Consider the following 265417-nt stretch of genomic DNA (forward strand, 5'->3'; position numbering starts at 1 on the left):
CTCAATAAAAACAATTAAAAAACACCCCATCTCTGCTTCTGCCATTGGCATGAGTCAACAGCTCTGTGTATTCTCCTTTAGTGGATGTCAACACTGTTCACCAAGGCTTTCTGGCTCTCTGTCTTCGGGGAATATATTAAGACAGCAACTTCTGTCTTACTGTGTTTGTGTGGCGCCTGTGGCAGACTAGAGGACTTAACTGTCACTGAGTCCCTACTGTAGGGATGTTTCACTCTTGGCTTTTTGAGGGACTCACCACCCAGCTCCCAAATAAATCATGCACACAGAGGATTATTATTACTTCTGAATGCCTGGCCTTAGCTTGGCTTGTTTCTTGCTAGCTTTTCTTTTTTTTTTTTTTTTTTTTTTGGTTTTTTTTTTTTTTTTTTCGAGACAGGGTTTCTCTGTGGCTTTGGAGCCTGTCCTGGAACTAGCTCTTGTAGACCAGGCTGGTCTCGAACTCACAGAGATCCGCCTGCCTCTGCCTCCCGAGTGCTGGGATTAAAGGCGTGCGCCACCACCGCCCGGCCTTTCTTTACTTCTTTCTCCATGGTTTGCTATGTAGTTGGGTGGTTGGTCCCTAGTGTCCTCCTCTCCTTGTTCTCTCGTTGCTCGTTCTCTTCCTCGTTTCTCCTTCAACTTATACTCTCTGCCTGCCAGCCTTGCCTCTCCTTGCTCCTGCCTCCCTATTGACTGTTCTTCTCTTTATTAGGACCATCAGGTGTTTTTAGACAGGCACAGTAACACAGCTTCACAGAGTTAAACAAATGCAGCGTAAACAAAAGCCACACACCTGAAAATAATATTCCCCGACACAGTAACTGGTGACAGTGGCTGATCTGTTGCCCTGGGTGTTTGAATGAGGAGAGATGGGTCAGAGCCCACGGCTGAGGGATAGTTACCCCATCATAGAATATCTGCAGACAAACAGGCATTTGAGTAGATCCTGGACATCATCTATCCCTAGGGAACTGTGAGTTAAAACAAGGAAGACAAGGGGAATGTCTCAGCAGGTAGAAGTTCTCACTGCACAGACCTCAGGACCTGAGCCGAATTCCTGAATCCTTTGGTGGGAGGGGTGGTTGTCCTCTGACCTCTGCATGCAGTGCCTCTCCCACACTAAATAAAACCATGACAGTGAGATATCAGTAGTCCTATCAGAATAGTAAAAGTCTAAACGCTGACACCACCAACTGCTGGCGAGAACAGGAATCCTCCTCACTCTAGTAAGAATGCAACACAGTATAGCCACGTGCTCGAGCACCCGGCAATTTCTTCCTAACTGAGCACACTCTTCCGTTATGAGCCAACTGGCCTCACTCCCAGGTGGGTAAGTCAATGGACTGAGCTTAAACTCAGCATAAGTGTCTCTTCTTTGAGGACAGGACTTGAACACAGACTTACTAACTCACACGGAGGCTTGCCTTTGCAGAAAACATACTGAATGGTACTGCACGTCTTTTGTCTTGGATGAGACACTATGGATTCTTTTATCTTTATTCCGGAGAAACTGCCTTTTAAATTCTATGTATATATGTATGTGTGTTTGCAGCTGTGTGTGTCTGCATGCATTCACACAGGAGCCAGAGGTGGGCATTGGATAGCCATTGATCATCCTCCGCCTTGTTCCCTTGAGTCTGGTCAAACTTAGAACTCACACTTTTTCAATTGATTGGGAGCCAGCAAGCTCCAGTGGTCTTTCTGTCCCTACCCCTTAACAGCATTGTGGTTACAGGCTGTTGTAAGCCAGCACCCCACATCTTACATGGATGTTGGGATCCGTATTTCCCCTGCACAACCTTATACGCTAACATTGGATGCCGTGGCTTTATCTCACCCCCTTCCTTTCCACACACACGCTTTCTTTTTCTCCTGTACCACCTGAGAGTAAGTTGCAGACAGGCAGCTCTTTACTCTTTCTCCCAATATTTCAACATGTATTTTCTAAAAACAAGGCGGTGCTCTTATGTAACCAAAGAGCATGTTCTCCAGAGGTCAGGACGTTACCGCTGATGCCACACTGCACCGTCTTCAGACAGTGTTGAGGCTTTCCCAGTGGCCCTGCTGTGCTGACTGTAACAATAGAAGATCTTACTGCAAGTCCTGAACCTCGCTATCATAGCTATTTATCCTACTTTGATTGGAATAGTTCTTTAGTCTGTCTTTCAGGATATTGAAATCCTATGGTTTTGTAAGGAATACATACATAGCAGGTATTCTGTAGGATGTTTGAGTTTATCTTGTGTTTATTTATTTATTTATTTATTTATTTTTATGTACATTAGTGTTTTGCCACGGGTGTTGGGTCCCCTGAAACAACTTCAGTTAGTTGTTTTAATAACTTCAATTAGACAGTTGTGAGCTGCCACATGTGGGTGCTGGGAATTGAACCCAAGTCCTCTGGAGAACAGTCGCTTCAGCCCCTCTTGTATTTTTTTCTTTTCATTTTATTTATTTCTTCATTTATTTATTTATCTATCTATCTATCTATCTATCTATCTATCTATCTATCTATCTATCTATCTATCTATCTATCTTTGGTTTTTTGAGACAGGGTTTCTCTGTAACTTTGAAGCCTGTCCTGGAAGGACCTGCTCATAGAGCAGGCTAGTCTCAAACTCACAAAGATCCTCCTGCCTCTACCTCCCGAGTGCTAGGATTAAAGGCATTCGCCACCACCGCCCAGCTTCTTTTCTTCTTCTTTTTTTTTTTTTTCAAGACAGGGCTGTGTAACAGCCCTGGCTGTTCTGGAACTCACTTTGTAAACCAGGTTGGCATTGAACTCACAGAGATCTGCCAGCCTCTGCCTCCCGAGTGCTGGGATTTAAGGCATGCATCACTACCACCCGGCTTGTGTTTCTTTATAGTTAGACTCAAGTGATGTATTTTTGGTAGAAATACCACAGAAATGTTGCTGTGTTCTCAGTGCCTTGAACAGAATGCAGAGCTAATCTTCCTAAATGTGGTATGTTGACTCCTGTTAGTTTTCTCCATTGAGGATCTGGTCAAGTGTATTTCCTCTGCAAGAAATCCTCTATTGTCAGGCAGTGGTAGCACACGCCTTTAATCCCAGCACTCAGGGTGGCAGAGGCATGTGGATTTCTGGAAGTTCCAGGCCAGCTTGATCTACAGAGTAGGTTCCAGGGCAACAGAACTACACAGAGAAACCCTGTCTTGAAAAACAAAAACAAACCAGAAACAAACAAAGAACAAAGAAAAGAAAGGAAGGAAGAAAGGAAGGAAGAAAGGAAGGAAGGAAGGACGAAAGAAATATCCTCTCTTACAAAGTAGGCAGAATGTACTATAAAGCAGGCTACAGAAATGACTCAGTGATCAACAGCACCTGCCACTTTTGCAGAGGACCCAGATTCCGTTTCCAGCACCCACATCAGGTTGCTTACAGCCACCTGTAACTCTAGCTCCAGAGGAACTGATGCCCTCTTTTCTCCTTTGGCTTCTATGGGCACTGCACACACATGGTGCACACACACACACACACTCAGAGACACGCATGCACGTGTGCATGCACACACACAAAATAAATAAAACACATCTAAGTAGGCGGAATGGGCACTGTTCATCGGTGAAGCTCAATCTCTCAAAATCCAGCAGAAGTGACGTTTGTAGGGGACCCCTCCCCGGGCGCATCTTTTTAGGCAGGTGTCTTTGCTGTGCGCCCTGTTTCTTCAGTGTTTTCGTGTCTTACAACATGATGCATGGTACGTAGTGGGTGTTTATCAATGTTGCATTAATGAAACTGACAGTCTAGAGCGGGGTGGATGCAAGAAGAATGAGCAGAAGAAAGTCCATCAGCTGAGCGCTCTCTCTCTCTCTCTCTCTCTCTCTCTCTCTCTCTCTCTCTCTCTCTCTCTCTCTCTCTCTCTCTCTCTCTCTCTCTCTTTCTCTTTTCTTCCTTGACAGGGTATCATCTAGCCTGGCTGGCCCCAAACCAGCTAGGTAGCTAAAGATGACCTTGAACTCCTGATACTCCTGCCTCTACTTCCTGAGTGCTAGGATTATAGATTTATGCATTGCTGCAGGTTGAATTCAGGGTAATCGGTAGGTAAGCATTCTGCCAGCCGAGTTACATCTCCCACCCTTGAGGATGGATTTCAGGGTCCCTTCAAGAAATAGAACTCCTGTGTTCTGGAGAGGAAGAGGAGTAGCAACCTCTAGTCATCCAGAGTGGTCCCTCCTCATCCCTTCAGAAGCAGAGAGATGTGGTTGGGACTAAACGGTGGCTGTGTCATTCCAGGTGATCTGGGTCTTGTGTTGACTGAGATCCTCGTGGTCCCTACATTTACCGTAGTCTTTTCTCAGGAGACAGTGCCTGTGTGGACTCAGGTGTGTGCTGGGGGGGGGGGGGGGGGGGGCGGCGGCTACCAGTTGTCTCACTAGTCAGGAGTGACCAACCAAAGTCACAAGCAATCCATTTGTGCAAGCCAAAAGGAAAGATTGAGTAGCCGCCAAACGCATAACTTTCAGCACGGCAGGAAGTTCTTAACAGAGAAAAAGCCATCTTAGGCTAAGGTTCCCGTGTGGAGAAGTTTGTTCTGCGGAACAGCGGGCCAGCGGAATGAATGGCGGCATTCCAAAGCAGAACAGTAAAGATTTGCAAAGGAGACCCGATAAAGCAAAATATCAGCGCCATGTTTTAAATGAGAAGGGTAAAATCTGCCCAGCTCCTCCCTCGCAGAAAAGGAAAGCTGTAGCTGACGGGCATTCTGGGAAGGCAACGCGTCCCTCTCGGACTCGCTGGAATATTGGAGAGCTGGAGAGCCGTTGTTCTCAGGAAGCTTCCATTTCCTGCCTGCTTTGTTTGCTTGGAAAACTCCAAGGAGTCAGCCATCTGGAGTAATTAATTGTAGGGTAAAAAAAAAAAAGAAAGAAAGAAAGAAAGAAAGAAAGAAAGAAACGCTGCCAGAACCTGGGTAAACAAAGATTAGCACCAGGATAACAAAAATACAAGAAACAAAAAAAGAAAGGAAGAAAGCAAAAGAAAAAGAAGCTAACTTTAACGGGATGGAATCTGGAACAAAAATCTGAAGATTTCAGGCAAACCTTGTTCTGCGGCTTTGAGTGAGAAGCCCGAGAAGGCTCAAGCTTTATAGATATATTAAAAGATCTTTATTTTTATTTTCTGTGTATGGGTGTTTTGCCTGCATGTATGCTTGTGCTCCACATGTGTGCCTGGTGCCTTCAGAGACCAGAAGAGAATCAGAGTCCCTGGAGCTGGAGTCACAGATGCTGCGAGCCACCATGTGGGTGCTGAGAATTGACCTCACGCCCACTGTCTGGAAGGGCAGCGAGTGTGCTCAGCCACTGAGCCAACTCCCCAGCTCCTGAACATGTTTTTCCTTTTGTGGCGCTGATGCAACTCAGGACCTCTGGAATGCTAGGCAGGTGATCTACCACTGAGCAACACCATGCTTTTGTAGTTAAAATGATCTCAGGTTTAAAATCAATTTTTACACAATTTTACAAACCATTGGAAAGATCTATAAACCATACATTAAAAAAATAAGCTGAGCCGGGCGGTGGTGGCGCACGCCTTTAATCCCAGCACTCAGGGAGGCAGAGGCAGGCGGATCTCTGTGAGTTCGAGACCAGCCTGGTCTACAAGAGCTAGTTCCAGGACAGGCTCCAAAGCCACAGAGAAACCCTGTCTCGAAAAACAAAACAAAACAAAACAAAACAAAACAAAACAAAAAATAAGCTGAGTGGTGGTGACACACGCTTTTAATTTCAGCACTTGGAAGGCAGAGGCAGGCGATTCCTGTGAGTTCGAGGCCAGCCTGGTCTACATATAGTTAGCTCCAGGACAGACTCCAAAAGCTGCAGAGAAAACCTGTCTCGAAAAACAAACATACAAACAAAAACCCTAAAAACAAAAACAAAAACAAAAACAAAAAGGAGTACTGGCTGCTTTATGGAACACAGAGGACCTAGATTTGGTTCCCTGCACCCACATAGCAGCTCACAACCAGTTTCAAAGGCTCTGATGCCCTCTTCTGGCCTCTGCATGCACACATGATATGTAGACATATATACATGCAGGTAAAACACCCATACACATAAAATCATGTTTAATTTTTTTGTTTTGTTTTTTGAGACAGGGTTTTTCTATGTAGCCCTGACTGTCCTGGAACTCTCTGCTATTGTAGGGCATGGAGGAAGCATGTATGCCACAAAAATGTGGGGGAGTCAGAGGACAATTTTGTGGAGTCTGTTCCCCCTCACACTTTTAAGTGGGTCTTTGGTATTGAACTCAGATTGCCAGGCTTGCAGCAAGTATCTTTACCTGCTGAGCCATCTTGCCTGCTCTCCTCATAGTACACAAAGCATTTAACACAAGGACTGGGATACACTGCAGGAAAAATAGTATACACCCGCGGCCCAGGGCACAGCAGAAGTTCACGGAAAGGCAAGCCTGGTTCTTTCCACAGCATTTCTTAACTCTGGGGGCAGGAGAGCCCTGTGCAGTTCTCTTAGGAGCTAGAAGGCAGTGTACTCAACCCTGAAGGGTCAGTCTATGAGCTGGTAAGTGGCTGGGCATATGAACAGGCAGATCTTTGGTAAAAGGGCACTGAGAGCCACTCCAGTAGCATGATCCCAGACAGTCCTGCTCCTGCTGTCCTGCTTCCATTGCTGCTTCTCCTGCTGAGACGTAAGAAGTTACCATGGTTTTGCTGGTCATGAGGAGGAAGAGACATCTCCCAGGCTCTTTCCAAACTGATCACCCTCCCACCAGAGCCCTGAGACTTGGAGCAATTATCATGCCTTTTACAGAAGAAGACAGGACTTGCTCAAGGTTATCTATCTGCTTTAATTGAGCTAGAGCTTAAGCTTAGGAAAAAATATCACAGGCTCCTCACTCTACCATGAAAAAACAAAAATCTTCCTTCCTTAGCCCTTTGCATTTTTCCATAGGCAAATTGAATTCTATAAAGATTAAACATGCACATTTTCATAATGAACAGAGGGTCCCAGAAAGGTATGACAACCCTCCTCTTGTACACACATGGAGAGACAGCACCTTCCACAGTGAAACTAGCCCAGAGTGTCTGGGTGCCCAGATATTTAGGAGCTGCACCTCCCAAGAGACGCCACTGTTTCCTGTGTACAGAATGGACTCCCACGAATGTGTGACTTGGTGTGGCTCTGTCCTGTCTTCTGCTAGGACAGGAGGTCTGCCTTCTAAAGTGTCACTTGGGTTGAGGGATTGTTCTGACTCTCCCACACTTTCAAAAGACTATTGCCTTCTAATTGCTCTAGAGCCCCACCCCCACCCAGGCGTGCTCAGTGGCTAGGAGTTGAACTACTCCTCCAAACGATGTTGAAATTCTAACCTTCTAGAATACATGAATCCAAGCTTTATTTTCATCTGTCTGTCTGTCTATCATCTATCTGTCTATCTATTATCTATTTATTTATCTTATCATCTATCATCTATCTAATGAATCTGGGTGTTTTAATGTGTATCTGTGCAGCATGTGCATGCAGTGTCTGCAGTCCAGGTCCTAGAATGTGGGTGCTGGGTATTGAACCCAAGTCCTTTGAAAGAGCAACCAGTACTCTTAACCACTGAGCCATCTCTCCAGCAACCCCCTTTTTTTTTCTTTTCAAGACAAGGTTTCTCTGTGTAGCTTTGGAGCCTGCCCTAGAACTTGCTCTGTAGACCAGGCTGGCCTTGAACTCACAGAGAACCCACCTGCCTCTGCCTCCCTAGTGCTGGGATTAAGGGTATGCACCACTACTGCCTGAATTCAAGCTTTTGAAGTTTTAACACCCCCCCCGCCACCATTCCAGTTAGCTTCTTCTCTGCTTTGTGCCTGTACGTAAGATGTAAGCTCTTAGCTACTGCTCCCGACCATGTGGCCTGTTGCCATGCTCCACACTATGATGGTCATGGACCCAAATGAAAACCTTTATTTTTATAGGTTGCCTTGGTCATGGTGTCTCCTCACAGCAGTAGAAAACTAACTCCTACAATTGTCTTCTGACCTCCACACACACGTCACAGCAGGTGTGAGCGCCCTCCCTCACAAATAAATGTAGAAAAATCACGAGAGAAGACCTCCATGATGATTGCAAGATGAAGTCATTTAGGATGGGTCCTAATCCCATTGATATACTTATAAAAAAGGGACAATTATAGGGATGAATGGGAGCTGGAGAGGTGATTCAGCAGTTAAGAGCATTAGAAGCTCTTGCAGAGGACCGGGGTTCAAGTTCAAGCACCCACATGGCAGCTCACAACCATCTGTAAACTCCAGTTCTAGGGTATCCAATGCCCTCTTCTGGCCTCCTTGGGTACAGGGCTCTCATGGTACACATATGTACATATAGATGAAACACTCATATCCCTAAAATAAAGTCTTAAAAGATTCAAATGCTTCATGAATTTGTGACCTTTTGCACAGGGATCACACCAATCTTTTCTGGATCATTCCGACTTTAGCGTGTGTGCTGCTGAAGCAAGCATTCTCACAATCTTTTTGAAACTTTCAGGTAACTGGAATCCATTTGCTCCTCATGCCTCCTCCTACAAGCCAGGCATTCGTCCCCAGCCCAACAGTAAAATTTCTAAAAAACAAACAAAATCATGAGGACAAAATATATTTCTAGCTGCAAACAGCCTACGGTGCACCAGTGGGTGATCTCAATTCCTGAGACTGAGATATGAAAATATGGCAAAGGTTGTTTGGGTCGGGGATCTGCTTCCCACTCTGCGCTGCCAGCACGAAGCTGAGAGAGACCTCTGCATCTGCAAACCTCCTGGGAAGAATGAGTGGTGGCTTGTGTCACCAGGGCTGTGTCACCAGGGCTGCACAGCATCCAGGAGGTAGAAGGTCAGCCCACCAGAGGGGATGTAACAATCTTAGTAAAATGGGCTTCCTACTGGCTAGACTATTACAAAGGACAACGTCTTGGAAGGAGAATGGAATGTGAGCTGCTAGCCAGGAACAGAACAAGACTTTGGACCCTACAGCAAGCTGGGAAATGATGTCCTTTCCTATCCAAAAATAATGCGGCTTCCTTGATACGCAATAGCATTGGCTCATCAAAGAAGTAATGGCAGGGACCGGAGAGATTGCTGAGCAGTTAAGAGCACATGGTGCCGCACAACCGTCTGTAACATCTTAACTCCAGTTCTAGAGGATCTGGAAACCGCTTGGCCTCCACAGGCACCAGGCATGTATATATACATCCAGACAGAACATCTCTACACATACATCTTTTAAAAAGTATAGTACAGACCCGCTGGTGGTGGCCCATGCCTTTAATCGCAGCACTTGGGAGACTGAGGCAGGCCTATCTCTGAGTTCAAGGCCACCCTGGTCTACAGAGTGAGTTCCAGAACAGTCTAGGCTATATAGAGAAACAGTCTTGAAACTCCCCCCACTCCCCATGAAGAATGATTAGAATAGGTTTTAGGGTCTTTTTTTTTTTTTTTTTTTGAGATAGGGTTTTTCTGTTTAATAGTCTTGGCTATCCTGGAACTTGCTTTGTAGACCGACCGGGTTGGCCTTGAACTCAGAGATCTTCCTGCCTCTGCCTCCCGAGTTCTTAAAGACACATGCCAGTACACTTGGCTTGCAGAATCATTGATTCATCCAGCTTTTCAAAACCTTCCATGAGCTACTTTCTTTTAGGCCTTGAGAACATAGCAAGCAGTACACAGATACTCTGCCTGGATCCCATGTTCTCTGGTGGAGCAGTGACCTCAAGCCAACTTTTATGTTTTGCTCCAGAGACCTGTTGTTTCCGTGGTGACCAACCACTTCCTGGAATGCACTGACCTGTGCCAAGAATACAACATGATTTCATATTCTTGAGGTGTACATGAGGCAGGCTCAGGCCAAGACCCAGCCAATTCTGACCTACATTTAAGGTGTTTCAAGCAGTAGAGCTCAATAAATATCAATAAAAAAAAGTATAAAAAGAAGTGTTTCAAGCAGACTACACAATTCTCCCTGCATGTCACTATAAAAGCACACATAGTTGTTAAGGAGGTTGGGAGGTTGCTGAATGCAGGGACTGGGAAGCGAGCTCAGGTCCTCTGCATGAGCGGTACATACACACTCTTAACTGCTGAGCCCTCTCTCCAGCCTCCAATGAGGCTTTCTGTTTTCTAAGTTTTTGTACATATATATTTTGCCTGCCTGCTTGTAAGTGCACTATGTGCCCACAGAGGCCAGAGGATGATATCAAGGTCCCTTAGAAACTGGACTTCAGACAGTTGTGAGCTGTCATGTGCTGCTGGGAACTGAAGCTGGGTCCTCTGCAAAGGGCAACAAATGTTCTTAAGTGCTAAGCCATTTCTCTCTTTACAAGGGTGCTGGGGATTTGAACTCAGGACCAAAAGCTTACATTGCAAGCACTTTACTTGTAACTGAGCCCCAGCCTCAGGGTTTTCAGTATGTTTTCTCTTTTGGGGTTTTTTTTTTTTTCTTCTTATTTTGAGACAGGATTTCTTGACTGTCCTGGGACTATGTAGACCAAGCTGGCCTCAAACTCAGAGATCTGCTTGTCTCTGCCTCCCAAGTGCCAGGATTAAAGGTGTGCGCCACCACTGGCCGGCCCTCAGTATGTTTTCATAGGCAACACTCTAGTGAATTCAGGCCCTAGTAAGTCAGCTTTCCTGAGTGACCTGTGGAGGTGGGGCAGGCGCAGAGCACGGGTGAAGAGCTGGTTAAGTGTGTTCACACTCTCCTCACTCAGCACCATTTGGGGCTTAGGCTCTTCCTGACTTGAAGTGTCACTCCATAGCTTCCAAATCAGCCACCTTCCTCACACACTAAGAACTCCTTTGGGGGGGGGGGGGAACCACGAAAAAAAAAACCCAAACAAAAAACTGCTCACCACACCTTTCCTTCACTGAACAGCATACACCTCAGGTTTACATGCTCTCATCAGGCTGAGGATTCTCTTCACCTGCGCCCCCATAGCTATTGGCACTGAGTACAAAAGGTGTTCAAGCCCCGGTCAAAGACATAGTTTACAAGAGCTTGGTAACATGGCAGTGCACCCACGTCCACACTTGACAATTCTCTTCCTGACTCGTTCACCGCCTATTGTGTGACTAGGGAGAAGCTACTGGGGCTTGTTTTCTCATAGAAATGGAAAGCAGCCAGGCATTGTAGATCTTTGAGACCAGGCTGGTCTGCATAGTGAGACCCTGTCTCAAACTGGGGAAATGTTAGCATTCCTCACAACCACGTCTTGATCAAAGCATTTAACATCCATCTTATTCCTGAGTTCTAGACATGGCCTCACCTCCATTCTGGAGCCTGTTTATTCCAGAGTAGGTCCGGGCTGTGTTCTTGTGCTAAACCCAACACCAGCCTTATTTACTTTTGACTTTTCCAAGACAGGGTTTTCTGTGTAACAGCTCCATGTGTTGTAGACCAGGCTGGCCATGAACTGAGATCTGCCTGCCTCCCCAGTGCTGGGATTAAAGGAGTGGGCAACGATGCCTGAGGAAGCTTGCCAGCTTTCAAATGCAGGTAATTTGCTCCTGAGCAGCAACCACCTCACTAATGGATCCCTACCAATCTCTGCTGCAAGTCAGACTATCGGAGTGCGCTGTTCCAGTTATGACTACTCAAGGCACCCCAAACCCTCCAAAACACCTCCTGTAACAGCGACACAGCTGCCAACGCAGGACACTTCCACCTACTTCAAGAACTGTTTTTTGTGGGGGGGGGGGTGGGGAGAAGGGGACACACGATACATGACCCAGACTAGCCTCAAAATCCTTTTGCCCCCAGCTCAGCTGCAATTTCTGATGCACCTACTGCTGCTTGCTATTTAAACATTCTTTCATATTGCAAGTCAAAGGTTTGCTAGGTCTTCACCTCACAGCACTGATCTAACACTACAGGAAAAAAGATAAAAATTTTCACTACAGTTAAGTAACAGTCACGTTCTATTCCATGAGTCAATCACAATTGTTTTTCCAAGTCTGGGGAGATAGTGTTCCTCCAGAAGAAACTAAATTCAGTTCTAGGAACCTACAATTTGGTTATAGGGTATCTGATGCCCTCTTCTGGCCACTGGAGGCATGTGGTGCAGATACATACAGAGATAAAACAGCCACAGGCGTAAATCTTGTTTTCTTAAGTATAACTCATTTTTATTTTATGTGCATTGGTGTTTTGCCTGCATGCATGCATGTCTGTGTGAGGACATCATAGAACTGGAGTTACAGACAGTTGTGAGCTGCCATGCGGGTGCTGGGAATTGAACCTCGGTCCTGTAGAAGAGCAGCCAGGGCTCTTAACCACTGAACCATCTCACCAGCCCCCTCTTGCTTTTTTCCCAGTGAATTTTAAGTAGTCTGTAGTTAGGACCTATGAGAGGGTATCCACCTCCAATCTCCTGGGACTCCCATGATGAGAGAACTCTTAGATCCAGCCTGAGATACTGAGGCCTGCTATAAAAGCAAAACAAACACCCCCAATGTTTAAATCCAGGAAGGACCAACTCTAGTTCAGTTTGTCAGTGGGGTCAGGCTATGCAAAGGGGGGGGGGGCCTGTCCTTTCCAGACCCAAAGACTGACAGCGCAGCAGAATGAACCATGGAAAACAAGGTCCCTTTCAAAGCACCACACAAGACAGGACTACTCAAGCAGTCTTTAATGAAAACTGTATGAGACGCCCCTACTCCTGCATCTTCTCAATTGTTTCTTCCTTGTATTTGCCCTTCTCCTTTCCTACTTGTCGAGACTTGGCTTTCCTTTCCAGAATCTTCTTTCGGTCTTTGTCCAGCTTTAGCCTGGTAATCACCACCTGCAGAAAAACAAACAGCCTCAGACTTTAAGCAACCACCTGGGCCCAACTAGAGGTTCCACTGCATTTCCGTTCCCTGAACCCAGGGTGGTGCAAAGTCCTACAAATCATCATTCCAGAGCTGAGGCAAATGGCTGGAACTACCAGCCTACACATCCAGTCCAAGACTAGAGAGAAGCCAAGGCCAACTCCACCACAGGGTGGACACTAGGGACAAAAGACCAAGAACTGGACACTGTATTTGTAACTTTGAAAACTGAGCTGGTGGGAGGTAAAAAAATGGAGTATGTTACAAATAAGAATGTTCTTGCTAGCCGGGCGGCGGTGTTGCACGCCTTTAATCCCAGCACTCGGGAGGCAGAGGTAGGCGGATCTGAGTTCGAGGCCAGCCTGGTCTACAAGAGCTAGTTCCAGGACAGGCTCTAGAAACTACAGGGAAACCCTGTCTTGAAAAACAAGACAATGTCTTGCTGTTAAGAGACACCTCACCAAGACAATGTGTCTTTGATCTCCATGGACATACACAGGAGCAAAACACACAAGAAATTAAAAAGAAAAGGTGGTGTGTCACAACACTGTAATGTACTGTACATGGTGGGGGAGAATGTGGTGTCACTCATTTGAAAATTGCATCATTAGCACTAACACATAAGCCCCCAAACTCAGCATTAAGTGGTCATTGTGCATATTACCTATTAACAATCCAATTACAAATTTGGGATAACTGACATGAAAGTCTAGGACAAGTAAGTATCTATTACGGGACACTCTATTCTGGCTTAGAAATTACTAGTCTGTGGGATTACCACCTCAGCTTTAGGTTGCTTTCCAACAGCAGTGGCTTAAACCCACTTCCTAAGGGACTACCACTCAGTTCTACTGACCATGCTGAAGCTTTACCCGTGTCATAATCACCCCATCGCTCACACTGTAAGAACACTAACTTCAGATGGTCTCAGTGATCCAAATTAAAAAGGCAGGGCCCACTCCTAGGAAGCCTCATAAATCCTAAGTGCCACAGTTTCCTTTCCCCCCAGTACCCACCTTGCTGGGGTGGATGCCCACGTGGACAGTTGTGCCATTAGCCTTTTCTCTCTGCACCCGTTCAATGTAGATGACGTATTTCTTCCTGTACACCTGGACCACTTTGCCAATCTGCTGGCCTTTGTAGTGTCCCCGGACAACCTGAATGCAAATTAGAAAACGCGGTAAATGGCACGGGTTTAACAGTGTAAACCAGTACATATGAACCGTTTCCTCATCCTTTTCCACCTTTGCTTTTGTTGCCTGTCCTGGAACTCCCTCTGTAGACCAAGCTGGCCTTTAATCCACAAAGACCCACCTTTCTCTGCCTCCCAAATGCTGGGATTAAAGGCGTGCGCCGCTGCTGCCTGGCCCCCTTTGCTTTTGTTGAGATAGTTTCTCTGTGTAATAGACCTAACTGTCTTGGAACTCATTCTGTAGAGCAGGCTGGCCTCAAACTCACAAAGATCTGCCTGACTCTGCCTCCTAGATGCTGTGCCCCTCCACGCCTAGCTGCACTGCTCACCTTTTTTTTGAGACAAGGTTTCTCTGTAGCTTTGGAGCTTGTCCTGGAACTTGCTCTGTAGACCAGGCTGACTCAGAGATCTACCTGCCTCTGCCTACCAAGTGTTGGGATTAAAGGCGTGCACCATCACTGCCCAACCTGCACTGCTTCCTTTTAGCAGACCCTTATTTTTTTCTTTTCTTTGGGGGGGGGGCGGCACATGTGGTGTTACTAGGGCTCAAATCCAGGAATTGCACGTACTAGGTAAACACTATTAACTAAACCTACCGTAAAACTTTTAGTTTTGGAAGAATGAAAACAAGCCAGGTCACCTGGCTATAGCAAAGGTAGGCTTGTTAACGCTTAGAGCCCACTCTGGCTTTCTGCACAAGCAGTCAAGATTGTTTCTAAGACCTACTGGCAAGTCTGGAAATCAGCATCATTTTATCTGAATCATAAAACAGTACCTTCAAAAAGTGTAAGTTGTGGGCTGGAGAGATGGCTCAGTGGTTAAGAGTATTGCCTGCTCTTCCAAAGGTCCTGAGTTCAATTCCCAGCAACCACATGGTGGCTCACAACCACTGGTAATGAGGTCTGGGGCCCTCTTCTGGCCTTCAGGCATACACGAAGAATATTGTATACATAACAAATAAATATTTAAAAAAAGTGTAAATTGTGTTCGGTGGTGGTGACACATGCCTTTAATCTCAGCACTGGGAGGCAGAGACAGGTGGATCTCTGTGAGTTTGAGGCAGCCAGATTCCAGGAAGGTTCCAAAGTTACAGAGAAAACCTTTCTCAAAAAAAAAAAAACCAAACCAAAAGGTGTGTTTTAGGGACTGGCAGATTTACCAATCACTGGTTGCAAATGATACTACAGAAAATTTCACCCAACCTGAACTTTCCATTTACCAGAGAACCAATAGACCCCTCCCCACATAGAAATTAGGACATTAGAGGCCAGAACAGTACCAATGAGAGTTGAGGTGGGGACCAAAAAAACCAATGCCTTTTAGTTCTTTCATTGAAGCAAAGCAATTCTTCCAAACATCGAACACAGGCATGATGAAGTGAAAGACAGGGGATCTAGGAGAGAATTATTCTTGCGCCCTTCTATTAGGGCACTGAAGAGACAGTGGAGGGATAGTAAAGAGAATCATGGGATTCCCCCATCAGTAACTCTAAAGTCCCATTAAAATTCACCAGGGAAGGATACATACCTGAACTTCGTCATCCTTTCGAATGGGCATCGAGCGAACATTGTACTTCTGTCTCAGCTCTTTGGAAAGGGGGGAAGACATGATCTTCCTCCGAATGTGAGAAGGCGCATTGAAATGCCGTTTGCGGTTCTTGCTCCGGTCAGAAGTCACAAAGGGATTGAACTTCATTTTGGCTTTAAAAAAATAAATAAAAATGACCCCCTAATGCCTCAATAATTGGATCAATAAAAATGATCCACTAATGCCTCAAGTCTCAACCGGTTTCTCAAACAGCAACAATTCCATCTCGAAAGCGCAGAACACCCACTGAAGACGCCAAGCTCGGTCACTCCATCAGACCTCGCCATCTCCAACTGTTGGTTTTACAGGATTTTTTTTTTAACTGCCATGTGGGGGTGGAACTTTAACAATCTCTTCATTAGAACAAAGCATGCTGACAACTTTTCAAGTATAGCGTAAGGTTTCGGCGGAGTCGGCCTTTTACCCTCACATTTACGGACTCGAGAGTGACTGCATTTTGCCCCTCCAAAGCCAACACCGGGGCTCCCCACCTGAGCCTGCAAACTAGGGCGGCCCTCGCACTGCCGAACCCCTCGGTCTGGCGGGAGGGCTAACGAGCGATGATTCCGGACTATTTAACCAACGGCACCGCCACTTTCCCCCGTCCCTCTGCAGCCCCGAGCCCGGGCTAGGAAAGACACCGACTGAGCCCGCCCCGCCATGGCCCTGGCTAGTGTCGGGCCAGCAGGACAGCCTCGGGGCTCCGGGACAGAAAGCCTCGCGGCCTAGGCACGGATGGCTGCGGATTGCCCGCCACAACACGCCTAACACTCACCGGCTGCGATCCAGCGATGGCCGCAAGAGGAAAGAGGTCTATACGCGACTTCCGGTTCTGTAAGTTGCCGAGAGATCTCGCGAGAGTCTCGGTACGAGAAGGGAGAGGAGACGAGAACGAGAAGAGCGGGAAGAGGAAGTTAGGAATGGCAGGTCAGTGCCACCCAGCGGCTGGGAGGGGAACTGCGAGGGATCCGGTGTCCTCCATTGTGGAGGGGTGGGTGCGAGGCTCGAGGCTCCGCGGAAGGCAGTGGCTCCGAACTACCCCAGTCTTTCACTCTTGGGCGCCGGGCGTCCTCCTAACCGGGAAAGCGCAAGTCCTATTTAGCCGCTAAATGGCTCTGGGACTTTGGCCAGCCGGTTACCTAGGTGACTGGAGGTCGTCCTTATAATTAGCTCCAGCCGACCGTCCTCGTAGCTGGGTAGGTTCTGACTGCTCTGGGTCTTTCTCCGAGATTGCGATCGGCCCCCATCTGGATGGTTCGCTAGTAATGCCAAGGTTCAGCTCACGCTTAAGGAAACAGACACAGGGAGGACTGTCAGTGCAGACTAGTGTACTTGACAACTACCAACAATTCTGCCTGCTCCCAGTTCCAGAGCTGATGGAGGCCGGGCAAGGGTTCCGCTTCCCTGCAAATGGATTCATCGGTTTCTGTTGAATGAATAATATAGGTGTCATCCTGACAGGAGACACACATTTCGTCAGACACGGGGAGCTTACTGAATTCTAGGCACACTGTTCCACGCCCTTTACATTACTAACGACTTTATGCTGATGGGGTTGTATTATCCTCTGTATACAGATGAGGTAACTGAGCCATAGAGCAATGGGAGGACACACAGGACCTAGGACTTTAAGCAGAACCCATGAGGCTGTCTCTCTAGGCCCCCTGGAAACTATATGGCTCCGTTTGTAGGAACCTTCCGTCAAGTCAAGTTGAAGAGAGAGAAACCACACCTTTGAGGGTTCAAAGTTGAGTCATGTATTTTCATGATTTTAAAATAGTTTTGCTTTTAAATATTCTATAAAGGAAGGAGCCCTAATTTTATATGTAATTGAAAAATTGGAAGCTGGGTGTGATGGCACACACCTTTAATCCTAGCACTCAGTGGACAGAGGCAGGCAGATCTCTTGAGTTTGAGGCCACCCTGGTCTACAAAGTGAATTTCAGGACAGTAAGAGCTACACGGGAAACCCTGTTTCAGAAAGAAAAAAAAAAAAAGGAGAGAAAGGAAGAAAAGAAAAGAAAAAAAATAAACTGAACAAAATCCCTGGTGGTTAATCCCAGAGGCAGGCAGTTCTCAATAAGTTCGAATCCAGCCTGACCTACAGAGCGAGTTCCAGGACAGCCAGGGCTATACTGAGAAACCCTGTTCTCAAAAACAAACAAACAAACAAACAAACAAAAAATAATAAAAATTTAAAAATTGAACAAAACCAGCAATTCTATTCAACAAAAGCTTACGGAGCCCCCTTCATGGGCCAGCCTTGAACAATGGAGTGACAAGATAATTCCAGGTTTGTTCTTGCAAGAAATCCTGATCCAAGAGACATGGGAAGCAGCAAGTTCAGGATCACAGGAAACTTGAGCCAGCGGCCCTTAGCTCTGGGGTCAGGGAGACTTCCGAGGTGAGGTCAGCCTTGACTGAGTTTTGAAGAATGTTAAAATTAGCTCCGCGAGGCAGCGGGATACCTTGAGGGAAAAGATGAGGCGAGGAGGTGAGAGGCAGTTGACATTTGCAGGAACTAGGTTCTGTGGCTAAAGAGAGAGGCATTTATTTAGAGGGAAGTCCAGGGGTTCTAGGGCCTGAGGGAGCCACCGCAGCTCCCGCCTTTCCCGGAGTCCCTTCCTCCTTTTCAGACTCACTAACTTGCTTTCAGAAAGAGCTTTTTAGTTTCCTTAATAATCAACCCCTCCTCCCCGAAGCTCCCTTATCATCTTCCTCTCCTCTTCCCCAGCTCCCATCACTCTCTGCGGATGCCCCGCCCTCTCGACGGCCTCCTTACTTCCTCAGTCAGCCGGTTCTGATTCATCAGAACGGTCCCTAGAGCTCAGGCTTTGAACGGCGTGGCCACTGTCTTCAGCGGGAAACTTGTACAAATTGCCAGGAGCCGAGTTATAGTCTGCTTATCGCAGTGCCTGCTGGGTGTCCTGGCTCCACCTTCTTTCTGTCTTCTCTACTTTCTTACCTGACTCGAAAAAGATCCTTTAAATTGATGCTCTGGGATCATTTTGAAGCAGGCCTTTGTAAAGTTGAGACTCATTGAAGCAGGGATTTTTATCCAGATTTCACACCTAAATTGAACTATACACGTTTTTCTAGACACCAAGGCAGCAGCATATTCATTCATGTATGCATGCATGCAGTTATGCATTACACAAATTTTATTCTATTTATTATTATTGTTATTGTTATTTGTTTTTAGAGACAGCGTTTCTCCATGTAGCCTTGGCTGTCCTGGAATTCTGTAGACCAGGCTGACCTTGAACTCAAACATTCACCTGCCTCCGCCACTGGAGTGCTGGTATTAAAGGTGTGTGCCACTACCACCTGGTCACTTTTTAAATTTTTAATTTTTTTTATTTAGTTACTTAAGTGATACAGTTTTAGGACAATAAGGGAAAGGAAGAGAAAGGGGAGTCAAAGCAAACACATTGAAGCTGGGCGGTGGTGGCACATGCCTTCAATCCCAGCTCTTGGGAGGCAGAGGCAGGAGGATCTCTGTGAGTTTGAGGCCAGCCTGGTCTCCAGAGCTAGTTCCATGATAGCCAGGCTACGCAAAGAAAGCCTGTCTCAAAATACCAAAGCAAACTAACATATATATATATATATATATATATATATATATATATATTGATGGGACCCAAAGAAATTCACAAGAATTTAGGAGCAGCAACGTGATGAAACGGTTTTTGCACTTCTTAGTGCCTGTTATGCATAAGATGTCGTGTGTCTAAACCTGACGAAGCAGCTCTACAGAGTCAGTACCCAACACTTTTTTGGTTTGTTTGTTTGTTTTGCGGAACAATGTTTTTCTGTAGCTTTGGAGCCTTTCCTGGGACTCGCTCTGTAGACCAGGCTGGCCTGGAGCTCACTGAGATCCACCTGCCTCTGCTTCCCGAGTGCCTGGATTAAAGGTGTGCACCATCACTGTCTGGCTCACCTGACACTCTTAAGCCATAGAACCAGCACTTTGGCAGTTCTCAAATGTTTTTTTTAAGGTTATTTGTAATTCTACATATTACTTATTTTCCATGTATGGGTGTTTTACCTGTACACATGTTTATTTGACACGTGCGTGCCTGGCACCCGTGGAGACCAGAAGAGGGCTTCAGGTGCCCTGGGACTGCAGTTCTAGATGTCTGTGAGCCGCCTTGTGGGTGCTGGGAGTTGAGTCTGGATCTTCTCGAAGAGGAGCCAGTGCTCTTAATTACTGTGCCATCTCTGCAGCTCCATTTTAAAATGTTATTACTATATGTGTCTGAGTGTTTTGCCTGCATGTATGTGCAGACACCACATTGTATGTGTAGTACCCATGGAAGCCAGAAGAGGGCATCAGGTCCCTTGGAGCCACCCTATAGATGCTGGGATCAATCCCATGTATTCTGGAAGAACAGTAAGAGCCTTTTCTCTAGGCCTCAGATATTCTTGAGATGGTTTCCCATCCCGGCAAGAGTAGTGTACACTAAAGACTATCTTTAATGTTGATTCTTTTTCAATTTTATTTTATTTATTTTTCTTTCTTTGTGGTGCTGGGAATTGAACTCAGGGTCTATCTCCTGCTAAGCACTTTCTCTACCACGGAGCTGTCATCCTAGCCCTGTCTTCAGGTTTTGGTTGTGAACCTAGCCTTTAACGGCTGAGCCATCTCTCCAGCTCTTTCCTCAGGTTTTGAATAAACATTTACTTGACTTAAACGTCTAAAACCATAAAAGACAAAGTGAGGTCTTCCATCCCATCAGTTTCCCATTCCTTTCCACAGTTAATCATAGTTATGAGTTGTTTCTCATTTTTTCCTTTCCCCAGGTAGTGCACATATGAACAAGTAGGAATATATTTATTCTCCTTTCTACATAAATCATAATGCACAGGACAGAGTGTCCTGTGCCTGGCTCACCTCTTCAGGACTGGCCCTGGACCTCGAGGTTAGTAGCAGGTGTCTGTTGAGTATCACTCAGGTTTTCTAACCTTTGTTACTGCAAATACAACCACCGTCACATACCTTTGTGTGAATGCCACCATGCAGCTAGGCGGCAGGACCAAGAAGACACATTTCTAGACACAAATTGCTGGGCCAACGTGGAAACTTTGAGTGATATGTGTTGGATTCCACTTGATAAGGCTTTATAACTATGTATCCCCACCAACAGTTCACCTGCCGGCGCCACCCGCAGCCTCACCGGCAGAGCAGGACTGGGTAGGATTATTAAGATAAGTGGTAAACCGAGGCCAGTGGGCTTGATTTCCATTTTTTCTCCCCAGTGGGTCTCAGGGGGCCTTGAGATCTGTATATCAGTCTAGAGACTCACCTCAGGAGGCTACACGCATTGCCAGGTCTCGGACTCTGAGAAAATATATACTTTTATTTGAAAAATAGCTTTAGACATTGTTTTGAAAATGAAAGAAGCAGCCTCTACAAGTTGCAGCTGAACAATATGAAACATCACGGGAAGTCTGAAAGACTCGGCGACCACGACAGACTCAAGCGGCCTGCCCGAGGGGGACACTGACTCAGAGTCTGCAAAGCTCGTGTGTCTTTTGTTTCTGTAATAAATATTGCCCACCTCCCACAGCCTACCTGCTCCCTCCACATACACGCAGCCTGTGTTCTCTACTCTTAGGCGTATAAAGCAGCTGGCGAGTACTTTAAAACAGCCCCGCTGTGTTGCGAATGTCCCCTGTAGGGCGAGCCTCTTCCTTGAGGGTCCCCAGATGTCAACCATGCAGACAGCTGAGAACTAGCTAAGAGGCTCAGCGTTCTTTCTTCCCATGCAGACAGTAAACCTCTCTGGAGAAGGGGATGAGTGGCAGACGGGCTTGGGTACTGGTACACCCTGGATGCCAGACCCCTCCTCCTTGTTGCTCCTTGTTGCTGGAGGTCCCTGTTGTTCTCAGTCACAAGGGACTGGCGTCCTCGAGGACTTCCAGAGGCTTCACAGTGAGGCGTCCAGCCACTCCGTTGCGCAGGCCTGGCTCTCAGCATTTGTTGAGACAGCAGTGTCGCTGACAAGCACAGCTGTTTTCTTCCCCACCCTTCCTCACCCAGCTCAGCCCTCGAGAATCCACCTGGGAAACTGGCCCAGCTGGTGCAGCCTCTAATGAGTGGTTGGGTCACGAGGAGGTGGACTTGGCAGGGAGGAAGGTGGAAGCCCCCAGGGGTTAATTTGCTCACATAGCTCTCAGCTGACTCAAAGTCTCACCTGTAGGGCGTCCCCTCCACCCCTTGTCTTTTGATTTTACCCATGAGAACCCCAAGACTCAAAATTGGGCCTGCTTCCTGGGCTGGAGGTTTGCAGAAACGGCCTCTGTGGCCATTCTGCCAACCGTGGCCTCTTTCACGCTGTTCCTTCTTGATACCTTGACTGTCCAGAAGACCCCTTTTCCTGTCGCTCCTCCTCTCCCTTCCCATCCTGGGCTACAGCCTTTGAGATCCTCTTCTCCCTCAAAGGAGACTTTTCAGGATGGTGGTGGGAGACAAGAAGACTTAGCAGAGGAATGCTTGAGGGGCCTAACTGGGGCTAAGATGCCAGGAAACTGAGGTGGGGACCCTGTCTGAACTTCTGTTTGTTCCTGAGGGCCAAGCAGAGAATCCTCTGTGGAAGGGAATTCCGGCCTGGAAGAGGCCTTCATCGGACGTCATCTGGCAGCCCACAGAGCTTCCTTGTGCCTAGAAGGCCTACCTGGCTTCAGGCTGGTTACTTGGCAGGTAAAGTCTGTGACCCTGTAGGAGGGCAGTGGCCACTCATCTTCTGGCTTAGTTCCAGCCTAGAGAAGGGGTGTTTGTTGGGGATCCTCATGAGGCCACACCTGGGGAGTCAGCTACTCGGTTCAGTGCTAACCTAAGAGGTTCTCTGCCCCAGCCTCTCCTGACGCCAAAGGACAAGGGATGGAAAGGGTGGAGACAAAGCCCTTAAACTTTCAATTTAGCCCTACCCAGTCTGAGCCTAGGACCTCCCTGTGGAGCTAGCTGGTACCAGATGGCACGCGGACCCTCCACCCTCTCCTTAGCCAGGACCCCAGCTTCAATACTGGGCCTTGCTCCCCCGGCCTCTGCATGCTGCCCCTCATGCCTGCTTTCTCACCAGCAGTACCCAGGGCAGGATGGCAGCTACCACAGCCACCACGGCAATGAGGGTGATGAGCAGAAGGGCCCGCGAGCGGCAGCAGAAGGAGCGGGTGGTGCTGGGAGCTGGGGATGCCTCAGAGATCTCGGCCAGGCTGCGTCGGGGCAGCACACTGTCTTGTTCACCCAGTGGCATCCCATGGCGACTGATGATGAAGACCTGTGACTCCCGGGGTAGGGTGGGCAGCAGGTCCAAGGGGAGCTGAGTCCCCTGGCTTGATGATTGTCTCCAGACCTGCTGGGAGACAGCCAGGGGGTTTGTGTGGCCCCCACGGTCTGGTGAAGGCACGGAGGGCAGGCCCACGGGCACCGTCAGGGTCTGGGAGCTCTTATCCAGCATGGAGGGCCAGCGGGAGCTCTTCTTGCTGAGGAAGGTGACGTAGCGGCAGATGGGGCAGACAATAGTCCTCTGCACCTGTCCATCCACCCGGGTAGAGAGCAGGTACTTGACCAAGCAGTCATGACAGAACACATGGCCGCAGCTCAGGGTCCGGCTGGCGCCCTCCAGATCCCGGAACTTCTCATAGCACACGGGGCACTCGCTGCCCGAGCTGTCCTTGCTCTCCCCTTCTGACATGGCCCTCAGAGGAAGCAGGCCTTAGCTGGGGACGGGCAGACGAAGAATTGTGAACATCCGGGAGTTGTTCCTCCTCCCCTACACCCGTCCTGACTCCACCTGTTCTTTCTATTGCTTTCTATTCTTTCTCCTACTCTTTTCTTTCCTGGTTCTCCTCGGAGGCCTACCTGGATCACACTAAGACGTGGAGCCTAGGATCCATAGAGGGGTTGTGCAGGTCCTCCTGGGGCTGGCAGCAGGAAATAGGTAAGAGATCCCAACAGCACTAGGCTTGGGTAGGAAGTGTGTGGAGAGGGGTGAATACCTGAAGTACCCGATGCCTCGCCACAGCTATGACAAGCACTGCTGATGTCCTCACCTCTTCCTGATTCACAGCCTGACCTGGCTCCCAGGGCAAACGGGCTAAGAAGATACAGACGCACAGGCAGCCCTAGGCAGTGTGTAGTTTGGGCCTACCCTGCATATCATATGTGCTGTCCTTCAGACGCCCCCTCATCAGGGCTTGGCTGATCTGTGGCTGACCTAGGATCCCACACCTTTATCACCACTTCCATGACTCTGTTCTCGGTGGCCATCATAACTATAAAGCAATAAAAAAATAAATAAATCTCAGATCTTACACATGCAAACGCCTTCTGGGCCCCGAGTGGTCACACACCAGCTGTGTTCAATCATGCTTCAGCTTCTCCTCCTGTGGTGGCCAGAGGCGGCAGGATTCCGATTTCATTCCTGGAGGGTGTGTCTGATATTTTGGAAACAGCAAAATCACTGAGATCTGAGTCTGGTGGAAAATGAGTGATCAAATATTGCTTGAAATCGAAGCTATGGAGTCACTCTGAAGTTCACAGTGGGTTTCAAACCAATCTGGGAGGGAACGGGAGACCCAGCAATTCTCTCAGCAGGACCGAGGGTGACTTTGAAGGGGAACACCTACTTGGATGTGGGCTGAATCAGAATTGTTACATATACGTGTCTCTGGTATCACAACTGTGTAGCCTAAACTTATCCAGAACAGCCTTTTGGGAAAGAACCAGATAACTCTCACTGACATATGGTGCCACTGGTGACGAAGACTGACATCCCGAGAGCCATCAAGGACTGTATGGCTGTCCTGAGATCAGACAAATGACATGACAGGAACAGAATTAGCTACTGGTAGGAAGGATCTGTGAAGATCACAAATCTTTTGGAACCACTCACACTCCCTTCTCTTTGTTTAGTTAAAAATTCCCTTTGCTGAGTTGAAAATGTACTAATATTAAAAAAATTAAAGGGTGTGTATGATGGGACCTGGAGCCATAGAAAGAGTACCCAATCTTTGTGGGGGCTTCTTTGGTTTCTGGGGGGGGGCTAATGTGGCTGCTAGGCTAGGAGATGGAGGTCAAGCACTCAGATGGCTGAACTGGATTGAATGTCTTATCTGTTGTATTATTATCGATTACAGCCATTGCTACCTGTTAACCTTGGTCAGGCTGTTTAGCTCCTCTGAGCCCCAGCTTCTCTGTAAAAAGAGATTGAGAGCTGGGGCATGGTGGTCCATGCCTTTTACATAGGGAGTTCCAGGATAGTCAGGGCTGCATAGTGAGACCCAGTCTCAACAAAACAAACAAAAAAGATGAGGTTGACAATAATACCACCTTCCTCCCAGAACTGGGGTGGCATTAGTGAATAAAGAGTATGACACCCAGTGACAAGGGAGAAGAGCAGTGCTAAGACAGCTCAGATCTGCGGGGTGATGGCGGCAGGCACCCATGGAGGCAGAAGCAAGCGGAGCTCTGTGAGTTCAAGGCCAGCCTGGTCTATAGAGTGAGTTCCAGGACAGCTAGAGATACAAGAGAAACCAAACCAAACCAGCTCAAATCCTCTCTTTTCTCCTGGAGGGGCCTAGAGATCCCTGTCGGGCATCTTGTCTGCAGTCACACCCTCAAAGTAGAATAACCAGACAAGGTGACGATAGACTAGGCAAGTGATGGGCAGTAGCTGAATTAGGATAGTGATAGCAAGTTCTCAGATTTCTTTCCTTACAGACAGGCAAAGTCTTAACGGAATGGGCTGCTATCAGGATGATTAAACACACACACACACACACACACACACGCACGCACGCACGCACGCACACAACCATCAACCATACTGTTCCTCTGCACGGTATAACTCCCCAAGAGATACAGTGGCAATTCTTTCCGTCTGCTCATTCATCCATCTGTCCACCCATCAGACTTCAACGCTATTTGCCACGCTCCCGCTATTCGCCAAACTCTGAGATGCACAGTGCCGATAGAGTGGTCACGAGGTCCTTCATGAAGCCTAATGGACATTCATGAATTTTCCTTTTCTTTCTTTTCTTGTTTCATGGAGACAGGGTCTCTGTAGCCAGGTTGGCATGGAACTAGACTCTGTCGCTAAGGCTGACATGAACTCTTAGTCCTCCTACCCCTGCCTTCTGCCCACCGCATGCTGTGAAGACAGGCATGTACCTCCATGCTTGGGTATGAGGGTTTTTTTTTAATTTTTAAATAGATTTTTTTTAAAAAAGGAGGACTGACGATCAGTAACATCAGTTGTTTGGATAACTGAGAAATGGAGCTCAAGACAGGTGGGAGAGCAAGCCCTACAGAAAGAGCGTGACGAGGAAGACGGCTTCAGTGTCGTTTGGACGAAACTAGCTTTATACATTAGGGTATTCAGATTTCGAGACGGGGGAGGGGTGAGCGTGTGACTCAAGGTCACCTGGCAGCGATGGAAGAGAGAAGAAGAAAGACTCCACGGATGAGGCAGAGAACGTTATTAGGCCCTGTTGATAGACTGGGGGAGTAGACGTTAGCCAAGGCAGGAAGTCATGCTGGGGCTGACAGGGGAGGAGGAGTTCTAGGAAAAGTCAAAAGGCAATCCAGTGAATGTCCAAGACATCCCGGGTCCCTCTCCAGCCCTCTCAGCTCCATGTGCCTTGGGAAGCCACCCCATTCACGCTTGGGCAACGCCTGTCCCCCCATCTTCTCAACTTCATTGCTCAGTGTTTTCCTGACCCATCCTCAGTTTCCCCTTTCTCTCTGTCCGTCCCACGCTGTCCATGCTGAGTGCTCTAGCGGAGGCCTGACTCTGTCTTGAGAGCCGGGGTGTGGGAGAGCACAACATACAAAATACTAGGAGCGTGCTGTCACCAGGCACAGAGAAGTAAGTACCACTGTAAAGCACTTTATGCCAAAGACACCCACCTCGGTGCCTTTAGGAAGGCACCTGGGGGAAGAGGAGGATGAAGATGTCTTCCTGGCTACAGGGAGACCAGTGTTGAGCTAGTAATAAATAATTACAACAGCGGCCATTTATTGACCACTAATTACGTGTTTGGCTTTTCGAATCCCTTCCTCACCAAATCCCCACAACAAGTTTGGGAGGTAGGTATTATCTCCATTTTACAGACGAGGAACCTGAGGCTTCGGGCTCCAGTAACTTGGTCAAAGTCATAATAATGCCAGTATAGGGAAGACCCAAGGCTTGAACTCAGGATGGCTTAGCTTGACAGCCCAGAGGATGTATCCCCGTCTCAACTGGGGTTCAGATGGGCCTCCACGGAAGACCTTTCAGACGCCAGTAGATGATGCAGCCCCAGAAGAAAAGTGACTACCCTGGTTCTCGAGTGACCCTAAACAAGGCTGTCCCTCCGGCTATTTATGAAGAGAGGAGAAGAGAGTGTTTAGCTGAAGGGAGCCGACCTCATGGAGCTCCTGTATCCATGATTCTTTACAGGAACATCATATTTCCATTTTCAGAGATGAGGAACAGGTGTCACCCATCCAAGCCCCCCCCCCCCACGAGACAGAGTGCTGCTTCTAGACACCTGTGGTTCCCTCCCAGAGCCCTAATGCAAGCCAAGCAGTTTCAGGCAAGACTGTCTCCCCACCCATAAGCAACACACACAGTTGCTTCCTCTCCTTTCTCTCACACACCACTCCAGCTCAGTTCACAGCATAGCCGCTCTTCTTCCTCCCACCCCGGCCAGCATCCCCCCCCACCCCCGTACCTGAGAGAGTGGCGTCCGGCTGCCCAAGGCCTCCACGGAGCAGATGGAGCCACCCAGAGGCACTGGGCTGACAGCTGCTGTCACTCTGCCGGCTGTGGAGGCATTTCCTAATGACTGAGCAAGTCGGGAGGACAGCGCAGGGAAGTGAATGCTGCCCAACCCGTTTGAGGCCAGGAGGCTCTCGGTGCTGCCCAGGGGTTGGGCAGTTGCTGCTGTCAGGTGACTTCAACGAGGATGCTAACTGAGGAGCCCTGGCCTGAGTCAGAGGGTCTCACTGTGGAACCAGTAACCCAGGATCCCTTTGACTGGGACTTCCCTGGCCAAGGGTCCCCCATCCAGCTGTGGGAAAAACCACACATAGGGATCCACACCTCTGACCCTACGCAGAGTAAAGGGGACAATAGGTCAGATCCTATGTAGGCTGTGACACCCAAAGTCCTACCCCAAGTTTGCTGTGATGTGCCAATAGACCCACCATTGCCAGCATAACCAGGCATAAGCTGGTTTGGGGGAACCACTGTGAATGTCCTAAAGTAAATTTGGACAATAATGGTTGACAACATTGATTATGTATTTCAAACTAGCTAGTAGGGGGCTTTGAAGGTTCTCAACATGAAGAAATGGTTTATCATTCATATCTGAGTTTATGGCTATGTCAGTCACGCTGATCTGATCATCAAAGATGCTATACACACAGTGAAATGCCACGCCCTGCACTCAACCCCTTACATGTGTACAATTATGTAGTAATTGAAGATTAAAAATTATTAAAACAATATGAAGATCAGAAGGTCAAGGGTTTGCTCAGTGTGCACAAAGCCCTGGGTTTGACGCCCACCTCTGTATAAGCCAGATGTGGTAACACCTGTATGCAGTTCCAGCACTCAGAAGGTAGACCTTTTATCCCAGCACTCGGAGGCAGAGGCAGGAGGATCTCTGTGAATTTGAGGCCAGCCTGGTCTACAGAGTGAGTCCCAGGACAGGTCCAAAGCTACACAGAGAAACCCTGTCTCGAAAAAAACGACAACCAAAACAAACAAAAAAATCCCATGAAAAACAACAAAAAAACCCAGAAGGTAGAGACAGAAGGATCACGTGTTCAAGATCATCTTTAGCTACTAGTGAATTTGAGGCCAGCCTGGGATACATGAAACTCTGTCCCTCAAATTTTTTTTTTAAAAAGTTGAGGTACGGACTTGTGATTAAGATCCTCTTGCAGAGGCTCCAAGTTTGATTCTCAGCACCCACATGGTAGCTCTCAATTATCCATAACTCCAGTTCCAGGACACTTGATGCTCTGTTCTGACCTTGGCTGACATCAAGCATGCACATAGTGCACATATGTACATGTAGGTCAAACACACATATGTAAAATAAAATGAATAAAATAAAAAAAAAGTTAAACCGAGCATGATGGCTCATGCCTTTAATCCCCAGCACCTGGGAGGCAGAGGCAGGTGGATTTCCTGTCTTAAAAAAACAAAAAACAAAAAAGTTGAGGTAGAAAAAAAATCAAAAATCAGCACTGTCCACACACACAGAAGTTATTGGTGTGGGACAGACAGCCGGGTGTCGGATCTGTCTGTCGGAATGATTACTGCACAGCAAAGCTCATCAGGAGGAGTCTGGTGGGAGTGGCGTCAAACTACCCATGGAATCCATCTTTTTAGGGGACTCTTTTACCCTGAGTCTTTGTTTCTTTCTTTTACTTTTGGAGGGGGAGTTGTAAGTGCCTCTGAGCACTGTGGAGGTCAGAGGACAGGGTGACGTGGGTTCTTCCTCCACGTGGGGCCAGAGCACACACTGAGGTCATCAGGCCTGGTGGGTGGCGAGTGATGTTATCTGCTGAGCTGCCTCCCTGGTCCTCTCTCTAAGAATTATTGTTTCTGTTGTGTGGTTGTGTGTGTTGTGTATGGGGAGCAGAGTTGGGGGCACATGTACCATGGCTGGCATGTGGCAGTCAGGGGAGAATTTTATGGAGTTACTCTCATTTTTACCTGGGCATGGGATGCGCTCAGGTGTGGGCTTGTGTGGTGCACATCTTTATCCACCAACCCATCTTGCTAGCCAGTATGGTTTTTTTTTTTTTTTTTTTTGATCATAAACAATCAAGAATAAGGAGGAATCAAAGACGAGGAAACTGAAAAATATTTTGGGGACATTCCATCTCAGTTCTCTCAGGAGGGCCCCCGAAGCCATTTATTTTTTTCTGGAAGGGAAAAAAAATGTTACTAGATACAAAGCACAGCCAAGCATGTGTATGGCCCATGGGGTGACCATTCTGCCCACCCACCACAGTCCTGCCTCCGGGGGTATCTTGCTCCCAGAGGAGGACATTCCAAAGCATCTAGTCACTTCAACCAGGGACACACGTCTGGGCAGGAAAGCTGTCATGGCGGTCTCTCATGCTCTTTTTCCGAGAGCTCCAGGGAGTCCCAGGCTTAGTAAATAAAGTCACAATATGCCCGGATAAATCTGGCTTTCAGATAGACACCAAATGCTTTTTGTCATCTATCTGTCTGCCTGAGCCACACCTATATTAGAAAATACATAAGTATCTTAAACCCAAATGTAGTTGGGTCTGGTGGCACAACTTACCTGAGATGCTAAAACAGGCAGATCCTAAGTTCCAGGCCAGCCTAAGCAATCTAATGAGAACTTGCTTCAAGGAAGAAGGTCCAAACATCCAGGGATGGAGTTCAGCAACAGAGGGTTTATTTAGCATTCCTGAGGTCCTCGGTTCAAAGCCTTGTGCCAACACCAAAAAATAGTAAGATAAAATTGCCGGGGTTTCAGATTCCTAAGCAGTGTGGCTTTAACTCTGTCCAGGGATTCCTAAAAAGTACAGGTGCCCACTGTGTCTCCCCGGAGAGGGGGGAACTCAGACCGGGTGTTGCCTGGACTTGGATTTACCTGATTTTTAGAGTGATGGGAAATTCCTGAGTCTATTCTGTATCTTCTCCCCTGGGCGCCATGAAGCTTGGCTTTGAAGAGGACCCTTAATGGATAAGCACACTTGTTATCACACCCTGTCATGGTGCACTACACGTGTCCAGACCCAGTGCTGGCTAAAGGAGAAATGCCATGTCCTTTTGGGAAACATACTTAATCTGTCTGTGCCTTGGTGGCTTCACTCATAAAAAATGGGGATAATGGCGCCTGCTCTTCAGAATTGTTGTGGCAATAAAAGGAATGATGCATATAATGTGTCTGAAGCAGCGCTGGTTTGCTGCAGGGGTCCTGGCAGCATTGTTGACGTCATCATCACCATCATCATCATCATCCTCACATGAGAAAAAGGGAAGCGAGGAGGGCATGAATACCTCCTAATCCCAGAGGCCCGGATGGTCTGGTCCAGGAGTAGTGGATAAGATGCTTGTTCAAGCTAACACTATCCTTAGGTATCCTGGTTTTCTCTGCTGCCTGAATTGTGGGAGAAGAATTTCCAGCTCTGGAGGGAAGGAACCGGCATTTCTTCTCTGGGCAGCCCGTGCTAGGAAGCAGTGCCCTTTTTTGGAGCCACATTGGATGCGCTGTTCCACGGTTTCTTTATTTTTTTTTTAAATTTTTTTTTCCATGATATTTATTGAGCTCTACATTTTTCTCTGCTCCCCTCCCTGACTCTCCCCTCCCCCTTCAAGCCCTCCCCCAAGGTGCCCATGCTCCCAATTTGCTCAGGAGATATTGTCTTCTTCTACTTTCTACTTCCCATGTAGATTAGATCTATGTATGTCTCTCTTAGTGTCCGCATTATTGTCTAAGTTCTCTGGGATTGTGGTTTGTAGGTTGGCTTTCTTTGCTTTATGTTTAAAAACTACCTATGAGTGTGTACATGTGATAATTGTCTTTCTGTGTCTGGGTTACCTCACTCAAAATAATGTTTTCTAGTTGCAACCATTTTCCTGCAAAATTCAAGCTGTCGTTATTTTTTTCTGCTGTGTAGTACTCCATTGTGTAAATGTACCACATTTTCTTTATCCATTCTTAGGTCAAGGGGTATTTAGGTTGTTTCCAGGTTCTGGCTATGACAAACAAAGTTGCTATGAACATAGTTGAGCACATGTCCTTGTGGCACAATTGAGCATCCTTTGGATATATACCTAAAAGTGGTATTACTGGGTCTTGAGGAAGGTTGTTTCCTAATTTTCTGAGAAATTGCCACACTGACATCCAAAGGGGTTGTACTAGCTTGCATTCCCACCAGCAATGCAGGAGTGTTCCTTTTCCCCTACAGCCTCTCCAGCATAAGTTGTCATCAGTGTTTAGGGTTTCTGAGGCACTGGCGTGTCCTGGAGAAGTGGGTGGATCTGGAGACGTTATTGGCTCCTACGAGATAAGGCCTTCCTCAGAAGCAGGGTGTGGAGGTGTCTGTGGCCCTAGAGCTCAGGAGGCTGCAGGAGGATGACAAGTTTGGGTGCAGACTGGGATTCCTGAGAACCCGACACAAACAACGTCACCCTTCTCTGAGAGACACTGTTGTCAAGGTAGCAGGTGTCCAGACTGAGGACGAACTCCACGTAAACTGACTGGCCACACTGGCTGACTACAGGCACAATGGCTACATGGGATGACCATCTGGACAGAAGTTCCTAAATGCCAAAATCCCCTGGAAAATGGATTAAGAAACAATGTGTCAGGCCCTAATTTAGCAGAAGTTAGGAGAGGCCCAGGGAACTAGAGTTTATATATTTTTAAATATTAGAAGAATTGTTGGACACTTTTATGATAATGCAAACTGGTGTGTGCTCATGGTTGAGCCCCGGCCATGGTTGCTTGGATTCTCGTTGTTTGAATCTTTCAATTTTGCTACACCAAGGTTTTCAAAATAAATGCCGACAAAAAAAGCACATTCAAAGGGCTCAGCTAGGGTTCCCTCCCAGTCCTCCATGTGGCTATTGCCATCTGCGCCCCGCCCCCCACATTCGTAGATTTGTATCTAAACCTCAGAAAATGATTGTTAGTGAGTTGGGGGTCGTTGTGCCCTCCGGGAGGGAATGTAAAATGATGGATTTGTGGAACGCAAGATGATCGGTGATTCCTCCAAACTTCATAGAATTACAATATGATCAAGTCCTTTTGGCCAAAAGTTCTATGGTGCTGGAGATGTTGCTTAGCTGGCTAGGAGTGCTTGCTTTACCTGCAAGCAGCCCTGGGTTCAGTCGTCAGGAGTTCACGAAACCAGGCATGTTGGCTTACATCTGTAACTCCAACACTCTGTGGAGGAAGCAGAAGGTTCAAGGTCAGCCTCAGTTCCTCCGAGCACAATGGCACAGTTGGCAGAATAAGGGATGGCTTTCAGCCGCGACTCATCTCTCTTGGGTCCTGAGCCCACTTAGCCCGACCTGACAACAAAATGCAGCAGCTAAGACAAATCCATCCTCCTGGAAGCGGCTCTGCCAGGCATTCTGTCATGAAGGGGCAAAGCTAGCAGTGTCTGAAGGGTTACAGTTCTTGAGTTTCGAAAACTGAGCCTGCCATCTAACCCCAAGTTACCACAGCCGTAGGCTCTGCTCGTTTGTCCCCCACCCGCTGTTTTTCTCCCTGACTTCCAGGCCTACAGCCGGCCACTGCCACTGTTCTTAAATCACAAAATTGAGCTTTACTGGGTACAGGAGCGGCACACCTTTAATCCCAGCACTTGAGACAGAGGCAAGCCCATCTCAGTGAGTTCAAGGCCAGTTTGATCTACCGCGTGGATTCCAGGAGAGACAAGTCTACACAAGAGAAACCCTTTGTTGAAAAAAAAAAAAAAGAAAGAAAAGAAAAGAAAATTGAGCTCTATTTTATACCTAAATACCTACTGCAGCCTTATTCTTAGCATCCATCCTTAAGAATATACATACTTTTCAATATCCCCAAACACAAACAGCCAGTCATGCCTTCTATTGGAGGACTCAAAGTTCGTGGATGCTATTACAACCCAAGCTTGAGTTCAGGTCTGCAATTCTAATTTTGTCTTTAATACATGGTAAAATTAATCCCTGAGAGTAAGATACAATTTGGTAGCCGGTCATGGTGGGTCATACCCATAACCCCAGCATTTTGGAGGCAGAGGCAGGAAGAACCAGGAGGTCAGTCTGGGCTACAAGGTCAGACCCTGTCTTGAGCAACGAACACAAACACGAAAAAGAAAGACTTCTGGATTCCTTGTGGCTGAGCCCACGGTCAGGTTTACATACTTGACCTGAGAGCCCTTGGGACAGGAAGCCCTAGAAGACAAAAATAGCTTGGATGCCAGGAGAAACTAACGAGGAAGGAGGCTGACCCAAGGGGCGGGGCACAGGGGAGCAGGGTAACGGCTGACTGACGTACACTCAGCCCACCTGCATGGGGCCACCTCCCGCCTTCCTGTCGCTCAACTGGGCTGCCTGTGCTCCCTGCCCTCCGAGTGTCTCTCACTTGGCAGCAACATGCCCCAGTGCAGGTGCAGCGATGGGTGAGTGACAGGTGCAGCCACGGGTGAGTGACGGGTGCAGAGCGAGCACCGTGAGGTTTGTCCTCAGGAATGCTGGAGGGACAGCAGTGCGGAGGACACAGAGGGTAAGCTGCCTCTGGCGCAGGACTCAGATGTCCAACACGCTTCACCCTCTGAAAACAACTTCTTTTTTTTTTAAATGATAAAAATAGTATGACATTGAAAAGAAATGTGGGGAATTCATAAAAACACAGACACAATATAAACACACAGGCCGTGTGCCTCTTCTGCACGCATAACTCGTCTGACTGTTCCGGTGTTTATCCTCCCAAGAGAAAATACAGCCACACGCAACATGTTGTTATGCTGAAATAACTATTTATTACATGCTCACAGATAATGTATAATTATTTTTAAGAGAAGTGGGATCATATTATACACATTCTTTTAAGACCTAATTTTTTTCAATAGCTGTCATGTGATCCCAATAAACATTCCTTTGTACCCTCATTTTAGGTTTTATTGTTTATTTATTTTTATGGTACTGGAGAGCTGAGTACCTCCTGGATGTTTGGCAAGAGGTCTGCCATTGTGCTAACCAAGCCCTTTCCCCAATTTTATTTTTTTTTTAAGTTTTATATCTTTGTTTTCCCCAAGGTTTATTTTTGTGTGCGTTGGTGTTTTGCCTACATGTATGTCTGTGTGAGAGTGTCAGATCCCCTGAAACTGGAGTTACAGACAGGTGTGAGCTGCCATGTGGGTGCTGGGGATTGAACTTGGGTCTTCTGGGAGAGTGGCTAGTGCTCTTAACTGCTAAGCCATCTCTCCAGCTCCTTTTCATCAATTTTCTGAATAAAAAGTTATTTTGTGTGTACAGGTGTTTTGCCTGCAGGTATGTCTGTGCACCATGTCTGTGCAGTGCGCATGGAGACCAGAAGAGGGCGTCTGAGCTGCAGGACTGGAGTAGCAGATGGTTGTACCACCGTGTGGACGCTGGGATTCAAATTTGGGACTCTGAAAGAACAACCAGTCCCTCTTAACCACTGAGCCTTCTCTCTTGTTCCATTCTTTTTTCTTTTTTCTTTTTTTTTTGGGGGGGGGGGTTTCGAGACAGGGTTTCTCTGCAGCTTTTTTAGAGCCTGTCCTGGAGCTAGCTCTTGTAGACCAGGCTGGTCTCAAACTCACAGAGATCCGCCTGCCTCTGCCTCCCAAGTGCTGGGATTAAAGGCGTGCGCCACCACCGCCTGGCCCATTCTTTTTTCTTGAAAAAACAAAAACAAAAACAAAACCACTTTTTACTTTTGTGTATGTGTGTGTGTGATACATATGCCACAGTATACAAGTGGAGAACTTGAAGTTGATTTTCTCCTATCATGTGGATCCTAGGGATCAAACTGAGATCCTCAGGCTCGTCAGCAGGTGCTTTGCTTGCTGGACCTTCTCTTTGCCCTTTTTTTTTATTTAAAAACTTTTATGATAGCCAGGAATGGTGGCGCACACCTTTAATCCCAAGTACTCTGGAGGGGAGGCAGGGGGATTTCTGTGAGTTTGAGGCCAGCCTGTTCTATGACATATATATATATATATATAAAATCTGGGATAGAATTTGGAATCTGCTTAAAGTCATACAAGGGCTCTATTTCTGGGATACACTCTTAACCATGATTTTTATTTTACTTATTGTCTTACGATTTGTTTTTCTTATTTAAGTGTGCCCTATTTCTGTGTGACTGTGTGTGTGTGTGTGTGTGTGTGTGTGTGTGTATGCACCCACTGAGGCCAGAAGAGGGAATTGGATTCTTCGGAGCTGGAGTTACAAGTATATGTGAGTCATGTGAGGTGGGTGCTGAGGTCTGAGCCCTGGTCCCCATCAGAGAGCAGCAAGCTTAACTGTTGAGCCATCTCTCCAGTCCCCCAGCCATGATTTTTAATAGACTGTAGTAATTAACTAATCTGATGTTGATTGATGTTCAGGTTGTTTTTGATTAGTCCATATTGTAAAATTTTTGGGCAATAAATGTCTCTATTAAAAATCTTGGTCTTGGGGCTGGAGAGATGGTGCAGAGGTTAAGAGAGGACTGGCTACTCTTCCAGAGGACATGGGTTCAGTTCCCTGAACTCACGTGGCAGCTCACAACTGTTTATAAATCCAGTTCCAGGGACCTGGTACCTCACACAGACATATGTGTAGGCGAAACACCAATACACATAAAATTTAAAAAAGTGAATTTAGAAATCTTGGTCTTATTGTGCATGGAGAAAGAGTGGAATCTTGGTTCTGACTGTAGGCTGTATGCATATGACGGCATCGCTGAAGAGGCTCCGCTTGTGAACTGTGGAGCAGTCAACGGCTCCTGCTCCGGTTTTCAAGAAGCCTCCAAAGCCCCAAAGCATCAAGCCCCCGCTTGTGTGGCACCGACTCAACAATCGTGGGTAGTAGGCATGCATTCGCCTCGAGTAGCTGAACAAAGTGAATAGCCCACCTTAATTCACCAACTTGAAAAGACTGGGGAGGGCGGGATATGTAATGTTCAAGCCCTCTTTACATCCCAAGGTGGAAGGCTTGCGTTTCTGTTTACCAGAGCTATTCAGAAAGTACACTTTTCTAGTCTGTCGAAATGGAAGAAAAAGAAGTCATACAGAAAGTAAACATACTATTCTGGGAGAAAAAAAAAAGCTTTATTCTTAAAATCAATGACAGCTTATCAATGGATTCGATATCCCAAGGGTTAATATCACTTTAAAGATGTGAAACGTGCCATCAACTTCCTTCTCAGAGTGGTGTGGTGCCTCCAGCAGCACGCAGCTCCGCCTCTTGTCACGTATGCCGTCGTGACGTCAGTTTCACCAGAAGACAGACGCCCGATACCTTCCACTTTTATTTGGTGTCAGCGTTAATACTCTTGCTCGAGGTGCCACAGGCTGCTTGTGTGGAAGTCTGAATATAGCCGCTGAACTTCCCTTCCTGACGCCATCCCCCATGCTCAGTCTTCCGTAGAATAGTAGAATTACATTTTTAAAAAGTGTATGCTCTGCCAGGCGGTGGTGGCGCACGCCTTTAATCCCAGCACTCGGGAGGCAAAGGCAGGCGGATCTCTGTGAGTTCGAGGCCAGCCTGGTCTACAAGAACTAGTTCCAGGACAGGCTCCAAAGCTACAGAGAAACCCTGTCTCAAAAAATATAACATAACAAAGAAGTGAAGTATGCGTTTATGACTTTTGCTTCTGTCATGACAGGATGGATTGTATCATCATATGTAGATGCTTTTTGAGAAAAATATAAAAGATCTTAACAATATACTCTTGTTACACGCACACACACACACGGAGCTGCTTTAATTCATCAGAAAACAGTCAACTTGGATAGCACTGAAGTAAACAATTGTGGAGAGAAAGAAAACACTTTGGAGTGAGGGAGATCAATCACTTCTGTTGCTTTTATCTTCAAGCACTTTGTCCATTTGCTTGGCAGATATGAGGCAAAGCAGAAAATGGCCTAAATCCTTGGCAATGTTGCAGGGCTGGAAAACGGGACTCCATTGGCTGGCAAGGTAGCCCAGGAGTCGCCACCTTGACTGCCCTGAGTTCCGCGCATGGAGTGGACAGCTGACCCCTGCAAGTTGTCCTCTGACCTCCACCTGCAGGCCATCCAGATAAAATTTTAAAATGTAATTTAAAAATTGGAACTAAGCTGGTTGTACTGGTGCACACCAGAAGGAAGATCTGTGGGAATTCGAGGCTAGTCTGGTCTACACTGTGGTGGGTATTTGTGCACCGTGTGAAGATACAGTACTGCGATTGCCTTAATAAAGAGCTGAACGTCCAGCAGCTCTGCAGGAGGGGTAGGTGGGACCTCGGGGCAGAGAGAAAGGAAGCAGATGAATTTAGGCACATGGCAGATGCCAACGAGACCCGGAGGGAGTAGGACAGAATGAAAGAAAGGCAAAAGGTCCCGCGTGCTGGGGTTAAAGGCGTTTGTCACTACAGCCCGTAAGAGCATCCTTGAGACAGGGCCAATATCTCAGCACAGCTCTGGTGGTCCTGGAACTTATATAGATCAGGCTGGCCTCGTACTCATGGAAATCTGCCTATCTCTGTTGTCTGAATGCTGGGATTAAACGAGTGCACTGCCGTGCCTGACTTAAAATCATTTATAAAGATTATTTCCTGCGCCCGAATGTTCTGCCTGCATGCATGTATGTAGACCACGCCTGGTGCCCTGGGAGGTCGGAAGATGGTGTCGAATCTGCCGGAATGGGAGTCAGGATGGTTGTGAGCTACATGACGAGTGCTGAGAATCGAACCCGGCTCCTTCGCGGGCGCAACACGCGCTCTAAACCGTCACCTCTCCAGACCTAAATGAAACATTTAAGTCTTTTCCTTTTGCATTCTCTCTGCTATGAGTCTTTTATCCAGTTTTCTTTTGAGATGCCTTTCTTACTGATTTTAACTTTTATTTATTTATTTGAGACAGGTTCTCACCATGTAACCCTGGCTTGAAACCCTCTATATAGTAACCAGGCTGGCCTGGAACTCACTGAGAACCTCCTGTCCCTGCCTCCCAAATGCTGGGATTAAAAGTGTGCGCCGCGTTGCCGGGCTCTTAGATGGCTATAGACGTAGGTACTTAGGGACAAACGTGAGTGCTAAAGATGCTTGATTGCTGGGGCCAATCAGATCTTTATGCTTTTATTATTACTTGGAGCACGAAGGGTGAGGTGCGCTTATTCCTTTGACCCTAGTCGGAAAGGTGACTTCGGGAAGTCTTAGTGCTTTCCCCTCTAGGCGCTAGTACCAAGGCCTGATGAACTGGACCAAATGGAGGAGGCCGAGGAAGCAAATGTGGAGTGGCACACTGTTGCTATTTAGAGAGTAAGGAATTATCTGACCCAGTCACTGGGAAAAGGAATGGTGAACATTGAAGGAGCATAAATAAGCCAGGGGATAAAGAACCTAAGGATTCTATACACAGAAGGCTCGGGTCCGAGCTGCTGGGAGGGGACACCGCAGCAGAAATGAGTGACTGGAACCAGCAGGTGGCGCTCTAAGACACCCCAATGCTGCCCAGATTTCCACCCCTGTCCAACGTCTTGCTGGCACCCAGAACCTTGAAATTGAACTGGGTGTGGAGAGCTTCCAAGTCTTAGCTTTTGACTCTGTGCTCTATCCAGGGGTGACATTCTCAAAATCAAGAGCCCTGTGAGGTTTGGGGTTGTGTTTCCCTAAACTAGCTTTGCTTCTGGATACCTGCTCAGTAACAACTGTCAATACCGTGCACACCTACGTGGCCTCCCCTTGAAGAGCAGGCCGAGTACCTGGTTTTCCTGTGACAATGCAAATTCTGATTCGGCAGCTTCCGGGTGGGGCCTGATTCTGCTTTTCTAACAAATTCCCTTTATGGTGATGACTCATTCTTAGAAGTTCTGAGTTTAGTGTGTGCTTATTGTGCAATGTGCCATCTCTGCGACACGGGAGACAAGAGGAAAGCACACTCAGGCTCCACTCTCGGAGACAGTACAGCGTTCCAGAGAAAACCTAATTCCTTTTATTGTTATATATATTGACTGTGTGTGTGTATGTGCATACACGCACACACACACACACACACACACACACACACACACACACACACTCGCTCACACCTTCAGAGGCCACAAAGAGTTGAGATAATGATACAGAGGTTGAGAAGATACTGAGGTTCTGGTCCTCTGGAAGAACAGCAAGTCCTCTTAACTGCTGAGCCATCTCTCCAGCTCCCACATGATTTTATAGATATACCCCAATGGTTACTTTGTATCCACTAACTGTGTGAGCTTGGACAACTTTTGTGAACATGTTGGGCCTTAGTTTCTAGATCTGTAAATAGGAACAACTTCTGCATTATAGAGTTTCTTGATGTTGGGTTAAAAAAAAAACAAAACAACAATCAATAAATCCTTAGTATGCTGGGCGTTGATGGGAGGCAGAGGCAGGTGGATCTTAGTTCAAGGCCAGCCTGGTCTACAAAGCAAGTTCCAGGACATCCAGGACTGTTACATAGAGTAACCCTGTCTCAAAAAAACAAAACAAAACAAAACAAAACAAACCACACACACACAAAAACAAAACAAAACAAAACAAAAAACCCCCCAAAACAAAAAACACCAAAACAAACAACAACAGCAACAACAAAGTAAATGAACCCAACCCAACTTGACAAAAACCCCTTAGTACATAGTAAACGTCAACAAAGCTTGGCGAATTGGATCCACGTGGGCAGCTCTGGAGGCACGGTCCATTGCAGAAAGCAAGGGATGGGTCATCATCAAGCAGAATCCATCTCAGCTGTCAGGACAGCAATCCTCTGAGAAGAAGGGGGCCAGGGAGACGAGGGCAGAGAGCCAGGGGCCAGGTCTCTTGGTCAGCAGGTAGCAAACCTGGTTTGAGGGGGTGTTGGGTTTAGCAGGCTTAGCAGGTTTCATCTGGAGGTGGATGAATGAGTGGCAGGAGGCCTTCAGGCAGTTTGGTGGCTTTTGAACACACCCTTTTCTTCTTCTTCTTCTTCTTCTTCTTCTTCTTCTTCTTCTTCTTCTTCTTCTTCTTCTTCTTCTTCTCCTCCTCCTCCTCCTCCTCCTCCTCCTTCTCTTCTTCCTCCTCTCCTCCTCCTTCTCCTCTTATTCCTTCTCTCCTCCTCCTTCTCCTCCTTCTTCTTTTTCCTTGAGACATGTTTACTCTGTGTAGCCCTGGCTATCCTGAAACTTGCTCTATAGACCAGGCTAGCCTCAAAATCAGATCCACCTGCCTCTGTCTCCCAAGGTCTAGAATTAAAGGTGTACACCACTGTCACCACCCGGCTAGAACACACACACCTTTGCACATCTTTCAGAGCTTTGGAGGAACGTGAACGCAGCTTTTAAGGCATGCCCGAGTGGTCTTGGCCTTGGTTTTATGCAAAACTTTGCCCTAACCTACAAAACCCTAGCCCTACTGCTATGGATGCCTCAGCTCAGGCACCTAAACTTGTCAGTGTATTTTAGTATAGATTCAGTTTGACGTGACCACAGCTATCTTGAGTCATAGCCACCATGATTGCCCCTGAGTAACCCCAGCTGGTTTTTCCTGTATAGAATCCCAGCACACCACAAATAGATAAAACCAGCAGAGTGAAATATGGGCTTTGTACAATCAGACCCTGGCCCCAGGAATGCGTCCAGCTCTTTGATGTTAAGATGAACTGGGCACATTCCAGCCACGATGAAGTCATTTTTGTCCCAACCCATAAGCACGCTCCTCTTTCTGACCCAGGCTGTGGCTATCATTTGTTTTACTGGCACCCAAGTCTATACTTCCCTTAGCAAGTCCTGCAATAAATTCTGTGGAATCCTAGATGTCTGTCTACTTGTCTGTGGTATCATGTCACCTTGGGGCCAGTTCTCATACAGTAAGCCTGGGTTGACCAAGAACAGCTTTAAATAGGGGCCATGTTTCCATTAGATCGACAAAAATCCACGAATATGTATAGACTAACTTCTGGTCCTTGCTGGCTCCTCCTAGGCACAGAGAGGCAAATATGCACAGGTCTGGCTTTCCCTGGGTAACCTTGGGAAGAAAGACACCCACCCGGGAAAGGGATTTTCAGTGACACGCACTGTTTTGTGTTGCTAACTGCAGATAGTGCATTGCTGTTGTTCACTAGCTGGACATTGTTAGGCTAATCCTAACCAACTAGTAACTTTAACCCGCTATCCATGCCCACTCTTTTTTTTTGTTGTTTTGTTTTTTGAAACAGGGTTTCTCTGTAGCTTTGGAGCCTGTCCTGGAACTAGCTCTTGTAGCCCAGGCTGGCCTCGAACTCACAGAAATCCATCTGCCTCTGCCTCCCGAGTGCTGGGATTAAAGGCGTGCGCCACCACTGCCCTGCCTGTGCCCACTCTTATCCATGGTTCCTGCTCTATTCTTTAAGACTAATGGGTATAAAAGAATGAACCCACTGTGGAGGCAAGTGATGGGGATGGCTCATGTGATCTGATAGGCCAGCCTTGGAAAGGCAGAAAAGGGACAATATTGACAGCTCAAGGGACTCACTGGGTCTGGGGACTTCTGTCACATTCAAGCCATGCACAATGCCAGGAGTCAGTACTGGTGTTAGCTCCAATTCGTAAGTGGGAACGTGAGGCTCAGCGATGCAAAGTCTAAGTTACCTGACTTTAAAGATTGTCTCCTCTCCTCTCTCTGTGGTTTGCTTTAACTTCCAGTACTAGGCACAGAACCCAGGGCCATACACAGGCTAGGCAATGGTCTACCATTGAGCCACACCCGGCCCTAATTTGAGCTCTCACATGTTATGCTGTGTGTTGCACCTGGGTTCAGCATTGCACGCCTGGGTTCAGCATTGCACGCCTGGGTTCAGCATTGCACGCCTGGGTTCAGCATTGCACTGGCATAGCAATAAAAGCATTGACAGCCATTCATCTGTCTCCTTCAGTAATTTAGATGGCTCTTTCACTTGGCTCTACCCTCCCAAATTCAGGGACAGAGGCAAGAAGGTGGCTCAGACGCATGCAGTAGACGTGGGGAGCCTTGAAGCTCAGGCTGCCACGCTATGACTGGCATTTCTTATACCCTTTCCCAAGCTCCGAGGTCTTGCTCAACTTCAGCTGAGTAACAAGGCTGGCAGGGTTACCTCACTTCTTGACAGCAGGCCCCAGCCTTCCTGGCTCAAACCACTTCCTGTCCCAGAGACTCTTTTGTCAGACTTGATTGATTCTCATTCTTCCTGTTGACTTCTGCTTTGGTCCAGCTGGCCCGGGTGGCCCCCACGTGCTGCTGTGAACCAGATCAGCTGAGGACCTGGGACCAGGTGCCTTGTGACTTCAGGGAGTTGGGGTGAGGGGAAGGGAGTGGGTGGTAGTCTGGGCCTAGCCTGAGAGGGAGCAGAGTGGAGGTTTCTGGTGGGGAGGATGCTTTCTGTCGTTATGGTGGTCAGGGGTTGAAGTTAGTTTGTAAAAGGTCATTATGTCCCTAATGGCAGGTGACCCTAGGAGTTTGCTATGGTGGATTTTTCTGAAGCCACATTTTCTTCCCTCATCTGGATTCTGATCACCGTGATTTGGTTTCTATGTCCTGGGCTGCCTGCTAGCATTTCTGCAGGCACTGGGGAGCTCTTTGGGTTCAGACAAGTTTCCCCGGCACTGATGAAGGAAGACACAGTCAGGGTGAGGCTCTGGTGTCATGCTGGACTGAGCGAGTGAGGGACTTGTGTTGAGATCTTGTCTACTTCTAAATTGCTAACTGCGTGTGGGCCAGTGGCTTTCTTCGCTCTGTTTTCTTGTCTACTGACAGCTGAGGGTCTTTATTTTATTTGAATTTGTGTAGAGTTTATAGAAAGATGGCTGTGAAAACGTGTCCTAGACTGTACGGTTGCTTTTTCAAGGCTTGGGGCTTTCTTAATTTCATTTTCCAGCGGAACTAGACATACTTTTTCATGATACTAAATTTGATAAAAATCTAAACAATGCAGCACAGTGACACTGAAAACCTTTGTATGTGAGCACTTTGACATATAAACTTAAAAATTTATCTGTTTTTATGTGTATGTCTGTGGGTGGGTATGTGCACACAACTGTGGATGCCCTTAGAGGCCAGACACTCAGATGCCCTGGAACTGGAGTTAAAAGATGCTTGTAAGCCTCCATGTGGATGCTGGGAACCAAACCCAGTCCTCTGCAAGAGCAGCAAGTGGTTTGTTTGTTTTTTCGTTTTTGTTTCTGGAGATAGGGTTTCTCTGTAGCTTTGGAGCCTGTCCTGGAATTCACTCTGTAGACCTGGCTGGCCGGGAACTCGCAGAGATCCGACTGTCTCCCGGATGCTGGGATTAAAGGCATGCTCCACCACCACCTGGTGCAGCATATGCTCTTAAGAATTCAATCACCAATCCAGCTGAACACTTCTGATACAGGGTCTCAAGTGTGTAAAGTCTTGGCTGTTTTAGAACTTGCTGTGCAGGCCACATTGGCCTCCAGTCTCTGCCTCCTGAGTGCTGGGATTCTAAGTATGCATCACTTCCAGCAACCTCACCTGGCTTCACCACATACATTCTGTTTTGAGACAAGGTATCATGTAGTTCAGGCCAACCGGAATTCACTATGTAGCTGAGGATGACCTTGAACTCCCGTTCTTCCTGTCTGCACCCACCCAGAGCTGGACAAACGGGCATGAGCCACCACCCCCAACTGACATACAGACTTGCAGGAAAATTCTTAATGTTGAATTCTTTTCAATGTCCCGTATCTTCTCTGCATTTGATGACTTCTCAGCCATCTTATATTGGTCAATATCTACCCTGTCCTTCTGAAAAGCTGCATAGTGTCCCCTATGTGGATGTACCGTGGTTTGTTAAAGAGACTCCGACCCGTGGGTAGTGAGAGGCTTTCAGTTTGTGTCTATGGAAGTGAAGAGTACTACAGAAAACACCATTAAACATTGTCTTCCAATGTCAGTTCCAGCATTTCCTTAGCACGAGTCCTTAGGAGACAGATTGTTGCATAAAAGAATATATATGTATATACATATGTATATATATACATATAAAAGAATATATATGTATATATACATATGTATATACATATAAAAGAATATATGTGTAGATATACATATATATTCTTTAAATATAGTATTATATATAAATATCTACCTACAGTCTTATTGATTTGTTCAGATTTCCTTAAGAAAGGTCATTTGGGGCTGGAGAGATGGCCAATGGCTAAGAACCCTTGCTGCTCTTGCAGAGGACTAGGTTTGGTTCCCAGCATCGACATGGAAGTTCATAACCATCTGTTTGTAGCTCCATTTCTGGGGAATATGATGCTCTCTTCTGGCTTCCATGAGCACCAGGCATGCAAGTGATGAACAGACACAATATGGGGCAAAACATCTATACACATAGAAAATTAAAACTTAAGAAAATAAAAAGTTATACTATTTAATTTAACACCTGCTTTTATTAAAGCAGCACAAAGCTTACAGAGAGAGATAAGACCTCCCTGTTCTTTCCCTCCCTCCATTTCCAACTTTTCTTTTCTCTCTCTCTCTCTCTCTCTCTCTCTCTCTCTCTCTCTCTCTCTCTCTATCTCTCTTTTAAGATTTTCTTTATTATGTAAACAGTGTTCTACCTGCATGCACCAGATCTCATTACAGATGGTTGTGAGCCACTGTGTTGTTCTGGGAATTGAACTCAGGACCTCTGGAAGAGCAGACAGTGCTCTTAATCTCTAAGCCATCTCTCCAGTGCCCCATTTCCAACATTTCTTTACTAGAAACAAATAGTTGGAATTTTCTTTGTATTTCCAAATAAAGTGCCCATGTGACCTGTATGGTTCGATTGCTCTTTCTGCCCTTCCTTCTCCCACATCCTCCAGTTCCTCCTTCCTTCCTTTCTCCCCCCTCCCCTTTTTTCCTTCCTTCCTTTCTTTTTTTTTTTTTTCCTGTTTGAGAACATTTGCCCTTTAATTTTCATTCAAAATCAGCCTCTTTAAATATTTTAGTTACAAGTTCTGGATAGTGAAGATGTAGTTGCAGACGCCGCAGGCACTCTATACTGGCCTCTCCCCCTCCCCAGCTTGTCCTGGATGACAGAAAGAAGGGCATTTAACACTATGGCCCTGTGTAACTGTCAGCAGCCTTGGGCCTCGGTGCAGAGGACACAGGCCTAGGAGCTTCCTTCCATAACTAGTCACTTGCAGTTTCCCATGCTTCAAGAAATTCCAGTGACTGTGCCGCACCCACAGGGCAGTACTTAGAGATGACGTCAGCCCTTCCACCACTCTGGACTGACTCCTGAGGCTGGATCCCACCACAGTGCATCCTTCCCTGTATCTGTGTCCTGCTAGGAGTGCCAAGACCTTGCACCCCGCAAGCCATACCCAGAAAGGGAGAGAACAGCCCCTTCCCATCACATGCTGATACCACCTTGAATTTGAGAGCTCTAGCCAACCTGATCTGGTCAGAGCCAGTCCCTCACCAGGCTCTTCACTCACTCACTCACTCACTCACTGCCATGATGTACTAAAAATCTGCTCTAAATGCAAACAATGTCTAGAATGATCCCCAGAATCCTGGGAAGGGTTGGTATGACCAGAATTGTATATGATTACGCCAAAATGAATCTTCCCAGTGTGAGCTTACAATGAAGCCTGTGAGGCAAGTCAGCTTTCTACCCCCATCTGGGATTATAAAAGGTAACCTCAGGGGACTCCGCACCACGTTGTCTATCCCCAAGGCCCCCGGGCCTGGGCTTCCTGGAGAGGTAGAGAGGCACCATGAAGCCACTGACAGCTGAGAATGGTGGTGCATTCAAGAAGTAAAGTAGCGCCTCTTTGCCTGTGTCCGGTATCTCCACACAGGTGGCATCAGCTGAGAATATGCACAGCTGGGACAGAGGCTTAGAGCCTGGGAGGCAGAGCACCCCGTAGGCATCTCTGGAGAACACTTTCCAAAGACAAACTTGGTCTCATGGTCCCTGGCGGCGTCCCTGTAGTACTGTCCCTGGGGAGAAACAAAGCTGTCTCTGCAGAGGGCTGGGAGAAAGGCGGGATATCAATGGGCGTCCACTAGGGCTCTCACTCTCTCTCTCAAGAGAAGGACGCAGAGAGGGAGAGGAAGAGTCTAGAAGGAACACGAAGGAAAGACCTGTGAAAGCTGGTTATACAGTGCCCTGGCTTCCTTGCTTGAGGCCAACAGTATGGTGCCTGCCTGTTGCCAGGCGAACTCTGGGACTGATGAGGGACAGGGAGAAGACTGTTTTCAGTTCCTGCATGATCGATAGGTAGGGGGCGTGGCTTCCTCTTAAAGGTCTAGGAGGAGGACTCTTGGATCTTCTACTGCTGCCTTGATTTTTCGGAGGAAGGTCACAGCCTCTCTGCCATCAATCAACCGGTGGTCATAGGTCAGGGCTACATACATCATAGGTCGCACTTCCACCTTGCCTCCCACAGCCACAGGCCTGTCAAAGATGCCATGCATGCCCAGAATGGCAGACTGAGGAGGGTTGATAATGGGTGTTCCAAACAGTGACCCAAAAACTCCTCCATTGCTAATGGTAAAAGTACCACCATCCATATCTTCAATGGCAAGCTCGTTCTTTCGGGCCTTCTCTCCTAGTTCACTGATGGTCCGTTCAATATCTGCATAGTTCATAGTTTCCACATTCCTAATGACAGGAACCACGAGACCCCTTGGAGTAGCAACAGCAACACTGATGTCAATATAATCTCTATACACCACTTCTTTGGTTGCATCATCAATCACTGCATTTACAACCGGCTGCTCCTGCAAGGCAAAGGCAGAGGCCTTTACAAATGCCGACATGAAGCCGAGTTTGAGGTTATGTTTCTTCAGGAAAGCATCTTTGTGCCGAGCTCTCATCTCTTGGATGTTACTCATGTCAACCTCATTAAAGGTGGTCAGCATTGCACACGTATTCTGGGCTTCCTTCAGACGCTGAGCAATGCGCTGCCGCATCCGGTTCATTTTCTCCCGATGTTCCGAGCGCACACCTTTAGCAGCTCCTGGCTCAGCCAGGGGAGGGGCAGCAGTGGGTTTTATTGCAGAAACCGGTTTGCTAGAAGGAAGTTGTGAGGGTGGGGGCACTGGTGGCATCTGGGTGGGCATAGCTGCTACAGAGGGAGGAGAGACTGCCGGTGCTTGCGGCTCTGCTTTTGGGGCTGCAGCAGGAGCTTCCGCTGGTTTGGCCTTAGCAGGAGCAGCACCAGTTTTCCTGAGTGTGAAAAGAGGAGTTCCTCCTTCAACTTTGCCCCCATCAGGTACCAAAAGAGCTTCAATAATGCCATTTGCTGGTGATGGAACCTGCACAGAAGTCTTGTCAGTTTCAATCTCACAAACCACTTCATCTTCTGCAACTGTATCTCCAACAGCTTTCTCCCACCTGACATCTCCCTCTGTAACTGATTCTGCAAACGCTGGGGTTTGAACTGTAATCACATCATTCTTGCACACAGTCGTGGTTTGGAAGAAGCGAACACTGAAGACACTACTGTTGTTAATGACCATCTTCCTGCTGTCAGGGTAACCTGGTCCCTGACATAAGGAGACCCCAGGCAGGGAACGTCTCCCTAGAGGGCAGTTCCCCTTCTGGAAGGCAGAAAGCGAGCGGCTGAACGCCCGGGACACGCAGCGAGACCGGGACAGCATCGCGGAGGGAGCGGGATGGAGGGCGGGCGGACACCGGATCCCTTCCTTTCTTTCTTAGACACAACTTCACCGTGTAATCCTGGCTGGTCTGGAACTTGCGGTGTAGACCAGGCTGACCTCAAACTCACAGAGATCCCTGTTTCTGTGCTGGGATCAAAGGCATGTGCCACCACGTCTGGCCTATGTGGCTATTTTTTAGTTTTCTGTTAATAAAAGGCAAGGACACAGTACTCATCTATTAGCTACCTGCATTATTGTTCCCATCCTCCCAATATGATTTAGTGTTGATGCTGAGTACCTTGTCCCGTAACTGTTGCTGGTGTTCTCTGAACTATGTGGATGCTGATAATGACGATAATGGTGATAACGTTCCCTTTCTTTGTTTTATTGTCTGCTCCTGGAATTGATAATTGCCTCAGGTTTTTCTTTTATTAATTATTTTTATTTGTGTGTGTGGGGGGGCATTCTAGCTAATGGGCCTGTGTGTAGGATGCTTAAATCTGGATGAGGCTATGAGGTCGGCAGACCCGTTGAATAATTCCCTGAGGTTTAGCCGAAGAGGAGAACCCATCTAGAATGTGGGTAGCATCATTCCATAGGCTGGAATCCCAGACTAAATAAAGGAAACAAGGAAAAAGCAAGCTGAGCACCAGCCTTCACCCCCTCTGCTTTCTGACTGTGGACACAGCTTCCTGAGCATGAACCAGCCGCCTCAAACGCCTGCTGCCATCCCTTCCTTACCAGCATGGAACCCCAACTCAGGAGCCTTTCTGGAGTTCAGAGGCACGCCACTGCTGCTCTGGTTGGGATCTAGTTTTTGGTCACCACGCCTTCACATGCTTTCAGGCTTGCAAAATCATGTGTGGACATCTCTTTCTGTTTATATTTGGGTGTTTGCTTTGTTTTGGAGACAGGCTCTCTCTGGGTAGCTCTGGCTGTCCTGCAACGTTCTATGTAGATCAGGCTGGCCTTGAACTCCTAGAGGTTTTTCTTCTGTCTCTTGAGTGCTGGGATTAAAGGTCTTCACTACCATGCCCAACAAAACCTAGAGTCTTGCTCATGCTAGGCAAGTAGTACACCAATGAGCATGCGCCCCAGCCAATTTATCTATCTGTTTATAAGACAGGGTCTTTCTATTGAAGCTTGGTTGGAGCTCACTGTGTTGTGCAGGCTGGCCTTGAGCTTACAGTAGTCCTCTTGCCTCAGTCTCCCGAGTGCTGAGGTTACAGACAGGAGCTCCCAGCCAGGCAGTATGTATGTATGTATGTATGTATGTATGTATGTATGTATTTATTTATTTATTTTGGTTTTCAAGACAGGGTTTCTCTGTAGCTTTGGAACCTGTCCTGGAACTAGGTCTTGTAGATCAGGCTGGCCTCGAACTCACAGAGATCCACCTGCCTCTGCCTCCCGAGTGCTGAGGACTGAGCTTAGGGCTTCATGCATGCATGCACTTACCACTGAACCAGAGTCCTAGCCTCTCTTTATTCACTTTTTGTAATTTAAGCCATAAACACAATGATGTAAATAGCAATTATACTTGTTACTACAAGTATAGTGCATTGGAGGACCTTGCTAGGTGTTTATTGACCGTTTATATTTCTTTTATAATCACCTATTTATTTATAACCATTAAGTTAGGTTAATTGGTAAATTGCATAGCCAGCTCTCTGGGGTCTATCTGTTTTCTGTCTTTTCTTTTTTTCCTTTCTTATTTCTTCTCTCTTTCTTTCCTTCCCTTACCCCTCTTTTTTCTCCCCTTGGGACTGTACCTAGAACTTCCCAGTGCTAGGCGAGGTCACCAGCACTGAGCTATATTCCTCCCCCCCCTTTGGCTTTGTAAATAAAAATTTCTTTTTTGTATGTTTAGTGTTTGATTGTTTTTTATCCTTTGGATTCATTGTAGAGAACAGAAAATATAAACGAGAAAAGAAAGCATAGCTTACCCAGAGACTCTCTCTGCTTGCATCCTCCTAGTCTTTTCTCCCTGTAGGCCTAAATCTATAAAAACAGAAGTGGGGCTACTCCAAAGCTACGAGAAACCCTGCCTTGAAAAACCAAAACAAGTTTTTATTAAGTATGTATATATGTGGCTGTGAGCATGAGTGTGCCCGTGTCCCTGGAGGCCAGAAGGTGTTGGATCCCCTGGAGCTGGAGTTACAGGTAGTTGTGAGCCACCCAGCATAGGTGCTGAGAGGGTTCTCTGCAAGGGCAGTATGTACTCCTAACTGAGCCCTCTCTTCAACTCTTTTTATTTCATTTATTTATTATTATTAGTTGGTTTTGTCCTGTAGACCAGGCTGGCCTCAACTTCAGAGAGCTCCACCTGCCTCTGCCTCCCCCAAGTGCACATGTATATGTGTATTTATGCAAGTCTGAGTGCAGGTTCCTTTGGAGTCCAGAAGAGGGCGTCAGGCCACCTGGAGCTGGACTTGCAGGCAGTTGTGAGTTGCTTGAATTGGGTGCTGGGAACTGAGCTCAAGTCGTCTGCAAGAGCAGTGTGCTCTCCTAACTGGCTCTTCCACCCCAGACTTGCAGTCGAGGCTGATTTTCATTAACAAGTGTCTTTTCTCATGACCTCACCTAATCATGTTTCCATGAAGTAGCAGCTTATTTGGTTTTTTGAAGGTAAAGTTCAATCCTTTTTTTTTTTTTTGGTTAAATTACTACTAATTCCAAGGGCTAGAAAGATGCTTAGTCATTCAGAGCACTTGCTGCTCTGGTAGAGGACCCAAGTTTGAGTCCCAACACCTACATGGTGGTCCACAGGCACCCGTAATTCTAGTTTCAGGGGATCTGATGCCTTTTTCTGACTTCCTTGGGCAACAAGCGCATATGTGGCAGTGCACAAGCTTACATGCAGGCAAAATACACATAAAATAAGGTGATACATCTAAATATTTTAAAACAATTAATACTAATTCCAAATTAACCATTGTAGATTTGTGGAGACTTTCTAGCATTTTCCATGTTCTTTCCTAAGACGGAGGGAAGCTTCCTTTTAGCATGGAGATGACAAAGGGCAAAAGCATAAGGGAATGAGTGATGCAGAGAGAGAAAAGAGACACCGACCAAGCAGGAAGCTAAAAAAACCCATAGCTTCAAGCTGGGCAGTGGTGGCATATGCCTTTAATCTCAGTGTTTAAGAGGTAGAAGCAGGGGGATCTCTATGAATTCAAGGCCAGCCTGGTCTATAGAGTGAGTTCCAGGTCAGCCAATGCTACATAAACCTCCGAAAAACAAAACAACAACAACAACAAAAACTAAACCAAACCAATGAACGAACAAAAACAAAAAGAAGCCATAGTGTCCAAGAGAGGCAGTCTGCAGGAAGGGACTGGTCTGAGTTTTTTGTTTGTTTTTTGTCTTTCGAGACAGGGTTTCTCTGCAGCTTTGGAAATAGCTCTTGTAAACCAGGTTGGTCTTGAATGCACAGAGATCCATCTGCCTCTGTCTCATGGGTGCTGGGATTAAAGGCGTGCGCCACTACAGCCTGGCGAGGTGGATGATCTGAATCGGCCCGAGTCAACTAACTTTATGACCTTGGGCAGGTTGTTCAATGTCACAGTGTTTTGCTTGTCCTCGACTGTAATCCTGGGAGAAGTTGCCTGAAGCTCCCAGACACCGAGTCTTCTCATCTGTAAAACTGGGAAACTCATCAGTACTTCACAGGGTTGGTGGGAACTGATGTCTACAAAGCACTTACCACAGGGTCTGATCCATAGTGAGTATTGGATATACCATAGTTATTTTTATTACGTGCTGAGTGTTATGTAAGATGAGGATAATTATGTCATCCAACACCGTTTATAGAAGGAACTCTGTCTTCTCAAAAGCAGATTCAGAGGTCAATCTGCAGCTGGGAAAGATGCCAACAGGCATAGTACAAAGTCACCGCTGGCCACTGTCCAGATGTGGGTCAAGTAAACAGGCTACTGTTGAACACAGATAAGTCAGATCCCCAGATAGGGGTCGGCAGGGGAAACAATAGCTCCACTCCTGGAGCAGAAAACAAAGCTCTGTGTGCCCGTGCGTGTAACAAAAGGGAAAAAAGCCAGGGCGCATCTGAAAAGCTGCTGCTTCAGGTTGTGATTAATAAGCAAGGAGACAGGAGGGGGAAGCCGTGGGAGTGGCTGAGGTTTTGATGGTGTGCCTTCTTGGACATCCTGATTTTTGTCTGTAAAGCCAGGAAGCTGGATTCTATCTATATCCCCTGAAGGGTGGTGTCTGCACTACTGTGTGGCGTGTGAAGTGATTTATGGTACAGGGATGAATATCTGAAATCTCGACAGTTATGTATTTCTTTTCTCAAACCAAGGGGATTTGATTGTTGTAGTTCCTTGGCTTCATTGATGTGGCAGTTTAGGATGAGGCAAAGGTGGGTTTAAGTTCATTTTTTTTTTTAGACAGGTGTGTCAAAGATGATAATGCAGAAATGGCAAAGGTTGTACATGGGAATGTCAGATGTGGGAGGCAAAATAACTCCTTAAAGATGTCAACGCCCGAGTTCGTAGACCTGCATGTTACTGTGTGCATCAAAAGAGACTTAGCATATATTATTAAGGATTTTGAGATGGGAAGATTATACTAGATTAGATGTGTGACCCCAGTATAGTCCAAAAGTCCACAGAGGAGAGATGTAGGGGTCCAGATGGGCAATGATGGACGCAGCATATGGGGTGATGTGCCCCTATGACCTATCCTGTGGCCTCTACAAACCAGGGGAGTGAAGGAATTGATTGTCCCTTTGGAACCAGAAGGAGCCAATACCTTGATTTTATAGCTCTGTGCCTTATTTGGAATCGTTGACTTCCAGAAATACAAGAGAATAAGTGCGTGTTGTTTGAAGCTACCCATTTGAGGTCATCTGTTACCATAGCCACAGGAATGAATACGCTGGGTATTAGAGGAACTTAAAGTGCTACGTTCTGGAGGTTCAGCATTTCCCTGGGGCAGAGGAAGGAACACTGGCCATCTAAGCCATCCATCTAGGAGGAGACTGGCGCAGTCATCATGTCTGGCAGTCTGGACAAGTGTAGGGAGAGCCCTCATTCCTGTAAGGAGACTGCATGGATAGGTGACATAATAGGTCCTGACTCATGGACACTATCAACAACTCCCATTTAGCTCAATGTGCTCAACTCATAGATGAAGAAACTGAGACCCAGAAACAGGAAGTAACCTGAGCAAAGTCACTAGCAATGGAGCTGGTTAGGCCTAGATGAAGAAAATGGCTCAGTTCCTAAGGCAGGGGTAAGGAGTGGTGCCCTGCAGAGACATGCCTGGGTTCCCAAACTAGGGTGCGGAGCCCTGGTGAGGGGTGGGGCCTGCACCTTTGGCTGGGGGTGGATCTTTCCACTCTTTGGTCATCTCTGTGTGTGGGCTTCTGGTTCTCATGTCCCTCCCTCTTCAATCTTTTAATCCGGGTTTTAACAGCCGTTCTGTTAACATGTGCTCTTTAGAAGATTGTTGAAACAGTGACATACTGGGGACAGGGGCTCCTCCACCCTCTTCTCATCCCACCCCAAGTCTAAAGTGCTGCAGTGGGTTTCCCCTCTGCTTGGACTGTCCCTTCTGCAGGGACATTCATTTTCTTTTTATAGAAGGGACATTCTTCTGCAGTGAACATGAAACTTGGGATGTTTCATTTTTACAGCTCAGCACGGGGAATCAAAATTAGCTGCTGTGGTATGAACACTCCTTAATAAGCCAGACACCTAGTTTTGAGCAGAAAATGTTCTCCATATAATTCTTTTAATCCCAGTACTTGGGAGGTAGAGGCAGACAGATCTCTTTGAGTTCCACGCTAGGCTGGTCTACAAAACAAAACAAAACAAAACAAACAAAAATCCTGAGAGATTGTAGGATGGAAATTTTACATATTTGACTGAGCATATGTAATTATATACATATAAGATAATGAACTGCACACAATCAGGTTGGACTAAATTAGGGAGCCATGGCAGAAGGGCATGAATTTTTATGAACCAAGAAAAGAACTGGGAAACTTCCCAGTGAAACCTCAGGAACACAAGGCTCAGGCCACCATTATACCCCCTGCAGTCACCAGCTCAAAGGCTTGTTTGGTTTGTTTTGCTTTATTTTGAGACAGAAACTTATCTTGCACCCTTGGCTGGCCTCAGACTTACAACCTTCATGCCTTAGTCCACTGACTGCTTCGATTACAAGTGTGTGCCAGCATACCTGGGTCAGAGCCTGCATTACAATAAAGTCTTAAATTCATCAGTTTAAGAAACTGCAAAGAATATAGAGGAAATGAGCATACTTTAAGTTTAGATGTAGTATTGTTGTATGAAAATGAAAAAATTACCCACTTAATATATTTTTGATCAGAATGCAGGAGAGGGAAAGACACACACACACACACACACACACACAGAGAGAGAGAGAGAGAGAGAGAGAGAGAGAGAGAGAGAGAGAGAGAGAAGGAGCAAGGGAGTGAGCTGTATTTATGTTCTGAGGATGCCCACTGTTGATGCTTGGTGGATGTCATTCAATGTCTATATTTCTAGATATTTTTCTAATGTACGACTTGTGATTTTCTATGTTAAAATGGAATCCTACATTGCTTTATTCGTTTAGCAGAACACGGGGGACATTTTCGTTACTGATACTCTTCTGTGACGACATCATTCAGCTTGGCTATCACGATTCTACTTCTCCAATCTCTTTCACTAAACAGTTTTTGTGCATGAGTGTGTTGCCTGCATGTATGTCTGAACCATGGACCATGTGCATGCCGTACTCATGCAGGTCAGAAGGGAGTGTTGGGTGCCCTGGAACTGGAGTTACAGATGCTTGTGAGCCAGCATGTAGTGTCAGGGAACTGAACCTGGGTCCTCTGAGGAGCGGCTGGGGTCTTAACTGCTGAGTCATTTCTTCAGCCCGTCAACTCTTTCTTTTCTCTCTTTTTTTTCATTTTGTTTTTTTGAGAAGGGGTTTCTCTGTAGCTTTGGAGCCTGTCCTGGAACTAGCTCTTGTAGACCAGGCTGGCGTTGAACTCACAAAGATCCGCCTGCCTCTGCCTCCCGAGTGCTGGAATTAAAGGTGTGTGCCACCACTACCTGACGTCAACTGTTTTTTGTTGCTCACTTTATATTGTTCCATTAGAGTTCCAAATTATAAGACTAGTTTTGTAAAAGAGAGAAAAAGAAAAAAGGTTGAAGACAGAGTAGCAGAAGAGAGCTGTGGAAATGAGTTGGGCTGTGAAAATATCTGAAGATTTTCCATTCCTTCAACAAACATTCAGTGCCCATTAATGCCAGGCACTGGGATTAGAGGCAAAAGCCACGGCTGCTTCCCTAAATTCTGACTTCCTTAAATGCAAAGCATAGAGAAGCTAATTATTCTCACCAGTAAATATCGCGGCCTGACATACTAGTGTGACTTTGACACTTTCTGTTTCCCTCCTATTTTCCTTCTTTTCTTTCACTGTTAGAAGACCTGCAGCGGTGGTGGCACACGCCTTTAATCTCAGCACTCAGGAGGCAGAGGCAGGTGGATCTCTGTGGGTTCGAGGTCAGCCTGTTCCAGGACAGCTAGGGCTGTTTCACAGAGAAACCCTGTCTCAAAAAAGAAGACCTGCAGTGGATGGGCTGGAGAGATGGCTCAGAGGTTAAGAGCACTGGCAGCTAATTATTGTCTGTGACCCTAGCTCTAGGGGTTCCACCACTCTCACAGACACACAGACATGCTAACCTACAATGCACACACACACACCCCTGCAGGAAGCTGGGTGTGATACATGCTTGGAATCTCAACACTTAGAAAACCGAGGCAGGAGGAGTAGAGTACAAGGTCAACCTGGGTTACTAGTGATGATTTGTTTCAAAAATCCAAACCAAACAAATAAAAATAAAACCCAGAAAACCTCCAGGAAGGATGGGACTTGCTTCTTTTGTTAGTTGCTTTCCCCTGGGGCTAAGAGCAGTGCTAGGCACTCGATAAATATTTGCTGAATGACTGGATACATAATCTTTGGATGCCTGTAATTGACTCACCGGCTTACCCAGTAGTGGGAATTAGGCCGAGACTGTGATACAATCGGCAGGCTGGTTAGGAACATTCCACTTCTTTTCATCCCTGTCATTGCACGGTCTGGGTTGCGAGCAGGCAAAGCAGGTGCCTGCCTTGTTTGTGTAAGGTATGCGAGCAGGCACCTTGTTTGTGTAAAGTATGCGAGCAGGCACCTTGTTTGTGTAAGGTATGCGAGCAGGCACCTTGTTTGTGTAAGGTATGAGAGCAGGCATCACTTTTTTTTCCCTCCAGGGACCGTCACGGTGTTTTTGTAAATGTGATGTCAGTAACTCTTGGCGTTGCCAGGTGTTAACCAAATTAGCAATGAACAGTGTTGGTGATTCTTTCTTGGGCAGGCAGTTGCCACTCCAGGGTGTAGGCTATGGTTGGAACCAGGGCTGAAGACTGAAGCTTGGGAGATTGGAGGCTCTGCAGCCAGGAAAATCCAGATTCCAGTTTGGTAGAAGTTCAAAGCCAGGTAGGCGGCTAGGGAAGAAATCAGGACAGACTCCGGGAGAATGATGAGTCCACGGTAGTGTATCGGGTTCCACGGTAGAGGATAAATGGCTGGGCAGAAATTCTCCTGAGGCCCAAATTTATCTTCTCGGATAAGGAAGAGGGCTCTTCTCTTCCAGGGATCAGCCATCAGGGCATGCCTGTGAGAGACAGGTCTGTTGCAGTCCCAATCTAAATGCTCTTCATTTTTTTTTTCTCCTTCAAGAGTCCCCCCTTCAGCAAGGGACACTTGCAGACTTGCAGAGTGTGATGATAATTCTTGGCAAAGAGTCCGAGGGCCAAGACGCAGATGGCATTCTCCATCAGACACAGTGGAAAGGGAAAACAGGAAGGAGCTTTAGAACCCAGAACCATGTATGCTGGGTGCAGTGACGTATGCCTGTAGCTTCAGTCACTTGGGAAGCTGAGGCAGGAGGATCACTTGAGCTAAGGTTGTTTTAATTTTTTTCTTATTACATTTATTCATCTTATAGATATGGATGTTTTGCCTGGATGTATATTTGTGCACCGTGTGTGCCTGGTGTCCTCAGAAGTCAGAAGAGGGCACCAGACCTCCTGTAACGGGAGTTACAGGCGATTGTGAACTACCTACCATATGGGTGCTGAGAATGGAAACCAGGTCCTCTGCAAAAGAAACAAGTGTTGACTTTTTTTTTTTTTTTTTTTTTTTTTTGAGATAGGCTCTTTATGTGGTCTTGGCTGTCCTGGAACTTGCTATGTTGACCAGGCTGGCTTCTGCCCCGAGTGCTGGGATTAAAGTCATGAGTTACTCCAGGCCAATATTACTGATGTCTTAAATGACAAGAGTATAGGTGCTAAAACTAGCAGGTTTAAAATTCGAATGAAAGAAAAGGCCTTGCCGGGTGGTGGCGGCATGTGTCTTTAATTCCAACACTCAGAAGGCAGATGCAGGTGGATCTCTGTGAGTTCAAGGCCAGCCTGGTCTACAGAGAGAGTTCCAGAACAGGCTCCATAGCTACTGAGAACCCCTGTCTCTGAAAAAAAAAAAAAAGGCCTAAATTGTTACCTGAATCCTAGTTCCTCTAATCTGGCATTAGTTCACAAAGCCTTTTATACCACTGAAAATCTCTATTTGGGTTAGTCTTCAGGATTTGGAACATTTTCCAGAAAGTTCTGCTAGTCTTGCATCGGTTCATTCTTCTATTTTTACTGAAGCATACTAAATGAGCATTTGCCAAGTGCCCGGTGCTATGGGGCCATCACAACAACTGACATGCCCTTACCCTGGTAGAACTCACGGTTTTTGGGGGCAGTGTCAGGGGTGGATACTTTTGAGTAAAAGCCATTATTTAAAAAATTTTAATAGTTATTATTTTCTATTTATTTTTGAGGCAGGGTCTCACTATTGTAGCCATTACTGGCCTGGAACTCACTAGATAGACCAGGCTAGCTTCTGCCTCCTAAACATTGGGATTGAAGGTATGCAACACCATGTCCGGCGATATTTATTTAAAATAATTTTGTGTGTGTCTGTGTGTGCCTGCACATGTATGTATGTCGTGTGTGTGTGCTTGTGGAGGTCTGACGAGGGTGTCGGATTCCATAGAGCTGGCGTTACAGGCAGTTGTGAGCGACCTGATATGTATTCTGAGAACAGAACTCAGGTCCTCTGGAAGGGCAGTGTGTTTCACTGGAGAGTCACCCCTTAGCCCAAATCTGGTTTATTTGTGTGTGTTGCCTTGGCACACATGTTGGGGTCGGAGGACAACTTGAGCAGCTACTTCTTTCCTTCTGCCGTGTGGGACCCAGGGATCAAAGTCAGGTGGTCATACACTGTGGATTAGCAACTTTACCAGCTCAGTCATCTTGTTGGTCTCCAAATGTAGTGCTTCTAAGTTTTCTTTTTAACTATGTGGCGCTCTATTTGTGCTTGGATATCAGAGAGGGCTTCCTGGGGGAGGAAGCTCGTGCATCAGCCTAAAGAAGGCAGAGAGAAAGGCGGCAGCCTAGCTTCTGAAGTCGTCGTCCCAGTGCACAGGGTAGTGGGAGCTGATTCGATGGTCCCTGAGAGGAGGGGAACTGTTCTAGTGCTGTGGAGACACCATGACCAAGGAAACCTATAGAGGGAAACATTTAATTGGGGACTTGCTTAGAATTTCGGAGGATTAGTCCGTGATTACTGTGGCAGGAAGTATGACGGAAGGCAGGCACAGCCTTGGACGAGTAAGCAGAGCTTACATCCTGGTCTGCAGGCAGGAGGCAGAGAGAAAGAGTAAGACTTGGCTGTCATCTAATCTACGTGGGAAGTAGAAAAAGACAAGATCTCCTGAGTAAATTGGGAGCATGGAGATCATGGGAGAGGGTAGAAGGGGAGGGGAGGGAGAGGAGTGGAAAAAATAGTTCAATAAAAACAATAAAAGAGAAAAAAGACTGGGGCTGTCCTGGGCCTTTGAAACCTCAAAGCCCTCCCTGGGTAACACACCTCCTCCAACAGGCCCCCAGCTTCTAACCTTCCTCAACAGTCCACCAACTGGGAAGCAAAATTCAAATATATGAGCCTAAGGGCCATTCTCATTCAAACCAGCACAGAGGGACACAGCGGCCAGTCTTGCTTAGACTCAGATGAACCTCAGGATGTGGACGGCTTGGCTGGGGTGGAGCTGCTCTGTGGGCAAAGGTAACAAGGAGACAGGCTCTGAAGCAGGGATGCTCTGCATACAGTGAGTAGACAGTGGAATTTCAGTGATATTATTCAGATAGCTATATAGAAACTGCTAGGGTGGAATAAGATGCCATTCAAGGGAGGGGAGCACAGGTCGAGAGCAGGCTTTGGACTGGGGCAAATGCAGGGAGAGAGAAGTGGGAAATGAAAGGGCCTGAGTTTACAAAGGGAAAGTTGCTGTTGCAAGGTGATCACATAGGTGAACTGTACGGCAGAGAGGGCGATCATTAGGGCAGAGCTGAAGGCTTTATGCTTCAGTGACTAGAACATGGCACAGCTGACAAACATGGAAGCCATTCTAGGAATTTCAGTCGAAACAGAAGATCTATTGGGGTCTAGGCATGAGAGGCATCAGTTGGACATAGGGGGTAGATCATTAGTAACCAGCCGTCCTGTCTACTGAGCTCTCCTCTCACGACCTCATCTGTACCCTTAGATTAGTAAAAAGCATACTGATTAAGGGGATATAGAAAAGTTAGACTGAATGAAGTAGTTTCTGTGTGTGTGCTTTGTTTTTAATTCAGGGTGTTCTTATGTAGTGGTGTAGGCTGGCCTGCAACTTTCCAGGATTATAGGCATGCACCAGCAAGCCCAGTGAGCCTTTGATTTTGAGGTGTCTTATTTACCTGACTTATTAGTTAAATATGTTTAATCTTCTCAAAGTTTTCATAGCAGGTTTGTATGCACTGTATTACTGTGTTGGCTAGTCTTTTTTTTTTTTTTTTTTTGGTTTTTCGAGACAGTGTTTCTCTGCAGCTTTTTTTAGAGCCTGTCCTGGAACTAGCTCTTGTAGACCAGGCTGGCCTCGAACTCACAGAGATCCGCCTGCCTCTGCCTCCCGAGTGCTGGGATTAAAGGCGTGCGCCACCACCGCCCGGCTGTGTTGGCTAGTCTTATGGCAACTTGATGTTTCATGTCCTGGCAACATGAAACATGGTGTTTCATGGCCACAATAGAAACCTTAAGACAATTATTTATTTTGGATATGTGATTGGCCAGCATTCTCACTAGCTGGACTTTGGGCTTGGTCCCAGATCTCCCCTCTGGTAGCTGACCAGTTTGAGAGGTGGAACTGGATCTTGCTTTCTTGGATTTCGGAGTTTGCAGCCGGAAGACGTTGTGGTATTTGTGTATGTTCTCAGATTGTGACATTGAGCTTTCTGGCTCAGTACAAGAAAGAGTGGAATCTATGTAAATTGCTTTGGAAAACTTTATCAAGGTAGAAGGGTAGAACAATCCTCACTTTTCCTACCCTTACAAAGCTGGTTGTATAATGTGTGCTTCCTTTTGAGACTGATTGGCATAATGAAAGAAGGTGAGGCAGTGTGCTGACTCAGACCCTATTCCAGCCCCTGGGCTAATGAGGAAGATCAGAGCAGGGCCTTTGACTTCTGAGGGCTCTGTCAAGCTAAGCCCATTCATTAAGATGGGGATGACACAAAGATATTGACAAACACCAGTCCTCAGGCCAGAGCAAACGGGAGGGACAGCAGCCTGGGAGATGATGTCAATGTTTTCCGAAGGGACTGACTTGCCATTAGGTGACTCAGTGTGTTTCTTAGCACCTCAGCCAGGAGGCAGGACAGAAGTTGAAGTCTTTATCTTTTCCTCTTCGGGATGGAATGTTCACATCTTGGCATTGGGAAAGCCTTCGTTAATCACTTCCCTGCCTGAGATGGAGCATAGCTCCAAACAGGACAGCAGAGCCTCAGTTTGCGTTTCAAAGCTGTTCCAGGACAGCCTGGAGAGCAGACCTGTGAGTCTTAGGTTACAATATAGAAAATAGAGCTAATGATTCCAACCTTGTAAGTTGTTTTCTTTTTTTTTTTTTTTTTTTTGGTTTTTCGAGACAGGGTTTCTCTGCAGCTTTTTTAGAGCCTGGCCTGGAACTAGCTCTTGTAGACCGATGAGGATTAAAGGGCTGTGTATGCAAAGCACTCAGCAGCGTCGTCTGGCCCAGTAAATGGTGTTGTGTTTCCCCCCTTGTCAGCATAGTAGTGGATAATAGTATGGTTTCTGCGTTTCAATTCTCACTGTAGTTGAGTGACCTTGGGGCAACTTCATCGTGCTCTTTCTTTCTTGTCTGAGTAACATGGAGTTACGGGTAAAACTGCCAGCAGAACAAACTGCATCTACTTCACAGTCTAGTTCAAGGTGCTTTAGACCCCACTGCTCCTCTGCTCCTTAGTGATTTGGGTTCTCCTTAAAATTCCATTTTGCACTTTTTTTTGGTTTATATTCACCTTTCTCAAAAGTATAACTGGGCTTCTTAGGTTCACCTTGCAGCACGTCTTACGCTATGCTCTTGTGTCTCCAACCTCAAAACCAATCCCCAAAGCACTGAAATTAGAATCACACTGAGCATGAGACAGCAAAAGTCCCTAAATTTGTTCCCCAAATACCTTTTACCACTTAAGTTTCACCTCTTTGGACAGTTGCACACCTTTCCGGTCTCCTTTTTGGGCCAGTACTCCTTTATTCCCGCTTCCCTTTTTACCCTAGGGAACCACTCTCGACAACAGCACAGCTTCCGCAAATCGCAGAGGGCTAAAACCTACTTCTTGTCGGGGTCGGGGAGCGCTTGCGCAGGACTGTGTCGCCGGCCTGACGTCAGCACGCAGGGCCTGGGTCGGCACCGTATGACGCCTGCCTCCCCCGGCTCCTCCCCCGCACCCTCGAGTTTCTGCGCATGCTCCAGACTCCGCCCCCCCGTGCGTCACAGAATGGCCTCCGACACCCAGGGAGCCCCTGACGTGTCGGGGAGGAGCCCGGTGCGGGGGTGCGCGGAGTGGAGCTCAGGGCTGCGGAAGAGAGCAGAGCTGAACGGCTGGGCGGGCCTGGCCAGGCCAGCGGAGCGGAGACGTCGGCCGAGCGGCGGCGAACATGCGCTTTTGACACGTTGGCGGTGAGCTCCGTGCGAGCGAGGCAGCCCCTGGGGTCGAGCCGGGCGGGCGGCGCCGAGGCCTGCCCCTGGGGGAGCCTGCCCGGCCGTGGACCGTGGGCTCAGGCCCCGCCGGTCCGGACCGGTCCGGGGACAACTGTTCCAACCGCTCTAACTGTCCCTTCGTCACTGTCGGAGGTGTGACCCACCACGGGCACCTGCGAGAGAGCGAGTCCCGGGCTTCCCGAGGAGCGACGGAGGCCGGGACGTGGCACTGGGGGCCGGGACGCTGACGGCTCGAGGAGTGGCCCTGTCGGGGTGGCAGCGGCGCGCCCAGCTTCTCGCTCCACCCACCCTGGATTCCCTTGAGCCGCCAGGGTGGTTAGGAGCCCGGCTGGATTTTGGTTTCCCAGCGCCTCCTCTTATGTCGGAGGCGAGAGCGGGAGCAGCCCGCGTTGGCAGCTACTGGCAGTCTCGTGACTGCCCGCCCCGAACTGCTAATCACCCGCTTTGGAGTTGGGGAAAGTATCTCCAACCGGGTCCGGTTGCTTGGGCTCGCCCCTTATTTTTCTCTGGGAAACGATGAGCTAACTAACCCCTTAAGTTTAAGGCGAGTGAGGGTTCTTTTCATCATTATGGTCCATTCCTGTAGCATTTGTGAACATTTATTGGTTGCACTTGAGACGGATTCTGTAAGTCACTTTTTGCTGGATGGGGAAATTGAGTCCAGATATAGGAGCAACGAAGTGATTTTTAACTTGGCTTCCATCGACTGGTGAGAAGCTTACCTTGGATCAGCGTTAGCCTTTCGAGGTTCAGGGTTCCGGTTTCTGTTTTCATTTGCGTTCTTCAGCCAGAAAGAGGCCAGAACACTGGGCTTGTCAAAGATAATACCAGAACTTAGTAGATGACTTATTTATTTTCGAGTAAGTTGATCAAAAACCCCATTCAGTTATTAGAAAAATCTTACCTGAATCTTGCTCATGAGTGCTTGGTTATTAGTCTGATAAATCATGTTGCTTTCACTGCACTTAAGAGAGAGGGCATTGTCTGCCGAATCAGAAAGTTGATAGGTAAAACTCAGCATTAAGTCGAGAGGCCAAAAGAGGCAGAGTTGGGGGTGTCTTCGGAATCGTTGCTAAAAATCTTTATTTCGACTAGGAATGCATAAAGAACAAAGGAAACTTTTAGGCCTAATCTCAGTAGAAGTTGCTAAATCTGCAGGGGCTGTGTTTTGAATTAGATAAATTCAAGTTGGCTACAGAGCACTTGAAATAAAAATAAACCTGAATATGCTTTCATGAGACCAACCAAGCTTATTTTCATTTGTCTTTTAAACCATATTAAAATAAATTTGAGGACTGAGAACTAAGGTTAAAATTACTTCCTATTCGAGTTTCTAGGCACTTGAGAAGGTAGAAAAGTTGATGGAACCACCTTTATTCTGCATATATGTTAGTAATCTATCATGTAAAATAGTTTTTCTTAACACTGTACAGAGTGTCTTTGCCAGTAAGGTATGTTGACTAGGCTGTTTAAAATCCAAGTGAGTTAATTGTCAGTTGTGAGCCATCTGAAGGTCATAGAGTGTGATAATGTCTGATGTAAAAGTTGTAATTTTTCTTCCGTGTGAGACATAGTATTAAGGAAAGGTTGAGAGGAGCAGAGAACACTTGTCTGCCTGAGATGCAGCTTCAGAAGACTATAGATGTGCCGTTTGAGCAGTTTTTTAAAGCAGTGAAAATTTGACATTGGCTAACTTTTTGCAGCCTTAACTTTCTCCACTTACATAATCTTAAAGGATAGTGAACACATTCGCCCAGTGTTAACTGGAGGCAAACTCCACAGTCTTTGCAGTCTCAGAAACAGTTTTGGGATTATCTGCAGTGGTAGCACATTTTGTTATTATTTACTTTTCTGGTTTTTGGAGACAGGGTTTCTCTGTGTAGCTTTAGAGTCTGTCATGGAACTTGCTCTATAAACCAGGCTGGCCTCTAACTCACAGAAATTCACCTGCCTCTGCCTCTGGAGTGCTGAGATTAAAGGCGCGCGCCTCCACAGCCCAGCCTATATTTTATATTTATAAAGAACCTGATTTTTAGAAGGATAACATGAATAGGGGTAGTGGGATAAAGCTGGGTACTGCCAGGAGGAAGCAACAAACACAAAGTATGACTGAAGGGTAAGGACTCGTGCTTGTTTTGTTTTTTTTTTTTGTGTTTTTTTTGGTGTTTTTTTTTTTTTTTTTTTTGAGACAGGGTTTCTCTGTAGCTTTGGAGCCTTATCCTGGAACTAGCTCTTGTAGATCAGGCTGGCCTCGAACTCACAAAGATCCGCCTGCCTCTGCCTCCCGAGTGCTGGGGTTAAAGGCGTGTGCCACCACCGCCTGACTTGTGCTTGGTTTTAATTTTAGCTCATAAAGCATATTTCAGGACAGTTTTTTTTTTTTAAAGATTTATTTATTTTCTGTATGGGAGTGTTCTATTTGCATGCACACCTTTATCCCAGGAGAGGGCATCAAATCCCACTAGAGATGGTTGTGAGCCACCATGTGGTTGCTGGGAATTGAACTTAGGACCTCTGGAAGAGCAGCCAATGCTCTTAAATGCTTAGACATCTTTCCAGCCCAGGACAGGCATTTTAGAGATCTTTTGTAATGAAATGCTTTTGAGGAATCATATGTGTTTTTAAATTTGGAAGCCTCTTTACTCTGTGTCTTAACTTTTAGTCCACTCCTGACCTACTAGTTTCTTATAACTTAATTAACATTTATGCGGTGTTCACTGTGAACCAGGCCCTGTTCCAAATGCTGTACAAATAGTAACTCAATTTTAAAAACTTAACTCATTTTTCTGTTCTATAGATGAGGAAATGGGGAACTGAGTAATTGGGTAACCTCATGGTCACCCAGATAGTGTGTAGTTTGGCTCCGGGCTTTTCAGCACTTTGTATGGGGCTTATTTTTCTTTTTAAAATGTGTGTGTGTGTGTGTGTGTGTGTGTGTGAATGAATGTGGGTGGCTGTGGAGGCCAGCAGAAGAGCTAGAGGTACAGGGGATTATGAGCTGCTTAATGTTTTTGCTGGGAACCAAATTCTAGTCTTTTGCAAGAGCAGCTAGTGTTCTTAGCCAGAACCATCTCTTCAGCCCCCTCTGACTTGTTCTTTTAAATTAAATAGCTATATTTAATTTTATTATATCTAATTCTGTTTAGGTATGTGTCTGCATGTGGGTATGTTCATGTGAATGCAGTGCCCACAGAGGCAGGAGGCTCTGATTCCCTGGAGCTGGAGCTATAGATGGTTGTGAGTCTCCTGATGTGGTGCTGGGACAAGAACAGCAAGTGCTCTTAACCACAGAGCCATCTCTATTGTAATTTTTTTAAAAAGATTTTATTATGAATACAGTGTTCTGTCTGCATGTATACTTGCTGGTCAGAAGAGGGCACCAGATCTCATAGATGGTTGTGAGCCACCATGTGGTTGCTGGGACTTGAACTCAGGACCTCTGGAAGAGCAGTCACTGCTCTTAACCTCTGAGCCATCTCTTCAGCCCCATATTGTAATTTTTTTAACTTTTTAAGTTTCATGTGGCCTAGACTGAGTCTCCAGCTTGCCATGTGGCCATGAATAACCTTAAGCCTCTGATCCTGTTCCCTCCACCTACTGTAGGCTGGGGCTACAAATGTGCTGCACCACACTGCTCTATGCAGTGCGGGCTTGAACCCAGGGCTTCATGCATGCTATTCTAGGCAAGTACATCTCTAGCTCTCCCCTGACTTGTTTTTGATTAGGTGGTGTTTGTTTGGTTTGTTTTGTTCTGTGTAGCTCTGGCTGACATAACACTTGCTATGTATATGAGATTGGCCTGACGTTCGTGTTGATCCTCCTGTCTCTGGATCCTCTTACCTCTGTCTCTTCAGTGCTGAAGTTACAGGTTTCCACTGCCACACCAGATCTAATGATGATCACTTAAATAAAAGAATTCTTGTATAGCTTGAAGGGCCAAAAATAAGCTATGAGATTAGCTTGATGATTAGAAAAGTCATGGTGAACATTCAGTTCACCTAAGATTTAGCAAGAAAATTGAGACACACATGTGAAGTAAAAACACTAAAAATTTTGCTAGAATTATTTGATACTGAAGTATTGAGACAGAGGTGATATAACAGCTAAAACTATATTTTCAAGAGGTTGCATGCAAAGACTACTTAAAACTTTTGTCTCTGGGATTGATGGTGCATTTCTTAAATCCCAGCACTCAGGAGGCAGAGGAAGGAAGGAGTTCGAGGACAGCCTGGTTTACTCAGGCTATATAGTGAGACCTTGTCTCAAAAAACAAAACACTCTGAAGACAAAGCCACAAAACAAACCTGTATCTTCATCCTTTTGGACTGTGGAGGTGCTTAGTTGGTAAAATGTTTGCGGACCTGAGTTCGCATGAGAACTGACCTGAGAACCCATGTAAAGAATCCAGGCATGGTCATGGGGGCTTGTAATCTCAGCCCTCTGTGTTATATGTATGTGCGTGCATGTGTGTGCTTGTGTATGTATGCACTTGCACTTACATGCACATGCACAGAAACAGGTGGATCACTGGTGTTTGCTGGTTAGCCATTATAGCCTGATGGGTAAATTATAATCCAGTGAGAGACCTTTTCTCAAAGAAAGACCACTACCACCAAAACCAATAAACCACCAAAGAAAACCCAACACGATAAAGGACATTCCTGAGGAATGACACCTGAGCTTGTCCACTGGCCTCCCCATACATGTCCACAAAAATCTGCTTACAGACGTCCACCCCCACATCCACTCCCACATGAACACACAGAAGAAAGCAAGAATAATGTAGAAGAACATACAGCTTTAGATAATTCTGGATTGTGCATTTTAAAGAGCTAGAAGGACTTTGAAAGTTTTCACCAGAGAGAGCTGATAATTGTTGGAGGAGGTGAATATGGTTAACCCTATTTAAGTAGCATGTAGTGTATTCATATATCAAACATTACATGGTATTCCATTGATACATACAGCTTTTTATGTTTTCTGTGTAACCTAAGGAAATATGAAAATAATATGTCCCTACTTAAGAACCAAAAACTGGAGACAAATACATAGTTTATGGCATATGCAGAAGTGTAAACAGTGTTCTTCCCCAGGGACCATTGCTGAGCTAAATGCTCTTCAAAGCAGTAGCCACTAGTAGGTCCCTTTGTATTGTATATCGGAGTTCAAACAACAAAACGACCTCCACATGGAAAAGTGAGTAAAATTTATAGATAAAACTGATTCTGACCTTATTTGTAGAAGGATTGGTTTCACATTCAAACATCATACACTAAAATGAATGTTAGATGCCCAGAAGGCATTAGCAGCCAATAGAAATGCCCTCAAGGACACTGGTCCTTGGTACACAGTCAACAATAATATCAAATGTTGCATAGTAACAAAAGGATAGAAAACTTAAAATGTCCCTGCTGGTGAATAAAATGTCAGTACTCAGATGTAGCTCTGCTTCAAAGATACAGAGCAGTCTAAAGTATGGCAGAAAAAATAGGGGCCTGAAATGACTGTTAGATAGGCTAAAATATTCATTTGGGGAAGAACAAGGCTAAGATGTTATCAGGATATACCAAGATTAGACAAGGTGTAAAATGGAGAACACAGACTTGTTTATTAAATCCTGGAAGCAACATACAAAACTTAGAACACATTCAAGGGTGAAAATAGAGAGGTTAATTAATGGACTTGTTCCAGTTGTTTAAAAATAATATATAATCTATTGAGTTAAATTTTTTAGATATGTGGACTGGAGAGATGCTCGGTGGTTAAGAGCACTGACTGCTCTTTCCGAGGACCTGGGTTCAGTTCTCAGCACCTACATGACAGCTCACAGCCATCTATAACTCCAGTTCTAGGGGATCCAGTGTTCTCTTCTGGTCTCTGTGGGCACCAGACACACCCATGGTACACAGACCAAAAATCCATACACAGGAAATAAAAATAAATAAAGGTCTAAAAAAGATGAAAGAAATTAGATTTGAAGCATGAATTAAAATTTTTGTATACAAATAACAACAGTCTTAAATTGTCTACTCCCTCTCCTCCTGGGTAGGTGTGTGTGTGTGTGTGAGAGAGAGAGAGAGAAAGAGGGAGAGGGAGAGCGAGAGCGCTCGCCCAAAGCATTCAGTTATGGCTTTGCTAATTGACAAAAGAATAAGCACTTTTACATTGCACATTTAAACAGCCTTGTAGTCATAGTTCCTATTCTGTGTATTTTTTTCTACTTATTTTGAGAGCCATCTTTCTATATGAGCTACTCTGGACTGTTGGCCTAGGCTTTATCATGGGACTTCATTGCAGTCTTGGGATGGAGCTGCTATGGCCTTCATCCTGTGCCTTCCAGGTCATTCATTTTGAGTGATATGGAAGAATTTATAAATAAGACAGAAGAAATAAGATTTCTGTCTTATTATAAATAAGGAACTAACTAGAGAGATGTAATCTTTAGTCTCTCGTCATTGGTTTCCTGTGGAAGACAGTATCTATCAGCAGCCGTGGACCTTTGCTTCTCGTGCGTCTCTGGTCTTCACAACATTCTAAAAATCAATAATTCATTGGCTTTTATATTAGAAACTAGACATTTGAGCTTCCTATTAACACATGGTTGCCAGTATTGAAATAATTAATCTAAATTTGAGGGCAGGGTTGGATTTATTTGTTTGCTTATTATAATAGGAATGAAACCCAGGGCCTAACACAATACCTATACTGACCTATACTCCCACCTCTAGAGGACATTTGTTCTTATTTGTATTTTTTAATTTCATGTATATGGGTATACATGCCTGCATGCACAACTAGCTTGCTTGGTGTCCACAGAGACTAGAAGGAGGGCATCAGACCTCGTGGAACTGGAATCACAGATGGTTGTGAGCTGCCATGTGAGTGCTAGGACTCAAACCCTGGTCCTCTGGAAGAACAGCAAGTGCTCCTAACTGCTGAGTGCTCTCTCTGGCTCTTGTTATATAGATTAAAATTTATTGCAGTTTTCAGGACTCTTTGGAAATGATCTTACATAGTGCATTAGAGGAGACAGGGATTGTTGTGTCAACTCTAGGTGTTGCCACATATTTCCTGTAATTAGTCTTCATCTGGATTGTTAAATTACTTATGGAGACGTTGGTATTAATTCTGACGAGTTTCCAATACCACAGGGTGATGCCTGTACTCTGGATCTTTTGAGATAACAAGTGCCCATGGCTGCTGAAGAGCCTTCCTTATCCATGGGCTGACTGCCAGACGTCAGGACGTGGCTGTTAGGGCAAATGAAATGGGAATTTCTGAGACTTTGGCAAAGGGATAGAATTATAGAACCAGTCAGTATTTATTAGTCAGTACACATACTTGAAATAGTTAGCCACCCAGTATAGTCCACACCTTTGTTAGATGAAGCCCCAAGAGAGTAAGCGGTTTGTATGAGTAATTTAATGGCAGAATTGGGACCTTAGAGCCCAGCCTCAACAGGACTCCCAGCCCTGTGTGGTTCACATATTAAAGTACTCTCGTGCTATATAGACATCTCTAAGAATAACATGATATGGACAAATCTGTGCTAGTGTAGGTGTAATCAGAGTAGAAAACAGTGTAACTGGTCAATAAATAAATAAATAGTGCTTAATAATACCTTACTAGTATTCAGCAAATGATTGGCGCATTAAGTGCCTTCTCTGAGCAGTCATGTACTCACTGCCATGAAGGAATACAAGGTGTTAGAATCTATTTCTTTGAAAGAACTTTTAGGGTGATTAGAAGATAACTGAAAGATTTACTAATTAGATGTCAAGATAATAATAGATGATCAGCAAAGACATGGTTAAGGAAAATTGGTACTGTGCCTCAGAAGAATTAAATTGAGCATATCAAGTTACTTTAGTTTCACTCCCACTGAACGTCATCCTCATGCCTGTCTTGTGTACACACCTGAATCTGAGTTCTGTATATGCTGTGGTCTGTGACTGCGCTGTTGTTAAACACAGAAGTGAATTGTTTAGATGGGCTCTGAGTTCTCTGCATTTCCAAGGCTTTATAGTTTGTTTTAGATTGGTCTTCAGTCCTTACTGGCCGCACACATTGTGGTTTAATTCAGTAGACGTTATTGGGGATCTGCTATGTGGATGTGATGCTGGGACAGAAGTAAAGGGGATAGTAGGAAAGATATGGCGGGAATCTGGAGTGGGCCAGTCATCTTGATGTTTTTAAACTGTCATGATCATTTGGGAGTTTTTCCTAGTTGAAATGGATAGAGTAACTAGACCCTCCCTCTGTGAATACCTGGGGGAAGAACTGAGACAAAGATTATTGCAGTTGGAGATGAATGGACTATTGGGGTAAAGTTGAGTTGAAGGATGACTGAGGATGTTTTCAGAAGTATGATTTAAGAATGTGGGTCTTGCCTAAGTAGTAGTCTCACTTGGTATGAGGGTTCTAAGCAGCTTTCTTCTTTCCTCCTTTACCTTCCTATCCCTTTCTCCCTTCCCTCCTTTATGTCTCCCTCCCCACTTCCTTTTGAGTCAGGGTCTCATGTAACCCGGACTGGCCTTGAACTTTCTGTGTAGCTGAGGATGAGCTCCTGCCTCTAATTTTCAGTGTGAGATTTCATGTGTTGCCAGAGATCAAACCTTCGGCAAGCACTTAAACACCTGAGCCATATCCCCAGACCCATTGCAGGTGTTTTAAAGCAGTTATATATACATCAGGGAAGCGTGTGGAGTGGCAAATTCTTTGACTTTTTTTTCTGTCAGTGGATTCCCTGAAGACCAGTTGGCCATAAAACTAACTGCTTGAACTGTGTGTAGGGCGATTCTGTGGCCAGATTATCTAGAACCCAGTGCTGTAGCTGACAAAGCCTCGTTCCCTCTGACCCTGTTGATGTCATCTGCTGTCATGATCGTCCATAATGTTGGTTGTCCCTGAGTGAGGTAGGATGTGTGCTTAAGTTTAGGAAAGTTCCAGCCACTCCGAGAACTTTGGAAACTACCAAATGCAGTGCCATGCTTTCACTCACGGACTGGATTCTTTGTCTTTAATGTCACAGGCTTTCTTGATCATGGATGGTGAAGATATACCAGATTTTTCAAGTTTAAAGGAAGAAACTGCTTATTGGAAGGAACTTTCCTTGAAGTATAAGCAAAGGTAGAGTTTGAAAACTATTAAAATAGGGGTGGGATTTGGAATATGCCATGTATAGCTTGCACATTTTTCTTTAACTTTAGAGCTTCAGGTTTAGGATTGTGGTTCCATAGTCATAACACTGTTTGAATTTAAAGAGTATAGGACTACCACCAATCTTTAAGTTCTTCAAATTGAAGTAGCAGGAAACGATAGTGCCACCTATGATTTCCTCTCATTGCTTGCTTCCTGTGACTTGTCACTAGTCTGGGGGCTGTCTTTGGCCTTCCATGTGTGTACCGGTACTCCCTCATCATTTGCTCATTTGAGATACTTAAGACAGACTTTAGTCTCTTCAGGAATGCATTATTAGTGTTGGGAGGCAGCTGAATTTCCAAGCTATGGAGCATTTTATAAAATTGCTTTTATAAAATAATATCTTACTTAGTTGGAAAGAAAATAGCTCTTTGGCCTCAAAACTTAAATTCATATCACTTACTGAAATTTTCTTATATATATTTTTTGAGATTTATTTGTTTTTGTTTTATGTGTATGGGTGTTTTGCCTACATTTATGCCTGTGTACCATGTGCATGCCTGGTGACCATACAGACCAGAAGAGGGCATTATATCCTCTGGGACTGGAGTTAAAGATGCTGTGAGCTGCCATGTAGATGTTGGGAATTGAACTCTGGTCCTCTGGAAGAGCATCCAGTGCTCTTAACCACTAAGCCTTCTCTCCAGCTTTGAAATTTTACTAAAACATATATTTTCCTCCTTTGGTTGACAAGGTTAACTAAGCCTTATCAGATCCCATTGGTCTTTCCTTGTGGTTTTATCAGGCCAAGGGCCGAAGATGCTCTCTGTCCAGCAGAGGTTCTTCATGTGTCCTAATGTTACAGATTCCTCCAGAGGCAGGGAAGTCTGTGAACCCCTTCTTAGAATCCATTTATTTATTTGTTTGTTTGTTTTTTGAGACAGGGTTTGTCTGTAGCTTTGAAGCCTGTCCTGGAACTAGCTCTTGTAGACCAGGCTGGTCTTGAACTCACAGAGATCTGCCTGCCTCTGCCTCCCGAGTGCTGGGATTAAAGGCATGCGCCACTGCCTCCCGTCTTTAGAATACATTTAAATGAAGAAAATTAAGTAATGGAATTATAGAGGAAACCAGGTATTGAAAAAGTTATCTAAGTATTAAACTAGTTTGTAGTGTTAAAATAATGTATTAGTGCATTAGATAAAAAGACGGAGAAGCAGGACTGGAGAGATGGCTCAGTGGTTAAGAGCACTGATTGCTCTTCCAGAGGTCCTGAGTTCAATTCCCAGCTACCACATGGTGGCTCACAGCCATCTATAATGAGACCTGGCGCCCCCTTCTGGCATCTGGGCACACATGAAAGGTATGCTGTACACATAATAAATAAATCTTTAAAAACAAAACAAAACAAAAATGGAGAAGCATAGTAAACTCCCTTGTTCTGAATTAGTGCTAAGGGTGAGTGATGCTTAGGTCTTCGCCAGCCATTGTGATTTGAGAGTGAGTGTTGACTTCTATTGATTAGAATGGAAGCTAATGCCCAATTGAAGTTACTTCAGTACATATCATATATACACCCCTCCTCTTTCGATTTTATAGAGGGAGAAGCTGGTGGTTTTGAGTCATGTAGAACTACTTTAGTAAATACTGTAATTACTGATTTATATAGGTTTTTTTTTGGGGGGGGAGGGCATATAATTACTTTTTATTGAATCCTGAATACATATGGAGCAAGAAGTACAAGACATTTTTTTTACTGTTTAATATTTTATGAGAACATTAATTTTCAGTCAGAAACTACTGAATTATATGAGAAGACTCGACTATTAACTCATCTTTCCCACTTCTGCTTAGCTTCCAGGAAGCTCGGGATGAGCTAGTTGAATTCCAGGAAGGAAGCAGAGAATTAGAAGCAGAGTTGGAGGCACAGTTAGTACAGGCTGAACAAAGAAATAGAGACCTGCAAGCTGATAACCAAAGACTGAAGTATGAAGTGGAGGCGTTAAAGGTAACTGTGGCAGAGGCTACTTCCCTGGGTGCAGTACTGTCTAGTGCACTGGTGTTTACTAGATGAGAAATGTAGGCCCAAATGGCTTGGTTGGTAAAGGTCAATAAGCCTGACCACCGAGTTTGATTCCTGAGCTTCACATGATGGAAGAGGAGAACCTTTTTCTTCAAATTGTTTTCTAATCTTCACACAGGTGCTCAAGAGCATATACATACACTACATGAAATTTATTAATATTTAAAAAATGAGAAATGTGTTCAGTAATACTAAAAGAAGCAAGCAACCAAGAATGTATGTATTTTTAAAAAGCTTAAGGTAGATTTTTGAATTTTTTTTTTTTAATGTAGAACCAATAGGTGGTTCAGAGTTTAGGAGTTTTCATAGAATTTTATGGCTGTCAGTTTTCTGCCTGTCATGTTCCTCACTAAATTTTAGTTTCTATATTTTCTAAAGCTTCCTGATTATTTGTTTAGACAAATTGCTTGCCTAATTGTGTATTACCCAGAAATTATATATAAATATATATATATATTTATTTAACTGTCCAGCTAGTAGTACGGTTTTAATATCAAGTTCTGGTGGGCAACCAAGAGTAATATTAGTGGCCTGTGTGATTTGGGAACCTCTAGGTTCCTTGAGAGTATTTCTGTCAGGTTACACTCATCTTGCAAACTTAGAAGTTATCCAGTCAGGTTTATGTTTCCTTTTTTTTTTTCTTTTCTTACCCCCTCCCCGCCAAGATAGAGCTTCTCTGTGTAACATCCCTAACTGTCCTAGAACTCACTTTGTAGACCAGGCTGACCTTGAACTTACAGAGAGAGCTGCCTGCTTCTGCCTCCCAAGTACTAGGATTAAAAAAATATGTGCCACCATACCTGGCTTATGTTCTCTTTTTCAAGATTTATTATAAATTATGAGTCTCTGTGGCTGTGCCATGTTAGTATGGTACCCATGGAGGCTAGAAAGAGCATTGGATCTCTTAGAGCTGGAATTGCAGGTGGTTACGAGCCGCTTGACATGAGTGCTGGGAATCAAACTCTGGTCCTTTACAAGAGCATCACTTCTGGGGTCATCTCCAGCCCCCAGGTTTAGATGCCGAGGCAAGGATTCTATTACTTTACTTTTCAGAAAGATCATTTTCTTTTTGAGAGAGAATGGTTATTATATAAGTTTCATATGAGTTAAAGACATTTATAATGGATTTGTCCATGTAATTTTAAAGTTATTACAAAGAGTAGTGGGTTTGCTATCAACTCAAATTGTGGTGAAGTCCTTTGATCTTTTTTCCCCCCTTTAATTTGTGAAATTCTTTTATTAATAGACGATGATATATTAACCATGATTTTTCTCTGTATCTCTACTTTCAGGAGAAACTAGAGCATCAGTATGCACAGAGCTACAAGCAGGTCTCAGTGTTAGAAGATGACTTAAGTCAGACCCGGGCCATTAAGGAGCAGCTTCATAAGTATGTGAGAGAGCTGGAGCAGGCCAATGATGACCTGGAGCGAGCGAAAAGGTAAAGGATGATGTGCATTTTCACCTGGATCTTAGGAACCCATTTCTCCCTTTACTATCTTGTGTCATATATAACGTATTCCATTGAAAGGAGCCAAAAAACCAAAAAACTGAAACAAAATGACAAGCCAGGCAGTGGTGCACACCTGTGACCCAGCACACGGGGGACTGAGGCAGGTGGGCTCACACCTGTGACCCAGCACACGGAGACTGAGGCAGGTGGGCTCTGAGTTTGAGACCAGTCTAGTCTACATAGCAAGCTCAGACCAGCTTAAAAACACATATCCCTAAAACCTTATCTTCTTCAATAAAGTCCTTCCAAGCACTTTCACAGTCAATCCCCTTGTCTCTGCTCTTCATAATGCTGGTTACAGACACACATAAAATCATACCCAGTTTGGGGGTGTTGGGACTGAACTCAGGTGATCCTCATTGTTGTGCAGCAAGATCTCTCTCTCTCTCTCTCTCTCTCTCTCTCTCTCTCTCTCTCTCTCTCTCTCTCTCTCTCTCTCTTTCTCTCTTTTGTTTTTGGTTTTTGAGACAGAGTGTCTCTGTGTAATAGTCCAGGCTGTCCTGGAACTCACTTTATAGTCCGGCTGACCTCGAACTCACTGAGATCCCTCCTGCCTCTGCCTCCCAAGTGCTGGGATTAAAGGCGTGCCTGGAATTTTTTTTTTAAGATTGATTTATCTATTATGTATGCAGTATTCTGTCTGCATGTATGCCTGCATGCCAGAAGAGGACACCAGATCTTATTACAGACAGTTGTGAGCTACTATGTAGCTGTTGGGAATTGAACGCAGAACTTCTGGAAGAGCAGCCAGTGCTCTTAACCACTGAGCCCTTTCCAGCCCACAGCCTAGTACTTTTTCTTTGCTATTTATCAGTTGACTCTTGATTGACATAAGGCTAGTTACTGTTCTTGGAGCTGATCTCTAAGAACACCTACTATGATAAGTGCTCCAGTAAGAGAATGTACGAGCTGCTCCAGAGCATCTCTAGTGCCTGTGGGAACTGGAGAGCCTTTTTACAAATTGGAGCTAAGTCTGCTGGGTATGATTGTATGTGTGTCTGCAACTAGCTAGGAAGAAAAGATAACTAGGTGGAGAGACAGTGAAGAGCTGAGAGACAAGAAGAGGTTGTTTTAATTGGCGGGTCAGTGACAGCTGAAGAATAGGAGAATGGAAGGTACTTGGGGCCAGGTCGTGAATAACCCTGTGTGCTTTGTTTGAGAGTCCCCCCCCCCCCCCCCCAACAAAGAGTAGTATCTGATCTTGATTTGAGAAGTCAGTACTGAGAAGTTTAAGGAGGAGATGTAAAACCATTAAGCAGTAATCCAAATGACAAAAAAAGAATTAAGGCAGGAGAGGGAACACTGTTGGGGCCAAAGACTCAAGGAGAAACGCTTTGGAGAGACATTTTGGCATCTGACTGTAACTGATAATATTGGAATTGGCCTTCTGAGTTCTAAGTTTAGGTTGAGAATTTTATTTCTGTAGCAGACAGCAGGGGATGGGAGGCCACAGAGTAGGTACATGCTAATGTTTGTGAGATCATTCTCCAAACTGGGTCAGGCTGACTGGGTCAGGAACGGCAGGAGATAAACTTACTGATTCCCTTTGTACTAGCTGTTTGTACATGTTATTTAGTTCATGGGCTTTTAAATTTGTTTTTTTAAAGGGCAACAATAGTTTCATTGGAAGACTTTGAACAAAGGCTAAATCAGGCCATTGAACGAAATGCGTTTTTAGAAAGTGAACTTGATGAAAAGGAGTCTTTGTTGGTCTCAGTACAAAGGTTAAAGGATGAAGCAAGAGGTAAGTGTTATAACTTAGCAGGTATTTATCCATTGTCTTGTCCCTGAGCCCGAGGAAACCAAGGGTCAACTCTTTCGATGATGCTGGGAATCAAACCCAGAGCCTTGAACATGCAGGGTAAGCACTCTGCTTCTGAGCCAAGGCCATCCTTCAGTTTCTATGAAGCTCTAGTTTTACATGCATTTGCTTACCTTTTAATCACTGTGCCAATTGCTTTTAACCGGTAACTTATTTCACACCCATATTATCATCATTGTAAGAAGTAATTATGATCTCTGTATTAGAGATGAGAAAAGTGGGGCACAGAGAGCTTGAGTTTTCCCAGCATGGTACTGCTTTCAGTTGGGATCTTTTATTGATTGTTTAAATACCTTCATGGTATCTACTTAGAACCATGTGTGTGTTGCTGTTTATTATACATGTAGCTAGTACATACTTTCTTTAAAACTTCTGTCTCTCTTCAGAAGCACAGTAAAATTCAGAATATTATAAAAAAAGGTTCACTAACAGTGTGACATATTTGGTTCAGCTTTTTATGACTCTACATAAATATGTCCTTATGTTTTTCTTTATATAATTCCTGACTTATTTACTATGGCAGATCAGTGGACACACAATTTCCCTTTCGTATGCTTAATATAGGGATTATATGTGCCATCCCCAAGTTTTTAAAACAGCTTGTGGATCTGGAGGGATGGCTTAGCAGCAGCTAGGAACATTTACTGTTACAGCTCTTGTTTCCTTTATAATAATCTGAATTTTATTGTGCTTCTGAGGAGGAGAGAAGGAAGGATTTCTTTTTTTGTGTGTGTGTTTGTTTGGTTTTTTTTTTTTTTTTTTTTTTTTTGAGTCAGGGTTTCTCTGTGTAGCCCTGGCTGTTCTGGAACTCACGCTATAGACCATGTTGGCCTCAAACTCACAGAGATCCACCTGCCTCTGCCTCCCGAGTGATGGGATTAAAGGCGTGCACCATCACTGCCTGGCTCCTCTTACTTATTTTTAATTTTGGTTAAAAACACAGAAAATTGCATTTAATATCTTTCCTGGTTTTTTTTTTTTTTTTTTTTTTGAGACAGGATCTCATTGGATAACTCTGACTGGCTTGAATATCACTATGTAGACCACAGTGGCCTCCAACTCACAGAGGTCTGCTTGCCTCTGACCTCTTGGGTTTGGAGATTATAAAAGTATATGGTAGCTGATTTTTTTTTAAATTTTATTTATCTATTCATTCACTTTTGGTCTTTTGAGACTTGTGTGTGTGTATGTGTGTGTAGCCTTGGCTGTCTTGGATCTTGCTCTGAAGACCAGGCTGGCCCTCAACTCACAAGAGATCTGCCTGCCTCTGCCTCCTGAGTGCTGGGATTAAAGATGTGTGTCACCGTGGCCTGGTGTTGACTTTTTAAAAATTTTTAGTTATTTATTATGTGACTGGTTGTTTCATTTTCTGTATTGTCCTCAAGGTTTGTTTAAGTTGTAGTGACAGGATTTCTTTCTTTTTTCTTTCTTTGGTTTTTCGAGACAGGGTTTCTCTGTAGTTTTGGAGCTTGTCCTGGAACTAGCTCTTGTAGACCAGGTTGGCCTCGAACTCACAGAGATCCGCCTGCCTCTGCCTCCCGAGTGCTGGGATTAAAGGCGTGCCCTACCACCGGCCGGCAGTATTTCTTTTTTTCTAATTATTAAAAATTTTTTACTTTTTTTTGTGCATGCATGCTTGCATGTACCTGCGTGTGTTTGTGTGTGTATGTGCTACACCTGTATCTGTCTGCATGAGTGCAAAGGCATGAGTGTGGAGTGTAGAGGACAAGTTTTGGAAAATTGTTCATTCTTTTCTTTAAAAAAAAAGTGGATTAAAAATTCCATTGCACACATTCATTTTCTTTTCCTCCATGAGTGGTCTGTGGGGTTGCTTGCATCTCTTGTTCTTGTGAACAATGCAACTGTGAATACAGGTTGCATATATCAGTTTGATTCTGGAGCTAGGATTGTAGGCGGCTGTGAGCAGTCTGACACGGATTGGGAACTGAATTTGTCCTGTGGATAAGCCATCTCTCCAGCCCTCCTTGATTAATTTCTTTTTGCCTTTAGGTATAATACTGTTTTCTGAGGGCTAGCATTTTAAAATTCTCTTTAAAAATCATATTTACTTATCTAAAGTGTGTGTGCTTGTGCCACTTCATGAATGTGGAAGTCGGAGGACAGCTTGTAGGAGTTGGTGCTCTCAGCCTACCGCATAAGTCTCAGGGATGGAACTCAGACTGTCGGGTTTGGTAGCAGCTGCCTTAATCTACTGAGACATCTCACTGGCCCATGTTTTAAAATTCTAACATATTATTTAAATTATAGAGCTCACAGTTTTGTTTCAAGATGAACATTTTTAGATAGAAAGTTTGTTTTGAGAATTACTAACTAATTAGGAGGAATGTTTTTATAATGTTTTCGTTGGAACTTTGCAGAATAATTTTCTCCCTCTAGTCAGGATTTCTGCTTTTGTCTTTAACATTTTGCAGATTTAAGACAAGAGCTAGCAGTTCGGGAACGACAACAAGAAGTTACCCGGAAGTCTGCCCCCAGCTCCCCCACCCTGGACTGTGAGAAGACGGACTCTGCTGTCCAAGCGTCACTCTCCCTGCCTGCAACGCCTGTCGGCAAAGGAACAGAAAACAGTTTTCCTTCACCAAAGGGTTTGTGTTTTCTCTTTGAAGCTGTGCTAGGTGGTCTAGGTGGTCATTGTGGTGCATGTGCTGATGGGACAGGAGATGTTACAGTTAGTTACTCTAATCGCTGTGAGGTGAAGGCCATTGATGCGTGGCAGATGACATCACGCCTACAGTTAAGGGAGGAGCAACTTTAGTGAAACTTTTGAAAAGTTAAAAGCTTTACTTATTTATGTTCTGAGACAGGTTTCTCTGAGTAGCTCTGGCTGTCCTGGAACTCTGTAGACCAGGCTGGACTTTTTTTTTTTTTTTTAGATGTGGTTTCGTTCTATAACCCTGCCTGCCCTGGTACTTGCTGTGTATACAGAGCAGCCTGGCTTCAGCCTCACAGAGCTAGATCCACATGCCTATGCTGCTCCCAGTTTGACATAGTATTCTTTTAGTTTTTTTTAATTGCAGGTTTGCTTGTTTGTTTGTTTATTTGTTTTTTTCGAGAAAAGGTTTCTCTGTAGCTTTGGTGCCTGTCCTGGAACTAGCTCTGTAGACCAGGCTGGCCTTGAACTCACAGAGATCCACCTGCCTCTGCCTGCTGAGTGCTGGGATTAAAGGTGTGCGCCACTACCACTCGGCTTGCAGGTATTTTTTTATACAATGTATTATGATCATAGCTTTTCCTTGCTTATCTTTTCCCAGATCCTCCTAGCCCCCCCAACTCTACCTTCTTTCTCTTTTTAAAAAAACAAGTTCATTAACAACAACAAACACAAACAAGAATAAAACAAAACTAACAAGAAAATGAGAAATATGTAGACACACACATACACACCATCTCATAAAACATAAAATCAGAAACCATAATGTACATGCAAAACACCAGTAAGGTTTAAAAAAAAGAAGCCCAAACAAAGCAATAACACACACACACACACACACACACACACACACACACACACACGCACACGACTGCTGGGCATGGGTCTGTCCTTAAGTGTGGTTTATCTACCTGTGTGAGACTCCCTTGGAGAAATGAGCTTTTCCTTTGTGGGCAGTTTTCAGTTGGAGATAGCTTCTTGGTTAGGGGTAGGGGCTCACGTCTACTCCCCCTTTTCAGCACTGGGCCCCTTTCTGGCTTGCACCTGCGCAGGCCGTGTGTGCTGCCAGTCTCTTGAGTTCATATGTGGCAGGTGTTCTAATGGAGTACCTTAGTAGTATCTGTTAAGGACAAAATGGGCAGCCCTCTGCCCTCACAGTTCTATTTTTAGGATCTCTAGAAATACCTGTTGAGATGTTTAAGGATCTTTGTCCTTGTAGCAATTTGGAGTAGTGACATATTGATTTAGTCTAAATTATGCACCAGTTGCCAAATGGTTAAGCCTCTTTATGATCCCTCACTTTTATAAGTTGTCTGTGTCTTGAAATAGTATGATTTTATTTCAAATGTGTTCTACTTTGTAATATCAGTACAAATAGAAAAGGAGCTGCTGATGTTGTCACTCTGTTTTCTTTTTCTGTAGCTATACCAAATGGTTTTGGAACCAGTCCACTAACTCCTTCTGCTAGGATATCAGCACTAAACATCGTGGGAGATCTCTTGCGGAAAGTAGGGGTAAGCATTTAATTATTTGTCACTAGGTTTCCCACTGCTGAGGTGGGTTCTTGTGGTGGGAACTGTGATGGAGCAGAGAAGCACCAGCATCCACCGACTCATGAGCAGAGGCTAGAGAAACACCCCAGCCCGGGGTTAAGGAAGGCATTTTAGGAAGGGCCTGGGCTGTGAGGTTACCTATGGGCACTCTTCCTGCTTCCCATTGCTGTCCTGTCTACAGTGCAGTTCCTCAAATTCTGTTCTTTACCCCTGGTTCTTATCCTTCTGGTTTCTCCTCCTTGTATTTGTGGTAGTATCTGGCTTGGGCATTCTTTGAGTCTTACTGCTCTTGGCTGCTTCAGCTTCAGTGCCTCATTCATGGTTTTGTTCAGTAGCGTGGCTTTTGAAATATGAAGCTTGTTTTTTCTTTATTTTAAGATTTATTTATTTTATTATTTTATGTATGAGTTGCATATATGTCTGTGCACCATGTACCTGGTGCCTACTGAGGTCAGAGGTGGTGTCACATCCCTGGGACTGGAGTTCCAGATGGTTGTGAGCTGCTGTGTGTGTGCTGGGAATCAAACCTGAGTCCTCTGCAAAAGCAGCAAGTGATGTTAACTTCTGAGCCAGCTCTCCAGCTCTGGTTTTTTGTTTTTGTTTTTGTTTTTTTACAAAAAGTTTTTAAAAATATGTGTGTGTGTACACATGTGCCTGTGAAAGGCGGAACAACTTTCAGGTCTAGTTTCCACTTCTACAAATGGATCCCAGGGATCAAACTCAGGTTACCATGCTTGGCCACAAGTATAAACCTGCTGAGCCATCTCACCAACCTGAAACTGATTATTCTGCTGATGGCTTTTTGTTTTTTGAGATAGCATCTTTTTAGTCTCAAATTCATGAGCTCGGGTGATCTTCCTTTTCAGTCTACCGAGTGGTTGAAGCTGCTAGAGGATGTACCCTTCTTACTCCGTTTTTCTTCTTTCCAGTACTGGATCTTACCAAGAATACTGCTGTTTGTTGGTCTTTACCAGCCATCTCTTGCTTTCATTTGTTTCCTGCTCCTCAGGACTCTCAGAGTTTGTGTCGCTGTGATTTCATTGTAGTCGTCTTGGTCATAAAGGAGACAGCCACCTGGAATAATTAAAGAAGTGGATTGCTAGAAGTTATGGGACTTGAGATCTGATTTTTTTTTTTTTTTTTTTTTTGAGACAGGGTTTCTCTGTGTAGCCCTGGCTGGCCTTGAACTCACAGAGATCTGTCTGCCTCTGCCTTCTGAGTGCTGGGATTAAAGGTGTGCACCACACTGTCCAGCTCTGACCCTCACTCTTAAAGTGGACTATTTTCTAGCCGTCACATTAGCTCCCAATTCTCATTTTAAAGTTGCTGTAAAATTAATTGGCTTGAATTATTCATGCAGTATATATAGCTGACTTTCCTCATTCCTGCGTTAGCAGTGCTTTTAACGCTTTTTGTTGTAAAGGTTGTAGTGTTTATTCTCGTCATTTAAAATGATGTGTTTATTTTCTTTAAGCAAAAAGGGAATTTACCCTGTCTCCTCTTAATCCAATTGAAATAAATCTATTTATGATATTAGAAATGGGACGCTGGGCCGGGCGATGGTGGCGCACGCCTTTAATCCCAGCACTCGGGAGGCAGAGGCAGGCAGATCTCTGTGAGTTCGAGACCAGCCTGGTCTACAAGAACTAGTTCCAGGACAGGCTCTAAAGCCACAGAGAAACCCTGTCTCGAAAAACAAAACAAAACAAAACAAAAAAAAAGAAATGGGACGCTGGCCTCACAAATAGTAAGTGTACATTCTGCCCCTGAACTTTGTTCCCAGCCCTCATTAATTTGGTTAAATTTTCTGAATTTGTTAGATTACATTCCCTTCTCTCCTTCCTCCCATCTATTCCTTCCTGAGCTATCTGTTATTTGGCTCTGTAAGCATTTATGATATGATGCTCATGTATATGTCATTTCTCATATAATCGTAAAGGAGAATAACATTGTCTGTCTGTCTATCTGTCTATATATTTATTTATTTATTTTTGATCTTATCATGTAGCCCAGCCCTGGCTGGCCTTAACTAGATATCCTTTTCCTTCCCTTCTCTGCCCTGGAGATCATGTACCATCATGCCCAGCTTCACTGTGTATTTTATGTATATTTTCTCTCTTTTGCTGTTTTTCTCTTTCTCTCTGTGTGTGAGCGTAGGCTGGGAATTAAATCCAGAGCTTCTTTTAAAAATATTTAGGGGACTGGAAAATGGTTTAGTGGTTAAGAGTACTGCTACTCTTTCAGAGGACTAGGTTTGGCTACCCTACTGGCACCATGGTTTTCTTAGTTGTAAGGTGTGGATTTTATCTGTGTCCCTCAGTGATACTGAGAGGAATAAGTTAAATTTCTGAGCTCATTAGAAAGGGGGTCAATGTAAATATTCCTTATTCTACTAGAAAGACAAATGATTATGGCTTAACTGATAACCATTTCCTGGAGGCTAAGGACTGAAGCCTGAAATAGAAATGGTTTGAGATGTACATGTTTTCTGTACGGCCAATGTTTTGACAGCCATTCCTTCTTTCTTTGTAGGCTTTAGAATCCAAATTAGCAGCTTGCAGGAACTTCGCAAAAGACCAAGCATCACGCAAACCCTATATCCCAGGGAGCGTTAACTGTGGGGTGATGAATAGCAATGGCCCAGAATGCCCGAGGTCAGGGCGTGCAACCTTCTTCCATAAAGGGTAAGTCTTGGACGAAACCTAGGGCTTCATGAGTGACAGACAGTTATTCTACCACTGAACTACAGCTCCAATCCTTGGGCACACTGATAATTTTAGTAAGATTGCAATTTTTTTTTTTTTTTTTTTTTTTTTTTTTTTTTTTTTTTTTTTTTTGAGATAGGGAACTACCTCTGTAGACCAGGCTGGCTTTGAACTCACGACTGCTGGGATTAAAGGTGTCCACTACCACCATCCAGCAAGAAGTTTACAAATTCATTCATATTCTCTCTCTCTCTCTCTCTCTCTCTCTCTCTCTCTCTCTCTCTCTCTCTCTCTCTCTCTCTCTCTCTCTCTCTCTCTATTTTCTGAGACAGGGTTTCTCTGTAGCTTTGGAACCTGTCCTAGAACTCCCTCTGTAGACCAGGCTGGCATTGAACTCACAGATCTGCCTGTCTTTGCCTCCTGAGTGCTGGGATTAAAGGTGTGCACCACCACTGCTGGGCTCTCTGGGATCATCTTATTATTCAAATCCCAGAGGATACAGATTTGTTGTTGTCTTCTGGTCCCCAAGGAGTTTGCTGCCCCTGGAATCTGCAGTGTCTGTCCTGGGGTTAGACTCTAAATGCACCTGTGCTGAGCTTAGGCAAATATGCAGGGCTCTGGTAGACCTGCTTTATGGGTGCTTACAGCTTGGGAAACTCAGCAAATTTTCTTTTAAGGAAAAGGGAGAACACTGCAATTATTTGTATTCAGACTGTACAGCAAACCTTTTATTTGAATAGTTTGGAAAAATACAAAGTCCTGAAGTCTTTAGACACTGGGTCACATATGGATCAGAATTCAAGGTCAGCGTGGTGTACCTAGTGAATTTCCAGCCAGCTAGAGTTACATAGCGAGACTGTCTCAAAAAGGAAAGAAAAAAGAAAACCAAAACAAAAGGGAAGAGGTAGGGGTGTGTGTGTGTGTGTGTGTGTGTGTATGCATGTGTTTAAATTTTAAAAAGCTTTTAGGCTTGAAGCAGTGGCGTAGAAGTATGTGCAGTGAAAAGTAAGTTCTCTGCTGTTGCACGATTTGTCATTCTTTAGAGCTGATTTGTAGACATGTCAGCAGATTTTTTATGCGTCTGCTAGAAGCTTCTTGCATCATATCTACAAGAGTTCACTTTGAATATTACTTGGTAACTGGCCTATTTTGATTTACATTGCCAGTATCTTTCTATGTCAGTACCTTTCATTCTACTTTATCTTGTTTTATCTCTAAAATGCCTGGTTATCTTCTTGTTATGGATGTGACTTAATATAGTACCACGTTACCTTGGGTAGTTGTTCCTGGAACAGCAGCTGATGTGCTCATCGTCCCTTGCCATTGTGTCTTGTGAGTGGAATAGGAAGCTGTTAAAACCACCAACAATGCAGGAACTGCTCTAGTTAGAGCTTGTTTATGGAAGACCTGATTGTCTATATAGTCTACTGTGTTATTTTTATTTCTGAGTCAGGATTTTTCTGTCTAGCCCTGGCTGTCCTAGAACTCACTAAGTAGACCAGGATGGCCTCAGACTCACAGAGATCCTCCTGCTCCTGCCTCCGAGTTCTGGGGTTAAAGGCCTATACTACCATGCTTGGCTACAGTCTACTTTTAAGAGTTTTATTGTTTGCCCCTGTAAATGGAGTGTTCCAGTCTATTGCTGTTACTTTTGGCATTTCTATCCTGACGGTTACAACAAGGACCTCCTACTAAAAGCACCTTATACAATATCAGTGTGTAAGTCAGAACTCTGTTCTCTCTTAGGGTTCCCTAGGTGGGCTAAGTATAAAATTAACTTTCATCAGGCTTGGGAGTACCCATTTTTGAGCTATCTGGAGCAACATGACATGGACAGGCATTTTCTCATTAGACTAGCCATTCCCTGAATGATACAGAGAAAGTTTAGAGGAAGTCTTCAAGAGTGTTGAAAAATTGTGATTACTCTAGTAGAGTAGTTATTAGACTCTCTCTGTCTCTGGAATTGTATTTTTCGTGGTCTGCAGGCAGCATCTTACAGTGAGAGAGAATAATGGAGAATGTGCTTCCTGACAGAACCAGATAGTTGCTATTTGTGTTTTGTCTTAAATTACAAAAATTTTATGTTGTCCTGTTTCTACCAACCATGAAATATGCTTTTATGGATTGTCTCTTGTCTTTATTTAACAAGTTGCTTGTTGGGTACACGGTGCAGTGTTAACCTGCTAGTGCTTCAGGAGTTCTCTCTTCACTGCTCTGCAGGGCTGGCTGTGCTACTGCTTCCTGCTGCTTTGCTTTCGTTCTGGCTGTCTTGTGGTCACCCTGGCTTTTTAACCTGTTGACTAGGTAAAATCCAAGATGGTTGTGTACCAACTGTAGGAGGAAAGGGCAAATAGCATGACTTGTAGATACACTATTAATATTCTGATTTGTCAAAGAAAAGCCGGTCTTTGTAGAAAAAGGGACGTGTGACTTGGGACTTGAGCATGTGAACCTGGGCTGTGGTGCTTGCCTTGCTGCCCCTGTTCCTGAGCAGTCTCTGCTGTAGCTCACTAGTGTGACTGCAGACAGTCGGGGATTTTCTTGGGAGGGTTGAACGTGTTTACTTCATTTTGTTCAAATCCTTCAGAGGCAGTGTAGCCTTGCCACATGAAGCTGCACACACCCAAACTGGGTCCATGGCCTTAACTGAGTCAGAAGTGTTTGCAGATTCTGGTTATTTGAGGACTTCTTGGAACCAGGAGTGCCCTCTGAGGTTTCTGCCAGTCCCTCAGATGCAGGCTGCTGTGCCTGATCACCCTAGTTTCTCCACCTCTGATATTCTTTATATTCCAGACTAAGTTTTGTGCAATTTGTGTGTTACTTGAATTTGCTCTAAAATGTTTTTTCTTCCATAACTTTAATCTGGTTTCATATGTATTGCTTGCACATGGTGCAGATGGTGGGTCAACCAGTCCGGCTTTTCTGGGTCATATGTAGGTAGGTGTGGGCTCATTTCAGGGCCTGATGTGAAAATAGTGTTTGTATTGCCTTTTAATGATTTTTCCTTTTTTTTTATTAGGCAAGAAAAAGTCATATTTCCCACGTTGTTCATGGGTAACTCAATTTGTTTGCTGTGCTCTCTTCTTTGTCTTACTGATGCTGTGTGGTGGAAGACATATTAACACACTGGTTTACTAACTGCATGGGGCTGACTCAGCTTTAACCAACTTTTAGCCCATGAGTGAGCTTTCAAGGTCCTGTCTGACTTGATGACACCATTGCTGTTAGTTCTGTGTGCAGGGACAACAGCCCACCAGGAGTGTGTGCCTGTGGGCTCAGCTAGGTGGCTGAGGCCGAAGGTGGCTTGAGCTCAGGTGGTGAAGCCAGCTTGGCAAGGGTGAGATAGCCCTTCAGCAAAGTTAAACCTCAGTGTCGTGGTCCCGAATGGCATTCCCTGCTCTAGGGCAGGTAGTGTCTGAGTTGAGGGTTGAGGTGATACTAGACTCCAGGATTACATCTCACTGTCTTCATGGGACAGGGTCCCTTCTGTGTCCGTTCCCCTTTCAGAAGCTGGTGATAATGAACTCCCTTGCTCTGCACTTGCTTTTGTGTTTCCATATTAGATGGGAGGTGTGTAGACTCTACCTTCCCTTTCTGAACTGTTTGGCATAGCCTGGGTAGAGACCTGGGACTGCTTCGTGTCCTGTTTACTCACCGGGAGATTTGGCTCTGGATGTCCATTCTGTCCTGTTCTGTGAGTCAGCTCAAGTTGCCCCCCTTCCTCCTTACTGCCCGCCCTCTCAGGAGCTTTCGTCTTGCTTGCTTGACGGACTGAGCCTTGCTTTTCTGTACTGTTAGGTGATAGCCCTCCTGACTGACCACAGAGGTGCAGTTTCCGTTGCTAAAGCGCCTTTCTGGAGTTGGAGTCAGTTTTTTTACCTTAGCTAGATTTGGGGTGTGAGTTCACTGATTGTGTGCTTGGAGCCTCTTTCTGCATATTTGATTCCCAGGGCTATCTCTATTCCTGCATATGCCCTTCATTTAACTCTGTGTGACTCACTGGGCATTTATTTTTCTACATCTGTACCTGGTATATTTGAAGGCTTTTCTCCTTGGGAACCTTCTTCATTGAATAAATTTTACTGTTTCCTGAAGGGGCCTCTCCAGAGGTGATTGGCTTTCTTTTCTTCTGCTTTTAACTTCCTTCATCTGATTCAGAAAAGAAGTGCTGAGACCCTCTGCCCAACACACCTCCGAGTTCTCCCACCACACAGAGACGTTAACTAGACCCACTAGACCCACATGTGTCCTGGAGCATGGAAATGGCTGCTCACTGAGGGCTCCTGAGCAGCCTGTGAATAGAGGAGGCTGGGAAGGGGTGGGATACCCAGAGAGGTAGTTGGGGCTAAACAAGTCACTAATAATAACTCTGTTGGTGAGCCTGGGCTAATGGCTGGATCTTCTCTTGGTTTGATTTCCTCTGTAACAATGGAAATGAACTTGATGCTACTTTAAAGTACATTTAATTTTGTCCTGCACCTGTTCCTTTGTGTGGACCTGTCTTGGTGACTGCTGCTTTTGCACATCCCAGTTGACCTTATGACAAACTCTTGGCAACCTACAGTGTGCCCTTTGTGATGAGTTGGAGGCTTTCTGTTGTGTAGCCTGCCTGCCCCTGCTAAGGACAGGGATGGAGGTTCATGTGTTGGACACTAGGTTTCTTGTAGTTCTTCCTGTGGTTGTTGGAGAGTATTGGGAGCTCTGGGTCTACATAGGCAAACTCCAGATGGGGCTGTGAGGCAAGTGCTGTCCTGGCAAACAGACTGTGGTCCTAGGCCTCAGGAGAAGCATAGGCATGCAGCTTTTGGGGAAGATCTAAAGAGAAAAGTGCTGTTTAGCACAGAAGTAGGACAAAGCATGGCCTGGGGCTGGGGAGTTGGACCACTGCTCTTTGGTTTCTGTGTATAGCTTGATTGCCAGGTATGAGCTGTCTTCAGTCTCTTGCTACATGAGCTCTTGTTTCCTGAATTTAGTTGGGGTTCTTTATCAAGACCCTCTGCATGTCTGTTTCTTTGTGCCATTGGTGACTGTTTATGAACCAGGGGTCTTTGCAGGGAGTATGTGACTCACTTTTTAGAGAATGTCTCTTTGTGAGTTTGTGTTCGACTCCTTGGATCCTTCCACAAGCAGGTGAATGACAGTGGTGGGCAGGAATGGTGCGGTGTGGTCCCTCAGTGTTGCTAATAGATGGATTCGTCTGGGACGTGCCTTAAACTAGAAAGGCTGAAATTGTCTCCTGAGAGCTTGTACTTCTCCCTCTCCTTTTCCCTTCCCCTCACTTCCTGTGGCTGCATGCTGGTGGGTGGATTTGGGGGTGTTCTTCACCTTGCTGGGTGTGCCTGATTGTTGGTGCTTGTGTGGAGCTGGGTTGCCATGTATAGGTACAAAAAACCCCAACTCCTATCTGGCTTTGCTTGCTAAACATTAATTTTTTTCTTCTTGAGATACTGGTATTGCAATAGATTTGTAAAATAATAAAGTATAAACTAGTAAAATTTATCTACAACCCAGAGAATACATTTTGTTAAAATTTCCTTCTATGATATAGATGATTCCATTACATATATGTGTATACGTAATATAATCCACACGTTGTATATTTATGTGTGTATGTCTAAAGAGTTTTTCAATCTAGACTTAACTATATTAATCCATAGTGCCTGTGTAAAAGGCTGGAATAGAATAGAATCTAGGCTATGCACTGCTTGCATTTTCTTTTTTCTTTTTTAACGTCACACTAAACATAGGCAGTTTGGGTAGCTTGCTTCTTTTTCCTTATATCATTAAATACATACTGAATATTTTTCCTTGCTATTAAAAATATTGTAAGTTACATTCTTAATAGTTGTATTTATATTTCATTGTTTTGTTGTATATTTAACTAGCTCTCTATTGACATTTAGACCTTTTGATGGTTTGAAAAAAATCAGGAATGTGATTATGGCCCATATAACAGAGTTGCCTAGAAAGTGGTGCGTGGCCTCAGTACCCCAGGACTGTGAACTGTCTGTCCATTCTCTTATCACTAGTGCCTTCTGGGCAACCACTTGGGATTCAGGATTTAACTGTGGGCAGGGGAGAGAACTAGATACAGAAAGCAGCTAATTTCCTGTGTGTAGAGAGATTTTACATGAGCCTCTTTTTCTTCTCTTCTTCCCTTGCTGTTCTGATTACCCCACAGGGCGGTAAACGGCTTCGATCCAGCTCCTCCCCCTCCTGGGCTGGGCTCCTCGCGGCCATCCTCAGCACCCGGTATGCTGCCTCTCAGTGTGTGAGTGCCCAGCCTCCAGGTGGGGCCCCTACCCTCTTCCAGCAGCCCAGGACACCTACGCCTCGTCCCTTGGTACCTGGGTCCAGCCCTGTGCCCCTGTCTGCCTCTCCACCGCTGGCAGAGGGCAGGCTGCATGCAGTGGCGGCTGCTGGGCCCTGCCCAGCCCCAGGACTCTGCGCGATATCAATACTGGCTATTTTCTCTCTTGCCGTAGTGCCGTTGGTTTCACATGATTGCACTTTTGTGGGTCACAAGTGATACATACATGTATTACTCGATCACTGGATGTGGAAGTACCCGTTCATCACATCTGCCTCATAGCCCCATTTTGCTGTGCTGATAGGATTTAGTTGTGTTTAGGACATTGCAGATCTTCTAGAAGTTCTCCTCAATCAGGTTGACAAGACCCTTCTAAGCTCCCAGCCAAGCATCTTTAGTGCTCACAATCATGTGTCCCCCAATCTCACCCTACAGTTCAGACCATTCTGTACCTTCTGACTTTCTGTAAGCAGCCCATTTCAAATAGGCTTTCTCTCAAAGCAGCAAGATGCAGGAGGCAGGGGCATCTGGGACCTGGGCACTCCAGGGCTGAGCCTCTGTGTGCCTCAGACTCAGGAAGCAGGTGGCAACCTTCTCGCCAGCTTTCCGATCCCTCAGTTCAGTGACATCTCTTAGAGCATTTTGTTTTCTCTTCTGAAGGGTCCGTCCAGTTGCATTGGGAAGGGTTGAGGGGCCTGATTCTGGGGCTGGTTGGTGCCAGCAATTGGGGGCAGACTGGCCAGAAGTGTTTGTCCCTTGCACCCTTTGGTTATTCTCATGCTGCACTTACTGTTTACATTTGTTTTATTGTACATAGGTTTGTAAACATTACTGCCTAAGATATTTGTATATAACTTGGGCTTTGTAGCTTTTATTTATTCAGACTCATATGGCATGTTAATTAATGACTTACGATGGTGTCCTACTGTGGGCAGCTGTATAGTATCATCATGTGGTTAAAAGAAGATACTTCCCTCCAAAAAAATTCTTTTAATGTGTAAACAATAAATTTCACAGAAAAAAAGGCCAAGATTTCTTTATTTGGTTCTTGCTGTCCTGTGAGAAAAGAGCATACAAAGGCAGTTCAGTGTCTCTTCTTCCTCATGGGATGAGAAGATTGCGGCCACAGGAGATGCCTTGCTCGTGCGCATTTCTAGTAGTGTCCATTTCCAGGGGTAGCTTGGGAGTGGCCCGGACCCCACAGGATAGCAGAGAGGACAGAACAGGGCATGGAGTACCTACCTGGGCCCAGGAGCTCGTCCCGTTGTACTGCGTACAACAGTGTGTGCCACAAGTGCTGGGAGTAGAGAAACTTCACGGACGTGGGCTTCTCGCACACTTCCTTCCGTGGGAGAAAAGTTCCAGGTGCCGTGTTGAGGAAACTGCAAAATGGGGCAGTGTGCATTGTTTCCTGAGCCTGCCTGCTTACAACAGCGTAAACATAGGAACTTCATAGCTTAACACCACAAGTGTGCTGATGGAGGCAGGTGAATCTGAGTTCGGTTGGAGGCCAGCCTGGTGTACATAGCCCCAGGATAGCCAGAACTACATAGAGACCCTGTCTCCACCCCCACCTCAAAAAACAAAACCAAACAATAGCAAAAAACCCTAGGCGAATAGAAGTTAAGGGCGTCAGATCCCTAAGTGAACAGGAACCATTTTAAGTAAGATGAGCCTTCAAACTTACTCTGTTAATAAATGACAAGAAGTCTGTTGTTGGAGATTTTGCCATAAGCTGACATCAAGAGGCACCTGCGGTTGTGTGTGAATGGTGGAAACGGTCTGTACTGTCTCCAGTTGCTCTGAGTGGTGGAAGATGTCTCTCCCATCTCACTGATTGCCCTGAGTGGCGGAAAACGGTCTGTACAGCCTTCAGCTTCTTGCTACACTGCTTTTGGAAGGATTGGATTAGGTCAGAGGTTGAACAGTTAGACCTTTGTGGACGCAAGGGTGAAGCTAAGTCCTCATCTCTGGCTCCCAGGGATTTCTCAGATGTTCTGAGGCTTTGTACCCTTGGGCTTATCTAGACTGCTCTATTGCTGTTCTCACGGGGATGGCATACTACGCTGCTTCTGCTCCAGTATGTTATATGTCCTGGCTCCTGATGGGGAGCCCTCTTCCCATGACCCCATGAGGACACTGGCTGATCGTCCTTAGTGCCCTCCAAAATGAATGCTTCGGATACTTTGTCCTTGCTGGCCTAAGTTTGACTCTCCAGAAGCAGTGGTTCTCAACCTTCCTAACGCTGTGACCCTTTAATAGTTTCTCATATTGTGGTTACCCCAACTCTAAAATTATTTTCATTGCTACTTCATAACTATAATTTTGTTACTTGTTATGAATCGTAACATAAATATCCGATATTTGACCTCAAGGGATTGCAACCCACAGGTTGAGGACCACTGCTCTACAGGTTGCCCAGAGTCCCTGCTTTCCTTGTGGCCCAGCCATTGTTGAGTAATCAGGGTTGGGAAATCCCTGAGCTGGGTCTGTGGCAGCTTTCCCTTTTGAAGTGCTGATCTTGCCTCCCCAAATGTCCACTTCTTGGCTCAGAGCCTGAAACCTAATGTGTGAGGCCAGGGGACTGCGTAAATGAGCACAGGGTAGCCACTCCCAGACCCCCGTTTGTAGAAGGGACAGCCCAGAGCAAGGCCAGGATCGGAAATGGGGCCATTTTCTTTGTCTACTGTGCTCTCTTCCCAAACTGGAGGCCTCGCAACTCACTGTGTAGTATGGACCTGGGCGTTCCTCTTGCCTCAGCCTCCTGAGCTCTGAAATTTATGTATGTGCCTGGCTTAAAAAGGCAAACGTAAAAACAAAGAACAGATTTGTTAGTGCTGTGTTGGGGACCAGATGGGATTTGTGCTGTTTTATGATTCTTTGTCCTGCTGTCCATCTGCACCCACAGGAATTCTGCTAGCGTTTCCCTGAGGCAGATGTGACCCACCGGAACGAAGCTTAGAGTTTCACTGACCAGGAGCTTTGTAAGCAGGTGTCATACTGAGTGTCATCTCCACTAACATGCAGTACGTAGAATCCTGCCTGGATTGTGGTCATGGGTGGATGTCTGGAAGGAGGGCGGGGCTCACTTACGTTAGGCTGGCAGTGTGGGTCTGAGGGATACACTTCAGTAAGGCTCAGTGGCTGAGGGCTGCTGCTCAGTGCACTACAGGACGGAGCTAGGAAACACTGTTTATCAAGTTTCTGATAGGAAAAAAAATGTCCAAATATGGATTTCACTGTTGAGGGGAAGACATGTACTTTGAAGTCACTAATTCATTGTGTTATTCTCCATGCCGTAATCTGGGTGGGCAGTGTGATAGCTATAAAAGCTTGCTTTTGGGATAGAACCCCAAGAAATGGATAAACTTCAATAAAGTAAAATAAATGTCAGTGTCTGGTGGCAGGGGATGATTAGGGTGGCTTAGCATTATAGAGCAGTGTGGCCTTGCAGTGCTGAGATACCAGGAGAGCACGAACACCGAGCGCAACTAAAGTTTAAAAAGGAAAATCAGGTGATGGAAAGCGTGCTGGTGGCTTACTCTCCAGATTTTAAAATTGCCTCTAAAGTTGCCCAAATTAAAGAAAAATCAAAATAATAACACCAGTTTTCTTTTCCTGTGCATGTTGGCCTGAGACCTGTGCTGAGAGGAAGACAACGTGGCTGCTCTGATCTGCCTAGTAGCCACCCCCAGACACAGCTTCCCAGGTGTCCCCAGCCCTGGACTCAGGAGGAGGGCCATGTGTTGTGCAGAACCCGAGCCACTAGTAGTTAGAAGATGCCCCCTTGTCTTCTGAACCATCAAGAACAATGTGGCAGCCTGTGTGTGTGTAGGCCTAGTGCCCTCAGAGGCCAGTTGTCACATCCCGTAGAGTTGCAGATAGCTGTGAGCCACCATGTGGGTGCTGGGAATTGAACCTGGGTCTTCTGGAAGCGTGGCCAGCGTTCTTAACAAGTGAGCTGTCTGTCCAGCCCCCACTTAGATTTTTCCTATCACTGAAAGCTTTGATTGTCTTCCAACAGATGTGTATTTGAGATGAGTTCTCTGGGTCCATAGCCCTAGTAGCCCTAGTGCCGGGGCTAAAGGCATGTCCCAGCACACTGGCTCAGATACCATGAGGACGCCTAGAACTTGACTGAGCCTGCCTCTGAACCATCCATTTGTCCCAGAGCTGCCCTTTCCATGCTTTCCCAAGCAGTCCCATCATCCTTTGTGCTGTGGTATTGATGTGGCATTCCTGAAAAGCACATTCCTGTCACTTCCAGAATTTTCTCCTAAGTGGCTGACAGCCATTCTGCAAATTTTGATGCTCAGCCTTATTACCATGAGGCAGGCAACAACAGCCACATCCCAAGTGCCACCTACTGACAGCGACTGTGAGCTGCATGAGATCTGGACATTTTAGGATGGGTATCATGACATCAAGTCAGTTGGCATGGAGCCCACTGATTTGCCTACTTTGAAAACAAATGAAGACCACACTGCTGTAATGAGTCAAACTGAATTTCCAGCCTCACGGGGGTTGAAGGATCTCTGCTCTTCTTGGCATAACACATAGGCGATATAATACAATTCAGATGCCCATGGTGGCCACAGGCTTTCTTCTCAAGACCTCTTGGAACTCGGGGAAGAAAAGCCACCAGTTCTCCCTTCCAGAGTCTAATATCTAGCCATTTGTTTTTATGTGTGGGGTGGGGTGGGGTGGGGCAAGCCTGGAGGAGGAAGACTTGCTTTCTAGTGTTCTTCCTTCTGTATTTAACATCTGTCCCTTGGCAGCATTGGCTTTGGGGTTAACAGGCTGTCAGTCAAACCAGAGCAATAGAAGGACATTTTAGCTGAGGTTCCAGTCATGGGGAGTATGGAAGTGTGCCTTCAAACCAGCAGGCTAGGAATCCACTCAATGTACATACCCACGCCAATAGAGATTTTTCTGACTACATTTAACTCTAAAGTGAGGGATTGTTAGTGATCTGTGGTTCCTTCTACTTAGCGGCTTTGTGGTCCACAGAACCTGTTTCACCTTTCTTCTCCCATGGTTGGGACGAACCTCTACATCCTTACGTTGTTTAAGAGGCCTAAGTGCACCTTATTGAGTGGATGTGCATGCCTACTAGGCTTACACTGAAGTCCACTTGGTACTGGGACTAAGACATTGGTGTGCTCACCTTGTGCTCCCCTGGGGCTTCTCAACCAACCCCAGTTGGTCCACACCAGAAAGACTGCCTGTGGGGAGCCAGTGACTCCTCCCCTATCTGTTTCCAGCATGCATCCTGTTTAAACACACAGTCCCTGGCTTCTAGAACCCCTTAAAAGCATTCTGGCTTAGTCTTCACTGGTGGGGCCAGGCACTCCTCCATTGTTCCTGCTTGCAGGCATCCAAATGCTGCAAGCATTTGCTGGTTTCTGAGAGACATGGTGGGCTTGGTTCATGGATCAGGTGTGTGTAACCCCCCTCTGGTCAGGTCACAGATGGTAAAGCAAGAACAGAAGGTGAGGAAACAGATTCCGTGTTCACATGATTATTCTTGTTTATTGAGGTCTGTTTGTTCTCCACGGGTGCTTTTTTCCTCCAAGTAAACAGAGCAGGCGCAAATATCTATAATGAATAAATTTATTGTCTTACAAAAATCATTGTCTAGAAATATGGGAGTACAAGAAAAGATGTTTGCAGTCAGGTGTCTGGTGGTCAACAGCCAGTACAATCCATACAGGGGAGATCAGATTCCAAACCCATGTGACAAATTCTTCCTAACAGATGTTAAAGCTTTTAACCCAAAAGGTCTGTGTTTTCAAGCACATTGCCAAGGATCGGGATTTGTCATTAACACTGATTTGCTCACTGAATGTCTGTCTACACTACTTTCCTAGAGGTACATGATACGAAGCACAGTCAAACTTAACACATGAAGTTGTTCTAGAGGCAAATCCTAGAGTTAACCTTGTCTTAGTACTGTAGTGTCTAAGGCACTTTCTGTAATGTCAGTTTGCTCAACTATCTACCAAAAACAGAATGCTAAGTGTTCATTGTAACACTGTCCAAAGGAAGGGAAAAAGAAAAATGAAGGATCACACACCCACTGGGATGTCAACATTCAGGCAGATGGCATCTGTTCTTGAGGTCCTTTAGCCTCATTAACAAACTTGGAACACACCTCCAACACAAAACCAATGTTCCCGTTTTGGGCTCAAAGCAGTGGCTGGATTTGTAAGGTCAGCAGGAGGGTCTGGCTGGTTGGAGAGAACGTCTGTGAGCATCCCAAGAGTCACAGTGGCTCACTTATCCCAGCAAGCCAGACACTTCAGGAGACCACCTGGAAGTCATGTGATGGCTGCCACCTGGGGTGCCTTCGCTGTGTTGTGGCCACCATCCTCTCTATGTGCAGACAGCCCTGGGCCAAAGACTCTATTCACATGAGATGGTGGGGACACCCCTTGGGACATGGGCAGGATAACCCCAAATTGATGCTGCTTCCCCAGTCCAACCCACCCCTCCTAAGCCTCCAAAGCCCCTTTCACAGTTTGCTCACAGAGACAGTGATCATTACTCAAAGGAAATGAGACAAAGCGAAGGTTAGGTCCACAACGTTCTAAGAGACTGGATGTGGTTGAGGGGTCAGGGCCACATGGACGCAGAACTAAGGTACCTGTCAGTAACAGCATGCAGAGCAACTGAGCAACACCTGGGGCGGCCCCAGGCCCAGCGACGGGCAACAAAGGGTCTAGAATTTGTTTCAAAAAGGGTTATCTCCTCTTATGTGTCATAAAGTGGTCTCTTGATGAGTATATGGAAAATAGATGCAACGATGGACAGTCTGTTTAATACGCATGTCTGGTGGAGGTGTATATATAAAAAGGGGGCCATTGTACCTAGTCTGAAGCAGGATACAGTCTGCACAGGCCGCAAAGCCTTAAGACACAGTGGATCTTCCTGTGAGGAGTCCCGGAGCTTGCCACTGAGTGCAGGGCTCAAGCAGACTAGCATTGGGTTGAGGAGTTCCAGCCTGTCCTCTGTGTCACCTCCAGTCTCCTTTGTCTACTCTGATTGGGGCGGCTGCGTCTCGTTGACGTCACTGGTCTTACTTTCCGTGTCGTCGTCTGATAGCTCCAGCGAGGCCCCCTCAATGTGCAGCTGGCGCCGGCCAGATCGGCTTGAGGAAAAACTGATTGGGCCGCCCCGCCTGGAGAGAAATACACGAGAGCACGTGGCTCTTGGGTTGTTCAACCCGAATAAGGCTCTCAGTTTCCACCCTCTCTCCACCCTAGCCTGGGGCATCACAGCCTTGGAGGTCTCAGAAAGGCTTCCCTTAGACAGGTAAGGAAGACTAAGATGAAGCTCCATCTCCCCACAGCTATCCTTGAAAGGCCAGAAAACAAAACAAGCTTTGTTTTTATATTTTATAGTCCTTTAAAAAACCAAGTCTTGGTTTACTGACCACACGGGCAGCCTTTGTCCACCGCACAGAGGCCTACGCTGGCTCACTGGCTTTTCTGGGCTCCCTCACTGTCCTGCAGAGCATGCTGCTGTGTCAGGTCTGCTGGGAGCTCTGGAGTGGAGGCTGTGGATGTCGCCAGCCAGACTAGAGACTGATGTGTTCCACTGGTCCGGTTCACAGTGAGTGGGCCTGCCCTCTCCTTTCTCCCACTCCCTACTACAAAGGTCTTAACTCTTGACTGCAGGGATTCCCGAGGAATCCACAGGCGCCTCCCCAGATCAAGCCTGCAGCCCACCACATTACTAAACACTTACCTGAGCCGGTTCTTCAGAGTGCTGACCTCACGGCTTAGACCCTCATTGGCTTCGGTGGCGTCATCCAGTTCCCTTTGGAGCTTACGCCGAGACGCGTTGGCACGTGTAGCCTCCTCTTCAGCTTCCTCCAGCTGGCGTTTAAGCTGCTTCATTCTGGCATTGGCCTTCTCCATCTTGGGGAGGTACATGAACGAAAGGCAGACTATGAATCTACCTGGAGGTCAGCATGGCTGTGTGACATCTTGTGATGTCACTCACCTTCACTTAGCAAAGCCAGTATTTACAGAGCAAGCTAGACTCATTCAGGAACTTTGTATACAAGAAACAACCTGGTTTTCCACGCCCACACATGTGACTGATGGGCTGTGTACAAGGCGAGCACTCTGGACAAACACATTATCCAGATGCCTTCACCTCCATGAAGCATGGCCGTTCCCAAGCACAGCCACCTGGGAGAGTGCAGTAAGCACCTGCTTCTTAAGAATCCACCAATGGCTCCTTTGCTTCTAGACTTCAGGGACTGGTTAGTGCCTCATGGGTACAGCTGGCAAGAAGGGAAGAAAGGCCCTGAGGGTCTGGGCCAAAGGAAATGGTCCCTCCGTGGTGTTCCTTCACCCAGTATGCATGGAGAGACGGGGTTGCGGGTGTGTGTATGTGTGTGTGGGGGGGGGATGACAGGCTGCAGGCAAGGGGGCAAGGGGTGGTCTTGACCTGATCTTGATCTCTATTGCAGGCTTGTATGGGTGACCACTTCAGTGCTGTGTATCTGTATCAGGGTGTGCACATGCGGGCATACATTCTTCACACATTCCCAGTTTCTGCTGTTTACCTTTTCCCAAATTTCCCCCCATTCAGTTTCCTGACTGCTGACTGTACCCAAGAACTATTCTAGGGACAGAAGTGAAACTGGGAGAAACTTGGTTGCCTGTGAAGCAGTTTAGTGGAGGAAGCTGAATGTTCCTTCAAAATCCAGTCCAGGGCTCACACCTCAGAGCCTTGCTGGCCTCGTTCCTCATTGTAACTGGGGGGAGCACGGGATGTCACAAGGAAGTTCAGACACCATAATCGAATTTTCAAAAACATTTTCTTAGTTCTGACTTGTTTGGTAAGGCATTCCCGGGGTGGTGACCTCACCCCACCCGGCTCTCCTACCTGCTCTTTGTACTGATCCGCATGTCGCCGCTCGTCCTCAACCTGCATGAAGATTTCCTTCAGTTTCTTCTCTGTCCGTCGGACTAGTTTGTTGGCAGCTGCTCGTTCCCTGTCAGAATCACCACAGTGGCTTTAAGATTTGAAATTCATTTTAAATGTGGAAAGTTTTGACATTCTTTCTCTTTGGAAATGATTCATATTGGAATGCCTTTCACTTAACACGGTGTCTGTTCCTGTGCACACAGCACGTGTCACATAACACCTCCTAATCACAGTGAACAGACTTGTGGTCATCACTTCAAAGGAAAAAAAAAAGCAACCTCATTTATGAAGTGATTATCTCGGATTTAGAATTGATTCACTATTGACTGTAATACTGGAGCTGTTAGAGCTAATGACACCATGCAGGAGTGAACTAAATCCCCACCCTGTTCCCTGGGACTGCTGCCCACGCTCCACACAACTAACACAGACAGGAAAGTTCCCGCCTACCTGGATCTGGGTCTGGTGGGGTTAAAGCTTGCCAGTGAAAGCCTTACCTGGCTCACTGCACGCCTGCAGACGCTCCTGCCCAGTGCAGTAGGAATGCAGGGTTGGGAGGGTGCTGGACTTGAACGCAAGTCCTGCATTTCTGGGTCCCATGCTTCCCCCAAAGGGGGCTGGGGTCTGTGGGCTGCTGCAGCTCTGGCAGGCTAAGTGCTGTAGCTGCCCGCCCATTCTGTCCTGTGCAACACTCAGTTTTCACCGTGTGGTGGGAACTGTCAGATGGGAGGGACCTGGTTTGTGCTAATCTGTTGGAAAGTGAGCACCCATGATGTGGTGCTGGGAAGTCACGGGGCAATGGGATGGCTTCCCGCAGGGCCAACAGAGCCCTGGCCTCTGAGCACTTGTCTCACAGCTCACAGGACTTCTATGCAGGCCACATGGGCTTGTGTTACTACAGCCCCTGCACTGGGTACTCCTATGGTAAGGGGCATGTCTGTGTCACCATGTGGCCTGGTCAGTCCACAGCAGACAGTGTAGGCAGTCGGAGGCCTACAAGAGCATCTTACTGGGCTGGAGAGATGACTCAGAGGTTAAGAGCACTGACTGCTCTTCCGGAGGTCCTGAGTTCAATTCCCAGCAACCACATGGTGGCTCACAACCATCTGTAATGAGATCTGGTGCCCTCTTCTGGCCTGCAGGCATGGAGGCTGAACAATGTGTACATAATAAATTTAAAAAAAAGCACATCTTACTTGGCCTCCTGCTCAAGCTGCTCCTCCAGCTGCCCAATCTTGGCTTCCAGGGCCGAGATAGTAGCCTTGAACTTGGACTTGACAGCCCCCTCTAGCTCCTGCAGCTTGGCCTTCAGCTCCTTGTTCTGTCGTTCCAGCTGTTGACGGGCATTGTCGCTCTTCTGGGCAGCGCTGCGTTCTGCTGCCAGCTCTGTGTTCAGTGTGTCCACCTAGAAGAGGAGAAATGTTCAGACACCCTGTGCGGAGGCAGCACAGCTGCTCCCAGGGGACAGGCCGCCTGGCACCTGCAGCGTGGTCTTGCGGAAGCGGTCGTTGAGCAGCTCCATGTTGCTCTGCTCCTCCTCCAGCTCCTCCTCCAGCTGTGCGATCCGAGCCTCCAGGCGCCGCTTCTCATCCAGCAGGGCAGACCTGGGCACAGGGAAGGGGCCTCAGCAGAGCAGCGCAGCACCGTGTGACCCGAGTGCCACTTTCCCTGCATCTGTCCCTGATCCATGGACGAGCTCCACTCTCACCCGGTTCTCTTCCTGGTCCTGACACTGTCCCCTGACTTCCCAGTGACTTCCCTGCTGCCACCTCTGCCTCCAGAATGCAGCCAGGACCTTAGATGAGACAGTAATCCCTGGCACAAACTGTCATCATGCCCTAGCACTCCCAAGGAGAAAGCCACTTATCTGGGCGAAAGAAATGATCATAAAAAAAAAAAATTCAGAGAAGGTTCTAAGGAGGCTACTTGCTAAGCCAATGGATCTGGAAGTGAGGCCTTGAAGTGCAGTTGTGGATGGATGCCTGTTGTGTGAGGCCATCGGCTGTCATGGATGTGTACATACACGTGTGTTGTGTGCCATGGGCAGCGCCTGAGTCCACCCAGACCTGTGGTCATGTTTTTAGACCGGAACCGGAACAGATGAACAAGCCCACTTAAAGCTTACATGTCAGGCGACTGTCCCCGCCTTTGTGAGGGCACAGAGCCATGGCTGGAGAGGGTAGGGTGAGTGCCACCACCCCCTAGATACCATCCCTTCTGCCTGCTGCCCAGAGACTCACTTGCCAGAGGCGCTGTTGGCGATCTCATCAGCCAGTTCGTCTCGCTCCTGCTCTGCGTGTCTGCGGGCTCGCTCAGACGACGCCAGCTCCTAAACAAGTTTACGTCGTCATCAGTTCTCCTCGCTCTCCCGTCACGCTTCCCACACACTGTGGTCCACAGGTGCTGACGGGAGGTGTGCTACCAGACCCTTCACACCAGGGAGCGTCTCACTGCCACTGTGTGCTGTGGCTACAGCCCAGCATTCCTGCCCATTCTTTCCTATTGTGGAGCACATGCTTTAACCTGAGCCCTAGGAGACACTGGCCACCCAGTCACAGCATGTATTGGAGCTACACACCACGGTATGCTGAGCTAGAAAGCAACTAAAAAACAAACAAATGTAAGCCACACTTTTAAAGTAGTGGATTAAAGACACCATTAAATTAAAAAAAAATACAGAATTGCTGGGCGGTGGTGATGCACGCACGACTTTAATCCCAGCACTCGGGAGGCAGAGGCAGGTGGATCTCTGTGAGTTCGAGACCAGCCTGGTCTACAAGAGCTAGTTCCAGGACAGGCTCCAAAAACCCTGTCTCGAAAAACAAAACAAAAAAAAAAAACCAACCCAGAATTAAGTGACAGTGAAACCACTGTGTATCAGAATTAGTGGGACAGAGTAAGTGCAGGACTTGAGAGAGACGTTTGTGTCCTTTGTGAATGTATTAGACAGTCTCCATGCTCAGGAGGCATCCACTTAGTGGGAGAGCATGTGTGCTTAGCATCCTTGATACCCCGCCATCACTCCCTGGCAAGCACATCACACCTCACAGAAAGAAAAAATTACCCAACGGAAAGAAACACAAAGACAAGAGAAACCATGAAAGGAGCGAAAGCTGGCGTGCAGGGTAAACCTTGCTCTCTGCTCCATGTCTGGTCCAGTTTTCAGTTCCCTGCCCCCTAGGGAGCTCCTTTTCTCTCCAGCTCCTCCCTGACAGTCTCTCACCCAGCTGCTGCACACCTGCTGTTTTCTCATGAATGGTTTTCACGCCAATATTTTGGGTCACTGTCTTTTGAGGAAAATTTGAAAATATGTACAGAGATGAATACACTCTAGGATGGCTTATCACATAGGTAGGGTTCTTTACTACATGCTACCCGTGGGATGCTCCACTCGGGAACTGAATGAAGTGCATGTCTCTTACTGGAACGGAACAGCACTTCTCTGGGTCGGGCTGATCAAAGCTTACGTTAAATAACAAGCTCTCCTTTCTCACAGGGGTGGGGGAGGGTGATTCTAGAAGGCTGTGGACCAGTTACTAATCAGCCATCCCGCCTTTAGCCAGCAGAGGAATATACACAAGCAAGCAACAGAGCACTAGCATTTGTGCTGAATGGAGACCTCACTCTGAAGGTGACAAAACGCACTTAATCTCAGTGATTCTAAGGACAAGCATCTCCTGAGCACTTGGACGACACACCTCCTGCAGCTGAAGGATTTCTGCCTCCAGGCTCTTCAGTCTCTTTTCACTCTCTTTGGATTGAGCGAAAATCTCATCTCTGGATGCGCGAGCTTCTTCTAGTTCACGCTGGTAATCCTTCATCTGTGCCTGGGGGTAAACACAAAGTCGATCTGGAGTATTTCATTCTCAGTATTGTTCCATCATAACAAGTATGCAGACGGAACGAAGCTACCACAGCCGGTTAGCCTGCGAGAATATAGGAGCAAACATGCTGGTAACACACAGACATGGAATCTACACCACAACCAGGGGTCACCTGCTGTGTGACAAGCACAAATGCATCAATATAAAAAAAATTATGTGTGTTTTTTGCCTGTGTGTACAACATGTATGCAATACCCATGGAGGCCAGAAGAGGGCAACAGGTTCCCGGTGAACTATGGTATAGTTCACAGGAGCCGCCATGTGGCTGCATGCTGAGAACCAGACAGGTGGGTCCTGGGCAAGGGCAGTGGGTGCCGTATAACTTCAGCCATGTCCCCAGCGTTACCAAAGTACAGGAAAGCAAAGCCACTGCCCACAGACCTGCTGTCCAGAGGCTTTGTCTGTGTCTGTCTGTGGTTGTAAGCACACTGCATCTGGCCGTCAGGTGCTTGTCCTGCTGCTGTCTACACGCAGCCTGCCAGGCAATGGCTAGTGGCTCACTGATATTTACAAAGGCTTCGGCTGAGACAGTTGTTGAGTGCATGTTCAAGTTAAAGGAGATTTTCCTGACGTTGTGGTCACGGTTCACGCCCTTCCCCGGCAGTGCCTGTCCCCAGCCATGAAGAGGGGGCACCCTGCACTGACTTGGTATCACAAATAACCTTTCTCATTGTGGCCACGAAACTGTGTCATCTGGATACCAGAGAGGTGACTGGCGCGGCCTGAAAGGATGACATCACAGCACTGAAGGAGGAAAGCCACACCGACTCCTTTTGGGGATGTGGCTGGGTTGAGGAGTATTACTTGAAGGTGTTTAGGGACACAGGACCAAATTCGAGCAAAGATGTTCCTCCTGACAAGTACCCCCAGTTCTGTCTCAAAAGCAAATCCAATAACCAAGGGGCCAGCAGCTCAGTGTGACGGCTGGGTGCTTGCACTGTCTCTCTCCCAGCTTCACGGCTTCATCTTGTGTAAAAAGCACATGCTTGGTTCTCCTAAGGCCATGTGACACTGGTCCTCGAGCTGAGCCTGCCACTCTTACCTGAAGTTTGCGAAGCTGCTTGATGACTTCATCGCGGGCTTTGTTTGCAGCCTCGATCTGAGCCTCCAGGTCCTTGAGGTCCATCTCCATCTTCTTCTTCGCTGCCACAGCCAGCGCCCGCTGTTTCCGCTCGTCCTCCAGCTCCGCCTCGAGTTCTCGAACCTGAAGGACAGGGCTGCTTACATCACACTGCGCTCTGGCTACTTTGGCCGGGGGGCTTGTCATTCTGCAGAGGTCCCTGTCACCGAGCAGTCCCTTTGTATTACTAATGGAAAAATCCAAGGGCTGAATGTAGTTCAGAAGGTCTTGGAAACCACTACATGGTAGAGGCCATGCCTACTGGGGGACACCCAGAGACCCAAGAAGGAAGACCTCAGGCCCACATTTGGGTGACTCAATTAAACAAATGGGATAGGCGCACAGAGGGAGGGCACAGGGCAGCGGGCCAGTGGCCAGACGACAGACCAGCGCGCTTGGAGCTGGGTCTAGGGGAGCTAGGCCTGCTCAGTGCTGACGCGTGCACTTGGCAGACCCGGGATTAAGGCTCCAAAGGTGGGCTCGCTCAGGTCTGGGCCTCAGACCCAGGCTGAAACCCCATCTGAACACCAGCAAAGAGGGAGGCTGGCAGCTGTGCAGCAGGCGAGGGGGAAAGAGGAGCTGTGGGGCACAGATGACGAGAGGACGGATACAAGATGAACATGAGTGGGGGGCAACTTCCCTGCGCTTACTCATTCTGGGGCTTTCTCAGATCAGCGGCACCACAGGAGCAGGCCAGAACTAGTTACCCGTGCTCTGTGTGAGGCGGAGGAAAAATGATCTTTATCATTTCAATCCAGCTCTAATGGCTACATCGCCACAAGGAACTGAAAATACCCCATTGAAGGCCAGGCGGTGGTGGCGCATGCCTTTAATCCCAGCACTCGGGAGGCAGAGGCAGGCGGATCTCTGAGTTCGAGGCCATCCTGGTCTACAAGAGCTAATTCCAGGACAGGCTCTAGAAACTACAGGGAAACCCTGTCTCAAAAAAAGAAAAAAAAAGAAAAGAAAAGAAAATACCCCATTGAGACGGGAGCTGGGTCAGCTTGTAAGTTCCTGGGGCTGTGCCATGAGCTTCCGGTTCATTCGGGAGTACCCGGGACAGCGGCAGGGTCCTAGGTGATCCTGCTTTCCCGTTCATTCGGGAGAACCCGGGACAGCCAATGACTGGGGTGATCTTGCAGTGGGGATTCTGAGCAATCACTTGTCATGAACTGGGAAGTGACCAGCAAGGCACTGCAATGGAAGCACTGTGGGAAGGGAGTGCCCTCTGGGTGACACCAAGAAACGGGGTGAAGGAACAGTGTCTTCTCTAAGGGGAGATCAAGGCTTCTGCTGCATCTGCTTCTGCAGAAGATAAGGTTGGGGAAGGGGCAGGACAGCTTCCACCAGGATGAGAAGTTCTCCCCACCCGTGTGACCACAGCTGCAGATCTGGGCCTGCTGAGTCCAGGGTAACAAGAGACTCCTTAGGTATAGTAACTGCCCCGAACTTTCTCAAGTGTGGTTTCAAATATGTCTACAGATTCTTGCATGAGTGTCTTCAGAGTTAGAGCCTGAAGTCCCGTGTGTGGGCTGGACTGGGGACTTACTTCTGGAGAACAGGATGGAGGGGTGAGGCTGTGATGCTGAGGGAGAATGTAAAGATTTGTCAATCATACTGGTTTAAATCATACTGATGGGCCAGTAGCCAGGCAGGAAGTATAGGTGGCGTGACCAGACTAGGAGAATTCTGGGAAGAGGAAAAGCAGAGCCGCAGTCCTCATCCAGACACAGAAGGAGCAAGATGAGAACGCCTCGCTGAGGAAAGGTAACAAGCCACATGGCTAAACATAGGTAAGAATTATGGGTTAATTTAAGTTATAAGAGGTAGTTGGTCAATAATAAGCCTGAGCTAATAGGTCAAACCATTTATAATTAGTATAAGTCTCTGTGTGTTTATCTGGGATTGAATGGCTGAGGGACCGGGTGGGACAGCAACTTCTGTCTACACTGTAAGGTGCAGCGCTTGCTGCTTTCTGGGGCTTTTCACTCTTGGGACGCTTGTCTCCACAGGACACTCAAACAGCCTTCAGCCAGGCTGGTGACAGGTGGTGAGGCCCCGCCCACGCTGGGCAGGTGAGGGCGTGTGAGCAGGTGCTCAGCACAGCCCAGGCCACCAGATGATTCCCCCGGGCCACCAGCTCTCACTGCCCACAGAACAGGGCACTAGAAATGTGGTCTTAACTCACCAGGTTTGTGTAACTTACCAACAATAAAGAACCAATCAAGTTAATGAAACAAAATCAGTAAAATATTAAATATAAATTAAGACTTACTACTTGTTCCCATGAATTCCAAATGACACTTAAAATATCCAAAATTTGTTTTCAAAGTAAACTTTTCAAATATATATACATATATACATACTCATATATATGTACACTCACTTAAATACATATATGTACATACACATATAATTCTTTATAAAATTTAAAAATCCTAAGATTCTTTATAAGTTTAAAAAATTAAGTATCGCCCCTTTCCCTCGTAAAGAACCCTTTAAGGGCTGGGGTGTTGCTCAGTGGTAGGCAGGGTGCTTGCCTAGTGTCTACAAAGTCATGGGCTTGATTTCAGCCTGCTGGGGTTGGGTTGGGGTGGGGTGTGACTTAAGGAGGCCATGGGACCTCTCTGCTGGGCAGCTCCCTCTCTCCCTCTCCCTACACCTGAGTGCCCTGCAGCTTTCCTATGACAGCCCAGCCAAGCAGCAGTGCCACTGGAGAGAAAAGATCTAAACCAGCACAGTCAAGTCCTTCAACAGCCAATGCTTTCTCCAGCTAATGCTTCCCAGCGTGAACTACAGGGCGGACCGCACAAGGTGGGCTCTGAAGGCCACGCCCCCGCAACCCACCTGTTTGAGCAGCAGCCGCTTCTTTTCCTCATTCTGCTCATCTCTGGTCTGCAGGTCCCTCTCAAACTGGGCCTTCATGGCCTGCATGTTGACCTCCAGGCGCAGCTTGGCATCCTCAGTAGCCTGGAGCTCATCCTCCAGTTCCTCCAGCTGGGTCCTCATTTCCTCCCCCTGTTGCTCCAGGGCTCGCTTGGACTTTTCAAGCTCGTGGACCTAAGGCACAGAAGCATTGGTGTGCACTGGTGTGCAGAGGCTGCTCTTCTGTTCAGATACGGGATTTAAAGTGCACTCTGTTGTTCACACTGGAACGTCCCGTGAGAGTGACAGGGCTCTGAGGCTAAGGTGCGGGTCGGCGTACTGGGGGGCCGGGGCACCTGCCTGCTGTGTGAGGCTAAGGTGCGGGTCGGCGTACTGGGGGCCCGGGACACCTGCCTGCTGTGTGAGGCTAAGGTGCAGGTCGGCGTACTGGGGGGCCGGGGCACCTGCCTGCTGTGTGAGGCTAAGGTGCGGGTCGGCCTACTGGGGGGCCGGGGCACCTGCCTGCTGTGTGAGGCTAAGGTGCGGGTCGGCGTACTGGGGCGCCGGGGCGCCTGCCTGCTGTGTGAGGCTAAGGTGCGGGTCGGCATACTGGGGGGCCAGGGCGCCTGCCTGCTGTGTGAGGCTAAGGTGCGGGTCGGCATACTGGGGCGCCGGGGCACCTGCCTGCTGTGTGAGGCTAAGGTGCAGGTCGGCATACTGGGGGGCCAGGGCGCCTGCCTGCTGTGTGAGGCTACAAGAGCCTCAGAAGAGATCACTCACGCTGAAGGCTCATGAGCAGCCCTGTGATGGAGGGGGGCTTGTCCGAAAAGCAAGGCCGGATTCTTCTCTCAACAGTGCCCTCCACAGATGTGAGTCTTGAGCCTGGCACTGACTGTACTGAGTGCTCCACCTCCTGACCCAGCTGCTCTGCCCAACCTCCTGAAGCAGCACTAAATGCTCTCACACATTCCCTTTGGGGGCCATGGTCATGTTAGCTTTCACAGAGGCGAGCAGAGGAAGAATTAGGGAGTAGCACTCGGTAACTCAGCAGTTGCAAAACCCACAAGAGCGTGTGAGAATTGGTTACAGCAAAGACAATGACTACGAAACCACTACCGCGTTTTCCCTCCACTTTTATAGGGTGTGCCTGCCCTGGCTAGCCTCTTCCTGACCCAGCCTCTTCTGCTCTATGCAGAAGGCCCAGCGGGACGAGGGCAGTTTTCCATCACCCACGGTGTGGTCAGATGGCCCACGCCCTGCGCAGATGACATCTGCTCTCTACAGTGGGCCTCGCACATTTCAAAGCCAACAAAACAGGTAAGACTACAAAGCGCATGTCACAATGGCTATGGAGCACGGGGCTCCCTTTCCAGATTAAGAGTGGAAGCTGGGAGAAGAGCCAGGCTGGAACCTCACTCTGTGACTCTGCCTCTCAGATACTGAGGGAGGATGCAGGCAAGAACAAGCATGGGGTCTCCTGGGGAAGGCACACATGGGAGAACACATAGAACTTTCTGGACTGTAAACCTGACAGCTGTTGACACCCTCCAGGAGCACTCAGGCCTCACGGGGAAGGCCAGGTGAGAGCGGAGACGAGCTACAGCTCCCACAAACCTCCGACCCGGGGGACCAGCAGGTGTTTGGGTGTAATCAGCACTGGTGATGCAGGTGTGAGAGCCCCTCCTGGAGAGCAGCCTCTGCCAGGATGGACTGGGGCAGGGCGGGGCAGGGAAGGATAAACATCTAAGGGCTGCGGCAAGAATTCCACGTCTGGGGACTGGAGAGATGGTCTCAGCTGTAAGGAACACTGCTCTTCCAGAGGACCTGGGCTCAATTCGCAGCCCACATGGCAGCTCACAACCACTTGGAATTCTAGTCCCACGGGATCCAATGCCCTCTTCTGCCCTCAAGGGCATCAGAGGCATATGTGTAGACAATATACTCATATGTAAAATAAATAGATTAAATAAAAAAAAGAAGAAGAATTCCATGTGCCTTGACCCAGATGATGGAAACAGATTGGCCCCTATCTGCCTACAGGACAAGGCTCAAGTCGGTTTTGCTGTGGACCTGTGTCCCCAGGTCCTTCCTGCTGTGCAGCCATGGGAAACTTACATTCTTCCCCACATCGTCTTTGGAGCTCATCAGGTCTTCCATGTCTGCTCGGAGCTGCTTATTTTGCCTCTCGACTTCCTCCTTGGCCTCCAAGGCTTCTTCAAGGGCCCGTGCCAGGGAGAGTGCTTTGGTTTCTTTCTCTCTGGCCTCAGCTTCAGCCCGGTCCCGCTCTTCTGCATAGCGAGCAGAGACGCTTTTCTCCTCTGCCAACAGCTGCGCGAGAACAGACGGGCACAGTGAGAACGCCCCTCACTCGTGGTGCAGGCTTGCTCATCCTAAGACCCCCACAGGCTGACCATCCCCACATGGACTTGAAAAGTTTTCTGAGCGCCAACAATGCCCTCATGTAATAGGCCACAGTCAAAGCACAGAGTGTATAGGCCAGAAGTATGGGTTTATGTGAAACATGAATGAATTTCAGGTTGACACCTGGGTGCTGCCCACACCGTATCATATAGACACATGTTCCCAGGGGAGACGCTCCCAAGCCTGACACAGTGCTCATGCCAAGAACTCTGAATGGTGGCTATTCTCTCTCCATGCACGGTGCAGGATTCAAGGGCCTCATACTTCCCTTTTTATGCTTTCTCAATTCTATATCAGTATGTATTGCTTTTAAATAGGAAGAGGCTGTCTTAAACCAAAACCAGAGCTAAAGCTTCCTCAGGACGTGGGGTCTCAGGAGCCTGGGACACGGGTGCAGCCTTCACCTGATCGAACTTCTTCTGTTTCTTCTCCAAGTTGGAGACGATCTGACGCTGGTGGTCCAGGTCCACCGTCAGGTCGTCGAGTTCCTGCTGCAGCCGGTTCTTAGTCTTCTCCAGCTTGTCGTATGCTAGCACCTTCTCCTCAAGCCGCTGGCTCAGTGCCTCCACGTCCTTCAGCAGCTTCTTTTTGGCTTCTTCCAGACTCTCGATTGTCCCCAGGTCATCGTCCACTTTCTTCCTGGTGTCAGCCAACTAGGTTTTAGGCAAGGAAAAAAGGGTCAGCATAAGAATTCATCCGAATTTGCATTTCAAGAATAAAACCCCTCGTTTTCAGTATTATAACCCAGCACTGAGAAGTGGATGCTGGAGGAGGAGCCCTTGGCTCAGCCATAAATTGGTGGCTGAACCGAATCCTCACAGAAACCATGATTCTGTCTTTAAATGTTACAATGCTAGGAAGAGGACATCAGCGTTTGGCTGGGTCAAAGAAAAAAGACATGCAACGAGCTTAATTTAGTGCCTCATTAACTGCCCCAGATGCAGCGACAGTCCCCGCGGCCTGCCAGTCGCTGCTCCCAGCACACATCTAGGCCACCACTGCTCCTGGGACACGCACCTGGGACTGCAGGGCCAGCAGCTGCTTTTCCAGGTTCTTCCTTGCCTCCTCTTCCTCCTCTTGCTGCTCCTGAAGGCTGCTCTTCTCCTCCTCCAGCTGCCGGATCCGACTGCTTAGGTTCAGTTTCTGGCGAGTCTCCTCCTGAAGGAGCTCCTGTGTGTGTGAGAGTGAGTGCAGGTTAGCCCATCATCAAACCTGGAGCTCCAGTGTGTGTAAGAGTGAGTGCAGGTTAGCCCATCATCAACCCTGGCTCAAGCCCCACCAGAAAAACAACGAAACTAAAATAAACCTCTTGACAATTATGTCATAAAAAAAAAGTTCCTTTGTGGACAAGAAATGCCTAGTGACATCAATGAACAGGCAAGACCATTTTGTAACCACCTATAACACAAACCCCGCTCGGAGCCAGCTCTCGCCCAGGCCCAGGTGACACCATGCCTTCCACACGTTCCTGTTGTGGTCCCCTTTTTTGTACTCCCCGACCCCAGTCCCAGAATTTGGCAGGCATTTCTCTTTCTGATTAGTTCCGGCCACCCCGCTATCATTTTTCCTTTCTATTTTGAGCTTGACTGCTTCCCCCAAATGCGAGCACACCTTTGCTGCTTTTAGACTTGAGCATTCTTAATGGCATTATAGGGCTTTTGCCTCCTCTGGTCTCCCCGATGAGGCTGTGCCTTGCCACAGGGTCTGCACTGGGTGCTGAACTTGTCCCTAACAGCTTAATTCTTCTGCTCTCTACCTGAGACTTTTACCCCCATCCTGAGCCCCTCACCTGAAACCATGTTTGTCCCATCAGCGGCTCCACCCCAGAAAAGCAACCCCCACACATTCTGACAGAACTTCAGAGCTTTATTTTATGCTCATCCTATCAATTGGCCAAGAGTTCTATGTTTCAAAATCTAGCACATATACCCCACTCCGTCCCTTGCTCCCCCAGCATACCTGTGTGTCCTGTAGCTGAGACTCGAGACCAGCTGCATCCTTAGCAAACTTAATACCTTTCTTCTCAGCTTCTTCCAGAAGGGTTGAGACATTATCCAGCTCATTCTGCAAGGAGGTAAGGATGAAATTTGGTTCCACAGTGAGAAAAAAAAATGTCCTAGAGAACACAGTGCATGCGTACGCATATGAGCACATGTGTGTTCACTAGCACACTCAAGGAATGCTTACCACCTGGAATCATGCTAAAACCTGCTCCACAGCCACCTCACTGCGGCCTCCCTCTGAACGGGCAGAGGCGCTTTCAGTGCCATGCTCCTGTCTGTGTTTACTTTCACCACAAACAGACGAATAACGAAGCTACATTTGCCGGAAGCGCCTCTGTGGGCCAGCAGGCGTGTTCTTCTGTGTTAATCTACATTAGACACATCGAATTTACATTCTTACAGAACCTGAAATTTTATTTAAGGGACTCAAAGGGAAACAAGCATACTAGTCATCAGCCAAAAATTCCTTCAGCTTTTAAAGCTGAGGCATATATTCAGGATGAAAATATAGTTGCTGATGGTCAGACTTCAGGAATAATGTGGTATTTCCCCCTTTCCTCATCAATGAACCATGTCTCCAAAAGGGGCAGGAGAGATGCCCCCCAGAAGATCTGGGTTCAGTTCCCAGTACCCACATGGTGGCTCCAGTCCTGGGGAGCCAGTGCCCTCTTCTGGCCTTGGTGGGCATAGTACAGACATATACGTGTAGACAAAACACTCATTAAAAACAAAAGATAGCTTAAAAATATTTTCTAAGAAGAGAAAAAAAAGTTCCTATGGGCTAAGATGTTTTTTTATTTTATTGTTTTGTGAGTGCCATGGATACAGGTGGAATTGGAAGGGCTCAGAAGAGTGTCCTCATTTGTCTTCTGGCTGTACTGTCACAGAGGAGCACGGGAGGACAGACACACTGCACAGCCAACACGACAGTCTCCTTCAGAGACCCCTCCTTTCACTGCTTTTGGGGACCCGGTGCTGAGGAAGAGCTCTGGGGCTAAGAAAGAACTCCTGCCTTCCACCCGTGCTCTGAAAAGGGCCAGAGAGCAGGCCCTTAGCGTCTATGACCTTCAGCTTTCTTGCCTAGCATGTGGGGCTGGGGTGAAGAGGAAACGGGGTGGCACCTATGCCCACAGGAGCCTAGGGCTGCCAGGAAACACTGACACCTCATCTTGCCCCTGGGCCATGCGGAGTTCAGATGATGTTCCTAACATCCCCCTTCAGAGAGCTGTGTGAATCCACACACAGGCACACACAGTTATTTTGCACACAGGGGCTGTTCTCTTTAAAAGGCCTGCTTGGGACATCCCTGGCCAGGATGCAGAAACTTGGATTTCAGGTGGGGTCCTACAGTTCCCTAAAAGCTAAGCATGGGCCACTATGCTTAGACTATCTGAGCAACAATGTGTCCCATGTGGAGCACCTGCTGTCCCTGCAGGTGGAGTGCCTACTCGACCCACTTCACCAATGACCTGCCTGCCACTGTTGAGCGTCTGATGGAACTCCTGTCACCACCCTGCTGGAGGAACTGAGTGTTGCAGTGGGACTGGGCTGGAGGTTCCCAGGCCCACAGCCGGCACCACAGGCTCTGTTAGCTCCAGCTTCCTTCCTCGTCCCGTGTTCCCTCATTGGAGCAAACAACTGGACCACTGGGAGACCCTGAGCCTCTACGACGTCATATTTTGTTCAGAGCAGCAGCAGCAGAAGCAGCAGCAGCAGCAGCATAAGCATCTCTTCCAACCAAAGACTCAGCTGTACGTTGCTTTACTGGCTGCGCTGATGCCCATTATTAGACCCTACACACCTCTACAGCAAACAGCTTTAAAGCTGAACCTGGGTGGAGCTTTATTTCTCTAGGATAAATGAGAAAGACACCGATTTGGGGGGTCCCACGAGTATTTTGTTTTATGGCTTACAATACACAACTATCAAACTGGGAAAAAGAAGCTGTACCAATTTATACTTTAAACATGTGTGTGTAAAGCAAGTCTCCTCAGTGCTTTTGTTGCTAGACTAGCAGAGAAGACAGACTTGTGCTGAAAGCACTCCCCTGTAGTCACAGCGGACAGTAGCACGAGGCAGGTCTCAAAGACACACATGTCTTTCTTAAAGCAAGGATTATTTATCTCCATTAAACACACACTCACTACCATAGTTGCCATAGTTACCTGTGATGGCGCCTTCCAGGTACCTAACAGAACATGCTAGACTCCAGCTTACCTGTAGCTTGTTTGCTTTCTCGGCCAGCTCCGCCCTGAGCCTGTCACCTTCTGACACCTTGGCGTGCAGCTCTTGGACCTGGGCGTCCAGCTTCTTCCTCTTGTGCTCAGACTCGGCCTTGACCTGCTGCAGCACCTTCACCTCACACGCCAGCTCCTTGTTGTCTGTCTCCAGGCCCTGCTTGTTCTTCTCCAAATTGGCTTTGAACTGGGGGGGAGGGGGCAGGAGAGTTCTTTAGCATCTGTCTTACAACGCCCTGTAACAATCACTGCTTCCGTGTCTGCAGACTCCTGCGAGGTACACAGTGAGCCGCAGTCACATGTGCAGGAAGACTGCACGCCAACACCCACTGTCCTGAGCAGCCAGGATTCTGGATGGGGAAACCTTGCGCATTGTTGGGGCACTAACTATGGAATGCAAGGAACTCACTGTACCGTCTTCTTGTCCATTTCGGGCAGAAGGAATAAACTATGTGCACTGAGTAACAAGTTGTTAGTTAAGACATTTTTCTAAATGTTCTAACGAGCCTGAGTTTGGAGCAGGGTTGGGTCTCTCTAAGCACGGCTTAGGTTAGAGATGACATTACTCAGGGCTCTGTGGCCACAGGACGTGGCTTTAATTTGCCTTCTCACTCACTAGCTGGGTACCCTAGTTTATGCTGCCGAGCCTCAATTTCCTTATTTTTTAAACGACAATGACAGGTCACCCTACAGTGCTGAAGCCAAGACTCTCAGCAGAGATTGGCCCTCACTTCACTGTGAACACCATTCCCTGCACAGTGAAGGGTGGCCCATAACTAAGCAGGAAAGAGAGAGAATGGAGGCAAAGTGGCAGGAAGGCAAGGAAGCCTGTGGGGGAGGACAAGAATGGCTGCCCATCCTGGACGAGGCTGAGAGACGAAGGGAGCACATGGGCGGGGTGAGAACAGCGCAGGCTGGAGAGAGCAGGAGCTGGCACTGAAGCAGGGCTACTGGCTTCAGCTGAGCAGCCAGGGTGGGGAGCTAGCCGGGATGGCCAGATGGAATGGCTGAATGGGTCTGTTGGGCGGGGTGTGTGTCTGTGTGTGTGTGAGAGAGAGGTCCACTGGGACTCAGAACAAGACAGGGTCTCACCCTCTTAGCCTGTTCCAGTTGCTCAGAAAGCTCCTCCAGTGCTGTGGCATGCCTCTGTCTCATGTCCTGGATTTGAGCTTCGTGGTTCTTAGTTTCGTCCTCGAGTGCCTTTTTCAGCTCTGCTACTTCCTGCTCACGTTTCGTGCTAGGGGTACATTACATGAAGATCAGAAATGGCTAACCGGTTAAATTAAAACTACTTGCTGTTTATGCTAGTGTAAATGCACACACGTCCTTCGACAGATACCAGACAGGCTGTTTCCAGTAAGAGAGCATGCTCATTACTGTGGCACCAGAAATCCTTGTAGACACAGTGCAACCTGCCCTCTTGCTGCTGACTTAGAACCATTATCCACTGGGATGGCCATAAGGGCTGTTGAGTCCTTTTGTGCGGTCTGGCTTCCTGTGTACGTCACACCTCTGCAGCGGCTAAGGGCTGAAGGTGAACTGGAACTCTCTACCACATCAAAAGGCAAGTCTCCTTCTCATCAACTTCGTGAAGCGGCTGCAGGGAACTAATGTCTGCCCTTCAGCTGCAGCTGGTGAGGGGCAGGGCCAGCTCTCGCCTGCCGGGGTAGGGTAAGGGGGCATCTCTCCCTTGTCCACGCTGCTGCAGGACGAGAGTAGTGGGCCAGCGCTCCCACGCTCATGCCCCAAGGGCTAGCTTACCTGCTTAATGTTTAAATCCGTCAACCTGAGTATTATGTTTAAGTACATGGCTTTGGCTTAGAACCTGGAGTCGTGAGACAGCTCTGTGTCACACGGGAGGTCCCTGGACCTCTCTGTGGACCCCACTCTTGCTAAGACCTACGCTAGCTGTCTTGATTGCCGTGAGCCCCACAGCTGCCCTCAAGGACACCTCTAAAGACTTGCTGTTTGCTTTTGGATGCATAGCTCATGTTGACTGCCTCCCATTGACGTGTTCCCTCCATGTTTTCACCAGACAGGGCAGAGGTCACTGCCGTGAAAGGGCCGATGCAGCTGCCAGCTCTGTGATTAAATGTCGTCTAAACACAAGAGTCACCAGAGCCCAGTTCAGTCATCAGTCCCGTTGGCTCAGACTTGGCCTGCTCTCTGCCAGTGCAGAGATCACTTCAACATACCCGGTGGCCAGGTCCTGCAATCAGACTTCCAGCAGACCCTGCTACCAGTTCATCACCTCTCAGTTTGATCCTGGTCTATGTGAGGATCCAAGAGCCTCAGATCTCTTTAGCTCTCATCTCTTCCCCAGACTCAACAAGCCCACTCCCTGTATGCCACCACTGAGCACATGCTGGTTTTGGTAAATGTGCAAACATCATTTCAAGGTTTTGACATAGAATTTCTCTCTAGCCCAGGGTAGCTTCAGACTTGTGGCACCCCTCCTGTCTCAGTCACCCAGGTACTTGGAATTGAAGGTGTGAACCATATGCAGTATAGTTTTATCTTTTTTTTTATTTTAAAGATTTATTTAGTTATTATGTATAGTGTTCTGCCTGCATGTACATGTGCACGCCAGAAGAGGGCATCAGATCTCATAGGTGAGCTGCCATGTGGTTTGCTGGGAATTGAACTCAGGACCTCTGGAAGAGCAGGCAGTGCTCTTAACCTCTGAGTCATCTCCAGCCCCTAATTTTATCTTTTTGAGAGATGAATGGGAGAACTGATTATCTAAGGGGCCGGAAGCCTGACTCGGTGGTTAGGAGTGTACACTGCTCTTGCAGATGTCCCGAGTCTGGTTCCCAGCACCTCCACCACATGGCTCTCAACTGCCTGTAAGTTCAGTTCCAGGGGATCTGAGTTTTTGGCTCTTCAGGCATTTGCACATCTGCACACATGGGCATATACCTCAACCACCATTAAAAGATAAAAATAAAAATGGCCTTTGGAGAGTGGATGCTTCTACAAACTTAGTTAGACTTTTATAAAGCAGAACCTTGGAAAAACAGGCCAGAACTTAAAATGCTAATGCACATTCATGGCCCGAATCTTGGGCGATGAGTTGGGCTGGCCACTGGTGTCTCCCCAGTGCTCCTGAAACCCTGCTCTGACCTCGTCTCACAGCTCTCCTCAGCCCAGCTGCATCTAGACACCGATCTGTCACTCTCCCCAGGGCCTGGCTCCTGGTCAACGAGTAGATCTAGATGTCACACTCTGACACTCCTGGGAAGGGGAGAACACAGCTTTCAGCAAACTAATCCTTCCTTCTGGGTGCTTCTCCTGATTCCTCTATTCAAAAACCCTTCCTCCTAGCCGGGCAGTGGTGGTGCAGGCCTTTAATCCCAGCATTCTGGAGTTAAGACAGGAGGATCTCTGTATTCAAGGCTAGCCTGTTCTGCAGAGCAAGTTCCAGGACAGAGAAACCATCTCTCAAAAAACAAAAACACACACAATACTCCACCCCCCCAAAAAAAACCCCTACCCAAACGACCCCTCCATCTTCACTTTATCCAACACTGCAGCCTCCCACCAGGGCAATGGCAGCTCTTCCATCACCACATCCCAGGGCCACAGGCAGGTGTGGATGTGTGTACACATGCATAACAAGCTGAACCACTAGCCTAGGAGGAGTGAGTTCCCTTCTGCCTGGATTCTAGGTACCTGGAAGGAGCAAGCAAGAGCCAAGACAGCAACATGGAATGTGTCCCAGTGGCTTCACAGAAGACATCTATGTGCCAGTGGCCCTGCCTAATCTGAGCTGTGACTTTCTATGGGCTGACAGCTGTAGGTTCCTACCTGTGAACCCCTGAACCTTCTCATGCTGTGTCTACCTATGCATCGGGTACAGCCCCAGCCTGGCTGCTGCGGGAGGAGACACTGCCTAGTCCACACCCACGCTTGAGGGCTGCACTCGCTCAGCAAGCACCCTCCTCTGAGCTGCCTATCTGTATCTGCTCCTCCTCACCTGCTGACTTCCACTGTCGACTGTGGTGCCTGCAGGGGCCATGCTACTTCACCGCTTCTTTCCCTCTGGCTCCGTCCCTTGTCCTCTATAAATCTCCTTGCGACCCTTCTGAGTATGGGTGCCCCGCCCTTCTGACCTCAGCTTCTGACCACATCTCTCAACCTGCGGTGTGGTTGGTCACAACCACAGCTACATCATCACCAGGCTCCCCATCATCCTTCCAAGGGGAAGCAGGCTATTGGAACGACATCCTGAAGGAAAACCCAGCACGGCAGCCCCTTACACTCACCGTAGCTCCTGCTGAGCTGCAGTGGTGTCCAGAGTGTCCTCTAGCTCTGTCTTCAGGGCTTCCAGCTCCTCACTCAAGTCCCGTTTTTGCTTCTCAGCCTTGTTACGTGATGCCTTCTCAGACTCAAAGTCTTCCTGGAGCTCAGCGATCTGGGCCTGCAGCTCCCGTACAACTTTAAGTGCATTGTTCTTATGCAGAGTCTCATCGTCTCCTCTGTCAACAGATCCAGGCACAAAGCACTTAGGTGGTGCTGGCTGGGCTGCGTCTTCTCTCTGCCCCCCCCCCCCCCCCCCCCGCCCGGGGCCTGCTGGGTACAATGGTTTCCAGGTATTTCCAAACTAACAACGGGCATCAAAGTGAGAGGTCTGTTCCTCTACTTTAAGCGTCCTCTGAGGTGAAATACTGCAGTCAGAACATGGCTTGTCCCAGCCGGAGCAAACCTATGGTCAAGGCCTGCAACCCTCATGCCTTCAGTTTCCCCTTTCTTTGGTACATCTTCGTACTCACGCATGGTTTCAGTGTTGGCAGGGGTTTCTGGTGGGGAACAGTACTTAATTCTAGAGTCACCCAAATGAAAAGGCCAGCTTCCAAGACAGAAACTATCTGGCTGGACTCACAGTGAGAAGGCCAGCAACATTTTTAATAAGATGTTCCTCTCTCTCTCTCTCTCTCTCTCTCTCTCTCTCTCTCTCTTTTTCAAATTTGAGACACGGTCTCATTGAACCCAGGATGACTGTGACCTTTTGATCGTCCTGTCTCTACCTCCAGGCATGCACTTTTAGAATTAGTCCTCTGCAGTGCTGGGGTCAGGCTGGGGCTCTGGGTACGGTAGGCAAGTACTTTACCAGCCGAGTTACATCTCCAGCCCCATTACAAGTTATTCTGAGTTAAAACATGTTGTAAATTAAATTAAGCTCCAAGACCATGTAGCCAAGTAGTTAACTCTTTAAAAATGAGATATTGGATATAAATAAACATTTGAAATGTTTTCAATATTCCAAATGGTTTTCGGACTAAGTATCAGATCATGGAGTAAGAGAGGAAATATTTCTGAAATGTTATTTCCTCCAATGTTCCAAACCACATGGAAACTAATTTGTAACTTACAGAAAAAACCATCTGGTGTGGTAAAGGAGCTGGCTGTCTGTGTGACCCTCCCAGGATTCTGAGATGTGACAATCATCTGGAAGTCTAAATATTGACAGTGGTTTAAGAGACCTTACTGCCATGATATAAACTGTATACTGCTGGATTTTTCATGAACATGTGTCATAACTGACTTTAAAGAAACCGCATCCTGTTCCCTGGGGCTCTCTGATGCTCCCAGACATGGCCCAAGATGCAGGAATGTGGGCCTGCCCATCCAGCTGTCCCCCAGAGTGTGCTGGCACTGCAGACCTGGCCAGTGCGCCCTGAAGCTCCTCTTCCTTCTTGGTCAGCTGGATTTTGAGTTCATCGACTTGCGCCTGGAGCTCAGCGATCTGGTCCTGCAGGTCAGTTGTTTCTCCATCCAGTTTCCGCTTGGCCTTTTCCAGTTCCTGTCGAGTTTTCTCCTCCTTCTTCAAGCGTTCTGCAAGGCAAGACAGAGCAGCCCTTCACCATACTGCACAACACACACAGGGAGTGGATGTGGTCACTGCCTTGATAACCCAAGTCAAGTGCTTGGTCATCTGAGGCCTACCACGATTGGCTGGGGATAGATCAATGAGTGTGTGGATAGAATTTTAAAGAGAAATTGGGTCGTGTCTAACCATGTCTCCCTTTGGGGAAGGAAGTTCACACTGTTAAGAGCCGAGGAGATCTGGAGAGTGAGCTGACGGGGAGGCCATACCAGTCAGTGCCTAGCCCTAGTCCTCTAGCCCTAAGAAAAACTGGTGAGACAGGAGTGGCCATGCATCTCCCTAGCCTCTCTGCTACAGTCCCTTAGTAAAGGCTGGGGACCAATTCTGCTTCCGTGGTTTGCTCCTGCAGTGTGACTGTGAGTCCTGCAGGGGCTCTCTGCCACGAGCATGCCCCAGGACGACTGATGGGCACATCTGCCTCATGGCACCTCAAGGGGAGCAAAGAATACAAAATAAGTTTATCCTGACATTCTATCTTCTATCTATACCAACCAACCCGAACCACCGCCACCACCCAAACCAAAACAGAACAAAACCCAAACAACTGCTGTGTGACAATGGGCTGTACCCTGTCACTTGTATTTAATAAAACACTGATTGGTCAGTAGCCAGGCAGGAAGTATAGGTAGGGAAACTAGGCAGGAAGTGGAGGCGGGATGATGATGAGAACAGGAGAATTCTGGGAAGAGGAAAGCTCAGTTTGCAGTTGACACAGAGCAAGCAAGACTGAACGCCTCACTGATATAAGGTACCAAGCCACGTGGCTAACATAGACAAGAATAATGGGCTAATTTAAGATGAAAGAATTAGTTAAGAAAAACCTGAGATACTAGGTTAATTAGTTTATAATTAATGTAAGTCTCTGTGTGTTTCTTTGTGACTGAACAGCTGTGGGATTGGGTGTGACAGAAACCTCGGTCAACAAACAACACAAAAACAAAACCAAAAACCTTCCCCAACCCCGAAGTATTCTTTTTAAAAAAATACAACCCTATTTTTTCCCTTGTTGTAAAAGTATGCATTAAGAAAGCGAGCGGGAGGCTGGGCGGTGGTGGACACCTTTAATCATAGCACTAGGGAAACAGAGGCAGGCGGATCTCTGAGTTCAAGGCTAGCCTGGTCTACAGACTGAGTTCCAGGACACCTCGGCTGTTACACAGAGAAACCCTGTCTCGATAAAGAAAAGCAAGCAAGCTAGAGGGTACACCACTGAAGGCCTGAGCAGAAGCACGCACTGCTGCTGGACCAAGGGCAGGACTTATTTGCCCTCCTCTGCGTCTGCAGCCATCTTGATCCTGACATCACTTCCTCCAGAGCTGCTGACACTGTTACTCTCTGAGCCTGGTCAAGCCCTCTGTGAGGTGTCACCCGGGCATTTCCAAGCAGTGCTTATTAGACAAATGCCCAGAACATCAGTGGCCTACAGAATGAATTTCCATCCCGAACAAGTCATCAAAGTCAAGTTTAAATAAAGGAAACCCATCCTGATTCTCTTCCATCTGACTCTATGTGACATGACCAGTAAGCTCTGCGTTAACAATGAAGTCCTGATACAAGCAGTCACCATGCCTGCTTCCCACGACTGTCCTGACCCAAGCAGAACCCCAGCACTCCCGAGTCCCTGTCCTGACCCAAGCAGAACCCCAGCACTCCCGAGTCCTTGTCCTGACCCAAGCAGAACCCCAGCACTCCGAGTCCCTGTCCTGAGCGTCTCTGCCTGCACCAACCTTCTAAGTCTGAGATCATCACTTCTTGCTTGTTTCTGACTTTTGCCAAGTTTTTTGCCTTTTCTTCCTCTTCAGCCAGCTGAGAGGAACACTCAGCAATGCGATCTTCCATGAGTTTCTTTTCCTAAGTAGAAAAAACAATCTTTTTCAAAAAAGACATGCAAAATTACACCGAGTTTGGGATTACTGATGTGAGAAAAAGTGGGTAACTGGGCCTTGCTGCTCCAGAGGGCTGTATCTGCACAGGGCAACCGGGCGCGCTCCTGGTGGCTGCCCGGTGCCTGCCCTGTGCTCAGAGCCTGAATACCGGGTGAACTACAAGTGGCATAGACAGGACAGACTGGAAAAGGTTGTAAGGACTTTTGGCTAAATGGTGTCTGTCTTCAGCGCTCCAGACAGGAAGCCTTACAGAGAAAGTGAGTGCAGCTACAGTTCTCCAGGACTTTCTCGCCCTCTCCTTATCTGCCTGAAGCCACACTGGGGGAGGTGCCAGGCTCTCCCCTGGGTTCCAGCAGCAACACTTATGGAAAGGCTCTTACTTTGATGAATTTGGAATTCTGGTCTTCAAGAAGCAGAACCTCCTCTTCCATCTTCTTGATTTTAGCCTCTGCTGTCACCTTCTCCAGCTGTAGCTTTTGCCGGGCCCCCTCCTCCTCATCCAGTTGTTCTTCTAGGTCCTGGTGAAGAAAAGCCTACATCAATCTCCCCAGTTCCGTCAGGTTTAGCCACACGGCTGGAGCTCACAGGAGAAACAACACGCTCGTGTTCTATGTTCAGTGGGGTTTGGAAGTAGGAGGCAGATATTAGCGCCCTTGCAAGAAAAAGTACAAACTGGGTCAATCCTTAAGAAGCCCACATGCAGGCTCTGCAAAGATGCTTTCAAATATAACTGTAGGAAACTGTCATGGTGATTTGGATTTAAATAAAAAACACCCTATGAGCTGTGGGGAGCAGCAATGGCTGTAACTCCAGCACTCAGGAGACTGAGGCAAGGGATTTGCAGGTCATCAACACCAAGCCAAACACGTACAGTGTTGTTTCTAATACCAGGAAAATTATGGAAAAAGGCTTTAGCAATTAAGCTTTGGTATCTGTGAGATGGCATAACATACAATAATTAAAATTCACACTGTACAATTATAGTAACGTGGGATCTATAAATGGCTAACAGCACGGCAGACACCGCCGGACTGAGTGAATCCAAGTGCGTACCCATCTTTTCTCCAACATTCTTATCTTTAGTCACATCCTGTATTACTGGATATGATAATAAACATGTGTTAGTGGACATGGTTGTACATGCCAACCCAAGAATAACTTTGCTTAAAGGTTTAAACTTATGGTTAATTTCAGAATAAATATTGTGAGGTGTAGCAATGACTTCTCTTGGAAAAGGTCCAAGCGCATCTCCAGGGGCAGAGCGCAGCACAATGGGCCTCCGTGCCACCGAAGTGTACCAGCAGTCAACTCAGGACCCAGCTTCATGGGGACCCCACCTTCCTCCTTTGGTTTATTCTAAAGCAAATCCCAAGCATGCTACTGCATCTGCAAAGCCTTCAGGCTGCAGATATGAAGAAAATAATGAAGGCCCTTTAACAAATCCAGTTGCTCGTATCAAAATCTATTATGCATCTCACAGACTGTGACTGACAGGCCTGGTAACCCTCCCCTGATCTCTAGGTTGCTCTACCTTCTCCCCGCTCCCGGCCATCAGCCCCTAGTGCCCCTGATGTCTAGGTTGTTCATTTATCTTTCTCTCTCCCAGCCATCAACCCCCGGCTCCCTACTGCCTGGGTTTTATTAACTGTACCGCTGGACCACACACTCACAAGGTGGCAAAACCAGGCATCATAGCAGTATGTTCAGTATAATTTCAAAGAATAAACAAATCTGTATACTGTCTCAAGTGATCCAAGAAGAGCGATGGGAGTGAGAGTGATGGGTGGGGCCTCGAAGTGCTTTTGTGTGCTCTAGGATTTCTACATTATTGTGTTAATGCTAAAACCAAGAAACGCATCTTCAAAACCAAATATAAAGACAGTTCTAGTGAAAAAGGTGATCAGAAATCACCTAAAGTCTCAGAGGGAGAGCGCCAGTAAGACAGTTGGTTCAGTGGGTAAAGGTGCCTGCTGCCAAGCCCGAGGACTCTTGGACCCACACGGTAGAGGGGAAGCTCAGCTCCCTTGAGTTGTCGTCTGACCTCTGTAGCATGGGCACATACAGACAAATGCAAAAAACTGTGCTAAAAATATAAGCCACAAGGCCGGTGAGATGGTTCCTCAGGTAAAGGCACTGGCGGCACAAGCCTGACCTGAGCTGGGTCCCTAGAACCCATGGGAAGGTGGGAGGAAAGAGCTGACCCCACAAAGTCACCTCTGATCGCCACACAAGTAGCGGGGCACCTGCGCCCCAACCCCAAACTAAGATAAAAAGTGCTAAGGACTATGTAGTTTGGATTGGATACACTTCCTGTAACTCTCTGTTAATGGGTCATGAATGCCAGCAGAAATAAACACACTTTATCTCACACCTGTGCAGGATGCTAAGGTCTGACAATACCCTAATCATGAATAACTCATTTGCCTCTGACATAAAATCTTATATTAACATTGCTAAAGAGCCTGCACTTTGTACAGCTTTTGTGGAACTCCACAAACTTATATAACATTTGAAAACTGCCCTGAAGAATGGGTGCATCTGGCTGATTCAGTACAGTGTTTATCCTCGTTTTCACAAACATTGTGCATGGCAAAGATGAACCATGCAGTAGGAATGTAAGAGAAAAATGTTCCCGCAAGAGTCTGGTGCTGGCTTGTGAAGCAGTGGTGGCAGCAGGAAAAAGGGAGATGTGTGTGCTGGGCCCACTGTCTGCCGTCTGTCTGGGTATTCGCATGTGTGAAGCTGTGCTCTGGGACTAGAGCTTCTACTTCAAGGCACCAGGGCAGGGCTAACTGTTCTCCACCAGTGCCGCACACCTCTTAGGAGACGCCCGGCAAGCATTGGAGTGAGTGTAAGCTCTGGACTGACAACAGGAAGAACCACCGTGCTCTAAGGAGTGCTCCAGACCCTGGCAGCTTTCTGACTTTTGAGCCTCCATATTGTAAGACACCACATTAGAATACATAGAATTTCTACTTAAAATAAACCCATGTTTGCAAAAAAACAAACAAACAAAAACTTGTTAACTGGGGTTCAGACAAACGATGGGAACACATGACCCAGTCTCAGTAGACACGGAGTCCACACGCTCAACAGACCCCACAGACAGTGCTCGGAGCTGTACAGGCACCTGAATGTGCGCTTGCATCTTCTTCTTTTCATTCTGGAGGATCTGGTTTCTCTCTTCCTCCTCCTCCACCCGGGACTCCAGGTCATGGAGAATCTCCTCCAGCTCCTGCTTTTTGGCAGCGAGTCTTGCTCTCATCTCTTCTGCTTCAGCGAAGAGCTCGGTCTCAGCCTGAAGCTGTTCTGCAAGGATGTTCTTCTCTTCCAGCAGCTGAAAACACAACACAGGGTCCATGCCATGGCTCGCCCAGGGTGGACAAACCACACAGACTTAACAGAGTCCAGCGCTATGGCTCACCCAGTAGTTGGTGCTTGCTGCCTCAGACACAACAGGTTAAAAATAGGGGACACAGAGGCAGGATCTGTGAATTCCAGGATAGCCTGGTCTACACAGAAAGTTCTAGGCCAGCCAAGGCTACACAGAGAGACCATGCCTCAAAAACAAAACAAAACAAAACAAAAAACCAAAACAAACAACATATGGCAGAACTTTCAAGTATGCCTTGTGTGTATATGTATAAAATAAACTACATGGGGGCTGGAGAGATGGCTCAGAGGTTAAGAGCATTGCCTGCTCTTCCAAAGGTCCTGAGTTCAACTCCAAGCAACCACATGGTGGCTCACAACCATCTGTAATGGGGTCTGGTGCCCTCTTCTGGCCTGCAGGCATACACACAGACAGAATATTGTATACATAATAAATAAATTAATTAATTAAAAAAAATAAACTACATGAAAAGATTTTTGGTTGTTTCTGTTGCCCTAAGTTATCTTGAATAATCAATACTAAGCTCTTACCACTTTAAGAGCTATAGTTTGTCCCTTCAGTTAGGAAGGGACAGATAAACAGGAGAGGGGACTATTAAAGTGTTATAAAGGTTCCAGGTGGGGTGGCTCATGCCTGTATTCCCAAAACTTGGAGGGCTGAAGCAAGAGGTTGCCATGATTATGAGGCAACAAATCAAATCAAAACAAAACACTAAAAACAATAAAATTCTCGGGAACTGCCAATGCCTGCCACACATCAAGTGAACATTCTCGGCTTTCCACACTGATACTACTGTCAGTCATAAGCGCTCCTCAGCTTTTGCACATGCCCACAGAGGGGCACTGCCTCAGGTCCCCGGCACTGGAGCAGTGGGAGTGGGATCCTGGCTCAGCCGTGCTGCCCTCCGCTTTCTCCTTCCCTCCCAGGCAGACTCGAGGAAGCAGCACGGGGAGCCCCATCTCACACAGGGTTAGACACAAGCTTCGCAGCCAGCACGATCCACTGTGTGTTCAAAGAATGAGAAAGGCAAGGTGCAGTGAATTTTAATCTATATAAATCTGAACCACAAGAGCCAGTGGAACGGTTAACTCTATAGTGAAAACACGTACACTTTGAAAATGAGTGAAACCCCCTAGTGCAATGACGCGGTGGGTGTGGCTACTTATAATTAACGTGTGCGCTGCTGAGTCAGGGCTGACTGCAGAGGAGGTGCACACACCTGCTGGTGCTTCCTCTCCATCTCCTCCAGCTCCCCTTCCACCTTCGTCTGCTTCTCTTTCACCTTCAACAGCTCCTCATCTTTGGCCTGGAGTTCTTCCTCCTGGCGGGTCACTTGGAGGAGAGGCTTCACCTGTGACAAGTTGAACAGTTCATCACTATAGCCCTGCTGCACTCCTGCTGGTCTAGGTCTGCCACGAGGAAGACCTCAGCCCAGCCTACCTTGGTGAAGACGCGCCACCACTGCCAGTGCCGCAGCTTCAGGTACGCCGCACAGTTCCGCTGCAAGACCTTTAAGGCACTCAGCTGTTGCTGCTTCTTGGCAAAGGCCCTGAAGAACAGTGAGGAAAACAGCTGCATAGGTGTTCATGGGAAGGCCGTCTGAAGGCGGACGGCCCTCAGGGATGGCTTTCCCAGGACCTTGGCTGAAGCAGATCCCAACCCTTTTGTTTCTCTTGTTGGCCCTGTGTGTTGTTTAGAGTGTACATCTGTTTGCCCAGATGCCGCTCCTGTGGGAATGCACCTTCCACAGGGTAGAGCCTGTCAGTCTCATGCCCTCTTGCATTATGGGAACAAACGCAATACCCAGCCCAAGAATGTGCTTCAGAGGTGCTGGATTCATGAGTCTACTTACTTTCTGGCTAGGTAGCCTCTGCACACAGCTTGGAAAAAGATAATGATATCGGTGATTTTTAAATCCCTTTCTTCTTCTAAGTGTGCCAAAACTCCAGCTCGGAAAAATATCTTGCTTTGTCCAATTCTATACAGGTTTGGATCCAGTTCTAAAGCCCGGATCTAAGAGAGAAGGATCCTGCTTATTTTTGCTTTCATCATCATCATCATCATCATCATCATCATCATCATCATCATCATCATCATCATCATCATCATCATCATCATTATCACAATAAAGAATCCAGGTGCAGTGGTACATGCCTTTAATCCTGCCACTTGGAAGGCAGAGGCAGGCTGATCTCTCTTTCAGTTCCAGGACAGACAGGGCTATATGATAGAGACCCTGTCTCAAAGACCCAAAAACAAAAGCCGGGCGGTGGTGGCGCACGCCTTTAATCCCAGCACTCGGGAGGCAGAGGCAGGTGGATCTCTGAGTTCGAGGCCAGCCTGATCTACAAGAGCTAGTTCCAGGACAAGCTCCAAAGCCACAGAGAAACCCTGTCTCGAAAAAAAAAAAAAAAGACCCAAAAACAATAACAAAAAGAAATCTTACCATCCGCTCACAGGCCTGTTTGCCATCCATGAATCCTTTAGGAATAGCGTTGGGAGTTAGGATCTCATATCTGGAGAAAGAAGAGGCAGAACAATGACAGGCAGCACACAGACTTAGAGCAGGGCTAGAGATGGGCAGGTGACAACCCCAGGCTTGGCAGGTCCTGTTCCTACTCAGAAGTGGAGTAAAAATAGGTTAATTCTCTCAGACTGAAGCGTAGCCTTAGGGGTCTGGCAGAGAAGAATCAAAGCTGGTATTGAAAACCTTGTGTTTTTCTTCGTTTCCCACAAAACATTCAAATCTTTAAGATGAAAAAATCTGGGTCTTTGTACTTTCAGCCAGTCAGCTTGTAAAGCATTTATCAGATTATAAAAAAAGGCCACACGAGCAATGCCCACGAGCTTCTGTGCAGAACCCCGGAAGATAACAGGGTGACATCCAGCAGGGCACTGGTATGAGTGTACTCATGGTCACTGAGTTCTGTGCTTAAAATGCGGTAACTCATTGTGAATAGCCATGCCTCAGCTAGAAAACCCCGCAGCAGAAAGTCGGCCACTGTAACTGGGTATCCCAGACACCACTTAGGTCTTCTTTTCTTGGCAGTAAGACCTGACTACCAGATAGTGGCTGCTGACAGAGTCTCTTGATGAGGCCTGCGACTGCAGCAGCTTCTAGGAAGGGGCGAGGGGGCACGGATGGATGACTAAGGTCACAGGGACCCTTCTTTGACCTTGAAGCCCCTAATTATTTTATGGATCAATGATAGGCATATTTTGAAATCTGATTTCCAGAAAAAAAAAAATGAAAAAAAAAAAGCAACTGAGTTAACGACTTTAGGAAATCACTTCCCAAAGCATTTTCCACCATGTCTGTCAGCTGCTACTGCACAGCAGTCGGTCTCTTCCCTTAGCCTTTATCTTAACCACGCTTTCATCTGTTCACGCTTCCATTCTAGAGGTCTGTTGTTGTGTGCACAGACATGTACAATGGGAACATTTATCATCCTAGAGGTCTGTTATTGTGTGCACAGACACGTACAATGGAAACATTTATCATTCTAGAGGTCTGTTATTGTGTGCACAGACACGTACAATGGAAACATTTATCATTCTAGAGGTCTGTTATTGTGTGCACAGACATGTACAATGGGAACATTTATCATTCTAGAGGTCTGTTATTGTGTGCACAAACACGTACAATGGGAACATTTATCATCCTAGAGGTCTGCTATTGTGTGCACAGACACGCACAATGGAAACATTTATATGCTCAGATTCATTTACTGAACAAAGATGGAACCACCCCAAAATATTTTCAGAAATCTTTTCTGGAGTATCTTAAACTTCTATTTATTTTATTGTATTTTAACATACACTACTCATCTATCTTTAAAATACCTTTCATATTAAAATACATATTAAAATTTCAAGTAGATGTGTCTGAACGGAGGTTAAATTTCCAGCTGTTGTTCCCCCGTCCCCCCCGAGCTAACTTCCAGGCTCTGAAGCTGAAGAACGTCTCAGCGCTCAGAAGCAGTCAGTCAGGGTCTTCCCTTTGCAGGACCATCCATGGGAAAGCCTCCCTCCTCTTACCAGCATTTTCATTCATGCTCAGGTAAGCTTGGACACAGACACAACAGGGAAAAGTTAGCGATACCTCTGTCTGAATTCCTGGAAAACTATCCGGTTGGGGAAGCCCTGGCGGCAGATCCTGATCCCTTCCAGGACACCATTGCAGCGAAGTTGATCTAGCACGAGATGTGGATCCAGTTTTCCAGCCTACGCGAGGAAGCAACAGTTTCCAGTTTAATCCCAGTAGCCTGGTCCTGGCCAGCTCAGAACATGAGCATGCGCTCTGCCTCACATACCCGCTTCTCATGATTCGGAATGATGCAGCGAACGAAGTTGGGGTTGGTGTTTCGGAGAGTTGCCATCAGTTTGGTGAGAGACTCCTTGTAGAGCTGCCCAACAGTACGGAACATGCCTTTCTTGGTTTTATATGCAGAGCCAAAAGCTGTCTCAGTCATACCAGTGACTTGATCCAGACCTACAATGCGGTCCACTGGGGAGAGGACAGGAGACAGCTGTGACCCAGGTGAGACAGGGGATGGAGAGACAGTGATAGTTCAGCAGCACAAGCTTTGTGAACAGATGGTGAGAGGTGCCGTCTAGGAAAGGCAGGCAGCACATTCAGACACTGCACAAGCCGAGGAGCTAACAGCCACACACGGATACGGCAGGACTTGCAGTACTTCCACAAGTTGCGCCTAGCACCCTGGGGGCAGGTGCCTTTCACTGCGCTAGGCTAAGGTGCTGCCTGTGAGATCTGCCATTACCTGGCAAATGGAAGGATCTCTGGCTGGCATTATTGATACACAGACTGATGCTGGGAGAAGTCTCCCAAGAAGAAATGGCTCATCAAATACTCATAAAGGTAAGTTGACTGGACAGATCCACTCAGTGGCTATGCTCAGGGTTTAGGGTCCGGAGTTTTCCTGAGCCAGCACATGTCCAGTAAGAAAGCCATCTGAACCTGAGAAGCAAATGCAGGAAGAACAGCTCACTTCGATTCTGAGCAATGTGTGAACCTTAGCTGTCTCCTCAAAGTGCAAGTAAACACAAGACCACACACTGGGAAGGACTCTTCTGAGAACCACTGGCTGAGCCTCCTCAGACTCGCCCAGATCGTTAAAGCAGATGGGGTTTTCACAGGTCAACACAACAGGTCCTTCTAACGCTGAGAACAAAAGAGTACCAGCCCCTAGCATATCCACTGCATAAGGTGCCATGTGCTTTCTTGGAACATTTTATGAGAAACCAGAATAGGAATTGACCTGCCAATGTTCATGCTTTTCTCAGCTCTGAGAGCTACCTCACCTTTGTGGGGACCGGGCCATGGGTAGGGGGGCTCTATGCACAAGATTGCAGTTGGTTCTTGACTTCCGGTGAGGTTTCTACAGAAGAGGAGCTCCTGGTCAAGGGGTAAAGTACCTGAGGCAGGTCTGGGATGGAAGCTGGGTGATGGCTGAGGGAGAGCTATGTGGATTCCAGGCCCATGTGTGGAAGCTGCCCCTCTAAAGCCACAGACTTCAAAGTCAGTATCAAAGTGACTCCTTGTGCCTGTGCCCTGGAGTTCACCCATCATCTGGGACCCACTCTTCTCTGTCCCTCTCCCCCTTTCACTAGAGCCTACTACCAACCACCGCTTCCTGTCCTGTAAGCTGTAAGCCTCCATCAAGTGTGTGTTAATTCTGGATCACCAGAGGCCAGCTTCTTTCCAGAGTTCACGCTTGGCACTCATCACCTTCCTCCACCACCTTCCCAGTATTTGGCCCACTGGGAAGTAGGCTTCTAGCCCAGTCTTCCCACCCTACCCAGTTCAGTCCAGGCAGGGACCTACCTGTTGCTAAAGCAATGGATGCTGTCCTGTGCCTCTTTTCCTTGACCCCGGATGTTTACCTGCTGACCACCACAGCAGACTCCAAAACTCTCTTCACTTCAGGCTCTCGTGGCCCTGCCTACTCCCACTCCCAGCTTCTCCAGTGCCCCTCCCCTCTCTGCCTCCAGTTTTCAGTCCTGTGGTCTAAGGTAGGGACCTAAACTCACGGGAAAGCCTTCTAGGACACAGCAAGAAAAGAGCATAGACATCAGCCCTCGTCCCGTCTCCAGCCACGTTCTCAGTCATTGATAAAACTACAGATGCCCAGCTAACTAGCGCCCAGCCACCAGATGTGTTTCATCACATCTGCACATCTCAGAGGCACCTCTGTCTTTTCCAAACTCTTGTGAAGTGCCTATGATGTCTGCTTTTACAGTACTGCATCTGGTCTCATGCGGTACTGTAACATCTGTTATTAACATTCTTACTTCATATGTTAGTGAAAGAACAATGCATATTTTTAAATATGTTTAAATCACAAAGTGGGAAGTACAGTGAAAGAAAACAGCAAGATGCTGAGGGAGAAACGCAGTTAAGAGATCTCTCTCTGGGCACTGCAATTAACACGTGAAGACTAAGGATGAGACAGTGGCCAACGAGGGCCGGGCGGGCAGGGCGGGCCGGGGGACCCTGTGAGCAGCGCCGTGGCTGGTGGCAGTCTGCATGAGCGACACCACAGAGTTGATGGCCCGGCAGGGTCAGGGCACATTCTCATGGCAGGATACTCTGCTTGCATGATTAATTCAGCATGGAAAGGAGATGTGTAAGGACAGCTCCTAGAATCCTGGCTTGAGCAGCAGAGAACCTGGAGGGTAAGACGGGAGAGAAGTGGCTTGTGGTTGGGTAGAAAGGACCTAAGCTCTGGACGTGATGTGTCCGCATCCCCCCAAGTGGAGGGGAGTGCTGAGGACAGGTTAGATGCCGTAGCATGTTGCTAAGAGGAGAGGCTGGAACAACAAAGCAAACTGGGTTTGTCAACATGGCTGTTCAAGTTATGGGGCTGATAAGCTGCCCCAGGGGAAAACAGACACAGATGAGGGCCTGGGATGACTCTCTAAGCTGGACAAGGGAGGAAGAGGACGATGGCTAGGAGGAAGGGGACAGATAGGAATAACACTGATCCATTCTCTACCACCATCTGTCCAGCGTGGGCATTGCTCAATCCAGGTAGAAACTGGGAGTCGCCGAGTCTTCTTGCACCCAGCTGCTCTCCAGCCCGGCCATTGCCCTTCCTGCTGACTGCGGTCCGGCAACTCTCCTATGTGGCTCTTTTCTCTGGCCTGCCGTCCCATGTATCTTCCGCTCCTGGCTGTCACAGCCTTCCGTCCATTCACCTTCTCTCCCAGTGTGATGTCTAATGGAACTGTGATTTCTCCCAGTCTGTCACTCAGGATACAAGGAGCGGCATAACTTGAGCCAGAGTCAGGCACCTGCCACCCACGAGCTGTGTGATCTTAGTCCCCTCCTCCAAAACAGAGCCAAGGAGATGTGCTTTGTGGAGAGGTGGCATCTGAACCATGCTGGTCCTCCTGCTGCCACTCTCCAGTCACTTGCCCCCGCAAGCCTGCATTTCAGCTGCCAGTCGCAACCTCAGACAGACCGGGACTTGTCCATCCTTTCTTTCTGCCTCCCCTGCTGGTCACATGGCCAACTCCCCAACACTTGTACTCAGTTCCTTAACTTGCTCAGATTACTCTTCTTTGGCTCTTGCCCCCACAGTGCTCACAAGGCAAAATTCCCTTCTGTGACCTTTAACTCTTAGAGAAAAGTTCCCAAGAAAACACCACACGCTATGCTAGGCATCTTTTCTGTTTGACTCAGCTTTCCAGGGAGGCTATTTCCCCAGCATCTCACATCCCAGGGGCTTGGGAGCTGTCTCCACGGTCACTCTGACCTATGACCACTAAGCCAGGACAACTGCTACTGCCTCCCTGACCGCCCGGTGCAGGCCAGAGCATGGTGCAGAAACCTAGCAGCTATTTACTGAACAGTGGCTGGTGGAAACAGACATTACCAGAAGAACAAATTATTACCGCCACAAGAGAGACGGCGCTGCACTAACTCTCCAAGGATTCATGGCAGGCCAGTGGTGGGGGCAGTTTGTAACTCTGCATGCCACAGGTCTAGCCCACAATGCCAATAATTAAAAGCACTACCATCATCGGCCTGATTTCAAATTTAATAGCTTTGGATTACTCTTTAAAATTATTCAAGTTTATCAAAAATTAATATTTTAGATTTTCAGGTTGTTTTAAAATTTACCATTTAAAACTCAGGGTTGGCTTCCACCACTGAGAGAAACTGTCTTGTTGGTAATAGAGAAACACTTGAGGAATGTCATTAAATGACCTGGAGCACATCAGTAAATGTATAATTCAGTAAAAAAAAAACACGACTCAGATAAATTTCTATTCTAGAAGGGTCTTTTCTTATGCAAATGATGAGAACAAAGAAGAGAAAGGCAGAAAACAAAAATTCAGACACGAGAGCATCAGCAGGCTGCAGCAAGCAGAGCCCTCTGTCACCAAGCCCGGCTAGGGCTGGTGGTGGGCATGTGGGTCCACCCTGGGCTCCCTGGATGGTGCAAACAACTGCCAAGTGTTTCCACTACCCTTACTGCCCTGTAAATCTTAGACAGTCAGAAACTAGGCGGATTTTATACTCAGAATTTCAGAAAAGGGGATTTGTCATTTATCTCACCATAAAACTGCCATCACCAGGTTTTATAGAAGGTGATGTTGTTTTGGGCCAAGGACCTTAACTGCTCCTGCCTGTGGAGGACAACCTAGGAGGTGAGGAGGCACAAGATGTTTCCAAAGATCTGGCAAAAACATTAGTGTCTACTAAGCCTTTTGAAGTGTTTGAAATTTATTGTCGCTAATATGAGTCAGAAGAGTGGGGAAACCTATCCCCTGCCCATTTTAATAGCCAGGCAGGGACAGCTAAGCATAGACTATACTCTCTTGGCAAGAGTGTCCAGTGGGGCAAGCCTCAGGTTCCCCGCAGTGTTTGCAGTAATTGAATACTTCACTGCTGAGTTCCCAGAACAACGTCAAACAACATATCTGTGTGGCGTCTACTCAGCAACCGCAGATCTACAACCTGTACATAGCTGGTGCTCAGGGCCAGCCTGGTGGAATAATCTTAGCAGATGTAGAAATTTTTCAGAGATTCCAGGAGGCAGAGAGGTCGATAAGATCATGGGAATGAAGGAGAAAGCAGGCTTTCTTACCCAAGCACTAGAAAACCAGAGAACTGGCATGCCTCTACCTTCCCTCCCCACCCTCTTTGGAAGCCTTTCTTCTCCCACAGGGCGATGGTTCATCTGCCTCTTCCTGTCAGGTTGATACTAGGATTTATATGGATATTGGTGGTCCAGCCTGACTGTCTACCAGCTAAACCTGGTGACACTACAAGTTAATGTGGATTTGATTAAAAACAAAACAAGAAAATAGACAGTTATTTCTCATAATTAAAGCAGCTGCAGATACAGCCACAGCAACATGCACATTCCTGAACATCAAGAACTAGGGCAAGCTGGGTATGGTGGCACATGCCTTTAACTCCAGCACTTGGGAGGCAGAGGCAGGTGGATCTCTGAGGTCAATCTGGTCAACAGAAGCATTCCAGGACAGCCACAGACAGAGAAATCATGTCTTGAAAAAAACAAACCAATGAATAAAAAAGCTAGGCCACTTCCCATGCTTCTGGTGACCCTGCAAGCCCAGTGTCCCTGTCAGGTATCAGTCACCCCAATGCCGAAATGGTATTTCTCCTTGAATGTTCAATTGGTAAAACCCCAGTGTTGAGGAACATTCTTTTCAGGTGTGTGGCTTTTGTTTACGCTGCTTTTATTTATCTCTGTGAAGCTGTGTGACTGCTCCTGTCTGAAACACCTGATGGTCCTAATGCAAGGAAAGGCAGGGCCAGCAAGCAGAGAGTATAAATAGAAGGAGACTGGAGAATGAAGAAAAAAAGAAGAGCCAAAGAACAGGGAGAGGAGGACATCAGGGGCGAGCCACTTAGCTACACAGCAAGCCATGATGGAGAAAGAAGTAAAGAAAGGCATACAGAAAAAAGATAAAAGCCGAGGTAAAATGTAGTCGGGATAATTTAAGAAAAGCTGGCACTAAACAAGCCAGGCTAAGGCTGGGCATTCATAAGTAATAATAAGCTTCCGTGTGTGTGATTTACTTGGGAGCTGGGTGGTAGGCCCCTCAAAAATACCAAAAAACAATCATACAACAGTCAAGATAAAAAGGTATCATGGACTATGTACAACAACAACAACAACAACATCCACCCAGCTGAAAGTGACAAATATTTCACTAAGCACAGATTTGGGACAGAGCCAAGCCCCATCCCTAAGGTGGTATTAGGACAGGCACGGTGGCCATTGGACGACTCTGCCATTCAGTGGTGAGCACTGTTCCTGCCATTCCTCTTGCTTTTCCTAAATGGAACTTCCACTGATGGTTTCCTAAAAAGTGTGTTGAGAGGTTTCACTGTGTAGCTCAGGCTGGCCTTGTGGGTCTGCTGCCGCAGCCTCCCCAGTGCAGGGCTACAGGACACACCATGCTATCGGGAGAGGGACAGGGACAAGACTGCTTGTAGAGTCAGAAATCCTCATGGCAGGTTTTGAACACAGCTAAAGTAAAGCACTTTCCCCTAAATTAAGGCAAGTGACTCTCAGTCCAGTTAAGCGCTGCTACTGTATCTCAAGACAGCTTCTCGGCAAGACGGTTGGTTGTAGGGAGCCTCGGCCAGCAGCTCAACTCGCTTCATGGACCCCCATATTTGGTGCTCTTTTTTCTCTCCTGGTACCTTTCAGGTCTGTTGGCTGCAATCTAGGCCATGTGGGCCTCAAAACCTGAATGGTATCATATATGAAGGGCATGTTGGCACAGTTCAGTGCCGGGCAGATGGTTAGAAACCGTGGAAGTCTCTAGAAGCACCGAGTAGCCCCAGCATCACTGACTCGAGGTACTGCTCTGTGTGCTCAGTGTCCTTGCATCTTCCGTACCTGCTCTGTCTTCAGAAATCTGGACTTCCATCCCTTGAGGCTACAGTAGAAGCCTGGAGACCCACATGGTTAAGTGGGAGTCCTTCACTCCAGTCCTTCCTTCTTCTTACATGGTCTTTGGTGCTTTTCAACATCTCCACCCCGGGCTCATTTTTTATCCTTTTTGTTTTGTTTTAGGGGCAGGGCCTATGTAGCCCTGGTGACAACTACACTTGGAAGCACGGCATCCATATTGGCGTGCAGCACTGCCAGTGTCTCCTTAGAGGCCAGCATGTCAAGCCCTCCACAATCAGTCCCAGAAACTGCCCTGTCTTCCAGGAAAGCACTGAAAACACAGCCTCTCGGATATTCATCTCTAAACTTCACGCCTTCCCCTGGGGTTTCTCAGACCCATAAACAGGTTTTGAGAGAGAAGAACTTTGCCGCATAATATTCACAAAGTCAAGGTCTGCATAGATGGGGGTGGGGGTGGGGAATCTGAGAGAAGAGTCTGAGACCTTTGCCACTTCGGTTGAGGAGCTCAACCAAAAGCAACTGTGAGACAGAGAGACAGTCTTTAGTGCTCGGTGGAAATGTGACAAGCTAGCTGCTTGTTTACTGAAATGAGGGCTTCTCTACTGGATCTTGCCAGTACAATCAAATGCTTGGTCTGTGCACCCGACATATCAAGTCTCCCAGAGCAGGGTTAGGTCAAGTTACCCATGGAAACCGGTGTGTGGGGTTGCAGCTCACTCCAGCGACTTCCTCTATCTCTTCAGGGTATGTTTCCCAATGCCAAGTGCTGGGGAAATGCGAGGGCCCAACAACAGGCCCTGACTGTTCCTTCAGAGACCTCCGGAGAGGGCACTTTGCTTCTGAGCCATCCTAAACAGTTATTGCTAACTTTTCTGTTGTTTTGAGACTAAGTCTCACTCCACAGCCCATGCTCACCTCAAACCTGTGATCTTCTGCCTCAGCCTTTCTCAAAATGCCAACCTTTGATAGAGCACAAATCATAAGACCGTAAAAGTCTGAAAAATCGCTTTAGCTCGCCTTCCTCTCGCTTCCTCTGCACCCTTGGGGCTCCCCAAGGCCAAAGACAACTGGGCTAAAGGTTTCTGTGTGAGAATTCTGGGGAGTTCTCACTGTGGGCTGTGCTGCCTGTCATCTCCTAGTCTTTACTCCCACTCCAAGCCTGCAGTTGGCTTCCTTCACAACGTGCCAGCTAGAGCTGAGGGCAAGTATCTTTACGTGGATAAAACAGCACGGACTTATACCATTTAAAGAAGTAACTTCTGAGATGGGTTTAGACTTTAGCATTCTCATGTTCCAAATTCATATACTTTATAAGATGAAACTGACTTTATCTTCAAATATTGTTACTTTATAATTTCATTAAAAAATTGGAAGACTAAGTGAGTTCCATACTATCCGGGGCTTTTGGGAACCCTCTGGCCCTAGGGTATATCTGAAAATAGTACAAAATCTAAACATTTGGAGTTCGATTATGAGAGCCAAGCATAAATTCTAAGAACATTCCACTGGGCCTCGGTCTCAAAATGAATACATCAAGCCTTATAGGCAGGTTCAGTGCCTCCAGTTCAGAAGGAAAGGCCAACAGCCAGTTAACGTCCCAAATCCAAACCAAAGGAACAAGGATGAGACCAACAATCCTGAGGTAAGCACAAATTTGTTCACAAAATGTAGTAGTTTCAAGAGAAACTTCGTAGAAGTCCTTTAAGAGCTGATACTGTAAAGGGTGACTCGGGGACAGAAGAGACATCATTTAGCCGAGCAGTTCCGACAATCCACGGGAAGTGTGTATCAAAATGGCACAGGTGGAAAAGGCAGTGACACTTTTTGATATGCGACACTGTCAGTGCTATGCGTGAAATAAGAAGCGATGTGTAGGCAGCAGCGACTGAACTGTTTACGCAAACACTTGTCTTGAAGTATAATAAAACGGAGCATGAAATGGGACGTTCATGCAGGCCTATGAGCAAAACGAACAGAAACCCCAAACCAACCCCACCTCCCAGGCCTCCCAGCCAGCCCCCACCCCCACCGTTTCTCCTGTGGCCTTAAAAGCCTTCTGTTTTGGAGGCCCTGCAGGCTGTATACATTCACCTGGCGGCTCATGAAGACCAGAAACACTGTCATAGAAAGAAGCTCTCTGAATATTCTGAATCTCTAAAGCAGAGAAACAGTGAAAACAGGACAGAAGAGCAGATACACAAACACTTCAGTTAGTGTGAGAGACATTTGACATCACAAGTAAACTCTGAAATGGGGCCACCAAAGTAGCCAGTCCAGGGCAGATCCTATGCAAAAATTACTGTTTCGAGAATCTGTGCATTTGGATAAAGTTCTTTATGTAATAAATTTAAGCTGAATCAAAAGAGCATATTCCCAACTCCAGGTGTGAGCATCATGTATGTCATATTGACAACATGTAGGAGTAACGAGGCACTAATTAATCTTTCTTGCAATTAGTACATCAGCGCAAGACCAAGGTTAAATTAGAGTGCCAAGATAAATTACTGCCAAAATTTCCAGTACAGATTTTGGAAACATAATTTACTTCAAATACAAATTTCTAAAGGATTGGTTAGCTACTCAAGCTCTGCTGTAGCAAACTTTACAATAACTTTAAAGGTTTGATCATGCCATCACTCACGAAAGTGCCCTAGGGGGCATCGCACACAACAATGCAAGCTTTATAGTTGCTGTTTACCTATGTAAGGGACAAGGAAGGGCATGAGGTCCTATGTAGCTGGCTGAAAGATTCCCAACAATGGCTTTCACTAACAGCAGGGCACTAGGGATCTCTAGGGCAGGGCTGCCATCACTTATTCCTTTTGGTCTGGCCTTGAGAAAACTGTGCAAAGCTCTCACATCGACTGGATTTTAACACAGTGTCTTCAGCTCAGAGGACTGTGCTGCCTTAGGTAAGCTGTGTGCAACCATCGGATATCCTCCATTGTGTTCAACTCATCCTTCTCTGCTCTTGTATTCCAGGGACACGAAAAGGAAACAATTATATTTCGCCAGGGCCATTTTTTCCTAAGGAAAAAGTTTCTCTTAGCCCAAGAAACCTCTAAATCTTGAGGGACAGTGACAATTCCCCACTTTGGCTCCCTCATCTAACTTCTGAGCCTGCCACTGACCTTGTGTATAAAATCCAGTCCTCAGGCCCAGGAAAGCCCAGGGCTGTCTCTCTACTTTATTCTGCTCTACAACAGCATGTGCGCCGAGATCTCTTGTCTCAGATTTAACCAACTGTTCACTACGCTGGTGGGCCACAGGACTTCCAGCTACAGTGATAATCTCAAGAGAGCCAACACTGCCTTATTCTAGAGTAGAAGCTAGCAGAGTCACACCAAACTTGGTGCAGATGAGACTTCTCACCCTCTGACAAGAGCGGCCACTGCCCTCGAGCCGCGCATCTGTAGCTAAAGACCAGCTGGGCATACAGTGTAACCTGCATGGTCAGAATAACACGGACAATGAGGGTTGAAAGGGTGTGTCCGCGCTCACATCAACATGGAGGTCAGGATTCTCCACGCATGGCCCCAGCTCTCAGACCCATCGTCTGTGACCCCGCGCACTCAGTCACTCAGGCCACAATCTCCATCCTTACATCAAACCTTCAGTTCTAAATCCCGCCCCTCTCCAGTGTCTGCAAGTAAAGAAAGGTGGAAGAGGAAGCCCAGGAAGCTGGGAGCAAAGCCAAAGACAACCCAGTTTGCCCAAGTCCTCACTGCATGGCAAGCTTGTGTGGGGCAGGGCACGGATATTTATGCTTCCGGACATCTCTCAGGAGTTCGGTGGAGTGCCCGTGTGGCTACATACACAGGCTATGTGCTCAGCCAGGGTCTCACACAACAGTTCGGGTAAGGAAAACAGACAGGAGGTCAAAGGAGGTTCATGCTACCAGTGTGTGTGCAAGTCCAGAACTTAATTTCTCTTACTCAGTCTCTGGGGCCCTCGTAGGCCTTCTCTGCCCTCTCCCTCTGCATACCCTCCGGATCTACTCTTTTCTCTCACCTCCTGCACACCTCACTTCCAGGGAGCTTCACAGTCTGCCCAGGAAACAACCCACCTTATTTACACTTAGACTGAGCAAACCTAGGGAGGTGCCGTGATTCGATGACGTCTACACATTTCTCCATCTGGGTCAGGCCACTAGGGTTGAGCCTGGTCTCAAACCCTGCTTCCTGACCCTTCTGCCCAGCCTTACTATCCAGCCACAGTGGACTCCTGAGTGCCGGCTTTCCACTTCCACACCCGCTCACCCTACTCGCTTTCCTGATCCAAGTCATTTGTTCTTTGACCTAGAAGGTGGGGCTGAGCATGATCTACCCCCTGGGGCTGGCAAATATTTATGACAGGCAGCACCACACGCCACTCCTCTGAGAGACTTTCCCATATCCACACTGCCAACTCTTCACCAGGGCCTGGAGCGACCCGAGCCTGGGCCTTTCTCCTGCTTCATGTTCAGTTTCTCAGATCCATGGTGATAAGACTCAGAACAGGCCAACTCTGAAACCGCAGCCCGAGCAAGGCCCACGATCCTTTGCTGTGTACTTAGACAGCACTTTAGACTAACTAGGTCATTGCAAGGGACACTGTGCACTTGTAGGGAGCCAGCCTTCTCCTAAAGCCCCCCCTTGTATAGTCTCGGCACACCCCTTCACAGGGCACAGGCGTGCACGTGAGTGGCATGCCCCACCCCTACTAGCTCCTCCTACACAAGGACCTGGAACACACGGTCATTCCTGAGAGGACTGCCCTTCACATGGTCACTGTTCCCCTGGAGATTTTCTCTTCATCCCTCCCTTTCTCTTTCCTTTGCCTATTTGCCCAAAGCCCTCTCTGTCTCTTGTGTTTCTTTCTATCTCTGAGAAGATGGCTGGACTAACACTCCTTGGGATGTTATCAAGAAAGCGAAGTGAGTTGGTTACTGAGTCCGTGGTGGTCACCTGAGGTCCTGTGAGGAATAAGGACATAACTAGGATGAAGGGTGGCAGACTGCTAAGCTCTAGGCGTGTGTTCCTATTAGGTCTAAAGAAATATAAGCATTCTGTATCCTAGTAAAATCTAGCCTGTGGTAAGTGTCACCAGAAATCAGCAAACACTTGTGGTCTCTACAGACAGAAGAACTATGGGGAGCAATGGATACAGGCAGCTGGCCTGCACGCAGGATACCGAAGCATTCACTCACTAGCTACTGCGTGTGCCTGCATGCATGCGTGTGCACATGTGCGTGATGGAAGATGCAGCTTGCTAGACCTGTGTCAGCACCAGGAAAAGGATCTTCTTTGATTGTGCCTGTGCCTTTAAGTCATAACCTCAGCTGTCACTGGGGAGCCTGAGGGATTCTGTAGCTTTTTGTGGCTTTGAATGTGTAATGCTTCCATATTCTTCACAGCATCTGACTAAGGGGGCAAGTGTCTTGTTATTTCTTTCTTTTTTTTTTAATATTAATTTATTTATTTATTATGTATACAATATTCTGTCTGTGTGTCTGCCTGCAGGCCAGAAGAGGGCATCAGATCTCATTTCAGATGGTTGTGAGCCATCATGTGGTTGCTGGGAATTGAACTCAGGACCTTTGGAAGAATAGGCAATGCTCTTAACCGCTGTTATTTATTTCTTAATCCAGGTATTCATAAAATGGGCAACTGCTGATATAACGGCAGCCCTGCTCTAGGGAAAGATTTTAAGGTAATAAAAACATATGGATATATACAAACACACACGTAAGTGAGAGAACCATAAATAAACCTTAACTACAGAGGGTTCAGGCCGAGCTTAAATACAAACATGAGCTCATTCTCACCATCCTTCCAAAGCTCAGCCACGAATCTGTCTGACGACTGGTGCAGGAGAGTTGCCACGTTGTCATTCAGAGGGTCCATGTTCTTCATTAGCCACTCATCTGCCTTATAGTCCACCTGCCCCACACCAAAGCCAAGTGGGATCAACCAGAGAACACAAACCAAACACAAAAACAATTACCATCTTAATCAAAGACTGTCACTAAACAATCCTCAGGCTGGACTCTCTGCACGGTCAGTTAGCTGAAATAGTATATTTAATATGCAGACATGTGCATCATCACCTTATGCTACACAAAATGTACTGGCAGTAGAGGTGTGCACCACCATGCCCAGAAGCTCTCTCGCTCTCTCCTTTTCTGTGTATGTGTGTGTGTGTGTGTGTGTGTGTGTGGTGTAAGCATGCACACGTGAAGCCCAGATCCACTTAGGTATCTTTATGTATTGCTCTCCACGTTACATTTTGAGCAGAGTCTCTCACTGATCTATAGCTTGCCATTTCAGCTACCGGCTGGCCATGAACCCTGTGACCTATTTCCCCACCATGCCTCCCAGCATGGGGTTAGGTGTACGCCACCATGCGTGACTTTGATGTGGGTGTTGAAGACCCAACCTCAGGCCCCCATGCTTGTGCAGCGAGTACTTTAGCCGCTGAGCCAGCTCCTCAGCCCCACCAACCACGCAGCTCTTCATCGAGCTGTCCCCCTAAGGGCTCTCACCTTCCCTGCATAGTGGATAATGCAGAAGTCGGCTCTGTCTTTCAGCTGCCGTGGCTTTTGAAACTTGGAGTGGGAGCCTTGCTCCTGAACCAGTTTTTCAACAAAAGTTTTATCCGTGGCTTTAGGGAACCAGCATTCTTCATCCAGGAGGGCCAGCACACCAGGAGGATTGGCCTGATAGCGAAAGGCAGAGGGGACTGACCAAGCTGACACTGGCACCACAGGGGTGACAGATCACTGCTAAGATGATTAGCTTTATGAAGATCTATGGGAAAAAACCAATCTCTAGAATGGTTGTATGTCCAAGTCATAACAAACTAATAATTCAAACACGATCATAAACTACTAATATCCTTGTAGAAATGGATAAGTTACCGAATAAACCCTGAAATATGTATATTGCAAGAAAACTAATTCCACAAAAGCATCAAATACAGATGCCAAAAAGGAACTGAGGGAGGGGATGGGAAGGAGTGGAGGGGTGAAGTGGATATTTTGTGTTCAGTGGCTGGCTGGATATACTATAAAACTAAAACTAACCAGTTGTCTCAGACACTTCACATGCTAAGCAACTTAAGACTTTAAGTAATGATTAAATAAACTGTATCATTTCTTGTTGGTAAACCACCTAAAGCCATTACTAAGTGCGGCACAGTGTGGCTGTCTGAATGAAAATGTCCCCAGACTCTGGCATTTGAATAATCAGTCCCCAGTTGATGAAGATGCTTGGGGAGGCTTGGCCTTGCTGGAGGAAGCACTGGCGGTTTTAAAGTCACACACCCTTCCAGGTTCACTCTCAAGCTGTTCCTGCCACCACGCCTGCCACAATTCCCCAACACAATGGACTCTCATCCCTCTGAAACCATAAGCCAAATAAACTCTTCCCTCTGTTAGCGGCCTTGTTCTATCACGGCAGCAGGATAGTGACTGATAAACTATGAGAAGTGATAACATAAGTCAGCAGTCACTTTAAAATACCTTGGCAGCCGGGCGGTGGTGGCGCACGCCTTTAATCCCAGCACTCGGGAGGCAGAGGCAGGCGGATCTCTGAGTTCGAGGCCAGCCTGGTCTACAAGAGCTAGTTCCAGGACAGCCTCTAGGAACTACAGGGAAACCCTGTCTCGAAAAACAAAAAAAAAAAAAAAAAAAAAAAAAAAAATACCTTGGCAAATCCAAAGACAGCAAGTACATCGGCAGTAACACGCTGGGAATGTGTGTGTAGTGGGGGAGGGACTGTTAATGGGTATGAGGATTTTAGTGGGGTGAGGTTATGAAAATGTAGAATTAGTAGTAATGGTCACACAATGTTATGATATAGCACAAAACCCAAACCACTGACTTGTAGCCTTAATAGGCAGACTGATGTATATGAATTATATCTTAATAAAGCAGATAGCAGTGTTCTACTCAGGAGTGCTTCTGGGCTACCACTTACTGCTGCAGAGCCAGCATAGCTGGCATGTGACAGACACAGCACCGAATCACATTCTGTATCATTCTTGTGAAATTGGTTTTTTGTTTGTTTGATTTTTGGGGGGGGGGGTTCAAAACTTTAGAATCCATTTTTCAAGTATTTATTGGGTGAAGAGCTAGCTGTATACACAAATACTATTTTAAAGGCAAGTAGAGGTTATGGTTAAGTACAAATAAAGCAATGTGAAGATATAACAGGCACAGCACTGGCACCGGCTGACTGGACTGCAAGGTACACAGGACACAGGAATCCTTCTTGAGACCCTCACCCCACGGCTCCTTCTCAAAGAACTTTCAGGGTTTCTGATCAGTTAAAGAGGTTTGAAAATCCATATTATATACAATTGCTACTCCTGGAGGAGCCACGGTCACAGCTGGGGCCACTGAGCCAGGGTCACGGGGCAGGCAGCTGGGGCCACTGAGCCAGGGTCACGGGGCAGGCAGCTGGGGCTACTGTCAGGGTTTTGAGAGATGAACCAACCACTACACCAATGTTAAGGTCACAGAAACATTTGTCTTTTACTATAATTTTCAATCTCCAATCCCTTTGAATGAAAACACCCCTAAATTCTTTTTTGTTTTAGATTTGTTATTTTTGTGAGTCTGAGCACATGCATGCAGGTGCCCATGGAGGCCAGAGGAGGGCAGGGAGGAGAGGGAAGTGGGAAGGAGCTCACCTCCTGCCTGAGTGCCCAGGTATCTACTCTAACTGCTGTACCTGCCCAGCCCAATACTTCCTATTTCAATGTGATGCTCAGTCACCAAGGCCTGCCAACAATCCTCCCTAGAACATTCTCTCATATGCTTCTCTGAAGACTTGTGTCGCTGCTGGCCTGCTGCGGCTCTGACTTTTCTTCACGCACTGTGCACCACATAGAGCCCATGCATGCAAAGCCATGAGCTCCCACTGTGATCTGTTTTTTGGCCTCAAGACAGGGACCTGGAGGAGCAGTGGCTAGTGCCCTAGGCTCTCCTGTAAGCCCCTAGCTCCCTCATCCTGCACTTCTAGGACATACTCAAGGGTCTTAAAACTTCCTGTCCTAATCCAATAACAGTCACAGGAACATATCTGTAAAATTAACTGAAAACATAACCAGCAAATCCTTTCTGCCGACTAATTGTTCGCCAGGGCTCAGCCGTGAGAGCGCAATGTCTGAAGAGGAAAGCTACTCTAACTGGTGCTGCAGGGCACCTGGAAGCAGCTCTTCTCGCAATCAAGGCAAGCGGAGACTTTCTGCTCTAAACACAACAGCTGTGGTACCTGGAAAGTGAAGTTTATAGCTGGTTGCTCTTTAAAAGCTAACTGTCGGGCAGTAGAGACCCAAGTCAACAAGAAAATAAATAAATTCTGATGCTAAGATTGTCCTTAAACATGTAGCTGCCAAAAGAATGCCCCAACATAATTTAAAAAAAAAAAAAAAACAAAATAAAAAACTATCAGAATAAAAAGTATTTCCCAAAGGGCAAGGTTGAATTCAGTTATTTAAAAACTGAATTCATGTGACATATCTTGTTCTCAGCTACACGTCCCTGGATTACCTAGGAAGGATGTGTGCCAAGTAGAGCTCCACACGCCCTTTGACAAGTACACACCAGAGCCACCACCAGACTGGTCTCTGCAGTCTGTGAGGCCCACAGCACATTATCCAAACATGCACAAACTCAAGGACAGGGAGGTCAAAGCTGCACGAAAGGAGACCGAACAAAGGCTTTGCCTGCAGTAACACCTGTTTATACACGGACTGTGTCATCAGAATAGCACTTTCCTGAACTGTCTGTCTCAGATTATGCCAGAAAGAAAATGAAAGTCTCTGCTCAAACAGCACAGGCAGCACTCACAGGTCTCTCTATGAGGTCTATGCAAGGCTGCAGGTCGAGACCGAAGTCGATGAAGTTCCACTCGATGCCCTCGCGCTGGTACTCCTCCTGCTCCAGCACGAACATGGTGTGGTTGAACAGCTGCTGCAGCTTCTCGTTGGTGTAGTTGATGCACAGCTGCTCGAAGGAGTTCAGCTGTAGGTTGAGTCATCGTCCAACCATGGGAGAGAAGACAGGAATACTCAGCCATCTAGTTACCCCAAGAGTTCATTCAAAACCATCCATTGGGCAACAATGACACTAAGACTGTTGGTGCTAACGACTACACTCAGGAAGGCCTCTCTCTCAAACTGTCCCTTTCTCACCCCATCTACCCCAGCGTTCAGAGAAGAGAGGGCCGGCGATATGGTTCAGAGAGGGAAGACCAGGCCTGACAAATGGAGTTAAATCCCTGGGAACCAGGTGGTGGAAAGAGAACCGACTTCTGTGCATGTGTGAGTGTAAATACACACATACACACACACGCACACAGGCAGCAAAGGAAAAAAGAAAAGGTAAGAGAGAACAATAGATAGCCACACCACAATACCAAACATCTCAGTTCTTATTAATGATTGGATTAGAAATGAAAGAAAGAAAGAACGAGAGAGAGAGAGAGAGAGAGAGAGAGAGAGAGAGAGAGAGAGAGAGAGCGCCAGGAGGTAGTGCTGCACGCCTTTAATCCCGGCATTCGGGAGGCAGAGGAAGGTTGATTTCTGTGAGTTCGAGGCCAGCCTGGTCTACAGAGTGAGTTTGTTCCAAAACAGACTCCAAAGCTACGAGAAACCCTGTCTCAAAAAAACCAAAGGAAAAAGAAAGCGAGGAGGGAAAAAAGAGCAACAACACAGGGCCTTGAGAGGGCAAGAGGCACAGACATCCCGCGTGAGCCTGTGGGCCTGTGAGTGGAAGGGAGCTACAGATCGCACTGGCTGTCCCATTCTCCTCCTCACTGAGGCAGCAGACTCCACAGTGATGTAAAAGACAAATTCAGAATCAGCTTATGAATTGTTGCTGGGAGCACAGACCGAGCCTAACACCACGCAATGCTCGTAGTGAGTGTGAGGCTCCTCCTGCTTTTCTATGGAAGTCCTCCTAGTGTCAGGTGTCTGACCGTAGCCAATATCCATCTCAGCACTGCCACTGCCCCATGCTGCCTCCCTTTCCTATTGTTCTGCTGAGTGGATGGATTAATTAAGACATGTAATTTTCTTAATTTACTTAGCCTTTAAGAACAACCCATATTCTAATTCCATGCTGTTTGCACGAGTAGAATGTGCCCATAAATAACCTCTTTCATTATAAAAAGTGGCTTTAAATTGGAGGTTCAATTGATCTCCATGGAATAGACGTGAGGCCTGGAAAGGCCACGCAGTATCCCACAGCCCATGGAACTGGTCTGCCGTGTAGAAGGAGGTCATACTGGGAGGCACATTGCTTGCTGCACGTTACTAAGTCCCACAAAGACAAGCTACACTACTTCTTGTCTCAGTGTTAGGTTTGTGTCTGTCTACAAAAATGGGTTTTGATTTGCATCTGGGTTTATGACATGCTATCATATTCAATTATATACAATAGACTTTAAAAACAATGATCATCTGTATTTAAACTACCAACTATATTTTAAAGATTTTATTTTATTAATGTGTGTGTGTGTCACAAGTGTGCAGGTGCTCAGAGGCCAAAAGAGGGCCTCAGACCACCGGGAGTGGCATTATAGGCAGCTGAGAACTGAACCCGGGTCCTCCGAAACAGCAGCGAACACTGTTAACCACTGAGCCATTTCTCTAGCACCAGAATTGTAGTTTAAAGTAATTTTGGTTGCAGTGCTGGTGTCTGAACCCTGGGTATAAGCATGCATGCACTCTACCTCTCAGGAAGATCCACAAGGTGAGATCAGGTTTTTTTTTTTTTTTTAAAAGACTCTCTACGTAGCCCAGGCTGACCTTGAATTCAAGAGATCCACCTGCCTATGCCTCCCGAGTGCTGGAATTAAGGTGTGCACCACTATGCTCAACCCATTTATTATTTTTTAAAAATTATTATCATATTTTGTTAGTTTTTTTGAGACAGGGTTTCTCTGTGTAGTCCTGGCTGTCCTGAAACACACTGTGTAGACTAGGCTAGTCTTAAACTCATAGAGATATCTGCCTGCCTCTGCCTCCCATGTGCTGGGATTAAAGGTGTGTGCCACCACTGCCCTGCAAGACCTGGTTTTAAAATTAATCATGCATGGGCTGGAGAGATGGCTCAGAGGTTAAGAGCATTGCCTGCTCTTCCAAAGGTCCTGAGTTCAATTCCCAGCAACCACATGGTGGCTCACAACCATCTATAATGGGGCCTGGTGCCCTCTTCTGGCCTGCAGGCATACACACAGAAAGAATATTGTATACATAATAAATAAATAAATATTTTTTAAAAAATTAATCATACATGGCATTAATTTTAGATGTACAAAGGGCAACACTGAATTGTACGCTTCATTTCAGTCCAACTTATTCCTTCTATAGTCAGCCAGATCATTCATTTCTTGTGACCCTTCTAGAAATAGTCTGTGCACTCATAAATGTACGTAATCTAATTCTTTTTAATTTTGATGCTATTTCTCGAAATCTCTTCTCAGTACATAAATCATCTCATTGTCTATTTATTTGTATTTATTATATTCACTGTGAATATAATATTTTAACTTTCAAAAATATAAGTAAACATAAAAAATTATTAGCAAGCAACATAAAATAGTAGACATAATCTATTTGGTAAACCTGGTATTACCTCAGTCCTGTCTGAGATGCTTTAGCCCACCTTCCCTAGAAGGTCCTCTTCAGGCAGTAGCAACAATATCCTGAAGACGTAACTGTTACAGCTTACCAGACCTCAGGCCTGAGCCTAGGGCGGAGAGGGTCTCCACATCTTTAGACAGTTTACATATATTAAATCCTACTAATTGCGACTGCAAGAGCCAATCTCTGACATCTATTATATAACCTAGTGCCACTAGGAATAGCTTTCAAAGTAAGAAACTGAGGGATAACACACAGGTGAGAGAACCTGTCTGTACGCTTTCCTTTGGGAATGTGGCCTTGATTAAATGCTACCCGACCAACCCTAGAATGTAAATTCTTATTCACGTAATTATACTTTTTACAGTCAACAGTGTGGTCAGGAGGAGGGACTCGCACACTACGGTGCCACCAATGCCAATTCCCCTTCACCCTCCCAACCAAGACGCTCATGGGCAAAGCACTGGGAGCTCTGGCTGGCTGAACCCACTAAATTGACCATTCTATGACCTAGTTCCAGGTCCAGGCCAACATCTCTTAATATATATGTGCTAAACAAAAACACAATAAAAGCAAATTAATCCTTTCTCTCAAACACATAAGCCACAGGATGCTGATGCATGCTAACCACAGTTCCTGGGTCTTCCTGGTCCTTCCAGCACATAAAGCACCTCCTTCTTTCTTACTGCACACAGGGCCTGGCACTTCTGCACCAGGGCATAGTGGCTCCTCTTACTGTTACACAGTCCGGACAGTGCCCAGATGGCCTGGCTGAGACGACCTGTACTTCTCAGAGCTGACTCAGTGCTGGTCTCCTGATCCCCCAGGTGGTCTGAATAACAATGGCTTGCAGAGGCTCCTATATATGGATTCTTAGTCACCAGGGAGTGGAAATCTTCATAGGATTAGAAAGATTAGGAGGTGTGGCCTTGTGGGAGGAGGTGTGTCCTGGGGGTGGGCCCTGCCAGGCCCAGCCTGTCTGTTTCTGCCTGCCCCACTTGGCTACCTCTCAGCACCACACCTGCTGCCACGCCCCCACCAGGATGATAATGACCAAGTCTCTGAAACTGTAAACAAGCCTCTAATTAAATGCTTTCTTTTATATATATTTAAAAAAGAACCCCAGTATAAAAATTAAACATATATGAGCCAACAACCTGTGAGCTGTATTTCTTTTACAACTTTTAGGTTATTTATAATCTCTATGGAATATAAAAGCATCATTTCTTCTTAAAAATCCCTTCATTTTTCACTAATTGAGTTTATAACCCCCATCTCAGTATAGATCAAATTAAATTATCAAGTTAACTCCTCACCAATATTTAAAAAGGTTAAAAGGCATCACTTTTTTTAAAGTATTTTTATTTTATGTGTCTGCATGTATGTCTATGGACAACATACATGCAGTAACTGAGGTTTGCCAGAAGAGGGTACTAGCAAGTTTTAACTCTGATAAATACTTTCCCTTATATCGGACCCTCTATCCGGAACCCTATCCGGATTCTCTATCTTCAGCTTCTTGTCTTTCAGGAACGTCTAACTGCAGAATGCTCACGTGGAGATCTCAAGGCCTCAGACAGCACTCTCAGCACTCCGACCGCACATAAATAAGCATGCCTGTCACCACTCAAGACACTCCCGAGCGAGTGTGCAGCCTCAAGGGGCCTCCCCAGCTCTGTGCATCACGGCACTCTCTCACTCTGGGAGCTGAGTGGTTATTTGCTGTCTCCTGTTGGGCTCTAATCAAAGAGCACAGAATGTACCTGCTTATTTCTGACTGCCAGGCCCTGAACTGCATACATAAGCGAACCATAACATTTGTTAGGAGAATGAGCAAAAAAAGAAAAACGGCAAAAGGGAGGGAGATGAAGAATACCTCAAAAATTTCAAAACCAGCAATATCCAGGATCCCAATGAAAGACGCTCCCTGGCGTTTGGTCCTATCCAGCGCTTTATTGATGCGGTGAACGAGCCAACGAAACAGCCGCTCGTAGGTAGCTTTTGCCAGTGCTTCCACTGCAAAATCTGCCTGTAATTAGATAATATCAACCTTTTATCAGGAAGTGGTCTTAACACTTGCAGCTATAATATGGCGTTCAATGCTATACAGAACTCACACTGCAAACAGCATTTACTGCTTAATTACATCTCAATGTTACATTTCAATAGGGGCATTAGTGCACTTAATGAGAATTGTGGCTAATCACTTTAGCAATTGGGCAAAGCCCTCCCCTGGCCTTAGAGCCCTGGGCAACAACATCTCTCGTCTGGTTTCTTGGCAGTTTGCCTTTGGGAGACGAGGGATGGGATGTGGGTCATATTCCGACCTTCTTAATCAAAGCTATTAATGTCCTTAAAGCCATCACAACTAAAGAGTAAATATGACCCCTATGTTCTTGCTGCTGTGCCACCCAGTAAGAAGACAGCACAGTGGGGAGCCTTGGCCTTGTTTGGCTACTATGAAACACACGATCTGTCTACCAGATTATTTGTCAGCTAGGGGACAACTGGAGATGACATTTCAAATTTACTTACAAATACATATATATAAATCACTACAGGAAAATCAAAACTCTTTTAATGCCACGGTAATTCCATGTGCTCTTACTAAAGTAACTCAGTTTGGTGCCTGCCAAGCAGAAGCTAAATGCCCACAGTTTACCATGCCATGCATTTGAAAGGACAGTCTTCCGTGGACTTACTTGTTCTTTGGTCTGGGCTTTCTGAACGTAGTCTCGGCCAACTTTGATCCGGGGGGTGAGAATAGCCCGAGTAAACTCCATCACGTTCATCCCAAGCAGGTGGCAGAGCTTCTGTGCAACTGCAGGGACAAAGTTCCCTAAATGCTCCTTGTCTGCTCATGAGCCAGTCACGGCATTTAAGCCAAGGAAAACTCTAGAAACTCAAGTCCTGAAGTGCAACAAAGCTTTAAGTTTGGTGAAAAATGCTTTCTTTTCTTCTGGATCAACAGGCCACCAGTGAGAGATAGCAAGCCTTTGCCTTCCTGGCCTTCTAGAAGAGTGACCTTGTCTATCTATGGCTCATGTTAAGATCTTAAAGCCAAACAACTGTCCTGTAACATGTCTTCAATCAGTCCACTAAGCTGGATGTGACTGGGTGAGAGGCACATGGTGGATGGAGCCCTGCTGCTAATCTAACTTTATACTGAATGACACACTAAAAGGTCAAAAGTTGTAGGAACTGGTCAAGAAATGGTGACCATGGCCCAGGTATGGTGGTGCACACGTTTAATCCCAACACTCAGAAGCAGAGGCAAATGGATGTTAGGGAGTTCGAGGCTAGCCTGGCTTACATAGTGAGTTCCAGGACAGCCAAGGCTACACAGAGAAACCCTGTCTCAAAAACAAAACAAGAGAGAGTGACTGACTAAACACTAACAAACCTCAAGTGGGTTATCAAAAAGGGCCTTTTTGGGGAAGGCCTGGACTCCTGTGTATGTGTACACGTGTGCACACGCATGTGGAAGGTACAGGGCACTGCTGGCTGTTGGTACTCAGGTGGCATCCACCTTACTTTTAAGATAGGTCTCTCACTGGCTCAGAGCTTGCTGATTGGGCTGGGCTGGTGGGCAGGGAGCCTCGGGGATTTGTCTATGTCCATCTTGCTTGATTCTAAGTGTGTGACCCATTCCTGACTTTTTATGGTGGGTTCTCAAATGAAACTCAGGTCCATTACATAGCTTATATAGCAAGCATTTTAGCCAATGAGCCATCTTCCTATCCCAAAAAGACTATTTCGAGGGTGGGCGGTGTGACTTCACATCAGCATTCACTGACCATGTGCACTGTGGTTGCCCCCGTGACACCTCCTAGCCAAGAGAGGCTCATGTCCCTTCAGAAACAACTTGGCAGCTCCCAATACCTGCAGCCACATCCTCTTGGTATACAAACTGTCATTCCTGACCAGTGTTTATTTAAATCTATTTTCAACATTTAGAAACAGAAAAATTTCACATTAGAACATCTAGACTCCCAATGAGTATGGCACACACTGCATCCCTGTAATCAGAGGCTAAGGCAGAAGGATGACAGAGTCCGAGGCCAACCTGCAGTCCATAGTGAGACTCTACCTCAGCACCCAGTCCAAAGGAAACAAGCAAAAGTAGTGTTCGTCAGTTTACCTGTGTTTTCCGGCATGGAAGCTTGATCAGTGTTTCTCTCCTTTTTGAAAGAAATGTTCCCAAACTGCAGCACTGAAGATACGACCTTAAGCATTGCTTTATATTGATGAAAAGAAAAAAAAAAGCCATCAAAATGTAGCAGAGACATATTCTAACTTCTCTGGTCCTAAAAATTCCATATAACTTTTTGGTAACGCTTCAGAGTTTCATAAAATACAGACAGTTCTTATTAGCTTCCCAGTTACTTTCTAATTCGGGTGATTTATGGCAAATGCAGAGTTCTGACAGTGAGGAGTGGGGTCTTAGGGCACGTACAGAGAATCTCTTCGTGGGAGAAGCCCATTATGTGCATTGCTTCCATGGTCTCCTGGAAGTTATCCTTGTCCTGCTGCCCAGGGATCGGGATATAGCCATTGGAGAGGAACCTGTAGTTGCTGAACCCTTCCAGGAGTAAGTCAGCTAAAAGGAAACACACGGGATAAAGTTTAGTTCATGATCATCATCAGACTGAAATACTCTACCCCTGGACACCAGGAACTCAGGAGAATGGCACACTTTTCTTTGCTAATTCACACCATGTGTGAACACACACACAGATGTGAACGTGTAAACGCCTCTGCAGTTTGTTTTCTGTTTTGCTTTTTTGGCATGAGTGATTTGTACAATTTTCTATTTGAAACTGTGTAGTTGGGAAGCAATTAAAATTTCCAGATTTAAATATTTTCACCATCATTTGAATGAAAGCTTTGAAATACTTACTCTGTGTTTTTATCTTGACAGGTAACTGGCTCTCTTGCTCTTCTGTAGAAGTCCCCTGGGCCACTCCTTTCCCCAATTCTTAACTATATCACATTGGACTTTTTTTTAAATTAATTTTTTTCATTTACTTTACATACCAACCACACTTTCCCTTTCCTCCTCTGTTCCCTCCCACCCCTACCTCCTGTCTACTCCCCGTCCCCCTCATCCAGTCCTCCTCTGTTCAGAAAGGGACAGACCTCCCAGGGGATCAACAAAGCATGTCAAATTACTTTGAGGCAGGACCAAGTTTCTCCCCCTGCGTCAAGGCTGGGTGAGACATCCCACCACATGGAATAGGACCCCAAAAGGCAGCTCATGTGCCAGGGTCAGGTCCTGGTCCCACTGCTAGGGACCCCACAAACAGACCAAGCTACAAAACTATCCAACTATCATCCCACATTGAACCTCTATAGGAATTGTTTGCTACCCCAACACCTTCTGTCAACACCCTGAAAATGTTTTGATTAATTCCAGTTGTCTGCAAATGAAAGTCTCCGAGTTTTATTATTTTCAAATGTATCATCTTGAGTGTTTGGTCTCTCTTTTTTTGATATTCTGTGTGTTGCAGAGTTTTACCTCGCGCCGGCTTCCCTCCTTAGTTTCTAGTTCCATGTATTCACAGTATTCTAGGTGAGAAAGGTCTAATTGCAGCGGGTATCTACTGTAAAGCTGCATGGTATATACACAGAAACTGTGCAGAAACACTGACTCTAGGACTCAGCAAACAAAACAGTTCATCTCTCTCTTCGTAGTATTTCTGAGTCAGCAAAATTCTTTCCTCAGCTAGACAGGGTCTCACTATGTAGCCTTGGCTGGCCTGGAACTCACTATGTAAATGAGACTGGCCTCAGATGCTGAGAGGTCCACTTGCCTCTGCCTCCTGAGTGCCGAGGTTAGACCACACTTGGCTTAAGTTCTTTTCAAATTAAATGTTTATTTTTTTTTTTTTTTAAGAATTTTACGTTCTACTCTGCCCAGCCCTAAGCTTCCCGTCCTTGTGATAAACACCAATAAACAAACGCCCACACTACTCACTCTGGTATTAGTGTGAATACAGTCTATGTTTAGTTGTAAGTCAGGGAATGAAAGCTTTATTCTACATTTTATTAAGTAAACACGCCCCCATTTTCCATCGTAAATGTTGGAACAGAAACATATACAAAGATGGCTTTTAATTTAGTTTAAGACAGGGTTGCTTGATCCCTGGGGGTCCTGAACTCTCTATGTAGACCAGACTGACCTCGAACTCATAGAGATCTGCTGGCCTCTGCCCCTCAACTACTAAAATTAAGGGTGTGTGCCAGCACGCCCAATTCTAGTTTTATTTACAGAAAATTTCAAAGGCCAATACAGCAAAACGCACACACCTGCCACGTAAGTGCGACAGGAAGGAGACAACCGAACGCAGAGGAGCAGGGACCCCACTACTCACACTTGAGGTGCTCCCCCGCTCCAGACAGCAGCTGGTAGAAGATATGAAACGTGCGTTCATCTTTAGCTTGACGAACAGCACGAGACTTTTCCAGAAGGTCTGAGCAGAGAAGGTTAAGGATTTAATTACTAAGAGGGGGACTTCTGCAGTGTCTATGCACGACTCTCTCAGCTCTATATGAACTTTGTTACAAAGAACTGTATTTTGTATGAGAACGCAGCTTGCCGGGCGGTGGTGGCGCACGCCTTTAATCCTAGCACTCGGGAGGCAGAGGCAGGCAGATCTCTGTGAGTTCGAGACCAGCCTGGTCTACAAGAGCTAGTTCCAGGACAGGCTCCAAAACCACAGAGAAACCCTGTCTTGAAAAATCAAAAAAAAAAAAAAAAAAACAAAAAAAAAACAAAAAAAAAAACCAACGCAGCTTATGATTCTTCTTAGTTTTCTAGATGCACTGATTTGGGAGGGAACTGAAAAGATTACAGGTGTCTCCTTCGACCCCACTGCTACCCACCCACCACGTGGTGCTGTGGACTGTGTTAAAAGCACACAGAACTACACAGGACGTGAAGGAAGCTACTAAACATGAATGACATAGAGCTGTTTAAGGTAGATAGTGTCTAACACCAGGATATCACAGGGTTTCAAGTAAGGAGCAGGCACAGAGAAAGCAGCCAGAGGAGATAGTTAATGAATGAAAAGCTAAAAATAGAGCTGGTATGTGTTCCTCTTCTCATTGCTGTGGCACAGTTCCAGACAGAAGCAACTCAAGGAAAGATCCAGGACCTCTGCCCATAGATGGTACCGGCCACTTTAGCTCAGCAGAGACAGTCCCTCACAGGCCTGTTTCTATGACAGTTGTTTCTATGGTAATTCTAAATCCCATTAAGCTGACAACCAAGATTAACCATCACAGTGTGACCCAGAACACATGTGCCTGACCGTTCTGTTCCTGTGACGCTCCCCTTGTTAAAAACCCTTGCATGTGCTAGGTGCTGGCTCTCCATCTTTGCACATGGGGTTCGTCTTCCAAGGGCCTTGGCATCGTTGCTACACTGACCACTTGGTCTTTTGTTCCCTGCACTGAAGCAGAACTCCGTGGAAGCAGCACCTGAATTTGAGACAAAGAACACCCGTCCGCGAATGCAGAGCTCAGTGTAAGACGTGCTGGGCCCTCTGTACAGTGCTTAGATGCTGCTGTGGTGTCGGAGGGTCTGCAGGCACACTGGTGCTCATGGAATCTGGTTCACTGTTTTCCAAACCGATAACCTCTCTGGGGCTGCATCTTTCCTGGGGCTACCAAATGAGTTAATTCTGTAAGTGCAAGGTGCCTGAAGTTTTAGCTGGACTGCCTCCACCACAGTCTCATCATTTGGTGAGACTCAGTGCTATGAATGGCGTTATTAACAGGTGACCACGAATGAGCTAGATGGTGCATTCACTGCATCATCATCCCCATCCCAGCTCTGAATGGACAAAATTCTATTCTTAATTCACAGGAACTTTACCAACTAGCCTTGATTTATAGCAAATGAATTTCCATCACTGGAGATTATTATCTCACTAATTGTTACGTATTTATTATCTCACTAACCAAAGAGTAATTTGGTGTGTGACAAGGCCAAATCTAGGGCCTGCAAATACCCTACCAACGGAGCTATATTGCCAGAACCCCTTAAATTAGTTTCATATGTACCCATCGTTCCTTCAGGCTATTACTCTATGTATGTTATATTCTGACTTTGCTATAACTTTATTAAATTACTTTAACTCTTTAATTCCATAGATTTGTCTCACTGAACAGAGGCACAGCCAGAATCATCATAATATGGTAAACAACCACAGCTGTCCAGTCATGCACCACGGAGTGTGGGACTCTCACTGGTTTTAAAGATCTGCCGTTTATATTTATGAATACTCGTGGGGGCCTGTGTGAGTTTATGTGCACCATGTGTATGCAGATGTCCACGGAGGACAGAAGAGGGCGGCGGATCCCCTGGAAATGGAGTTGCATGCAGTTGTGAGCTGCCTGACACGGTTGCTGGGAACCAAATTAGCATCTCATGCAAAAGCAGCACGAGCTACTAACTTCTGAGCCATCTTTCCAGGCTCTGTGGCCTGCTTTTGACAACAACAACAACAACAAAAATATCCACATCATTTTGTAGCTGATACTGATACCTGCATGTGTCACAATGTCACCTACATCCTCCCACCAGGTGTGATACCATAGATGGCTGCTTAAGGCTGCAGGAAAACGAAGCCATTATTTTGGACGGTGCAATTGCGAAAAAGGATACATGTTTCAATGTTGGCCCCAACAATATAGCCAGTTACATCAAAGTTGATCCGAATAAACTTGCCCTGAAAAGAGAGAAAACTGGAGATAAATAAGGATACAGAGGACCCAAGTATTATTGCAGAACAAGACAATACATCCTCCTCAAAGGCAAAGAAATACCCCACCAATGTAAAAGAGCAGCTGTAGGATAGACCACTGTCCTAGACTGTGATATAACAAATCTAGAAACTGGTAAGAAAGGATAAGATGAGCTGGAGAATACTGCTCGGAGGCCCTGAGCTTGGTTCCAAGAAGGCACATCAGACTCACAACCACCCGTCATTCCAGTTTCAGGGGCCAGGCACCCTGTTCTAGCTTCCACCGGCACCCATGCACATGGCACATACATATACAGGAAAAAGATTAAATCTTAAAAGGCAGGAAAGTAGTAAAGGAATCAACCCCTTCCTACCAGTTAGGACTTGAAAGTTCTCCTAAGTAGTCTGAGGTAGGAGGCATCTCAGAGAACAGCAAAGCTAGACTCCAACCATTCGGGCTGAAGTTGTAAATGGAAGGAGAACAGAGATCCACGAAATCGTGGAGAGTAAGGAAACTTGAGCAGGCCCAGTTATAAAAAGTAGCAAGGCAGGACATTTCTTCCAAAATGCTAGGCAGTTTTATAAACACGAAGCAGCTTGACCCCTTATATACCCTTAGGAGACAAAGGACTGGGGACCAGGGTCAGTCACAGAATGTTGGCCCAAGCAAGCACAGTTTGCACTCCAGCATTCCCACCACAAACAGACAGACAAAAACATTTGTAGGGGAGAAAAAGAAAAAAAAAACATTTGGAGCAAGAGAAAACAGGGATTGTTTCATAATTCTTTGATAGTTATTATTACACCGAGTACCCAAACTTTAGTAAAGACAGAAAGAAAAGAAGAGGCGAGACTAAGATAAACCTGAGTGCAGCTTACTATATTTATAAGATATAAAAGGCCAAATTAAATACTCGATAAAAACCGGAACATAAGCAATGACTGAGGAGGGCTTATTCTAGAACTGTTAGGAAGTACTGACACTGGTGAAAATACCACTAATTTCCATCAGTGGGGTCTCAGAGGCCCTCCTCTGAGGGAGCTGCTTCTAAACCCTGAGGGGAAATGGAAAAGGCTTTGATTAGTTGCCATATGAATCACATATATACAGTTGCCTTTGGCTTTGGTTCATGGTGAGCCTTATCACATACATTTATATACAAGAACATACAAGACAAACTTCGGGGTTTTCAATAGTGTTCTAGAAAGTTAAAGTGGCTTATAAAAGGCATGTCTAGTCTTCTTTCACACCTTCTTACATACTGAGAAACAGGCTGTGCTGATGTGGATGAGAATGGCCCTCACGGGCCATCTGAACTCTTGGTCCCTAGGTGATGCACTGTTTAGGAAGGACTAGGAGGTGCGTGTCCCTGGGGTAGGCTTTGAGGTTTCAAAAGTCTTGCTTTTTCTACCTGTTTCTAACCTGCAGATCTGAACAAATGTGAGTTCCTAGCTACTGCTCCAGTGCCTGCCCGCCTGCCCGCATGCCTGCCACCTCACTCACCATGATAGGATTCACCCTCTGACACTGTAAGCAAGCCCTCAACTAAATGCTTTCTATTAGCTGCCTCGGTCATGGTGTCTGCTCACAGCAACGGAACAGTAACTAAGACATACACCAGAGGATGCACTTGTTACCACATTAGTCTCCCAGGCAATCCCATTATTCTTTTTATTATTTATTTGTATATGTGTGTGTCTACTACATGGGTTTATGTGTACCACATGTATGCAAGAGTCCAGAGAAGCCAGTAGAAGCTATCAGATTAGAAACTGGAGTTGCAGGTTGTTATGAGCCACCAGACGTGGGTGCTAGGAACCAAACTCGGGTCCTCTAGAAGAACAGCAAGTGCTCTTAACCACTGAACTATCTTTCCAAGCTCCAATCCCAGTATTCTTATAATTTTAAACTTCTGGCATGGGGTGCTGGGGCTTGAACATGCTAAGCAAGCATGCCATCACCTGGCTCCATCTCCAACTGCGATTTTAATCTCTTTAACATAGTTGATAACACTTAATAACAATGATCCAATTCCTTGGATGATGAAACAACAGAATGTTTCAACACAGAATAAGAATAAGATCCCTAACATTCCATCTGTTTCTAAGATTTAGAAAATGGTTCAGCGGATCCATATGCTAATTACAAGACAGTGCATTTGATTCCATTTTTAAAGATAAGTATATTTTGTCTTTGTTCCTGGGAAGATCCCCCCGCCCGCACTGCAAGAAAGAATAAAGTTAAACCATTACTCCATATGGATAGTTAATGGTTCAAAAACTTCAGAAACTAAAATTGGGTCCTGATGTTATAAAAGTGGGTTCAAATTCTCCATAAATTTTCAACAGCTGTTCCAGCCACACAATAGCTCACTGAATTAATTAAGACTTGCTATTTTAAGAGACAGTAGTCAAAAGACAATGCTTTTATTCCAAGGCCACAACACATTGCCAGAACTGCCCAAGCAAATAGTTCTCAAGCCTCTTGTTTAAACACACAGGAAGGTTCATCAAGATAATCAGTATCACCTATTTCCTACTTAAGAAAACAGTCCAGTCATAAATACATTATATCCAGTAATACTAGCTTACAGCTTACACCAATAGGTCCAACTTCTTTTTATTTAAAAATTTTATTTTAAATCTTTTTGCAACAGATAAGAAATATGAGCTATCAGACGATTAAGACAAAAGACAACTATTAGAAAGAAACCTAGCCAAGCTCATAACCAGCGACAAAGCAAGTTATGAAACTAAATGCCTACTTACAATGTTCTATCAATTTGCACGCAGAAAATAAGTGTGATCGTCAGAGAATCAGATAGGAGCAGCCAGGATGTTGTCAGGTCCTGGCTACACGGAAATGCTAATCAGCAAATCATGTAAGCTCCACTCATCATTTTCTATCTGCCCTCCAAAAGGAGGAACAGGTAAGGATTGACCTCCTGACGATAGGTCCAGCTTCTTTACGGAGTGCGTAACAGCAAGCCGCTTAACCGAGAGCAGAACGACCACAGGAGTTGCTACACCAGGCCTGGGTACACACCCAGAGAAAACGAAGCTGGCCCACGAGGAACACCTTCATACCCATGCTTATCATGGTGGCATTCACAAGGTCGGGACATGGAGTCAGCCTAGGTGCCTGCCAAGAGATGTATGTGTAGATATGTACATACCATGGAGTTATGTATATATGTACATGCAGTGAAATCATGTGTAGAAATATACATACAGTGATGTGTATATGTACATATGGTAGCGTGCATATATACATACAGTGAAGTTATGTGTACATACAGTGGAGTTGTGTGCAGATATGTACATACAGTGGAGTTTGATTTGAGCAGAAAGAAGGATGAAATCATGCATTTTAGGATAATGGTGGATGGAACTGGAGGGTAACAGTGACAATAGCTCAACACAGAAGACAAATTTTTAGGGACGAGGAAATGGGTGACTAGAGAAAGGATATCAGACTCCAAAGAGAAATGGAAGAAAATTCAGGTTTTGGCTTTCATAACCGTTAATCTACAAGAGACTGTTTTAAAATAATTTAGCTATTCAGGTACCTACTCAGGTCAACAATGGCGTTCCCATCATGCAGTGCTCCAGTCCCTCATCAGTTCCCTACCTCAGCTTCCTTTTCCTAAATGGGTCCACAGTCTCTCTGCCATTGCAATGGGGGCCAAGAATGGCCCTTGGGGTGAAGGTAAAGAACCAAGCAGAGCCAAAGGCGGGACTCCAGAGAGGCAGGGATGCAGGGGTGAAGAAGGAGGGAGCGTGAATGTCTCCTCCCTTATGCCTTCTCTACTTCCCCTCAAAAGGAACTAGCCTTTCTAAAACCAGCACAAGGTAACCGTCAAAGTCCTAGAATCGACTCTATCTCAAAAACATAAAACAGTCTTAAGCCAAATGGTCATGCATAGACTCTTAACAACGTGATAAAGTGAAATTTCAAAACGCAACATTTTACTGAATATCCTCAAATAACCCAAAACTTAAATTCCTCTTTAACGTTGAATATCTTGGCAAATTAGGAGAAAAGCAGGCCAGCAGATGTGCCATTGTTCCAGGTGAGGCTGCCAAGAACTCAGGTGAGGAATGTTTCTAGGGAAACATAAATCCAGACTAAACCGAGAAACAGGAGTCTTAGTTTTATGTGGGTCCTCTATCTCCTAACTATTAAGTGAAGAAATCCATGCTAAATATACCTTCCCCTCCATAAAGTTCAGACTATGGTACTTCTAATGGTCAACCAGAATCTCACCAATTAAAAAAAAGAAAAAGCCAAAGAAAAAGGCCATGAATATGACCGTCCTCTGCAATAGCAGTCAGAGCTATGCTCGGCTGCACGTGGCCTGTGGGAAATGCCTTTTCAGAGATTTCTAAACAGAAACCTGGAACTCTGTCTCCATGAGAGGCACTTCCCCTTAGCTTAAGGCCTAAACAAGAGGCCTTCCAAGTGCTGGGCAGTAACGCTGAACTACACCCCAGCCTTAAAACACACGTTGTTAGGAATTTCATCTTTACAAGCCAGCCTGCCCTCCTTAACTCCATAAAGAAAATGTCATGCACTTGGAGTTATTAAGCATAACGAATTATTAGTTAGCAGCCACTTCAGGAAAAGGCAGTTTGTTTTATACTCTGTAATTATTTTCCCTTTGCTAGTTTGGCACTTGACTCGATCATATATGAGCCATGTTTTACTTTAAACACCTGAGCGTGGATCGTGATGTACACGTACTCCATTTTAAATTCCATCCTCTGGAGCAGCCATTTTCCTTAAACAAAAGAAAGGTCATCCGAAGAGTAGTGGCTAGGGTTCAATCCGAAGGCCAGATGGCCACCTCAAATGTTTCAATTATCCTAATCTCCAAGCCACACCAGAAGCTTTGCTGTTACTAAAATGAGTCTGCATGTGAACTAAGTGGCCTGTTACTTAATGTAATTATTATCAGAAACCACCAGCATAGCACGAGCTGTGTTAGGAGTTAAGGACCAACCTAACTAAAAACGCCCACTCTACCTAGGTGTGAAGAAGATGTCAAGACTCCAGGCAGCCCAGAAGGTCTGGCACTTGGAGCTCCGCAGAAGGCTCGGCTCGAAAAGGCTGAGAGTGCACGCAGCGGCTGATCTGGGACGCCTCGGGCACAGCCTGTACTTCATCTCTGATACTGTCCCATGAGCTACAGTGACCTTCCAGGGACAGCTTTGGTCAGACCATTAGGGGCTTTTTAATGTTTGTATTGCATGCGAGGGTGTAAACCTGCGACTTCATTTCACTGCAATCCAAGAATCAAATCAGGGAGAGACTCCCATGCCCTTACCCTGCTCTGACTACTGGAGGCTAATTATCTACCAGAGGGGACAGCAGAGCTATGAACTGTCAAACTGGCTCAGGTTGATTTAGCAGCAGAACACAATTAATAAAGAAATAATAGCTTTCTGAGAGATCTGTCTGCGGCTTCAAACAGCCATGTCAAGCCAAAGTCCTGTTTCAAAGTTTCATTATGAGAAAGCCGTTGTCTATAAATTGCCCCCATCTGGAATGCATCTCACTTCTCATAAACAGGACTGGCCTAACTGTGGATGATTATTTTCATATGGGTAATGCTCTCCTGAAGAATCCCTTAACGCAAACCACATGCTAGCATCTTTAGAAGAAAAGATAGTCTTCAGGAAATTAGCCGGCTATATCAGATCAAAGAAATGGAACCAAATGGCCCCTAAAGCTCAGGGAGTTTACAGTCAAATATTCTCACTGCAAGCACATGGCTCATCAACAGTGAGCGCATGAGATCTCACTGTGCACACAGCTCATCTGCGTGAGATCTCACTGTGCGCACACAGCTCATCTGCGTGAGATCTCACTGTGCGCACACAGCTCATCTGCGTGAGACCTCACTGTGCACACAGCTCATCTGCGTGAGACCTCACTGTGCACACAGCTCATCTGCGTGAGACCTCACTGTGCACACAGCTCATCTGCGTGAGACCTCACTGTGCACACAGCTCATCTGCGTGAGACCTCACTGTGCACACAGCTCATCTGCGTGAGATCTCACTGTGCACACACAGCTCATCTACGTGAGATCTCACTGTGCACACAGCTCATCTGCGTGAGATCTCACTGTGCACACAGCTCATCTGTGTGAGATCTCACTGTGCACAACAGCTCATCTGCGTGAAATCTCACTGTGCACACAGCTCATCTTTTAACATTAAATCATATTCAGGATGACCCCAGTCCTAACCCAAGACTTGGCCTGTCCATGGGGACAAATGCAACCCAGTCCAAAAACAGAAACATACACATTGTTAGGTTATAACACAGAGTAAACACTACATGATATGGCATATCACCAAGAATACTAATGTTTAAAGGAAAATGAAGGTAAGTCCTACGGGGCAGGACTCTGGTTTGCCCAATGAGACATTCCCCAGGCCTAGAATGTCACTGGCATTTAGTGGCATTTTGATTAAATGGATCCTATAATATATCTGCTTATATTGTGAGGTACAGTGCTGGAACCAAGGGCACAGTGGGGAACAAGACAGACAAGGTTCCTCCAGGCTGAGCTCTCGCATTCTCACGGGAGGGATGGCAATCAAAGTAATTGGCTACTGACTGTGGTGAGAAGAAGGCGTGTAATTACTGGCTGCAGTGAGCTGGGAGGGAAATATTCAGGTTGCAAGCAGGAATGACAGAGAACTTCTCAGATGGCATTCAGACAGCCGGGGAGTTGGGAGCAACGTGGGCAGATCTCAAACACATTCTGGAGGTTTAATCAACTGGATTTATTAGCCGGGATATGGGCCAAACAAAAAGATCTGAATTCCTAGGTATTTAAACTTCCCAGGTTTTTGCTGTTTTCATTTTGCTTTAAGCTTAAGCAACTGTTTGATTCAACGTAAGACACAATGGAACAAATTCTGAAAGAAGATAAAATTTCATTTAGAGCTCTGCTAAGCTTTAGAGCTCTGGAAGACGTTCACAGAGATACCAATTCAACAGCAGAATTGCTTGGCAAAGAATAGATGCTTAATATTTAATTGAACTTTACAATAAACCAATACTCAAATTTAAAACTAAGTCATGATCACTAGTTACTTTCAAGTCCTCCACGAACCAAAGAAAACACCCACAGAGGAATATGGAAAGGGTATCTTAACTGAAATGTACTCAATCAGTGAAATTAATTACATAATAATTTTTTGAAATGACTAAAATCAGATACCTGTTTTAGTGCTGTGTAGCTAACACCTTATGATACTAGCAGAAAATACTAAACCATGCCTAAGAAACTGAAAACAAATGAAAAAGGAAATCCCCAAAACTGTACAAAAAACTTGGACAACTCGGAAATACCTTTGCCTTTTGGCTGAATACTGCCTTAATCACTCAGGCAGAAACCTGCAGGCGGGAACTGAAGCAGACCATGGAAGGCTGTTGTTTATTGGCTTAGTCAGCTTGCTTTCTTAAGCCTACCACTCCAAGTGGGCTGGGCCCTCCCACATCAACCCATCACTAATCAAGGAAATGCCTGTAGACACACCCACAGACCAATCTAAGAAGAGCAATTCCTCTTCCCTCTACTCAGGTGACACTAGCTTGTGTCAAATTGACAAAACAAACCATGTATGCTTTACAAATAAATTCCATGAGTGTTAGTTTGGTTTGACCTATAATCTGCACGTACATTCAAGAGTAGAAAATTTCAACTTTGGCATAATTGACATTTGGGGCCAGGTAGTTTTGTTGTAGGAACTGTGCTATGTATTATGGGATGCTTATCAACATCTCTGACCTCTACCCAACAGATACCAACAGCACACCCACACCCTCTCCAATGGCTGGAGATGGCCCAGCGGTTAAGAGCTCTGGCTTGCTCCTTCCTCACGGCTTGCTCAACCTTTCTTATAGAACCCAGATCCACCACCCTAGGAATGGCAATACCCACAATGGGCTGGTTCCACACCCCCCCAATCAATCACTAATTAAGAAAATACCCTACAGGCTTGCCTACATACTTTCATATGTGGCTACTATAAGTAATTCAACATTTATCAATTTAGCCTTTCTTGAAATCTAAAAAGAAAAATCAATTCATTTGCTCAAATCATAGTAGACATTTCACAAGAAACCCGAGGAAGTCCAAGTTTTTGGGGGCTCTTCAACTTACAAAGCGAGATGAGTTATCATTTTTCACAGTCTTCGCATTTCCAAATGACTCCAGAATTGGATTTGCTTGTAAAAGCTGCCGTTCAAGTTCCCCCTAAAAGACATCACACATACACATAGACACACACACACACACACACACATAAATAAAAACAGATGTATGTTAATCTTGTGTCTTTACTTCAGTCCTTGGGGAGAAAAAACCCATTACAAAACCACCCTCCTCCTGTCCCTCTCCTGCTGTCATCAGGGGCTCTGCTGGCTCCTTGCTCCTGGATCTGATGATAATGGGTTCTGCTGAAAGAAAAAAAAAAAAAAACCCAGCACCTAGAAGAGGGTCACCGGAGAAGAAAATGTCATGTTGGACCGATAACAGTTTAAACTAGGCAGAAAATAAAACTTAGCAATTGGTTTCTATGAAATGAAACGGAGTGGAACAGCCTGTTTAAGAACACATTACCACTGCTGTGGATTTTTATCCTGCTCGGTGTGAAGGCCTTGAGGGGCTGACTGAATACTCTCCGCCGTATTGGTGGGCATTTCCATCCACTGCCACAGTGCAGATAGGACAACAGTCCACCTCTACGTCAGACGCTGGCTAAGATGGCAAGGCACTCACCTCACTAATATGTAGACCACACTTCAATCTTTATATGCAAACTAGGCTACAAAACAGATTTCTCAAATGAGAGGTGTAAGTTTATGAAACCCAAAAGAAAGTTGCAGGAGAAAGCGCATGATGTCAGGCCCGGCCAAGAAAAACACTAAAGTGATGTTATGTTTCTGGAATGTAATTATGGAATTATCTTTTATGATCTAAATAAATCTGGTTTTCCCCGCAAACACAAATCTTAGCCCTGTACTTTAAATTGCCCACAATATTCTAGACCTAAAGAAAATAAATAAATAGAAGCTCCGAGAAAATGTGATTCTCTAAGCAAAAATGGTGAAATATAAAGAACCTCAAGTAGGATTTGAAGTTAGTGGTCATCAAGCGATGCAGGATGTGTGCCACTATCCAATCTCAAAACAGGAACCAATGCATGCTGCGGTGTCACGCGCTACTCATGGAGCTGGGGCAGCAGCAAGGCCACCCGAAGACTCACGGTTTCCGCATCCCCTGGTGCGGACTCTGTGACGTGATGCAGTTTGAAGGGCAGAACAGTGTTCCCAAGGCACCCACAAACATTCGAACATGCTCCTGATGATGCCGCAACCGCAGTCTACCACTGTGTCCAGCTGAATGTAGTTAAGAACTAGTCCTACCGTTTATCCATTGCCTAGTAACTTCTCACTCTCCGGGCATTAGGTAACCAACCTCTGTGCAGTGAATCTTACAGTTTATTGGATTATAAATACTTAGACTGTTTTATGTAAATCTCTGTGTATTATATGTTAACAATCTCTCTCTCTCTCTCTCTCTCTCTCTCTCTCTCTCTCTCTCTCTCTCTCTCTCTTCTTTTGAGGTCTCATTATGTAGTCCTGGCTGTCCTTGACTTACTATGCAGAACAGGCTGGCCTCCAACTCACAGGGGCCACCTGCCTCAGCCTCCTGATTGCTAGGATGTGCTACCACTCCCAGTCACTAAATTTTCTTAAAGATGGCTGGAATCCTAAACAAATTTTGATTACCGAGAGCTATTAGTACTAATGTCTGGTATGGGCTGGGGATGCAGCTCAGAGGGAGACTGCTTGCTATCCCGTTCAATTTGCGGGATTAGAAAGCAGAATTGTCAGGGAAACAGATGCTCCGGTGAGTAAAGCACCTACTGTGAGCTGGAGATCTGAAATACAGATCCTTTAAAGTCATGCGCCTTCCTGCCAAGTCATAGCTAAAACACCGATAATCTATCTTATGATGCCATACCAACTTGGAAGAGAATCAAGTACAGCATTCCTGGTTCCCTATGCCTGGCAACAGGGGTTCTTGGAGTCACATTTCTCTCACCAATGCCTTTCCCTTATGTCAGTATCAGCAAATGTTTGAGTGGACATAGATAAGCCCTAAAGTAGTCTAGTAGTACCTGGGAAGGGGTAGTGAGCGAGCCAAAGACAACCCTATGATCTGAGCTGAGGGCCCCAAAGTCAGCATGCAGACCAGAAGAATTCTGTGTCACTTCTGCTGGCTTTCCTAATGGTGCCATGCAGGGGGTTGTTTTCTCCTAACATATCTGAGACATCGGCGAGATCAAGTAAAGATCTTACATGAAGCTAATATAAAACTACTACCACAGTCTTATAGTTATGAAATTAATTAGGTTAAATGGTACTCCTATTTCTAAAAACTACAGGGAATAAGACTATTTATATTCCCACTAGAACTAGGCAAGCACTCACCTTTGCTTCTATTCTATATGATATCAAGAAACATTCCTACGAATGTAGGGGAAAACATTATTTAAGTCATTTACAAAATTCTAAGTATTTAGTTATATATTGTTTGAAGTTTATCAATCATGATGAAAACTATATCCTTGTGTTTATTCTATCATATATAACATCCTCTTGGTAAAGATGAGTTTGAAATGCTTAAATATATTCTTTGGAACTCCAGGTCAGCCAGCAGCTGCCATGGGGCAAGGACATTTGCACTCTGCAGGGCCAAGCACAAGCGCTCCAGACCACCAGGAGGGCGAGGGCAGGAGGTCTCAGCCACAGTGGAAAACCAGATTCCAATGCAACGCTGCCCGACAGCACGCTCTGGCTTCCCTCTCTGTTGTGTCGCCTTAGTCTTGCTTCAAGGCAGTTTAGGTCCCCGAGGAAGGACAGTCATCTGAGATGCCGAGAGGCAGGTGCATGGGCTTGAAGAAATCATTCTTAGTGAATGGTAAAGTTTTAAAACTTCCCAGGTCTACTCTGAAATGTGCCATCCTGAGTCTTGGAGTGGTAATGGACACAGAAAGCCTCCGAGCGACCTGCCAGGAGGAGAAAAACCGCAGTGGTACTGTGCTTGCAGCTGCCTGGTGGGTGGCACTGAGGGCGGAAAGCCAAATATAACTTTCAATTACGTTATAAAACATATCTGAAAGTTCACAGATAAATCTTTGCCTGAAGTTTACTTTTGTAACTTGAATTTTGAAAACCAGTGTTTCTTATATTTACTCGTATTTTCAAGGAGAACATAAGCGACAAGCCGTACCACCTGGTGGTTATACTAGAGGGCAGACGTCGCTTTGCCAAGTGTGGACGAGGATACTCGTGTTTGCTCTCCTGGTTCCACATGACCCAGCAATGCCACTCCAGGTGACTGCTCGAGAGCAACGAAACTTGGTTCCTACGAACCTGGTACCCAAGGGTTCAAAATGGCCCAAACGAAGCAACCCAAACATCTGCCAACTGCTCAGTGGACAAGGAAGATGGGGCATATTTAATACAAAAGAACGTTATCAGGCCATAGAAAAGGATGCTCTGCTTCTAATGATCCAGTGTAGGTTAAACCTTGAAAACATTATCCCAAGTGAAAGAAGTCAGAAAACAATTCCCATTCATGTGCAATGTCCAGAATAGGCACATGCATAGGAAACAGAGAGTCGACTGATGGTTGCCAGCACTGGAGGAAAAGGGGGGTAACTACTGCTAGTGGACAAGTAGACAGCCGGGTTTCTTGTGGGGAGACAAAATGAAAATGTCCTACACACTGGTGAGGACGCTATACTGTGTAACTGTGAATATACAAAAGCACAGAGCTGTGCATGCAAGTGGGCAAACTGGACAGAATGAACTGTATTGCAATATTTGGCCAATAAAGTTCCACATAAACTCAGAAACCAGTGGAGTAAAGGAGGAGACTGGAGAAGAAAATGAAGCTAAAACAGAAAGCAACTTTGCAAGGTAAAGTCAGCCCTCTGCAGGTTCTGCCCCCACAAATCTAACCAAAAATGCAACTAAAATATTCAGAGTTGGGGGTAGCACCTGTACAGAACATACAGCCCCCCCCCCCCCGCATCTCCACAACAGCTGCTTATGTAGTATGTATATTCTAACTGGGATTTTAAGTACTCTAGTGTGCCTTAAGTTACACAAAGGACTGCGCAGGCTGGACTTTATACATGCTACCTGAGCACGTAAGAATGTTGGCATAGGAGGAGGGTAGAGAGCGGGGCCTGGAGCCAATCCCGCTCAGGTACAGAGCATAAGCTCATGTTTTCCGGGGGTTGCAGAACAACTGAGAAGCAACACTCACATGTCTCTAAACATCACATAGTTACTGCAGACTCGAAAGGCAGCAATGAATGTAGAAAGGCAGCCCTGCGGCTTGTGCACACAGCCAACATGCAGAGACATGCAACTCAGCAGGGACAGCGCAGCCCAAAGCAGCAGCCTCCTCCTTGAGGAGAATTTGCTTCCAGGGTGGACTGGAACCCCTGAGGCATCCAAGTATGGCATGCTACTTACATATACCTGGGATGCACTACAGTTTACAATGACATCGAAACAGTCTAAACGGCAATGGTGCCCATGCTTCCGAGAACCTGGAAAATCTATAGTTACCACTCTCATTAGTGCTCTCGGTGCAGACTTAAAGGCCCTAGAGCGTGCACTCTGAATGCACAGGTTTCTTGTTCGTGCTGTCTCATGATAACTCCTGCGTTATCCCTTCCCAGCTACACTGCTAATCTGGGCTGCAGCAAGTCACGAACGTCCACCACAGGCCTTCATAGATAAACAGAGTGCCAGTGACGGACAATTTCTCACCCTATATGTTAAGAAAGGTACCCGAGAGTCTCAGCATCTGCGACAGTTTCTCTGGGTATGGAGGTATGTACGATCATTTCTATATGTATATATGTATATGTATAGAGCAATTATATGCCTCAACATCACTGCCTCTTGCCTGTGGAAGACATAAACCTAACTGTTCCTGTGCCAGGGTGAGAATCCGGTCCAGAGCCACGTCCTGCTCTTCAAGGACTCCGGCTCAGTTCTATCCTCCCTCTGCTGGGAAGCAGGAAGTCTGGCTCTCGTCTGTGGTTTGTCCAATGTTGGGCATGCTGGGGCTAAAAGGCAGGCAGCTGATAACTGCTCCACTACTTGCCCAGCACAAAGAAAATTCTCATTTATTGAGGATATTAAATACGACAAGGCAAGCTTTTGGGCTAAAACACACATAGGCATAAATTATAAAATGCCATACAAACCTATTAGAAATTTAGTTGTCACAAAGGAACAACTTTCAAGGTGCCCCCAATTTAAAATGTAATGTATAGCATAAAACAAAGCTTTCATGTGCTTGCTAATAGTAAGACAGTTCCACCTAATATGACTGATGAAACATTTTAATTTTAAATACTTCATAAACATGCATTTCAATGTCATGATAAAGGGAAAATATTCAGGTTAGAACACAAATCTAAAAAGCACAAATGCATGCTGCTTCGTGTGAAAGAGTAAGACTCTAGCAACACATTTTCGGCATTAAATCGTGATTTAGAAGATTCCACTTAGAACCAAGAGTGCTACATGTTTCTAGGAGAGGCTCGCTCTAAAGACAGCAGTCAGGGCAGGCACTCAAGACTGAGAAGCAGAAGGAAAATCACTTGCCTGGGGTTTCACTGGCTTAGGCGAGTCCTGCTGCTCATTACAAACAGATAGGCAGACGTTAGCACAAAGCACCAAGCCAGCGTGCAGAGGGAGCTGGTTTGGCTGGGACACAAAAGCTTACCAACTACCACAGTGGCTCAAAACATCAGAGCTCACTGGCACCCACAGTCTGTGTTTTTACCTTTTACCACCCATGGTTTCTTCCCACAGATCCCCCAACCCCTAGAGCTGCTATAGGCACCAGCCACAGGCTGTTATTCTGTAGTCCGGAAAGAACCACTAAAATCATTTACAGACACTCACTTGGTGGAAATAAGAAATCTTCATAGGCACTGCTCATTAATTTATAACCATTCATACCAATCTCTGCCAGAAATTGGGCCTCAAGCCACAGCCATAATTCCCTTGTGAGAAAGCCTAGTTAATTTCCTTGTACTGTGCCTAGCTCCTCCCGACTGGAAGGAGAAGCAAGGCTGCTGGGTGTGTGGCCAGGAGGCTGCTAGCCAGAGCAGTGGATGCAGCAGCTGCGCTTTCCTGGTTTGCATCTGATATTATAAAAGAGCAGAATGCAGACAAAAAGCAACAGAGCAAAGACTTACAGGAATATTATGGTCCTTTCTTCCTTTGTGTGAAGAAGCAACATGGGCAAGGTACTGAATGACTTTCTTTGTATTCTCTGTCTTCCCGGCACCCGATTCACCCCTAAAAGAAATATCAACATCAGCTACTTTAAAAAGAGAGCTAAGCACATGTGTTCCAAAATTACAATAGATAAAATGAAACGGAACAGAATGAGAATTAGGGAAAGAAAAAAAAGAGTGAGAGAAAGCAGGAGAAAACTCACAGGCAACAGCAATAATAGAAAAGAAAGCATTACTACTGTATTTCTGTGTTTTCAAATGATCAACTCCTTATTCTTAGAGCTAACGTCACTGTCAACACCACCATCACTGAACCATCTTGAAAAATTGTAATCTTTCTTGTAAAATAAATACTGGACAATGAGCTCTATGTCGCAAAAAATATTTACTTTTGCACCTATCTTTCATCTTTCCTACTATTTCAATAGGCACACACAAAACCTGTTTTTGCGTGTGTTTGCTTTCGTGGTTTTTGGAACAGAGTCTCCTACTGCAGCCAAGTCTAGCTGGCCTGGAACATGCAATGTAAACTACTCTTTTGAAATTACAGTGATCCTTCTGCCTCAGCCTCCCAAGTGGTGGGATTAAAAGATTAATCACCAAGCCTGACTAAAACTTTTAAAAATGATGATTATTATTTTTCTAGAAAGGGTATTAAGCCATTAATAAAAGGGTATTATGCCATTAATCAATTCCAATACTAGGAAGGCAGAGGCAGGTGGGTCTCTGAGTTTGAGGCCAGTCCAGTTTACAAAGTGAGTTCCAGGACAGCCAGGACTACACAGAGAATCCCTGTCTCAAAAAGCAAAACAAGGTTTTAAATTAACCCAAATAAATATTCACTGGGCGTGCTCATGAGAAAACAAAGGAAAATTCCAAAACACATTTTTCCTGCTCCTGGGGGTAAGAGCTTCCATAAGCAAAGAGAAATTTATTAGAATGATCATGATTGTGGAAGACAAAAAAACAAAGCAAAAGCCACTGCATTAGAAACATCCCCTAGCACTGACAGAGAAACCACCAAATACGCCTTCGCAGAGAGCAACCTGAAGGAACTAGAGGCTCTGGGATGCTTGCTTGTCTCTGGTGCTCAACCCCAAAGCACTGAGAGTCTCCCATGTCAGAACCAATGCTGCACCTGCACACACCTTGAGAAAGCCTTCCCAAGGGTAATGGCTGCACACACAGGGCTCCTGACTGCATGATCTCATGAGCTGGTTTGTGTCTGAACCCACACAACCTCACACAGAACACTGCGTATTCTGGACTGAGCTTGAAGTATAGACAGCCCTCTGGGGTGCTTAGGAACACCCAGTTCTCACCTGCTGCTCAGAATAGCTCAGGTCTCCAGAAAATTGAGCAATTATATATACATAATTATATATATAATATTATATATGTGTGTAATATTATATAAAAGCACTATATGAAATATACCTTTATATATTATATATACAAGGTTATATATATATATAACTTATTTGAATTATAACAAGACATTTAATCTCTAACTAAAATTTTAAACTCAGTTCGCCTGCACTCAAGTATAGTCTCTAAGTGCTTTACCCTGCCACCAACTCTCCCAGCAAGTCCTGACTCCTCTGCTTGGAACCTGTATTTGAACTACATTATTGGAACAGCCCACGCCTCAAGTTTCCAGCAGGCTTACCAGCTGCACTGTCTCTCCAGCTCTCTGCAGCTGGTTAACCTCAGCCTCAAGCCCAGGAGGGCTGAGCAAAGGGATCTTATTGGCCAGCTGTAGGACAGGAGCGGGAAAAAAAAATCACTGAGCTTCCATATTCTAACTCTGAAAAACGGAGGCAATGGATCTGCTCCCTCCTAGTTCCAGAAACAAACCACTTTCTGACTTACAGTCACACTACGTACTTGCTGCCTGTGATGCTGATCTCGGTTGTCAACTTGACTCCATGCATCTGGAATCAACTAAAATCCAAGCAGCTTGAGCACACTTGTGGGGGATTTTCTCGATCGTATCATTTGAAGTGGGAGACCAACCCTAAATCTGGATCATCTGCAGTAAGCGGACACACCCAAAGTCTGGCTACACATTCTAATGGCAGCCCACAAAAAGGACATGGAAAGAAAACTTTTGTATTTTGTCCCCCTGCCCTCACTCTCGCCGGCAAGTTCATCCGCCCTGCTGCTGAAGCCTCCCTTCACTGGTGTTAGAACCTACTTCTTCAGGTCAACAGCACACACGGAAGACCCGCTGAGACATCCAGTCTGCTGAAGTGAACAACTACTGGATCCTTGGCCTTTCCATTGGAAGACAGTCATTGTTGGACTGGCCAGACCACAGCCTGTAAGCCATTCTAATAAATCCTACACACACACACACACACACACACACACACACACACACACACACACAGAGAGAGAGAGAGAGAGAGAGAGAGAGAGAGAGAGAGAGAGAGAGAGAGAGAGAGAGAGAGAGAGAGAGAGAGAGAGAGAGAATCCTAACTAATACAATGACCACCTCTATGTCTTCTCTTATGAGGTTCTGAGTCTTAGGTACTCAAACTACCAGACTTTCAATAAGGTTTCTGCCCACTATAGAGAATATTACATCCTTTAAATTCTCATTTTATGTAATTTGTATTATTAAATCTATCTATATTTTCCTTCAGCCTTTAGAAAGTTTCAGATTTTATAGCTGAATCTTTGTTCAACCTAAAAAAAATATAGTTTGAGATAATATAATCCCCCCTCACAGATGACTTGGCTCACATCCCTGTATCTGGAGTCTCCAGCGAACTGAGATGTAATCTTCCCCCGCCTACTTGTTTCTCATATATATTGTCTATTCGTGGCCCACACCACAAAGCAGAGATTTCTGAAATACAACTGGCAACTGTTAGTACCATTCTTTGGAAAAACAAAAAGATAAAAGAAAAATATTCTCTGAAGTTCATTTCACAGATACACTTCAAATAATTCTGTTTCGCTATACTTGCTGCACCTTCCCGAAACCCAGCTGCCCACCCCACCCAAAGCAGCCAGACTTCTGAGAGAAATAGCATCAGCATAACATGACTTTTAAGCAAAATAGTCATTTTTATCTCTCAGGTAACTCTTTCATTCAAAACCAGCAAAGAGGAGGTTTATTTGCCTTCCGCAGCCCAGCACCTAGCCGCAGATCCAGCCTCAGGATGCCGTGCAGTAAACGAGTGAAGGAAGGCCTGCTCGTTTTGTTCCAGTGTTCCCGTCATTGATATCCTTCAACCACCACATTAACCATCTGGCTACTACTGGTCTATAACGACTTTTTATACTTTTATTTAGCCATTCACAAAACTTATGAATCAACTTCTGAGGGCCAGTCATTCTTCCCAGTGCTAGAGATGACGGCAGTGATCGAGGTCGTGTCCCTGTGGAGCTCCAGTTCAGGGGCGGGAACACACTAGGAAAGGAATCACTACAAACCATGCTGGATTTTCTGAAGGAAAGAAGACAGATGCTGAAAGGAGAAGTCTGAGGAGAAGGGTCAGCCTTCTCCAGACGCCATTCTCCAAGACAGGAAAGCATTCAGACAGATGGACAGACACGTGCAAAGACGGCCAGCAGAGAAGAACTTGGTGTGTTCTGGGACCTGCTAGCTAAAGATGAAGGCAGAAAAGGGCAGCCTGTGCTGATCAAGTAGACTCAGGAAATGCCAGGAACTCTGGGAGTTCATGGTAAATTATTTGGATTATACTCAAGTACAATTTCTTCTTTCTTTTAAAGATTACTTTTACTTTACGTCTAAATTTTGCTTGCACGTATATCTATCTGTATATCATGTGAATTCAGTGCCTACAAGGCCAGAAAAGGGTGCTGGATCCCCTGGAACTGGAGTTACAGATGGCGGCTAGCCACCATGTGAGTGCTAAGAATCGAACCCAGGTTCTCTAGAAAAGTGGTTCTCAACTTGTGGGGCATGACTCCTTGGGAGGACTGAGAGGCCCTTTCTCAGGGCCGCACATCAGACATCCTGCATTGTGATTCCTAACAGTAGCAGAATTACAGTGACGCAGTAGCAGTGGAAATAATGTTATGGTTGGGGTCAGCACAGCATGAGGCACCGTGTTGAAGGGTCTCAGCGTTAGGAGGGTTGAGAACCACTGCTCTAGAAGAGCTATCTCCCCACCCTGAAGTATAATTGCTTAGTAGCCATAAAATGATTTGCTCTTTTTGTTGTTAACTTTATTCAAAAATAGTGTTTCAATGCTAATCTTTATATTGATTGGCTCTTGGTTGCAAGCAGGTAATAGTATGTTATGCTCAAGAAAAAAGCTTCTCATTTAGCCTGATGATGACTTGTCTTGAAATTATGATTGTTACTGTTCAGCTTCGTAGTTGCCCAGCCCTCTCTGCTTACTGTGTCCCCGAAGCTTTTGTTCCCTGTCACAGCTATGCAGTTGCATTTCAACAACGGCTTATGAATTCTGTGAAAACTCACATATTATCAGATCTAAAGGAGCTCTGCTATAGGAAATGCTGCCTCTTGGGCCGAAAACATGGCTCAGTGGGTAAAAAGCTTTGTCATGCAAGTGTAAGGACCTGAACTTGAAACCTCAGGACCTATGTCTATAATCCCAACACCCCTGTAGTCAGATGGGAGGTGAAGACAGGAAAACTTCAGTTGTCGGGCCAGTTAATCTAGTGCACGCATAGAAACATAAGCAAAGAGTCTGGGACTGACACCTGAGATTGTCCTGTGAACTCCACACATATGTGCATGTGCGAGTACACACACACACACACACACACACACACACACACACACACGCACACAGAGCAAAAAGCAAAGAAAAAGAAAACAGTGCTTCAAAGATAGAGGTACCCCAAACCTCTCTGGTGAGTTCCTAGGGGTAGAGATTATGCCTCTTCAATTCTCCGTCATTATATGGGAACAACAGCTCACATGTAAAGTATTGATGAAGCAGTTAAGACTGTGAACTATGGGCCGGGCGGCGGTGGCGCACGCCTTTAATCCCAGCACTCGGGAGGCAGAGGCAGGCGGATCTCTGTGAGTTCGAGACCAGCCTGGTCTACAAGAGCTAATTCCAGGACAGGCTCCAAAGCTACAGAGAAACCCTGTCTCGAAAAAACCAAAAAAAAAAAAAAAAGACTGTGAACTATGGAATATGACCTGCCTAGATCTCAGTCCTCCCTTCACCACTAGAGTCTGGTACCGAGTGTCCCTTGAAGACCCACGTGCTGAAGGCTTTATTTCCGATCATGGCACTACTGGCCATTCGGGATGAGACTCGGTGAAAGGAAACTAAGTCACTGAGGTCACATCATTGAAAGGGACGTTGGGAGCCAGCACCCGAGTGTCTGGTGCACAGCCCTGGTGCAGCGCATGCTCCCTTTCGTAACGCTCTGCACTGCCAACAGGCCTCCAGGCAATAGAGCCAACCAAGTAGGGCTGAAACCATGCGCCCAGATAAACCTTTCCCCTGTATAGATGGATTTATCTCTGATCGTAAATCTTAGATCTATTCCTACCTCCTGTGCGCTGGATAAGATACTTGCTCCTCTGAGACTTAGTGTAGAGTTAAACTGAGAAAATGTTATTTCATGCAACTGAAATAACATGGAAGCATTTAGAACTGTGCCCGGCGGTGCTGTGAACAGTGATGATGATTAATTGTGATGACAATGAAGATATCAACAGGAAGCAACAACAAATGATTTATGTTACCATGAGATTAAAGAACACAATTTTGGGAAAAACAAAAAATGAAACACAATGGGAAAAGGCAGAAGCTGAAGAAAGAAAACATCCCAATTCAAAGTAGAAGGAAGGTAGCGGCATTTCACTTGTATTTTAATAAATAAAACTGGCCTGAGGACCAGAAAAGTAAAACAGCTACACTGGCCAGCCTCATAGGCTAGGTAGCAATAATACACACCTTTAATCCCAGTAGCCACACTAGCTTGCCACAGAAACGAGTCGGTAGTGGTGAACTCCTTTAATCCCAGAACAAGGGAGGATTATAAAATGGGAGGAGACAGCTCTCAGACACAGTCTCATTCTGGGATTCCTGGAGGCAGGATCGCTATTTTGGACTGAAGTTGAGGTAAGAGCCAGTGGATGGCTGCTTTGCTTTTTGGATCTTCAGGCTGAACCCAAATTTCTCTCTCTGAGTTGTTATTAATCATGCTTCAAAGGAGGGCTAGAGAGATGACTCCTGGGAAAGACCATTGGCTGCTCTTCCAGGACAGGGGTTCAATTCCCAGCACCTACATGGTGGCTCACAACTGTCTAAAACTCCAGTTCCAGGGTATCTGGTACCATCTTCAGATCTCCATGGGCACTAGGCACACAAGTGCTGCGTGGGCACAAATACACGCATACCCATACACATTTAAAAAAAAGAAAATTAAAACTTAAAGCTACTGGGAACTTTTTTGAACCTACCTCTACACTACTCAGATTACAGGTGTGCCACACCTGGTTTATGTGGTGCTGAGTATCCAAACCAGAGCACTGTGCATTCTGGGTAAGCACTCTACCAAGTGAGCTACATCCTCAGCTCATGCTTAATTCTATCCATTTGTTTATCTCGAAACTTTAAGGCATGCCACTCTTAACAACAACCAACTGCACTCAATATAGCACTCAACTCTGGCTATTTGTATAAGGTAGATAACTGCTTTACAAAAACCAACCCAAACCATAAATGTCACATCTTGACTGGAGCCAATCATTACACTATACTAAAATATATTTGCAAGGAAAAGAAATTTGGGGCAATCAGCTTATCTAAAATCAGAGTCATAAAGGTCAGTGTTCTCTAAAGACAGGACCAGGAGTAACTGCTTTATCAGTCTTAATACTAACACCACGGAGAGTCAACAGGAGGGCTACACTTTCCCTTTCAGTTCAGCGGTGGAATCTGAAAATCAAAGATGTGCCTGGTGTGTCCTCACAATGACCAGCAGTGGGTCTGCAGGCTCACACTACCAGGTCAGTCTTCAGAGCTCCCCCGGGGAATGTGGGCGGAAGAGGCTCAGGGTATATGCTGGGAAGTTCAGCCTCTGTAGGAAATGCAAATTAGAAACTAAATGACTGCAAAAGTAACGACTAAAGATAAACTATCAAACTATGTACATACTTTTTCTATGTATTTGCTTTCATTACATATGTATGGGTGTTTTGCCTGCATGCATGCCTGTGTACCACCTGTGTACCACATGCATGCTTGTCCGGGAACGCAGAAGAGGGCTGCAAAACAGCCATGTGAATGCTGGGAAGCCAACCCAAGTCTCTAGAAGAGGGGCCAGAGTTCTTAATGCTGAGCTATCTCTAGAGCCCTATGTAAGCTATTATTTACAGAAACAAAACCTATATTGCTCCTATTTTCGATTTGTGATACTATGCAAACAGGTACTTAGTATAAAATAATTACTAAATAATGAACAAAAATAACATTCTCATAAAATTGACTAGTTATTTGCATATAGAAAACTTTAGCTTGGCTATGAACCAATGTAAGGAAGATGTGAACACACTTTTGGAATACTTTACTTGGATTTTCTTTCTTTTTTTTTTTAGTTTTTTCTTTACTTGAATTTTCAAAAGCACCAAGAAAACAGACTATTAAACCTGTTTTTTGGTTCACAACGTTATTTATAATATAAATATGAAAGCTATTATATATCACAATTGTGGTGTCTAAAAACAAACAAAAGGCCGTGGTAAACATATACTAAGATGGGGAAGGACCTTTCTGGGGAGACAGCACTGTCTTCTGTGTCCTTGTCCTGATAGGCGCACTGAATGACTCAGCAAAAACTATACTTAGGATGTGCGGACCCCATTACATGGACTTTGCTTCAAAAGAAAGAATGAAAACATTGGACCTTAAATAATACTATCTATGTACCAAAACAGGGAGAAATAATCACTACATGAAGGGAAAGACAGCTTACTAAATAAGAGAAAACTACTTTAAACTATATAGTTAAACAACCGGCAGCCATCAAAATAAACGCTGCCTTCGGCAGGGAGGGCCTCTGTCAGTTGCCCTTGAGCTGCAGTAATCCTCAGGCTTCCAACTGGAACCCTGACCTCCTCCACACGCTTACAGTTAAGGTTAGAATATGATCTTTCAGGGGGCTGCAGAGATGACTCAGTGGTTCAGAGCACTGGTTGCTTTTCCAGAGAACCTGAGTTCAATTTCCTGCACCCACATGGCAGCTCACAGCTGTCTCCAGGAGATCCAACACCCTCAAAGAGATATACATGCCAGCACGATACCAAGATACCAATGCATATATGTGTGTATATATAAAACAAGTTGTTTTTTTTAAAGGCTATGCTCTTTCAGACAGCTCCTGCAGGTTTTCTATTGCTGTGCTAAAACACTGACCAAATTCAACTTGGGGAGAAGAGGGCTTATTGCATGTTACACTCTTAAGTAACACTCCATCACAGAGGGACGTCTGGGCATAAACTTGGGACCTGAAGGCAGAAGCTGAAGCAGGGTGCACAAAGGAACAGTGCTTACTCACTTACTCCTCAGGGCTCGCTCAGCCTGTGTTTTCATTTAGCCCAGGAGACACCACCCACAGTGAGCTGGCCCCTCCCATATCAATCACTAATTAATACAAACCCACCACAGACTTGCCTACTGGCATTTTCTCAGTTAAGACTCCCTCTTCCTGGGCTGCAGAGACGGCTCAACTGGCACTAGATGCCAAGGCTGAGGACCAGAGTTTCAGTGCCTGGACCCACAGGTAGACAGAACAGTTCCCTCCAGTCGTCCTCTGCTCGCCACACATAGTCTACTGCACGTACACACTAAACACACCCCCCAAATAAGGAAACAAATAAACGATAGTGATAAAAAGACAGGCTAGGCTCTCTTCCAAGATATGTCTAGGTGTCAAACTGACAAAAAATAATTTATCATCACTGACCATTATTTTATATGTAAACAAGGTTTCTCTTTTTTTTTTCTATTTATCTGACCCTTTCAGTAAATATGCAAGCCTCAGACCACTCTCCTTCCAACATAAAGATGGATTGATGGTATATAGAGGGAAGAACAAACAGACAAATATGATAAACCAACTATAGTAAAATAGATGGTAGCGTCTGGGTGGAGTGTATGTGGGGGTTCACTATAGTTCTTTCAACTTTGCTCTGGGTCTGAGAATGTTAGTGCTAAAACATTGCGAGAAAATAACAATTTGAAATAGAATGGGTTCTGCTCTTACCACCTGAATCATGAAAGAGAATATAAAGTTAGTTGTTTCTCTAGTTTTAACCCTGTCCCAGATTTTTCATTTTTGGGTAAGTGCATACAAATATATTTAATAGAGAAACTGTGAAATGCAGTGTGACCCTCCACAGCTTCAGAGCGGCTGTTCTAACTGCAGAAGCTCACTGAGACGGGCTGATCAGAACAGCTGTTCTAACTGTACAGAAGTTCACTGAGGAGATGGACAGACTTTGGGTTTGGTTAATTTTACTGTGTGAATTTTTTTTAAAGTTCTTTATAATGAATTTTTAATGAACTTTAAAATGAAAAAGGAATGAGAAAGAAAGCAAACATTGTTCTTAATGGCTGCTACCTGAGCCAAGCAGAGACAACTCAGCTGCCAGGAGACTAGGTTATGAGCAAAAGTCTCTGATTGATGATAAGCCCACTCTAAATAATGCCGCCATCTAATTACAAGTGCTAATAGCTGTGATGGCCATTTAGGCAAGCAAAGATCAGAGGCCACCAGCCTTCATTCGGCTGACAGCAGCCATTCCCTCCTAAGAGGTCTGTTGTTCTCAGATACTTTCAAAGATTTTCATCAAAAAGGTCATAGAGTTGAGCCTAGTGGCACAGCCTATAATCTCAACTTCTTGGGAGGCTGAGGCAGGAGGACTGCAGCTTCAAGGCCAGCCTGGGAAACTTAGTGAGAACTTGTCTCAAAATAAAAAGAGAGCTGGGTTATATCTCAGAGGTAGAGTGCCCATCATGACAAGGCCCTTTGGTTCAACTCTCAGTAACAGGAAAGAAAGTAAGTCATCTGAATTCCAAATAATTCAATGTAAGAGGAAACCGAGTTTGCCACCTCTTCTTGGCTAGATGTTTTTACGCCAGCACCCTAGAAGTGTGGACCACAGCGATGGTTCGTTGCTTCAGACTTCACTCTGTAGTGGTTCCCAGGTGGACTCAGGCCATGGTTGTGTTTGGCTTGGGAGAGACACAGCAGAAATCTGAGCATGTACCTCTGGCTGCTTTTGGAATACAGCTGTCCCATTAAAGCCAACATGAGAGGACACTAGAGAGAAGCCATGGCACCCGGTCCAGCAGTTGGCCAGCTACCCACAGCTGGCTACGGAGGCAGGAGTGAACCCCGAGTGAGACCTCCAACAGTTGCTGGGGAGCCTGCAGGACCATGAAACAGCACTGAGCTGTTACTATTATTATTATCATTATTATTATTATTATTATTATTATTATTATTATTTATGATTTGTGTGGGTTAACTGTATGGGTGTGTGTGCCAAGGGGCATGTGTGGAGGACAAGGACAGTTCATGTCGTTGGTTCTCTTCCTCCATCTTTCTACCTTTATGTGAGTTCCAGGAATCAAACTCAGGTGGTCAGGTTTGCACTATGAGGGGGCAAGCAACTGCCAATCATCTCACAGGACTGACCATGCTGCTGAGTCACGAGGCTTCAAGGGAGAGTTCTTTATGAAACTCCTTGAGGCTAAATGATGCTAGAAGAGAATTTGTACAAAGCAGACTCTCTCTTTCCTTCTCACACAGCTTTCTCTTCACCACATACTAAATATCAAACTTTCTATTCCTTCCTCCCCATCCCACCACCCCCTAAAAAGGCAGAGGCAGGCAGATCTCTGAGTTGAGGCCAGCCTGGTCTACAAAGGCAGCCGGGGCTGTCTCAAAAAACAAAAACAAAAAAGGAGGCAGGGAGAGCAACATAGGATAGTGTTCTTAATTCCCAGTTCCCTCCCCATGGGCCTTCATTGGGACTGTGGACACTGCCATAGGAGAGCTGTGACTTCTGGTCCTACCAACGTCTCCTTCCTTCTGCTACTCTTGATAAAACTCTCCTTCAACTGCATCTCATCTTGGCCACATTAGAAGCACAAATGAGATAAAAACCCTCTGCTGATCTCTCACTATTAGCTATTGTTCCGTTCACATTTTTGATCTGAGAAACAGTGCATCTTGGCTTTCTGCTTGTTTCTTTTTCTCTCAGCTCCAGTCTGACTTCCAGGCCCTTCCCTCCCCATCACTCAGGCCACTTTAAATCCTCCATCTTCCATGGTTTTCTGGTCAGCTCCCTCAGGCTCAGAGAGCAGCAGAGCGCTAAGCACATCCCCTTTCTGGAAAGGCCCCTGTCCCTTGGCACTGCCACCATCCCTTGGGTCATTCTGGACTTAGCAGCTCTTCTTCCTCTGGTTTATCTCCTGAGCGCTGGCTGTCCTGAAGCATCCATATACAGCACGCAGCTTCCGCCATCCTTGCTGCAGTCTCCCAGTTCTGTCTTTTCAGCACAGGTCTCTCTCCCGAGTGCACTCCCACACTAATGGATGAGCATAGACACCCGCCAGCAATGTGGCCTAAACCAAGCTTGGTGTCTCCCACTCGAGTGTGCTCCCTTCCCAGTCTCATGGAGGAAGACAGCCTAATTCTGTCAACAAATCTACTTATTTTCTTGAGCACATAAACCAAGTCCCAGTAAACCTGGATCCTAAACTGCACAGCACTTGAACTTACCTGCTTCTCTGTAGTTAATGGACATCTCCTTGCCTGTGTTACCACAGATGCCCCACTGACTTCCTCCAGCCCAAGGTCCACACTACAGCCAGAACCATCTTTCCAGTGTACACAGTGAATCATCACCTGCCCTGAATACTGTTCTATCCAGAAGCACAAGATGATTAACAAATACTTAGTGAGGAAAAAGAACATCCTGCTGAACTCTCCAGAAAGCCTATACTTAGACATACAAACTAAAGAGGTAAATTGCACAGATTTAACTTATGGAATGCGAGAAGTCTTGTCTGGCAGCCAAGCAGTAACAGCAGAGGTGAGTAGCCTGCATACTCTTAGCCTGAGAAGAACTGCAACCTTTAAATCACACCCTTGCTCATCTCCCTCCCCCAAAACAAAAAGGCAATTCTCAACTTAAAAAAAGAATCAGAATCAATTCTGAATATTCAACATTTACTTACGTGCAAAGAATTGACTGGTCCTCACGATCTATAAAACAGAAGAAAACAAACAAACAGTGACCATTTGCCTGATTTTATAATGTTTCCTATAATAAAGTTTCAATAATAGATTATAAAATACTAGTAATTGTCCTCTCAAGTAAAAGCCACTGCCACAGCCTCATCACACATAGTCCTAAGCCTATTTAAGTTAACCCATCTCCCACTGTGGTCACATTCTCTGGAGTAACAAGGACTCAGACAGGAAAACACCTTTCTGGGTGTCAAGAATACCCACTGCTAGTGAGAACAGTTTATATGAGGCTTTAACCATAGTCTCAAGTCAAATTATACCTGGTTTTTGTTGTTCTGAGACATGGTCTCATATAACCCTGGCTGGCCTTGAACTTGTTATGTGAACTTGCTATGTAATGGAGGATACCCCTAGACTTCTGACCTTCTAAGTGCTGGGATTATAAGCATGTACCATCATATACAACTGTACCTGTTACAGCCTGAATCTGGGAAGGTCCCTGAAGGCTCATGTGTTGGGTTTCATTGCCACCTGATTGGCCTTGGGGAAGTGACTAGGTCCTCTGGGTTCTAATCTTGTCAATGGATTAATCCTTTGATAGACTCATAATATGACAGCATTATTGGGAAGTAGGGCCTAGTTGGGAAAAGTGTGTGCCTGGATGTGCTCCCTGGAGAGAAACGCCTGGTCTCTAGCTGCTTCTCTCTCTGCTTTGCCCCCATGCTCCCTGCCATGATGTGGCTTCACCTCTGGCCTACAACACCAGAATCGGCCAGTCACAGACAGAGGCCACTGAAATGTGAGCTAAAATAAATCATTTCTTCTTTACACCATTTTTCTTGGGTACTGATAATGGTGAAGAGAGGCTGGCTAACAGATCCCAAATATAACAAAGGAACACACAACAACATCCTAATCCTATCATGACATCACCCAGAAAGAGGTGTTTTCCTGTCTGAGTCCTTGTCACCCCAGAGAATGTGAACTAGTATGGTTTAACGATTATCCAGTTTTAATATTTCAAAGTGATTTAATGATTTAAGCATTCAGACAAGCACTCAACAACTGAACTGCATCCAGCTATTGTGTCGAGCTGAACAACTCGCACTGCTTTAGGGGCACTGTGGGCCACAGGTCCTACGATAGGAAGCTACTTCATTGCTCACTGTTCCTGATAGATGTCACCAGGTACCCAATACACAAAACAAATCTGTCCATATATTCTATATTTTAACTAAGTTACAGAAAGAATATGTTACTGTCCTGACCCCCCTCAAGTCTTTTTCTTTCCCCCAAGACAGAGCCTTTTGAAGTAGTTTTAGTTCTCGAAATTCTCTATGTCAACCAGGCTGGCCTTGAATTGACAGAGATCTACCTGCCTCTGTCTCCCAGGTTCTGGGATTAAAGGTGTGTGCCATTCACCCGCTTGGCTCAGGACTATTTTTTAAAATAGGTTTTATATATATACACAAAAATTGTACATATATATGAAATACAATGTGACAGTTCAATGTATGTATGTAACATATGATTGGGGTGACTGGTATATCCATCAACTCAGACAGCTACCATTGCTTTATATTGGAAACATTCAAAATCTTGTCTATTAGCTATTCTATAATCTACCATTAATAGTCAATCATGGTCACCCTAGTGCACTAGAGAACTTTAAAAATGATTTCTTCTATCCTACATTCCCATAATTCTCTATACCTCACTCCCATTACTTTGTGTTTGTTGCTTGTGTGCTAACTGTAGAGGCAGTTACTAAGCTGGCCCTGAACTTGTGATTCTCTTGTAGTCACCTCTTGGGTACCAGAACTACATGTGTGTGAACCATCATGCCTGGCCCAATAAATTAATTCTTACTATTATCTAACGGCAATGTTAGCCTTCACCCTGGCTGCTACACACAACATTCACAGTAGATATTCAGTGTCTGTTCCCATGTGGACTCTCCTTCCATGTGTTCTCCTTAGATCCACAATGACGCAGGCATTTCTCTGTGAAGCTCTGCTTATTCAATGCATTTCTATCCCCTATAGGAAACCTTTTCAACACCCTTCCTCGGGTTCCTCACTACTCCCTTCCTAGAGGCATAGACTGGACCAGATACATAGTACTGCCATTGGCTCCCCACTAGAAACCACTGCTTGAGATCTAAGACGTGCGGCTCTCATTCTGGGCATTACCAGCTTTGACAGGCCATTGGGCTTTTAATAAAAAAAAAAAAAAAAAAAAAAAACACTAGAAGAAATCTAGTGTTGTGCACCATGCTGGTGCTGGAGAGATGGTAGACCTCCAATCTTTGTTCTAGGCCTAGCTTGTACCACCTGTTTGGTGACCACTGCTCCTTGCTGTCTCTTCGCCTATAAAGTCATGCTTTTCTGAGTGTTTCCTTTCTACTTAGATCTCTAATGTTTTAAAAGTCTAGAAGAAGGAAGACGGGGTCATGGAAAACATGAGGAAGTCTATGACAAAGGAATTAAAGATGACCTGTAAGACAAACAAGCCTGCTAATCTGCTGTTTTGTTTTGTTTTTGAGACAGTGTCTCTCTACATTGCCTTGGCTGTCCTGGAACGCTCTATGTAGATCAAGGTAGCCTCAAACTCACAGAGATCTGCCTGCTTCTGCTTTCCTGCTAGGATTAAAGGTGTGCATCAACAGGCTAGGCTCACTCAATGTATGAACCTTCAGAACCCTTGAAGTCTCCTGGTCTGAGCAATTTCTACATAACACCATGATACCAAGTTTTAAAAAGTTTTTCTTGAGAATAGGTATTTTCTCCCCCACATTAAAGAAACTAAAACACCGGGTAAGGGGTGTAGCTCAGTGGAACTGTGTTTGTCTAGCATGCTTGAGAGCCCTAAACTCAAGAATTCAACAATCAGTACAAAAAAGAAGAGAAGGGTATAAGGAATTAAAAAAACCCCACCAAAATGCACACAAAAAAGTAACCAAATTAAATAGCTTCCTAGTGTATTTGCAAAAGCTATCCCCCAGATGTACACACAACCCTACCATTGTCTAGAACTGAACCCCCCCACAATAGTGCCTATCATGACAGACACTCACCCACAATAGTGCCTACCATGACGGACACTCACCCACAATAGTGCCTACCATGACGGACACTCACCCACAATAGTGCCTACCATGATGGACACTCATCCCTCCAACAGCAACAATGAACTCTCTTCCACCCAGACTCATCTGTTCCACTGTCTCTGACCTTGAATTAATTTTCACCCCCGGTTTCTCTCTTAAGTACAAAGGGGGAATGGGCCTGAGAACCTTCCAAGAGCCTTCCAACTCTAAGACACTGTCCCCTCACCTGGGTTCGGTGTCACTGACCCGTTCACCCCTTGAAGTGCCAGGAGAAGCACTATGACAGTGCACAAAGCCTGGAAACCTATAAATGTTTTCAGACAGTGACATTTATGATGAAGGACATTTAGTTCAAAAATCAAACTAGTCTTCTAATAGGAGATGTGTGCCAGCTCAGATGCAGCAAGCGTAGCGTTTTCCACAGTGCCTTCCAAAAACCACAGGAGAAGGCACTTAGTATCACTGACAAACCGCACGCTCAGCAGTGGGAATGCTAAAATCAACAATCTCAACCCCCACTGTAGGAAGAGCAAATGAAACCCCAAGAGAGGAAATGAAAAGAACAGAAAATAACACAGGGTGGGGGGACCTTACTTAAAAAACAAAAACAAACAAACAAAAAACCCCCAGTAACCCAAAGGGCCCTATTAAAACTATTAAAGAAATTGACTGTATAATTAAAATCCTTCCCATGAAAAAGTGAATTTTATGAAATATTTAAGATTGACATAACACCAACTTTTACAGTCTTCAGGAAATGAAGAGGGAGAAATGGTTCCTAGCCTACTCTATCTAAGAGGCAAGGCTTACTTTGGCCAAATGCTAAACCTGAAAGAAAAGGTATAATAGAAATAATTTATCTCATAATTTATCTCATAAATAACCCCCCCCCCATACACACACACGGTATCTCTGTAGTTTTGGAGCCAGTCCTGGAACTCTCTCTGTATATCAAGCTGGCCTTAAACTCACAGAGATCTGCCTGTCTCTGCCTCTTGAGTGCTGGGATTAAAGGCATATGCCACTACCGTCCAGGCACAAAAATTCTTAACAGAGTGATAGCAATAACATCCAGCAATAAATAAAATAAGTCAAATAAGGCAAATGGTGCTTATCCTTACTTTAATTCACTGGGTTAAGAGACTGAAAATAGAAAAACCACTGCTGGGTGGTGGTGGCACACACCTTTAGTCCCAGCACTCGCGAGGCAGAGGTAGGTGGATCTCTGTGAGTTCGAGGCCAGTCTAATCTACAGAGCTAGTTCCAGGACAACTAACAAGCATTATTCAAAGAAACCCTGTCTTGAAAAACAAAGAAAAAAAGAAAAAGAGGGAGGGAAAGAAGGAGGGAGGAAGAGAGGGAGAGAAAGACTACTTTATAACTGAAGATACAGAAAAAACATTGGGGGCAGAATCCATTCATGATTTTAAAGGGAAAAGAAAGAAGGGAAGGAAGGAAGGAAGAGAGGGAGGAAGGGAGGGAGGAAGGGGGGAGGGAGGGAGGGAGGGAGGAAGGAAAGAAAGAAAGAAAGAAAGAAAGAAAGAAAGAAAGAAAGATTGATTTAGCAAACTAGAATACAATGGAATTCCATTCTATAATGGACTTTTTGACCTAAAACCCCTACAGTTCCTATCATCTTATAAATGTTGTACATCTAAGACCATGAAGAAGGCAAGGATATCTGTTCTCACTACTTTCTTTTAATGTGGAAAAGCAAAAAAGAATAAATGTTAAAGGCATGAAAGAGGTCAGTGCTTGAGGGGAGATGACTGTCTAATATAAAACCTCAAGAAAACTTCAAAAACAAAACAAAATACCCACAAGAGTAAATCAGTTTTAAAAGATTAAAGAAAAGTCAATATGGGGCTGGTGAGACGGCTCAGGGGGTAAAACCACTTGCTGTGCTAGCCCGATGACCTGAGAAGTAGAGGGATGGATTCCACTGACAGCCTCTGGTTTCTTCCTTCCTTCCTTCCTTCCTTCCTTCCTTCCTTCCTTTCTTCTTTCTATCTTTCTTCCTTCTACCTTTCTTTCTTTCTTTCTTTCCTTCTTTCTTAGTGTTTTAATTGAGCTATATATTTTTCTCCACTCCCCTCCCTTCCTCACCTCTCCCATGGTCCCCATGCTCCCAGTTTACTCAGGAGATCTTGTCTTTTTCTACTTCCCATGTAGATTAGATTAGATCCATGTATGTCTCTCCTAGGGGTCTCACTGTTGCCTAGGTTCTCTGGGATTGTAAATTGTAGGCTGGTTTTTCTTTGCTTTATGTCTAAAAGACATTTATGAGTTGAGTACATATGATATTTGTCTTTCTGGGTCTGGATTACCTCACTCAATATGATGTTTTCTAGATCCATCCATTTGCCCGCAAATTTCAAGATGTCATTGTTTTTTTCTGCTATATAGTACTCCATTGTGTAAACATACCACATTTTCCTTATCCATTCTTTGGTTGAGGTTGTTTCCAGGTTCTGGCTATGACAAACAATGCTGCTATGAACATAGTTGAACACATGCCTTTGTGGTACAATTGAGCATCCTTTGGATATATACCCAAAAGTGGCATTGCTGGGCCTTGAGGAAGGTTGTTTCCTAATTTTCTGAGAAATTGCCATACTGATATTCAAGGGGGCTGTACCAGCTTGCACTCCCACCAGCAATGGAGGAGCGTTCCCTTTACCCCACAACCTCTCCAGCATACGCACATTAAAGATGCACTGGAGCACTCAGTGGACAAGCACGAGAAACTACAGCAGACGGTCTGGGAATACAGCTCAGGGGAATAGGACCTTGTGAACGCACAAACACACGCACACACAGAGTTAGAAACTACAGCAGACCTATGAAAGGCTACAACTTAATTGGCAACACCCAAAGCTAATAAAGATTTGGAAAAACTGGCACTCCCCCACTGCTGGAAGGAAGGCAAACGATAACTTCTCATAATCGCCCCAACACTGAACTGGCCCAGGTGAAATGAAAACTTCACACGTGTGCAATTGACTTAGCTGTCCAAACCAGGGTACTAAATGTCCTCCAGGGGGCAAGTGAGCAAACCAGGGGATGCATACTGTGGAACATTTCTCAGCTCTAAAGAGAACTGAACCACTGGTGAGTGCGGTCAACTGCAGGGGGCCAACAAAGGATGCCAATACCCAAAAGGCTGAACTGCAGATGATTTTGACATCCCGAAATTATAAATGACAGTATGTATTCCTAGCATTCATTTCTCTTTAGCTATAATGAGGTATTGCTGAAAATACATAAGCAAGCCAGAGATGCTTATACCTTTCAAATAGTTCTTCTGGGAAGTCAGTTTTACTCCACCAACCCTCTACTCTTCCCACTTCTTAACTTCCTTCATGTTTATCGCTGTTTGCCTCTCCAATGACATAAAAGTCCGACAGTGTCACCAGTAGGGTTCCCCGCCATCTCATGCTTTGTCAGCTCAAGGGGTCTCTTCTCCTGTGCCCTTCCATAACCCAGAGGCTAGAGACAGCTCCATTATTTATTAGACTCCTTTTCTGATATCAAATGATGCTCATTTTTCATACTTCATACACACTTTTGTGCTTTATGATGTATATGAGTGCTTTGTCTTCATGCACGCCTGCACACCAGAAGAGGGCACCAGATCCATTACAGAAGGTTGTGAGCCAATGTGTGGTTGTTGGAAATCGAATTCAGGACCTCTGGAAGAGCAGAGTAGCCAGTGCTCTTAACCACTGAGCCATCACTCCTGCCCCTCTTTTTTCCATGTTTTTGCTTCAGATTGTACTTGTAATAGGTACTTCCTTTATGTATGCTATAGATTGAGCTATCTGCCCATCCTCAAATGTTTATTATTTGCCCATATTGAAACGTTTTTCTTAGAAAAGGCGTATATTTGTTGTTACACTGTCTCTTATTGTTGGGACCGAGATACTCGGTGACAGGTCTTTTGACTTCCTGCACATCTCGCCTTTAGTTCTCCTGATACAGGACACTCGCATTCACGTTCCCAGTTTCAGGTTCAAGAGTCACTTCTGAAGCACAGCAATTCTCTTCCTAAGGGACTCACTCCTCACGCAGGAGGGAAGGGTATAGGTACTGTCACACTAGGCGACACTGCACTGCACCTGCCACGGAAATACATTCAGATTGGCCCAGTGATGGGTGGTATCTAGGATCTGTCATGAGGGACCAAAGTTATCCTCCAGTCAAGCAATCTTGACACCCATCACTTAAAAACACAACCAAATGGGAGATGCAAGGGAACTCCTCAAGACTACAGAGCTAAATTCACTCAGAGAATGGGAATCACCTAGGCCTTAAATGTAACAGACTCTGTCTCTAATTGTCCAGGCCTTGTGATTCAGACATAAAGGTGGATCTTTCCAGTTTTCCAGTCCCTTCAATACTCCCAAGGGCACTGCTCTGGTTACGCTAATCATGGATCAACTGGATCCTTGTTAATGATGCTACAGCCTCATTCAGGTGGGGCTCGGGTACAGTCATAGTCACTTCACAGTTTTACCTGCCAGTTCAACGCAGAGACTTTTTATACATTTCCCTTTGGTTTCGGCTCACTTTACTGCTATGCTTTAAAGAAAGCTCTTTTTACTGTGAATGAAACACAGAATGGCTCACTTGACAGCTCACAGGCCCACAATGTTCATAAAATATCTTTTGTCTTTCTTGCTACATAAAATGCCTAGCTCTGCCATAAATTATTGTTGACTAATAAAACTAGATCTATAAGTGTTTATTAACACGACTCAACTTTCTTTTTTAAAAAAAAATTATTTTTATTTTATGTGCCTTGATGCTTTGTCTGTATGTATGACTATGTGAGAGCGTCAGATATCCTGAAATTGAACTTACAGACAATTCTGAGCTGCCATGTGGGTGCTGGGAATTGAACCTGTTTCCTCTAAAGAGCAGTCAGTGCTCTCAAGTGCTGAGCCATCTCTCCAGCCTGTGTGTGTGTGTGTGTGTGTGTGTGCGTGCGTGTGTGTGTGTATGTGTGCATGGTGCACACATACACACACACACGCACGCACACACACACACACACAGTCAAGAAGCTACACTATACTTCCTGACAGCCTCTCTCATCAAATCCCACACAAACACACGACAAGAGTGAAGAGAAATAAGAACTCAGCACACACACTCGCTCGACAGTCAAGCCACTGGGATCTTTTTAGCATTAATACTTTGTCATTACACACGGGCGGAGACTGTGCCCCACCATTTCTTCTTGTAGGAACTGAGGTTTTTCTTGGTGGCCTGCTTCAGAATTTGCTCCAAGTTTGAAAATGTGTTTCTTGATTGATAGACAGCTGTCACATACGCTTATTTTTTCAATCCCTGCTTGCTAAACTGTTCAGTTCCATCTTTTATATTCTTTTACCCCTTGAGACTAAATTCTGAGAAGCATGTGGCATCTTCCTCTAGGATCTCGGTTCCCACTCTCTTTGCATTCCCAAAAGATGTCAGTTTAGGTATCTGACGCAGTGACAATGGTGTAAACCAAGTGTCTTCTGTCTCTCCGGATGATCACGGCACACCTTCTCCATGCCGTTGTCACTCCTTCCCTCACACTCTCAAACGCAGCCTTGTTCTTCGAGTTTCTACCACAGGCGTCGCGACCTGCCTGCTGTACTTACAGCCCTTGAGAAGACAAAGAATTTTCCAGTTTCCACCATGAGCTGTAGCGGCCTACCTGCCTGCCTAACTCCTGAGAAAGCTTCAAAAATCTGACAGTGCAAAGGAGGAGAAAACGGGATAAATAATCATTCTATGTTTTTAAGTAAGGGGAAGTGATTAGCACATCTAGCGCTGTTGGGAAGCTGTCAAAAGCAGGGCAGCAGATAGAGTGACTCTCAAGACAACTGGCACTGGGAGATTCCTGGAGAGAGATGAAGGAACGGGCAGGACTAGCCTTGGATAGCCACAGGCACAGCAATACATGGTTTGTCAGTCTAGTTGGGGAATCTGGGACAGTTCCCTGGTGACTTCTCATTTCTTAGAAATGAGAAATAAGTTGCTATATGGAAAGCCAAGGAACACAAAGGAGCCAGAGGTCTGAAGGACACAGGGTCCCAAATAGTCATCAACAGCAAGTGTCAATCATCTCTCTCCAGGCAGAGCTGGCAAGTCGTGCTGAGGGTAAAGTCATTTCAGTCCTGAATTTGCAGCAGGATCAATCTGATCACTGGATGAACACAGTGAGTTCAGGAGTATCGACACCCAAGGAAGAATGTCAAGAGGTACACACAGTCTCACGCATCTAGCGTGAGAACTCTGACAAACAGGTACAACAAAGAATAAAGGGACAGAGGAGCTAGGATGTGAGGAAACTGTTGAAAAAGTCACCCTGAAAGAGAACTACACAGGGACCCACCGGAAGCAAACACAGCCAGTCTCCCTGAGTGGACAAACAATCTGGATGGACATTACAATGGAGCTTGTGAAATACTAAAAAAAAAAAAACAAAAAAAAAAAACAATAGCAGGTGATTCCATAATGCCTTTTTGTGGGTGGTTCACCACAAACTATGTAGCTCCTAACAGAGTCACAGCAAAACTTGAGGCAAAAAAATCCCTGCCCGGGAGAGAGGTGTGGGGAGTGGTGGGCGGGTCAGCGCCATCAAAGAGTGAGGGGAACAGAGAAGATAGTTTGGGGAGGTATAGAAGGGGTAAAGATGAAAAAACTTAGCAGAGATACAGGGCAGTTAAGGACACAACTCCCATTGTGGGGTAGTCTTCATGGAGTGCTCAAGTGACATTCTCAAGGAGAAAGCCAGGAGTCGATTAAATCCTGGAAGAAAAATCAATGAAGATTGAGCAGAACATCTGGAAAAGTGGATTCTCAAGACAGTGGGTGTTCTCTGAGACAAAATAAAAAGGAAAGTAGGAAGATCAGAGAACAAAGCCATCCCTAGCTACAGTGTGAGTGTCAGGACAGTCTGGGCTCCATTAGACAGCCAGAGAGGGGAGGGGAGAGGGGAGTTCCGACCCAGATTCAAATACAACAAGAAACAAAGTAGAACAAGGTATTGTGGGTTTCTTTCTAAGGCTTCAAAAAAGCAATACACTCTTAAATAGTTATGGCATACCAAAAGGAGGCCTCAAAGGCCACCCTTCTGGGCAGCTAGATCAAGAGGTCCTGAAAGGAAGCTGTTTGGAGTGGAAGGTGACAGGAACAAAGGGAGAGGGGCCCGATGACGGTGAGCTTATGCAGACAGAGTGCAGGCTTGGGTGACCTCAGAGAGTTACATACTCAGGGAGATCGCTAAATTACAACTTTAGTTTCTGAGTCATGTTACTACAAATGAGGTCTGATATTAACGATTCCTTTCCATGAAGATCCTCTGACTTTGTTCTGTTTGCCAAACTATGTAAGATGAGGCATGCATCACTTCTGTTCAATATCCTGCCCGGAAGATCTAAATCTTTTCTTTAGCTCAGGTGTTTTCCTGAATGATTGTTTCTACCACGGAACTAAGAAAGACTCCATGTCTCCAAGGCTCACAGGTTCCACCCCTTCCTCCTTATTTGCATCTAGTCTTCCACAGACTGCTTTATTCTCTGGATGTGTCAATATTGCTGTCCTAGCTTCTACTGAACACATGATTATTTTGCAATCAAATTCATGTCCAGTTAGGCAGTGTGGCACACATCTTTAATCCCAGCTCTAGGGAGGCAGAGGCAGGCGGATCTTGGTGAGTTAGAGGCCAGTTTGATCTACAGAATGAGTTTCAGGACATCAGCCAGTGCTACAGAGAAACCCTGTCTCAAATAAACCAAAAACCAAAACCAAACAAAAATCATGCCCAAGAGCTCTGCTTCTGCCCATTCATTCAACAAATGTTTACTGAGCAACCAGTATGTGCCAGATACACTCTGCACTCTACTGACATGGTATCCCTTAGACTCCAAACCTAAAAATTTTAAAAAAGTTTTATTTTTTAATGACTGATTGATAGATATACGTATAGGTGTTTCGCCTGCGCATGCGCTATTGCCATGGAGGCCGGGAGAGGGTGCCGGATGGCCTGGAAGTGGAGCTACGGTTGTCAGTCACCACTGGGTGCTAGGAGTTCAACCTTGGTCTCAGGAAGAGTTCTTAACCACTATGCCACCTCTCCAGCTCTTATATTTTGTAAAAAAGCAAACTTTTCAACATTTCTGTCAGTAAATTTGAAGATGCAGAACGTGTTCCCAAAATAATTACACACGACATGAAACTGGGATGATATTTTACGGATAAAAGAAACAGAATTTAAAAGATCTAGGCAGGTTAAATGGGGAATTCTTTCTAACATCAAAAATGAGAGGAGCCCTACGCTTTAAATGATCCACATGGTCCCCTCTCAGGCTCTCTGGCATGCAGCTGTCTGTTCGCACGGTAACTGGGTGGACCATGTGAGCCTAATCTGTCCTCTTTCTTGTGTACAGTATATAGAAGCAGAAGCAGGCAGCCCCTCCCTCGCAGAACAGAATGCAAAGTTCTCTGTATCAAATTTAAAATTTTGTATATCATCAGTGAATTCCATTTAATGTAGCTAAGAATATTTCAAGTAAAAGCCATGTGTGGAAGTTCAAGCCCTTAACCCTAGCCCTCTGGATGATGAAGCAGGAAGTCTGGGGTCAGCCTGGGCTACAGAGACCCTTGTTCAAAACCAAAGAACAAGAAAAATGTCAGGTTGCCTGGTTTTTAACCCTGTCTCATACTTTTCAACAACCTACATGTTCTTGGTCAAGTTGTTTAATTTCTTTGTGCCTCAGATTGGAGATAAATACAAACAAATATAAATTTATAATACATATTATTATGCCTAGCTTATAGGAATTTTCAATGAACTGTCCTTTCTAGCATTAGTAATGACAATACTACCATTTGTCCGCAGACCACACCTTCCTCATAGCTTCCTCTTGCCAAGCAGACTGGGAACCCATTCACAGGACATAACATTTACTCTTTTAAGTTATTACACTACTAGTAGAATATTATAGTCAGCTCTCCATTCAACCCGGCAAAAGATTTAAAGTTTCTGTGCTGTCTTAACCACCTGAGTCTCACGTCACCCAGCACCTTTATAGGTGTACCTCCTACATCCTCACACACAGTGACAGAGGCATTGATGGGCACACACCTCTCGGTGCACTGCATTCAAGCCCAGGCAACTGCATACGTTTATCAGCAGCTCCAGTGCAACCCAGTCAGGGTCACACAGGGGACTGTAGAATGGTGTAGGTCTCAACTGTCTGATAAAATTGCTCAGTGTTTCATTTTGCTAATAAGTCAAAACTAATATAGCAAATACTTTGTTTTTAAACTGACCTACAATCCTCTTGGTATGTACATTATGCTCAGAAGACTGCAGTATTTTCTCCTTTTAAAGAATTTGGAATCATGCATAGGAGAGCCCATCCCCAGCCTTCTGGAAACTTTCCCTTTCTATAGCCATCCAAGCACCAGAGAGGCAACCACTGCAACTGAAACAAGGGGCCACGGACCTGGTTAAGCGGGCACTCTCCCACTTCCTGTCTCATGAGGTGCTCTATATGGTCAGCCTTTGGGGGGAAGGAAAAAACCCTTCCAATATCAAAATCAGGGTTCAAATGAAGACCTCAACAAATCTATAACATTCATTCTGATCCAAAAGCAATCACACATTTTAAGACTTTTGTTGTCTCTTTATATGCATTTAAACTACAGTAAGATTTTATAATTCCCCCTTACTCAATAATGTATCTACCGTCCTATTATTCTTGTTGGTTTTACATGTATTTATTTAGCAGTACTACAGATTGAACCCAGGGCCTTGTACATGCTAGACAAGCAGCCTGCCACCCCACATTTTTATTCTGAAACAGCGTCTCACTAAATTGCCCAGGCAGATTGTCTAGAACATATGCTCTTCCTCCGCAGCTGGAACCATAGGCCTGCGCTGCAGGCTCAGCTGGTTTATATTTCATATTCTTTCATATTATTTTGTAGTGCTAGGGATGGACTGAACCCTGGGCTTCACCCATGCCAAACAAACGTTCTACTGCTGTACCACACCCTCCCCAGTCCTTTCCTGTTGGTTTTAAAGCCTAACACAATGGAATAGTACTTGTACTAGTTTGTGGTAGAGATCAAATATATTATCAAAAACTTGATGCCTTTTACTATTAGAAAAAGTATTGCTATGAAGCAGTAACCGTATTTTAGCTTCCTATGGTAAACAGCCACATCTATTTTAGTCTTAAACATTAATAACTTTTCAACAATAAATATATCATTTATTGATTGACAGAGACAAGGTCTCACTGTATAGCCCTAGCTAACCTGGAGCTTGCTATGTGGACCAGACTGGCTTCAAACTCACAGATGCACCTGCCTCTGCCTCCTCAGTACCACCATGCCTAGTCCATTTTTAATTTTTAAAGGAAAATTAAAACCTTTTACAGGTCAGATTAAGACATTAAAAATGATTATCTAACAAACTCAAAGTATGTCTTACTCTCATGTGTCTATTTACCTTGAAGCATGCATCTGTAAGCAGACTCTGAGATGGCATAGATGTGCGGCGGCATCTCGTGACGCTTCTTCCCTCTATACATTTCAATAATATTCTCAGAGTAAATTGGAAGGTTCTTGTAAGGATTTATGACTACACAGAAGAGTCCAGAGTAAGTCTAGAATAAAAAATAAATACAGAGTTAAGAAATAGAAAGTCAAAACAAACAAACAGAATCTGTAATTATTAGTCAGATCCACCCATAAGCCAGAAACAACATAGTGATTTAAACAGGAGAGCTTTGTTCTTCCAGCAATTCATCTACATCCAAATCAAGTCTTCTCACCAGGACAATTCCCTACAAACTCCAAGGAGTTTTAACACGGCATTTACTTAGGGTGCTGTTCTGTGAACTCCCCTTGTCTGTAAAATGCATGCGCCATGGCTCATGACTTCATCAGAGTTCAAAGCCGCACCATCAGCCTTTCTCTTCTCATTTACGCTCTCAGGCAAACACAAGTTTAAAAAAGAAGCTTGTTAATGTTGTTTCGATCCCAAGTTATTTTCTTGAAGAAAATACCATTTGCTAAGTTCCGGTATAAAGGTCAAGGAAGAATATTCCCAATTTATTTGAAAAGTGAGTAAATATTTCCTTTTTTTCCAATTCTTTGTAGATTTATTTAAGTTTATGTGTATGAGTGTTTTGCCTGCAATTTGCACATGCCCCATGTGCATGTGTGGTGGTCATGGAGGTCAGAAGAGGGCATGGATCTCTTGGAACTAGAGTTAAGATGGTTGTGAGCAATCGGATGGACGCTCAGAATCGAACCCAGGTCCTCTGGAAGAGCAAACACTGTGTCCCCCATCCCCCAATACTCCTTTTCCTCAAACACCTGCATAAAGCAGGATTTCCTTCAAGTAACTTCACAACAAACCAGATACAGAAGCAGACACAATAATCCAACTCTTTTGTTAAGACATGAAAGAGACTTACCAAAAAACCCAAGTTTTTACATTGCAACTCTTTTGGTTTTGAAAAATATTTTTCACCAAAAGATAACTGTTAACTTTTTTTTTCTTTGAGACAGGATTTCTCTGTGTAACTGTCATAGCTGCCTTAGAACCTACTTTATAGACCAGGTTGGCCTCAAACTCAGAGATCTACCTGCTGCCTCTCCCAAATGCTAGGATTAAAGGATTAAAGGTGTGCATCACCACACCTGGCCTGATATTAACTTTCTATAGGTCTATTACTTTAGAATGAGATAAGCATTAAATTTGTGTTTCTAGTATGGTATGTGTCGTCACCATAATCCAAATACTCCTCAACAACTTTTATGAAGTTTTAGGAAGGTTTAGAAGACTCCAGGAAACATTTCTGACCAACATGGTACGGTAGTCAACATTCAGAAATGACAATGTGGCTGGAGAGCTGGCTCAGCACTTAAGAGCACTGGCTGCTCTTGCAGAGGACCTGGGTTCAATTCCAAGTATCCACACGGTGGCTCACAACCAACTGTAACTCTAGTACTAGAGGACCTGATACCCTCTCTGACTTCCCCAGGCAACAGGCCCACATGTGGTGTACATAAATACAAGCAGACAAAATACTCACACATAAAATAATAAAACATTTAGAAAAACAATATACATTTCAAAAAAGAGTAAGTGACATGCTGGACACTTATGGTTTGGTTTTTAATCTTTTCACAGACCGACTTCTAAGAATATTCTATAAAACTCACTATTGGAAAAGCAAAGAGAGGGAGGCCAGCTTCCAGATGTGCCAGGCCTCTGTGGGACTGTGGCATTTGGAATGGACATCCGGCTGCATATAAGGCAGACCTTTTATTTGGCTAGACCAAATAACCACCAAGGAGATGCTAAAGCACTAGAGAGATGACTAAGTGGTTCAGAGTACTCGCTGCTCTTGGAGAGAAACTTTCTGTTCTCAGCACCCACATAACAGCTCACAAGCATCTCTAACTCCAGTTCCAGGGGAGCCAACACCCTCTTCTGGCCTCCACAGCACCAGGCATGCACGTGGTGCACACACATACAACATGCAGTCCAAACACTCAAACACATAAGATAAAAATAAATGCTTTAAAGAAGATGGGGTGTCTGGAAGACAGGCATGGTGGCTGGAGCTGTGCGGCCAGCTGCCCCGGGATGGAGGACAATAGACCATAATGAACAGCTGTATCCGTAAGGGCTGGAACCTCTGGCAATTGCTGCAGAAAGCTCTCTAGAGACCACTCTAGCTTGAATGCTGCGGCCATTAATGCTAAAACAAGAGCAAAGCTTGCCAAGATGATTCAAGTGACCAGAAGCATCTCTGTCACATTCCTCACAGCTCTCCCCGAGGCACTACTGCAGGCATGTCAGAGATGGAGCCTGCCTGGAGGTGGCTGACTGACCTTTTGTCTAATGCCTTACGTCTGACCTGATGAGATGGGGACCTGCGCCTAGTATGCCTGAGGCTGGCTGGATCCATGGCTTGCCGCCCTCTCAACTACACTATGGGGTAACTTTATAATGGCTATAAATAATATATTCTAAAAAGCTGGGAGAAATTGATTATGAATATGACAAATGTTTGAGACAGATATATTTGACTAAGTATACAAAATATGCATGTATGGAAATATTGTGTTTTTAATGAGTCTGTTACAAAATAGACTTAATTTTAAAAATAATTTATTAGGGGTGAAACAAAGGAAGGCAATCTCAGTTGTTAATATATTTACATTATATATTGTAATGTCATAGACACACATCAATCAATCTTTAAGTATATTTTTTCATTCAAAAGTTAGGTCATAGCCTATCAAGACACTATGGCTTCTATACTTCATGTTTTTAAGGGGTAAATAATTATAGAATGGGAACAAACAAAAACCCCTCAAGGTTAAAACACACAAATTAAGAGTGATATTCTGCACAGCAACAAACTATAACAAGGACACATTTAATCAGAACCAAGTCCAACATGTCTTAGGCAGTTTTCTGAGGACAAGGATTACAAAGATGAGTAAGTCTCACAAATATGAATTAAGTCATCAAAAAGAAAACATTAAATAATCACTAGCATCTCATGCTTGACAAAGATACATATAACAAATGGCTACACAGAAATCTTATTAAAGCACTAACCCTGAGTACCTGGAAATTAGCTCAAATACTGTTTATTTTTTCCATATAAACTCATCATTGAATTAACACTGTATCTCTTCTGTCTTCGCCAGACACATGGGTCTGCAAGTTTAAATAAACTTTTTTAAGTATTTGAATGTGTTCACAAGATATTAAGCATCTTCGAGATGCATACATCCTAAGTGTAAAAACAGCAGGCACAAACTTAAACAAGCCAGTCACACCAGGAGGCAGAGAAACAGGAAAGAGAAAGGTAAGCAGGTGTATTAGGGATGCAGAGAGCTCTGGCCAGAACCCCCAGCAAAGACCGGCAACAAGAGCCGCTGCAGCATCCTGTGCAGACCTGCAAACTAGACACAACAGCCCCAGGTGGGCTTGGGGTTGCTGTTCCCTGAGAGCTGTTAGGTCCACAGGGAGATAAGGAAGTCCTGTTAAAACAGTGGAAGGTTAAGACTCTTACAGAGACAGAGAAGACCTGCAAGGCTGAAAAGGGCTCGTACAGTGGAATGTGGGGAAAGTCTAGAGCCGCACTGTCCGCCAGAGATGATGAGGTAGGAGTCAGAGCTCAGGAGCGAAGAGTCCTGGAGGAAAGCATTCAGACAAAGCACAAATCTGGCATCATATGGAACAGCGATCAAAGGAACAGGAAGAAGGAAAGCGGCAGAAAGAGGAGGCTGCTGGGCAGTACTGGCACAGCAGCACAGCCTAGAAGAGAGAGAGCAACAGCCCAGGGAGAAGTAAGTCATGCAGAAGCTGGACACAGGCTTCCCAGACACACCGAGAAAGTCACAGGGAAGAGTGTTGAAGGCACAAGTCAAGCAGGAATGCAGTTTTAAGCTTGAGAGACTGGAATGGTAATTGACAAGAGAAAGACAGCATGCTTTGCGGGGAAGATATCATATTCCCTTTTCAGTGTTGAGGCTGTGGGGCGGCAGATGAGCCAGCGGGATGCTTACTGAGCAGTTGGCCAGAGACAGGAGAATCCTGAAGAACTGGGATGGCCTGAGGGACAAGTGTGTGCAGTAACGCAACTGCACATCTTACCTAAGAGACATACAAAAACATCCACACACAAAACTTGGCAGTTGTGTAGTACGTTTATATTGTGTTATGCTTGCCGTCTCTCTCTGATCACTGCCTAGAGTGCCATTCTCTCTGTATGCCTACCGGAAATGTCTTTTAAGTGGCAGGCCAGTGTTTAAGAAAGCAGGGCTTAGCGTATGCATTTTCCCAGAGGATCAGAGGGCTAAAGGAAATGGAAGCAGGTGCTAACGCCAGGAAGCAGCAACACAACAGTCTGTCAGGAACAGGGAGTGGACCGGGGTCATCCTCCACCCTGACTGTAGCTCTCAGAAGATAGCTGTGGGGGAGGGAATGGGGGCAATTCACCTATACCATCTACAACCACTGTAGCAAAAAGCAAAGACATCTGAACAAACAAGAATGCCCTACACAATAAAGAAAAGGTGATCAGAGGATTTAGAGAAAGAAGTTCTAATAAATATATATAAATAAATTATTTATTACACTCATACACATAAACTTAAATAAATCTACAAAGAATTGGAAAAAAAGGGAATATATAAAAGAAATAAAACAAATAAGCCACAAGAGAAGCTTAGGGGGTGGATTTACATCACCTTAGAGCATACTTTGTTAGCCAGTATTATTCTCTTGGATGGTAAAGTGTCTAACTAATTAAAAGATTGCTGTGGGATAATGTTCTTATACACTGTAAATATTTGTCACTCATATGGGTTTAATAAAACACTGATTCATTTTCACATGTGTATCTCTGTGATGCATATGTGTGTATGGGTATAGGTGCCCACAGAGGCCAGAATAGGGCATCACCTTCGGAGGTGGAATTAGAGGCATTTGTGAATTCAGATCCAAACTCCAGCACTCACAATAGAGCAACAATTGCTCTTAACCATTGAGCCATCTTTACAAACACACACACACACACATACACACACACACACACACACACACACACACACCTTTCCAAAAAAAAAAAAAAAAAAGGTGTAAGTGGAACCACATCTATAATTTCAGCATTTGAGTCTATGCTAGACAGGGAGACTGCTTCAAAAAACCTTTTAAAAATCAAAACAACAACAACTAAGAAGTATTTTAAAGAATGAAAATCAACAGAAAGAATAAACAAAAAGTAATAGATATTGACTATTAGAAAGTAGTAAGTGTTTTGTGGAATACAGAAAGTTAAAATAACCAACAAGAACGTAAGTTGTGAGGGAAAAATGCAGCTACCAAAGGACCCTCAGGCCCCTTCATTATCTATGCCTCAGTAAGAATTCTACTTGTTAAATCATTTCTCAGCCTTTTGGCTAAGATCATGAGTCACATCATTCTTTAGTAGGCCAAGAACACAAGGAAAGATGCATAAACACTAAAAAGAAAACTAAGGTGAACGGCAAAAAGCCAGTGAGAACTGGCTCAGCAGTTAAGACAACTGGCTGCTCCTGCACCCCCTGGGTGGCTCACAGCCATCTGTAACTCTAGTTCCAGGGGATCCAATGCCTTCTTCTGGTCTCCATATGGGCACCAAGCACACACTGAGCACATATTCACACATGCAGGCAAAACACACACATAGAAAAGAAGTCTCTTCCCCTCCCCGTCAGTGTGAGATGTGAAAAAAATAAAACAATGAAAACTCCCTTTTTTCATGGGTGGGGGAGGTGCCAGGGGAAGAAAGGGAAGGGGGGGCGCATAAAAGACAATAGAATGCTCGTCCTGTAAGCACTAGGCCATGTGGTCAAGCCCCAACACTCACATAAGAAGCCAAAGAGCATGCTTGTAATAATAATAATAATAATAGTAATAATAATAATAATCTTTTGCCTTTTATTAGGGCATTTTGAGGTGATTCTAGCACTGGAGAGGCAAAGACAGAAGGATCCCTGTAGCTTGCTGGCCAACCATTCTAGCTTAATCAGTGAGTCCCAGGAGCCAGTGAGAGGACCTATCTCAAATAACAAGATGAAGGGCAGCAAGATGGCTCTGCATGTAAAGGTGATTGCCAGCAAGATTGAGTTTGATCCCTGGGTCCCATACTGTGGAGGAGACCAATCTTCCAAAGCAGTCTTCAAATATCCACCTATGTACAAATGCGGGCACATGCGCGCGTGCACTCACACAGACACATAGAAAACAAGATAGTAGATTAAACGATACATATTAGTTGTGATATTATATTCCATGTATAAATGAAATATTCTACTTTTAAAATATTGTCAGACTGTTAATAAGCAGCCTATTGTATGTAGCCTGCCCAGGTTACTTTGATTTCTCATTTTTGTTAAAATCTGTTGATCAATTCCTAATTCAGAAATAAAGATTGGTCGATGGCTGGACTCAGGAAACCTGGGGCAACGATGCACAACAGCCATCCCTTGAGATGCAGTGACAGTAGGGTGCAGGGCCTGCCTGGGCTACATAGGAAGACCATGTCTCGAGGCCAGCAATAGCATGAGATTTATAGCTTTTAAAGCATGTATTAGAAAATGACCACTAAAAAAATAAATCAGTGAGATACAGAAGAATCTACAGAGTGAACACATTAGTCCACAGGCAGCGAAGACAACAGTGTGTAAGGTGGATAAGGAGCAGACACACTGGCAGGAAGACTAGGTAGAAAGGACAACAAATGGGATATCTAGATTTGAACCTCTGCTGAGAGTAGTTCTAAAACTTAGAGAAAATTACTCATATCAAGAATGAAGCGCCAGGGATACAGCTCAAGAGCAGAATGCCTGCCTAGTGTGCAGGGCAACTCTGGGCTCCTTGGTCTACACCCAGTACTAGAGAAAAACAGAAAGAGAAGGGAGAGAAAGGGGAAATCACTGGAAGTGAAAAACAAGAGATTCAAAAGTGTCCACGAACTAGACAAACTTCTAGAGAAACATAATTATCAACTGAGCTGTAAGTAAAAGTCTGGGACACTCCAGATCTATCACAGAAAAAAAAAAAAACTCCCCTAAGGAAAACGTCATCATTGGTTTTAAGTGAACGAGAGTCCTGTGGTGGTATAAAATAAATGAAATAAATAAGATGCTTTTTAAAAATATGGAGATAACTTTTATAAAGAAAATTATAGATAAAAATAAACAATTGAATAAGCAAGTTTATTAGGAATTAAGGTTATTTTTGCAAATATCTAATTTCTTCCCCAAGTTGGTTTTTAAAAATCCCAATTAATTTTGTTTTTTAGGAGGTGGGGTTCGAGACATAAGAAATTATTAATAGAGCATGTATGTATTAGACATGCTATATATTCTGTATACTCTATATGTATATATTATAGTAAGTATATGTATAGAGTATACATGTAGTTTTTAAAATGTAATTTATTTTAAAACAAAGATATCATGTGTTAATATAAATAACATTTATTTATTCATTCCTTCATTCATTTAGCAGTTTTTAAGGCAGAGTTTTCTATGGAACTCTGTAGACCAGGCTGGCCTCAAACTAACAGGGATCCACCTGCCTCCCAAGTGCTGGGATTAAAGGCGTACACCACCACTGCCCAACACAAATATCTTATTTAAAACAAACAACTTTTTGCTTTCCAAAACAAAATAAGAAGGGCACATTTTCAATATTTTAACAGTTTTTATTGTATGGCTTAACAGAATACAGCTCAATTTCACATCTATCTCTGTGTTTAATTTCCTGTGATACGTTGTTTTGCTGAAAGACATGAAGGAAATCAGACTTGCACATATACTTGGCCAGCAAAGAGGAATAATTTAACCTCCTTTTCATTTTTCTTTCTTATTATTGTGTGTCTGGCATGTGTTGTGTGGCCACACTGCTTCAGTGAAGGTCAAAGGTCAACTCTATGGTTCCCAGCTCTCTCCTTCCACCCCGACATGAGCTCTAAGGACCCAACTCATGTTGCCAGGCTTGAATAACAAGTGTCTTCACCAGGTAAGTCATCTTGCTGGTCCTAGCTTTTATTTTTTAGTATTTTCCAGTGCTGGGGCCAGAACCCAGGACCTTGTGCTTGCTAGGAAAGCACTCCACTAATGAGCTAAAACCCTAACCTCTTTAACAACCTTTTTAGATAACTGAGGTTATTCCTCTGAAACTATCAGCTGACAAATGGCAATTTCTTACAACTAGATTCATGTGTTAGGCATGGCGGCACACACATTTGATCCCAGCACTTAGGAGGTAGGGCAGGCAGATCTCTGTGAGTTCAAGGCCAGTTACGGCTACATAATGAGACCTGTCTTTAAAAAATAAATGCAATTTGTAGTATCTGTAACCTTATCAGAGAGTGTGGACTATTATATTAAAACCCATTGGTTTATCTTACTATTGAATCTTCACCACGCAGGATTTTATAATATCACACAGACTTTATTTAGAAAAGAATGACCTGTTCATCATACAAGTCTTTCACTATATATCATTTTACTATGTGACAGAAGGAAGAGGGAAAAATGCTCAATGGTAGAATACTTGCCTAGCATGCACAATATTGTGTTTAATCCCCAGTACTGCAGCAATAAATATAATACACACGCCAGAGGTGGTGGCACACTCCTTTAATCCAAGCACTCAGGAGTTCAAGGCCAGCCTGGTCTACAGAGCAAGTTCCAGACAGGCTCCAAAGCTGTTTCCAACAAAACAAAACAATACACACATAATGTACATATGAGTGTATGCTATATATGTGTGGTAATATATATAAATGTGTGTGTGTGTGTGTGTGTGTGTATATATATATATATATATATATATATAAAATCTTTCATTATTATCACATGGGGTGATTTTTAAGTCTTGACAAGCTGCTGGGTTCACAATGGTAGACACAGACATCTCCAATTCTAATGTTCACAAAGATATCCAAATTTTAACTAGCAGATGTGGTGGGGCATACCTGTAATCCCACCACTAAAGAGTTTGAGGCAGGAGGATCATGGCTCAGTTCCATATCTGTTTCTGTATTTAATTACTGTGATTACGTTGTGTTGACTGAGCACATGAAGGCAATCAGACTCACTCGGTTGGGAAAGAGGAAGCTGTCTCAACCAAACAAGAACAATTACAAAACCCTCAAACTCTACTACTGACAACAGAGTACCAGCGGCGTTTTGTCTTTCAAGTGACAGCTTCACTTTATTTTCAAGAAAATGTCTGCCAAGTACCCAACCAAGTTGCAAGTAAGCAACCACAATTTACCTCTCAGTCTGCAGCAAGTTTGGCTTATAATTCGGATTACAACACACACGCTGCTCAGGCAGCCATCACATGCCCCTACACAGCAGAGGTGCTAAGGCGTACTCAGCACTTTGCCCCGGATATTAAAAAGATGTATTCTCAAGGGTTGAGAGTTAATAAAATCAATAATCTTTCCTACTGTCAAGGACATTCTCAAGTAGAACTGGATTCGCTTTTAAACTACCCACAAGATTCAGTGGAGAACAAAACCACCGCGAACACAGCCTGCGGTCACCACCTTGAGAAGAGCGCCATGCAATGTGGGCATTGCTGCCTTTGGACCTTATAGATGTCACCGTGAAGGGAAAGGACATCGTGATGAGGAAAGGGGTTCTGACCTCTCAGTCCCCCGTAAGGATTTAAGGAACCCTCACTGACCAGACCACACTAGGAAAACTACTGAGCTGCATCAGCACAGAACAGCTGGCTCCGTCTCAAAATGGAATCCCACACAAACAACAGCCACAGACACCGCATGAGACTCAGTTACATGACAGCATAAAACAGGCAAAACCAAGCTCTCCTGTTTACAGGTGCACACTCTAAGTTAATAAACACACGGGGGATCTCGCTCATAACTGACAAACTGAGATGAATAGTAGACTTCGGAAGTTTTGTGTTTGCAGGTGCACATATCTCGGGACGCCAGAGGACAAGCTCCGGTGATGTTCCTCAGCCACCGTCTACATGGTTATTTATTTGTTTGTTTGAGACTGGGTCTCTCACTGGCCTGGAGCCCAGAAAGTAGGCCAGGCTGGCTGGTCAGCAAGCCCCAGGGATCTATATGTGCCAGCATGCCTGGCTTTTTTATGTGGGTTCTGGCTGAACTCAGGTCCTCATACTTGTGTGGCAAGCACTTACTGATGAAACTGTCTCCCTAGAAGAAGTTTAAACAGTACAGTTAAAAGCTCTATCTAGTGGCCATTTATAGACCTATATAGCCAACAGTAACAGACTATACAATCTTTATAAACATACAGAACACTCCCCAAACTAAGAGTATATTCACAGAAAAGAATTTTCAATAAAAATAAGGATCTAGCCAGTCATGGTGGTGCACACCTTTAACCCCAGAGCTCAGGAGACACAGGCAGGGAGATCTCTCTGAGTTCTAGGCCAACCTGGTCTACATAAGTAAGTTCCAGGACAGCTAGGGCTACATGGGAAGACCCTATCTCAAAATAAACAAACAAATAAGTAAACACAAAAATAAAGATTGATATATGAATATTATCTTTGTTTTGTGATTCCTTTTTAAAAAAATCAAAAGTAAAAAGATAACTAAGACTCACACTCGACACTAAGCATGGTAGCGCAGGCCGCATGGTGGCGCAGGCCGCATGGTGGCGCAGGCCTGTAATCCCAGGACCTGGGAGGTGAAGCAGCAGGATCAGGAGTTCTAGATTTGCTTTTGCTACACAGTGAGTTTGAGGCTAACCTGGTCAACAAAAAACCCTGACACAAAACCTGGGCTGAGGGGACAGCTCAGTCGGTAAAGTGCTTGCCATAGAAGCATGAGTTTGGACCCTAACACACTCAGGAAAAAAGTGAGGTACAGCAGGATGCATCTCCAGTCCTGGCGCTGGGGACCGGCAGACAGACCCTAGGGGCCACTGACTAGCCAGTCTGGACATATTGATGAGCTCCAGGTTTAGTGAGTGATTCTGCCTCAAAAAATATGGTAATTGGGGGCGGGAAAGATGGAGCAGAGGATCTGAGTTTAGCTTCCAGCACCCACACAGCTGCTCACAATTACCTGTAACCCCAACTCTCTTCAAGCCTCCACAGGCAGGTAGGCAGGCATGCACACAGCACACATACATACATGCAAACAAAACTCACAAACATATAAAATAAAAATAAATATTTTTGACGAACAAGGTAAAAAGTGATTGAGAAAGATACCTAATGTTGACATCTAGCCTTCAGTCACACATGTGCATGTGCACACACATGAACATGTACATGTAACACACACACATGAATAATAGGAGAAACAAAACAACAACCAAACCCCAGCCTGTAGTCCAAGCACTCTGGAAGCAAAGGCAGGAGAACCGCAAATCTGAGACCAGCCTGATCTATTTAACAAGCTCCAGACCGTCAAAGGGCTACCTGCACAGGAGATCCTGCCTCAAAGACACCAGAGACATAACAAAGCATACAACAAAAAGGGGGTTAAAAACAAAAAAAACAAAATACAACAACCTTGGAAATGTTAAAATCACACCTTTAATGTTCCAAAGACTGAAGAAGTCAACAGAAACTAGCAAATACTTAAAACTGAGTAACGAAACACGCCGTCTCCAGTCTGAGAGGTGAGTTGAAGCAGGATTGAGGAGCTCTGTACAGGTTTAGTGGTTTTTGTAGGAGGAAAGATGAAAATTAGTGATCTGAGAATTTGGCTACCAGGGAGAATAAGCCCAAAGAGAGCACACTAAACCTATGAGCAGCCAAGCCTGCCTGAGGAAGCTGTTTTATCTTACCCACGCAACACGGTCAAAGCACAGCCTATCTGTCTCTACCATGGCACCTCAACTGCCAGTTTCCACTCTCCAGTCAATTCCAAACGGGTACAGCAAGGGCAGGGCAGCAGCCCTCCCAACCCCACTGCCAACTGCTGCAAGAAGAATTCTGGGTGAGAATCTTTCTCCATCCTCCCTAACCCCTGCTGTGAACTCAATGCTTTGAGAAAAGACTCACATTGTCCTTCTGTACAGGCCTAGAAGCCATGATTTGGAAAAAAAAACTCAGAAATTCACTCAGATTGTGCCCAAGTTAGGTTGGAAGAAACAAAAGTACACATAAACAGCTGGAAAGGCTTGGAATCACTATGAGGGAAGTTTACAGATTTTCATGCATGCATATGCACTTGTGTGCATGTGCCAAGGCTGGAGGTCAACATCAGGTATCCTCCTCTATTGTTCTCAATTTATTTTATTTTTCTCTTAGATTTCTTTTATTTATGTGTATGAAAGTTTTGTGTGCATGCATGTATGTACAACACAACGTGCTCAATTTTTTGAGGCAGGGTCTCTCATGGATCCTGTTCACTGATTGGCTAGACTGGCTGGCTGGCAAGCCACCGCGCAAATCCCATCCTCCCAGCCTTGCCTTTGAATGCTGAGCCAGGCATGGACCATGACACCCAGCTTTCTATGTGAGTGTGTGCTTAGGATGCTAAGGACTTCTTTACCCACTAAGTCGTTCCCTCAGCTGTCTTTCTCTATTCTTTCCCTTGTACCAATACACTATCCTCGCAGCTATCTAGAGTGTCCACTGATGGATGGTATTAAGGCAAAGCTTCCTACAGAGACAGCCTGGCTCTTTCCACACTGATGTCCTTTATTGTGTGTGTGTGTGTGTGTGTGTGTGTGTTCACACACTCAGATGTTGTTCCTCAAGGCAGTGGTACTCATTTTTGTTGTTGTTTTTCAAGACAGGGCTTCTCTGTTTAGCTGACTGTCCTGGAACTCACTCTGTAGTCCAGGCTGGCCTCGAACTCAAGAGATCCTGCTGCCTCTGCCCCACCTCCACATTCCCACCCCTAGTGCTGGGGTTAATGGTGAGCACAGTCACCACTCAGCAATATTTATTTTCTGAGACAGGATCTTTCACTGGGACTTATGGCTCCCCAACTAGGCTTGGATGGGTGGCCAGCAAGATCCTCGTCTTCATCTCCCCAGCACTGGGACCATAAGCTTGTGCCACTGTCCTGAGCTTTCCTGTGGGTTCTGGAATCCATCTTTGGTCCTCATGCTGTGTGAGCAGTTCTTAGCATGAGACGCTATCTTCCCAGGCCTTCCAGTACTTCTTAGTTGTGCCTTCTACCTTTCCGGTCCTGCCTAAGTTACACACCAGGCTTCAATCCACAACAGATGAGCTCTCAAATCTCCAAAGTCCACATTAGCATCTGGCGGCAACATCTTAAGACTCCTTCAATCTCACGAACATCATCCCTTAGCGATATTAAAATCACAGCCCTTCATCACTGTGGTTTGAATGAGAATGGCCCCATACATTCATATATTGAATGCTTAGTCACCAAGGAGTGGAACAGTTTGGGAAGGAGTAGAAGGTGTGGCCTTGTTGGAGGTTTCAAAAGCCCACTCCAGTCCTGTGTCTGTCGTTTGTCTGTATGTATGTATGTCTCTCTCTCTCTGTGTCTCTTTTTGTCTCTTTTTGTCTCTCTCTCTCTCTCTCTCTCTCTCTCTCTCTCTCTCTCTCTCTCTCTCTCTCTCTCTCTCTCTCTCTCTCTCTTTGCCTTCTGCCTGTGGACTAGTATGTAAAGCTCTCAGCTACTGCTCCAGCATCATGCCTATCTGGTTCCCACCAAGATCATGGACCAACTCTCTAAAACTGTAAGCAAGCCCCCAATTGTCTTTCTTTTTATAGGAGTTGCTTTGGTCACAGTATGTCCTCGCAGCAGCAGAACAGTGACTAGGACAATCTCCGGCCCTCCAGCCCAGATCTTAATTCTTCCTCAGTCTGACTCTAAGATGATCACCAAGCTGCACTCTTAAAGGGCTAGTAACAGAGATACAAATTGCCCACCCCTCACAGGCCTGCAGCTAAATCCCACGGCCAGGAAAAGGACACTTCCTCCATCTCTGCTGGATTCCCACCACTATTCCTGGCTTGTCCTCTTTTCCTTGGCTCCTCCTCTTTTCCAAGGCGTGTCCTTTCCTAGCCCTGCAGGCTCCCTCTTCCTTGCTTTTTCTGTATCCTACCTCACAGAGGAAAAGGAAGAGGAGGCTGAAGGGGCTCAAAAATTACTCATTTTGATTCCCTTTATCATCCAGACTCCAAATGCTACGTTGCCAAAGAGTCCTTCACGGAGCCACTGGGGTACCCATTCTGTCCCTAGCCTAGTTTATAGCCCTGTTTCATTTTCTTACTGGGACATCTCACAAATACAGGGCACCAAGCCGCACCTAGACGACAGTATGTGCTTGGTAATATTACTTAAATGCAATTGGTTCCTTGGGAACACTGGTTCCAGCTGACTGAGTTCTGAATTACTTGTGAGCTTCAAGCAGCATTTTTTTATATAAAATTCAACCACCTTTTCCCAATTTGAGGCCATTACTCTGTCAACTTTTCTGTGTCTCTTCCTTCTGAATTGGTCCTACTCTCATCCAAACCTTCAGTCACTGCCACCTGCTGTCACCTCTTCAAACCTATTTTGTCATTCTCGATTTGTTTTGTTGCCATTTTTTTTATGTGTATGGGTGTTTTGCCTGCATGTATGACTGTGTACCACTTGTATGCCTGGTGCCCAAGGAGACCATAAGAGGGCATCAGATCCCCCTGAAACTGGGGTTACAGCGGGTTGTGAACTGCCATGTGAGTGCTGGGGCTCGATCTGGGTCTTCTAGAAGAGCAGCAGCACTCCTCACCCTTGCGTCATCTCTCCAGCCCTGGCTGCCCTGAAACAGGTTCTCACTCTTCAGCTAAGGCTAGGCTCTAACTCATGGAAATCTTCCTGCCTGAACCCCGCCAAGTGCTGGGATCAGTGGCATGGAGCGGGACATGCAGCCCGTTCTAGGTTCTTTGCAGTGCCTACCAGTCTTCCTCTGCCTTATCCAGAAGGACTTTCAGTAACTTCTACACAAAGACAGATCAGTGACTGCAACACAAATGCCAACCACAGGACAGACACAGCCCCAGTCTCACCCCCAACTGTAAATGAACTCTCAATTATTAAAGTCCCGGTCTCTTTGCTGCGTGCTCCGTCACACGCTGCCCTCCGGAGCAGCACTCTGAGCATCTTCAAACACCGTCCCATCGTTCTAATCACAGCCCCAATCACTTAAACTTAGCATCTTAAAATGTGAAGAAAAGCAGGAACGGTTTAAGCAAAAATCTTCTCATCTTTAACAGAAACATAATGTCAAAGGGGTGTGGGAACCTATATTCAAGTGGCTACAGCAATGTGCATGATGTCAATTACCCAACCTCCCAGGTAGCCCTCCTAGGGTTACTGAGGAGGAATACTCACGTAGATCAGTCCTGAATAGTAGCGATCCTTCAGATTGTGTAAAACAGACGCTTCATTCAAGCACGTTAATTCAGCCATGTCCTCCACCTTGGAGAACTTTGGTGGGTTCATCTTCTGGATGTCATCTTTGTTGACCATTGCTTTCTTTCCGTTCTCTGCCAGCTCCACCATAACTTCATCGCCCCGTTCCTCTTTGATACTAGCTGCCTCAAAACCATGGCGTTCTGATGGGATCCACACCAGCTTCTTAGCTGTCCAATCAGCTTGCGTGGCAGGGTTGTAAATGACAGCCCTGTCCACAAAGAGATACCGCTCCGGATCCTCCAGTCCAGTTCTCTGGGCCATTGTAAACAGAAGGATCCAAAAGTAATTGACTCTAGAAGAGAAGGGCAAAATTAGCTGCTTATGAAACAAAGTAATTTACTAGTTTGACTTTCTAAGAAGCATAAAGCAAAACCCTTGATAAACATAAACCATACAGTTGAAGAGCTGAGTATCCCTCCCCACAGCCACACTACCCCATTTTCCAAGGTAAACTTGAGGGGTAACCACTAATCATGACTCTGGCTGTCTGGCGACCACTCAAGGTCTGCCCTTGGCTGCCAAACGCAGAGGCAAACAACAGCGCTTCAGTATGACCTTTCTTCCTCTCTCTCTCCTCTTTCCCCCTCCCCACAGACTAAGCAGAGAGTTATGAAGGCACAAGAGGGAAATTTTTAAAAAGACACAGAATAAAGGCCACAGAGTGGCACTGGAATTCTGTGGAATATGACCACAGGCCATAGCTACAAAGACACATGATTACCAGAGAATGTAATCGGGTCCAGGGTGTAGCTCAATGGTGGTGCATTTGACTGGCACACACAGGCCCTCGGTTTCAACTCCAGGGTACAGAAGCGGGAAGAGAGACAGAGAGACAGACACACCCAGTGAGACTGTATGAATGAATGAGAGCTAAATCATGCCTTCCGGTTCACCTTCAGACAAGACTCAAGGCAATCTCCCTATAGCCTCACTATGGCCCTTTAATCTGTTAGGGGACCACAGAAGACAATTATAACTTGGCTTCAAGCAAGCCTTTCGAGTATGTGGTGGCACCTATTCAGGTCTCCGTCAGTACCCACAACTGCTTCCACTCTGGCAGCCCCACCTTCCACCACCCTCACCTCTCACCAGTGTCCACGTGTTGTGGAACAGTTTCCATCCTGTAGGAAGCCCCTTAAGCTTCAGGACATCCCTGAACCTGACCAGATCCACTAGGCCCCTCCCTGCCAGAGTCCCCCTCAGATGCAGCAGAGCCAAGCTATAAAGAAGACCCTCACACAGCTGAGGGACTAGACGCTCTAGCGCAGACCAGTCACAGAAACCAGCTGAACTGCCTGGAAGAGGCTTAGCCCAACTGAGACACTGGAAAAGGACACTCTTCAACCTGGTGAGCTGCCTGCCCTCAGTGCAGTGTGCTCCAGGCTCCCAGCTTTGTGAGCTGTCACCCATGCTGGGTGGGGTGGGCTTTGGGGATGTAGCTGGCTTTGAGTCATTTCTCCTCCCATAAGTAACCCCTCACCCACAGTCCTCTAAGTAACCCCAATAAAACTCACTGGTCCACCAACTCTGGTGGTACCTGTACTCTGGTCTGTCGTGGGCTCTCTGTCTGGGGTGAGCAGAGGTTTGGGCTATGTCTCGGAGGAAGTTTTATATGACAACACCATGTCTTCCATTAACAGTGTATGGCCCCAAAGCAAGCCTAATATTACAGCAGTGATCTAAGCAGTATAGAAGACTCATTAGTAACTTAAGTCACATTGAGGAAAGGTCTGTCCTGTGACTGCTACAATAGTCAGAGCTCAAAATATAGCTGGTTTATTTAGTGCTCACTGACGATTGGTACAAAAGGAGCTAGCAAACCTCTAGGCATGTCAGGGTGAGGCACTGCTCCTATATCTGGGCAATTAGCCTTCTAGACATCATGCACCTTTCTGATGTCACTTGTCCTTCCCTCTTGACAGCACCTTTCTAGAATCTAATACCATACATCAAACACTTCTTGCTATTACTCCAAAGTTCAAGTTATGCCAAATGTCACAGGACATTTCTAAGACTTCATCCAAACCAACCCAAGAAACCAAGTACTGACTCTTACTCTATCAAATCTCTTTGACTTCTCCTCTTACCCCAGCTCACTAGAAATTGGGGACTCTTGGTAGGTGAGAGGATCAATATATAAGTATCCTTTGTAGGTTGTATGGAAAAAAATCATAAAGGCATCCAAAGTTGTAAATAGGTCATTAACTTTGAGTCTATAAATACAGTTCAAGTTCCATGAACTCCCTGAAATGGTATAAACCGTGTAGTGCATTTAATGTGTACGTCCCTGAACTATCCTAAGGAGACCACCTATGGCTTTCTTCAGATTCTCAAAGGGCTGTCTACACCCTCAAAGATACACTGCTGACAGCAGGCACGGGTGCTAGCTCGCTGACCCCTAAGAAGTTTATTATAGCCAGACCTTCAGAAGGATCCGTTACATGTACTGCATTCGAAACCTATGCTCTGAAGCAGCAGGTCTCAAACTATAGCGTGCACTAGTGGCACAAGGAAGGCTTATTAACACACAGATTGCTGGACCCCATGCCCTGAGTATTCTTATTCAGTAAGTCTGAGGTGAAGTTTAAATGCTGTATCCACCCCTATCTTTTTCTTTCTTTCTTTCTTTTCTTTCTTTCTTTCTTCTTTCTTAGTCTCTTTCTTTCGTTCTTGTCTTTCTTTCTTTCTTTCTTTCTTTCTTTCTTCTTCTTTCTTTCTTTCTTTTCTTTCTTTCTTTCTTTCTATTTTTTCCTTGTTGTTTTTTTGAGACAGGGTCTCACTATGTAGTCCTGACTATCTTGGACTCACTCTGTAGATCAAGACTAGCCTCAACTCACAGAGATCCACCTGCTACGGCCTCCTGAGTACTGGGATTAAAGGTCTGGCGTCACTACATCTGGCTACCCCATCTTTTTTTTTTTTTGTACATTTTTACACGTACAAGTATTTTGGGCCTGCAATGCATGTATGTGTATCACATGCAAACTTGCATCATGGAGGCCAGAAGAGGGTGTCAGATCCCTTGGAACCAGAGTTATAGATGGTTGTGGGCCACCATATGGGTGCTAGAAATTGAACCCAGGTCCTCTGCAAAAACAAGCGTTCTTAACTGCTAAGCCATCTCTCCAGCCCAAGACTCTGTATGTCTATCGCTGTTGACAATGCCATTGGTCCTGGACCACTTTTGACAACCACTCTTCCATAGTTCTCTCTCGTCTACAAACAACGTGCTACCCTATTTTCTAACTTAAACCTACCTTTGCTTCTTAGGCAAATACAAGAGAGAGGGCAATATGAAAAGTATTTGTGGGCACACATACGATCACATGTATGGTGAGGAGTGGGCTCAGAGAGTTATTAACACATTTTCCAGGTTAGACTGCACAGTGGTTAAGAAGTGTGGGGTCATCTCAGGAGAATCTGAGAGCACATAATGGGCCATAAACTCCGCGTTTCGGAAGCACAAACTATTAAAAAGATACAATTATAACAAAATGAGTTTGTTTTATTCTTCGTTGGTTAACTGAATATATGGCACTTTGGAAAGTATCCTGCTGTCTGTAGGTCTGCATACATTAATTTACCGTGGGTGTAGAAACAATCTCAAATTTGGTAGGCAGCTATAAATTGGAGTAACTTGGCAAGTCATTTCTATAGCAGATCTAGAAAAAGTAAATTGTGTAATTTTTGTTACGTCATCAAATGGGGACATTTAAAATTTATTGGTACGTGTTTAAGAAGCAGAAATGTTAATTTAATGTAAAAAAAACTAGTGGATTATGAAATTGCAATCACCACATGCTTCCAACTTTCTGGGGAAAGATAACACACACACCTTTTTGGGTTTTGAGCCTTAAAAAGCTAGTATGTAGATGAGGCTAGCCTTAAAAGCTAGTATGTAGATGAGGCTGGTTTTGAACTCCTAACAGTGCTGCTTCCACCGCTAGGATTACAGGTATATGCCACCATGCCCAACTTCATCTATTTTTTAAATGAAGTCAATTCTAAGTCTTCGGTTGAGCAGCAGATTACAAAATACTTTTATTTTTAACACTTCCAGATTTTCCTACAACTAAACCGCGTGGGGGTGGCTACCTGTCTCTTGATGTGTGGCACTGGTCAGTTAGCCTGGTCCCGGGGGCATAACAGAGAATCCAGATCTGCCTTCCATAAATGGCCCCCATCCTTAAAATTCACAACCAAACCCTTCCCTCCTGACCCAAATGCTACCCTTTCACACTTTCTTTTCAGGTCAATCTAGCAATTCAATCCTTCCTTCTCCTCAGCCTCCGCACTGCCCTTCTGGCAGTCTCCTCGCCCTACCTAGCTCTGCACCACAGGGCTCACTCACAGGTAGGAGGGGCTCCTCGGGTTGTTTAACTCACAAGAGTTTACTGTGAGGCCAGTAAGGATGTATTAGCTAGTTTAACCCTTCACGTGTGCTTGCCCAGTATACTGTACTTTTTCACTCCGTTGCTCATTTGGTGTTATATCTGATTTAAAACTCGAATTTAACATATACTACTTGCAAATATTCTGCCTTGCTGAAAGGCTAATGCCACAATTTTTAGAACAAATCTTCTTGTTATGCATCCCCCAACTACATCCAGACACCATTCTAAAGAGTTACGCATATCAAGGCCTTAATCCTCAAGAGAGGGGTACAAGGTAGCTTCCATGAATAAACTCCATTTCACAAATGAAGAATCCAAAGAATTCTGAGACTGGACAACAGGCCCAAGGTCACACAGCAGAGGTCACAAGTAGCAGGGGAAGTCTTAAACCCAGAGACCAGGCTACAGTGATCCAAGTGGAGTGGACAGGAAAGAAACTCTGAAGGATATGTGGCATTCATATAACTTGTTACCAAATTAAAGAATCCTGCCTACCAATAATGGGTTAAAGATTATAGGTTCAGTCACGAGCACATTAGCACAATCTGCCATAGCCTTTACATTCTGCAGGAAAATGCCTACATTTAGAGAAAGGGGGGATAAAAAGGTGCCTCTGTTTGTAGACAGGCATGGAGAGAATTTGGAGGTGTATCTGTCACCTGAAGTAGCTGTCTAATGACAATTAAATCATTTATCAGTGTATATATCAATTTGCCTCCTACAGAGTCAAAGTCCCCATCCCTATGACTGGTGGTAGACAGCTACCCCTGGGGCATCCACCCAGCTCATTTTTTTACTTCCAATGATATGCCAACTAGCAAAATTCTCAGCTGCTTCCCAACACCCAAGGTAGTTGTGGGCAGAGGAAAACGATTTTATGATCAGGCTGAATACAGAAGAACAAATAAAATGAGGCCAGGTAGCCACCCTAGAAGATGCTTCAGACACAGAATAACCAAACGAGAGCTGCCCCTGTCTGTGTAACACTATCTACTACTGGGGTCACTGGCACTACATGGCTGCACGCGTCTCTTAATTTATCAAAATTCTACTTAACCAAACAATCACAGACACAAAAGGCAAGACGGCTGTACGGCTGTGAAGCCCTGCTCTGGCTCCCAATTAATAAAATACTTCCAAAACTTGGGTCTTAATTGGATTTGAATTCCTCATATGTGATAACAATGTGCATCCAACACTGAAGCATAACGTTGGTCATTCACCCTACCCCGGTGCCCTTCAGATTGTCCCCCACCTTCCTCTCCACCCAGTCTCTTCATTGTGGTAACTTCCCTAAGGAGCCCAAATACACAGCCAAGCACTCACAGGTCACATCCTGAGGCTGCAAAAGCTTGTGCTACATCACACAACTGCAGCGTATGCTCTCTGCCGATGAGGATGGGAAGAACGCAATTCAAGATGCAGAAGTAAAGAGAGACATAAAATGGCCACTTTTTCAGAACCGGAGACAGACAGGGCATACTTAAACATCAAAAGCACCGGGGCTACAAGAATAGTTAACAGAGGCAGATTGATGAGGGAGATGAAACAATGAATAGATTATAAAGTTTTCCAGAGTCAGATACTATCAGGAATAATTAAACCTCATCCAAAGCATCCTTAGTTTCAAATGTTTAAAAAAACAAAATCAAAATCTCAGCATAGCCCAAGTATTACATTTAGTATTATTTTATTCAGCAAAAACAGCAGTCTTTGTTCCATCCGCAGTCTGGATCTACCCCGCCTGCTTTTCCCTACCCCACCCCAACCCACCCCACCCCCTTCCATCCACCGCAGTGATCTTGAAGAGAGCTGCAGAGGCCCCAAGAAACAAGAGATAACGGTCGTAGCTAGAGACCCGGTTACCCAAACCTCACCAGCCTCGGGTCAGACCGCCGAGTGGCCACCTCCTCCCTAAGGCCCCAGTTCCTCGGCAGGCCTGTGTGGGGGCCTCTCGGGTCCCTGGGCCGCATCCGCCCACCACAGGCCCACAAAGCCCCGCCAATGCCAAGGACTCCACAGCTTCAACTTCCCTCCGACCCAATTCCATTTCGATTTTATGGGATCAGGGTGTGACCCACCAACTGCAGAAGGCCAGGGAGAGCGTCTCCTGAGAGCCATTACCAGATCACTTACACAATAAAGCGATCCAGAGGCGAGGGCTGACCCTCCCCCCCCTCCCCAACCAACCCCCGGCCGCTCCGCTACAACGCGCCCGGGCCACATTTCCCGCCTCGTTCCCCCCAACGGCCCAGGCCTCGCCCGGAGTCCACCTCTTGGTCCTCCACGGTCCCCAGCAAGCGTGGCATGCCGTTTAACTCCCGACCCCTACTTCCCCGAGCCCAGCTCTAGAGCCCCTCACCCGCCGCACGCTCTCCAGACCACTCAGCGCTTCAGCACACCGGTCCTTAAATCTCACAGATCCAGGGTCCGCTTTCTGAATCCTCGGAGAACCCCTCAGTCGCACCCGGGGAAGTATAACTCGGCCTAACCCACCAAGCAACCCACCCAGGGGCCTTTCCTTCCCGCGCCCCTAGCACCGAGATCACACCCCAGGACTCAGTCCTCTCCTAAGAGGTCAGACACGCCGGGCTCCTCCGGCCTCCAACTCGGGCACTCACCTCCCAACCCCACGCTTCCAGGGCTCCAATGCAACCAAGGAGTTACATTCCCACCCCCAGCTCTCCATCCTCATCCCTTCCAAGGATCGCTCCCATGCACACCCCAGTCCTGATCTCTGCAGGGGTCTCACTCTCCAGGACCTCATTTCCTATCCTTCCAGGGGGGTCTCTTCATCTCCATACACTGGGGTCCCGTCACCTCCACAAGGTCCGCTCTCCACAGCCCAGTCTGCCTTTCCCAGCTCCCCGCTTGGGTTCCGTCTCTGTGCTCCGGAGTCGCTCGGTCCCCCAGCCCGGGTTCCTTTCCTCCCGGACGACCTCACGACCGTCCCCGTTCCTGAGGCCACCTCACTCGGACCCAGGCAACCGCACCTCTCACCTTCAGCCGAAGATGGTGGCGCCAGCGCACGTCCCCAGCAGCGACCACAGATCCAGCGTCTCAGTTCCAAACCCACCGCTGCCTCCGCCGGGCTCCTTTAGCACTGCCGCTCGCGCCTGCCCCACCCACCCCCACCCTCATTGGGCCAGCTCCACGCCCATCACCGCCGCCCCCAGACCCACTGGTCGGTTTGCGCGCCCATCTCCCAGGAAAGACGTTAGCAACCCGAACGAAGCTACCTTCCCAAGTCCGGCTCCCTCCACCCACCTGGAATGATGCTCATTGGCTCCTGCTCCCGACCTAGGCCCACAGGCTCCCCATCTCATAGGCTGGCTCTCATGCCTGTCAGGGACGCCGGGAGGTGCGGCAGGGGCAGTGGCGGGCGATTGGCTAGCTTGGGGGGAGATGGACAGCTGAGACTAACTGGGAGCCGGGCGATCCCGCGAGGCGGCGAGCGCCGACCCTGCTGGGGTGTGCGCGCTGCGCTAGACCGGGCTGGGGGTGGGAGGACGGGGACGGGACGGTGGGGGCAGGTGTGGTCGCAGCAGAAGCCCCCGTCTCCACTGATCGCGTCTCGGTGTAGCGTCAGGACGCCGCTGCAACCCATTCGAGCGTTCTGCGGCCCGTCGGCTCGCCGCAGCCACTGGGTCCTGCAGCGGGGACGGCTGCCACTGAGGACTCGCCGGCCCCCGGAGCCGCCTGCAGGGGCGGGGCGGGAGCGCGGTCCTGAGGCCTGACGTCACCCTGGAGCTTCAGGGGGTGGGAGCCGCGGCTGTGCGGCTCACCCTGCAGTGGGGGAGGGGTGCCGCTTAGCCCGTGCGCTGACCCGGCTTGCAGTCAGCTTGGAACCCTGGGGTCCCCCCACTGATGCTTTTTTCCGGGCGCCCGCCCGACCCCTTCCTCTCGTGGCCAGTCGCAGTTAGATGTTCGCAAGCGGATAAATCCTGCCTTGCTCGGCCTCTTAGGCTGGGCTGAGATTCCAAAAATAGGAGAAGCAAAAGGGCCTGGCAGAGAAGAAAGCGACTTCATTAGTCCTGTGTTTCATTCATTCATTTATTCCAGCTCCCTACAGAAGCTAGAATAGGTCTGCAGGGTTCCTGCGGTGTTGTCCTGTTCCCTAGAGTCAAAGAACTAGTGGTTCAGGGGCCTTAGAAAATGCCTAGGACCTCAAGTGGGGGTGGGGTTCCAAAATAAAGAAACTGGAAAGCTGAAGTAAAAATTGTAATGAAATGTCTGTAGAATCTAGTAAACTCTATTATAAGTGTATAAATATTATAAAATCAAAAATCACACGAGCAAAATGTATTACTTGTTCTTATAAAAAAGAAAAACCATTTTCAAAAAAATAATCCTCAAGAATTTTAGTATTTAGTATCGGATATATGTGTGTGTGTTAATAGATACCTTTTAAAATGCCTGAGAAACTACTAGACTGATTTTTTTTAAGTGGAAAAAATCGAAAACAAGGCAGAAAGTGATAAGAAAGGGTTGGTGGAATTTGGAGAAAGCGCCAAGGGCAGCCACAACGGAGAGCCCTCCAGGTGGAAGTCAGAATTCTTGGTCCTTTGTCTTGGTGTTTCTGGTCTACACCCTCACCTGCCCACGAGGGTGGCTGCCTCTGTCCAGGTTTCTTGTGACTTTTGACACCACATGAGGGGTTCTATCCTTGGGAATCTGCAGATGAAGTATAAATTAGCTGTACAAAACATGTCAGCCCTCTTCTGACTGTTTCGGTATTTAGAAAAGACTCGGCTATCTCTAAGGTCTGAGTCTAAGCTTTGTCACCCAGTGAAGTCATTTCTAAATGCAATATTGCATACTTAGAGCAGCTACACAAATAGCCCCAGTAAGCCGCCAGGCCTATGGGTTCTCATCATTTCAAAACTTCCTCGTAATTTTACTAGCTCAATGGACCATCAGAAGAAGAGAACAGAAGTTCACCAGGATTAAAACTCACAAAGACATTTGTCTTGATGAGACCCCAATAACAAACTGTCCCCAGGTATATTTCTAGCTCTGGAGGCCCTTCTGTGTTTTCCTCTGCCGGACAGCCCCCTTCCAAGTACTAACCACGCCTGGTCCCACTTTGCTTCTGGGATTAAACAAGATGTGGCATGATTAGAGCAAGATGGTCATAGGTGTCTGCACCACATCTCTGCCTGGCTAGGGGAGAAATCACAAAACAGATTCCAGACCGATCTTCTGCCCATCCATGAGTCAACGTATCACTCAAACGTTCTTCCCAAGGTCTCTGGGTACGCTCTTTGCTTCCTTCTCTCTTATTTCCACACCTAGGCTCCGGGTCTCCATCATCAATCCCAGACAGCTTTCCCCCACTCTGGCTCTCCCAGCAGAAAGAGAACACAGACGTGGCTCTGAACGCAGCTCTGCCACTATAAACCTAGAGCATAGTCTTTGACAAATTGGCCTCAGCTCTAAAAGAAGAAATAGATACGGACTTGAAAGATTCATTTTTCAAATATGTTGAATTGATGGGTTTACTGATAAACGTGACATTATGGATTAATAGATTGAAAATTGCGTTTTCTATTGTACAGGTTCAAGAGTGAGGAAACCCTTGTCCTTTATCTGCAGTAGTTTTAGCTGGTGACTAGGCTGCTTGCTCTTACTTCTAAAAGTAAAAGTTCACAGACCATTGTTTGGCAGAGACTAGGTCAGAAGTCCAAACTCATTCCCTCAGGGCAGTTTGAGCATGTGAGCTTGTTTTGTTTCATGTGCACAGAACTGATAGGCAGATTTTTTTTTTTTGAGTGAATTCCAACATTTAAAAATTAAGAGTTAGCCAGCGTTGTTAGTCATTAGGGAACTGTAGATTGAAACCACAATGAGATCCCACTTCATCCCCGCAAAACTGCAATGAGAAAGTGAAGGGTGCTGAAATGGCACGCACTAGCCGGTACTGAACCAGTAAGGGCAGTAGCAAGCACTGGCAAGGACCGAGGGAAACAGGAACTTTGTGGTCGTTGTTGGCAGGGATGTAAAATGCTGCAGCCACTTTGGAAAATGAGCATTTTCTTTAAAAGCTAAGCGTGCTGTGTGCTTTTGTCCATAATAAAGAAGTTAAATATAAATTTGCCATACAATCCCACAATTTTGCCCTTTAGTATTAAAAAAAAAGGTGGGAGGTTGGGAAAAATCCTGTGTGGATACAAAACATGTACACAGAATGTTCACACAGCATCATTCATAATAGCCAGAAGATATGAAAAGCCTAAATGAGGCATCAGCTGACGACAGATACACAAAAGTTTTAGGTCATACAACAGATTACCATCCAGCAATAAAAATAATAAACATGGGTGCAAGCTACATGGATGGACCTTGAAAACTTTATGCTCACTTGAAAAAAGCCAGACACAAGCACACATACCAAATCATCCCATCTGCATAAAATGCCCATAAAAGGCAAAACTAGCAGTAGAAAGGAATATGGTACGTGCCTGGGGTGACATCTGGGGTCAGGAAGCAGGGACAACACAGGATCCAACAGTAAATGAACATAAAAGCTACAAATGAGGTAATGAAAATGTTCTAAAACTGATTTATGGTACCAGTTAAACAGCTTGGTAAACATACTAAAAACAACAACAACAAAAAACCCCAAACCATTAATTGTATATTGTGAATTATGTAAGTATATAAATATACCTCAATAAAGTCATTTTTTAAAAATAAGTAAAAGGAATGAACCTTCTTTTTAAAAATAAGGAAAAGGCTCACTCTTTTAAAACTTTAAACCTGAATTTCCAGCTTTTCTATAAAAATTGAAAATATCTGGAAATCCAGAAGCCATTTGTTGGTGTCTTAGCTGTCGATCATTTTTAGACAAAATATATACTCTTTGGGATGCTCTTGTCACCACCCCTCCCTGCTGCCTCTTACTGGTGACCTGATTTACTCATTGAATATATTTGCCTGGTTGTTATTGTAGTTTATTTGTTTTGTTGTTGTTGTTTTTTCAGCGTTGAGATCAAATTGAGGATCTTGAGTGTGTTAAATAAGTGTTCTTCTGTAGGCAGTTTCTCTGTGTCTCAGCAGCTGCTGTCAAATAGCCACTCAGAGACTTAATATTGATTAAAAATGCTCGGCTAATAGCTTAGGCTTATTACTATCTAGCTCTTACAACTTAAGTTAACCCATTTCTATTCATCTATGTGCTGCCCCAAGGCTCCTGACTTTTACCTCCCCTGTATGTCCTGCTTCCTTTCTGTCTGCTTGGCGACTCCTCTAACTCTGTCCTCCTTTTTCCCAGCATTCAATCTGCCCCAAAAATCCAGCCCAGCTATTGGCCAGTCAGCTTTTTAATAACAACAAGAAGCTGGGCAATGGTGGCACATGCCTTTAATCCCAGCACTCGGAAGGCAAAGGCAGACAGATCTCTGTGAGTTTGAGGCCAGCCTGGTCTACAAGAGCTAGTTCCAGCACAGACTCCAAAGTTACAGAGAAACTCTGACTCAAAAAAAGAAGCAATACATATTTACAAGGTACATAGATTGTTCCACACCACTCTTGCACTGAGCTACATGCCAGCCTTCACAGTCATTAATTTAAGTTTTCAGGACCTTGGTTACTTGCTGGGGAAGGGTAGAGGATTCATGGCAAATTATCCCAGTGATATGAGAAGGGTATTTTTGAGTTGAGTTGTTTCTGTTAAGGCAATGAAGTAGTAGAAAGTTTGGGTGGGGAAGCAAGAAAGAAACTTCCATCCAGGACAGGCTCTAGAAACTACAGGGAAACCCTGTCTCGAAAAACCAAAAAAAAAAAAAAGAAAGAAACTTCCAGAATTGTCATAGGTTCTGAGAAAACCCACAAGAAGTTCCTGAAACTTACTAATCTAATATTTCCTATCAATCATGTAAATCTGGCTACATCATATTTTACTTGATTGTAAAACCTGGGTCCGGGAGTGGACCTCAGAGCGTTCTGAGGATCATGAGACCCTGTGTCAACCCCCAACACTCAAAAATAAAACAGAACAGCGCTTAGCTGTGTGCCGCTGGCAGGGCTGGAGAGATGGCTCAGTAATTAAGAGCTTTGCCTGCTCTTCCAAAGGTCCTGAGTTCAATTCCCAGCAACCATATGGTGGCTCACAGCCATTTGTAATAAGAGTTGGTACCCTCTTCTGGCCTGTACTGTATACATAATAAATAAATAAATATTAAAAAATAAATAAAACAGAAAGAAAAGGCAGACTTGATCATCCTTGACCTTAATGCAGCAGCTATACCCATGACGAATGACTACTGACTATCGTTTGTGCCTAGGTCCTGTGACAACTACTGAAGAGATGACAATGATAACGTAGACATGGCTCCCCTCCCCATCAAGGAGTTTGTAATCTAGTGGGAAATATAAAAATATTGGCAAACAATGATAATAGAAGATATTTGTCTTTGATCATGATTACATACAGGGAATACTACAGGGTTTTAAGGGTTCTGAGATTGTGTGCAGATTATATTGTGTGGACTCTCCCCCCCCACTCCCCGGAAAGATCTATAGATGTTAAAAGCAGTTTCCCATAAAGGTCTCTGATCTGAAAAGATTACAAGCATACAATATAGTATGTTCATAACTTAGGTAGTTGAAATTTTCTTTGGGCCACCAACCAGCTCCCAAATAAAGACACAGAGATTTATGCTTAGCCCACTTAATCTAATCTGTTTCTATACTCATCTACCTTTTTCCTCAAAGGCTTTTTACCTTTCCTTCATTCTGAATGTCCTACTTTCCTGCTTCCTCTGTGTCTGGCTCGCTGACCCCTGGTGTCTCCCTGGTGTCTCCTTTTCTTTCTTTTTCTTCCTGAGCCTAAATTCTGCGTATACCTTCTGCCTTGCTATTGGCCTTTCAGCTTTTTATTAGACCAAACAGGTTACCCTAGGCAGGCAGATAAAATAGCAACACGTCTTTACATAGTTAAATGCAACACAACTTTATATAGTTCAACAAATGCAACACATGTTTGCATAGTTAAACATTTCACAACACTTAGGGTTCTCTAGGGGAACAGAACTGATATAATTATAAAGGGGGCAATTCATTTTATTAGCTTACACTATTAGAGACTGACTAGTTTAATGGCAGCCATCTTTATTCTGGAGACTTAGAGAATCGAGCGAAAGGAAGCCTCCGAGCAGGAAGGACCAGTGATGCAGAGCCCATCTGAGAAAGAGTTCTGGAGGGTCGCTGGTGTGAGTCCACGCCAAGAGGCTAAAGAAGCACAGTCTGGTATTCACAGATGGTGCAGCAGGAGAAGATGATCTCAATTAGGAAGAGTAGAGAGTGTACATGCTGACTGGCCCATTCCTCCCATCTTTGTCCCATTTGGGTCACTAGACTGTTGAACTATTCCGCCCATCCCAAGATGGGTATTTTCCTCTTAGGTTTACCCATGTATCAGTTTTCTCTGCAAATGACCTCCCAAGCACATTTAGAAGTATATTTTACTGATCTAGGTGTTTGGATCCAACCAAGTTGATGAACATCATGAACCATCACTGTACTACCCTCGCAGAAACCATCAGGATCCCAAGACATTTGATAAAGACATGGGACCCAGAAGAGTGGCAGAGAAAGAGTCCCGGAAATCAATCTAGAGGAAGTAATATGGAAGATAAAAACTCAAGAGTGAGATGTCAACCATATGAAGAAAAGGTGGGGGATGGAAAACCCAGGAGGAAGGGAGGCAGGGGTCAGATCTTGTCGATGCGCTGCAAAGTTGAATAAGATGGCAGAAGACAACAGGGAGCCGTGAGAGAATTCTAATTTGAAGAGTAACACAATGAACTTCGTGTGTTTTATATCGGGATCATTTGGCCAGAGGTGGAAGAGGAAAGACAGGCTGGGAGGGGAGCTCTGAACGGCTGCTGCAGCAAACCTTACAACTAAGAGGCGATGGATTTGGATGAGAGAGGAGTCAGCAGGCTGGAGAGACAAGGTCAGATTGAGGAGATTGCAAGGATTATATGAGATAGTTAAAGTGCCAAGCAATGTATGAAGATATTAAAATGCCTATCCTCACACACGAGGGTATTTATAGTGCCCAGCACAATGCATGACACAGTTTAGGTCGATGCCCTTCCTCCTTCTCATGGCCTCATGAACTAAAAACAATCCTGCCCTGTGCCATACATGTTTATAAACACACTCATGACGAGTTCCACTAACTTGTTTTTCTCCATCCTTGTATATTCCTGTAGCCTGCTGCAAGGCCAGCTCAGCAGATGTAGAAGGTGAACCACCAAGGCGGGCCACACAGCTAATTAATAGTGTTAGTAGCTCTGTCTAAAAAAGAAAAGCCACATCCTTTACATCATTTGTGCTCTCCTTAATCATGTTATCAAGTTCAAATACATTTATAACAATACATTTCAATGTATAACTGATGAAAAATCATTTGTTGTTTTTCCAGTTCTAATGCTGTCAGAGATTTTTCATTTTTGCTGGTGGGTAAGTACATAGAAATATTTTCAATAGTGAAAGTGCAAACTCCTTTGTGAAGCATCCCAGTTTCAGAATGGCTGTTTCTAAGTGTATAGAAGTTCATCGAGATGTATAGACTTTGGGTGTGGTTAATTAGCATGTAGTGCTATTTAATTTGCAAGTTTTTTTATAATAAAGCTTATTTTTTTTAACAAAACATTTAATAGGAGACTGGAGAGATGGCTCATTGGTTAAGAGCACTTGCTGGTCTTCCAGAGGACCCAGGTTTGATTCCCCATATCCTCATGGTAGCAGACATATGTAACTCCAGCCTCAGAGGATCTGATGTCCTCTTCTGGCCTCTGAGGACACCAGGCACAGACATGCATGGAAACAAAACACCTAGACACATAAAAAAAGAACATAAAAGATTATTTTTTAAACATTAATATAGATGTTTCAGCTATCATGTTAAGTGTCCAAATCCCAATGTTTGTAGTGGATGTATCGTAGATACATGTGTTCATTTAGACTGGCCACATTTAAGTCCGAAAACAGCTACACACAGCTACCAGATCGGACAGCACACTGCTGGACTGTCAGTTCATGTCAGGCAAAGCCAGCTTGTATCCCTAGCCTAACATTTGACAAACGGTAGATGCCTAATAAAGGTTTGCCGGATAGAAGGATGATGAAGGGTGGCAGGATGAATGGTAGAGTAAACAGATGGATACAAGAGGGGCTGATGACAAGGTCCCTTTCAGCTCTAAGAAGGGGGGACTGTAGCTGAGCTGAAAGGGGAGCAGGGATGTCCGCAGCTAAGGATGGTAGGCTGCAAAGAATCAGGCATGGGCAAAAGTAACACCAGCGTATGAAAATGACAGCGTGGGCTAAAGAATGGGCTGCATACCACATAAAGAAGATGGGGATCATCTTAGAAGTTTCTGAATATGTTCATTATCAAAGGCAATTTGGTTCAATACTAGACTTCGTTTGATACCCCAATTCAGACCACCAACTATTCAAGTAGCAAATTAGAAATAACATGTAGGATAATTAGAAAGCCAAATGCTAATTGGCTATTGAAAAAATGAATGTATTGTTTATTTTTAAAGGTGTAAATAACGGTATTTTTACTCTACAAAAACAATCTTTTTCTTTTAGTGGTGAACACAGGAATATTTACAGGTTTAAAGGCTATAATGTCCTAGGCTGGGGGTGTAGCTCAGTAATAGAGCATATGCATGGCATGCCGGAAACTCTGAGACTATAGTGTCTGGGCTTTGCTTCAGAATATCACAGGAGATGGTATAGCAAAGAGTTTTGGTGATGCTGTTGGCATCGGACAATAGGAACCCCTAATTCTCAATTTTTGCATATATGGGAAATTCCCTATAACCTAAAATTTGCAAATTAGTCTGTTGATAACCATTTCTACTTGGAGGGCTGAATTTAAAAGTGGGGGAAGGGAATTGGAAAGATTGCTGCTAGATTAAGAAAATTTATTGCTTTGGCAGGGGACCCAGGTTCCATTTCTAGCACCTATATAGCTCACAACCGTCTATAACTCCAAAACTCAGGGGATCTGGTGCCCCTCTTCTAACCCCAGGGCCACCAGGCGAGCATGTGGTAAACATACATATAGGCAGGCAGAACTGTGAACAGAGGCTGCTCCTTCGTTTCCTAGTTGCCCAGTCCCAAATAATCACACAGAAGCCACACTAATTACAACACTGTTTGGCCTATTAGATCAGGCTTCTTATTAACTAACTCTTACATCTTAAATTAACCCGTTTCTATTAATCTGTGAATTGCCATGAGGCTGTGACTTACTGGTGGTAAGGTTTTGACATCCTTCTCCTTCGGCGGTTGCATGGGGTCTCTCTGACTCTACCTATTCTCTCTATCTCTGTTCGGATTTCCTGCCTGGCTTTACTCTGCTGAGCCATTGGACAAAACAGCTTCTTTATTAACTAATGATAATAAAACATATTCACAGCATGCCGAGGGGAATCCCACATCACAGAACACTGTCATACATGAAATAATAAAATAAAAAAAAATTAAATTGCCAGGTAGTGGTGGTGCAAGTCTTTCTTTAATCCCAGCACTTGGCAAGCAGAGGCAGGTGGATCTCTGTGAGTTCAAGGACAGCCTGGTCTACAGAGAGAGTTCCAGGACAGCAAGGACTACACAGAGAAACCCTGTCTTGAAACACACACACACACACACACACACACACACACACACACACACACACGCAAAGAGCATTTCAGCTTGTGAGCCCCAATCCATCTTGACTCCCTCACAATCTTATTGGACTGGTGATTGGTCCTAGTTCCCTAAGAGTGTCCCCCATGCTTTCTTATCTTGCAGACTACGATCACAGTATCTTCTCTGATGGGGGCCTTCTTCACATCTCTGGCCCTTCGAAGTCTACCAGTTCTTGGCGGTTTATCTACCATAAAGGTCTCTTTAGAGGCAGACAAACCTCTGTGAGTTTGAGGCCAGACTGTTCTATATATCAAGTTCCAAAGCAGCCAGGGTTACCTAGAGAGATCATGTATAAAAAGCAAGCAAACAAACAAAAACAAAAAACCACCACCAACAAAAAAGTTCTCCTTAGAAAATCTTGCAGGCAGTCCAATCCAGCGTGACCCTTTCCAGCTCATAATTCTAAAATGGTGCATCTTCTGGCTTGTGATGAAATCGTTAATTGCATGAAGAGTCCTGTGGAGACTGTGGCTCTTCCCTTCCCACCTCAGATGGACATGCATGATAGCGGGTTGGTTTCAGTGGGAAAGGTTCAAGGGTTCAGGTTAAACTCTGCCTTTGTTTCTTTCTCGAGGCACCATGCTGTATCTGCTATTTAGGTTAAGTGTAGATGAGATGTTTTATTCTAACCTATGATCATCTTAAAGGGGAAACCGCACTTGCTAGGGTACCTCACATGACTTTGCATCCATGAGTTCCCCAAAATACTTATTGTGCTTAGCCAAACTGAAATGGGTAGATAGTTGTTGTAGCTTCAGGTTTAACAACCATGAAGTCTTCAATCACCTGTGGACTACATACACATCAGCTGCCAAGAAGGCCCGAAGAGGACCTCAGCTCCCCTGGAGCAGGTGTTATGGATGATAGCGAGCCATCATGCGGACCAAGACTCAAGCTCCACGAGCAGCAGGTGTTGCTGGGACAGCTCTCCAGCCCCTCATATTCACTTCTGCAATTTGTTTCTTTGCTTCTTTTCTATGTGGGCCGGAAGCAGGAGATGGTTTTTCAACTGTTTGCAGGTGCTGAGTATCTCAGGCACTCATGAGAGAGAGGTGTCCGAGGCTTGGGATATACTTAGTCCCCTCTCCGGTCTTGACTCAACAGTTGAAGTGTCGCAGGCACTCTAAAACAATGGCTGGGTTCTTTCCTTTGCCGGATTTTAGTTTTGTTTGATTTTGAGACAAGTTCTCTCTCTATAGCTCTCCTGGAAGTTACTCTGTAGACCAGGCTGGCCTCAAACTCATAGAGATCCACCTGCCTCCGCCTCCCAAGTGCTGAGACTAAAGGTGTGCGCCCCCACGCCTGGCCTAGTGGCTGGGTTCTAATGACAACATTCCCTATGAGGATGGGTCCTGGGTCCTGGGTCTCGGCAGAGCGTGTCACCACTTCCACCACGGGTCTCAGAGGACAGTACCTGACATCATCAGCCAGAATCCCCTCCCCTTGAGCTTACCGTGGCAACGTCCAGATATTTGTTCCAAACTTCCCACCATCTAAATGATGCTTTAACTTGGATTATAAGGGAGGATAACCAAATTATACAAGTCCTTTGAGAGTAAGAGCATGGGTGTCTGTGTATCACTTCCTTTTTCTTTCCTTTTGAGACAGGGTTTCTCTGTAGTTTTGGGGCCTGTCCTGGAACTCACTCTATAGACCAGGTTGGCCTCTAACTCACAGAGATATGCCTGTCTCTGCTTCTCGAGTGCTGGGGTTAAAGGTATGCACCGCCACCACCCAGCTGTGTATCACCTTTTAATACAGCCTGACTATTCTTATCAAGTTAGTTCATTTTCTTCTTGGAAGGTCACAGGCAGATAGGGAGCCACCCCAGGAATAGCCGGGTCCAGAAGCCTGAGACTTCCTGCCTCTTCAGAGCTCTTGACCTGTGTGATGATTAGCATCAATTGTCTACTTGACCTCTGGGAACATCTGTGAGGGGGTTTGTGGATTTGATGAGCTGAGGTGGGAAGGCATATACTAAATATGTGCAGCACCGTTCTATGGGCTGGGGTCTTGGGCTGCAAACAAAGGACAAAGCAAGCTGAACACCAGCCTTGTCTCTCTTCTAACGGCAGATGCTAACACCAGCCTTGTCTCTCTCTCTTCTAACGGCAGATGCTAACACCAGTCTTGTCTCTCTCTCTTCTAACTGCAGATGCTAACACCAGCCTTGTCTCTCTTCTAAGGGCAGACACAATGTGACAAGCTGCTTCAGGCTCTCACCACTGTGACTTTTCTGCCAAGATGGACAGCGTCCTCAATCTGTGAGCTGAATAAACCTCTCCTTCCTTCAGTTGCTTTTGTGAAGCATTTTGTCAGAGAGATGAGAAAGTAAACCAACACATGAGATGTATCACTGGGCAGCAAAAGCCCCGATTCCCTAAAATTTCATGGCTCTGCAGTTGCGTGCACACTACCAAACAGTGGGTCTTGTTCTGTTCTGACGTGAACTTGTACAAGGAAATTTGCTAATTTCCTTCTGACGAAAGCATGAATGGTTGTGGGCACTCACACTATTTTCCATACTGGCTGGCAGACGAGAGACAGAAACTCTCTTCCAAAAGAGACTTCCTCAAGGGGCTCCCGAGCCAAGCCTGCCCTTCAGATGAGCACGTAGAACTCACAGAACTGCGACCTTTTCACATAGACGAAGCCATCGATGCTTTCTCGTCAGCACTTCACTAAACAAGTATGGAGATGGGAACGTCCCAGGGTCACAGGTCCCGGTCCAGCCAACAGTTCTCTGTGCGCCATCATCAACTGCAGGGGTTTGATGGGACTTCTATGTACGGGACCCTGAGCCACACACTGGAGAAACCAATGCAGCGTGTCTCAGTAAAGGCCCTAGGAAGTGGTGATGTGTTTCAGCAGGCTGTTGAGGACTGATAGGGAAGAACTCAGGGACAGAGCTTACGTCTAATCCAGGCTGAGTGGACACAGGGTGTCACAGTGATGGCAGCCGGATCTAGAAGTCTGTGGGAGGTTTATATAAAGGGCTGCCACCCCTTTTCCAAAGCTTCTATTTAAAAATTACAGAAACCTCCTCTTTCCCCAGTGCCTGCTGGTGGCAAAATGCCTGACGCTTTTTCCAGGTCCCACCCAGAGAGTGAAAGGCTCAGGGACGGTACTGCAAAAACAGGTCAATTGCAGATAGGGTAGTGTACAGGGGTTAAGCAGAGACACTTACAGGACAGGCAGCCTGCGTCCATGTATAGCTCGCGGCCTCAGGCAGGTCACTAAGCTCTCTGGGTCCGGGGTCACAGTGCAAGCATGAAGAAACTGCTGGACCCTGTCTAACAGGCAAGTAACCTCTGGCTAAAGGCAGCCCTTATCATCCTGCTGCGTTCCTGCTCTGTCTCCCAAGCCCGGCTCCTCCAGAGTCAACAGGAAGTTAGTTTAGAGACAGGGGAACTCCCCGAGAACATACCTGGAATGAGAATCTATTAAAAGTCTATCTCTTCAGTCACATCTTTCATTTCGGGAGGAGGAAAACGAGGAGCTAAATCGGGAACGGAAAAGTTGCATCTGACTGAAGGTATGTGCAGACACGTGTTTGCAAATGAGGTCAAGCTTCCAAAATACCCCAGCTCGGACAGATGAGGCAAGCCCCAGGCAGTGGGTCTGCTGTTTATCATGTGTGATGGCACATTTCTCTACGATCTTCAATGGGATCTTTACCAGGAGTTATATTCGAGGCAGTTAGTCATTGGAAAATGTGGCCACACTGCCTAGTTTGAAATGTGAACTTGGACTTCCAGGGATTTCACCCAAAATAAGCTGATTTCCTCAGTTAAAACTGTCAAAAGAAACATAACCAGGGAATCTGTGTGCCAGACCAGCACTGATGCTTACTCAGGGGAGGGAGGGTCCAGGCATAAGCTAGCTGTGTCCTGGAGAGCACTGGGGACATAGGATTCATCAGATGCTCACAGACCTCATTACCACCAAAGACTCGCCGTTCCTACTACCATTCATCCTTGGATCTGGTCTTTTCATGCAGCTCAATGATATGGTTTAAATACTTTTCTTAGAATTTGTCATTTTCTGTGTATGATGTTTTTCCTACGTATGTATTTGTAACACCTGTGTGTTCAGTGCCAGCAGAAGCCAGAAGAGAGTGTCAGATCCCCTGAAACTTGAGTTATAAATAGTTTTGAGCTTCCATGTAGGTGCTGGAATAGAACCCAAGTCTAAAAAAAAAAAAAACCAAAAAAACAAGCATGCGTAAGCTCTGAGCCATCTCTACAGCCCAGCAACTGTTTTGCTTTTGAGACAGGGCTTCGGGCACCCCAGGCTGGTCTTGAAATCACTATCTAGCCAAGGATGATCTTGAACTCCTGATCTTCCTGCTTCCACCTTCTGAGTACGGGGATTACAGACATATGCCACATACCCAAGCAGTCCTAGGGAAAATCAAACCTACTTATGTTAGTTGTGTTCTAGCAACTGAGTTCCACACCCCGTCCCGCTGCCCCCCTTCACCCCCACCCTCTCACCTTCCCATCCCCGCTCTGACACCAAGCAACTGTTTTCTGATCATAAAAAAAGAGCTAGCATGTGTTTAAGACTTTCATATTGCAGGCGCCATGTTGAGCAGTGCGCAGGCCTTGTCCCCTGCCTTTCTTCAACAGTCCTGTGAGGCTTCGTCTGCTCAGGCCGCTGAATATACAGACTGTGGCTTCCTTTCTCAGTCCTGACGGGTGGGGTCGAAGACCAAGACGAGAACTTGACTGCATTCTGGTAAGGGTCCTCTTTAGACTGACAACTCTCCCGGTGTCTTCCTGTGACAGAAAAACAGATTATAGGAGTCTTTTTTTATACTAAGGTCCCTTCTGAAGGCCCCATTCTGATGAGCCGACCACCTACTGACTGCCCTATCTCCTAATGTTATCAAACCGGGGTTAGGTTTGAACATGTAAATTGGGGTGACAGGACACATTCCAATCATCCAAGGGTAGGTTGGGTTATCTCTTATGAAACTGTCAGTTTTTGTGATCTTAGAATATCTGCATACACATGATGAGTTATGTTGGAGATGAGATCCAAGCGAATGCCTGAAATCCATTTATGCTTCATGGATACTTTATTCACATAGCCCAAAGGTAATTTTTTTTGTTTTGTTTTATTTTTTGAGACAGGGTTTCTCTGTGTATCTTTGGAGATTGTCCTGAAATTCACTCTGTAGATGAGGCTGACCTCGAACTCATAGAGATCCTCCTGCATCTGCCTTCTGAGTGCTGGGATCAAAGGCATGTGCCACCAACGCCCAGCTTCCCAAAGGTAATTATATTCAATATTTTTCATGTGCTTGCATTTTGACAGCAACCTGACATACTTGAGGTTGTGTGTGGAATTTCCCCCCGTGGCATCATGCTCTTGCATCCCAAAGTTTCAGATTTTGGAGCATTTAGGATTTCATATTTTTAATTTAGAGATGTTCAACTTATTATCCAGCAGAATCAAAAATTTTAGCTCATGATACAATTGAGATGTGCGGGAATCGCAGATCTCTTATTTTATGTTTACTACAACTTGTTTCTTCTTCTTTAGCCCCGTCCTTGTTAGCATTAACTACCAGTTTGACACAGCCTAGATCTGAGAACCAGTGTTAATTAATTGTGTGATTGTCTTTATCAGGTTAGTCTATGGACATGTCTGTGAGGGACTCTCTGGATTGTCAACTGATGTAGGAAGTCCCATTTCATTGTGGGTTGTGTCATTCCCTGGGCATGTGATCCTGGGCTGTAATCCTACCCAAAATGCTTCATTTATCTCATCATAAGAATAGTAAAAGATGGGACTGGAGAGATGACTCAGTGGTTAAGAGCATTGACTACTCTTTCAGAGGACCTGGGTTCAATTCCCAGCACCTACATGGCGGCTCACAACTGTCTGTAGCTCCAGTTCCAGAGGATCTGACATTCTCACACAGATATACATGTACATACATACATACATACATACATACATATATATATATATATACACACACACACACACACAGATATATATACCAATGCACACAAAATAGAAATTAACTAAAATTTAAAAAATAATAGTAAAAGAGCTGGATGGTGCCAGCAGAGGCAGAGACAGGCAGATCTCTGAGTTCAAGGCCAGCCTGGTCTACAATTCTAGTTCCAGGACAGCCAGGGCTACCCAGAGAAATCCTGTCTTGAAAAACAAAAACAAAAACAAAAAAAGGTAGAAGAAAAAAAATACACAGATGCCATCTCTAGCCTTTCAGATGGGCTAAAACCTAAATGTTTTGCAATATACTCTTAGCACGGCAGCAGGGAACAGGCTCACTCTGCATTAGTAGGACATTCTAGTTTATTCTTTTAGAATCTACTGCAAGGGCCGGAGAGACAGCTCATTTGAAGTGCTTACCATGAAAACCTAGGGACCTGAGTTCCATCCCCAGCATCTCTGTAAAAGGTTGAGTGTGTCAATGCACACTTTTATGTACACACTTGTAATCCCAACTCTGGGAAAGTGGAGATAAGTCGGTCCCTATGGCTGACTGGCAATGGCGATCCTAGAACTGTCTAGCCTAATGGGCGATCCCCAGGTCCCATGAGAGACTCTGTCAAAAAAAAGAAAAAAGAAAAAAAAGAAAAGAAAAACAAAACAAACAACAACAACAAAACAATAACAACAACAAAAGCCAAGGTGGGTAGCTCCTGAGGAATGACACCCATGACTGAACTTTGACTGTGTGTGTCTGCCAATGCTTTTAATCAGGTGCTTGGAAAGCAAAGGAAAGAGCTCTATGATTTTGAGGTCAGCCTGGTCTTCACATTCTTTTTATTTTATTTATTTATTTATTTATTTATTTGGCCTTCATATTCTTAAGCCAGCAAAGGCTACATAGCAAAACAGAACGGTTAACACCTGGCCTCCTCACTTGTGTGTCTTTGTGCCAGGCAGAAGGACTAGACGCGGTCGTTTTCTTGTCTCTGCTCTTCCTTGAACACGTTCCTTTCTCAGACTTTCCCTGCACTGCAAAGCTCTGCCCATCTCTATTGTTGGCAGCAGCACAAACCACACACATTCATGGCAAGGGACTTGGTCTCCACTGCTTCCAGGCCTAAGGGCAGGGGATGAGAAACAGTGCCCTGCAGGCTGCAAAGCACTGGTTAGGAGAAAGGATGTTAGCCCAGGCACCTCACCGTGACAGGACAACTGTGATGACCCTAGGCCATTGTAGGAGCAGAGGTCAGGAAGGGACCTGACTTAGTTAGGGTTTCTATTGCTGTGAAGAGACACCATGACCGCAACAAAGTCTTGTGAAAGAAAACATTTAATAGGGGCTGGTTTACGGTTCAGAGGTTTAGTTCATTATCATCCCTGTGGGAGCATGGTGGTGTGCAGGCAGGCAAGGTGCTGGAGAAGGAGCTGAGAGTTCTATATGGATCTACAAGCAGCAGGAAGAGTCGGCCACACTGGTTGAGCATCTGAGACCTCCAAGCCCACCCACTCCTCCAACAACAACACACTTCCTCCAGCAAGCCACACCTCCTAATTAGGTCACTCCCTGTGAGCCTGTGGGGACCATTTTCTTTCAAACCATCACAAACCCAAAATAAGAATGAGTGTGGCAAAATTCCAAGAGAGTTTCCGTTTCAGAGCCTCAGCCCATGAAAAGAAGCAAGTAGAGAAAAGTATGTATAGAATTTATGAAAGGTGTCTGGTGCGGATGTTTGCAAAGGGAAAGTTACACGTTTTTAGAAGCCATGTATAGGAAAAGGCTTCTGGACCCTTCTCCCCCTCTGTTAGTATTCAGGCATCTGTACTGGCCTGCCCTTGAGGTCCTCAGCTGCAGTCACTAAGTGCACCTCCTGTGCACATTCGCTCTGTTCCCTTTTAAAAGGTGGGCCTTGGGACTTCTCCACCTCTCTCTCCCTCTCTCTCTCTCTCTCTCTCTCTCTCTCTCTCTCTCTCTCTCTCTCTCTCTCTCTCTCTCTCTCCTGCTTCTCTGCCTATCTTCCTGTTTCTCCCTCTCTTTCCCTCCATTCCTCTGTCCTCCCTCTCCTTCTCTCTCTTTCTCTTCCCCTCTCCCCTCTCTTTCTCCTTCTCTATCTTCTCTTCCGCTGCTCCTGTCCCCAGAGGACCAGTCTCCCCTCTCCACATCCCTCTTTTTACATTCCCTTTCCCCTAATAAAAACCCCTCCAAGTGAGTTTTGTCGCATGCCATCCTTTTCTCGCCGGCTGCTTTTCTTAAATGACAACACGCTCCATACCTTAGCTGGCTTGATCTTGTCGGACAACCACAGCTGCCGTGGGTCTGTCCGCGGGCCTGTCATGTCCAGAGGGCAGCATAGCCCCAGTCCTTTGCAATCTCTCTTTGATGGTTCCTGAGCCTTATGGGGCATGTGTGATATGGAGCCCTCTTAATGGCATAGCACCCCACTGATGCTTCTGACAGGTTCCGACCAGTTCAAGCCGGCTCTAACGGGTTAGACTGGTTCAAAACCGGTTCTGACCTGTCCAAACTGGCCTCAGTCCTGTTTCAAACCGGTTCAAACCGGTTCCGACTGGTTCAAACCGGCTCGGAGCAGTTCGAACCGGTTCCGACCGGCTCAATCTGGTTCAGACCGGTTCAGACCGGCTCAAACCGGGTCTGACCGGTTCAAACTGGTTTAGACTGGTTCCGACCAGTTCAGACAGGTTCTGACCAGTTCTGACCGGCTCAAACCGGTTCAGACCGTTTCTAGCTGGATCAAACTGGTTCAGACCAGTTCTAGCCGGTACAAACTGTTTCAAACAGGTTCCTGACCGGTTCAGCCTGGCACAAACCGGTTCAGACCGGTTTGTCATATCTGTCCGTTCCAACACGCATGCTGCTTCTGACACATGTCACACCTGACATGCGTGTCGAATTTGACATGTGTGTCCCCTTCCGGCACGCATGCTGTTTTTGGCACTGTGTCATTTCTCACATGCATATTGAATCTGGTGCCTGTGCCAGTTTGCCACGCATGTCGCTTTTGGCATGCGTGTTGTTTCTGGCATGCGTCACACAAAGGCACACGAGCCCTGTGCATGCCACGTGTGTTGTTTTGGACACATGTCGTTTTCCCCACGCGTGCCGTTTCTGACACGAGTGTCATATTGTTGTGTGTTATTTCTGTCTTGCGTGTCATTTCTGGCACACATGTCATGTTTGTCGTGCGTGATTTTTCTGTCTTGCGTGTCATTTCTAACCTGCATGTTGTTTCTGCATGCGCCTCGTATCTGTCGCTCATGTCGTGTCTGTCGTGCGTGTCATGTTTGTCATGCATTTGGCTTGTTGCATTTGTTATGCGTGCCGTGTTTGCGTTGTGTGCCATACTAGTCATGTGATTGTCATGTGGGTCATATTTGTCATGTGGTTGTCATAAGATTTTTCCAGCACGCCCCATTTCATCATTTTTTCTTTTTTCCATGCTGAAATCAAGCCCGAGGCATACACATACTAGACAAGAATGTTACCACTAACCACTAATTTACATCCCCAGTCCTCAATCACCAATTCTTTCCTTTCTTTTTTGATTCAGATCTTCACTGTGTTGCCTTGCTTGGCTTGGAGCTTTCTATGTAGACCAAGCTAGCCTTGAGTTTAGAAATCTACCTACCTCAAGCCCGGCGGTGGTCGTGCATGCCTTTAATCCCAGCACTTGGGAGGCAGAGGCAGGCGGATCTCTGTGAGTTCGAGGCCAGCCTGGTCTACAAGAGCTAGTTCCAGGACAGGTTCCAAAGCTACAGAGAAACCCTGTCTCGAAAAAACAAAAAAACAAACAAACAAAACAAAAAAAGAAATCTACCTGCCTCTGCCTCCTAACTACCAGAATTAAAGACACATCCAATTCTCACCACACTCAACATTTTAAGGAATATTTTTAGGTCAGGTGCGATACCGTACTCATTTGCTTTATCTCACAGCGTAGACACGACAGCTTCAAAATGATACTGGCTCCACTGATTACTCAAAGTGGGTCATGATTTCTTTTGCCTTCCTTCATTTGTGCTTTTGTTTTTCTCTGCGTAGTCCTGGCTGACCCTCTCTGTAGACCAGGCTAACCTCAAACTTAGAGATCTGCCTGCCTCTGCCTCCTGAGTGCTGGGATTACAGGTGTGCGCAGCCACTACCTGGCTCAACTGGGCTCCTAAATTAGGATTGTCAGCTGGAGCATAGGGTCTGGGTGTTGTACCAGGGCTTTTCTTTTGGGCTGCTGCCCAGCTCTGCAATCATGACACGGAGACTTACTAGTTCTGCATGCTTTGCCTAGCTTAGGCTCCTTTCTGGCTGCTCTTTTAACAGAACCAGTTCCCCTTTATCTACCGTTTGCCCCAGGGCTTTTACTTTCTTCCCTTCTGTACATCTTACTTTCGCTGCTTCTGTCTGGTTGGTGGCTGCACGGCTTCTGGCCCAGGTGTCTCCCTTGTTCTCTCCTTGTCTCTCTCATTCTTAGATTTCTCCTCCTATTTATGCTCTCTGCCCGCCAGCCATATCCTTTCTCCTTTCTATCCTTTCTATCCTTTCTCCTGCCTAGCTATTGGCCATTCAGCTTCTTATTAGACCAATCAGGTGCCTTAGGCAGGCAAAGTGAAAAAGATGCAACACATCTTTACATAATTAAATACATGCAGCATTGTGGGGGCTGAATCATTCAGGTCCATATTCCATATTGTCTGGTGGTCAGAGAATCTAAGTAACTTTCAAGGTGCAGTTTGCACCTTCCACACAGGAGGTGGTCGCCTAGCTCTTCGATAAAACAACCTGATGCCATCCTAACAGGTGGTTGGGATATGCTAATGTCCTTCTGCTCCTTCTATTGTAAATTAGGAGGTCACGGGGAAGAGGTGTTTTCAGTCTATGTGACAGAATAGCCATGGGCAGGACGTGACCTAAGTCATCCCCGCTACCTAGGAAACAATGCTAAGAACATCTGTGTTACCTGCCCCCCTCAGTTTATCTTCATATTAAAGCTCTTCGGAAAATAAACGCGGGTGATTTCAGGATTTAAATAAACCCAAAACTCCCTCCCGATACGGTTGTGTAAATTGTGCCTCATCTATTCCCACACTTCCACTCTAGTATGAGAAGTGTTTTATGTCCGGGCTGGTCCCTGACACAACATAAACAAAAGTAACACACCTTTACACCGTTAGAGTAATATTCTGCAACATAAGCAAATTAACACATCTTTGCCCAGTTAAAATATTCCACAACAGTGTGTCTTTATCTGATGGCCCCAAGAGTGAACATAGTAAAACAGGGTGTAAGGGATTATTTTTCATGTACTCCAAGGTTTTATATGTTTAGGTAGTTAAAGCCTTTTTTCTTTTATGGTTTGTTTCTGATATTACATCAAAATGACTTTTGCCTCAAGATTACATAATATGCATTTCCATTTTATTCTAGCAGGCGCCTCCTTTTCTGAGACAAGGTAGCTCAAGCTTGTCTCGAATTCTCAATCTTCCTGCCCTAGCCTCCTAAATGCTAGAATTTTATGAACATGCCTCTTTCATGCCTTAGTAGTTTTTCTTTCCAATAAGTTTTTTTTTTTTTTGAAGAAAGCTTTAATTAACTACTGGCCAGGATGATGGACTCTGGTCAGGTCCATTCCTGGGTACCCAGGAAATACCCCATCCCCGTCTTAGTTTTTATTGCTGTGAAGACACACCATGACCACAGCAACTGTTATAAATAAAAACATTTATCTGGAACTAGCTTAGAGTTTTAGAGGTTCAGGCCATGTCTTAGGGTTTCTGTTGCTGGGACAAAACCCCATGACCAAAAAGCAAGTTGGGGAGGAACGGGTTTATGTGGCTTACACCTCAGCATTGCTGTTCATCGCTGAAGGAAGTCAGGACAGGAACTCAGACAGGACAGGATCCTGGAGGCAGGAGCTGACACAGAGGCCAAGGAGGGGAGCTGCTTACTAGTTTGCTTTACGTGACTTACTCAGCCCACCTTCTTATAGAACCCAGGACCAGCAGCCCAGGGACGGCACACCCACCATGGGCTGAGCCTTCTCCCATGGATCATTAAATGAGAAAATGCCTGACAGCTGTATCTCATTTAAGCCTTGCTGCAATGGAGGCACCTTGCGCTGTTGACTCTAGCTTGCATCAAGTTGACACACACAACCAGACAGCATAGTTCATTATCATCATGGTGGGGAGCATGGCAGCATGCAGGGAGACATGGTGCTGGAGAAGTAGCTGAGAATCCCACATCTTGCAGACAATAGGAAGTTGACTGAGACACTGGGCAGTATCCTGAGCATAGAAGACTTCAAAGCTTGCCCCCACAGTGACACCATTTCCTCCAAGGAGGCCATATCTACTCCAACAAAGTCACACCTAATAGTGCCACTCCCTATGAGATTATGGGGGCCAATTACATTCAAACTACCACAGCCTTTATATCATTTAAAATCTTATTTTATGTGTATGAATGATTTGTCTGCATGTGTGTCTGTATATCACATGCATGCCTGGTACTTAAGAGTCAGACAGGGCTCAGATCTTTTGGAACTGGAGTTACAGATGGTTGCGAGCCACCATGCTGGTGCTAGGAATTGAACCAAGGTCTTCTGCAAGAGCCAGTGCTCTTAATAGCCAGTGTTCTTAATAGCCAGTGTTCTTCACCTCTGAGCCATTTCTCCAGGCCCTCTTTCCTATGGTATTAATAGTACTATTAGTTTGTGTAGAGCTATATTCTTTGATGTGGTTGACACTAACCACAAATAACTTTATTTTTAACTTCCAGTCAATCAAAACAGAAAATGTGGTTTCTTAGTGCATGAGCTCCATTTAAGATGTCCAATAATTACCTAGAGTTAGGCCACTAACCATCCCCCACAACTTGCTACAAAGGAGTTTCCATCATTGTGCCACAAGACCCTGCTGACCTGGTTATTTTGTGAACAAAGAGGAAAGAAAGAATCCAACATCTTTCCCAAAATGTTCAGGTGCTTCCAATACTGTCCTTTGATGACTCTAGTGCTCTGCTCCCGAGATGAGTGCACATACACACTTTCACAATCCTGGGAGTGCACGCCTGATCCAGGCCCATGCTTTTCTGTACTACCTGCTTATCTGTCCTTATTCCTACCATGGCTGCAATTTCAACCATAAATTTTAGACATTTACATGTCCAAAGATCAAATCAAGCAATTTTTTCTTTATGCATTCTTCTTTGTGTCTGTGTGGTGTACATATGTTTGTGCGGTGTGTGTGTGTGTGTGTGGTGTACATATGTGTGTGTGGTATGCGGGTGTGGTTTGTGTGTGTATGGTGTGTGTGTGGTATATGTGTGTGTGGTGTGTGTGGTGTACATATGTTTGTGTGGTGTGTGTGTGGTACGTGTGTGTGTGGTGTACATACGTTTGTGTGGTGCGTGTGTGTGGTGTACATATGCGTGTGTGGTGTATGTGTGTGTGGTGTACATATGTGTGTGTGGTGTACATATGTTTGTGTGGTGTGTGTGGTATGTGTGTGTGGTGTACATATGTGTGTGTGGTGTGTGTGTGGTATGTGTGTGGTGTACATATGTTTGTGTGGTGTGTGTGTGGTGTGTGTGTGTGGTGTACATATGTGTGTGGTGTATGTGTGGTGTGTGTGTGTGGTATACATATGTTTGTGTGGTGTGTGTGTGGTATGTGTGTGTGTGGTGTACATATGTGTGTGTGGTATGTGTGTGGTATGTGTGTGTGGTGCACATATGTGTGTGTGGTGTGTGTGTGTGGTATGTGTGTGTGGTGTACATATGTGTGTGTGGTGTGTGTGTGGTATGTGTGTGTGGTGTACATTTGTGTGTGTGGTGTGTGTGTGGCATGTGTGTGTGGTGTACATATGTTTGTGTGGTGTCTGTGTGATATGTGTGTGTGTGGTGTACATATGTTTGTGTGGTGTGTGTGTGGTATGTGTGTGTGTGGTGTACATATGTTTGTGTGGTGTGTGTGTGTGGTGTACATATGTTTGTGTGGTGTGGTGTGTGTGTGTGTGCGCATATGTATGTGCTAGTGTGTGGAGATGAGAAATGAACATTTTTTTTTCAATCAATCAATTTCTACCTATTTATTTCCAAAGAAATACTTTTAAATGTTTTTTTTAGGGCTGGAGATAAGGTATCTCCCTGAATCTGGAGCTCACTGGTTGGCTGGCTGGTCATTTGGCTCCACAGATTCTCCTGCTACTCCCCCACCCCCAGCACTGGGGCTGCAGAGTTGAGCCACCAGGTCTGGCTTTCTTATCCGGGTGCTGGACTCAGGTCCACAAGCACTGTATCAGCTGAGCTACCTCCCCAGACTTCATTAGCCTTAAATTTTTTGGGGAGGGGTTATTGTATCTCTAGAAATAATTTTGTAGGTTGGTGTTAAAACAGTGCCCATGTAACAAGTCCACTCAGAAAGGGTTCTTTATCCAGTAATTGTTTTCTCAGCTTCCTGTACTTGCCATCATCCTCCATTCTCCAGCTAGACTTAGCCGCTTGCCCATCCCTGAGGGTACCACCTACCCTCCTTGTCCCTGTGCATTGCATCCTTTGCCTGGAACTCTGAGTCCCTTGCACTTCCATTCATTCTCTCAGCTCAAAACTTTCTGTGAAGTCCTTTCTAATGTCTGCAGACAAAGGCAGATGCTTCCTCTCCATCTATCCATAATCATTATCTTTCTATTTTGCCTTGTACCGTAAGTCTGTGCTCTCACTGAGATAAGCAGTTTGAAGAAGGAGATGATGCCCCTTCAGTTTTGAATTCCCAGCGCTTACCAATAGACCTTGGGCTCAGTCAAAGAGTATGGACTCAAAGAGTACAAGTCGGGTTAACACTGGAGAGGCTGGTACAGCGGCAGTCCAAGAGAGCTTGTAGGAATGAGCTCTGTGAGCTTGGAGCCCGACAAGGGCACAGACGGAGCTGCATTGTATTCATGTAATCTTCCTATGATGCGATAGGTGGATTGGAATGGGAAGTAACAGAAAGCCGAGGGACCACTTAAAAGCTATTAGGAGTGTTCAAAGCAGGCAGAGTAGACGCCTGAGTCAGGATGGCGGTCGGCACGTTAAGGACAACACAAGGTTAGAATAGGAGACCGAAAGCAGACAGACTGGAAGGGGAAAATGTGACTAGGAAGCTAACAGAATCTTTTTGTACTTCATTCTGTAAGTGATTTGTGTCATCCATAAATATTATGATCTGATTTTACCATAAAATATGACTGAACAGCTGTGCAGAACCAGTGGTTGTTCTAGAACTAGTCAAGTTCCCTGAGTTCATTCTCTTAAGCTATTTACATTTGTTTTGAGGCAGTGTCTTACTGTGTAGGCCTGGATTGTCTGGAACTCTCTTTGTAGACCAGGCTGGCCCAAATTTACAGAGATCTGCCTGCCTCTGCCTCCCGAGTGCTGGCATTAAGGCCCTGTGCCACCACACCTGACATGTAAGCTCTTTACAACAGTTTGCTCACATATACAATTTTTACCTTGTGTTTCTGCCCCTAGTGGTACTGACATAGGCATGTGCCACAATGCCTGCAGTTTAACAATGAGGTCTCTCAGCTGGGTAGTGGTGGCACCTGCCTTTAATACCAGCACTCAGGAGTCAAAGCAGGTGGATCTCTCCTTGCCTTGCTTATTCCTTTCTGCAAAAACCCTCACAGTTCCACCGAAGATGTGCTTATTAATGCTCTAGATGTTCCTGAATTCCTATCAAGTTGACAATGGAAATGAACTATGAACACATGCAAATGGAAACATGAGAAGAAGCTGCCCCAGGAACCAGGCACTTTCCCATAAGGCTCTGGGTGACTGAGCTTTGAGGCTTCCCTTCTCAATAGGGAGACTGATTTGTGGGGGATGGGATGGTGGGGAGATGGCTCAGGGCTTCAAAGTGTTGGCTGCTTTTCTAGAGGTTCTGGCTTCAGTTCCCAGCACCCACATGGTGGCTCACAATCATCTGAAACTCCAACTCCAGTTCCAGGGGATTTGATACCCTCTTCTGGATTCCATGAGCAACAGGCACACACGTGGTGTGCAGACATACAAACACATGCATGTAGGCAAAGCAGTCACACACTTAAAAATAAAATAAGTCTTCAGAAAAGAAAGAAAAGGGAAGTGTGATGGTCCTGCTAGCTAGACAGTCGCAGCCCACAGACTGTATGAGACCACAGGGTTTACATTTTAGACACTACTTTCTAGAACGCTCGGGGTCCCTGGGCCCCAGTGCAGCTATTGGCTTCATTATAACCTATTCTTATGAATATCTTTAATTTTTATTTTTTTAGATGAAGTCTTATTATATTGCCCAAACTCTTACCTTAAGCAGCCCCCTGCTTCAGCTTTCCCAGCACCTGGAGCTACAGGCACACAGTACCACACTCTGCTTCTTGCCATTCATCCTGCATCTTTCCCACGAAGGAAGTGAGAGGCACTTATTACTGCTCTCCCTGTCTCATGAGAAGAAAGTACACTATTCCCGGGTATCTGTTAGAAATGACACCCACTGAGCCGGGCGGTGGTGGCGCACGCCTTTAATCCCAGCACTCGGGAGGCAGAGGCAGGCGGATCTCTGTGAGTTCGAGACCAGCCTGGTCTACAAGAGCTAGTTCCAGGACAGGCTCCCAAGCCGCAGAGAAACCCTGTCTCGAAAAACAAAAAAAAAAAAAAAAAAAAAAAAAAAAAGAAATGACACCCACTGGCCATGATGAAAGCGAGATGTACCACCGTGTGCATCATTTCTTCTGTCTTCCTGCCCTGAATAAGGAATAGCAATGCTGGCTTCTGTGAATGGAAGCTAAAGGAACCCAGTGCCTAATCTGTCACGCTGTCCTGAAACTCTATCCAGGCCTTGTCCTTCTGCCTTTCCTGTGTGTTCCTCCAGGAAAGGATTCTGCCTTGAGGGGTCTGGTTAGCATTGCCATGTTCACGAGGGGGGTCACACTAACAGTTAATGCCTTTGTGTAGGAACAAGGTCTCCACTGTGCCTCTTGGGGTGAAAACAAAGTCCCCAGACACAGAGTTGACTTCCAGAAAAGGTTCCCGTGCTAAGTCAGCCAACAGACTCCAGAGCTAATCGGAACCAGATGTGAGTTCTTTCACTTAAATATATTACAGGTCCCAGATTTATTTTCTGAAAGCACCTATAATAACAATTAAAGTCATAAAATGTGTTTTCCCTGCATATTTTCTCCTAGTCAACCAAGCAATATAGTCTGATATGTTGGAGCAAATCTGTGCCAAAACCAACATATTTGCTTTGTTAGAAATCTGCAGAATGTGTCTGTCTGTGGAGGTGTGCTCTGGTCAGATCAGGGACAGCTGCCAACACACAAGCATTTCCTAAAATAGCCCGCACATACAAGAATGATAAGCAGACTCCGTAGATTTGGAGCTGAGGAGTAGAGAGAGAAAACCCGGGGGGAGCAAAAGAGAATGAGGGGAATTAGACATAATTTGTGTAATGTGGCAGATACTTCCTGAATTTTAAAAATGGAACTTCCAAAGGGTTCTGCGGTGGCTAGCTATGTCTTCCCACCCGTACTACTTCTAGCACCCCAACCCAGGCGGGTGGCGACCCCTGGGAAGACCTTCTAGCAAGCTCAGCTCTTCTTTCTATAGCACTATTATTATTACTATTCTGAGAGGAATCGTCAGGACTGGTCCTCTGCCCTCTAACAGCCCCTCAGCAGGGGCCACACTTGCCCATCTCTTCTCCTTCTCAATCCCCCACAAGGAGGTCTGACTTGTGAATGCAAGGAGGCGGGATCTCCCTTCCCGCAGGGTTGGAGGGTTTGTGCCTTTACTTGATGGTATCTATTTCCATTCCAAGAAATCCATGTGCCAATGCCAGTCTCTTTTTGTGGCTTTTCAAGACATTTTTCTGGCTGTCCTGAAACTAGCGCTGTAGACCCAGTTGGCCTCCAACTCACAGAGATTCTTCCACCTCTTCCTCCCCAGTGATGGTGTTAAAGGCCTGCACCACTACTGCCCTGCTAAAGATATTTTCATGGGGGGAAACCTTCCCTTCCATTCTTGTCACTAGTTTCCTTTTGGGGAAATGCTCCCCAACTCCCACTCCCACCAGGACTGATAACACTCCACCTTTGCACCTCCAGCCCCACCTCCAAACACACACCCTAGGAACCCCAGTGTGTCTGAGCTTTAACAAAGGAGAAGGAGATGAGTTAACTGAAGGTCTGTGCTCAGTGGAGGATTTACACGTCAGGAGCTTCCCCTTTAAATTTTATCTTAGGCCCAGTGAAATGGGTTAATGAGCGAAGGTGCTTGCTACCAAGCCTGCCAACCTGAGTTTGATCCCTAGGGGCCACATGGTGGAAGAGAGAGCTGACTCCTTCAAGTTGACTTCAGACCTTCCTTCACACACAAGTGTGTGTGTGGCACAAGTGTCCCCCATTCATACCCAAACACCAAACACACACACACACACACACACACACACACACACACACTAATTTTTTTAAAATCAGTTTCAATACTTAACACATTTACACAACCCCCCTCCAAAGTATAAGAAGTTACATGGCAATAAAACAGGAAACTCTGAGGCTATAAATTTAAAAATGAGTAAATTAAAATTTCAGTAAAGAGCCAGCTGTTTGCAGTCTCCAAATGCCTCCCTACAAAAGATCCATTCGTTCCAGAGGAGAAAGGGTCATTGTGGGGACTGCTGTCCTCCAGGGATGACACTACAGTGGGACAATGGCTGACAATAATTTATTGAATACTTCAAAGTAGCCTTATAGAGAGGCTTTTGGATGCTCTCAGTGCACAGAAATGCAATGCACCCACCAATTCCTCGGAAGCAGTTACTCTACGGAAGGAAGCAGCTGTACCTACACAATGAAACCTGGCACTGAACTCCAGAAATACATGGAAGTACTGTAGATTGACTGGAAGTAAAAATAAGATTTCAGGGAAAGGGGTAGTGTGTATTGTGCATGCATGTGAGTGTGCAGAATGTTCACCCATGTATGCGCATGCCAAGGCTAAGAGTCTTCCTCTACCAACCTCCACCCTATTGCCTTAAGAAAGGGTCGCTCCCTGACTCTGAAGCTCCCCTCGTGTCGGGCAGGGGCGCAGAGCCATGGAGCACACATGGAGGTCGGAGGACGGCTTTGGGCAGTTGGGTCTCTTTATCTGATGAGTCATTCTCCAGCCCAAGAGACTAGATCTTAAATGTTCTCATCACACCTGCACAAGGAAAACCTGGTAACAGTCTGCGGTGAGGGTATGTCTATTAGCACGATTAAGGCAAACACTTGACAGTATATACATATATAAAACATCTAGTCGATACATACATGTGTATGGGCAAACAGCTGTAGGTAGGGGGATGGTATACAGCATTTAGAAAGGCGACCGAGAAAGAGTAACCTCAGGCGATACTGAAGGATGGAAAGCAGACAAGAGGGCAAGGGCCACGAGAGGAGGTAGAAAGCTGATTGCTTTTCTCTTTTGTGGTGACTAAGTGCATAAAGATGTAATTGACAGTGAAAGTGTCAGTACCCTAAGCAAAGAGCCATGGTTTCATCACCAGGATGGCCATGGCTTCGTCAGGATGACCATGGCTTCATCAGGATGACCATGGCTTCGTCAGGATGGCCATGGCTTCGTCAGGATGGCCATGGCTTCGTCAGGATGACCATGGCTTCGTCAGGATGACCATGGCTTCGTCAGGATGACCATGGCTTCGTCAGGATGACCATGGCTTCGTCAGGATGACCATGGCTTCATCAGGATGGCCTTGGCTTCATCAGGATGACCATGGTTTCATCAGGATGGCCGGTATATGATGGAGGAGTGTTTATGTGTTACTTTCATTATTAATAAAGAAAACTGCCTTGGCCCTTTAAGAGAAAATTAGGTAGGTGGAGTAGACAGAACAGAATTGTGGGAACAAGGAAGTAGAGTTGGGGAGACGCTTCAGGCAGTCGCCATAGGAGTCTCCATGCTTCTCCTCTCCGAGATGGACGCAGGTTAAGATCTCTCCTGGTAAGCCACACCTCGTGGTGCTACCCAGATTACTAAATATGGGTTAAAGGAAGATGTGAGAATTAACCAATAAGAGGCTGAAACTATGGGCCAGGCAGTGTTTTAAAAGAATACAGTTTCCGTGTAATTATTTCGGGTGTAAAGCTAGCTGGCAGCCGGGTGGCGGGACGTAGCCCCGCCGCTTCACACTACAGATTGCCCCACGTTGGGCGCCAGATGAAGCGGCGAAGATTGGAAATAACCAAAAATAGTCCTTTTATAATTACTCAATTTTAATACAAGGGGAGATAAGGGAACTTATAGAACCAAGGGTCCAGCGGAGCCGAAGGTGAGCGCGGGGCAGCGCAAAAGAACGGGGCGCCTTCCGGCTCCCCAATCCTATTTAAGGGGAATGCTACCCCGCTGGAGCAGCCACGCCCCTGAACGCAGGGATTGGGCCAGCTGCCCCAACAGGTATAGCCTTATAGAGGCTCAGTGAAAACCACAGCATTTGGTACTTGAGTGGCTGCTTTGTCTAGCTGTGTGATGTTTTTATTTGCTCACAACAATAAAGTGATTCTACTATTTTATTTTTTATTTTTATTTTATTTGTGTGAGTATTTTGCTCGCATATAAGTCTGTGTACCATGTACTTGCCTGGTGCCCAGGCAGGTCGGAGGAGGGCATGGGTTACCCTGGGAATGGAGTTACTGATGGTTGTGAGCTACTATGTGGGCTCTGGAAATTGGACCCTGGTCTTCTGTAAGAGCAACAAGTGCCCTAAACTGCTGAGCTGTCTAGCCCCATGGTTCATTTGTTTGTTTGTTCATTCCTTCGTTCACTCCTTCCTTCTTACTTCCCCCTTCCTCCTCCTCCTCCCTTTTTGTTTGTTTGTTTAAGACAGCAAAACTTCCCGTTGCTTGGTCAGTGTGAGAGAGCTGGCTTGCTGACCAACTCAGCTACCACCCAGGCCCAGATTCAGGGCTTGAAGCTGGCCCACACCAACACCTACCCTGTCTATGAGCTACTGGAGCATTTGAAGGGGCCGGTTCTACAGAACCAGAACTGCAGGATCTCCATGACTAGGGATATCTAAGAGGAGTCCTGGTGAGAATCCACTATTGATGGTGTAGCAGAATCCAGAGGCCTCAAACCAGACGAATAAACATTTGGAAGTAAAGCTGTTTGGACAAAAGGGTCTATTGTGTGACACACTGTGACACACCCAGAGCTTCTATGGCAAGACTTTTTTTTTCTTTTGGAACTTGCTTTGTAGACCAGGCTGGCTTCAAACTCACAGAGGTTCACCTGCCTCTGCCCACTGAGTGCTGGGATTAAAGGCATGCGCCACCACCAGCCCAACCCTTAATTTTTATTTTCTATTTTCTTTTGGGGTAGGTTACAAGGGCAGAGGGTAGATATGGAAGGACTCAGAAGTTGGGGTACATGATGTGAAATTCACAAAGCATCAATAAAAAAATTTATGATGGAGAAAAAAGAAAACAAAACATCAAGTTGCTTGCCATAAACACAAATATCTTATTGTCAACTATCTTTCAAGAATGCTGGGCAAACTTAAAATAAATAAGCCAGAGATTCTTCTAAAATAATTACTCTATCACATACCATGAATTCATGTGGAAATCTGCTATGCAAGATCCTCATTTAGGGACATTTATATTGTTCTTGAGAGTGATATTTCAAAATTTCAGAGTTTGTTTTGGTTTGGTTTTAGGGGACAGGATTTTTCTTTCTGGCCTAAGCTGGCCACAAATTTTCAGTCCTTCTGCCTCAGCCTCCCCAGGACTAGGATGACTGGTGTGCACTGTCACACCGGGCTGAAATACTCAATTCTTCTGAATGTTCTTTCATCAGCATCTGGTAATTTCAAGCAAATGCAGCCACTTGCATCTGTGTTTCCATCCCAGGCTATGATTTTGAGCTTTGAGCAGGGAAGCAATGGCTGTGAGGAAGGGAAGGTGGGGAGATGGGCTCATGCAGATCCGGTGCTAGGGTCCCTGCTGAGCTGTAACTATACTCCAGGTAACTTTCCCTGCTCTGACTCAGGGATGGAGATGGTGGGCATTGCCCTTCATGACCCATGGATGGTTTATTTATTTTTACCTCACTCGAATGCCTCATCTATTTTCAATTCGAGATCAAAATGGATGTTCCCCGGAAAGGAATGCCAACTGTACAGTTCTCTACTGTTAAGAGCCTGTTTTGGTAGCTACATTTAATGATTAAAAGTTCCTGGGGGAGGGGCTAGAAAGATGACTCAGAGGGTAAAAACATTTGCTGTACCATGTTTGAGGACCTGAGTTTGAAACCCCAGCACCCATATAAAGAATTAGGCGTGGTTTCGTGTGCCTGTAACTCCAGCACTGGAGGGCAGAGGCAAGTGGATCCCGGAAACTTACTAGCCTAGGTAAAGGATCTTCTGGTTCAGTGAGAGTCTCTTTCTTTTTATCTGTCTGTCTGTCTGCTTGCCTGCCTGCCTACTTGTCCTCCATCTGTCTGTTTGTCCATCCGTCCACCTATCTATCTAGGTATCTATGTTTGGCTTTTCAAAACAGGGTTTCTTTGTGCAGCTTTGGAGCCTGTCCTGGAACTCCCTCTGTAGATCAGGCTGGCCTCGAACTCATAGAGATCTGCCTGCCTCTGCCTCCAGAGTGCTGGGATTGAAAGCATCTGCCACCACCGCTACCCAGGGAGAGACTCTTTCTTAAGACAGTAAGATAGAGGATGATACCTGGCCTCTGTGTGCACATGCGTGGGCACACAATCCGCATGCTCACATGCATGTACAACACACACTGTGCATGAGCCACCATGCCTGTCATCTCTACTCTCTCCTTTTGATATTTCACCTTACAAAAGAAGACATTGTTAGATAGGTCTTAAGTCCCTAGTGCAGGAGTTTTGGAACATCCCCCTTTCCCTCTTCCCTCATGCATTTCTCTTCTTCTTAAGGTCTTTCCTGTTTTGGGCATCACTCCTTTTTCTTGAGTTCTAATCTTGCTGGGCTGCTCTTGGGAGCTTTGATTACGAGTGGAATCTCCCCTGTTCTCTTTCTAAGTATCTAGAAGTTGTAAGCTGAAGTATCTAACTGGAGTTACAACCTCATCACCTTCTGAGGTGGTTTGGATGAGAATGGCCCCCACAGGCTCACGTTTGAGGGTAGCCAGTTAGTGGAGCTATTTGGGAAGGATTAGGAGGTGTGGCCTTGACGAAATGGATGTGGCCTTGTTGGAGGAGATGTTTCAATGGGTGCAGGCTTAGGTTCTGAAAGCCCATGCCAGGCTCAGTCCTACTCTGTTTCTCTGCTTGCTGCCAACAGATAAACTCTCAGCTACTGTTCCTGAGCCCCACCTGATTCTATGATCCTCACCATGATGACAATGGACTAGTTCTCTGAAACTGTAAGCAAGCCCCCAAGTAAATGCTTCCTTTTATAAGTTGCTTTGATCATGGATGGTGTCTCTTCACAGTGACTAAGACACCTATCTACCTAGTTACCCGCATAACATCCTCAAATACCGGGTTCAAATTAGAAATTCTTCTGCTTCTTACACTATCATGTGAGATTAGAAGGAGCGCCTCAGAAACCCAACTGTAGGACAGCATTTCTTTCCCATCCCCACCTCCACCACCTCCCAAGGGCCTGTTGTCCATATCTAGAGGCGCCCTACCTCACACCTTCCTCACTCTTCCCCAGACAGCCCTGCCTTGGCCCTCTCACAGGTCTAGGGCTGTGTACACCCTGACACAAGATCCCATCTTGGAAACGAACTTGGGGGAAGTTAGACAGGCAATTTGGGGGCCCTACATGGGGAAGGATAGTCTGAAGGTAGGAACAATTCCAGATAGACCAGTTCCTTAGCCCAGGGAATCCTGGATTTATCATTTGTGGGTGGCAAGAAGGCAAGGCTGGGGTGAGGGCGAGGGAGCCCTGTTCCCCAGGTCCAAGCACTGTACAGATTGTCTTGATAAATTGTGTTACTAGATTTCCTGATACTCATTCATCCTTGTGATTCTGGAATGAAGCCTGCTTAGTCATGGCTTTTATATACTGCTGGATTCCATTTGTTAGTGTTCTGCATAGGAATTTTCCATCCATATTCATAACTGAAATCAATCTCTAGCTGTCTTTATTTGCACTAACATTGAAGGGTTTCAATGTCAGGGTTATGCTGGTTTTGTAAATTGAATTGGGAAATGTTCCATCATTTTCTGTGTTCTGTAACAGCTATTTTGTTCCTCTTTAATATGTGAGGCATTTACAGAAACAGACTCATAAAAAATTCAAATCATACAGAAAGAAGCAAAAATTCTCTTGGCTGTTCCCTTCATGTTCTAATCTCCTGCCTAGAAATGCTCACAGTTATCCATCTGCTGGGTTGCTTCTGGAACTCTCGTTTTCTTATATACATGTGCACATATATCATTCAGTGCTTTTAAAAACCTAATACATTACAACTTTTTACAATTTGTACAATTTTTATTTAGATTTCAATTTATGTCCTGGAGAATTCACCATGCTAGTCCATATGGAGCTATCTCATTTTTTAAAAAAAATTTTTTTAAAATATCTCACATAATAGAAAGCTATGTGTCTATAGATATGTATATCTACTTAAATTCATTTTTGTATGCATATATGCACACGTACCATGCTATGGGTGTGGAGGTCTGAGGAGAACTTGAGAGAGTTGATTCTCTCCTTTCAGCATGTGGGTCCCAGGGATCGAACTCAGGCCCTCAGGATTGATAGCACCCACCTTCATCCCCTGAGTCATATCGCAGGGTCTCACCACGGCCTCGGCTGGTCTTGGATTCACAATCCTCCTGTCTTATTCTTCTAGATCTATAGGCATGTACCTCCATGCCCATCCTTAGAATAAATATTTTTATTTAGAATTATTTCTCTCTTAAAGGGTATCTGAGTTTGTTATTGTCTTCATTAATGAGTTGTGCTGAGTATTTTTTTCACAGAACTTACTGATGCTTGGCTGTGTTCTATTTGGTCCTTTGTTAGTGAGGTTATTCGTTGGTTCTGCTTTGGTTTCCTTTTGCTGGCACTCCAACTTCTTCAAAAGAAGATATTTTCTGAGTCATATGTGGTGGCACATGCCTGTAATTCCAAACCCTGGGGGACCCTGTCTCAAAAAAGTCAATGAACCAGCGCAGCCTTTTTTTCTGTGCTGTTCCTGGAGTACATTCATTGTGTCTGGCACATCATGGGCCTTCAGTTGGGATAAAAATGAATGAACAAGAGACTCTCTTTGTGATTGGCTTTTTGGCCAAACATGTTGCTGTTTCTTCTAATTAGGAGGTAGAAGCAGAAGTGTCGATTTCAAAGGGTGTAAGCACTTAACATTTCAACAGATATGGAACTGATCTCCAATCCGATCAAGTGGCATGTGAGAGAATCTTATTGCTCTTGCCTTCATATACTGCTAACAATTTCTGCCCAACTGGAAAATGGAAAAAACTGTGTGCCATTGTTGTTTGACCTCGCACTTCATTGCCGCTGTTGCTGCCCTTGGCCAGTGTTTCCGATTGTCTTGGTCTATTGTAATGGAATCTGGAGAGCCGGTGATTTGCGAAGGAATGACATGTGTTTCTCATAGCCGTAAAGGAAGAGGAAAAGATCAAGGCACCAACAGTTTTTGTTTCCAAGATGGCAGTGTGCTCACATATCCCAGAAGGATTGCATGGTCCAAGCACATTCCCCAGAGGCCCATCTCCCAACCCTTCAGAGAGGATTACACTGCTTGGTGATCAGTTTGCTGGACACATTCATTTCACCGCAAACATGCTTTGTTGACTGCCTTTGGGGAATCCCTTTCTGTTACCTCTTTTGCTTGTTTACATGTTTGCTCTGCACCCCCAACTTGTTGCTTGTGCTAATCTTACTGATTGGAGGGCATTTTTAATTATGTGGGTAAAGAGCCATTGTTGTAGGCTAGAGAGATGGATCGGGGTCAAGAGCACTGGCTGCTCTTCCAGAGGACCTGGGTTCAGTTCCCAGCACCCACATGGCAGCTCACAACTGTCAGTAATTACAGTTCCAAGGGATCTCGTGACCTTGTTTGGCACTAGACACACATGTGGTGCACAGACATACACGCAGACAAAATACCCAGACAAATAAAGTGCTCAAAACTCTTATTTGTCGACTCTCTGGCCAATAGTTTCCTTTGGTTTATATTTGTTTATGGGTTTTTCCCCAGTCTGTATTATGTAGTTCATAATTTAATGCATTTACTCTTTTAACCTCTTAATTACATTCTAATTGATTTCTTGTGCTTGTATATAAGCATGTGTATAAGCATGCGCCACAGCACATGTGGAGCTCAAAGGGCAGCTTCAGGGAGCTGATTTTTCCTTTCACTGTGTGTGTTCCAGAGAACTCAGGTCATTCAGTTTGGTGGCAGGCACCCTGTAATTCTTCTCCTTCTTTAAAAAAGCAAGTTCCTGTGTGTGTATGTGCACACCTGCCATGGCTGGGCACTTGCATGGAGGTCACAGAACAACTCGCAGAAGTCTGGTTTGTTCAAGGATTGAACTCAGGTATCAGGCCTGGCAAGTGACATCCCGCCAGCTCTCATTTTTCTGTTTATGGGTTTTCCAATGTAAAAATTTAAATGTCTATTGACTCTCATCTGTGAATAATGAGAAATCTGTCATACTCAGCCATAATGGATATGTTTTCAAACTGCGATTATTTCTTTCTGCTCTTGTTGCTAGAATTGATACAATTATTTATTGGGGCAGGATGCATTCTAGAGTGGCCTTAAACTCATTCCATAAACCAGGTTGGCCCCAGTTTCCCTAATATTAGGGATGTAAGCCTGCACCCTCACACTTAGCTTTAAATTGATAGTCTTTAGATAATTGTTGCATGTTTATTTGAAATGATAGGAGTAAGCTGTTTTGTCTAAATTATACTGGAGTATGACTTTTAAAAATAAGTCACATAAGGGATTTACCCCAAATGTATCAAAGCTCTTAGCCTACTCAGCGTTATGTTTCATCCCAGTCTTCCTACTATTCACAAGAGGAATCACCACGGATACCAGCAATCCTTAGTGCGGGTTGGGACCCTTCCTCAAGGCAGGAGTTCAGAACACACACACACACAGACACAGACACACACACACACACACACACACACACACACACACACACAGGGTGCCCATAGGTCTCTGGGCATCTGGAGGTCTCCATTTTGTTTGTTTGTTTGGACAGGGACTAGAACACTGGCTGGGCTTTATATTTGAAGCCTGTTACTTTCTATAATGCTCACTTACGAAGTGAGTGCTTTGGTTCCCTCTTCTAAACTTATTTGAATCTCTTCTCTCACTAATGCCATCTCAGTACAACTTATCCTGGTCTGAATTAGTGCTCAGGACTTAGTATTGTTGTCCCCACCCACACCCTCTCCCATTCCTCTTCTCTGACCCCACTTCTCCTCCCCCTTCCTCTCCCCCTCACCTTCCTCTTTCAGCTTCCCTCATTTCTTTGTCTCCTCCTTTATGTTGTTATTATTTCTACACAACTGTAGTCCTTTGAGAAAAACCCCACAACCAAAGTTAGTAATTCTTTTTGTTTTGTTTCGGTTTTGGTCTTTGATGTTTTGTTTGAGACAGGGTCTCTCTCTCTCTGTCTCTCTCTCTGTCTCTCTCTGTGTGTTGTGTGTGTGTGTGTGTGTGTGTGTGTGTGTGTGTGTGTCCCAGGCTGGCCTGGAACTTCCTAAGTAGACCAGGCTGGCCTTGAACTCACAGAAACTTTCCTGTCTCTGATTTTTAAGCCCAAGGGTTAAAGGCATGTGCCACCATGCCTGGTGAGGTCAGTTATTCTTAACTAAGGGATGCATATGAGACTCACGTGAGCTGCTTCCAAATGAATAAATAAGTAAAGTACACTGCTGGGCACTATTCTAGATTTGAGGAGTAGAAATCACCAAGAGAAGAACCAGAAATTCCAAAATATTAAAAAATCCTTCCCTAATAATTCTGCTATGTGCATTCAGAGTCCGGAACGCCACCCTGGGCCTTGAGTTTTAACATGAGACTTCAGGTTTAAAAAGCATTTAGCTGCCCCGAGTCACTGCAGTCAGCCAATGTGACTAATTCCAAGGGACAAATGACCCAGTTTTATCAGCAAATAAAGGCCACGGGCGACACGGAGCAGGGGGGTGAAACACAGAGACAGCGACTCCGGTGCAGAATGAAAACCACGTTTTTGATTCTGAGTGGAAAAGACGGAACCACACATTTTGAAGATAACGAGGGAAAACTGAACACAGATGATTGGCTATGAAGGGATTATTTGTGTTGGATGTGCTATTGGCATGATTGTGTTCAGTGTAGTTTTTATCTGCCGGAGATAAATATTGGCATATTTGTGGCTGAAGTAATATCTGATATTGCCTTCAAATGTTCCAGTAAAAGAAGGGAAAGCCATGGGAAGGACCAAGGAAGCCGGGCTACACTGAGGACTGTGGAAGCTGACTGACGGGGTGAGGGGTCTGGGCTCCATCTTCTTCTGGTGTGTGTTTAAAAATCCTAATAAAATGTTTCAAAAGAATGTTGTGATCCATAAGGATTTGAAGCCCCAACTGTGATTTTCTTTCTTTCTTTCTTTCTTTCTTTCTTTCTTTCTTTCTTTCTTTCTTTCCTTCCTTCCTTCCTTTCTTTCTTTCTTTCTTTCTTTCTTTCTTTCTTTCTTTCTTTCTTTCTTTCTTTCTTTCTTTCTTTCTTTTTGATTGTCTCCCTTTATTTCCCAGGCTAGCCTCCAACTCTTGATCCTCAGCCTTCTGAGTTTGGGGATTGCAGGCATGCACCCACCCCTAGCTCAGAGCTGCTGGTGATTCAGCCTCACTGGGGTCTTGCTGTCCCTACTGAGAATCCTTATTTCCTTTACGCTGTGTCTGATTTGATCAAGACATTCCTCAAGTTTTCATGCGGTTTCTTTCTTTAATCTTTAAAATTACATTTATTTACTTATTCTGAGTGTGTGCACGTGTGTGTGTGAGAGAGAGAGAGAGTGTGTGAGTGAGTGTGCATATACACAAAAAAGCAAGGCTTCCTCTCAATGAAATCATCAGAACAAAGAACAAGAATCATCCAGACTTGGCCTTGGTAAGTAGGGAGTAGAGGGTTGGGGCAGGGTGGTGTGGTGGGGACAGGAGGATCCCTGGAGCTCGATGGCCAGCCATTCTAGCTGAATTAGAAAGGTCTGGGTTCAATGAGAGACCTGCCCCAAAAAATTAGGTGGGGAGTGACTAGAAAGAAATATTATTCAGATTTCTGGCCTCTCTCTCTCTCTCTCTCTCTCTCTCTCTCTCTCACACACACACACACACACACACACACCATGACCGTATGACCTTTCCCTCATCAGTCAATAAGACTCCTTAATCTCTTGGCCAGTGGGTTTGCTTGGGGGACCTGAGGCTATCCTGGCCCTCCTGACTTGGAAGTCAGGTGTGTATGTACCTCAGGCTCAGGTCGGTACCTCAGGATGAACTTGCCTGGTCTGTAGCTATACACACATCAGAACTACCTGGGAAAAGTTTGGAAACAGAGCTTTGGTGAATGGGGGATGGGTGGAGAACAAGATATGTGATGTCAAGTTCCTTACATGCAATAAATACGTATCTGAGGTTGGAGAGATGGTTCAGTGGTTAGGAGCACAGGCTGTTCTTCCAGAGAACCTGGGGTTGGTTCCTAGCACCTACATGGTGACTTGCAGCGGTCTGAGACCCCAGTTTCAGAGCATCAGAAGCCCTCTTCTGGCTTCCATGGACACTAGGCACACATGTGACACACAAGCATGCAGGCAAAACACTCATGCACATAACCTAAAATTAACTAAATATATAAAGATATTTGAGTGTAATTTATGCACATCCACTATACTTAAAACATCTCTAGATTACTTAAGACCAAAGTAATATAAACGCTAGGTGACACTTGTTATGCTATATTATTCACAGAATAATGGCAAGCAGACAAAGTCTGTCCACATTTAGGAGAGTCACAGCCATTGTAGGCCTAACCTCACAACACACACACAGGCTCTCCAGGACAGCGCTCAGGCAATGGGTGCCATAGAGAGATGGAGGCTGTCAAATGGCAGGAGGGTCCAGCTGGGAGTGCCAATACCACATCTCTTTAGTCAAGTCAATGTAACGCCCTGTGTGCCACAAGTTCCAGCTTTGCTTCCTTTCTGGCTGTGCTGGGGATGGAGTCCAGAGCTTGGGCATGCAGTCTCACTGAGCTATAACCAACCAAGGTTTCTGTCATTGTTTAAATTTCTGGACTTTAAAAACAAATCTTTCTGGACTTTTGGTCTGAGCTCGGTTGAACACACAGGTGCAGATGCCAAATCTGCTGGCAGGAAAGACAGCTGTATATGCGTATCTTGTGTGCCTGAGATCTGGCCCAGATGCTAACATCAGAGTCTCCAGAACGGGCTCGGGCACTGGGTGCTCTGAGCTAGAGGCCTGGGGACTGCACTGGTGTAAGGAGAATCTCTTATTTGCAGCAAATTAGAAAGCATATTTTCCTTGTCATGTGCTCACTCTCAGGACGTCAGGAAGACTTGGTGTCCTTCTTGCCCTTGATATCAACCCCTGAGAGCAACCAAAAGCTCACCTTCTCAAGAGTCAATAAATCTACTCTGGAGGGGGATGACACTCGGGAGGCAGAGGCAGGCAGATAATTCAGGCCAGCCTGGTCTAAAGAACGAGTTACAGGACAGCCAGGACTGTTACACAGACAAACCCCGTCTTGGGTGGGGGTGGAGTTGGGGTGTGGGGTCAATAAACCTTGTGTCTTCAGGTAAGCATTGGGCTTGCTGCATCAGCTCTTCCAGGTTAAGAGCTCCTTCGACTTGGAATCTTGAAGCCTGGGAGACAGTAAACTTGGGGAAGACTGACTGCCTTGGGCAAGGCAGAGAAAGTGAAGCCCTCACCAGGGAATAGATGGTCCAAAGGATGAGGGAGACAGAGTTCCTGCTGTGCTTTTGGGGACCACGGATTCCAGTACTTTTAGAATCTGAGGGGCTGACTTCCTGTGTTGCCAAGCTTGCCACCTTCAAGTCAGGTTCAATTGCACCCAGGGAATGCTGGATGCATCTTTTGCTAGGCTTGGTCGGGCGCGAAGGGTGAGCCTTCCCAGTTCTGGAAGCCAGGGGATTTTGTCACAAGTCCAGCTTCTTTGAATTCTGCTCAGCCTCTGCAACCCCTCTCCACCTGCCCAGCTCTACCTGGGCAAAAGGTTACCAGGGAAACCAGGGGAAAATGCAAGGCGAGAGAGGGGAGAGTTAGCTTGGAGCCCTCTGAGATGGGGGTGGGGATGGGAAAGACTTCAGGGCGCCTTGAGGGAGGGAGATTAGACAGGAAAGACGGGGGTGGGGGTAGGGGAGGAGGCTGGGAGATCAAGGGAGCGAGAGGGCTAGCAGAGCTCTCCCCCAACATTCCTCCCGAAATTTTTGGTCCGTTCCCTTGGTTATAGAAGAATAGCAATTAGCAAATTCAGTAAAAAGAGCCAGAAATGGAGACTGTTTGTGCTTTTGGGGGCCAAGATGCATTAGTGAAGGAATGTGTCCAGAACTATATATAACCCCTCTCCGGGCCCACCCACCTGTCCGGCCGGGTGAGCGATGGTCTGTTTGCCTGAGCTGGTATGTGGCTCATTTCTCTCTGGGAGCCCACCATCTGGGCAGGAGTCTCGCTGCCAGTAGCTCTCCGTGACCATATATGGCAAAATGATATATGTGATAAAAAGAAGCCAAATTCTCCAGTTGCGTCAGCCCTGGGAGCACTCAGTCTCGCTCAAAACCCCCCTTCCAGTCCCTCTCTGGGGCCCCCACCTTGCTCCAGAAACCTACCGGGCTCAGTGATTGGCTGGGGGAGGCCGGGAGCTAGCCCTCCCCTGTTGTCTTCCTAGGGCTCAGGCCAGGGCTCACTTTGCCTTAAGGGTCAGCACTACAAGTGTATCTGACCTTTGTTTTAAAACAGAAAAACTAAGACCTGTGTGAGAATTCACTCCTGCCTCTTTCCCACCCCCAGAAATCAGCCTGTTACCTGAATGCTTGTGACAACCCCAGGCAGACCTAGCAATATTTAGGTTCTTTTCATTCCTAGTTCTAAGGATAAAATGAACCCCACAGCCTCCAACATCCCTTTCCATTTCCTCGAACCTTAACCCACTGTGATAAGATAAAAGTTCTTTACAAATAACTTCTGGGGGCAGGGGCGGGGGGTGGGTTGGATACTATGTATGCACGCACACATATGCTTCATCTCCCTATACTCCCCACCCCAACACCCTTTTATTTTTCCTCTTCAGCCCTGGCCAAACAACCAGACCTAATGTCTGCCTGCATAAGGCCCCTGAGATGGGTCCTCACTCTTGGTAGACACTGGGGGAAAGTGACCAGCACTCAAGCAAGTTCACCCTGGAGGAGTGGACAGCTGCCTTACAAGGCATCCAGCCAACTATTAGGAGGCTTCTGGAAGGAGCTGACACTTGAGCAAGTCTTAAGGAACAAACAGTAGCTAGCCTCTTGATGGATGGATGATAGGATCAGAAACGCCAGCAGAGAGGTGGCAAGCAGATGACTGGGACTGGAGGTAGCTAGGAGCCATGCAGAGCTGCTAGCCAGGAGGTGTTAAAGGGTCTGGAGAGCTGTCTCCCATCACTTCCTCTCACTGCTGAGCCCACCATCCTGAACCAATGTACACAGTCGCAGGCCAGGTCTACGAGCACATGGGTACGACAGAGAGAGAGAGAGAGAGAGAGAGAGAGAGAGAGAGAGAGAGAGAGAGAGAGAGAGAGAGAGAGAGAGAGAGAGAGAGGAGAGAGAGAGAGAGACAGAGAGAGACATAGAGAGACAGAGAGAGAGGAAGACAGAGAGAGACAGGAGAGAGGAAGAGAAAGGAAGAGCACACACACACACACACACACACACACACACACACAGTCCCAAGTCAGAGATCCCAGAGGAATGTGTGTGTGTTGATGCTTGCTAACGCCACATACATAAACAAAACAATTTATCGCAAAGGAAGAAATGGATGGCTTAGAAATGGAAGCCTGAGAGGAAGGCTTGGGTGAAGGTTGCGCCAGGAGGGGGCAGGGAGTGGGAAGTATATGTATGTAAGAACCAGGAGGTGACTGAGGAGGCAAGGACATGGCTGTAAGCTCCAGGCGTCCCTGCCTCAGCAAGGCACAGACGGGAGTGGGGATAGCCAACAGAAGCAGACAGAGCAAAGCATTGCTCTGCCCAGCCTCCCAGGCCAGCCCAGCTCAAAAAGTATATGCCTGTGTGTCTGCAGAGACTCCTCACCCCCCTGGGACACACACACACACACACACACACACAGACACACACGGACACGGACACACAGACACATGGACACTTACTAATACCATATGGAAACGGCTCTCTTTTTAATTTCTCTGAGCTGAGCACAGAGCCTAGGGCACTGGCTACAGGATGCCCCAGAGATAATGGTTATGTGGTCCAGGAGGGAACTAGGCCTTGAATCCTTTTGCATACATGTTGACCAGATATGTCCCCTGACACCGTGGAGGGCCTGAGAGGCCATCCCAAGGGGATGTGCATGAGTCTGCTTTCTGTTACTGTAACAAAACACCGATGGCAAACAACTTCAAGGAAGCAAAGCCTAGGAAGGTACAGAGGTCTCATTCACTTGACTCTGTTGCTTCGAGCCTGTGACCGAGGCAGGAAGTACATCACAGCAAAGGGCGTGGGAGGGAGGAAATGGCTCTAGGTAAGAGATACCCTTCAGAGGCATGCCCCCAGTCACTTCTTCCAGCTAGGCCCCATCTCCTGAAATTCCATCTTCCCCCAATACCTCCTTAACTATAAACTCATCAATGCATGGAGCCCTCATCGTCCAATTATTTCTCAAAAACATCTTCTAGTCGGGCGTGGTGGTGCACACCTTTAATCTACCTCTCAAGAGGCAGACGCTGGTAGATATCTATGAGTTTGAGGCCAGCCTGGTCTACAAGCCACTTTCAGGGCAGCTAGGGCTACGCAGTAAAACCCGTCACAAACAAACAAACAAACAAACAAATAAACACTGTTTACAAGGCACGAAAAGAACTTTTTTTTTCAGACTTACTTAATTGTAACAGGGTGTCATTCACTGACCATGTCTTCAGAGACCAGAATCCCCTGAGAAAGTAGAGGAGGACGAGACTTTTGACCTCGGTAGAGACATTGCTTCCTCTGTGGCTCCCCAGGGCTAGGCTGGGGTGGGATTCCTGGACAGCCAGGAAGCAGTGTTGATTTGTGCCAGCATTGGCTCAGTGGGTTCACATGCAGAGACCGTGCTCTGCGTGCAACAGCATTGACTTCTGTACCTTTCCTTAGTTCCCTTTACATTTGAAGCCTCTTTGTCTCCACGTATTCGAACTGTGGGTCTGGTTACAGGGTAGTGGCAGAGTCGCGCAGGTGAGCGCAGTTACCGACTGTGTCATATTGCTTCACTTTGCTCTGGGAGGCAAGCGCCTTCCCACGTGCTCACTCGGAAATCCCAAGGCAGTGCAGCATCTATGCCCAGAGTGAGTGTGGTCCACGGCAGCCCAAGGCTCGGCTTCAGAACCTGCACACCATGGCTTCCACTATATTCTCTTCAGAGCAACACTGTGGGGTTCTCTAAGGGCTGCCTTTGGATGAAAAGGGTACTGTCGTTGCTGAATTAGGGGGTACTTGGTTATTAAGTCATAGATAACAGATACAGGAATGAGTGTCTTTGAAAAGGTGCTGGGGCCGGAGGGGAAGGCCAGATTTAGCCCTATGTGATGGCTATGTCAACTTCTCTGTATCTGGAATGAACTACAATGAGCTGTAATCCTGTTGTTCCCTTCAAGGGCTTGTCTCCAATGACCCCACCCCTAAAGCGTCTACTGCCTCCCAATAGTACTTCACTGGGAACCAAACCTTTACCACATAGAGCTTTAATGACCCATGAGACCCAAACACAGCACACACATGACAGAAAGGTCTAGAAACACTGTTTGGAGATTAGCTGAAACTGAGTTTTTCTACAGACCGCATGACTGTTGACTGTCATATAGGACATGTAGGAGAAGAAACCTACAGGCAGAAGTGAGAACGGTGGGTGATGGAGGTTCCCGCGCTATTCTCTCTGCTTTGGTATATTTTCAAATTCCTTCAACAAAAAGTAAACACCAGAAAAGGCCAGCAGTAAGGACCTCACCATGTGGTAGTGGAAGCGCGTGCTGAGATGGGAGTTTTGCTGGCCTGCTCCCCAAGTGTCTAAGATGAGGTCTTTCTTGTAATCGGTTCCGAACATTTGACATGGCAGAAACATATCTTGTTGAATTACTGCCTTGAGTACAACAAGATTGTCTCTTTGGTTGTATGTCCTTTGTTATGTTTTGGTATTGGTTGTTATTAATCTCGTGAAACAAATTGGGATGTGCTTCCTTCTGCTCTATTTTCTGAAGGAATTTGGCTGATACTGGTGCTATTTCCTCCTCTGGTGGAATTCTCTTCCTTTGAGAGAATTCGCCAGGGAAACTATTTTGCTTAGAAATTTCTTTCTTTTCCAAACAGTGTTGTTGAGAAATCATTGACACATAAAATTGCATTTATATAAAGGAATCAACTTGATGTCTTGGTGTCATACATTCTAATGACCAGATCAGCTCAGATAATTTATGTAGCTGCCGTTTCTAATAGTTTCTCTCTCTCTCTCTCTCTCTCTCT

General features: G+C 45.7%; 5 protein-coding genes and 1 non-coding gene across 8 annotated transcripts; 1 reads left to right on the forward strand and 5 right to left on the reverse strand.

The window, feature by feature from the left end:
• Positions 1-12627: 12627 nt before the first annotated feature.
• On the reverse strand, positions 12628-16469 carry Rpl26 (ribosomal protein L26). Its single transcript, XM_038326848.2, has 4 exons — positions 16378-16469; positions 15543-15715; positions 13840-13980; positions 12628-12795 (listed from the first exon to the last, which is right to left on the reverse strand). Exons 2-4 carry the CDS (start codon positions 15708-15710, stop codon positions 12667-12669), a joined length of 438 nt encoding a protein of 145 aa, XP_038182776.1. The 5' UTR covers positions 15711-15715; positions 16378-16469; the 3' UTR covers positions 12628-12666.
• A 6194-nt stretch (positions 16470-22663) lies between these two features.
• On the reverse strand, positions 22664-23299 carry Rnf222 (ring finger protein 222). Its single transcript, XM_038324798.1, has one exon. The coding sequence runs from the start codon at positions 23297-23299 to the stop codon at positions 22664-22666; it is 636 nt and encodes a 211-aa protein (XP_038180726.1).
• A 21900-nt stretch (positions 23300-45199) lies between these two features.
• On the reverse strand, positions 45200-47954 carry LOC119812205 (dihydrolipoyllysine-residue succinyltransferase component of 2-oxoglutarate dehydrogenase complex, mitochondrial). Its single transcript, XM_038326678.1, has one exon. The coding sequence runs from the start codon at positions 47919-47921 to the stop codon at positions 46557-46559; it is 1365 nt and encodes a 454-aa protein (XP_038182606.1). The 5' UTR covers positions 47922-47954; the 3' UTR covers positions 45200-46556.
• Positions 47955-61884: 13930 nt separating this feature from the next.
• Positions 61885-93484, forward strand: Ndel1 (nudE neurodevelopment protein 1 like 1). Of its 3 annotated transcripts, XM_038327292.2 has the most exons (10): positions 61885-62062; positions 71136-71233; positions 73097-73250; positions 74618-74766; positions 76446-76582; positions 79093-79266; positions 80754-80845; positions 83417-83568; positions 86609-86643; positions 89771-92761. In XM_038327292.2, the coding sequence occupies exons 2-10, from the start codon at positions 71148-71150 to the stop codon at positions 89776-89778; spliced, it is 987 nt and encodes a 328-aa protein (XP_038183220.1). In that variant the 5' UTR covers positions 61885-62062; positions 71136-71147; the 3' UTR covers positions 89779-92761. The 3 variants fall into 3 exon arrangements, with proteins under 3 accessions (XP_038183220.1, XP_038183221.1, XP_038183219.1); XM_038327293.1 differs by lacking the exons at positions 86609-86643; positions 89771-92761 and adding an exon at positions 92808-93484; XM_038327291.2 differs by lacking the exon at positions 86609-86643 and having other exon boundaries at positions 89771-92756.
• Positions 93485-95494: 2010 nt separating this feature from the next.
• Positions 95495-220063, reverse strand: Myh10 (myosin heavy chain 10). Its single transcript, XM_038325626.2, has 41 exons — positions 219937-220063; positions 212459-212834; positions 197062-197218; positions 183424-183451; positions 171167-171269; positions 165028-165120; positions 156766-156829; positions 154469-154567; positions 152551-152694; positions 152236-152331; positions 150797-150915; positions 149971-150123; positions 145297-145470; positions 141985-142158; positions 141268-141382; positions 128853-129046; positions 128642-128763; positions 126986-127055; positions 126392-126552; positions 125980-126088; positions 125759-125890; positions 124276-124482; positions 121526-121663; positions 120987-121110; positions 119036-119207; positions 117638-117850; positions 114465-114609; positions 113353-113559; positions 111092-111196; positions 110150-110302; positions 109537-109785; positions 108827-109039; positions 106694-106906; positions 103769-103930; positions 102541-102669; positions 101083-101171; positions 100323-100446; positions 100039-100247; positions 98801-98909; positions 97649-97821; positions 95495-97079 (listed from the first exon to the last, which is right to left on the reverse strand). Exons 2-41 carry the CDS (start codon positions 212801-212803, stop codon positions 96935-96937), a joined length of 5931 nt encoding a protein of 1976 aa, XP_038181554.1. The 5' UTR covers positions 212804-212834; positions 219937-220063; the 3' UTR covers positions 95495-96934.
• Positions 159661-159796, reverse strand: LOC119813812. The gene has a single exon (XR_005285261.1). It is a non-coding gene; the product is annotated as a U8 small nucleolar RNA (small nucleolar RNA).
• Positions 220064-265417: the final 45354 nt, after the last annotated feature.

This window comes from Arvicola amphibius, chromosome 4 (assembly GCF_903992535.2).
Source record: "Arvicola amphibius chromosome 4, mArvAmp1.2, whole genome shotgun sequence".
Taxonomy (NCBI): Eukaryota; Metazoa; Chordata; class Mammalia; order Rodentia; family Cricetidae; genus Arvicola; species Arvicola amphibius.

What these genes read in the sequence shown, in the direction of transcription:
- Ndel1 (XM_038327291.2), top strand. Translation starts at nt 71,148, where the DNA reads ATGGATGGTGAAGATATACCAGATTTTTCAAGTTTAAAGGAAGAAACT. An exon ending in ATGAAGTGGAGGCGTTAAAG is followed by an intron (nt 73,251 to 74,617) that starts GTAACTGTGGCA and finishes CTCTACTTTCAG; the next exon opens with GAGAAACTAGAGCATCAGTA. An exon ending in GCAACCTTCTTCCATAAAGG is followed by an intron (nt 83,569 to 89,770) that starts GTAAGTCTTGGA and finishes ATTACCCCACAG; the next exon opens with GGCGGTAAACGGCTTCGATC.
- Myh10 (XM_038325626.2), bottom strand. Translation starts at nt 212,803, where the DNA reads ATGGCCCAGAGAACTGGACTGGAGGATCCGGAGCGGTATCTCTTTGTG. An exon ending in CTCAGCTACAGGACACACAG is followed by an intron (nt 110,303 to 111,091) that starts GTATGCTGGGGG and finishes TCACACACACAG; the next exon opens with GAGCTCCTTCAGGAGGAGAC. An exon ending in AACAGAAGAAGTTCGATCAG is followed by an intron (nt 109,040 to 109,536) that starts GTGAAGGCTGCA and finishes GTTCTCGCGCAG; the next exon opens with CTGTTGGCAGAGGAGAAAAG.
- Rpl26 (XM_038326848.2), bottom strand. Translation starts at nt 15,710, where the DNA reads ATGAAGTTCAATCCCTTTGTGACTTCTGACCGGAGCAAGAACCGCAAA. An exon ending in GAAAGGATGACGAAGTTCAG is followed by an intron (nt 13,981 to 15,542) that starts GTATGTATCCTT and finishes ATTTGCATTCAG; the next exon opens with GTTGTCCGGGGACACTACAA. An exon ending in TGGGCATCCACCCCAGCAAG is followed by an intron (nt 12,796 to 13,839) that starts GTGGGTACTGGG and finishes GTTTTTCTGCAG; the next exon opens with GTGGTGATTACCAGGCTAAA.
- LOC119812205 (XM_038326678.1), bottom strand. Translation starts at nt 47,921, where the DNA reads ATGCTGTCCCGGTCTCGCTGCGTGTCCCGGGCGTTCAGCCGCTCGCTT.
- Rnf222 (XM_038324798.1), bottom strand. Translation starts at nt 23,299, where the DNA reads ATGTCAGAAGGGGAGAGCAAGGACAGCTCGGGCAGCGAGTGCCCCGTG.